Here is a 240,054-nt window from a genome sequence, read left to right as displayed (position 1 = left end):
AGAAGGTAGGTGGGGGGTGGGGGTAGGAGGGTAGGGGGTGGTAAATGGAATATTTGGGGTGGAGTGGGGGAAAAGAGGGAATTAAGAAGATTGGAGCATTGACTTCAGAGCCACCTGCACTGACTGGACTCACTGCTCAGACACTCTCTCTGTCTCTCTGTCTGCTGTTTGATTGGGATTGAGGATAGATACATAGATACATACATACATGTCAACATTTATCACCACCATCATCACTTTTACAACACTCTCCTTTATTATTATTTTTTTCTCCCAAAATATCTTGTATACATTAATTATAGGAGCAATTACACTCCTCTTATTTAAAATTTGATATAATTATACGTAAATTTTTTATAATTTAAAAAATTATATCTAGCATTTCTGAAATTTACTTTTATTTAATAAGTAAGTCCCTCTATTAGTCAAAATTCACAAAATTTGTTGAGATTAACAAAAAAACCTGAATGAAAATTGATATTTATCCTTAATTGACTTATTACACGTCAAATAATTTTTTTCCAAATAAACTACCCTTATGATAGTAAAGATATACATCCTCACATGCATTAACGCGTGAAAGTGCATGTGGGTAATTTGATCATAAAAATATTTAATTTAACCTATAATAAATCAATAATAAGTCAATCGAATTATATTTTTTTTTAAAATGGTGAAGAATAAATACTGAAAAATGAATCAAATTCCCATTAAATTAGAATATTGGAAGGTGGAGGAAGCATTAAATGTAATAAGTATTAATTGCTTAAATGTTGTCCACTACAACACAAACCCCATCTTTAGTTTGGAATCTCTCTTTATGAATTGAAGTGGATTGTGGGAGTTCCTAATTCAATGAAGACCTTACAAAGTGACTTTTTAACTTAGAGAAATCCCAAAATGTTCATTTATTTATTTATTATGATCACTATATTATTATAAAATGTCATTATGGAACTTATTCAAGTATTAAAAATTGTATGGTTGAGAGAAGCTCCAAGAGTCACTTGCTAGATATTTTAGTTTGCTTAAAATTGAAAAACTCATAATTTATTAATTTCAACAAGAAGGTTAAATGTTTTTTTAACCACAATTATGGCAAATGTCGCTTTTAGTCCTACAAAAAACTTATAATCACGTAGTTTTAATCCAAAAAAGTCGTGCGCATTATAGTTTTGGGCTAAAAAGTTCCAAAATCACACTTTTTGGGACTAAAAAGACGTGATTTTGAGTTTTATGTGACTAAAAGCATCATCTGCCATAATTGTGTTACCAAAAAGAATTATACCTTTATTTTATGGGGCTAGAAATATATTTTGCCGAAACAAGAATTAAGAAATTCACATATGTGTTTTTAGCTAAATCTAATTTTTGGAGTAATGTTGATTATGCACATATTAATTTATTTAGAATTAGGAATTTCAAATTTATAACTATATATAGTGTGGTTTAGTATGATTGAATATATAGTTCTCTATTCAGAAAGTCAATTCTTGAACTCTTATTTTGAGCTATTTTTCAAATTATGGAGTCATTTGAAATCGTTCTTTTGATACAATTTTATTCGACTTCTGAACTACAACAAAAACGAGTTCTTGCATTGACTTGACTTCGACTCTCGAAGTCGTTCTATTGATTTTTTGTGTAATAATTAGGGGGTTATTTATTGAATTTTGTGGTTTTAATAATTAAGCTTGGATTAAGGGTGACAAAATAAGTGAATCCTACTTCATAACATAGCTGACCTACTGTCCATCTAATTGCCCTAATAATTAATTCATTAATGGGATATATTAATTAATCTTTCACTTCATTAATGAAGCAATAATTCCTCAAGTCCCATAAAACTTAAATCCAACACTTTCCATTGTGTGCATGTCCAAACATAGGGTTTGCAATAATATAGGGATTACATATATCTATATGGTTCAATGAGGCCTTGTGGTACATATCTAGTGAAATAAAGATTGAATTTTTTTATTTTAAATTTTGTTGTATTTTTTTTATTTAATATATATATCACATGTATAAAAATGATAATTTTTTTTGTAATGAAAAATATTATCAAAATAAAAAAAATAGGGGTCTTATTGCCTTTTCTTTTTTGTTTGTTTTAAGGAATTTTGTCTATTAGTATTTTCATACGAGGGAAAAAATTGCAATTAGAGGGAGTTTGGGCCAGCTTATAAACTTTTAATAACACTTTATTAGACGTTTCAGAGTTTATAAAATGTTGAAGAGTGTTCGATAAAAATTTTAGATAAGAAGTTTATCAAATTCAAAACTAAAAGTTTAAAAACTTAATTATGAGCCATTTTGAAAGAACTAAGGGATTCTCAACTTATTTTTAAAATTTTAACAAGTTCCTATGATTAACAAATTTACAATCACTAATATCTTATAAGTTTTATGATTTTATCAAAACACTTGAATAACGTATTTTTAAAATAATATCAAATGTTTATAGGCTCTAAAAATATTTTTTTTAAAAAAAATATTAAAAGCTCTTAATGGAAGAACGTATGAGCTCTACAAAAACATCTTAAAAAATATTATAAGTATCACGGGCTTATATTTTGAATGGCGCCTCGTTAGAAATAGGAGAAGTCTGGAATCCGTATATTGTGTGAACCGACATAATCATTTTTAGGGTAAATGGCATTGGTACTTCCTACGGTTAGGTTAAAATATACAAACATCCCTTTTTTTTTTTACAAATTACAATACAAACACGCCCTGAAAAATATTACACTAACACTCCTCAATGAATATAAATATAATATTATAAAAAATAATATATATATATATATGTATTTTAACCTATTTTTATACTAAAGTAGATATAAACATTGTTCTTCTCGTGGGATAAAATATGGGTGTCTTTGTCTAGGTGTGGCCTGCAGGAAATGGCAGCTCCAAAGACAACAAAATCAAGGAAATTTCCCAACTCTTGTGCTTATTTTGGTTGGATTAGGTCAGCAATTCTGCTTGCCTTTCTGTGCATTTATTTGAACAACTTCTTGATGAATTGTTCTTTTGCTCTGATTTTCTTAATAAGGAACAATTATATCTACATAATTTATTTGCACAAATTACTTTAAAAAATTATACGTACTTTTATTAGAAGCGTCAATATTATTTATATAACTCTAATTTTAAAAAAATATCACACATACATCCCAAAAACGTCAACATTATTACACAAACTACACATAATTTTTAACTATGATGAATGACTTCTATAATTACGGAAAAGACAGAAATAATTTGTATAAATTAAATAGAGCAGAGATCAAGAATGTAAATATGTTTATCCCTTCTAATAATTGGTGTTGATGTTGAGATATACTACCTCAAATTTGAATATACCATTTTGAATAGTACACAAAACTTATAAAAAACATATGTTTATAATTTTATCCATGTGAAATATTTGTGTTGCGGAATAAACCCATTGTAAGTGGGAATTGTCTCCATAGGATAAAATGACAAATTGCCCTCCAAAATTGAAAATATGGTCAAATTGGACGAAAATCAGCTCGTTTTTTAATGGTTTGAATCTGGTCCACCCAACAGCCCTAGATTTTAGCATTTTATTGCACACATTTATTTTCTACTGTTATTTAATTTACACTAATTTAAGTATTAAATGATTCTAGTTGGAGATCACCCCCTATGCAATCCTAACATATTTTTCAGATCAATTCTTTGTTTTCTCCAATCGCAAGAACCCTTGCAAGATCTTTCTAAATCAACATCATGTTCTCCAAAAATTCACAATATATATATATATATATATATAAAAGATATCACAATTTTGTGTGCATAAATTATGAATTAATTGCATAATGAAAACTAAACTTTAGAAAAGAAATATATATATATATATTGTATCATCAATGAAGGACAAAGAGAGTAGCTTTTGACTAGAATAATTTTATAAATCCAAGCCAATTATAAATGTTAATAATTCTTGGATTATATGTCCTATGATATTAGGGAGATGAGATAATGAAAGGGGACCATTCTAAGCAAACTTTGTCATGTTTCATGGATAGTTGTTAGGGTGTGTTTGGTTAAACTCATAACTTGATACATTTTATAAAATATTCTTTTTTGAGCCTATAAGAAGCTTAATTTTGTTATAAAAGAACAAAAATGGCTACTTAAGTAGTTTGGATAAAACAAAATTATTGAGCTTATAATATATTACTACTGAAAAACTTATAATTAATTTGAAGAAAATTGAATCAACTTCTTCACGTTTTCAAAATAAGAGATAATTGTATTTATATCTTCGACTTATAGTCTGATTACACAAACCACTTTTACTTTTAAAAAAATTACACATATTCCCAAAAACATCAATGTCGTGGAACAAACTACACTACTTTTTAACTACCATGGACGATTCATGTAATTATGTGAAAAGTAGGGATAATTTATGTTAACAGATCATAAATTAGGGAATGTAAATGTAACTATCCCTTCAAATAACTCAAAAACAACGTACTTTTCTGAAAGGAGCTTAATTTCTTATTTTAAATCTTATAAAAGCTCGTCTTTTAGGAAATTGATCAAACACTTTACAATATCTTATAAGCTTTAAACGCTTATAAACTCACTGAAACAAGTCCTCGATGCGCATGCTTATATGTAGCTGTCAGATTTTAATTTAATAATGATAGCATCAGCAGTTAAAAAAAGAAAAAAAAGGAAGAGCATGAAGAATCATATTATTAAATAGCATTATTAGCAGTAATACATAAGGAAAGTGACTAATGACTACTACTTGTACTATTAATCGGTTGACAGATTCTTCCTTAAATACAAATTTAAAGTAAGCTTTTTGACTCATACACGTTTATATTATTTGTGTCTTAAGTCTGTGTAAAATAAAATAATCAAGACTAGAGATGTGTGACACACTAGATCCTAGAGAATAATTATTTAAAAATCATTAGAAAACCATTTTTTAAAATTGTGGTGTACTAATCAAAATACCCATTTAAATTATGAATTATAATTTTTTAAAAATATTTTTATGAGCTAATATTCCCTATGGAGTATTTAATTACCCATCCTTCATATTTCTTCACATATTTTGGGATAATTACACTTTCCTCCCCAGAGATTTGATATAATTGCATATAGATAGCCTGTAGTTTGAAAAATTACACTTAGCACCTCTAAAGTTTGTTTCCTTCTAACAAATAATTCCACTCGTTAGTTAAAATTCATCGAATTTGCTGATATTAACAGAATCGAAAAAAAATTATATTTACCCCCAATTGATTTATTACAGGTCAGATAAACCTTTTTATAATCAAATTGCCCTTATACGACTTCAAGCGTTAATACATTGGGATAATTACACCCCCATCCCCTGTGGTTTGGGAAATTACATCGTGCACCCTTAAGGTTTGCTTCCGTCTAACAAATAAATCTCCTCCGTTAGTCCAAATCCACACAATTTACTGATAATTAACAAGAAAATTAGAAAAAAAATTATATTTCCTTATTATTAACAGATCAAATAAATCTTTTTATTACCAAATAACACTCATACATCTTCACGCATTAATGTATGTGATGAGGTATATCTTCACCTTATAAACGTAGTTTAGTCTGAAAAAAATTAATCGACTTATAATAAGTCAGTTTTAAGTCAATCAAAAGGAAATATTTTTTTTTTGTAAAGATCAGCAAATTCGGTGAATTTTGACTAACGAAGGGACTTATTTGTTAGACAAAATGCAAATCTTAGGGGTATTAAATGTAATTTTCCAAACTACAGGAGGTCTACGTGTAATTACATCAAACCTCAGGGCAAGATTCAATGGATTATTTGACCTGCAATAAGTCAAGAATAAGTCAATCAAAGATAAAGCGTTTAATTTTTTTGTTAATATCAACACAAATTCTGTGAATTTTAACTAACGGAAGGACTTATTTATCAAACAGGAGTAAACCTCAAGGGGTTATAGATGTAATTTTTCAAACCATAAGGGTTTTTATTAATTAAACTAAACCTCTGGAGAGGAGAGTGTAATATCCGTATATTATTTTTAATAAAAATCAGCAATGGTAAAATATTGTTACCTTACTTATGAGGAAATATTTGTAATTTTGCCAAACTTCATGGATGATAAACGTAATTTACCTTAAAAATTAAATAAAAATTTTGGAGAAATGAATATTATTTTGAGAATACATTTGGATATGGAATAAAGAGAAAATGATCACAATCGATGTGATATGCAAAGGATATTTAATATGGTGATTACAATTAATATGACATATTTTTGCCTAAACTAACAAACAGACAATATTTCACAGAAAAAGAGATGGAATTCTGGGAAAGAACTTTCTTCTGCATTCACTCACATATTCAGAACCATAGGGTCATTGATTCGGGAACATATTATTCACAACAGGGAAAAAGAGAATAGAGTTTCAATGAATAAAAGCACTGCATGACATGCATGATGCACATATTACAACTATCATCCTCCCCCAATTAAACTACTAATATTGCAAGTCAGGCAAAGTAATGCAAGTCTTACAAAGAAATGAGCCAACTCATACCTTGTAAGAAGGGAGATCTCTTGATGGTTTCACTGGACGTGAAAACAAAGGATTCCCATCTCTCCCAGCGAATTCGATATGAAAATTCATTGATCATGAGGTTCATTCCTGGTGTAATATGTGAGAAGTTTCTCTCAAAGTGCTCTTGCCACATTTTTGAAGTCATTCAAGCAAGAGTGCAGTAGTTTCTGCCGCTTCTGAAGGGCCTGCTTTTCGTTCTGAAGTGCATCAATTGCTCCAGGGACAACAAACATGTCCATGAATTTCTCGTCACTCACAGCAAACAAATCCAATCCAAGTGCTACCATAAGCCGCTCTCGGCTGCACAAGTGGAGTAAGATAATATGTGATAAGTTAAATATGACTAGTCTGCAAAAGGATTTTGGTAATATAAGCTTAAGATATATGAAATGTCATGCAAAACTTGTACCAAAATGAGTTCAAAGGATTCACCAATGACTTTATTATGCTGAAATGAACAAGGAGAAGGTTGGTGATTAGTAACCAGAATTATGTTCTTTTGTCGTTTCATTTTCTCTGAGCTCAAAAGGACCACCTAGAAACTTATCTAAAATGAAAATCACTGAAGTAATTTTGATTGTTTGATAGAACTCTGGGATTTCAAAATTCATATTTCTTTCTTTTTGGCGAGCGTTCGAAGCCCTGTGAATAAATCTCCAGGAATAGAAAGAAAATAAAACCAAACTTTTACAGAAAAAATCAAAACAAAGATACCAAGGTAAATTCAAGTAAATTGGGCCGTTGACAACTGAAAGAGTGAACAGCAAATGCATATGCTACATGTATACAAGAAAAGCAAATAAGTAAAAATTATTAGATTGGGAGACCAAGATTTAGAGCACAGCACAGGCACACATGAAATTTAGGAACAAACACATCTAAATCCCGTGAAAAAAGTCAAAATAAATGAAGCTACAAGAACCCATAACAATAAAAAAAACCTATTCAAACAGCAAGAAAAAAAATTAGTCACTTTGAACTGTTTTATGCACTCTGTCAAAAACACAAACTAGCCATGCAGGGCACTATTTGCAGAATCAGCATAGAAAACTGGCAACACGTTTTATGTGATTAATAGTTAATTGAAAAAAAATCACATAGATATATAACACATGGTTTCACAAGGATGCAAGGGCAGCCACATACCATGGTGTCAAAAAGCCAGAATTTAAACTTGATGCCACCCCCCTCTCAATCAGAACTTCACGAATTCGAGCAAAATGACGTGCAGTAGATGAACATATCTCTGTGTAAGCTGATCCTGGTCGGGAAGCAGAATCCCCACTCACCAGTGAAAGACCACCACCATTTTGGCTCCTAAAAGGATCCAAATTCCTGTTGTTGCCTGTAATTCTAGGCTGGCGTTTTCTTGCTCCGACTTCAACACAATTACCAAGTTCCTTTTTAACTGCATAGTTCTCATCACGTGGTTGATCGGGTGATGGTGTCTCAGGCACAGTCATCTGACATTCTCGAAGAGCTTCTCTAGCTTCAGCCACTTTTCCTGGTGTAGTTTCATTTTTCTCTGGCGGCATGTTTTCTTGGTTGCTACTAATTACCTTGTGCACGGCAGGCGCTTCGTCGGATAGCTCAAGACAAAATGATCCAGCTGGGACTCGATTTATTTGATAATTTGTGCTTATACCTGAACTGAAATTCCCCAATACATCATTCTCATAGCAGACCTGAGAATATGGGCTGGTAACTGAGTCAAGATGGTGACGAACAGCTTGTTTGCATTGCTTGGCAAGATCCTTTACAAAGCAGTTGTACGAGTGCCTCAAAGCAGCATGAAAACCAACATACACGTCCATATCTCCATATAGCTGACCATCTTATAGAATTTAACAAAATAAAAGAATTAGTGAATCAATTATCTAGAGTTACTCCCATACCCATCTTGATTACGTGGAGAAGCAAGGGAGAAATTAACAGGAGGGAAAAATGGATTCAGATTTGATGAATTTGCTAACATTTCCCATAAGTTGATTTATTTTTACAACTGCTAACTAACCACTACTCAAGGACCAGAAGAAGCTAAGACGCACTAATTCTAGTTTCCAGCTTCAGCATACAATACTTAAGCCAAGTTTCAAGGCTCCAGCCAAAAAACATCTTCTGGTGCACACATAATTGTCAGAAGCTTGGGTCATGGAAAATTAATCACAGACACTATTATTATAATGTGGCTACCATGACCCTTGATCCCACAACCTAGAACCTACCGTTGAAATCCAGATTAAGAACTGTTACTATTAACGACACGTCAATTTCTAGTAAATTCAAAGGACCATTTGATTGACATGTTACATTGGAAAAAATTAATTAAGAGAAAATTTAAGGATTTCTGAACTTACATCCAAAATGATGATGATGATGATGATTTCTCTCAATAGCAATATCAAAAAGATTAGACAATACGAAAGCAAGCCGATCACATGCTGTGTCAAGAAGAGGTGCAAGCCACGACTGGGCTGCAGCACGTGCAATCTCCGCAGCAGCCTCTGTAACTCCTCTACTTCCACCCCTTCCAGCATGGGCAAGTAAGATATTCGCTACCTGACATAGCATGGGATATGAAAATTTATGTAGACTAATTCCCTACGCAGTCAAAGTCATATTGATCTAAAGTACCTTCTCCCTTGACACAACTGGGCATTCCATGGAATATGTGGCACAACGAAACTCATGCACCACTCTTTCAAATGCAGCGCCCCCATAAAGACGAAGAGTAGCGTTTGGAGGCTTTATCTCTCTGGTAACACCAGGCCAACCACCTATACCACTGTTCGATTTTTCCTCTTCTGTTGTCTTCCCCCATTGCTCTGGTGCTGGATCTGCTGCTCCCTCAAGAAGTGCTTCCTTTAGCAATTACAAGAACCACAAGTTCAAATCATAATCAAAATTAACTTCATGGCTCAAATAGAAAAATATTTCATCCAAATCTAGATAGAGTATACACCAGATGGCTGCAGATGGAAGCAGCATGCAACATGGCAGATCTGCGAAGATGAGCCACATCAGAAGTTGCCTGTATTCTGCTGTCCAATCTGTTCAATTCAGCTGTGACTTCGGTGCAACGCTGTTCCAGTAACGCCAATGTGGCAGGGGCAGCTTCTTTGTATTTCTTCTGGAGTTCAGATTCTAAATAATCTCTGAGGCATCCAAACCCTATGTAGGATTTGTACTTCTCTTCATCAAATCCCCCTTTAACACCATCTCGTAGATAACGTAGTACTTCTGTATCTACCTGAGAAATTTGCCTCCGGAACTCTTCATTAGAAACTGAGCTTCTCTCTTTAGGCAGGGCAACAAAAAATGGCCGAGTGTTCTCTCCAAGATATCCATTTGCACTCAAATAGCGATCAACTTCCCAACGGTCGCTGAACTCCTGCATATATTGACTATTCAACTCATCTTCCAACTTTTTTTCTCAAAATCATTTTTCCCATAACATTAGCAGCACCAACAACAAAAGGAAGAATAACTCTTCCATGATTGGTGCACAAAAGAACAAGTCATGCCGAGCGTGCAGGAGATATTATTTACTCAAGCAAGCAAGTTGACTAATCATTCATTGTATATCCAAAATCATAATTGGTTATGATATCTTATGTATTACTTATCACTAATTACATTTTGTCCACAAGCTTTTAGTTGAACAGTACCTTGAGACGGTTATCAAATTTGGAGACAACAATGAGTGTTCGTCTAAAGGCTGGATCTATTTCACGAACAGCATCTAACCACAAAGACGAGCACCATTCTACACTACTCTGTTGAAGAAAAACAAGAATGCGATGTGGCGGACTAGCTAAGGACTTCACCATTGACAAAATTTCATCCGGTGTACTCTCAGGTTCGCCCTTCTTTGCCTGTTGTATTTCAAAATATCACATAAATTCTCATTGGAAACTCTAAAAGGAAAAAGTAAATACAAAAAACTTCAATTTTCTTTTACTCCTTTTTCCTTGCATACCTTGAGAACAAAGCCTGGAGTATCAATAATGGTGAGATTAGGACAATGTGCATATTCTGCTCGCATAATAATAGGCTTAGAAGAAACTGCAGTTCTGGTCTTCCTCAAAAGTGCTTCAGTCCGCAACTTTATGTAATCTGCAATTGCAGTAGATGATACAATAGGACTCCCATATTCTTCAGAATCCTCTTCCTGTTTAAAAGCTCATTTTTCAGTTTTTTTTATGCTAAAATACACCGCAGGACACTTTTACTCATCAAGAAAAAGTTGGTTTTGGTCCAGAAGCAAATAGGACTTGTAGAATAGTTATTTAAATCCCAAAATCCAATCCATTAATGTTGACAGTAATTGCCAGGCTGAGCATCTCTCATTGACTGATTTTATTAAATAAGTCAAACATGAAACCTTTTATAAGATAAAATCAAATTCTTAATCCAAATTTCATCTTTTCACCAGAATTAACTCTTCCGCACAAAATTCAGAGATGATCCCAAACTGTAGGAAGTGCAAAAGACCCCAACATAGCTTTTGATATTAAGGAATCTAAGCACCAGACCTGGAATTGTCAACACTTTCGACAAATTCTGTAAAACTATAATCAGCTAAAAACCCATGTGCTCAGTTCTATGGATCAACATCCATTCTAAATTTCAATAGGTACTGATATAGTACCTCATATCAAACACGCAAAACTCTTCCAAAATACAAATTTGGGCCGGGGGGGGGGGAGGCTTTGGAAAAAGAAAAAGAAAAAAAAATGTAGAGCACCTGAAAGCGGCATCGGGGCTCCATAGCAGTGGGATCATGAACCATCTGGAGAATGAGCGGGCGTCGTGTGCCCATTTCAACTTCCCGTACATTGAACCTGAACCCTAGCAGGGCTTCAAGGAGCGAACTCTTGCCATCAGATTGACCTCCGATAGCGACAATCTCCGGTATTGGGAGTTTCTCTCCAAATGCAACGGCGGCAGCCTGCAGCCGGTTGTAGGCCTCGAATCTCGTTTTGAATTCGGAAGCTGACTTGTTTAAAGCGTCCACAGAGTCATGGCGCTGGCGCTTCCCGGAAGCAGACTTTGCGCCGGTCTGGGTTTTACTGGGTGTAGTGATGAAATCGATGGCGGTTCCCGGACCGTTACTGGTGGTGGCCATTGAAGAGAGAGAGGGAGAGAGAGTCAGAGAGGGGAAACGCAGGCGCTGGGAAGCGAATAGGGTCGTTCAAATTTTGAATTTGAAGACGTAGAGAGCCGTTAGATACTCGAGTTGGATGGGCCACTTGATGGGCCAATAGTCACATACTCGAGTTGGATGGGCCACTTGATGGGCCAATAGTCACGTACTCGAGTTGGATGGGCCACTTAATGGGCCAATAGTCTCAACGACCCTAAGTTGCAACTGCTAAGATCAGCCCATCAGTATATAGCCTTTTAGGCCCAAATATATTCTCAAATTGTGCTGTATTTATTATTAGTATATGTGGTACGTGAAAAAAATATATCAATTAAATAAAAAACAAAAAAAATTGAAAACAAAAAGACAAAACAAAAAGGGATTTTTAAATTGAGAAATCAGAAATAAAAACTAATTATAATAGTTAAAAAATAAAAATTGACGAGCCATAAAAAGTAATACACCGAAAGATTGTCCTCCCTTAATAATAAAATACAGATATATAGAAAGTCGGACAAACTCAAGTATATGTGTAAATATATGTATATATATAAGCATGTATATGTGTTAATTATATTACATATTACGAAAGTATATCTAGCATGAACTCTTATGCATCCAAATTTGATATGAAATTTAGTTTATAATTATCATCAATTTTACTTTGCAAGATTTTTTTTTTTTTTTATGTGCATAGTGTTTATCTTCAATTATGTTTCTCTGATATTTTTAGTCCTTTTAATTGAACAGTTTTCAAATGTCATTTTTGTTGTTTTATCTTATGAGTTATGAATTAATCCTCACAATGATTATGCGATATTACAAATCATTATTATTAGTTCAATGTTAGAATGAAATCATTTACGTGTCTGCAAATTGTAAGCACTCAAATTTTAAATCAACAATGTTATATTTTTGGCAATTTAAATAATTTTTGTATTTATTTAAACTTAAACTTAAAAATATTATGCCCGCTGAGACAGCATACATTGCGGCTTATTTGTAAACACTCAAACATCAAAATGTCATTAGTTACAAATTTTATTACCAACACAATGTTTTATAAATTCGAGGTTCTGTGGTCCATTATCACACGTTATTTGTATGTTTTCGATTTGATTAGCCTGAAGTAAATAAAAAATAGAATAAGTATGTAATATTTAAAGGGAATAAGTATAAATTAGAATAAAGTATGTGTATTAGAAATTGGTATCTTGATTGTACATACCTATCAATTGATGATGATACGAATTGACATGTTATACTATTATACCATTCTCAATACCCAAATTATGTATCAATTCCATTAGATATGGGTGGTTGAAGCACAATAGTATCCAATCGTCTCTCCCATTGATTGATGTATAGTATATGTTGTATGTATCAATCTGTTCCCTCGTGATTTTTTCGGGAAACATTGTGTAATTGCATGTCCTGATCGTCAACGACTTTTGAAATATTTTACCTCATTTTGAATTGACGGAGCACACGTTCGAGACGATGTATTTCCACAATAAAATAGAAAATTAAAAGACATGACAATGTCCACAACTGTGGGTTGCACCATGCTAGCAACTCTCTAATGCATCATAAGTTCGTGTCATATAGTTGTCAGCAAAACTAAAAAGACTATGCAATTAGTGTATAAATATTGCAAAAATATGACATAATCTCCTCATGACATCATACGTTTAAAAAAATTTGAAAGTCGTTAGTAGCACTAACGACTTTATTTGCAATTTTTTTTTATAATATTAATTAAATAAATGCAGTTTTTAAATTACCAAAAATGTCACTATGTGTTTTCAACTATCTCTAGGCAAAATTTTCTTTTCATCTATATATACTATCTATCTATACTAACATGAAATTTTAACTCACAAAAGGCAGTTTACAATACAATAATACCATTTTTTTCGATAGTATTTCTAAATTTATTTTATTTATTTTTAAAATATAATGTTTTGATTTATAAGCTTTATTCTTATTTATAATATATTTTATAGCTTAAATGATTATTTATTATATGTACCCGGGACAACGCCTCCAGTGCGAATGAGCAATGTATCAACAGGTTCCGAGATTGTGTGCGAAACGCGAAGGCACGGCGAAAGTGGGTTCACATCTTTGTGGCCGCACAGGCCAAATATATATGAAAAAGATATTCCATTGCATTGAAGACTAGCAGGCCTGTGACAAGTGGTATCAAAGCCTCGTTCCCTTCACGGAACGAAGGGACTGTGTATCATAACAATAAGTATAAAATAAAAAAGGTGCTCTACACTCGCAGGTGATTAGTGTCACCACTAATTTTTTAAATATGATAATTATATCCCTAATTAGATAATATTAAATTATCTATTAAGTTTTATTTATTTTTGGAGTTTCAATAATTTTTTAAGAGAAACAAATATATATTATTTTTATTTATTATATTTATATCTACACTCACAAACGATGATTAGTGATAACATTGCATCAATTTTTAAATGTAATAATTATAGCCCTAATCGGTGTGGAGGTTGCGAAATCTAACATAAATGTTATGGCAAAAACTGAAAATGAAGCCAACCTGTCCCTTGAGAGGGAAAAGTGAATATAAAATTTGGCTCTCATTCGGTGAAAGAGCCAACTAAAGGGTACCTTAATAAACTCCCATATTCCAATATCAGCAAATTCAGTAAATTTTGACTAACAAAGGGACTTATTTATTGGACAAATGTGAACCTCAAGAGTGTTAGATGTAATTTCTCAAACCACATGGGATGTACATCAAACCTCAGGGAAGGTTCAGTGGATTGTTTGACTTGCAATAAGTCAGTAATAAATCAATTAAAGATAAATCGTTTAATTTTTTTATTAATACCAACACAAATTCTGTAAATTTTAACTAACGGAATGACTTATTTATTAGACAGGAGCAAACCTCAAAGATGCTAAATGTAATTTTTCAAACCACAAGGGTTCTAGTATATTGTTTTTAAAAAAAAATCAGCAATTGTAAAGTAGTGTCACCTTATGAAAATTCATTGATCAAGAGGTTCACTCCTGGTGTAATGTGAGAAGTTTCTGTCAAAGTGCTCTTGCCATTTTTGAAGTCATTCAAGCAAGAGTGCATTAGTTTCTACCGCTTCTGGCTACATGTGTACAAGAAAAGCAAATAAGTAGAAATTATTAGATTGGGAGACCAAGATTTTAGAGCACAGCACAGGCACACATGAAATTTAGGAACAAACACATCTAAATCCTGTGAAAATAGTCAAAATAAATGAAGCTACATGAACCCAGAACAATCAAAAAACCTGTTCAAACAGCAAGAAAAAAATTAGTCACTTTGAACTGTTTTATACACTCTATCATGCAGGGCACTATTTGCAGAATCAGCATACAAAACTAGCAACAAGTTTTATGTGATTAAGTAAAAAGAATTAGAGAATCAATTATCTACAGTTACTTCCGATACCCAACTTGATTCCGTGGAAAAGTAAGGGAGAAATAACAGGAGGGAAATATGGATTCAGATAAGATGAATTTGCTAACATTTCCCACAAGTTGATTTTTTTTACAACTGCTAACTAACCACTATTTTTGGCAATCAGAAATCTCCGCAGCAGCCTCTGTAACTCCTCTACTCCCACCCCTCCCAGCATGGGCAAGTAAGAAATTGCCTACCTGACATAGGATGGGATATGAAAATTTATGTAGACTAATTCCCTACACAGTCAAAGTCACATTGATCTAAAGGTACCTTCTCCCTTGACACAACTGGGCATTCTATGGAATATGCGAACAATGAAACTCATGCACCACTCTTTCAATTTTCTTTTAATCTAAATGTTCACTTTTTCCTTGCATACCTTGAGAACAAAGCCACGAGTATCAATAATGGTGAGATTAGGACAATGCGCATATTCTGCTCTGATAATAATAGGCTTAGAAGAAACTGCAGTTCTGGTCTTCCTCAAAAGTGCTTCAGTCCGCCACTTTATGTAATCTGCAATTGCAGTAGGACTCCCATATTCTTCAGAATCCTCTTCCTGTTTAAAAGCTCATTTTTCAGTTTCTTTTATGCTAAAATACAGCGCAGGACACTTTTACATCAAGCAAAAGTTGGTTTTGGTCCAGAAGCAAATAGGACTTGTAGAATAGTTATTTAAATCCCAAAATCCAATCCATTAATGCAGTAATTGCCAGGCTGAGCATCTCTCATTGACTGATTTTATTAAATAAGTCAAACATGAAACCTTTTATAAGATAAAATCAAATTCTTAATCCAAATTTCATCTTTTCACCAGAATTAACTCTTCCGCACAAAATTCAGAGATGATCCCAAATTGTAGGAAGTGCAAAAGACCCCAACATAGCTTTTGATATTAAGGAATCAAAGCACCAAAGCTGGAATTGCCAACACTTTCAACAAATTCTGTAGAACTATAAACAGGTCATCAAAACCCATGTGCTCAGTCTTTGGATCACATCCATTCTAAGTACCTCGTATCAAACACGTAAAACTCTTCCAAATACAAATTTGGGGGGGGGGGGGGGGGGGCTTTGGAAAAAGAAAAAGAAAAACAAATGTAAAGTACCTGAAAGCCGCATTGGGTTTGCTTTCTGCTTCAGGATTCGAGATTCTACGTTGCATTTGTGTTATATCATTGGTGTGTGGTGGAGGTTGCAGAATCTAACATAAACGTTCCGGGGAAAACTGAAAATGAAGCCATCGTGCCCCCTGAGGGGGAAAAGTGAATATAAAATTTGGCTCTCATGCGGCGGAAGAGCCAGCAATGGTAAAGTAGTGTCACCTTTACTTATGAGGAAATATTTGTAATTTTGTCAAATTTCAGCGAAAATAAACGTAATTAAAAAGAAAATTGGAGAAATGAATATTATTTTGATACATTTGTAGATGGAATAAAGAGAAAATGATCACAATCCATGTGATATGCTGAGGATATTTAATATGGTGATTACAATTAATATGACATATTTTTGCCTAACAAACAGACAATATTTAACAGAAAAAGAGATGGAATTCTGGGAAAGAACTTTCTTCTGCATTCAGTCACATATTCAGAACCATAGGGTCATTGATTCGGGAACATATTATTCACAACAGGGAAAAAGAGAATAGAGTTTCAATGAATAAAGCACTACATGACATGCATGATGCACATATTACAACTATCATCCTCCCCCAATTAAACTACTAATATTGCAAGTCAGGCAAAGTAATGCAAGTCTTACAAAGAAATGAGCCAACTCATACCTTGTAAGAAGGGAGATCTCTTGATGGTTTCACTGGATGCGAAAACAAAGAATTCCCATCTCTCTCACCGAATTCGATATGAAAATTCATTGATCATGAGGTTCATTCCTGGCGTAATACGTGAGAAGTTTCTGTCTAAGTGCTCTTGCGACATTTTTGAAGTCATTCAAGCAAGAGTGCAGTAGTTTCTGCCGTTTCTGAAGGGCCTGCTTTTCGTTCTGAAGTGATTGCTCCAGGGACAACAAACATGTCCATGAATTTCTAGTCTGCAAAAGGATTTTGGAAATATAAGCTTAAGATAAATGAAATGTAATGCAAAAATTGTACCAAAATGAGTTCAATGGACCAATGACTTTATTATGCTGAAATGAACAAGGAGAAGGTTGGTGATTAGTAACCAGAATTATGTTTCTTTTCTCGTTTTATTTTCTATTCAGAGCTCAAACGGACAACCTAAAAACTTATCTAAAATGAAAATCACTGAGTAATTTTGATTGTTAGATAGAATTCTGGGATTTCAAAATTCATATTTCTTTCTTTTGGTGAGCGTTCGAAACCTGTGAATAAATCTCCAGGAATAGAAAGAAAATAAAACCAAACTTTTTACACAAAAAATCAAAACAAAGATACCAAGGTAAATTCAAGTAAATTGGGCCGTTGACTTGAAAGAGTGAACAGCAAATGCATATGCTACATGTATACAAGAAAAGCAAATAAGTAAAAATTATTAGATTGGGAGACAAAGATTTAGAGCACAGCACAGGCACACAGGAAATTTAGGAACAAACACACCTAAATCCCGCGAAAAAAGTCAAAATAAATGAAGCTACATGAACCCAGAATAATAAAAAAAAAACCTGTTCAAAGAGCAAGAAAAAAAATTAGTCACTTTGACACTTTGAACTGTTTTATGCACTCTGTCAAAAACACAAACTAGCCATGCAGCGCACTATTTGCAGTATCAGCATACAAAACTAGCGACAAGTTTTATGTGATTAATAGTTAATTGGAAAAAAAATCACATAGATATAATACATGGTTTCACAAGGATGCAAGGGCAGCCACATACCATGGTGTCAAAAAGTCAGAATTTAAACTTGATGCCACCCCCCTCTCAATCAGAACTTCACGAATTCGAGCAAAATGACGTGCAGTAGATGAACATATCTCTGTGTAAGAGAGCTGATCCTGGTCGGGAAGCAGAATCCCCACTCACCAATGAAAGACCACCACTGTTTTGGCTCCTAAAAGGATCCAAAGTCCTGTTGTTGCCTGTAATTCTAGGCTGGCGTTTTCTTGGATAGTTCCTTTTTAACTGCATAGTAGTTCTCATCACGTGGTTGATCTGGTGATGGTGTCTCAGGCACAGTCATCTGACATTCTCGAAGAACTTCTCTAGCTTTAGCCACTTTTCCTGGTGTAGTTTCATTTTTCTCTGGCGGCATGTTTCCTTGGTTGCTACTACCTTGTGCACTGCAGGCCCTTCATCGGATAGCTCAAGAAAAAATGATCCAGCTGGGACTCGATTTATTTGATAATTTCTGCTTATACTTGAACTGAAACTCCCCAATACATCATTCTCGTAGCAGACCTGAGAATACGGGATTGTAACTGAATCAAGATGGTGACGAACTGCTTGTTTGCATTGCTTGGCAAGATCTTTTACAAAGAAGTTGTACGAGTGCCTTTAAAGCAGCATGAAAACCAACAACCCGTCTATATCTCCATATAGCTGACCATCTTATAGAATTTAACAAAATAAAAGAATTAGTGAATCATTAATCTACAGTTACTTCCCATACCCATCTTGATTCCATGGAGAAGTAAGGGAGAAATCACAGGAGGGAATATGGATTCAGATTTGATGAATTTGCTAACATTTCCCATAAGTTGATGTTTTTTTCACAACTGCTAAACCACTACTCTTTTGGGCAATCAGAAATTAACGTCCTTAACTTTATCCATTGCAATCGCATCTCAAGGACCGGAAGAAGCTAAGACGCACTAATTCTAGTTTCCAGCTTCAGCACACAATACTTAAACCAAGTTTCAAGGCTCCAGCCAAAAAACATCTTCTGGTGCATGCATAACTTTCAGAAGCTCGGGTCTTGGAAAATTAGCCACAGACACTATTATTATAATGTGGCTACCATGATCCTTGATCCCACAACCTAGAACCTAGCATTGAAATCCAGATTAAGAACTGTTACAATTAACCACACGTCACTTTCTAGTAAATTCAAAGGACCATTTGATGACATGTTACACTTTGAAAAAATTAATTAAGAGAAAATTTAAGGATTCAGAACTTACATCCAAAATGATGATGATGATTTCTCTGGATAGCAATATCAAAAAGATTGCACAATACAAAAGCAAGCCGATCTCATGCTGTGGTAAAGAAGAGGTGCAAGCCGCGACTTGGCTGCAGCACGTGCAATCTCCGCAGCAGCCTCTGTAACTCCTCCACTCCCAGCATGGGCAAGTAAGATATTGGCTACCTGACATAGGATGGCATATAAAAATTTATGTAGACTAATTCCCTAAACAGTCAAAGTCACATTGATCTAAAAGTACCTTCTCCCTTGACACAGCTGAGCATTCCATGGAATATGTGGCACAACGAAACTCATGCACCACTCTTTCAAATGCAGCGCCCCCATAAAGACAAAGAGCAGCGTTTGGAGGCTTTATCTCTCTGGTAACACCAGGCCAACCACCTATACCACTGTTCGATTTTTCCTCTTCTGTTGTCTTCCCCCATTGCTCTGGATCTGCTGCTCCCTCAAGAAGTGCTTCCTTTATAGCAATTACAAGAACCACAAGTTCAAATCATAATCAAAATTAACTTCATGGCTCAAATAGAAAAATATTTTATCCAAATCTAGATAGAGTATACACCAGATGGCTGCAGATGGAAGCAGCATGCAACATGGCAGATCTGCGAAGATGAGCCACATCAGAAGTTGCCTGTATTCTGCTGTCCAATCTGTTCAATTCAGCTGTGACTTCGGTGCAACGCTGTTCCAGTAACGCCAATGTGGCAGGGGCAGCTTCTTTGTATTTCTTCTGGAGTTCGGATTCTAAATAATCTCTGAGACATCCAAACCCTATGTAGGATTTGTACTTCTCTTCATCAAATCCCCCTTTAACACCATCTCGTAGATAACTTAGTACTTCTGTATCTACCTGAGAAATTTTCCTACGGAACTCTTCATTAGAAACTGAGCTTCTCTCTTTAAGCAGGTCAACAAAAAGTGGCCGAGTGTTCTCTCCAAGATACCCATTTGCACTCAAATATTGATCAACTTCCCAACGGTCGCTGAACTCCTGCAAATATTGACTATTCAACTCATCTTCCAACTTTTTTTCTCAAAATCATTTTTCCCATAACATTAGCAGCACCCACAACAAAAGGAAGAATAACTCTTCCATGAGTGGTGCATATCATAATTGGTTATGATATCTTATGTATTACTTATCACTAATTATATTTTGTCCACAAGCTTTTAGTTGAACAGTACCTTGAGACGGTTATCAAATTTGGAGACAACAATGAGTGTTCGTCTAAAGGCTGGATCTATTTCACGAACAGCATCTAACCACAAAGACGAGCGCACCATTCTACACTACTCTGTTGAAGAAAAACAAGAATGCGATGTGGCGGACTAGCTAAGGACTTCACAATTGACAAAATTTCATCCAGTGTACTCTCAGGTTTCGCCCTTCTTTGCCTGTTGTATTTCAAAATATCAAATAAATTCTCATTGGAAACTCTCAAATGAAAAAGTAAATACAAAAAACTTCAGTTTCCTTGCATACCGTGAGAACAAAGCCTGGAGTATCAATAATGGTGAGATTAGGACAATGTGCATATTCTGCTCTCATAATAATAATAGGCTTAGAAGAAACTGCAGTTCTGGTCTTCCTCAAAAGTGCTTCTGTCCGCAACTTTATGTAATCTGCAATTGCAGTTGATGATACAATAGGACTCCCATATTCTTCAGAATCCTCTTCCTGTTTAAAAGCTCATTTTTCAGTTTCTTTAAAAAGACCCCAACATAGCTTTTGATATCAAGGAATCTAAGCACTAGAGCTGGAATATTCAAGACTCAACAAATTCTGTAAAACTATAATCAGCTGAAAACCCATGTGCTCAGTTCTATGGATCACATCCATTCTAAATTTCAATAGGTACTGATATAGTACCTCATATCAAACACGCAAAACTCTTCCAAAATACAAATTGGGGTGGGGGACAGGCTTTGGGAAAAAGAAAAAAGAAAGACAAATGTAGAGTACCTGAAAGCACCATCGGGGCTCCATAGCAGTGGGATCATGAACCATCAATAGGACTCCCATATTCTTCAGAATCCTCTTCCTGTTTAAAAGCTCATTTTTCAGTTTCTTTAAAAAGACCCCAACATAGCTTTTGATATCAAGGAATCTAAGCACTAGAGCTGGAATATTCAACACTCAACAAATTCTGTAAAACTATAATCAGCTGAAAACCCATGTGCTCGGTTCTATGGATCACATCCATTCTAAATTTCAATATGTACTGATATAGTACCTCATATCAAACACGCAAAACTCTTCCAAAATACAAATTGGGGTGGAGGAGAGGCTTTGGAAAAAAGAAAAAAGAAAGACAAATGTACAGTACCTGAAAGCGGCATCGGGGCTCCATAGCAGTGAGATCATGAACCATCAATAGGACTCCCATATTCTTCAGAATCCTCTTCCTGTTTAAAAGCTCATTTTTCAGTTTCTTTAAAAAGACCCCAACATAGCTTTTGATATCAAGGAATCTAAGCACTAGAGCTGGAATATTCAACACTCAACAAATTCTGTAAAACTATAATCAGCTGAAAACCCATGTGCTCGGTTCTATGGATCACATCCATTCTAAATTTCAATATGTACTGATATAGTACCTCATATCAAACACGCAAAACTCTTCCAAAATACAAATTGGGGTGGGGGAGAGGCTTTGGAAAAAAGAAAAAAGAAAGACAAATGTACAGTACCTGAAAGCGGCATCGGGGCTCCATAGCAGTGAGATCATGAACCATCAATAGGACTCCCATATTCTTCAGAATCCTCTTCCTGTTTAAAAGCTCATTTTTCAGTTTCTTTAAAAAGACCCCAACATAGCTTTTGATATCAAGGAATCTAAGCACTAGAGCTGGAATATTCAACACTCAACAAATTCTGTAAAACTATAATCAGCTGAAAACCCATGTGCTCGGTTCTATGGATTACATCCATTCTAAATTTCAATATGTACTGATATAGTACCTCATATCAAACACGCAAAACTCTTCCAAAATACAAATTGGGGTGGAGGAGAGGCTTTGGAAAAAAGAAAAAAGAAAGACAAATGTACAGTACCTGAAAGCGGCATCGGGGCTCCATAGCAGTGAGATCATGAACCATCAATAGGACTCCCATATTCTTCAGAATCCTCTTCCTGTTTAAAAGCTCATTTTTCAGTTTCTTTAAAAAGACCCCAACATAGCTTTTGATATCAAGGAATCTAAGCACTAGAGCTGGAATATTCAACACTCAACAAATTCTGTAAAACTATAATCAGCTGAAAACCCATGTGCTCGGTTCTATGGATCACATCCATTCTAAATTTCAATATGTACTGATATAGTACCTCATATCAAACACGCAAAACTCTTCCAAAATACAAATTGGGGTGGGGGAGAGGCTTTGGAAAAAAGAAAAAAGAAAGACAAATGTACAGTACCTGAAAGCGGCATCGGGGCTCCATAGCAGTGAGATCATGAACCATCAATAGGACTCCCATATTCTTCAGAATCCTCTTCCTGTTTAAAAGCTCATTTTTCAGTTTCTTTAAAAAGACCCCAACATAGCTTTTGATATCAAGGAATCTAAGCACTAGAGCTGGAATATTCAACACTCAACAAATTCTGTAAAACTATAATCAGCTGAAAACCCATGTGCTCGGTTCTATGGATTACATCCATTCTAAATTTCAATATGTACTGATATAGTACCTCATATCAAACACGCAAAACTCTTCCAAAATACAAATTGGGGTGGGGGAGAGGCTTTGGAAAAAAGAAAAAAGAAAGACAAATGTACAGTACCTGAAAGCGGCATCGGGGCTCCATAGCAGTGAGATCATGAACCATCAATAGGACTCCCATATTCTTCAGAATCCTCTTCCTGTTTAAAAGCTGATTTTTCAGTTTCTTTAAAGACCCCAACATAGCTTTTGATATCAAGGAATCTAAGCACTAGAACTGGAATATTCAACACTCAACAAATTCTGTAAAACTATAATCAGCTGAAAACCCATGTGCTCAGTTCTATGGATCACATCCATCCTAAATTTCAATAGGTACTGATATAGTACCTCATATCAAACACGCAAAACTCTTCCAAAATACAAATTGGGGTGGGGGAGAGGCTTTGGAAAAAAGAAAAAAGAAAGAGAAATGTAGAGTACCTGAAAGCGGCATCGGGGCTCCATAGCAGTGGGATCATGAACCATCTGGAGAATGAGCGGGCGTCGTGTGCCCATTTCAACTTCCCGTACATTGAACCTGAACCCTAGCAGGGCTTCAAGGAGCGAACTCTTGCCATCAGATTGACCTCCGATAGCGACAATCTCCGGTATTGGGAGTTTCTCTCCAAATGCAACGGCGGCAACCTGCAGCCGGTTGTAGGCCTCGAATCTCGTTTTGAATTCGGAAGCTGACTTGTTTAAAGCGTCCACAGAGTCATGGCGCTGGCGCTTCCCGGAAGCAGACTTTGCGCCGGTCTGGGTTTTACTGGGTGTAGTGATGAAATCGATGGCGGTTCCGGACCGTTGCTGTCGGTGGCCATTGAAGAGAGAGAGAGAGAGACGCAGGCGATGCAGTGGGAGGGAAGTGAATAGCGGTTGTCCAAATTTATGAATTTGAAGACTGTAGAGAGCCGTTGGAGAGATAGCCGTTGGAGAGATCCGTTGGAGAGATAGCCGTTGGAGAGATCCGTTGGAGAGATAGCCGTTGGAGAGATCCGTTGGAGAGATAGCCGTTGCAAACGCAGGCGGTGCGGTGGGAGGGAAGCGAACAGGGGTCGTTCACATTTTTGAAATTTCACGCTCTTCCTTTCGGGAAGGGCGGATTAGGGCAGCCAAGGCCTTAGACCGGAGTGTGGATGCAGGTGAATCCCTCAGCTTCTGTGAGCCGTTCAGATACTTGAGTTGGATGGGCCATTTGATGGGCCAAGTGTCTCAACGACCCAAAGTTGTAGATCAGCCCATCAGGATGTAATCTTCTGTGTCCAAATACATCCTCAAATTGTGCTATATTTATTATTAGTAGATCTGGTACGCGAATAAAATATATCAATTAAATAAAAAATACAGAACAAATTTTGAAAAATAAAAAAGAGAAAACAAAAATGGATTTGAAAATTGAGAAAAGAGAAACAAAAATTAATAAAAATAATTAAAAATTAAACTATAAAAAGTAATACACAGAAAGGTTATCATCGCTTAGTAATAAAATACAGATATATATCAAAAATCGGACAAACTCAAATATCTGTGCAAATATATATATATAAGCATGTATATGTGTTAATTATATTGCATATTATAAAAGTATATCTAGCATGAACTGAATATTACATCGAGTTGGCAATTGTACTTGGATCCGTCCTTGGATTCAAAATATTAAAATCAAGGCGGATAGCAAGTCCTGGGTTCTTAATGACCCGCCGCGGTATAATAATTTAATATATATTATTTTAATAGAATAAACACTAATAAAATATTATCTTATGTTATTTATTTTTTATTAGCTATTTATTCAATAATCAATGAATCGAAAAATTATCTCAAAATACTTAACAAGATGGAAGATTAAGAGGTTATTGGCAGTGCATAGTTGCTATGAATTGTTTGAATTGATTTGTTATGTACAATTTTATTTGTAATTGTATATTAAATATTTATTTTATATTTGTATAACAAATAAAAAAGATAATTGGGTCTACCAAACTAGACCCACTCCAGTGGATTTTGTACTAGAACGTGGCGGGTCTTTCCCAAAACTGACAGAATAAGTCTCTGATCCATCCAAATCCACCCCCGTTGTCACCTTTAATGCTACATTAGGTGATATAATGATAAGACTACAAATATTTTTAAAAGTTGTATTTGTTTATTATATGTGACATTCTTGCCGCAATTCTTAATTTCGAATGTACGAGGTTATATTAAATATATGCACATTTATGAAAAGTAATAGAGAAAATGGATATAATTTTTTTTTTTCCATTATGTGTCTTTATTAGGGTGATAGTTTTGCATTATTGTCTCTTAAATTATTATATAATTAAACTCGGGGACTCAAATTTTTATACTGAAGTCTGATGCATTCAAATCTAATATGAAAGTTATGATCAATTTTGATTGAATTAGCATCACCTCTTGGAACTTTGTAGGAAAGGTATCTGAGATCAAAAACAAAAAGGAAATGAAAATGTGTAGAGACCAGATGATTTATACCAAAGAGCTTTCTAAGCTTCCATCTACGTTCAGAATACAGCAACAGGTTAGTGAATGCATCTGTATCCTGGTGTACACAGAGACGAAATTCATCTTTGGGGGGCTAGAGGAAAGATCGTCGTCTTCTTGAGGTCCAAGTAGAATTTCACTCACAAATAACGTAGGAGCTCGACTGCAAACTTCCCCTTCCGAGTTGAGTTTATTTCTCCAATCTGGAAAACAGGAGAGTCTTATAAGAGTAGCAATGGGCTACGCATGTAATACGTAACTTGATATATGATTCGTGGGAGTTTATATTTACTTTTTCAAGTTAATGAAATACGTTCAGAAAAAACTATATCCAGAAAAGCATTAGTGTAGAAGATCAATACTGCAGCATCAACAAGGACCCACCTTTAGTCTTCCTTTACCACTAATGGAGACGATGTCCCCTGTCTTGACGGTTGTATTGTTTTTCGTCACAGTGGCCCAGTTGACGCGCACATCTCCATCGCTGGATGCAGAAGAATACAATCCGTTTAGTTTCTCGTGCCATGTAAGCTAAAAATTGATTTCACAAAAACATAGAAAGAAAAACTTCTTGACAAAAAAGATACCATCATATCTTTATTTTCTAATCTAAGTTGACAAACAAGAGAGACAGATATGCTTGATGGATGATGGAATAATGGAATAATCTTTAACCAAATGTTAATATTTAGAGCAACATCAGGTTGTAAAAAGAATGACAATTTCAACAGAGCAGAGTCACTCCATGAAAGAAAAGAAGTGGTGAGATCCCAGGGTAATGAAGCCTCACCTCCCACCACTCCCATATTCTCACACACCCTGTTTAATCCTATCGACTGCAAAGAGAATAGAAGCCTACCTGATCAAATTAGCCATTTTGGATCGTGAAATTTTGAAACCAGCACTAGCTATGGCATCTAGTCTCAGTGATGCTTCAACCGTTTTCAAAGACTTAGTCCTATGGGATCAGTGGAAATGATGTCTCTATTAATAATGCCAGAATAAACGGTCAATAAAGTTAAAAAAATAACAGTATAAACCTTGGCGGCTGGTATTCAAGAGCAAGCAATGGCATCCTTTTACATGTGACAGATACATTTCTAACCTGCAAAAAAAAACCATTTTTACAAGGAAAAAAAGTTTTACGCTAAAGGTGCATCACTGATTGTCTAATTCCATGAAAGTCGTACGGGTTTGTACTAGAATTGAACTTCGTATTTCAAGTTATTTCAAATCAAAACATCAAGCAATTTTCATCAACATGGTCTTCACCATTTCATGAACATCATTTGCACAAAAGAATTCACAAACTAAGTTTCGCTTCTAATTCCAGAAATTTAACAAAGAATAATAATTTGTTTGGCAGGAAAAGGGTGAGGAAATTGCGTTTTTCATCTTAATATAAGTTTTTCTGTGGACAAAATAAACAAACCAAACTCCAATTTATGGTGCAGCATGTAAAAATGGTTTGCCATGCAAAGCATCACACAGAATGACATACCTTGTCCAGTGATGAAGCAAGAAAGTCTACAAGTTCCGGAACAACAAGAATATGAGCCCCCTTTTCTCCCTGCATAACCAAAATAACAGCTTCATACAAAAAAATTTAGAGTATGCTCCTTTGTGCATATTTCACCGCAGCATATGCAGACCAACAAATGTACAAAAATTCAACTATCAGTTTGAAGCAACAGCATATGAACAATGCTCAAATCCATGACATTCTAATCATAAATTTAAAGAACACCTACAGAAGGACTAATCTTACCCCACAGCTGATCTACTTACTATCCAGAGAATATATAATTGGTGATGCTGACCCGGTCCATCCATAGAAACTCTAGCTGCACATTTTGACTTGGGACTAAGTCAAGGAGGAGTCCAACTCCTCCTTGAAATGGAGAGTGCCGAGGGGGACTCTAGGACAGCCCCACTCAGCCATGTTGCTTGGAATGTACACATGTTATGCACAAGTTAGTTATCTTAGAGATGACTAGTATTTTTTAATGACTAGATCATTCATTCTCTATACACAACACTTTTGCAATTCACTCTCCTCTCTCTCTCTCTGGGCTAACACAGTGGAAGTGTAAAAACAAAAGATTTTAAACCTTAAAAAAGGGGGTGTTACCTTTGAAATTCCCGGATGTTTAGTGTTATTAAACGCGGAAATATACATAAATAAACAACATGCATTTACAAGTGGCTATGCACATATAACGAAAAAGGTACAATTCAAACCATGAGTTGTACCTTCTTTGTTTCGTGCATTCTGAACGGCTAATGCGTTGATCCGTTCTCCGCCGGTATCCGTCAACTTCGAGGATCTAATATAGAATCCTCCTAATTCATCTACACCACACCGTGGAAGTGAGTCTCAATCCACTGCTAGCTAGAAACGAGATTAGTGGAAGAAACACGAAATCCATATATACACTATTAGTGAATGTATCCAAATTTCTTTTAGTTCTTAACTTGAATAGAACTCAAGAAGAACACAAGACTATCAAAAGAGAGAGAAGGAATTTGGATTGCTTGTGAGAGAGAGGAGGTAGTTGAATGTTGAGAGAGTTAACACAGTGAATTGTAAAAGTGATGTATATAGAGAATCAATAACCTAGTAATTCAAAACTACTAGTTATCTCCAAAATAACTAACTTGTGCACATCCAAAGCAAAGTGGCCGAGTGGAGCTCTCCTAGAGTTCCCACTTAGCCGCCCTCCATGTCAAGGAGGAGTCCAACTCCTCCTTGACTTAGACCCTAATCAAAATATGCGGCTAGGATTTTTATGGGTGGACAGGCTTGATTATTTATTTAATCTAATTAAGTAACCTCAAGCACAATAACTAATTAATTAGTCCAACCAATTAATAACTCTAATCCCAAATTTAACTAATTAATTAAATTTTGGGTCATGTGAATTAATTCATTTTTTTTTAAACTCAATTCCAAATTAATTCAACCACTTCTACAGTGATTTGTATGTGAATCTTGAGGTTCAACTTTAGCTAGACTTTGGCTTGAGTCCAACACAATTAATTAATTATTTCTGATTAACCATTAATCAGAAACGCCCGTCACCAGGGGTGACCATCTACCAATGGTCTATGACATTAAAGACTACCTGAATGTTAGTGTGGACATTTAGGCTCCTAAGTTCCATAAGGTACGGTCCTTCCATCAACCATTTCTCGATCTTAGTCTAGGGCATTGAATTGGCGTCAACCTCCATCCTGGACTAGACAACTATGCTCAGAACTCCAGACGCGTTTACTCTATTGATCGACATAGAAAACTGCTCCCTATTCGACCCATCACTGTGGCTACAAATTCAAAAAGCTCAAACACATCTCAAAGTGCATAAGAGACTCAACTGTCAAATACTAACATGTGATGGATTCTTTCTCGAAATCCACTGTACTCACTACATATTCTTCTAATTGCACTGGATAAAACTTGTAATGATCACATCAAAGACACAGTTGGTTTTCAAAATAATGAATGACGATAAGATAAGAAGTTGTAGTGTCTTTCTTTTTGAATTTTCTGTTTATTAAATGAAGTGGATTAAAGGGTTTCTGGTACCATATTAATTAAAAGTGCTGGAAAATATTCTCCAAAATTATGATAATTAAAGTGAGGATCAACTTATATTGGAAACATACTGAAAATTAGACCTGCAATATAATGTCCCCCAGCTTATCCCTCACAATTCCAGTTCCAAGGATTGCCCCCAAGAAGTCACCATGGGAACAGGGTTCAAACCCAAAGTTCCCTGAGATACTGGCAAATGAAGCAACTCCATAGTAAGAAATAAGACTTACCTTCATATTTTCACAAAAGGATAAGTTGGGCTTACGCTCAATGCTTTGTATCACAGCATTAAACTCATAACCATCTAACATATTTATCAACTGACCTCATTGCTGCAACAATGTCCGGATCAGATGTCAATATCTCTGGATGTCCAACTGTGAGGCGGCAGCGCTCAGCCTGTAAATGAGTTCAACTGTAAGACAATTTACGATGTAAACAGAATCTCAAAACTTTATGGATCCCTAACCTCTGGATATCCTCCCAGCGCAACCATTTTGATGTCAGAGAACTTCGCTAATGCTAGCATTGCCTCTTTTAACACAGGTGGGGTGAGAAAATCAGTATGTAAAATTTCCCGCCTTAATGATGCCCGATTTGCCTAGAAAACACATGATAGAAGGTAAGTTAGCACCATTTACTGATCCATAACTTTAAATCTATTCAAAGAGTAACATTGATTGTTTTTCCTCCAGGCAGCAAGAAAGGAAAGAAGGAATAAAGAGTAGCATGATCATAAGGCCAGACTAGTGCCAAATAGCATCGACAAAACGTATACCATTTCAAGAATTCTCTTGACATCTTCAATTGTATCCTTGTCTCCCACTCCTTTGAGGAAAACATCAAATTCACCCTTCAAAGCATGTGCTGAGGTGCAAATACCCAAAGCTGTGTTGCAAGAGCATCAACTACTGTGAATCATAATTGCAATCAATTCAGCACAAAGCTGCTTAAAGAAACATGTCGACGACACTTCTACTGGACCTACCCAATATCAATGATTCTTTTCAAATAGAAGAATTAGCGTACTGACTCCTCAAACTTATCTTCAGCAAGATAAGCATTAGCAAACAACCACGGCCACAATAGAAAACATGACCGCATTTCATCAGTTCAACATGCATCCACATTTTCTTGACTATGATCTACCCTTCACAAAACTAGCATTTTCCATCAAACGGGCCTATTTTTCACAATGCCATAAATCCCATAAAGCTCAAACATAACTAATGGCTGTCCAATACTCAATCTTCTCAATAAGAAATAGTCGCAGAAATAATTTATCCCTTTCTCTGTCAAACAACACAAATGAGATTGCTCCACTATCTGAACACATAAACAAATACACATCACAATCCACAGTACTTTCCCCCCCAACCCTTGCAAAATTTTGTGCAAAACTCGAAACACAAACGTCAAACTATCCGAATTAACGGTCAACAAGCAAAAGAAAGAAATGCAACGGACCTGAGGAAGTGAAAAGAGGGGCGAGAGGGAAGGCTCTGAAGCTACTGAGCTTGTTATGGAAATGAACGGAACGAAGAGATTCGCGTGAAAGTAGTGTACTCCGTAGGAAAGCTTGTGAGGCCAAGCCACCGGCAGCCATGGCCGATGTGCGCACTGCCCACATCATCCTCAACTAGGCTGATTTTGCGGCCACCGGGTCCCCTCCAGCTCGTCTTCAATCAATTAGCCGGGTCGGGTCAAGAGTCGGGACTCAGGGCGATGTTTGTTTGGTTTTGTTTCATACTTTCATCCCTCAAATTTCAATTTTAAATATTTCTAACTGATTTTTTATTCAAGTCTCAGTATTTTTAATTGATTTTTTTTATTAAGCTTTTATTTTCTGATTGTGAAAGGTTTTGAAATTTTAATCGGGTTTGAGAAATGATATCGGGTCCCAACATAGTGTTGTGGACCTAAATCCCGTCCTATTTGGATACATTATAAAAAATGTGTGTACTTTGCGACATATAATATATAAACTTAATACTTTATAAATTAAAATAATGATATAAAATAATTTATAAGCATTTTTAATGTATGTATAAGTAACAATATTATTTTAAAATTATAATATTTTAATACCTAAGACATGCACATTTAAGTTTACTATAAAAAAAAAAAAGATATCCTCTCAATAATATTATTATCTCATATTTATAAAATTGTCATGGTATTATTTTTAAAAATATTAAATCGGTCTGAGGCAGGTCCTGGGTACAAGAATTTCTTGGCGGAAGAAAGAACCATAATCCACAAATGGGGCACATATTCATTCATTCTAGACATAGTACATAAAAAGATATACACTTACATCAATTAACTTGGCTACAACCCAAATCAACTTAGAAAGAAATATAATAAAAGAAGACATCAACAATACTCTAAGAGTTTAACTAGCAAATATACCAACTCAAACAAAGGAAAACTGTGTGGTCTGCTGCAGTTTAAGAAGTTTTCAAACCAATCTGTTCTACCAACATTGTGAGTTTCAAGTTCCCATCCCTTCTAATAGGATGCTATGTAACTCAAGGAAAGAAGAAAAGAAGTGAAGTGGTGCTACCTATATATCGATCTCGTCTCCATGATCATGAAAAGGAGTAGTTTCTTCTTTCGTTCGGCTCTAGTATGTACTGCCTCAACTAAGATAGTTATAGCCAACTACCAGAAGCACAAGAACAAGTAAAGCAGCAGGAACGGTAACCCATAACCAATCCTTGCTTGCCTTCTTGCGTTTCAGTATAGCTTTCGGGAGTGCATTTGGGGCTCTAGGACGTGCCCTGTGTCTCATTAAGTGTTCTTTGCGGTCATTGTTCTTTTGTGTGGCTGGAGTTTCTGTGTTTTCCTCCACCTTTTCGGGTTCGGAAACCTCTGGAACAGTTTCGGATGGTTCTTCAGAGTCCGGGGGAGCAACTGCAGCTCCAGCCTTCTTCCTTGCTCTCTTCTCGCGTTCCTGAATAAATGAAGAGCCAAAGAACTTTTTAAGTTTCAAACTCACAAGGAAGGTATTGCAAATTATAAAAGAAAGAGGAAATAATAAGTTCCTTAAGTTTCTTTTCAGCTTCCTTCTGGGCTTTGATTGCTGCTTTAGCAGCTGCTTTCTCTGCCAGCTTCTTCTTCCTTTCCTCTGCCTGATTACGCTTAGCTATCTCTTCCTCTCTCTTCAGCTCCTTCAACTTCTTCTCATCAACTTTATCGCTCTTGGAAAGAGAATCCTTTTGCAATTTATCCACAGGGGAGGCCTCCTGCTTGTATTCTTGCTCAATTAGGGGGATTTCTGTTTTCTTATTTCCTCCTTTGTTGTTTTTAGCACTCTTTCCTTTTGCAACTGTCTGCTCGGGAGGAGCACTGTCTTGCAAGGGGGAAATGGAGTTCTCCTTCGGGGCTTGTTTCACGCTTTTCTTGACGACGGTGTCAGTTTCAGATGGAAGTGGTGTCTCAGGTACCATCAGTGGCTTCTCACCTGGATTCCTTATGCGCCCATCCTTGCTCAACAGCCTCATGTCAAGTGATTGCAAAATTCTACTCTCATAATCATCCCTGAACGCCTTATTACTATTCCAGACAGACATGAACTTCTCAACCTAGCAAGGGAAAGAATAGAAGTTAATAGTCGGATAAATTTCGGCAGATCATCACAGTGACTTCAGCCTCAACAAAGCAAATCATCAACCAAACCTCTGAACGTGTAAGCTCCTTCACAGCTTCGGCATCCTTTTGTGCTGCAACTACTTTAGCTTTTGACAAGACTGTACGGTTTTGGTAGAAGGGGGAATTCTGCAAGTTAGAGTAGCAATTCCATAATGACATCAATATGTGAAAATCATGCCCTTAATTCATAAAAATGATGAGAAAAGATACTTTAAGGCTAGAGATTTCCGTGGTCCAAGAAAGGTCAGGTATTCGAGAAATAGAAACAAAAATGAACTAAGACATGCAACGCAAATTTTGTCTTAATCACAATAAAGAAATTGGCTGACAGGAATTTGAAGCAATTACTATCCCAAACTTCTGTTTTAAACTCTTCCTATCTAAAAATTCTCTTAATACCATCAATCTTACAAATGAAAAGCAGCAGTTAATGACATCCGAGAACAAATTGTGGTCCAGACAGAAATGATTAAAATATGAATCTAGAGCCGTAAGAAACTATGAAGAATTGAAAATAGAGCAGTACAACAAACCAATATTATCAAGATATAATTATAGATAGAAGGATCATACCGATTCATCCCGTTGCTTCCTCATTTCAACAACGCTAGCTAAAATCTGGTCCCTTTTTTGTGTGACTGTTTCCAATTCTTTTTCTAAAACTTTTATATCTTTCTCTACAGCCACTTTTCCTTCATCTAGCTGCTTAATCTTGGAAGAGACCACTTGTTTCTCCTTTCGAACTCCATCAAGATCAACTCCCATCAACTGAAATCACATAGTTACAAAAGTAGCCACCAGTTAATGCAAGGTAAAGTCGGCCAGCAGGCCAGTAATACTGAAGAAAGGGCACCAAAACAGAAGTTTTTCATGACTAGCTTCTTACTTTGACCTGGTCCTGGATGGCTTGTTTTTCACCCAATGAGTCTTGAATCCTCGCCCTCTCAGCAGCAATTGCAATCACCTTTTCCCTTGTCCCTTCAAGTTGTTTAATTTCCCTGAGAATCTGCTTCTCCTCACTGAGAGGAATGCTTTCATGCTGGATGCGGTAATGCAAACTCTTGATCTAATTAATTTCAGTGAGAAGAAAATGAATTAACTTCTAAAGTTACATGTATACTAATAACAAATTTTAGCACACCATATGACATATTTCTATAAAAACTTACAAGATCATTAAGTTCTTCCTCAGATGAACATAGACCAGAACCCCTCTCTCTAGGTCCAGCACCTCTTAACTTGCCCAGAGCCTGCTGGAGAGGTTCCATTTCTTTTATCTTTCCATCCATGACCTCCCTATATTGTTTGCTCTCAACACTTAAAGAATGAATTTGAGATCTTATCTCGGACCTTGCAGCCTGCAGAATGCTCAGTGTCATTAGTATTCTCTCAGTTTCCATGATCCGGATTGGATGCTGGAGTTGTTCTAAACAATGCATACATAGAAAAGATGTAATATAACAAAGATAAGATAGGAGAAAACTCAGGGAACAGGTCAACTTTGAGCAACACCGTCAGTTGAAGTTTAACCCTAGGTAAGAAGAAAACTAGTAAACTACAAAGATAATTTTTTTGTGATCCTTCAAAAACTGTTAATTTGATAACTTTTGTATGTGCTGTATGAGATATCTTAGTAGCAAAACTGAGAACCTACACGAATGCAATAACTTGGATTGGCATCCAAAGACTGCGACTCAAAATTCTTTTACAATAGCTAACCACTCGCTAGCTGGTTTGAAGTGCAAAAATGTTGATGTCAGCATTCCATCATTGAAAAATAACCAAATCTCTTTTACAGAAGGATAAAGGAAACTCTTTAATTTATCATACTCTCATGGTCCATCATGAAGTTGTTTCAGAATCTAATAGAGCAGGGTGAAGTGATATCAATCTCTAGTAATAAGTAAAACAATGCTTCTATGCACCCCTTCCTCAAGGAAGGAATTAAATAAGAGGAGCCTATAGCCAACAAAAAAATAATTGTAAGTCTACTTAAGGAAGATAACCCCCTTCAGCTCCTCATGCATTTCACATTACAATTTATGTACAACTCCAACATGTATTAAATCTCAAGTTTCTTGAGGTGTGGTTTCTAAGATAAATTTTTTCATTTTGTGCATGCTCCCGTTATAACTAATCTTAGATCAACCTAACATCAAAGAAAAAGGCCTGCAATGCATTCATGTTATTCAGCACCATACTTCAGTAGTTGCTAATATTACTGCAGCATGTTGCTATAACCCTAAGTAGATCTTCGAAATCATAACATTAGACCGCAGATCAATCACCAAGTACACATATTAGCCATGGAACCAACCATACCCCAAAAAGAAAGCAACATAGCTTACTCTTTTGCCCCTCAATTTTTCAACAATCTGCGACCGAGCCTGATTCTTTTTCTGTAGGTCTTTCTCGGCCGCATCCAGTTTAGCCTTAAGTTCTCGGTCTTCAAAAGCGCGATATCTGACAATGTAAAAAGAGTGGACCTGAGCAGGCTCAGGCCACTCATCAACAGCATCCTTGGGGATGCCGGAATCTGAGAGTTTATTAAGGTGCCCTTTAGCTGGCTCTTCTGCCGCATGAGAGCCAAATTTTATATTCACTTTCCCCCCCTCAGGGGGCACGTTGGCTTCATTTTCAGTTTCCGCCATAACGTTTATTTTAGATTCTGCAACCTCCACACCCATGATATAACACAAATGCAACGTAGAATCTCGAACCCTGAAGCAGAAAGCAACAAAGAGCACATTTGGTCAACAGTAAAATTATCCCCAGGAAAAAAATAGAATAAAATAGAGCATAGAACTCTGTCGGAGGATTTCCAATCTTTAAAATTAACTATAATGTTAGTGGAACTCGTCTTATCACTGGAAAAAATTAATGGGACAAAAGCATTAGCCATTCACGTTTCTAGTTTCCCACCTTTTACTGCACCATATGTCCCAACACAACCAGAATGCAGAACAAATAAAACTTCAACAATCCTGATTTAAAAAATACATCTTAAATAAGAAAAAGGAAAATCTCGAAAACTACAACTTCCACTTAAGCACTATCACTGCAATTAGCCAGAAGCAAAACACGCCAAAACGGCTGAGATTCATCCACACAACAAATCAAGCCATCACATTTCAAACCTCCAACAGCAAATCATCACACCAGAAGGCACGACAATTCCAACACTAAATAGAATAAAAAACACATACATGCACCGCCAACATCACATGCAGCACCTTCAACACGAAAGCCATACAAAACACAATACAACACTTGGCATCCCCAACGAAAAAGCACAAGCGGCAACATGAAACCAAAGTCCACACTCAATTGTCCTCGAACAAACAACAAAACCCCAAAACTCACCAAAAAAGGATCGAGATCAATATCCAGATCAGAAAATAATTGTATTCAGAGAGAATGCAGACTGACAAAACTGGAGAAGAGGGACAAACACAAGCACGGTAAAGAATAAAAAGGAAGGAATTGTAAAGCAAAAATGGCGGAAAACGTACCTGAATGGGAGGCGAAACCGTCGTCGTAGTTTGGGGACCTATCTCCAGTAGTGGCGATAGCACTAAGGTGGAGAATTCAACGGGGACTGTTACGAGATACATCTCCCTCCCTCCCACCCTTTTTTAGAGAGAGAAAGAGAAAGGAAAGGAAATGGTAGATATAGAGTATTTTACGTGAAGTAGGTATATAACATTTTCAACACTTATCTATTTACCCTAATTTTATTGAAAATCTCTAATTTAAATGGAATTTTGCAACCTATATCCATTTTTTCATACTCACTTCAAAGACTCATCATCACAAACATCATATTATGTCATCTTCATTTGTTTAGAAATAAAACTAATATTATATTACAACCTTAAACACTTTTATCCATGACCTATCTCACTCAGACATCAACCGAAACTTTTTCATGAAGTGGAATTAAGGTATAGCATAGATGTTACTTGTATAATTTTCATGAAGAATGTGGAAAATAAAAGGTAATGACAACTCCTAATGGGCTAGAATTAATTCTGTTCCAACCATCTTTTAATTTGGGCCCATTAACAATATTTTGTCCAATTTTGATGGCCCATATTGAATCCAAATTGGAGCTATGAAAATTATTTTTTAGTGAAAATTTCACTGAGCTCCCCTAGAATTTAATAAATTATAAATATTTATTTATTATTTAAAAAATTATTGATACTTTTAATATTTAATATAATTATGTAATTATCGAATGGTAAGATGAAAATGTCAACATTTAACGTTAGAAAAGTTTTCTTTAAGAAAATTAAAAATGTTTAAAATTTGATGTTGCAATGTCCCATTTGCTCCTTGGTATTTATGAGTTGTATATTTTAAAAGGAAAATATTAATCCGTAAAAATATTTTTAAAAATTATATATTATTATAATTCAGAGTTTAAAATAATACTTTGGAGAGTTCGATACAATATCTTAATGTAATCCCAACGACACCAAATGATGTAGTATTGATGTGAATGATGCAATCGGGCCCTATATTACAAGGAATTGTCCGCTTTGACCAAAATTTTAAAATTTATAATAAAAAAGACGCGTCATTAGAAAAATGAAATCTTAGTACTTATAAGTTGTGCAAGCTTATTTATTTATTTTAACACATGCCAAAATCAAATAAATTCATGATGTACTAGTTAACAATTAGGGTAAATTATAAGAGTTTTTTTTTAAATTTGTCGCATTTATAAATATATTCTCTTGGTCACTAATTCTTACTAGCAACGAGTTTTAAAATATAATCATCAATATTAAAATGGCCATTCGATTTATTTTTTTCCCCGCTAATTTTCTCTTTTCTTGTAGTGCGATGAGCCCGTCACATCTCCTCATCTTTCCACATTTTTTTTTCATCACCCACACTCTAAATTTGTCGTGTGGTTCACACCCGCCACCGTCACCCTTACACCTTAACTACCGTGTATCGAATTTATACTTATTTAATTTTATATTCAGTTCTTTATTATTATCGCTTTCATTTATTTTTCGTACAAGAATTTATGTCGCTTGAAAATGTATTCTTATGAAAACATTCATTCATAATTGATTATAAGAAAATAAAATTAAGACTGTTTTCACACACACCCAAAAATAAAATAAAAAAACGAGTGAAATAATTAATAAAATTGGTAGGAAAATGTAAGATGTATGACCAAACATAGCAATTAATGTATTTTGGCCTACCCTGAACGTGACCACAATTAATACTTATAGCTGGCCTACATCCTTAATTCAACATCACCCACCCCTCCTATCTACCTACCACGTCCTAACCATTTTCTCCTTTCTTCTCTCTCTTTTGGATACGATTGTAGGAAAAATTCTAACTAAAATTAAATTTGATTAAATTTAAATTATTTATATAATAAATTTAAATTATTTATATAATAAATTTAATATATTTATCGTGTGTTTGGTATACAGTTCGAGAAGAGTAACCAATCACATGACAAATATTAACACACTTGTTATATGATTGATTTGGTTCTGTCAGATTTGATTTCAGTATGAAATTTTTCATGAACGGATACGTTTTGTTGTGTCCTTGTTATAAGGGTAAATTACTATGAACTTTCTTGAAAATTTGGCAGTTACAAATATTTTCTTATTATTTGAAAAACTATCAATACTCCTGATATTTGATGAAATTTGTAATTTTTTGAGCGGAAGTTTGAAAATATCTACTTTGTCCTTCCTATTTTTCAAAATAAAAATACCGAAGATAAGAGAAATTTCCTTCTTGCTCTTCTGGTCCATTGAAAAAATAATAATAATAAGTAAAATTATATTATAACAAAAAGGACATTTTGATCTGTTCACCATAAAAAATAGATGAAAACCTAATGGAGATTAATGGAATAAGCTGATTATTGGACGTTTGCTAAAATTTATGGACTATTTGTAATGAGGAAATATTTATAATTATGTCAAATTTTAAGAGAGCTCGTTGTAATATACTCTTATTATAAGCTACCGTATCGAAACGCGTTCGATGTTCGTGTATAATTTTAAATTTTTATTATTTTTCAATTGAACTAAATGACTGATCAAAACAGGTAAAATGAATTAATTTTAAGCGTGAGCGAATCTAAACTTATTGATTAATTAAAAAAAATTATTATCTATAAAAAATATATATATATATATATAAATAAAGACATTTTAGTCACTTTACATTTTATCGACCGATGTAGTTGTATTTTGAGGTTTTGAATCTTAATAAATAGTATAAATTTACAACTATCCTAAATTTGCTTTCAAAATCTTAATTTTGAATAATAATTACAAAATGCCATCTATGTTGATCAGAATTAGCGCATAATAAGAACTAACGCTCTTAGTATGCTCGATGTGTGTATTTATATTTTCAGAACATGAAAATACAAATATTTTTATAATTTTTTTTCTAAAGAACTAAATCTTTTAGAAAAATAAATAATTCAATGTATTTATTGAATTTATGGTAAATAAAAATAATAGATTAAAAAAGGGGAGAGATTAATAGGAGAAAAGAGATAGGATAATGTTGAGTATTATGAGAGGTGAGTGGAGTTATATGAGAGAGAGAATAATATAAATATAGACTATCTCTAAATTATTATTTTTTTGTTAATATATACATATAATTATTAAATAGTATAGATATTGTGAAAATTCGTGATATTGGTATAACGTGTGCATTAATATAATCATAATTTTCCAATTAGATATTATAGAATATCAACCTTATTTTATTGAGTAAATTACAGTTACCTCATTTAAAATTTGATATAATTATGAATATTCCTTCGTTATTTTAAAAAATTATAAATTCTTTCCACAAATAAAAAATAATTATATAGTCTCTAAAGGGTGAGTTGAAAGTTACTTTTTTACTCTTACTGGTTTATTCGAAAAAATATATATATATATATAAAAAATCTGAAGTGTTACTTCATAATAATATTTTACGAAATTCAATATATATATATATATATAATTTATTCACAATTTAAAAGGATATTTGAGACATTTTTCACCAACAAAATTAGATGAAAACCTGACAGAATGGACTTGTTGTTAGATATACGTTAAAATCAGGAGGTGTTTGTGAAAAACAATGAAGGAATATTTATAATTATACCAAATTTCAGGAAAAATAGCTATAATTTACTCTATATTTTTTGAATTAAAGAAAAGTTGTTTAGAGTTCTCAAAAAGAAAATTCTCTATAAATGCAACATAATTTTTTTTCCCACCTAAATAAATAAAATAAAAGTTGTGAAAAGTAAGTTTTATCACATTTTGCACTTTATGTATAGAAATAAATTAAAAAAAAAAAAGAAGACAAGTACAAATTTAAAAGGTTCCTAAGTGTAATTAAGTACCATTTTGAAAATAGTTTTCTTAAATGCAATTAGTAAAGGACAGTACCAAAAAAATGTGATGGTGGGAGTGACGTATGGATTGGGCAATCCATTACGTCACCCCCTCATTCCTAGTATAATATTTTAATTTTAATTTGGGCCGACATGAGCCGTGAATTATTAAATTAATACATGATGATGATATTATTTACGATTTAATGATTGGTAATTTTTTTATTGAAATAAATTGATTATAATCGTTTCTGTCAGATATCAATCATTATAATAATAATACTCTGATCAGTAATATCGAATAATAAAATAGAATCAACACCTACTATTCAGTAGAAACAACATCCCACATATAAGGAGAGATTCGAACCCATAACTTCTAAGATCATGGGGCCTCAATATCACCAAGCCTTTATTAATATATGATACTAAGGTTCGTTTAATTTAAATGAGAAGAAAGAGAAAGTGAAAGGGGGCAGGGGAAGTTAAGAGATCCTGTTTTAACAAGACAAAAGACAGGTAAACTACAAATATTGTTCAATAATTGAGCACACATAGCAATGCCTAACTAATAATTTCTTTTCCAACCATAGTTACATAAATATTTCGAGATTGAACCTAGTTGTCTTTCCTTATTTTCTATAAAATCCAAGAAACCCAAGCAAAAATGCTTTATAGTATTTCAATAAATCCACCAAGAGATTTTATTTGTTTTAATTAAAATTAAGTTTTATACAATGTTTATTTTCCTTATATATCACTATTATTAACAAGAAAAACAAAAATATTTTCAGGCACGCACACACACACATATATATATTTCAACTGTCCAGTCTTGATAAGGCGAGCCTCACAAAATTATTCGCATAATAAATAGAGTTTTATTTATTCTGCGATTGATCACTTTTTTTTTTTTTTAATTTCTGATCAATCTTGATACATCAAGACCCACAAAATCAGTCGAGCAGTAAATAAAAAATTGTAATCGGATGTGTGATTGATCGCTCTTCTCAAAATTTAAATCAATCCGGTGGTACGTAAAGACAAAGCTATAGTAAAGAAATGCAAGGAAAGGAGAAATTTTTTTTTTTTTTTAAGGAAATAACAATAAGAAGGGGCCAATAAGATTTAGCTCAGTTGGCGAAGCTGATGCCTCATAACGATAAAATCATAGGTTCGAATTTCACAAACGTATGAGATGTTATTCTATTTTAATAGCAAGTGTCGTTCTACTTTAGTAATAATTGTTGATCGATATAAATATTTGATATTGATAATTAGTATATGATTGTTGAAATTGTCGATATTGTTAAATATAGATATTTAATATTGATTATAGTAAAGTATAGTTACATTCTTTTTTCTTGAGATTTGGTGTAATTACACATAAATCTCATATGGTTTGAAAAATTACATGTATACTCCTAAGGTTCCGTCTAACAAATGGGTTCCTCCATTAGTAAAAATAAACTGAATTTGCTTATATTAACAAAAAACATTAAATGAAAATGGATATTTGCCCTCAATTAATTTATTACAGATCAAAAAACTTTTGTCTTACTAAACAACCCTTATAACTGCGAAAATATACCTCGTAACATGAATTAACATGTGAAGAGGTATGAATGTAATTTAGTCATAAAAAAATTTATTTAACCTATAATAAATTAGTAATAAGTCAATTGAGGGTAAATATAATTTTTCATTAGATTTTTTTAATTAATATCAGCAAATTCGGTAATTTTGATAACGAAGGAACTTATTTGTTAAATAAAAGCAAACCTCAAAGTTGTTAGATATAATTTTTTAAATTATAGAAAATTTATATATAATTACACCAAACTTAAAAAAAAAGTATAATTATCAATATAATAATCGATCTACTAAAAATAATAATAATTCATCATCTCACTTAGGGTGGGGGAACTAAAAAGCGTGGAAGACTAATTAGGTAGCGTTATTAATGCAAAGGCGTGAAGCCATAATCACGCGATTATTGCAATTGAAATCGTGTTAGTAGCCGAGGAGGTGTGTTTGGTCAAAACCATAAACCTCCATGATTAAATGCCTTCCCATTTTCTAACACTATGAAAAATATTCTCTCTCTGTTTTCACTTCATTTTCTTACCCCAAGAAAACGGCAACCGAATTGCACGCAGTAGCGCCACCCCTTCTCTCAAATTCTGTGATTACAGTAATCTTGGAAACTAAGGCTAGCCCACCATTATTTATGTGTGTGTATATGCTATTGCTCTCTATAACATCTATATATGTATATAAGAATTGCTCCTCCTCTCTCCCTCTCTCTCTCTTGCATAACGTTTGATGAGGACAGAGTCTCTGCCATCGTGATAAAGTAAACGGGTTCGTCGTTGCTTTCTTCTTCTTTGTGTTTGTATACAGATAGTTGATACGTATGTGTCGTTGCATATGTACTTGCGTGTTAGTGTGTGTGAAAATGTTTGAGGAATTCGTGGTTGCACTAGCTATGATTAGAAACCGTTGTGGCTGATATCTGTTCGGTTTTACTTGTTTGGATTGGAGTTTTGAGCCTCTACGTATTTGAGCTCGATACTCAGTGCGTCCCGTAACTGCTCTGTGTTCTCCGCCTTAACTGTCGGGATAGTGGCTTAATTTAGTGATCTAGAGCTCCAACTTTCCGTGAATGGTTTTTGTTTCTTAGTGTTAGTTTTGAGGTTTTAGTTGAAAATATAATTAGGTAATGTTTTAGTTCGATTATGTTCTACTTATAGGTGGATTCCTGCTCATTTACTACTGCTTGGTAGTTGGTTGTTGGGTTGATTCCTGTTTGATTTTGGAGAGTTGTGTTGCAATTTCGATGTTGAATCTGGGTTCTTACTGCTGAATTCTATTGAGAACTGTATTTGTGTATGAGAATTGAGACAAACAGTGTTCTCATTTGTTTACTCGAAATTCTACTGTAGATCATCTGCCGTTTCGATTCTACTGATGCAGTTTCCCTGGCCTTTTCTTCTTAGTTGTTTATATTACACGCAGGACACTGATTTATAATGAAAATTCTTTCTGCAAGATATATTACTGGCATGCGGGTGGTTTATTATTATATGGTTTTCTTTCTTGTCTTTTTCCTGAATGCATCTTGAGTTGTTTACAGAGTCTTTTGTTTAATTTATGGGAGTAGCAGTATTAGATTAGTCAGCTAAGACTTGTTATTATTTTTTTTCTTGTGCTGATGTGGTTTTCTTATTCGGCAACTATTTTAATATGTTGTAGATCACCTTGCTTGGATTCCGATCAAAGAAGTTGTTGATCCTTGTTTGGAAATATTTTGCTGCACAATAGGGATCAGCTCTCCAGCCATCACTTAGGCCTTTGGTGTGCAAATTGTTGGATTGATCAGAACAGAGTTCATTGTTGAATTGTGAAGAGAATTTCTTGGCGGAATTCATGATTGTAAGTTTTTGCAATGGGGTTCTTGAACATGGAGAGGAAGTGGGTGTTCCCTCTTGTTATAAGTTCATTAGTATGCATTTTCCTTCTGGGAACCTCCTTCAATATGGGGCTCGTGTCCTCATTGCATACAATCAATTCTATTTTTCCAATATTCCCTTCTCGTGCTATGATCAATCAGCCCAGTCCTTATTTTGCTGAGGAAAAGATCAATCAAGTTCCACCTCCTCCTACTCATCATCCGGTTCCAAAATTTGCTTATCTGATTTCTGGATCAAGAGGTGATTTAGATAAACTGTGGAGGACTCTTTTTGCACTGTATCATCCATGGAACTATTATGTTGTTCATCTGGACCTTGAGTCACCTTTAGAAGAGAGATTGGAATTGGCATTGAGGGTGGAACAGCATCCTCTTCTTGCAGAGGTCGGGAATGTATTTGTGAATAACAAATCAAATATGGTTACTTATAGAGGCCCCACCATGGTTGCTAATACTCTTCACGCATGCGCTATTCTTCTAAAGAGACATAAAGACTGGGATTGGTTTATCAATCTTAGTGCTTCCGATTATCCATTGGTGACTCAAGATGGTGAGTTTTCATTCCTTGTTTGTCCCCAGAGATGTTGCAAGGGGTCAGTGATATATGTGCGTGGCTGTGTTCTTTTCTTTAGATATACCTTTGAACAAAACCAGTTTGCTCTTGCAGATCTTCTTGATACATTCTCTGATTTGAAACGAGAACTCAATTTCGTAGAACACACCAGCCGCCTAGGCTGGAAAGCGTAAGTTATTTAAGAGTTTATTTGGGCTTATTCGAGTATTGTTATTATTAAGAAGAAGCCACTAATGTGCAATCATATATATATTTGGTTTTGTTGCAGAGCTCAAAGAGCAATGCCATTGATCATAGATCCTGGACTCTATCAGACAACCAAATCTGATGTATTCTGGGTCACCCCCAAGAGAAATTTACCAACAGCATTCAAATTGTTTACCGGTTAGTTCAAGTATTTAATTTTTCTTTTATCAACGTTGAAAATGTTGAACACCATGTTTCCCAAGTCAACTGTTAAGCTTTATTATATATTTGATTCCATCGTGTAAAGCATATCAACTGTCTGCAAAAGATGTTGTTTCCTTGGTTGTCGTTAACCTGAAGTTCTCGATCTCTGTTTTTTTATTGTTACGAAAAAATTATCGATGCATCCAGAAGCATTTCAGTGTCATTGACTTCTGATAAAAAAGCATTAGCAGGTTGCTTCTCATGGCACATATGCATCTCTCTTTAATTGGAGAATAAGAAATTGAAATACAAAGTACACGATAACCGCCTAAAATCACCATCAGCAAGAATGCTCCCAAGTTCGAAGTACATTAACAAAGCATGCATTAGCTGTTTTTGATCTTATAAATAATTGTGCATAACTATCATGTCGCTAACTTCTGGTGGGACACTATGCTGTAGCAGCTGTGAGACTTTGATCCAATAGACTTATCACTCTGCCAGTTTGCCTCAGTATTAAGATTATTGGTGTTAGAACTTCTTTCATAGACTAATTGTTTCTTGGAGGGTCACTGGGCTTGCGCGGATGAGGGCAGAGTGTTTGTAGTCATGTATCCCTCTAGCTATATTATTATCTTCAAATGGTTGTGATAATATATAGTAAATTGCTCTTTTTTCTTGAGCATGTTAATTATCCTTTTGAATGTTTCACCCACTTGGTGCTGCTCACTGATGACGTTTCTTACACCGCACCTATTTTTGCAGGTTCAGCCTGGATGATCTTATCGCGTGCATTTGTAGAGTACTGCATATGGGGTTGGGATAATCTCCCAAGAACCCTTCTCATGTACTACTCAAACTTCGTTTCCTCCCCAGAAGGCTATTTCCAGACTGTTATCTGTAATGCTCCAGAGTTTGTCCCAACCGTTGTCAACCATGACATGCACTATATTTCTTGGGATTTCCCTCCGAGACAGCATCCTCATACACTCTCTGTTAACGACACTGCAAAAATGATTGCCAGTGGCGCTGCCTTTGCACGTAAGTTCAAACAGGACACCCCCGTCCTGGACCAAATCGACAGAGAATTACTAGGGAGAGAAAATGGGAGCTTCACACCTGGTGGTTGGTGTGCCGGTGAACCTTTTTGCTCCAGGTTGGGAAATCCAACCAAGCTTAGACCAGGCCGAGGCGCCGAAAGGCTTCGGAGGCTTATAGGTAAATTAGTTTTGTCAGCTAATATCCGTCGACAACAGTGTAGTTAAATTTTATGGTTCGACAGGAAGAAAGAGGCAAACAAAACCATACGCATTTCACAGGCACCAATAAAGCATTAGGATACTGCATATAAAACACTGCTCTATTGGCCCTATTTTTGTAGTTTCTTCTTGATATGATACAGGATCAATATATACTGCTTACAAAAGGTCAGTTTGATATCTCTTCCATCAGCTGCGCATTTCATCAGTTACTTATTGATCAGAAGGTCAATTTGAATATCAACCTACTCAAAGTTCATTTGGAAATAGGTGTCATCAACCCAAAAGTCAAGAATTCTTTATTTTCTACAATCAAGAAGGTACGTGAGAACTGACAGCTGTATGTTTACTTTTTTTGCGGGGTTTAATTACACTTTAACCCATTTTAAAAATGTCAAATTATACCTTTTTTTAAAAAAAAAAATTAAAATTATACTTACACGTTCTCAAAAAAAAGTCTTTTTTTGCACTTGGCCCTTTCTGTTAGAGCTTGAACAAAAAATACTTATGTTAACAAAAAAAGTTACAAAAATTTTCAACTTCTTCATTTTAACATTTTCATTCATATTTTTGCACCTATTAGAGGATAAATATATCCCCTATATATAAAGTGGGGTCAATATCATTAATTTTTCCTTTATAAGTACAAAATTGTATTACACATGAATGTTAAATGAGGGATAAAATTAAAAAAAATTTGCTAACATTATTTTTCGTCCAAACATATAAAAAAGAATCAAAATGTAAACGGCACATTTTTTAAGGGGGTGTAAGTGTAATTTTATAAGAAAAGTAAAATTTCACACTTTTAAAGGAAATTGAAGTGTATAAATTACAACGAGCTTTTAAGAGATTTGCCATAATTACAAATATTCCCTCATCGTTTGAAAAATACAAATTCCTCATGAATAAAAATAAAAAATGTTAATAATTATATCAAATATCAAGAAAGCTCTTTATAATTTACCCATTAAAAATGCAGACCAGATTGTCTGCGTCAATGTGTCCTCATTCCATGTGTGTGGTGAACTCCATCGTTCTGTAAGAAAGCAAGCATACATATTTAATTGCACCCTTTTCAAGTTTAAACTGAAGAGCTCAAAGAGCAATCTTTAGTATGCCAAAATGAAGACGTGCTCATTTGCGCTAATACAATCAATCAGACTACAAACTTCAGGATATGGAGCTGCGCTGCTGGTAGAAATACAGCACGAATTTTCAGGCGCATATTCTAAATTAAATGATTTAAGAACCACAAGAATTACAGAATATACAGAAAAATCGATATATAACGCCCCATTTTCACCCTCCTATTCCTCCGCTCACCTAAATATTTATCGATAATGGCACTCTTCAAGTTAGAGTGTATTCACCACAAAATAAGTAAAAATTTTGGTTTAGCGATACCAGTTTTCTACTTATAGCTCCCGAAAGGTGGGTGCCAGCTTCGAATCCATGGCTGTGCTACCTGTAAACTTTTAGCGGCTATCTTTATATCACAAAGTCCATTTCCCGTTGTATCTGAAGTGGATTGTGGACGTGCCCTGGTATTTTTCACCAAATTAAGCCATCTCCAAAAGCTTGATATTGCCCATGGAATTTGCAGCGACTAATGTGGAAGACTGACCACGCCAACATACAGATGAGATGAACTGTGCAGTGTCATCCACTTCGTCGCCAGAAAGTGGATCCGTGCTATTGAATTTAAACGATAGTGCAGGCATAGGAAAAGCCTTGTGATAGACAAAGACCTGTGCGGTCACCACATATATTAGCAACAATCTATAACTCGAGTTTTCAGAATTTTTTCAAAGGGGGAAGGAAGCGAAGCAGGGTTGTTTTAATTCAAGGTCAATTGATGTCATTATATTGAAAATTCTTCTTTCATCATATTATGGAGAGTAAATAAGAACTATAATTCCATAATGTGGCCTAGTTTAGGTGATAAGAGCCCGATATGCATTAGGTTCTTGGTTCAAGCTCCATTGGATTTGGATGAGAACTTGTTGGCATCCAACTTCTTACCGGATGTTAGGAATTAATCCACACGTCCGTATAAAAAGTCCATGTCCCCAAGCATTGTAGTTCAATGCATTGCATTGTAATTCACCTCTGGGCAGTTTGTGTCTCTCGTCAAATTTATAATCTTGATACAGTTACTTCACATAGTCGCAAGTTCTTCCTACTTCATGAATTTTGAACAAGCTAATAAAGGGATTCCCCGTTAATCGTCAAATAATCTAGTTCTCATTCTCTTCCTACTCCAAGCCTCCACATCCACACCCTCCCAGCCCCAGGATCATCCCCCCCCCCCCCCCCAACCTTCCCTGATTGTACTTCCATATTCCACATCACCCCCCCCCCCACCCTTCGCTGCCCAACTCCCAGTATTTGTACAAACAAAGCCCCCTATGTTAGGTCATACTTCCTCCAGTTTGGATCTTACATCAAAGTAAATTTCACCGTCCTTCCAATAACAAGTGGTCATGTTTGAATTAATAGAGTGCAAGAGAATTCAAGGTTACATGACATAATCAAACAACTTGTGTATTCAGTCATCGATTTTAGGGGAAATTGCACTTTTAGTCCTGTACGATAGGGTGTGTAGCACTTTTAATCCCATAATTTACGGGCTTAACACATATAGTCCTATAGGATAAATATTGTAGCATTTTTGGTTCCATAGAATAAAAATTTGGCACATTTGGTCTCATAAGATAAAAATTATGACACATTTGATTCCATAGAATATAAACAACTTTATATCCTAGGACCAAATGTGCGGCAACTTTATATACTAAAGGACCAAATGTGCTATAATTTTATCCTATGGACCCAAAAATCCTATATATATCCTATGGGACTAGATGGGCTAAGCTAACTGTGGGACAAAAAGTGCAACAAACCATATTGTGCAGGACCAAGCAATTTTCCCTCATTTTTGTGACACAAAAGATCCAGGAGCTAAAAACATCACAAATCATATGTACTCTTTTTTCACAATATACGTCCTTCATTAAGATAACTTTAGGACAATTTTCCTTCTAAAGTGCCGTTAAGTGATATTCTAGGCATCACCGCCACCAGGGTTATTATGGTCATATTTATAATTTCAGTAATTTTGACAACTTATCTTACCTGGATTAAGAGATTGGCTCTAGGCAGTCAATCTAAGAATAGCCAAACTAATGCAAGAGTTGACATCGAAGATCTCTTTTTGTTTCTTTTGGGTGTCCTTTATTGCATTTTCATTTCATTTTCCATTAATGTTTGCCCAGATATGGGATGAGATAGAGGGGGAGTCAAGAGAGGTCAATGCTAAGAGTTGTACTCTAAAGTTAGCATCATTTCTAACAAAACCAGCACCCTTCAGTTGACAACAAAGTCAGATTATGACAATAGAAGCCAGTACAGATAAATTAAGAAACATAATCAGCTGGCTCAGTTGACAACTAAATACAGAATACAATCATATATGTAAGTTTGAAACAGCAAGAGCAGACAGTGGGCACAAGGTCTTGCAATATTATTAACAAGAACAAGCAGTAGGATGCACGAGGAGGAGCAAGATGAAGTGAGGATAGTGAAATACCTCATTTGTCTCCGAGCCGGTTGCAATATAACCATCAGATACAGCCAAGCCCACAAAATTCTGTAAAGGTAATGTCTATCATTAGGCGTCAAACATGATCACATGCTTAAGAGGTGTGGCAGAGAAAATATAATACAACCTGCAAATAAAGCTGTATAACAGACACATTTTATTATCATTTAGACATGCCGGAGAAAGCAAAAACAGACAGGAAAATGATCGTGTTCGCGAGAATATAGACAGATCATATGATTAACTAGATTGAATTAGAAATCCTCCTCTTCGCCGCTTTGGGCTTATCATAATCAGGACAGTTCAAACTGTTTTTACAAAAGACATCCATCAGAATCAGGAGAAAACCAGAGGCACGATATCTGACCTACAAAAAGAAAATAACGCAACTTGATCTTGGGTTGAAACGGAGCTTGCTCCTGAGTGACGTAGATGAAAATTTTAAGTAAATATGCCAATAAAAATATCCAAAAATGGCACATTACATGCTGAAATTTATAGGGTTTCTTTCAGAAAAGTGAATGGGAGAAGATACCTTCACATTGAGATGGCCTGTGAATGACTGTAGAGGACAATCAAGCACTCTTGATGTGCACATTGACAAATCCCAGAGTTTTAGAGTGTTATCCGTGGATGCAGACACAAGAGTTGTTGAATCAATGAACCTCACATAGCTCACTGTTTTATTATGGCCAACTAGAGTACATAGAGGCAATTTGGAGTTGCGAAGATCATAGTAATATATCCTATGGTCCGCGGAGCCAAATGCAAGAGAACGGCCAGAATCTGTTGGGAATTGAACACAGCAGACGTTGGCCTTCGTCTTGATGGTACCAACACTTACTCCCTGCAGTAGCAACCCATGTAGGAAAAGCAACTTATTACATCATCCAACATTTATTCCACACAGCAACACTAACTAGATGCTTTAGTACGTTTAGTTTCAAAGCTGACATCCACCAAGTGCAAAAATAGAATTGCCTGATTGATATTCCAAAGCTTAACGGATCCATCATCGCTGCCACTGGCCAGCATTGTTGGATCTGCCACAGAAAAATCAATGGACCACACACGCCTTTCATGTTCTTTCATTTCCATGAAAGTCTGACTTCTGGTGACATCCCATATCTGGCCAGTAAATTAAGCAGATTATTGACGATGGAAAGCAAGTGAAGAAAAGAATTTGGGTTATGAATCCAACTTACCTGCACCAGACCTTCGAAGTTACTTGAAGCCATCTGGCTTTTAATGTAGCCATTCCAACAAATACTGCTAAGCTTTGATCTACTTACCATTTCAACAACAGGATAATGAATATCACGGTCTTCATTTAAGATTGAATTGTACTCAAAAACTTTAATCTTCTTGTTTACACCGGCAGTTGCAAAAAACTCCCCATCACGGTCAAAACTAAGGGAGCATACCAAGTTTGATGAATTTAAGAGATCCCCTTGCTTTAAATCTGCCTTCACATTTAGCTTACTAAAAGAAAGATATTTACATAATCCTTCTAGGAATGTATTTATCCATCCACTTTTCCTGTGCTCATTATACAGGTCTTTTGATGATGGATTACTGATGGAACTTCTTTCGGTTGCTACAACACATCCTCTACTATCACTACTGATATGAGAATGCCTAGCAAATGGCCGGAATGTTGGTTTTACAGCCCTGCGTCTCGTCGAAAAATAAGCTGATTCCAATTTCCGGAAATTCTTCATCAGCCGAGAACTTTTGGCAAGAACGCTTCCTTGATGCCCTGCAGGTTCCAGTTTCCGACATTCATCAGCATGGTTGTCAGATTCATCCGGGCTGGTGATATCAAGGCCATGCCTGATCCGCTTCCTGGACATTGAGCTACTAGAATCATCATCCTCTGCAATGTTCACCGAACAAGGATCATAAGCTAAATCCTTGCCCAACTCTAAGCTTAAGCCTCCTTTTGTCTTGAGAGCTGTCTGCAGCTTGGTAACTTCTTCTATATCAGAAGATATAACAGATATTGTCTCATTCAAGCTATCTGCGGCATCTTGTTTTCTTTGTTGCAGTAGCAGAAGAAATTCCAGTAACAACTCCTGCTCCTCTATCTTTTCTCGAAACTCTATAGCAGCTGCTCGTTCTTCTATGTCATTTCTTGGTTCATTCAGAAATTCACTTTGCAACAACTCACTGTTGGACATAACAAGAAAGCATAAGAATGAGCCAAGAATTATGTGAGCTAAAACTAACTCGAACTATGGAAACCCCATATAACATCTCCAAGTCCAAGTTTAGCGGCACAAGGAAAAACTGGAAAAGAGTTGAGGGTCACTGATAATTGAAATGGTAACAAAAATGACTCATCAATTCCACCTGACAAAAATGACAGACTATACAGGCAGAATAACCATGCAGAAGAAATCAAGCCAGTAAGTAGTATAAATGATTGATAGAAATGATGAGAACATACTGTATTATCATAATCCAATAATCAGTCTCACAGCTGTAGTTTCAACCATCATTTTACATTTCCAATTAGGAACATGATATGTGCTTCTCAGTGGGTGTAAGATCAACTAAGTGCATGATAACAGGAGAATATAAGCCTGCAGATGGAACAGAATAGCTAGGGAACTACTTTTACATAAGACAAAGAAGGATGCAGAAAATCAACAGTAAATGAAACTTCGTATTCAGTAGACATGCTTTGATAAAAACTCACCTCATTTTAGGGCGGCTACTTGGCTCTGGGTGCAGCAGCCATAAGCAAAATGAAGCTTCTTTAGGCCACTTAAGAAGCAACTGTGGAGGGAGGACACGGTGTCTCAGGCTTGCCATGGTTGTGCTTTTCTCTTCCAAGGAGCCAAAAGTGCAAAAGAGCTGCTCATAAGTTGGAAGCTATATCAGTAAGATGCTGGGAATGGAATCGATCTAACTTAGTATATATCTATGGCAAAAAACCAGAATAAGAAGGTGTCCTTCAGCAATAGTTCAATAAGATCAGCCTAGCACTGACCTCAAAGAGTAAAACACCAAGTTGATAAATATCGGAAGCACAAGAAGTAGGACCACCAGAAACCTCTTCTGGACTGCTGTACCAATTGGATTCCATGAGCAATATTTGTTTCATTGGAAATGAATGCTTCTTATCTCCTGTTCGTTCATTGCCAGTGGCTTCCAAAGCATGCATACCCTGACCTGCACATGATTGCAAGCAACTGGTTTCAGAGTTAATTTGCGAAGCAGCTGTCAGATTCCCCCCAAGCCCAGAATCTAGTACACCTAACTGATTCACGGAGCTTTGGTGCGAGGGCGAGTTATGAGGCAAAGGTGAAGACGAACCCTTGAGCTCAGCGGTGTTGCTCTTTGATCCATATTCTTGAGAATCAGAACCCGAATCCGAGCAAGAGGCAGACTCAATGAAAGAGACCCGATTAAATGAGGACATGATAAAACACGAAGGGCGAACATTGTGAACAACAATTCCCTGAGAATGAGCTAGGTTTACAATATCTACAATTTGAGAAAATATGTGAAGGCATTCAAGGGCATCCACTGTTCTTTCTGGATTATCCAGCCACTGCCTCAAACTTACATCGTTGCATTCCACGGCCTGGACAACGGGTCCACCCCCCACGCCACCATCTTCAGTACTCACAACATGAGTTCTTTGATTGTTGATATGAGGCCAGAAAGTTCTTTCCCTCCCTTTTCTTACTGATGTGTATCCAGAATCATGGGATGTATTATCTCCCGAGGGCCTGACGCTTGCCCTGAGAATTCTGGTATTTCTATCCAAGAATGAAGAATTTAACGCCCTCGAACTATCAGACCTCTGCCAACCCGACTCCGAAGAACCCTCCATAACTATCCACCAATTGGTATAGTTACATGAGCCCCAGGACACACACATAAACATACGGAATTGCAAAATGATTTGATCCACTGGCTTCTAACAACTTCTTTTACTACAACCACGACCATTCCGATTCAACGCCTCATTATATAACCACGGTACAGAAAAACATCGCGCAGCCAAAGAATTTGACTATATCCTCACTATATAAAGAGTAGCTGGCCTCTTGATCACATCAACTCATTCGGATTACCATGACGCCGCATCTTGTAGAACTAAAACTCAAAACCTTACCCTAAAAGCATGCCGTATCAAGCTAATTCACCAAATTAGCAAGCAAAAAAGATTCAAATCACCTAAAAAGATCACCCCAGAAAATTTATTTCTCACAAACACACAACACATGTAGCTGAGGAGAGAAAGAGAGACGAGAACAGCAATCCGTAGCAGTGTTCATGTGTGTGTGGGAGGGGGAGAGAGAGAGAGAGAGAGGGCTAGAGTCTCACCCGGTGCAAACAAAAGAACAAGAACCACACAAACAGATACTCTTATTTAACTCTTTCCTCACATCCCCAACAGAAAAAGGAAACTGTGTGCTTTTTCCTTGATGAAAGCACAGCAGCCTCACAAAATTCCCCACACCCCAAGAAAAGTTTCCCAAGAAAAAAACAAAAATGAAAACAAACAGTTCAAATAACACAACCCCTCAAGTCGAAACAGCAGCCTCACAAAAATTCCCCAAGAAAACAGTTCAAAGACCACAAACCCTCAAGAAGCATTGCAGTTACAATGCATAACCCGAACGTAATACAAATGGATAAACAGTTGTTCATACTTTCCTCTCAGAATTGCATTAGTATACTGCAACCAGTATCTTTCGAGAAACCCTCGAGGGATCTTCTGTTACATACGATCACTCGTTCCCGCTCCGACTCCAATCCCATGTACGTAGCTACGTGGCTCAACCTTGTCCTCAACCTCAAAGCTTTTTCCTTCAAAAGAAGTGGCGAAAATGGCAATAAACAATCATTTCTTTCTCCGGGCCCGAATTCTTTAAATAATCAAGATTTTACTCCACGGATGTGGGCCAGGGGGATCTTCAATTACCGATAACTCGGTCCCAGAACCCGCATTAGGTCAAATTTAAAATACAAAAACAGTTGGCCTGTGGGCCTTTACAAGCAACAGGGTAGTGATAAATATGAGAACTAATAACATTGCTGATCGATCACTCGAAGCAGCCAATTAGAATAGTTTAACCTAATCTGAGACTCAAAGCGCGAATAACTAAGATAGATATTGGTCAAGAACAGTACTTTCTTGTCGGCGAGCGATTAAATTAATCGGTTAATCCATCACCTTAGTTTAATTTTTGATAACGTAGGGCAAATGGCAATTTCTCAACGTCGAATTAAACCCTTACATTGCACCCTAAACCTCAAAAAATGATATATTGTACTCTCAATTTTACTTTTTCTTGGCACAATTCTATCTGACGCAAATTTCCATTGAAATGGTCACTGGAAAATAATTTGTTCAGCACAAAAAAACATCATTTTTTTTACAAAAAGTTGTCTCTATTTTATCACATATCATTTTGCAAAATGCAAAATAAAATGATACAGAAAACCATCTGCACATAGAGATCAAGAACTTAAGAAATAATTAATATGAAAAAAGAATTTATTGTAACATTTATAACATCTGATGGAAATGTAGAGAGACAAAATTTCAAATTAGAGTGTTTCTACAGTAGGAGAAAAAAGTGAAAATGAGATAATGCAGAATAGTTTTTGCTTTCAAAGTAAAGAGAGTAATTGAAAATACTGAAAAATCATTCTCCGACAGCCACTTATGGCAACCAGGGTGCATTGTGCAAAAGAAAAGTGGGTTTGGGGATGTAATCTGCCATTTTTTAGTTTGAGGGTGCATTATGGCAATTACACAATAACATAAGATGGGATTTCAGGCCGTTGAGGAAAACCCTAATCACCTATTATGTTTTAATCTATTTTAATTATTATTATTATTATTATGTTTTATAAAATAAAAGGAGTTGGTTAGTTCTATATTTATGATACATCAGTCCTATTCAAGTCCTAGTCCAATCCAATCCTATCTAATTCTGTCATCAGCATCATGTTACTCTCCGTATAGGCATAAATAAAGAAATAAGATAAATTACAATTGGCTCTTTTGATATTTTTCATAATTATAAATACCCCTCGTTGTTTAAAAAATTATAAGTACCCTTGGCATTAACGATCCTCTAACAAATACGGCCTCGTGATAGCCCATTATATAGAGGTATTTGTTAGATGATTATTAATTCTATAAATTTATAATTTTTCAGAGAAAAAGTATTTATAATTATAATAAATTTGAGTTGGTTGTAATTTATTTTAAATAAATAAGACATTTTTCAACAACCCTCAACATCAATTTGGTAGAGGGTCATATTTTCAAAGAATTCTTGTAAATAGGTGGAGAATTCTTGGCAAGCATATTGATGTAGGATTTGAATGAATATAGTGGTTTATTATTTGATCAAAAATAGCATAAGATTCACTTACACAAGTTAGTTGAACAAACTAATTTTAGCTAATATAAGTATTCGTTTCGCTCTTTGATTTAACGTCGTCTCTGCATTTAAGTGCGAGTGTAATTTTTTAATATACTTTAGCCCATTTTCTCAAAATCGTTTTTTGGGATTAAATTATACTCACACGTTTTTTATTTTAATTACATATTACACTCGTTAATTTTACCAAAAATAGTTCACATGATGTTATTTTTGGAATTTGCAGTTGTATAATTAAATAATTAGAGATTGTGAATCCAAACTACAGAATCAATCACTTCTTGTTTTTGGAGAGAAAGTTAACATCGTAACTGTCTTATTTGGTTGTGAGCCCAAGACGATGAGGTACCGCTGCCGGAGGCAGATTGCATCCAATGCCGGCAAAAGTAAAGGCCAAGCCGGTGCTTGGGCGGCAGATTTCTCCTAACAAGGGCGTCAACGCATGTTCATAAGGATGGATGGTTCTTGTCAGAAGATTATGTGATCGATTCTTCATGTGAATAAAAATTTAGCTTTGGTAGATAATTCGCGTTATGTACATAACCTCATAAGTAGCTTACGATCCCATAGCTGACATGTTCTGATAATCGAAATCACAGTCACCCAAGAAAAGTTTCAGGTTGAAAAAGACGACAAGGGCACCAACGCACGTCAACAAGAACGAGTATTGTGTTGGTAGATAATGGGCTTAATGCAAATACCCTGTACGTCAAGTATGATTCTTGATTCTAGAACATTCGTTAACCAGCGATAGAGATCAGAGTTGAAGCCTTCTTGCAAGAGAGAACGAGTAAACATATGTATTCAAATTGATCATAAGCTTTGATGAACTACAATAAAAAATACAGATGATCAGTCGGCCCCATATATGGGGGCGAAAAGGAGAGAATTCCTACTCAACTCTTATACCTTGGAACCAGACCTACCTCGGCTGCACCTATACAGTAATTTACTGTCTTCTCCATCAACATCCTCCACTGGAGAAAAACAAAAAGACTAAAAGATGGAACGAACTAATTATTAAAGAATCACGAATTTCATTGACGGCCTATGTGGCCCGTCCTTCAGCGGTTCTCGGTCGAATCTGTTGCAGTCATCGGCCAGAAACAAATAATGAGTTTGTCGATAACTGGTTTCCTTCGACCTGCATTTTCCGCATTCTCTCCTTGTCCAATCGAGCCCGTCTAACGGCTTCTTGGATTTGGCGATCGTGATCCTTCAACATCTGGTCCACTTTCCCGGAAGGGACTAACAGCGGTCCAGAGTAGTGAATTTTGTTGCCCTTTGACCCTCTACCCACCTGGAGATAGAAAAACAAGAAGTAGCAATGAGTATGTGCTTCTAATGCTTAATCGAACTCATCATAGTCCGACTCTCACCAGCAAATTATAATACGTTAAATCATTACAATTTTTTTGAAACTCATAGATGATTACTTACAAGAACAGGATTGTTGTTTCCTTTTTCATCTTCTTGCAGTCCGTTATTCTTTTGGTGGTCTTGCCTCGTCATTGAATTCGAAGCTTCTTTGAATGATCCTGGAAACCGGGATATAAGCTTCGGAACTCCCTGCTGAGAATAAGATTTCTCCCGATGCTCATCAGACAACATGCTCCTCCTAGCAGCTACCAGGCCTGACATGGCTGATAAGTCAGCTACAGCCAGACTCTTTGGAGCATCTTCCATGCCCTTTCCAGCCTTTGTCCAGGCAGCCCGATTAACCAAAGGCCCTGAATGGGATGCCCGTTTGTGGATACTTCCTTGTGGATCATTACTTGTTTCTTCCACAGAGTGGGAGGGCCTAGGTGGATCAATTGGAAAACCAGAAGCCACGTCTTCAGGATGAGAACTGAACATCTCACTCCGGCTCTTGGAGTTGGACTGACCTTGTCTTTTCTGCATTGGATTCAGAACAGACACAAAGGGTTAGAAGTATTTATGGCTTAAAAGTTCACTGTTCACCGTAGGCAAAGAAAATTCAAGCACTTTCATGTGGACATATTCAAGAATGTGCAGTAACGTAGCAGTAGCAACAAAATTTGGAAGGTGAGGGAAAATAGAACGGTGGTGCCACGTGTGCTTCTGAATCATTTAAACATAAATCCCACACCCATGACAATACTTGGGAACCTTTTTAGATGAAAAAGAATAGTGTAAATACTATATTTGGTCCCTTAAATTTTTCTTTAGAATCACTTTAGTCCCTCAAGTTCATTTCTTGACTTTAGCATCCTTAAATTTTAGTTTTTGTCTCAATATGGTCCCTCTGGCCATTTTCCGGCAAAAATGTGGCCGGATTTTGACTCTTTGGAGGGTAAAATGATCAATAAGTTTAATATTATCACTTTAGTCCCTTAATTTGTAAAATTATCAAATTAATCCTTTTTTACACAAAAATTAATTTTTTTATATTTTTTATGCTGATATGTTATGATTATTTTGTGTGAATAATGAAAACTTTGAATTCTTGTGAACATAATAATAATATATTGCTTAACTTAAAATAAACAATCTTTTTCTAGTAGTTAAAGAAAAACCAAAATTATGAATAAATTTATAAAACTTATCTAATATGAAAATGTAAAAAAAACCCTAAGTCACTTTTATTAATAGATTATTTTATTATATTTTTAGATTAGATAAGTTTTATAAATTTACATATAATTTTGATATTTTTTATCACTTTCGAAAATGAAAAAAATAAAAGAGACTATTTTATTTTAATGTCAAGCAATCCGTTAATATCGTGTTCACAAGAGTTCAAAGTTTTCAATTTTCATACAAGATAATTACATCATACCATATAAAAATATAAAAAAAATGGTTTTCTTTCTAAAAAAGGACTAATTTGATAATTTTACAAACTTAAGGGACTAAAGTGATAAAATCAAAATTATATTGACCATATTACCCTCCAAAAAGCCAAACTCTGGTCACATTTTCGTCCGAAAATGGTAAGTGGGACCAAACTGAGACAAAAACTAAAGTTTAGAAATGCTAAAGTGAAATGAACTTGAGGGACTAAAGTGATTTTAAACGAAAACTTAAAGGACCAAATATAACATTTACCCAAAATTATATGATCACATCAAATAGATAAAAAAATATTAAAAGAACAAAAAGATAAAACCATCAAAAAAGAAATATCTGGCAAGAATTAGGAACTCCTACAATTAGAGTTAGCAACACCATATTCTGGTATACCCACTAAAGGAAAAGAAGAAAAACATTGTACTCGGATCTACCGTAAGTTTAAGTCATTTTGCTCTTGCTCCATTTCTTTAATGAACTCAACAAAAATCTGCATTTACTGTGGTGAACTACATGACTACTCTTTACTCCCTCCTTCAAAGACTACATCAAAAGTCAAATCACATAATTCAAATCCTTCATATGCTACTTTCACAAATCTATTAGGTTGAATTTAGAACGTTCATGAAATTACTTTATAATCTCTGGCTTATGTTCACTTGCTCAGTGAAATTAGGTTGAATTTAGAACTTTCATGAAATTACTTTATAATCTCTGGCTTATGTTCACTTGCTCAGTGAATTTATATAGAGAAGCATCTGGAAGACTTCCCCTGACTTTTCTCTGTTTAAGCGATCACCTTACTAGTTTTAGAAAATACAAAACAATGAAACTTTAATTAGCTGAACATTTTTTAGCTCCATAAATTTTTTCCTTTTTATCATGGCAGAAAAAACAACTTCGGTTTGACAATATCTGTTTGCAGTTGGACATGATTTTCCTTCCATCTAAAGCTTCACTTTTCCCAGAAATGAAAAAATCAGTGGCGTATATAACATGTTAGAACATTAGTCACCTGCATAGATGAGATCAGTTCAGCATTGGCATCAGGTGCTGGAACTGCACGAGATTCTCTTGATCCTCTCTTTTCAAGGTCATTCCTTTGACCTTTGCTTCCCGCTGCCACTTGTCTACAAAATTTCATTCAATGAGGACATATTCAGAAACCAAAATTAAAACTCAAAAGTATACCGGCTTAACCATAACTGGTTCAGCATCTAAGCTACAAACTTGCATGAGTACGTTTTTAAAAATACTCACCTCCTTGCTTCTTCATCTCGTACTTTAGCATCAAACTCTTTGCTGGGAGGATATTTTGGCAAACTTGACGGCTCACAAGGATGCGGTTTAGTACTGAAGAACTGTGAGCAGAGCAAAACAATATAAGGTTCCTCATTTCTCTGAAATTCTCCCAAAAACTGTTAAGAACTCAGAAGTTCTGGCAAATGATGCATGAAAACTGTTTAATACCCTCCAAAGATTAAATACATTGTAATAAGCATGCTGATCAAGCAAGGATAATTTGAGTCTTTGTAGCTGAGCCGACCGTATACTTCAGCGTAATTGTCACTCCATCCCTCTTTTATTAAAAACTACAACTTTTTTAAGCTACCTCAGAGACATGAATATTCGAAACAAAAGCATTCATAAGAGGTAGGTGCTTTTGGAATTCCTAAAGGTCAAATAGTAAGTAATCTTTATCAAAAAGAAAGGAAACTGAAGTGCTTTAGCTGGTTAAGGGTCTCAAAGGTCTCTCTAACATTTGCATGATTAACATCTGATGAAGGCAGTTATTTAGCAGACAATGATTCACCAACGAATGAGCATCTTATTTTGTGTTCGATCTAACACCAATTTTCATTTTGGATTTAATAGGCTTGTATAACTCACTTTCCCTAAAGGCTGCTATTTTATCCAGATAGGTCATAAGAGTTCACCATTAAGACTAATAATGTAAAGTAACAAACACCAACAAGTTACACTAATGCCCAATTTACTGCTCCAAAACCTTCTCTTGCCATAACAATGAATTAGGATTGCAATCACAAGGAGAGGGGTGGCCTGCGGTGACTGAAGTAGAGGGACAGGTGGAAAGGGGGTAAAAGAATTGGTTTATTGAGATTCCCACGTTAGAAAGTAAAACGATATATCTGTTGAGAATATTTATACCTCACTCTTCAAAGCTAAGGCTGCGGATCCTCGATCTGCGGGATCTATAGAGAGTAAGATCTCTATGAGTGCTAATGCTGGTGCAGGGAAATCTTTAAATGTTTCCGCAACTCGGCGTTTGTAAGGCTGTTGGGGCTTGAAAATTGTTGCATGAGGCAACTTTGATTTTCTCCAGTACTCCTCTGATGGTGATCCACAGAGTTTAAATATTTTATGCAACTGTTCAACCTACAAAAAGGCCAAGTTTGTAATTTCAATATCACACTCAAAACTCCTGAAACTCTTTAGTAGAGAAAATGAAAATTTTCACTCGCAAATTCAGAAGAAAGAAATATAGAAGTAAATATATAAGAAACAAATGATGCCAAGGTTTAACATATTTGCGTCATACTTTTAGTCTACGATTCAACACTTTAAATTCTTAAAACCAACAATATGACTATATTTATGGGTAATCTCAGTTACTCTTAGTTAAATTGGAAGTTGTATCCTCATTGTTGATGCTGTATGCATATCATGGTAAAAAAAGACCTTTCTGTACAGGAGTACATTGAAAAAACCCAGACAGAGAACCATCCTTGAGCAAGTAGAAAATGACTAAAAGGTCATCAAGTAATGAGGATTGTCATATAATCTTCAAAAGAGATCTCTATGTGGCAAATCAGGGGAAAATAAAAGAAATATCACTAATAATAAGATACCTCCGTTCTACCAGGCATAATAGGCTTGCCAGCATATAATTCAGCAAGTATGCAACCCGTGCTCCACAAATCCACGGCAGTTCCATAATATGTTGCACCAAGCAGAAGTTCAGGTGGTCGATACCAAAGGGTCACAACACGGCTGGTCAGTGGTTGACTCTGATGAGGATCATAGAAACTAGCAAGACCAAAGTCTGCAATCTTCAGGATGCCATTATTGTCAATCAGAAGGTTGGAACCTTTTATATCACGATGAAGGATGCCACAGCTATGACAATGATCAAGCCCGCGTAAAAGTTGTTTCATGTAACATTTAACCTGAAAAGGACAAAAAAAAATTATTATATCCTCTTGAATCTGAGAGCAGAAGACAAAAAGTGAATCTGAATAAGGATCATTCAATGCAACTTCTCTAGAAACATATATAGAAGTATGAGTAAATGGCTGTTGAGAAAAAGAAAGAAATGTACTCTTGGAGCCAAGGGAAAATAGAAAACATTAGTTTGGTACAATAATTCAATTTACGTCATAATAACCAACGACAATTCAATTTAACTCATAGATTACCAAAGAACTACTATGGCTACCTGAGGTTCGGTAAACTTGAGACCAGGGTGTGATGCAAGTCCGGCCAAATCATGCTCCATGTACTCAAAAACTAGATACAAGCTGCAAGACATCCGTGATGTAACCAGACCTTCCAATTTGATCACATTTGGATGGTTGAGTCTCCGCAAAATATGAATTTCCCTTGCCATAAAACGTACACTTTCAGGCTCCATGTTATCAAACCTTACTTTCTTTAAAGCAACAATCTTCCCTTCATCAAGATCACGGGCACGATAAACATTACTGTAAGTACCCTGACCAATCTAAAGAAAAAGAAACCGCCAAGGAAAAAGGTTTAGCACAGTGGCCAAAGATATTCCAACATATTAATGTTACAAAAGAATGTTTTGGTCAAAATAGTTTTGCTTCCAGCAAGAAACATGCACAAACGATAGAAAAATGATAAAATACAGGAAGCCTTGTCTTAAAGGGGTTTTACATCACTATTATTAAAATAACAAAAATTGAGGCCAGCCCTCTCTCATTACGACAAAGATGGTACTGTAACTGATATAATTTGATGATCATCTCTGGAATTACAGTAGGTTGGCAATGCACTCCTGCTTGAGTAAATTTTAACAAATTTTTTAGGGTATCTTGTTAACAACATGAATCTCTAACATTCTCAATAACATACAATTGATACAACGTTGGATCTATTTGGTAAGGTTTGATGGCCTTCAGACACCTATACCAGATCTTAGCCGAGTGCTTCCACTTTCAATTGCAAGGTATAATTTCACCTTCTCGCCCTATTCCACGAATGCGACAAGCATAATTTTCTTTCAGTCTCAAAAATGAGTACATTTAACAGAGGTCAAAAGTATAATATTATGAATAGTTACACATAGACAAATCAAAGACAATGAATCAGACACGAATGAGGTTCTGATGCAAGCACACCATTACAGCCGTATAAATACACCTTCGATGCCTCTCCATGAAAAAACAGACAATAATTGCATTTTACTACTCAATGATACAATGTTAATGATGAAGATAAGGAAAAAGCATACCTTATCCAACTTTTCGAAAGAATCTGCCCTCCTTGGCACCCATCCTTTGATAGCTTCACCAGCCACAGCAGCCAACCAAGGCGGCCATCCAGCTGCAACCTGTTCCCCTTCAGTTGCCCTCAGGACCATGCCCGCCCCGGGATGGTGCACCGCAGAAGTATACTCAGCCTTCTCCCTTTTCCTCTCAAAATTCTCTCCCCTTAACCTAGCTGAACCATTGACCTGCTTATCTATCAAGACCACCCGCCCCTCGTTGCCACCATTATCCAACCGATCCTTTGCCAGGTAACTCTCCTCCCTCCTGGAAGAAACAGACCGGGAAGCCCGCAAATCGGATATTCCTTTATTAGACAACCTCTCCCCAGGACTCTCCTTATCACCATCAATGGCATAGGCCTTACCACAAACACAACCCATTCTACCCCAAAACAACACAATCCCGCAGCAACCCACCTCCAAAATCAGGTTTTTGTTTCTTCCTTCACTTCACCCCAGCAAGAACTCCTCCTCTTCCATTCCTTCACCTCAATTAAGAATGCACCAAACAAAACAACTTCAACCCAAGATTCAACTCAATCAAAGTTAAAATGACAAAACTCCAACTCACACAGCATAAGATACACATGACAAATTCTTTCAAGAACCCAAAAGGCAAAATTCTTCATCTAACAACAACCCACACCAAGAATGCTTTTTTAACTGACAAAAATGCAATTTCAGAAGAAAATCTCAATAGGGTCCATTAAATGATACCTGAAAACAAGAATGGCGCATGAGTGGAAATTGAAAGACTGAGTAGTTGATGGTTTGACAATGGGTGGATCTAGGGCATGGATAGACCGTGGGCAGAGAGAGAGAGAGAGAGAGCAGGATAAAAGGGGTTAATCTTTTTCCCTTTGCCTTTATAATAATCTTGAGAAGTGTATATGGAGTTTAGCTATGGTGTATTTATATATTACTGAAGGCGGAGCAGCTTTTTTATTGAGCTCCAGAGAGAGAAAAGAGAGTAACTGAGAGAAGCCCAAGAACCAAGGTGGTGTTCCCGTTGGAGACATTCTCCTCCTCAACGTTTTCCTCCACACCCACGCTCTCCCTGTGACGCGTGTCTCCCACTTCTAGTATTTCCTTTTAAATTAGGGACAATTAAACTTTTCCATCCCATTATATATAGATTTTTTATAATTTAAATTTTTTACTTAATATTTTTTAAGATTTACTCTAATCTAATAAATAAATTTCTTCATCAGTCAAAATTTATCAAATTATTTTTATTAATAGAAAAATCAAATAAAATTCTGTATTTATCTTGATTAACTAATTACTGATTTATTACAAATTAAAATAATTTTTTTTATCTTCACCATTATAAAGGTAGTTTAGTCAGAAAAAACTTGTGTGGCATGCAATAAGTCTAATATGTGAATCGAGGGCAAAAATTAATTTTCATTCAAATTCTTTATTAATATCAACAAATTTAGTGAATTTTAACTAATTCATTGACCTATTTGTTAGATGAATGCAAAATTTAAGGGTATTAGATGTAATTTTTCAACCCACATGGGATCTACGTATAATTACACTAAATTTCAAAAGAGAATAGTGGAATTATCCCTTTAAATTAAACACTTTGCTCTCTAATTATACTCAAAACTTGTTTGATTCATGTGAGCAAACTATACATGATGGGATTGAGTGTATAAATAGCAGTTTGGTGTATTGTGATGCATAATATTTCATGTGATAATATAATACGTTGTTTCATTAAAAGTTCAAAAAAATATGAATCAATTTTATTATTATAGTTTATTGTTAAGTTGTTATGAAAGGAGGAGAAATAGATGTCGGAGGAAGTGGATACACTATCCTATAAATTAATATTGCTAATATCAGACCTAATATTAATATCATGAATCGAACGTGTCATTATGCATGATAAGCAATGCTATCATGTATAATCACGCGAACTAAATGAGCCCTTAAAGGAATGTTTGCAATAACTCTTTTTATGATGGAAATAAATTGATAAAAAAAAAAAAAAGAATGTAAGTTATATAGTAGTAAAAAATAAAAGTATTTAACAAACAAAAGTTTAAAGGGAAAAAGGAGTTGAAATTTGATATTTTCGAAAAATAACATAATATTTATAATTTGAGCAATAAGTTGCAGAAGGTAGTAGAAAATTATTTATAACTTTTGTCTTAATTAATTTAAATTAAGCAGTTCAAAAACACGAACTGTAAAATAAAAATATTCGTTGCGACTTATTTTCAATTATAAGTTGATAAGTACTTATTGAATATTTGCATACGCCATTTTCATTAAAAATAAATATGAACTTGAAATATGAATTAAAAATAAATATGAAACAATCTATTGTAGAGGGATATTTACAAAATATGAATTATTATTTATGATAATATATATTTAATTTATAAAAATAATAATTTATTTTGCATATACATGGAGTGCCCGCATACGGCTAGTACATATTATTGGGGGCTACGCAATGGAGTACTGTATTGCGCCCGGGGGCTCCATCACCATTAATTAAAAGATTACATTTTTTGATAAACGGTCACCTGCAGTCCACGTGGTTTGAGGTGCGTGAACGTGGGGTTTTCACTTCCTTTATTTATTTATTTATTTTTTTTCCTAAAAAAGAATATGATGCTGAAAAGCAGAATTACTTTAACCCAACCATGGTTAATTCGTAACTTAGTTCTGGATAATTATATCATACTCCTCCCAAATTTTGTGTAATTATATATAAGTTTTTTTGTAGTTCGAAAAATTATATGTTTATTTCTGTCAAATAAATAGATCTTATTTGTTAGTCAAAATTTATCGAACTTGTTTATATTAATAAAAAAAATTAAATATAAATAAATAGTATCAGTACTAAATATAATTTTTGAAATCAAGAAAAAATGTACGTATCTACACTGTGTATTAAGGGTTAACATCTTTTTGGTGTGTTCCTTATTTATCGTTCGATTTTTTTTCCTTTCCGCTCACTAATTTTCATATTTCTCACACTATCTACAATTATAAAAACTATTTCTTAAAAATAATTATTTATTTTTCATTAATATTTATTTTCTCTTTTTCTCCTACTTCGAATATTCACTTTAATAATTATTTTTTTATTATAATTTTTTATTAAATAATAATTTAATTATTATTAATTTTTTGTACATGTACAATGAATTTGCCACATTTAATTAGTAATTACGACAAATATGAGATGATGTAAATATCCATTTAGTTTTTACTGTACTTTTCATAAATATGGTTAGGTGAGATCTTTACCGGCAATGCAGCAAGACTCACCAACGCCCTTTCCCAACTCATAATCATGGAGGGTCCCCTCACCCCCAGTTTTTTTTTTCTATGTTTTTTTTGTTTTTTGTGATTTTCTCCTATTTATTTTAAGGGATAATTAGGTTCTTTTTCTCTAGATTTTGATATAATTACATATAAATTTCATATGGTTTGAAAAATTATATTTAATATTCCTGCGGTTTGCTTTCGTATAACAAATAAGTCATTTTGTTAGTCAAAATTCACCAAATTTACTAATATTAGCAAAAAAAATTGAATAAGAATTGATATCTACCATCGATTGACTTATTGTAGGTCAAATATTTTTTTTTTCAACTAAATTACCCTTATAACGGTGAAGATATATCTCCTCACATGCATTAACGTGTGAAGACGTATGAGGGTAATTTGGTCAATTTTATTTGACTTGTAATAAATTAGTAATAAGTCAATTGGAGGTAGATTTGAATTTTTTTTCTATTTTTTTTATTAATATTAGCAAATTCGATGAATTTTTATTAATGGTTGGACTTATTTGTTAGACGAAAATAAAATCCGATGGATGCTAAATGTAATTTCCCAAATCACTAGAGGTCTACATGTAATTACACCAAATCTAAGGGGAGGGGAGTGTAATTATTCCTTATTTTAATCAAGATTTCAGCGAAATTAAATTTAGATCAAAGCTAAGAAATAAGAATCTATTCTATTTTTTGTATTAATTGTAGGACTAATTACATTCAGATCCCTCTTGAAATGTAAAATTGTACAAGTTTTTTGGGTAAATTACACGACCTCTCCTGAGGTTTATCATAATTACAAATATCCTCGTATTATTTGAAAAATTACAAATACCCCTCTATTGTTTGATGGAATTATGTAAATTCTTGGATGGATGTATAGAATTATCAATTTTACCCTTACTGTATATTTTTAAATTAAAAATTCATAAAACAAATTGTAAGGGGTGGATGAAATTTTTTTAAAAATTATAAAAATATTGTCCACTTAATCCATAACAAAAAATAAAAAAATTTATAAAATAAATAAAATTATAAATTGTAATCCTTAATAGCATTTTGGTTAGTTCATTATAAAAAATAAATGAAAACCTAACGGATTGGGCTAATTATTAGGCGATCATTAAAATCAGGGGGTATTATTAGTTTTTCAGACAATGAGGATATATTCGTAATTATGGACAACCTTATGAGAGGTCATTATAATTTACCCTTTTTTTTCAAAAAGGTTTAGAGATTACACTTACACCAATTCCGAAGATTCTCTGTTTACACCTAACTCCATTTTCTTAGTGCTTGAATGAAAAATACCGACTCTAACAAAGAAAAAAAGTACATAAATTTTTAATTTTACCCATCATTTAACATTCTCATATATATTTTTTTACTTATAAAGGGATAAACATAATATATATATATATGGACTATGAGTGATGTTAATATGATTATATTTTTTCTTTATAAGTACAAACTTATTACATAGAAACATTAAATGAGGGGTAAATTTATCTGCAAGAATGAATACCAATAAAATTATCTAAACGAACAAATAATATAGACTAATCCGTGTTGGGGAACTGTACTAGAATGGAGTTTGATGTTATTATAATACTTGTCACGTGATTGATATATAATTCAAAAAGAAAAAACAATCACATTGCAAAAATATAAGAAATCTTATTATTTAATTAGTTGAGTTTACAGTACTAAACACCTATTTTAGGCCAAAAAATTTTGATGATTAAGAGGATTTAAAATAAGTACTTATCAGGTTATTATTAAAAAACTGATAAGAGTCTTTTTGTTTATAATTTTTGTTTTCGAAATGCTTAAATTAATTAATTTAAGCAAAAAATTGTGAGCAATTCCATATCAACTTTTACAGTTTATTAATAAAATATAAATACTTAATTATTTTTCCAAATAATTAAATTTCAATTTCTTTTTTATAATTGTTTATAAACACTCATAAATACAATTTCTCTTCTTTTCACAAAATTGTGAAAGAACACAATATATATATATATAAAAGGAAAAATCAGGCAAGAATCTTATAAAAAAAATAATAATAATAGTAATAATTCCACCAGCCAACAAATTAAAGCTATTGAAAGCTGTCCCATGTCCATTACTGATGAACAGTATTATCCTTATAATTATGCATGCATGAAATTTATGACTATGTCCCCATTTCCCCACACCCCCCACCCCCACCCCCCCAAAGAAAAACAAGTCAGTGGGGCCCACTAATTCTAAAACCCAAAAACTAAAAAAGGGAGTGGGACCCATTAACTCAGGTTTAGTTGTGTTCATCTTGGGTCCCACTACCCATGACATTTGGTTTCCTAGTTGTTCTTACATGTAGATTTGATATACATGACAATATTGTTAATTTTACTTGGGAATATTGTATAACCAAACCAGACAAATTATTGCGTTATATATATAATAAAATTAATTATTTTTTAATTTTTTGATAATTAATATTGATGCAGCGTGCACTTATTCATCGTCATTTGAACATCGTCACAAGATGTATAGAGCATATTATATTATTCAATATCATCTGAAAGGAATTTATATTGTTGAGCATGTAGAATCATTTTATACTGAATGGAGATGACGAGATTTTGAATAGTATATACGTCTTAAGGCTCCCCTTGCCCCCTTGCCTAGCCAAGAAAAGCCTCTTTTTGGAAGCTATGATGTATCAAGCAAAGTGAATAACACCCTCGTCTAAATAAAATTGATCGCGATGGACAGATACGGTTTCATTAAATACTAAAAACTCGTCCAAGCAGTAAATAACGTTATGGATGAAAACAGGGTGAGTTATGAAATCCAACTACGACCTGCCTCAATCTCTACTAAAGTTCAACCAGCACCAAGCCTGTTGCATTCAACTAGATCAGAACATATCGCACTATCCAGCACCGTCTGAAGGGACTTTATACTGTTGGGTATGTAGTACCATTTTATACTGAATGGATATAAAGAAATTTTGAATAGTATATCCGTGACTCTCTATCCAGACGATCAAAGCCCCTTTTCAACTGAAACTAAATGTACTAATTGAATCAAATAATACCCTCGTGTAAGTAAATTTGTCCGCAAATATTACAAACTTGTCCAAGTATTCAAATAAATAACATTACTAATGAAAACAGGATGAGTTTCAAAATCTAACTTTAGTCTGCCTAAAATCGCATCATGGTCCGACCAATAACAAATCTGTTGTATTTTAACTCAATAAATCAATTAGTTTTTCTGTTTTCACAACTAATTGGTATTTATATATATATTGCTCCCACCTTTCCTTTTGCATTAAAGATACCCATCCACAAGAATGAAGTGATAGACCCCCCACCCTGCAAAGTCCCCCTACAAAATTGTCAAATGCGACTTAAAGGAGAGACAAGTGCCTAACTGTATTAGTTGCTACTACTGCTATGTCCATTGTGGCAATTGGCCCACCTCCAAATTAAACAAATGCTCAGAAATTCAGGAAGCCCTATTGGCAACATCAATGTTTTTGTTGTTCTTACAAAGGCGTGTTTGCAGAAAAAGGCGTCTCATGTGGTGTAATTTGAGGATGTCTTTTTCACTTTTAACACGATTTAAAGTCAGATTGCAGTGAGTTTGACTGAGAATGGGGCAGATCTCTTGACTCACTACTTGGAATTTTGGATCACTAAATTAATATATGGACAGTGATAGGTAACTAGAAAATAATTGAAATAAACACTAATGATTCTCTGTCTCACTAGTAAAGTTGAAATCTCACAATCAAAATCGTAAATTTCGAGTTTTACAGCGGTAAGTATTTAATCTATTTTTAATAATAATAATTAATTATATTTTAATATCCGAACTATGATATGTTTATATTTTGGCATCTAAACTTTTTCTTTCTATCAACTTAACATCTCAATTTTACGAAATTTTGCACTTTGTCATTTATAATTGTTTTTCAACCATTTTTCATATATGTACAAAATATGATGTTTTCCTGCCAGAAAAATCAACAAAAAGACAGTCATATATGGTAAAATACGAATTTCAAAAAATTGAAATAGTAAGTTGATATAAAAAAAAATTTGATAGCGAAGTTTAAAAACAGACATATTTAGTTTGGATGGCAAAATGTAATTTACCATAATAATAATATTTCTTTGCTTGGAAATTTTTTTATTGATTTAGAAATACTGATTTGTTCATTGACGTTGTTGATTGATTTATAAATATTAACGGATTGGGTACTAAATGTTGTAATTGTATAATCGTTGATCTCGAAATATTGATGTATTTAAAAAATCATATTGCATAATTAGAATAAAAGATGTAGGTATTTAGTCTACTTCTAACAACAATAATTGCTTATTTTAAGTTGTTGATTGATTTAGAAATATTAATGTATTGGGTAACTAAATATCTTAATTGTATGTTCGTTGATTTCAAAATATCTAGGATTAGAAAAACAGAAAATAAACTAATTCAAATTTCTATTCAAAATCCTTTTCCATTTTTTTTATTTAATATATATATGTATATATATACACGTGTATAAAATCTTTTCTTAAATAACATAAATAACGTAATCTTTATATACCTAATGTGGCGAGCATATATTAAATGAAAATTTATTTTTAAAAAAGTAAGGACTTCCCAGTTCCCAACTTATTTTTTATATTTTAATATGCTTCGTACATTTTGATTATATTAATTATAAATTTATTGTTACTAATATTTTATAAGTTTCATAATTTTATTTTTTTCTGAAACTTATTTTTATAAGTTATAAGATATTCTGTCTTATTTTAAAAATAAGCTTTTAGGTTGCATTTGGATTGAAGAATTTAAAATAATGAATTTGAAATTTCTTTTTAAATGGAGTCATTTGAAATACGATCTCCCAGTTATTTCTTCAAATCCAAATTCATCAATCCAAATGCACCCTTATAATATTTAGATAAAATAAGTTTATAAAATATTAGTAATGTTAATTTTTATAATTAATTAAAATCGAAGAAGCTTGTTAAAAATACTAAAAAAAGACTTTAAACTCCTTATATTTTTTTAAATGAATTTATGAACTCATAACATCTAATTATTCGTTCGATCTTATAAGCTCGTTCTCTAAAAGTTTTGTCAAACGCTTTTTCCAACATATTATAAAATACTTTTAAAAACTTATAAGCTCACTTGACACCTTTCGGATTTATGTACGAGTCTTATAAAATATTTTTAAATGTTGTTCTAAATATAAGTTTTTGAAATATCTAGATAAAATAATTCACACATTCTAAAACGTGTTAGAGATGACAATTTTAATTAATATCATCAAACTCGAAATAACTTATTAAAGTTTCAAAAAATAAGTTATTAAATTCTTATTTTATTTTCTTAACTAAACGAGTTTATAAGTTTATAAATTATTTTTGTACCCTATAAACTCGTTTTCTTAATATTCCTAACGTTTGCTTCTCTTTAAACAAAATTAATCGAATTTGTTGATACTATAAAAAAAATAAATGAAAATCCATATTTATATTGGTTGACACACTGTTACTGACTTATTGCAGGTCAAATAAATCTTTTTCTGACCAAACTATCCAAAATTTATTTAACCTGCAATAAATCAATAATAAGTTAATTGGGGGTAAACAAAGGTCATGAATATTAGATGTAGTTTCTCAAATCAGTTTACATGTAATTATACCAAATTTCATGAAAAGACAATATAATTATCCCATATTATAAAGTATTTTTTTTAAAAAGAAGAGCTTATCAAATTTAAAAATAAATTATTAAAAACTTACAAACAGTAAATTTTAAAAAATTATGGAGCTCTTTAATATTTTAAGAAACTTATAATTCACCAACTTAGATTAAAATAGGAAAAAGAAATCATATCCTTGCGAAAATTCTTGCACTCCTAATTATTAGAGAATATTTCTCGAATTCTGAAAATCTGCGCATGTTTGGCAATACAATTTTTCACCAAAATAAATTAACCCCAAATTTTATGCAAAGCGACTGTTACAAGCAGCACACGAAGAAAAACAGTGGCCAAACACTACGCAAATCCGAAATATAATATATATATATATATGAAAAGATATATATATGCATTTCCATTTTCTCTCTCTAAGAAAATTGGAATTATTACGTTTTCGTAATATGCAAATGTGAGTTGCTAAACCCAATCTCATAAATATCTCTGTTTTTGGGCCCTAAATTTACGTGGGGCATTTATGTATGTGGGTCCAGATTTGCGTTTCCCAGTAACGATTGGGGTCTTGGATTTCTGGGTTGAATCGAATTTTTCAACTAACTGAAGGAGTTTGTTTTATGTCGGATTTATTCTTTTGATCGAATTTATTGTGGGTGTGAATGGGCATTGAGGAAGTAGATGGGAGGTGCTGTTGTTGAGTTTTGGATGCGGGTTTCTGTTTGTTTTTGGAAACTTTTAGGGAATTGCTCGTGTGTTTATCGATTGATGGTTTTCGAGTGAGTTAGGTAGCGCGCTTGGCTTTGTATATTGTGTTGCCTGTGATAGATTTGGTGTATTGGGGGAGCTTTTCTGAATATTTGGGTATTGATTCTGTGGTGGGATTCCGAAGTTGCGTGCTGAATTTGAAGAATGAATAGTTGTTTCCTTTTTTGGCAATTAATTTGGTGAATCAATATTCATCTTAGTTGCTAATTGTTGCATAATTGGTAGATTTCTTGATTTTGAAATGTCTGATTTTGTTTTTTCTAATTAATCTGATGTTGATCGCCTCGAGCTGTTGTTTGTGATTTTATGTACAGTGTGCAGAATTCTTTTATGGATGAAGGAGCAATTTGAGAGGAAGAAGAGATGAAAGTTACTTTTGAGGGTTTGGAGGTACAATGACTGGAGGGTCATTGGGGTTAAGATTATCGGGAAGTTTCGGGTCCTTGCAGCAACAGGCACAGAATGGAGGATTGCAATCTCAGAATGTGTATATAACTCGGAGGTCTTCGAAGACGTCTCTCAATGGTTCTAGGGAGAAGGAAAGATTCTTCTCTTCTACTTTAAGATACTTGTGCAGAAGGAAAGTTGGGATGCTGATTTTGGCTTCATTTGCGGTATTGGGTTTCATGACAGGGTTCTTTACAGTCAACAAAGGTCCGATGCAATGCATTTTTCTTTGTTCCCTTCACATTTTCTCTTGTACACAACTTTACATTGCTGGGGTTCCAATTGATTGCTTACTAACTGAAGGAGTAGAGAGCTTTTCTTTGCAACCACAATCCCCTTAAATAATGTTGTCAAACTTAATTGTCTTTATATTTGAAGATTCACATCTGATTCAATTGTATAGCTTTTACTTTTTTGACATATTTGAGAAGAAGAGAAGAAAGATTTTTTTTGTCCATTTCTATTAACTGTTATAGCATAAAACTCAGTGCATCAGTTAATGCCTGGGCTGGAATCTTTTGCAAGCATGAGATAATCCATTTTCAATACGAGTAACATATGTGTAGTTATGTTTGTTCTTTTCAGAGGATGATTTCGAAGGCTATGGTTTGCCATTTGATACCAGATACATAACCAAGTCTTATGTTACACCTTGGCTATTGCCTGGAAAAGAAGTAATACATAGTAATTCTAAAATCAACAAAGTGTTAGTATGTGATTATCGTACCGGGTGGGCCACTCTCTTCAATGCTTCAGCTGTGGGTAACTCTTCTACTTCGGCTACTGTTCTAACCAATCCATGCAAAGGGTTTGCATTTCCTCCCCCTCCTCCTGGTGATAAGAGGCGAATTGGTCCAAGACGTAAGTTGGGATCCCTTGACCTTGTTGCTTATTTCTGTTTTAGAGTAACTGCTGAACCACGATGTAAATGTAAATTTTCACAGTGGAAAGTTCTGACTCCTGTTTTTTGTTCTTCGTGTGTTTATGTGTGTGCCTGCCGTAGCTTTTGTAGATTCAGTCAACTTACTCTTTTTTGTTGTCCTCAGCTTGTCCGGTATGCTACATTCCCGTGGAGCAGGCAATAGCTCGTATGCCTGGGTTCCCATCACCATCTCCTATCGTTCATCATTTAAATTATTTCTCTGAGGAAAATCCATCGAAAACTGAAGCAAATGGAGGGTCTGATTTTGGTGGTTATCCTTCTCTGAAACAGAGGAATGATTCTTTCAATATTAAAGAGTCAATGACTGTTCATTGTGGGTAAGTTACAGTTTCCTTCTGCATTACATATATATTTTCCTTTTGGACCCGTTTTAACTTCGATCAGACTTACTCTATATCTTTTCTTTAGATTTGTCAAAGGCTGCAGAGCTGGTTATCAAACTGGATTTGAGATTCATATGGCTGACCTTGAGGTGTTGGAGCAGTTCCATGAGGTCATTGTTGCCTCTGCTATATTCGGTACAGCTGAGAATTAGCTAGGCTCTGAAGTTCAACAATTTTATCTCTTTGAGATTTCAGCATGCTGCATGCATTTGAATTATATCACTGCGGAAGCTGCAGGATTGCTTGCAACTTGTCTAACCTCTAAACTATCTTTGTTATCAAGCTTATTTCTTGCTTCCTTCTATATCATCCTATTCAGGAAATTATGATGTGATTCAGCAGCCAAAGAATATTGGTGAAACTGCAAGAAGCAAAGTTCCCTTCTTTATGTTCATTGATGAAGAGACTGAAAGATATATGAAGAATTCTAGTCTCTTGGGCAGCGACAAACAGGTTGGGTTATGGAGGATTATAGTTGTACGCAATGTTCCTTACACTGACCCAAGAAGAAATGGAAAGGTCTGTGCTTCATTTGGATTTTTTGCCCCTTTTCTTTTCTTCATAGTTTCCAAGAAGTTTGAACCAACCATCGTGTATGTCAATATGTTTCTGACATAGAGAGTATAATTCTTGATGAAGACTCAATTTCACATTCTAACCATAAAGTCCGTGTTTTTCTAGGCCTAAGTTTTCTTCTTATTCAGACTCAAGGATGTAAGCTGTTATGCACTTTCTAAATTAGTATACTCATTTCATGATGCATTTGAACTTTGTTTTTCTGCTTTATCCACTGTACAGTCTCTTATAATTGAGTCCATCTCAGCAGTAGATGAGACTATTTTACTGCAGGTGGTAGGAAATGTTCATTTTTTCATTTAATAATCTTCAGAACAGATATTATGGGCGCCTGATTATCTTGCTTTTCATGTGTTGCGACAATTAGATAATTGATATTAGAGAAAGTCAAAAGTCCACAGCGTAATCTAGCTCTAAGGCAGTGGACTCTATGTATGTCTGGCTGCTAGAGCTACTCATGGCTTTGTCCAGCTTTTCCTTGTTGAGTAGTTCACTGATCATGACTGTCTTGTTCTTAACTTTCCTCGATTAGACTCTCAGAAAATTGATGATTGCCAGAGTTATTATTTTGGATTAATATCGTGAATACGGAAAAACTGATTCACTCTTTAAATAATGTGGCTAAATAATGAATTCCAGTTATAGTTTATAGCTTGTGGTTTCAATTTGATGATGCACTTATGAAAGACCTTTTTGCTAAGGAATTAGAATCAATGCTTTTGTTCTAGCAGGTGCCAAAGCTATTGTTGCATAGGCTCTTTCCAAATACCCGATTCTCTATCTGGATTGATGGAAAGCTGCAGCTCGTTGTGGACCCCTACCAGATTCTTGAAAGGTATCCTTGATCTTTTAGCTGTTAGCCACATCTACTTAGTGGTTGTCAATATAAAGTCACCCATTTGCCCATAGTTTGTTGCTCTACTACACTGAGCTATCAACTGCTTCATCTCTCAGGTTCTTGTGGCGCCATAATGCGACTTTTGCTATATCAAGGCATTATAGACGCTTTGACGTATTTGAAGAAGCTGAGGCAAACAAAGCTGGAGCGAAATATGATAATGCTTCTATTGATTACCAAATTGAATTTTATAAAAAGGAGGGTTTAACACCATACACAACTGCTAAGCTTCCCATAACTAGTGGTACATCTATTACTGGCTTATGTGTTTGTATGATTCATTCTCATTTGGTCTCAGAATTGATGAGAACTGAAATTTCTGCAGATGTACCTGAAGGGTGTGTAATTATTAGAGAGCACATTCCCATCACAAATCTTTTCAGCTGTCTGTGGTTCAATGAAGTTGATCGATTTACTTCTAGGGATCAGCTGAGTTTTTCAACGGTGAGGGATAAAGTTGTAGCCCAAGTTAACTGGAGCATCAATATGTTTCTAGATTGCGAAAGACGCAATTTTGTAATACAGGTAGCTTTAGTTCCCTGTCATCAACGCATGTCGTTTTTCTTGGATTTTCTTTCAGGGCATCAATAATTTAGAACCCAAACATTGACAGGCATATCATAGAGATTTATTGGAACAAAGAGCTCAAATGGCAAGAACTCGTCCTCCACCAGCTTTAGTTCGTGCTAGAGCTCTTCCTAAGAAAGGCCCTGTTCGACGTGGAAGAGACAAGAAATCTGGCCCAAGGAAGCGTCGAAGAGTTACTCCCAAGAACAGGGAAAATTACTTTATTTGATTTTTCATTTATTTTTCCCAAAAGAGGAGGTACTGTATAGTGTTTTTTTAGTCTGTTACTTGGCAGTTATACGACAATTCTTTGGATTTTTTGAGGTTTCTCATGGACACTTTTTTGCACAGCGAATAGAGAAAATTTGCTCGAGCATTTATCCAAATTGTCAACATATCAATTCATGATGTTGTAACTACTTTGCTGCCAATAATTTAGATTTAGATTCTGGATTTATTTCATGCTGAAGTTCATTTTACTTTTGTTAGTGTACTCAGGTAGTGTACCTACAGATTTTTCTCATTTTCATCTGCATAATTCACTGTATAAAGTCTTGAGAGTTTTTTCCAGAGCAGATAGACAATGTATCTTTCCTGTCTTGGTAATAAGTAGGGTGAACACTCTTTTTTATTATGAAAATAATGTAAATGGGGTTGCATGATTTTTTTTTTTTTTTTGTTTTTATATAAAGCAGATTGTAGTACACGATTTGATGTCATTATAATAATATGTAAAACTTTCTTTTTTGGCATTTGGTTTTATATTTCATTTTGTGGAGAATTACGACAACATTTCTTTTTATACGTGGTCTTGTAGTTTTTGAGTTTTTTTTCTACTTTTGTTTCCTGACATGTAATGTAATGACATTTTAATGAAAGACTAACACAAGAATTTGATATTTTTCTAATTTTACCCGTTTCGATGAAATATTCTGTAATTTAGATTGTCAGGGACTTTAATAAGTTATATTTAACAAATAAGGAATTAGTATAGAGCGTTTAAAAAAAATAAAGAACCAACCATAAAATAAATAAAGACATGAGAAATTAATAAAAAAATATTTGAACTACTGCATTACCATTCTCATTGAACCAAATATTTATTATAGATGATTATATTTATACCCCACTCACCTATTTATTTATACAAATTAATCATATTTTTTTAATATAATTAAAGAGATTATTATTAACAGTCAAAAAGTAGAGATAATTGGTATAATATTGATGTTGTCCAAAAGTACATATATATGTTTTTTTTAAAAACATAATTAGTTTATATAAATAATATTGATTTATAATAAAGGTCTGTATAATCTTTTTAAAATAAAAAAATATTATATTAAATCATCCGGTGCAGATGAAATTATCCTATTTATTAAAGCGGAGGAATTTGGCGGCTTGTGAGATTGTGTAAAATACTCAGCAGAGATGCAGATACAGACGTTTCATGATTTATGACATCACTGGTTAACAACATGTGAGCAACAGACATTATCCAAAACAGTGTCCAAAATCTCATAGTACACAGTTGATATCATGGCCCATGGCCCATCTATATGCCGACCCAAATCTGCTGATGGAAAACTCACGGCCAGGCCAGCTATGAGCTATCATTCTGAATAAATATCTCAAGATCTGCATCCAGATGTCTTCCTTTCCCATGTAAATATAGAAAATAATAAAAGGGTTCTTGGGTGTTTGGAAAAACTTTTGTCCATTGATGACACAAGAAAAAGGAACAGCTTTCATCCAATTAATTGTCCTCTGTTTTGGGTACAAAAGTTGATCGTTAAAGGAAAATAACAGCTAATCTAGCTGTAAACACAGCCTTCCACCACCAAAATCGGCACAAACACTTTCCTTGTTTGCTAATAAAGCTTTAAAGTGAGTTGCTGTCTCTATTCCATCAATCCTCTGCCTATTTATTTCCACCCCATAATTAAGCCTCAGGTGGGTTTTTGGCTTAAGAGCTTTTCTTGGATCTGTCTTCTTTCTTTCACGCTAAACCCTTTACTGCAATCATCATATCTTCACCGTGGAGTGAGCCTGAGATCAGGAAGCGGCCGTTGCATAGGTACTTATCCGTTCCCGAAAGGAATTGTTTCTGGTTTTGATTGGTTTGCTTTAATTGCTTATGGGTGGGATCATGCTTTTGGAAGTGATATAATGGTGGGTTTCCTCTGTTTTCCTGAAAATTGCATGGAGGAATTAGATATGGGTTGGCAATGCAAGTTGAATTTGATGTTGATCAAAGAACGCATCTGGGTTTTGCTAATAGTCTAAGGGTTTATGTGGGTTATGTTTTTCAGGGCTAAAACTTGAAACTTGATTGACTAAAAAGACAAGGAGACAGATTTCACTAGTCTTTTGAGTGATCAATGGTGTCCCCTGGATTTTTTCTTATCTGTACGCTCCATTCTTTGGTGGCCTTAACATGTGGAGCCATGATGATGTTCTATAGGGATGAGGTGTTTGTGTTTAGCCATGGTAAGGACCATGCTAGCAAGCTTTTGGGCTCAACACCCCATGATCAGCTGTTAATTCGGACGTCCGATTCGTTCTCGGGCTTGCTTTTGTTTGCCATTGGGTTTTTCTTGTTCATGGTGGCATTTGTGAGGGACAGGGAGTTTCATAGCTTTTTTGCTAGAGGGTGTGTGCTTCTCCATGTTGCAATGGCCATTTGGAGAGTTTACTTTGAGAGGAAAGTTGAAGATCTTGGGTATGATTGGGTGAGGCTGGTTGTTGGGGACATTGTTTTAGGACTTTCTTGGGTTTTCTTTCTTGTTTATTCGTGGAGGGAAAAGTATGATTAAGGTTGGTCGAAGCCACAATGATGTTTCGATTGAAAATACTTGTTTGCACTGTATGAAACTAGGAATTTCAAGGCCAAGAAAGTGTTGCTGATATTGATTATAACCTTTTCAAGCTAGATCTACAATAGTTTTTGTCAGACTCGATAAAGGATGGTGAGATTTGAGGAGAAATCTGGTTCATCACACTGGTCAGATACGGATTTCCCAGGAACTGGACGTGCTTCAGCAAGAAAGCTAGAAATTCTGTCGTTAGAGCTGCAATTAACTAGAAATGTGATTAGCTTGTCGATAATTTTTTCTTCCTCTTATGCTCTACATTATTCCTTGTCCATTTCCTAATAGATAGCCTTTGCTGTAAATTTTCTTATGAGACAATGATTTGTGTTATCTATGTTTCATTCTTAATGTCTTAAATAGTTGCCGTACATGCTTATGCTTTCACTTGTCTGGCCACTTATAGAGTGTTGAAGCACATTCGTCCGAAATCTGATACAAAGAAAGATTTCTGAATATCTGTTCATGACACTGCAATTAGACTTGCTATATCTACTCATGCTTATACATTTTGGTTTTGTGGTTATAATATTTGAGATGGACATCCAATCTTATGTTCCATCAAGAAGTTATGGCACCTTGGTCGGAGCTTCTTCTGTTATACTGCATTCAGATTATGACTATTTGGTGGTCGGTTCTTCTGTCAAAGGCACTACCTTACTCCTGTAGATGATCTTATGCCTCATGTTTGAGTTCCTATGGCTTGATTTCCATCACATAAACACGGACTCAGTGCATGTCTTGATGTTGTAGAATGCCTAGAGTCAAACATACTCTTAACGCCTTCTCTCACGCCACTACAATTCTTCTCTCTCTGTTCCGTTCTTTTCTATGCTTCTTGTATGTGATTATCGAGTTATGTAACGTACTTTCCATTCTGAATGTAAAAACAGTGCATGGTTGGATAATTTCTCATGGCATGTAGATCGAATGCTTTCATGTCGTTTCTTGCTCATTTGATCACGTCCACTTAAATCAGGCTTACTGTTCAAGTATTTTTAAGAGTGCTACAGATAGCTAAAAACTGCAAATTTAACCATTTGGTTACTGATCAATGTTAGAGAAGAAATACAGAAAAGAACTATGATCTTTGTAAGTTTGAAGGTTCATAATTTACTGTACTGAGTCACTCTATGTCTTTCTGTGTTGCATAGTAGTCAGCCTTGAACTGTGCCTATTTCTACTTCATTTACATACAAATAGTCTGAGAATATTTTGCTAAGACAATGAAGTTACCTGTGCTGGAAAAGTAATGAAATTTCTGGGAGCTACCTTAGATCCCCAGGATGGAATAAAACGGAAAAGTTGATATGCACACGCAGCAACGACAAGAAGAACGAAGTTATGTGCCTGAAGGTATGTGTCTCTATCTGTTCATTCTACATGAAAAGAGGAACAGAATTTATCCTTTGGAGAATGCATGTTGTTCACTTGTTCATTATTCTGTTTCATATTAGAGAACCTTTACATCTCCATGAGACTTTGTGACATTTGCTAATTTTTATTCTTGCATTGATGGATACTCGTCTGCTATGATCTAATGGAAAAGTCGATGTTCCCCTTGCATAAAGTATATACTTTGCTTTTGTTTCCTTTCTTGACGCTTCTTCCCTCCAATCTTTGTGCATGTCAATTTCCTTCGGCAAAATATTGGGTAAATTAAATTGACATCCACTATGTTTAGGTCTAATTACACAAATATCCATACATTTTCCAAAACCGCAAGTACACCCTTGATAAGATAGTTCTATATACTTCAAAGGGTGCTTGTATAAGTTCTTGCCCCTAAGGGGGTGTCGATGTAAACTACAATTACAATACCAAAGAATATAATTAGATAGGGGGTGTTTGTGTAATTAGACTTAATTTAGATAAATTATAATAATAAGTTTAGATAATAACAAACCCAAAAAAGATTTAAAATAGATTTTTAAAAAAATAAACAAAGAGTATTAATGAATTAATGTATCAAAAATTAAGTAGAACAATAGGGATAATTTCTTTAGAGTTCCAAAAAGTATAAAAAGCATACTAGAATAATAAACTTAGAAGAATAAAATGAAATGGATAATTACACTAATGGTTAATAATTAAAAGATGAATTTTTAAAATCAAGAGTATAAAAATAGCGACCAATCTCATAATATATAATAAAATAACAATAAAAATAATTACACATTACCTTTACATTAATTTATGAGAATCATCAAATTTTGACATAAATTTATAAGTAATAAAATAGATTGCATACTATGTATCTTGGTATAAGTGTATACTCGCAAATAGATATAAAAAATTATAAGTTAATTAATTGTTAGGACTTGTTAATTTAGAAAAAGTATAAGAGATTACAAATGGCATTGAAATCTAAAATATAATTTATATGCATGCGTCATATTATATAATTATTTAAAAAAATATTAAAACTTAATGAATTGTTGATTAAACTTGTTTTGTATAAAGATGAAATATAGAAATAAAAGTACCATAATGTACATCTAAAATTAAAATATATGATATTAATTAATAATTATATTATATGGAATTTTACATATAAAATTGATATAGTATTGAATATAGAGTTAAATATATAAAAAAAATTAAAAATAAAATTATATATAAAAAAATAGAAAAAACTCGCAAACTTATAAACAAGATATTTTGAGCTTGAACTCGAGTTGGCGACTCGAGCTTCAAATCTGCCACCCCTAATCTTGAATGTCTATGAAATTCGGCCAAATGTTAGTTATGCTGGGGCTTAGATAAGGCTTGTCCTTGGATTAAAAACATAAACATTTCCAATTTTAATCCATGATAGTAAATACATTATTAGTTTATATAAATCATAATTTTTATCATGCATTTCTGTCACCCTTCTATCCTACACAATTTAGAAACCAAGGCCTTAATGTTTTAGAAATTAAATGCAATTTTCACTAAACCAAGTATTATCAGTTCATAACACACTCACATAAAATGATAAACTCAATTTCACACAAGTAAAAAGAGTTCCACTCCATGTTCCTCAAGCCTAATCTAAATCAACCCTGAAGATAAAACTGACCATGAGGAGGTCAACAATGTAATACCCCACTCAAACACAAGCAAAATCAACAAGAATATTCAATTAACGCACAAACACTGGAAATGCAACAACCCGTTTAAGTTCACATAAACTCATGACCTACATGAAAAACATACTGTCAGCAAGGAGGAAATCTCACATCCATAGTTCATATTAAGGGCGCATAAATTTCCTCAAACTGCAAGAATTCTGGAGTGTTACAAATTTAAGAACAAAGCATTTCCAGTATATGGAGATGTAAACAGTCTTGCAATTTTCAGCAGCAATGAGTTCAAAGTTTCATAAACAAGTGAAAAGCCTCAGGCCAAGGTAGGAACAGGGGCATCCTTGATAGACTCGCGCCAGGCGAATTCTCTTGCCCCGTCCTTATCAACAATTTTGATTACAAAGTTTGGAGGGGCTATGACCAGCCTAGTCCTTATTTCCATTATGCACTTGTCGACCAACTCAATGGCCTCATCAACTGTCATGTTCCGGCGGTAGTGCCTATCCATCATGGAGAGGGCAAAGTAGGATCCATAACCAAATGCTGCTTTATCAAGCTTGTGAAGGGATGCAATATAATCAATGTAGTAGAGAGAAGGGCCTGTCTCCTTATCATATCCGGCCAGAATGATATTCACCATGTACGGATTCTGAAATAACCAAAAACGCAGCAAAGGTTAAATAAAATACAAGCAATACACAAAATGATGACAACCGAGCATGATTCAATCTCATCCTTCTTCCACTTTTTGCGTAGTGTCTGAGCACCTATCTTCTAGCTCCTATTCTTCAAATACCATCACTTATCTTTACATGCAATAGAGAGAGACCGGACTATAGAATCTATCAGCCACTTAATGCTTCATACTTCATATCCAAGACACATTCTACTACTGAAAGTGTAAAACTATACAAGCAGCATCTCTGGAAGATATGGGTAAAAATGAATCAGTTCCTTGTGCATGAATATGCTCACCATGACACAAACTTAACAGCTTCCTCCTTCTATTTATATGTTCCAGAAGTGGCAATAATGCATCACAGATGGGTTTTACAGAATAATACACGAACAAGCTTATGCAAGCATTTAAAGTGAAGTTTTTCTATAAGCCTGAGAATTAGAAAAGCAGTCACCATGAACAATCAGCTAATATTCGTCAAGTACGTAAAGCCATCAGGAGAAACACAAATATTAATATATGATGTATGCCAAAATTTTCAATATATACAGGTTAGTGTTCTAGAAGAAAATCAGGTTGCAAGTCATTTCATGGTTTATTCAAAGTCTTGCAAAACTTCTACGAACCAAACAACTATCTGTCTAAAGCTAAAAGACACATAGTTTCATCGTCTAAAATGATTTCTATAACAATTACAAAATCAGAAATCACTTAGAAACGACAAAACAAATGGATAAAGAAAAAGATTGAAAGTAATATATCATCAACCATGTACATGATGTCAAAAAGTATATTTTCAAGTTCAAAATAAACAAAAGAGGACTGGCATCAATGTTAATTTATGCCTTCATGATCAAGAAATCTTGAAAAGGATTGTAATAGCAATTACTAAGTAATCAGTTAAAGAAGTCTAAACCCTTAACATTTCTACTAGACAGATCAAACAATCATAGAGAAACCTTAAAGAACTTTATTACCTTTCGCAAGGCTGTGGCAAGCTCGCCTCTGGTAAAGTTTGCAGCAGCGGCAGTCGTCAAAGGAATGCCATTACGAAATTGGTACAAGGCCACATTCTTCTGTATGTACTCCGTAAACTGAGCCCTAAGACATCATGCCGTGAAAGTTAATCACTAAAGTTCTGAACTTAAGTAATAGAGCTTCAGCCAATAGGAAGTCCAACTAGATAAATGGTTCAGAAAAGAATTCTTGTAAATAGAATGGAAACATCACCTTGTAAAACTATGATCTCAAGTGATATTATTTATGATCAACACTCAAGAATATTATGGCCCCCAAAAAGTAAACACGCAATTAGAAGTTCAATTGATTTGGCGAAATGCCAAGATGGCAGAAAGAAAACTATCTTGGCTACAAACTCAGAACAAAAGCTAAACCCACAATTTTTTTCCACTAAAAAATAAAGACAAGCTCACTGTTAAACACAAAACAGTCCTACATTACTGATGAAAGGCCTAAAGCAACTACCTTGGCCCCTTCAACCTTTGAGTCGCTACATCTTGTAAGTTTGAAAGGTGCTCCTTACACCAATAGTTCATTGTTAGTTAACTCTCCCCAAATTTTAATAAATGCCTTTCTATAATTTTTAACTTATCATAAGCTAAGTCAAAGCTTAAAACATTTCATACAAACTCCTCTTTATGAATATACTTGAGAAAAGATTTTTCATCTTTATACAACATTGATAACTATTAGTAGTATTTAAATATTCTACCTTAGCCATAGCACCACATCATAAAATACGGGAAAAAGAAACCAGGCGTTCTTTCCAAGTCATCTCAAATTAGACACATTTCATCCAATTCCGAGTCCACTTTCCTTCACCAAAAGTCTTACCCTAAATCTTAAAATGGTAGCACACATCCCGCGCGCAGAGACTCAAAAAAATCAATAGAGTGAGTACATTAAACTTCAACAAAAAGACTAGATCATAATAAACCAAACACGCTTAATGACAAAGGCATATAAAAAACCAATAAAATAAAGAAACAAACACATATTGGTAGCAATTGGGAAAAGGGTTTTAACCTGTCGCCGGTCTCTCCAGATGCCCCCATGAGCTTGTGAGAATCTAGCACCATGATCTTATCCTCGTTAGTCTTGTGCACGAGGATGCTGTGGACGGCCGATGTGTCCGCCACCACTATCGCGAAATCCTTGCCCACCAATCCAAACACTGACTCCATTTGTTCTCTCTACTGTATAATTACGACAAACAGACTCGATTCTCTTCTGATTTTTGAGCCAGAACAGTATTAGATTTTGCCTCCGCTGATGTTTTTTTTTTCCCCGTGTTAAGGGGTTCTGTGTCTCGGTTTTTATTCTTCTGGGAAACCGTCTTGTAGAACAAGAAGGCTAAAGCGTGTTTACCCAAATAATATCTCGCGTTTCACTCTATGGGTGGATCTGACCCGCCCCTGACCCATCTTTTCTCTACCCGCCCCGGTACAAAATCCATGAGGGCTTGCAGAAATTTCAATTTACAAGGAAAATTGTATTTTTGGTTCCATTAGATAAGGAGTGTTGTATATTCTATCTCTCGTTTAAGGAGGTCTATAATATTAGTCTCACAATCGAAAAAATTTGATAGATTTCTTCCCTGCTCTGATAGATGTTGAAAATAAATAGACTTCGTGCACGTGAGCAGCACATGCTCACTTAGTCCCGTAACATATAAAAATTTAATTTTTTATTATTATAATTTATGATCAGAATTTATTAATATATTTTAAAATCAATAATAATTCAAATTTAAAAAAAAATTAAAACACTTATAGTTTTATTAGTTTTTAATAAATAATGAAATGCGCTTGTATTTTTTTAACCTAATTCTTATTTATTATTGAAAATGATACTCAAGTACAGATACGAATGCATTCTTACAATAGAAATAAGTACTCCAAAAGTATTCTTTTTGACCATATTTTTGCCAAAAAAGAATAAGAGGGATTACATTGAAATAAAAACTAAAATTTGGGGACGGTAAAATCAATATAAGAATTTAACAAAATAAAGTGACTTTAGATACAAACTTAAGAGGTCAATTATACTATTTACCCGTACAAATATTCAGCTAAGTTTAAGTTTTATTTTCTGTCTAGCCCCTGTGCACGAAAGGATGAAACGTCGTGATGTCAGAGAGAAACGAAATTAAATATTAATTGAATATTTTAAAATAAATAATATACATGTCAAAATATGAAAATTAGTTTCCAACTGCAAATTCATGAACAGAAAATGATTGAGGGGCATTAAATGCTTCTTTTTTAAAATATTAAGATTTAAACTTTCTTTTTAAACTAAGGGGATTTTGTGCTTGTTTTGAGTTTGTAAGGGTAATTTAGACAATTTTAATTTAACCTTTGACGAGTATTTGGTGAATTTTGACTAATGGAGGGTGTTAAATATAATTTTTCAAACCACAGGAAATTTTACGTGTAATTACACCAAACTTCTAGGAAGAGGATTGTAGTTATTCTATTTTTTTTTTAATTTAAATTAAGTTTGATAATGTGATAATATTTATTGTGTGATTAATAATTTTTTTTAAATTATATACTAATGACAAAATAAATATATTATACTTGTGCTATAATTGATTCAAAATGTATTATTAGGTTAGAATTTCTGTATATAGGTCGGAGAAATACATACAGAGTTAAGCAGTTTTGGTTGAGACACGCTTTTGGGTTGAGGAACATTCCCTCAGGTTGCGTTTGCACCACCAAAAACCCAATTCTAAGAGCCTCTTCTTCCATCAATCATCTCTTAATCAAAGACCATTTACACATATGCTTTTGCTTGCGCTATAAGGAAGAAATCAAGGTATGATTCTTTTATGCAAAATTTCTTTACGGGTCTGACTACATGAGATTTCTTTCCTTTTTTTGGGTGGGGGAGGGGGAGCATGTATTCTGCACTGTTCCTTGTTAAGCTCATCACTGGATTGATCAGTTTACAGTGCAAATGGGATTTCTGATACTTGATTAATGGTGGGATTCTGCAGACTTTGTGATTTTGACTCATGGTGTTATGTTTTTACTTTTACTTCGTCGTGTGGTGATAAAATCTTTCAGTTTACACGATATGAATTTGTTCGATGCCTCCGGCTTTGGATTTGATTGGAAAAGTTCTGCTAAAATACTGAATTGAATCTGAGATTTTGAAAATTTTACTTGTTTAGTATTGATTGAGGTTGATAGAGGATCATGAAATGAACTGCAGATAAAAGAAATATGTGATTGAGTCGTTTGATGGGGAATTCTCGGGAGTATTTTGGTAATTAGTATTTATAAGGTAAGTAGGAATTTAAATATTTAGAGCGCTGATTCGTTTGGGCCTGAAGTTCTATAGGTTGATGCGTGATTGGGATTTCATGCCCCTGATTTGCTTTGGTAGAGCTCACATGATAAAAGGATAGGTTGTGCATCTGCAAAACTTTCTTCAGATCATTGTTTGTTTGATATGTCAATTTTTGTCATGTTTTAGTCTCGAGGCTTCTTCTTTGGTGTAGGTTTCTTGTCCGAGTTTGTGCTGTTATTAAGTTAATCAGCTGAGACATGGGTGGTGGCTCAGCTGGTTCAACCTGGAACAGGCTACTAGTTCGGACTGGATTAGGCTATATAACAAAATGTCTAGAGAACTTGTGAAAAACTTGGCAACCGGATAGCTGGCCAGGGGGTTGTTTTCTTCATTTGTTCGCCTTTTGAGATGGTAAATGAGTTGGGTCTCAATTTGCACATAGAGCAGCATAGTAGACATTCTTTTTATTGGTTTTCCGTTTATCTTTTGTTTTCCTATAAGTGTGTGTCGTAAGAAAAGACGTCTTTCATGTATGTTTCTGAATTAAGTTGTCCGGATTTTGATCAACAAATGGACTCTCTTATGGTCAAAATTGGCTGAGTTTCTGTTGTTTGTTGTGTGTTGAAGGATGTTGCCTGTCCCTTTTTGTGTTAACCTCAATAGCTATGTACTTCCTAAAATTACTAATTCTATTTGACATCATACTGGTTGAATCATTGTTTGAGCCATTTGAACCAGCAACCAGTAAAGGCACCTATTCTCTCACCGGTTCTGTTTTGAATCAGAGCTTGTTTATCAGACCTACGGATGTAGAACTGAATTCATGCCTTCAGATGCTATCTTGCCTCTCAATGTCTATTATTTGTCCAAGACAGAAGTAGGAACTTCATGTTGAATATATAGTGTGGAACTGGTCATTATTTGGTTCAAAGTTGAGGCGACCTTTAGTTTCTTCCCATAGATTCATGTAGTTCATAATACCACAAAGTTTGACGGCAAATCCAAAAGAGCTGGTTTTGGGTCGTTTTAATTACCGAGTGCTAATATGTTATGCTACTGTGGTCTCTGAAGATCAACTCTATTTCACAATTGTCGTCTTTCAATGGATTTCAGGAGACTTGTTCATTTACATTATTCTAAAGCGATTCTCTGTTCTTTTGTATTGCTAGCTTCTCTTGTACTCAATATCCTCCTTGGACGGCTGACAATGGGCGGACTCCCGATTCAGAACTCTTCCTCTGTCATCTCCCTTCAATCACAGAAAGACCAAAGGTCCGAAACTGTAGCCTCTGGGCCCGACTCAAAGCCGAGGAAGAAGATCTGTTGTGCTTGCCCCGAGACAAAGAAGCTGAGGGATGAATGTATCGTGGAGCATGGCGAAGCCGCTTGTGGAAAATGGATTGAGGCCCACCGGAAATGCCTCCGTGCGGAAGGATTCAACGTCTGAAATAATTTCACTGCGGAGTCCTGACTTTAGATAATCGAAACCTTGTGATTACACATGCTTTGAATAACCGGCTCTAGAAGCTGCCTGATTTTTCCAGGCTGAGTACAGTTCCGAAACTATTCTTATTGAGAACAAGAAACAACCGAGGATGTTGTCGTTTGCAATGATCTAAAACCAGCAAATCGAGTTGCTCTCTTATTCAGATGATGGGATCCATACACTCTTTTGTACTTGATCTTGCACTCGGTACTGTTGTTTGCAGGTAGCTGTTATTTTCCTGCCATCATTTCTCCCTGGCTATGATGCATGGACACATATGGGGGAACACCAGAAAATTTAAGATACGCCACAATACCAACACAACTATGTTATATATTTTAGGGTTAATTATATTTAAATTTTCTCAAAAATTATAAAATTACGCTTTCCTTTAAAGAAGTTTTGAGATGATATTTACTCTCCATATAAAACTTCATTATTTACACTTGACTTCCTTTTATTAGGATTCGGACAAAAAATGCTAACTTTAGCAAGAAAAAATTGTATAAATTTTATTTGCTCTTCATTTAATATTTTCAGGTAATAATTTTGTATTTATGAAGAAAAAAATATAATGATGTAAATCTAACTCTCTCTCTCTATATATATATTATATTTATCTTTTATAAATACAAAAGTTATATGAGAATATTAAATGAGAGACAAAATTGAAAATCTATATAGTTCTTTTTTTTTTGCTTGTGTCAGTATTTTTCGTCCAAATTCTAACGGAAGATAGTCAGGTATAAATCGAGAATTTTTGTTGGGGGTGTAACTGTAATTTTAAAATTTTTCCATCTATGAGAAAAAAATATAAATTTAATATTTTTAGAGGGGTACAAGTATAATTAACCTTATATTTTATTTTAATTATAATTCTCATGAAACTAGATATATGCAATCTTTGACGCCATAAAGTGAAGAACGAAAATCAATATTTACATCATCGTTTAATTATTAAAGGGTTGTCCACATGAAAATCGTTAACGCAAAAGAAAAATTGAAAGGAAGAGGGGGGAAGAAAACGGACAGGGACAAAAATAATTATAATATCTAGAAGTGAGAAATATATTATTTTTTGTTATTGTCTCATCCGTATCTATATTTTGGGAGTTTATTCCTGCAGTGAACCCACAAAAAAATACAATTATTACAGCAGAATACAAACCAATATATCAATTATTACAGATTAATAAGAACAGTGAGAAAAAAATAGCAACGATTAAATAATTTCAGCCCAGATAGTTGGATCCGATGGGGAAGCCTACAGTCACAAAGGCCGGCAACCCAACCATCGGTTGCTCAAACCCACCAAGGGACGATAGCCACCAAGGCACCATCGAACCACTCAGGTTTACCTATCTCTTTTATTTTTTCCTCTCTTGTTTCTCTCTTCTTTTTTTTTTCCAAAGGTAGTGTATAAACAGGGAAAAGTCATTGATGATGACGCAAAAAAATTGAGAAAGAGGGAAGAATACGAGGAGGGTTAATAAATTCGGTCAAGGAAAAAGAATAAGAATGAAATGGATTTCAGTCATCTAAAAATGGAAACCGAATTGGATAATGAGTGGATTGGGTCGGTGGATCGGGTCAGACTTTTCAGGTGGTGGGTTGGGGCTGTGGGCTTGAACCAATCGAATTTTGGGCCAATTTTTCCAATATATATACGAGTAGAACACGTTTACTCTGACATAGTATCTTTTTTTATTTTTTTTTTATTTTTTGGACATAACTGTAGTGTCTTACACATGTTGGAGGTGTGTAGGTGTCGCATCAGTATCCCATATTGTAACAAGATAAATTTTTAAAGTGCATCTGCAATATAGGAGAAAATATAATTTTAGTCCAGTAATTTACGGAGTGTTGCATTTTTTGTTTTGTACGAATTGATTTTTTGCAATTTAATCATATTTTTCTTTCAGCCAAAAAATTATATGTAACTCACACATGATCGAATTAAATTAGGATCCCGACCAACATAAATTAACATTATTATTCGATCAATCGACGGATATTATCTAAAAAGTGTTCCAACTATATATTAATTCATAATATTACTCAATATCTATCGATACTTTGAACCATGCAGACCAATTAGAGAAAGCAGAAGTAGAGGCAGAAGACTTATAATAACTAATAATAATTCATTGAATAACACAAATTAAGACACCCATTACATAGTTTTGTAGTAGAAAAGGGACAGTCAGAGCATCAATTAATAGTTAGGACAACATCATCAAACTATTACAAACTTATTGATCACCGTCACTACTACAATACAGTATTATCATCATCACTCACTGTATAGATATATGGAATTAGCCAAGCAAGATGCGTCCCTTTTACTCTTCATTAGTAGCAGTTCAGAGGCCACAAGTGCAGTCAGTGCAAGCGCAGCTGCTGCCGCACTTGCAGTTGCCGTCGTGCTCCGCCGCTGCCGTGACGTCCACCACCACGGTCTCCGTGTAGCTGCCCGAAACCGAAGTTTTTATCAAAATTAAATAGACGTAAGAAATATGTTATAAATTCGTACATCTTATTAGAGTTAATAAGATACTATATCTTATTTTTTCTATAAAAAAAAATAGAAATTTTAATATTGAGGGCGACAATTTTAATTATGTGTGAATCCAAAAAAATTTACATATTGAGGATATAGCCAGAATATATTAAAATGGGAGAAATGCAAGCAACCCTATGATATCGCAAACAAGCAAATTAATCCCCTATAAAAAAAAAATACATCCTTGTATAAATAGGTAAATTACTTCATTGAAAAAAATATATGAAGGTATTTTGTTATGTTTTTTAATAAAAGAATAAATTACTTATTTGCAATACGACATAGGATTAATGCAATTAATCCTAGCGGGTGTAGTTTTTTTGCTATTTTTAGCAAATTTCAACCATTTTTGTCCTCTTTACGCAAATTGTAATGTTACACTTCGAATTACGAAAACAAATTTGTGTATGACTAAAATTATCACCCTCTGTACTTATGAAACTAAAATTGTAATATTGACCCAAATTTTTGCCAAATATGTTTCAATATTTTATAAATTTTCAAATATTTTGTAAGATATTTAGAAAAATTTATAAGACACAAATTTGTAAGAATGAAATGAAGGTTTTGAGGAGGACCTGATGATGTCCTCGGCCTCAATAATGTCGGCGGCGTATCCCTTCTTCCTGCGATTTAATTAGTACATGTACGTACATAAGCAACCACGTTCTACTTGGAAACACGCAAATATGTAAGCAAGGAAGAGTACTTACACGCACTGACTCTTGTCAGCGCAGTCGCAGTTGCCACACTTGTCCGACATGTTTGCGTAAGTCTAAAGCACGAGAAAAGACGAACCGTAATGACAAATTTGTAATTAATTATTATTATATCTTCGATATTTGTGGAGGAACGGCTATTTATAGATGGTGGTGGGGGGAGTCGATGGGGATCTTGGGTAGGCCCGGGTAGGCGTAATAAGTGAAAAAGTTTGGAGGAATATTGTGATGAGAGAGAGAGAGAGTTTTGGTGAAATTGGACATGATCAGATGCACTTCTTTTGTGAATTGGTGGTATGGAATATTTTCTTTCTTTTTTTTTTTTTTTTTTGAAGCGATGGATATTGCGAATGATTTTTAATTTTTAAGAAAGTTTCACGATGTAAATTTATAAATTTCCTTATCAAAATCTCTTACACGGAAGCAAACACGTTCAAGTATTTTTATTCCTTTGATGGAGTTCAAAAATATTGGTTAAATGCTGAAAATTTAAGATTAAGGTTGTCCACCTTCCAATACAAGATACTAATTTTTTTTACTTATGTCCAGTCAATATACATACATCACATACATAAAGTTTTTCTCTCAATACTTGATGCTTTGTGATAAGTTCAAAGAGGAACAAATTCCCGATGAATTTTAGCCAACAAAGTAGTGGGTCCACCTTCTTGGAGTAAGCTGGTATACATAGTATGGGATTAAAAGGTTTCATGGGTTGCTTGAGAATATTTTTTCAGAAATTCATAAGTCCAAGATACTATTTTTGCTCGTTTTTCTTTTTTTTTTTTTTTTGTTGTTGTTGTTTTAACTTATTGTTTAAAGATTTTAAAAGTGTTGATGAATAAAAGAAAGATGAGAATTTAAACGATAGAACTTGATGAGGCCTGTTCTACTTGGTGAATACCAATATTTGAAGATGCCAAACCGCCAAATGATTTGAAGCTTGTTCTCGACTTCAAAAGTGAATCCAAAAAATTACACATTCCCATATCTCCAAAAGAGAACACTAAACCTGAAAAGCACAGTTCCACCTTAATGAACCATAGAATGGCTAAACTGAGAATCAGTTCCTCAGCAATCACTCAAATTTCGGCGCTTATAAAAATTGGGCCTACTACAGTTCCAGGTGCACCTAACTTTTCGAGTGTAGCTGTGTCTTTTTACATCATTCTGTGAACATGAAAGGATCAAAATCTACAACCAAAGTAGATTTTGCACTAAACTGGATTGGAGATGGGCTGCAGTTTCAACATAACTAACAGATGTATTCGCCCAAAAATGTCAGTACTAGAGTACGAGTGCAAGCCAAATACAATATTGAACATGGTGTTGAATCAACCACCAAAAAACGAACTTTTAGTAGTTCTAACTGCATCACTAAAGCCGTGATTAGGTGTCTTTCAATACTCTCTAGCAATCAGATTAGGTAGTACATGTTCCTCAAAATCAAATAATAATGAAACAAACCCAAAACAAGAGAAAAGAAGAATACCACCCCATTCTGGTAAACAAGAAAAAAAGAAAAAGAGAAACGAATTGCTGTATAACTCAGCATGAATCATCATGGCTTTCAGTGCAATGACAGTAGTGCCCTAATACCGCACCACATCCTGAAGGCAGTCATAGAAGTGTGAAATATTGATCTTTTGTTTACCAGAATAAATGGCTTCAGCAGCTCCACCATGCTCACCCTGAGCAGCCATTTCAACGACCATATAGAGCTTCTTAAGAGGCATCTGGAGCAAGCCACATCAAAACGAAACAACAAAGGTATCAGTTTATGCTATATAACTCAAGTTATCTATCAGCAAAGCAAGGTCATGGCAAGCACATGGATCAGCGACTAAGCAGTCAACTCCATTTGACCCCTAAAGTGCATCTTATTAAACATTATACACATGAATCAAAGATTGCTGATGTAGACTTACATCATTCAATGCCTCTGCAGCAGCATCAATGTCACCACTGGAGAAAACGTTAAGCTGTTGCAACACCTGTGAGCAGGTGGAGACATCAGCAGATGGAAAACAATATAACAACTTGGATGTCAGGAGGACGGACACAGAGAATTGGTAGTTATATATTTGGCATAATTCCTGCCTTAAATTATAAATATCATGACAGTTCCATGACAAATCTATGATGTATGTTATCAAATCAAAAGAAAAAATACATCATTGCCATGTAAAGAATGAAGATATTCCCATCATCACAACACCAATGAGAGTTTAAGATATGTTGGATTTACAAGCACAGCCCAGCTCTCCCAACAGAAGTTCAGGATCATAGAAATGAAAAGGGAGATTGCTTAGAATACCTTCTTGGCATCTTCTGTTTTTAGTGTTGGAACGTGGTATGTGACTGAGAATGCATCTCGAATGCCAACCGAGTCCAGGAAGTTGACTTCACTCGTGGTCCCAATAACAAGCATTTTCTTCCCCTGCAGAAAATAAGTAAAAATAAGATCATCTCTGCATCGTTTTTTTCTCTGAGAAACAAAAATAAGAGCCAGAAGTAGTTGCAACCAACATTGGTCATACTTGATAATCATGTTATAAGAAATTCATCTATCAACAGAAAATATATCACCTAAATCAACAAGAAAAAACTACCAGGGAGGCATTTTATGCCAAATACATCTAGATAGATTTGATGAATATTAGAGAACATAATTTCAATAACGTAACAGAACATTTGCAAAATGTTTCTTTTTTCTTGTAGTAACATAATTTCACATTTGCTGAGAATGGTAAAATTTCTTGTGATTCTTATAATTTGTCCATTTTGGGCAAAGGCATGCCACTTGAGCAGCACATGATTTTATCTGAAACTGCAAATAGCTAAACTATAACATTGTAACTCAGACATCCAAAATACATTGGTAAGTTTCTCAATTTATGAGGTAATTCAGACCCTATCTTCAGCCAGAAATATTGACTGGATGACATCTAGCTTTCAGCGAAATCTTTAGTTTGCCATAATCATGACAAATACCTTCGGAGGAAGCCGCTTTAGGAGCACCAACAACGTCTGAGAAATTAAATTTGAAAAACGAGGCCCAAGCGCAACATACTCCAACAGCCTGCAAAAGCAAATACAGATTAGATAGATCCATGACGAATGCTAAATGATAAAATATGGCTGTGGTAGCATCAAAAGTTACCTTTCAATATCATCAAGGATAATTATGCTTAGTGGGGACTTATATGCATCTTCAAATACCTAAAGGAAAAACACACCGTAAGATGCTCCTCAATCGTATGCACATAATAAACACATATTAGTTCATATATGCACATTAAGATATATTTGAAGTATTCCTATCAAGCAAGCAACACATGCTCCGCAAAGACTACAAAAAGCAAATGGCGAATGCGCAAAAGGATGAGTTACCACTAAAAAACATAGCTAATGCATTCTACTCTAAGTTAACGTCTAAAAGGAGGTCACTGAAGAGAACCTTAACAATCCGAGCACATTTTGTGGGCTCACCGAGTCCAATCATTTGTTCAGCAGATATCTAACAAATTACAGGGAGGAGGAAAATTGTTAATGAGAGATGGTTAGAAGCTAAATCATAACCAATGTAGATATTGCTAACCACAAAAGTAAAATTACTTACTATCTTGACATAGGGGAAATCACTTTGAATACCAACAGTTGCTGCCATTGCAGTCTTACCACTGTCCAATGGATAATAGATTTGATAAAGTGATAATGGGCACATGGAATAATAGATTTGATAAGGTAATAATTAACGCACGGAATCAAAGAAATCATCATAATTACCTGCCACTTGGGCCTTCCAGAAGGCAAGTAACAAGCGGACTTCCTCGACTAACTTTAACTTGCTCTGCTAACAGCATAGTTCTTTGGTAAATGTGGTCATGTCGTGAACCACATTCCACGATGCCATTAAGTCTGCAGGGAAGCATTAGTTGATTAGTCTTCCGCTATAGAAACTTTTGCGACTACCTGTCATATTGTGACACCTGTAATTAAATTCTTGCACTAGGTAACTGTTGATACCTGCAGCGTTCAAGGTCATCTGTTGAAGCCCCAAATGCTGGAATTACTTCTTGCAGGGCATTTAGAAAATCATCCATAGTGACTTTTATGTTCTCCTCATCCACTGGTTTGGTTAGATCATCCATACTTAGTTGCCTATTAAGTGCATATGATACAGCAGATTTGACAACACCTTCCAGCTCTGCTCCACTGTAGTTTTTTGTCCGAGCAGCTGTATCCAGAGAGAGGGGCAATGCTCTAAGATTCTTTTAATAACTTAACATAGCAATACCATATATTCAAAAAAGAAAATGGTCATGCATCCATCAAAATGCAATACTACACCACATTTTTTTGTATAAGCAAGTGGAAACACTCAACATCTGATTCTCTCAGTCAGCCTTGCAGAAACTTATATTAGCATCTTTGTAGAGGAGTGTGCATAACAAATATAGTGTAAGATCAAGCACAAGTTAAAGACGAGAAAAAAAATCATTTGAGTGTATGACGATGTCCAAAACAGGACTATAGCAAGACTTGAGTAACATGACGCATAGCACAAGTCACAAAACAAAGCTTTCTTTCACATCCAGCCCATAAATATATGATTATGTGACACCAGAAAATTAAAAGGCATCCATTTCTGAAAATTACAGGGATATAAAAAGTACTTTGATTGTATAACTTAAAATACTCAAAAATTAGTCCAGACTCAGAAATAAATGGTAACACAAATATAAATAAGAAATCTTCTTAGCTTATTTCAAGAGTAAGCAACATATTGCTAAAACTATATCCTAATTGGACTGGCTCTCAAATTCTGAAAGAGGAGCTCAATCAGTATCTTGTTCAAGGTCATTTTTTAAGATCAGCGATCTTCATACCCAAATCATTAAAAGTTCCTTTCATTTTAAGAGTTCCAAATGAAATGAATCATACATTTCATATTAGGGGGAAAAGGGGCTCGTTTCTTCAGTAGTGCCCAAAAGTAGTTATGTGTGACCTATAGAAATTATCTAAAAATAGAAAAAGTGTCTCCTGCGGAAGATAAAGATCGCAATTCACTCCACCAGCCAAGTCTTTGTACAGCCTTGATGTGGGCATTTTGACTCTCGAGGAAGTGAGATGCAATTCTCCAACATCATAAAGTTTCACAAATCTACTGTTTTCTTTAAGGACTCTTCTCGAGAAAACTTTCTTGGCCTAACAAAATAATAGTTAAGTATCATATGGAACATCCATATGGGAATAAGAGCTACAATCAAAATGTCGGCCATACGTTCTCTGAATTTGACAAAATTATAGAGAACAAGTTGCTTTCTAGTCTCGACAGGTTGTCGGAATTAGCAAAGACAAGCCAACAGATGGGAAGGTAACCAATCACATACCAATCTCTTCCAAGTTCACATCTGGAGCAAGAAAAGAACTTTCTTTCATCTTGCTTGTATGAATCTGAAGAATTTGTAAACGACCATTTTCATCAGGAAGGCTGATCTCCACTTGGACTTCCAGACGTCCAGGCCTGAATCCCCAAAGAAATCATCATACAACACAGCAGTGACATTTGTAAACTAGGAACATCATGTTAATTGCATTCAATTCGTTACTAACTTGAATGTTTAACAGAGAATTCGGACTACTAACATGGTAACACCTGTAATAGCAGAAAATAAAACTGATACAGGACACAACATTCACCTCAGAAGAGCTTCATCAAGCAAATCTTTCCTGTTCGTCATTCCAATTAGCAAGACATTATTCAGAGATTCCACACCATCTATCTAAACAGCAAGCAATTAAGGGTTCGTCAATGGAACATCCAACAAAGTGTAGCATCATAATGTAGTGAAATCACCTTTCCACTCAGAAGCAACTTCAAGATAAAACAATAGCATACCTTAGTGAGAAGTTGGTTTACAATACTATCATGTACTCCAGTCCCATCTCTAGTTGAACCTCTCGACTGAAATTCAAACCAAAAATGTTAAAGCGAAGTGATATGAAGTTTTTTAAATACAATAAAACAGCAGCAGGTTATCACTTGATTTAATAAGTATACAATGTAGGGATCACAGAAAATGTTATATGCATGATAACAACATAGTGTCAATTCATATCCAAATCATGGGACGTATAAGCATATGCGGCATGAGTGAACTTGAAGGTTATTTGCACCGAGAAAAAGTAACCAAAGACGGCTTGTCTCTAGATTCAATCCACTGATCAAAAGAATTCTGGTCTTCATGAAAATGTCAAGTCGGGAACTTGCAATTATATTTCTAATACTCAATTTCCAAAGCAAACAGAATCACCAAATTAACCACCTATCTGACTAAGAATACCAATCGAATAAATGCCATAGCAAACTACCCTATGGCAGTAGAAGGGAAATATAAGGAGAAGCAGACCGGAGGTTGAAGCCAATCTTAAGAACCAGAAGAAAAATCGTAATGCATAAAAGGGAGATATAGGATACTACCATATTAGTTTTCTTAATTGCCTACCTTACAAATTGCATCAATTTCATCAAAAATTATGATATGCAAGTCACTTTGATCACCTGAAAACATGAAGAGAGAGTTAGCCAAGAACACATGAGAAGTATATAACTTTTGCCCTTAAGAAGTCACCTACCTTTGGTTCTTTGATCATGCTCAGCATCCGCAAATAGATCGCGGACATTCTTCTCAGTTTCACCAACAAATTTGCTTAACACTTCAGGTCCATTCACAATCTAAAATCCCAAGTCATCCACCATATAGAAAAGGCGATAAGAGAAAAGCAAATGAATTATAGACCATAGAGCTAGTAACCAGAGACTGATCGTAATAATTCAAGTATGTTCAATCAGCTTCGAGGAACACACTGTATAAAGCAAGTCAGACACTGTCCATTTAATATATAAATTACAAAACCAGCTAGGTAATGAAGATTTGTGGAACAAAAAATCCTCAAGATGTATAATTAAATCAAAGAATAAAAGATCACCCAAATAAGTTGGTTTGATTTTAAGCAAAAAATGATGAGTGTTGTCCAACTAGCATAAGGCTGGCACCACATATTGGATATATGATAAAAGATGTATACTACAATACAAAGAGTAAATCAAGCAAGTCAATAGAATCAATGGTGATTTCTATTTTGATGGTAGTTGACAAAGTTAACCAACTTAAATGGGCTAAGGAGCAGATCCACGACTGTAATACACAGAACCAAATACAAATGTCTCATATCATGTTCACCAAAAAATAACCGATTTCTGATTTATATGAAAGATTTAAATGAGATACCCATGCTAGAGTTTTTAGTGACTCGAATGGGTGCATTGACCTTAGCTGATTAATGCAAACAGCTCAGCTTCTAACATGACAACTTGGACCACATAAGCCAAAATTTTAAGGACATATCTATTTACTAATCCAGCATATACCAAACAATTAGGACCGTATTTGAAGCTTGGCCATCCAGGTTCAGTGAAGAGATTCTTAGTTTTTTCCTTAAGCTTACTCATATCCATCTCTCATCATAATATCTTTTGTCACTGGTCCATTGACAGTATGATTTACATGCAAAAAGAACAACAACAAATGCTTTCTATTTTCAATCTCTTCAAAATGAAGTTAGAACAATTAGAATAAGCAGTCATTTAATCTTCACAAAAACAATTAGCAAGAATCACAAACAAGACGCAAACATGCAGAAACTTGTTCATCCATATACCTTTGGTTCCTTCCCGTTCAACATTTTTCCAATCTGGCGAGCCATTAAAGTCTTCCCGGTACCAGGAGGTCCATAAAGCAGCATTCCTTTAACATGCTTGATACCAAGCCTACAAATGAAGGGCTTAATAAAGTTAAAAGGCCACATAAGAACATATTCAAACCATGAGTTGGCAAATTTTTGGTGTCAGTAAAGATTAAACTCCAAGTAAAATAAACAAGAGGATAAAAGGTAGAAACTTAGAAAGGATGTTCAGTACGGGTATTACTTAGAGGTCACATGCGGAGGGAAAACTCTTGATGCAAAAGCTCTTCGAAATATATCAGCAAACTCCTCACTCAGACCACCTATACCAAATGATTGAAGATTGAACTCTTTGTGCCTAAAAATGTTGCTACTAGCAGCTTCACGCTGGTTCACAATCTGCGTTCACAGAAAAAATAATAAGAATAATAATAATACTTTGAGTTGATACCATAATGACAAAATTGCATACAACAACAGCACACACAATAGAGCAGACACCATGTCATCATGTATTTCTTAGAAGTTAGAATGAAGAGAAAACCTTGATTCCACTTGAATTTGACGCTTCATAGATAATGTATGTATCAGCTGTTATGATCCCTCTCTCAATACCACCAGATTTTTCTTGCCCCTCTACAGTAGCTTGGTTGACCGTGAAGATATATCCATTTCCGTGATACTCAAATGTTACTCTTTGCCCAGTTGTCATAACCTGCATATGCAAGAACAGTTCATATCATAATCTGACATGTATTAAGTTATTAAATGATTTTTCAAATTATCCAATTGCTAACTCTTCCTTTTTCTCCTCAATAATAAAAACATTGAGTCCATTAAGCTTCTGTATAAGCGTACAAGTGTCCCATGAGATCAAGAGAGATGCCTGATGATACATAGAAGATATTCTACACTAACAAACATGTTCTACAAAACCATAATTTAGTCATGATATTGCCATTAATAAAGCCGTAGACAAAATGTGAACCTGGTTTAACATACAAAATTGAAAGTAAAGCTTTAATGTTATTAGTCAAATTTATTATATATATATGGAAGAAAAAAGTCCTTGGAGTAAAATGAGTACTGAAAAACAAATTTATTATTTACAATAAATAATGGAAGTTATGCTCTACACAGCATTTTGCACTAACCTACTCAACACCTACAAGACTTCTTAGTTCCAAGGAAACAGAAGAGCACAAGAAATGTAGAACAATCGAAGATGTACAGTATTAGATGGGAAGCTAAAAAACTGGGGTGTCCACGAGAGAACGCAAAAAAGAAGTTTCATTTAAAAACAACTAGAAAGAATAAATGAAATACCGATAGAGGATGAATCTTATAAGTTCAACAAAAACTAAACACACTATGTTTCTCGAGCGCCAAACTCAAAAGGCTTAAAAGTTACCGAAATCACAGGAAAACCTCAAACAATGGCAGACCAGGTAAAAAAACCTTCTTGAGCACAAAAGGATTATTATTGCACCCTATATACAGGTAGCGCAACAAATTTAGCTCTTACCTGGTTGATAAACCTCTTGCGGATCTGCTTGGACAAAAGAACAGCATCCACCTGCATGGAAACACAGTATTATCAACTGGGTGTACGCCAAACACATTCTTGGTGAGACAGGAAAAGCCCTTAATGGAAAGCAAAAACAACCATATGAAAAATGCAAAGATTACAATATTCAAACAGCATTAGAACAAGCTCATAGCTGAAGAGACAACTAGAAAAAAGTAAAGAATGACTTCAAAGAGGATCACCTGTTCATCTTTTGCCCCTTTCTTCACAAACTCCAATTCGAGCGTTAGCAACGCAAGGTTGAAATCTTCAGGAGGAATAAACCTAAAAATTAGAATAAATCATCAAAGATAGGTTTACATGTTGAAAGATAAAATGGTTAATGACCCTGTAGAAACTAAACCTATTATACCTGCTAATAGATATTGAGTCCCCAGTGGAGACCTTAGCATGGCGACGTTGAATGGCATTGAGCCCAATATGGCCACTAGGGATGGTATCATGTCCAGTACATGGAAGTTAAGGATGGTCACAGATGCACATTCTGGTTGAATCAAACATCCCCTAATAACTTGTAAACAGAACTATTGGGAAACTAACAGTAAAGTAGCAGTAATAAACAGAATACAAATAAACTTTGCAACATACACCACGAAGTTCGCTGAAAAGAAGTGTAACATTTTCACATTAAAGCAACATTAGAAAGTTGTATGACAGTGATCATTATCATGTAGTTAGTGTGATCTTAAATGTTCATTTATCTTACTTAAACCAAGCTAAAAGGTTAGAGCACGAAACCAGTTGTCAATCACTGATGTGACAATCAAGCCTTTACCTTAACAGAAAACTAAAACAAAATGATAAGTTATCAGCGAAACAATAAAATGAAGAAATAAAATTCAACATATATCCAGTGAACCTATGTATCCTCTTCATAAAACAAATGTACTTAAGTGAAGAAGCAACTCAAAACGTCCAAATTGAAATTCAGATTGCTATGACCTGCTTGAGAGATATAAAACAGGTAGCACAGAGGACTACTGGTGTTAATCTAAATCAAGTACGACTATCTAATCATAAAATCATTTACTATCAAGCAATATCAGTTTATCTAAACCAGAAACCCTAAACAACCAATTTTTCATCAAATTGCACAATGAAAAACTTGAAACACAAATCGGAAGCAAATCAGTGTAATCACCCTGCTTTCCACTCCAAATACAATGTCAAAATCAACACCACACTATGACACAAAAAAGTCACCATTCCGATAAATAAAAGAAAGAAAAAGCAACAACACATCAACTGCGAGATAAATTGGAGGTAGCTGAAAGGATATGCAACAGAAAGTACGAAGGCATCTCCGATCGAAACGAAGGCGAGTGTGGATCCAGGTACAATGAAATTACGGAGATCGGAGGGGGAGCAGTAGGCGAAATTCGTGTACGCGAGATCTTTCGCCGGAGTGTTGGTCACGATCATCGCCGGCATTTTCCTGCTTCTCGACGGAGAGATACCAAATTTATTTATTTATTTATATATATTGTTTTTTTCCTTTGAAATGAAATACTAATCTGAGAAATCAATTTTCTTCCCTCTTCTGTTATGTTCTATTTTTCCTTCGATCATAAGAAATCGTTATTGAGTTAGAGCCATTGAAAGGACCAGATCAGAAGCTTCTTCCGCCTCTCCAGCTCAAGTAGAAAGCGCGTATTAGTCCAGCGACTAGCGCCACATTTCCAGATCGTTTTGATACTTTTATAACTTGGTACGAGCTTTCTTATGAAAGAATTAAATGGAATTGTGAATTCTTAAATATATACCACCTCCACGTCGTTCTGTATAATAAATAATATTTTATATCTTAAAATATAATAAATAATATTTTATATTTTAAGATATTATATATATAATATGAAAATAGAAAATAAATTACAACCACCTTTTTTTAGGCTTAACATAATTATAAATACATCGTTGTTGTTTGAAAAAATTACAAATACCCCATGATTTTAACGTCCGTCTACCAATGAGCCAATTCCGTTAGGTTTTCATTCAAATATTTTGATAAACAAATCAAAATGCCCTTTTGAATTATAAATTATAATTTTATATATATTTTATAATTTTTTAAAATATTTTTATGAAATAATATTCCCTCTAAATTATTTATTTTACCCACCTCAAATATTTTATATTTTTTCAAATACTTTTTTTTATTTTTAAAAAAAAATTAACAATGGTAAAATAGTAATGTCCACTTCACCGTCTAGGGAGTACATAATTATTTTCTATTCTAGGGGATATTTGTAATTTTTCAAATAATAAAGAATATTTATAATTATGGCAAACCTCAATAGAGGCAGTTGTAATCTACCCAAAAATAAAAGATAATTGATTAATTACATATCAAAAGAACTAAAAAAACAATTTAAAATATTATTGACATAATAGAAGAATTGGTGTAGTGATGTTAAAATAATATGGAGTCACTTTTGTAAAAAATATATATAATTTTAATTCATTTATAAATTATTTAATTAAAAATATAATTCCTATATTTAAAAAAGTATGCAGCAGTATCATTAATCGTCGTTGGTGATGATTTGCCGAAATTTTATTCATGTATTAAATATTCAATAAATAATTTTATTTGTAAAATATATCATATGTATTAAAAATACATAACAAATAATACATATATTGTTATATATAATATTTTATACTTACTATAAACATTTGGTAAAAATATATATAAGTATGTAAATGTATTTATAGTATATTTACTGAAATATTTAAAAAGTTAAACTATTCATCTTACATGTTTACAACACATATTCAAATATTTCATTATTAATATTTATTACATTTAATGTATTTAAATCAATATATAGTTTTTTGTAATTATAAAATATTGTAAACATACATTTTATTAAATGCTATTTAGCAATATAAAAGAAATAGTGTATTCTCAATTTAATGGAAGAGAGCTTATGATATTGCATTTTCATACGGTACATTTTTACATAACATACTAACCAAAATAAACAAATAAGTGTCATTATTTATTTAAAAAAATTCAATAAAAACCCCAATTTAGTCCATGTGATCAAATTCCGGCAAGTTCCGAAAATCTGATGGACATCCGTCCTTATGTTACTACCCCTTATATACAAGACAGTAAATGCGATTAAGCATTATTTATACAAAAAAATTTATATATTTATTACTTGGTGGGCAAGTCTAAGTCACAAGTGGTAAAAGTTAAGAGTAGTAATAACTGGGTCGTCTTTTTTTCCTTTTTTTGCGGTGAGTAAAGTAAATAATTCATAAAACATATAAAATTATAAATTTTAAAAAACACATGTAAAATATAATTTATAATTCAAAATGACACTTTAGACTATGTACCAACAAAATCAAATTAAAATCTAATAAATACTAATAAAATGAACTCATTATTAGACGGACGCTAAAAGTATAAAATTATTTATAATTTTTCAAGCAACACACAGATACTTACAATTATGTCCAGTAATTTATGGGTCCCAAGCTCCTAACTGAATTGATTTATGATTAGTGGGTACGGTGTAGTAAAACAAGAATATTGTATTTAATATATGGTAAATGCATTCACTTTTATAGAGAGAACACGTAGATTTTATGATATATGGGGCAAATTGCACTTTTGGTCTCCTACAATACAGGATTTCGTACATTTGATGTCATAAGTTAGAAAATCGTAACATTTTTTGACCCATAATTTTTTATCTTACAGAATAAAAAATATTTTTTTTAAATTCTATTAAATTAAATGTGCTGAATTCATAAACTGTGGGACCAAAAGTACAACAACCTTATGATTTCAATAAGGTGTTTACAGGAGATCTTATTTAAAGTGTCCCCATTTGGGACAACTCAATGGTTCGGACATAAAATTTTCCTATCAGAAGGTTTGTGTTTGAACTTTGAGTGTATGTGTAAAAGAAAAAAAATCATATCCGAAGTGTGCACGTAAAAGAATAAATAAGAATTGATTGTCTTTTTACAAAATGAATGTGAGGATTGTTACAGACGAATAATTCAGTCTTGTATTTAATTAAATGGATTATGAGATACGATAATATGCCAACAAAAATCTTAAGGACATTTTCTAAAATTAATGTTATTTAAAACGTGCATAATGTGGATAGTTACAAAAGATATAAATGTTATCAATCTTTATTGATAAAACATATTTTAAAATAATATTTATAAGAAAAAATACAACCAACCCTCATAAGATATTGCAAACAAACAAATTACCCCTTACGAAAAAACAAATAATAAAAGAGGAGTCGAAACACATAATTTGTCTTGTCTTCTTGTACGAAGTTTATGGACATTTTAGTCCAAACAAATATCACAGGTTCATTCATTATTACTAGAATGGTGCATCCCACTTAGGATATGTGGATTTTTTGGTAAAAGTTTGTTTGAGTTTGATTCGTAATTTAATAAATTAAATTTAAACTCAATTTATCGTCTGATAAAATTTTAAGATTGATTTGAACTCGATTCAATTATAAAAAATAATGATAAAGTATAATTTAAAATATGAAATTACTTGAAATTGGCTTGGGTCAAATTACACTAAAACTCGTTCGAGCTTAATCCGATTGTTAGTTAAATTAAATCTCGACTTCAAAATTTCAAGTTGGATAGTAATTCACACAAATTCGGACGACAGTGATTCGACTTGTTTACGGCCCTATCAACCCTACTTACCTACACCAAACTTCAATCAGTTTAATCATACCAACCAAACTAACCGAGTGTTCAAAATGGATAAATTACTTTAACACTCTCCATAATTAGACATAATTACGCAAACACCTCATACATTTTATAAAATCACAAATACACCACCCCGAGAGGGGTGTCTACGTATTTATGTAAATCACAGTTACAACTTTGAAAGATATTTGTTTATGTTTTCATTTACAATTTTTAGTAAAAAATAAGCATTCCATCAGATTTTCCGCTGAAGGATGTGTTCAAGTTGCTTTTTTCCATATTCATCAAGGCCAATGAAATTGAGCGCCGGCGACGTATATCAAGAACTGTCTGATTCTTTATATTTTTCGATTGTGTACAGATTTTCGTATAAAAATGAAAATATATTTAGATTGATCATAAAATCGTGTATACTGTTTAATCTAAAAAATAAAAAAAATAAAACTATTTTGAGAATTGAGCCAAAATCATTCAAAATTCTTAAAATCAGATACAAAGCCGGAAATGGAAGCAATATATTTGAGTGAATTGATTATTTTGCCCAAAATATTAAAAAGAGTAATTATTTTCCTACCAAAAATAGATTTTATGTATCTAGTACTGATGCATTATGATGCTCCAAGGTTGAGCGGGCCCCACTTTCCAACCCGGCCCACATCCAGAAACGGGACCCACATTAAAGTGCTCACTCCCCAAAGTCCGGCCCCGTCTACACGGCTGATATGGTCAGTCCGCGTCTGTTATGCTTCGAGCTGAATTATAATGATTTTTCTTTTTGGGTTAAAATATAATTTATTAACTGTGATGTGTAAAATGAATAAAAAAATTTTTATAAAAAATATTAGAAAATTACACTATGTTTGGATTCATATTTTTGCGTTTTTTGAGATAAGATAAAACATACATAATGTTTATTTTTATGTTTTTACACATTATATGTGAGTTTTTTTATTTTTCAACTTTCTATATAATAATATATATATAATATAAAAGAAACATGATTTGATAATAAATAGCATTTTTTGTTCCCCAAAAATATAATATTAAAACATATAATATATTATATATATATTTAATATAAATATATATATAAAAGAGATATGATTTGACAATGAGCAGTGATTTTTGTATTCCAAATCCCAACATCAAACCTACACCACTTATTTTAAAATATTTTAAATTATTTATCTTTATTTTTTTCTCTATATATCCAAAACACAAAACAAAATACTCAAAATATAAATTCAAATTCTATGTTAATTTTTTATATTTTAAAAAATTATGTAAATCATCCCTTATATTTAAATATAAATAATTTATTTTATTTTTTAAAATAAAAGGGATAATTTTCTACTTTTTAGATGGTATTTTGCTCATTTATCATATTGTAGGAGGTAAATTATATTTTTTTGCAATTTTTAAGAGTTGATATAAGTATAAATATTTATTTATTATTTAAAAAATTATAAATATTATTTTAATGTTCGATGATAATAACGAATTAGGTTAGTTGTTAAATGGCAGTTATAATGAAGAGTATTTGTAATTATACCAAATTTTCTGAGAGCTCGATGTAAATTACCCTACTTCCAATGGCAGGGTCGTAATTCTTGTGGAATTGAAGGGCGTTTTGATAGAGCGCAAGGGGAGTTGCAACCTATGAGTGACGATCCGAACTTCGGCACTTTCAACTGGGAGCCAATCCAACACAGCGACACTCTTGCTCTCTCTCTCTCTCTCTAAAACGTAAAAAAATTGAAGGGAGGAGTCTGGTAGTGTAAATCTTTGTATGTGTGTGTCTTTATCTTTCTCGGATTTTTTTATCGTATTTATTTATACCTATCTATATCTACGGAATCCGCGAAGCAAAAGGGAACCCTCGAACAGTAAATTCATTGAGTGGTGAATTTTCCCCAAGGAAGGAAAGAATGAGCCGTCGCTGAGAAGGAAGTAAAACCCATCCATCAGAAATCACTAAAAGTCGGGCCTGATTGAACTTCTGTCTGATCTGATGGAGTCGCCCACCCCGGTTTCTCGATATATTCCTCAGAATTCTAAGTGTGTATACGTGTCTTTTTTCTGTTTTGATTATGTGGGTGAAGTTGTACGTGCATGTGAAGTGTTGATTTGTGCGTGTGATTGCTCAGGAAAAGGGTGTTTCCGGCTGGAAGTTCGTCATCGGGGTGTAAAGAAGTGGAGGTGTTGGAAGCATCGCCGCCGATTAATCGCACTTCTAAACCCAAGTCCTCCAATCAGAAAGAGGTGCAAGAAATGTTCATTTTTACTTTTTGCCTCTCTTCGTGCTTTTTGTATGTTTGTTCTATTCAACGATGTTGTTAGTCAAGTTTTTGTATTGGGTTCTCCTAAGTGCTCCGAGTTCTTATTTTTCTTTAGGTCTTCCCTGTTAGTTCCAGATGATTGATTCGTATTAAGGGTTTTTTTCCTTTTTCCTACCACTAATTGGGGGTGGGGGTGGGCGGACGGTTTCAATTGAAGCTGAATAGCATTCAGCAGAAAAGAAGTCTTTACAATGGATTGTTAGAGTTTTGGGCTTATGTGTGAGCGACATGTTTCAGAATACCAGAACAAAATTGTTTGTCTGGCTATTTGCACGATAATTTCTTCAGGATTGTAGTTGTTTTATCTTTGGAGATTTCATGATGGTACATGGTTCTTTTGTTTGTCTCTTCTTGTTTTAAATTTTGTTATTTCGACGAAGGCATCGGTATAGCATCTAAAACATGCAGTTTGTGTCTCTGTTTTTATATTGCTAGTGAAGGATTGAGCTTTTGATTAGTGTTGGTAAGCTTATTTCTGTCCTGGGTTGTTGCATGTAGACCTCAATCGGATGTAGATTACAGTCTGACTGGATTGAATAGCTGTACTCTGTGATGAATCTGATGGGATGACATGTTTCCTTTGTAACCAAAAGCACGGAAGCTATCGACATAGATTTTATTGTAGTTTTGTCTTTTGAGCAAACTCTGAAGAAAGAAATGCCAATGTAATTCATGTTGTTGTTGTACATGCAACCCATATTTGCACTTTTGGTGAGATCTACTATCAGCATGTCGGACATGATGTACAGATTGGGATTTTGGAATGAGTTTGCCTAAGATTTAGCACATGTTACACAAACATGCTTTGGTCTTTTCTCTTTTAGAGTCAATATCTGCTCTGTTCCTGGCACTAGGGGATTCTGTATTGTATGTCCTCAGTTACAAAAATGGGTGATTTGCTTCCAAGTGGGGTTGATTCGGTGGAGTTGTACCACTTTGAATGCTACCCTTGCTTGACATATTTAGATGATCTTAAAAGGGGAAAAGTACAGGGTTTAAAATGTATATTGATTTCACCCTGGGTCTGGGTTAGGGGAAGATGTTCAATTTATTTTATGTTAGAGACTAGATGTAACGAACACCCTCTCTGTGCACCACTTGTGCTTATATATTTTTGAATGTTGTGGCATATATGATGTCCGTTGCTTGGTAGTAGATATATTCAGGGAGAGAGAATGATGGTTACATATAATTCATCTTTTTATTAGCTTCATAAATATTTAAACTTGTACGCTGTACCTGAGTTTTGTGCACTACATAACATACATTTCCCCCTAGATTCAAGAATGTTTGCAACCCTCTGTGACCTTGTACATGTACATGTGTGTGTAAGTCCTCGCTTTGCTTTAGAATTATATATATACTTTGTCGCGCATAAGCAAAGGGTATGAGATGCTATTTTGGGTGCTTGTGGTTTTCTTTGAAAACATTAATTTGCTTTTCTGTTTATTTACTTGTTTTATCATTTTCTTTCTCTGCGTGTGTCTTAACCTCCAACATTCCAAATTTCTTGAAGGTTATTATTCATGAAATAATCGATGTTGACATGGAAGAAGACTCTGATGACATTATGTTATCTGATAGGGAAGTTGAAACAAGCGCGAAAGGCAAGGTACTTAAGTGTTCTGACCTAATTTATATGGATTCTTGTTACCCTTAATATTCTTTTTAATTTCTTATTTCATGGTTCTATTTGTTAATCAATTATGTACCTAATTCTTGTTCTGTTCCTAACCTGTAGGAACCCTTGTCATATTCTTCACTTGGTTTTAATAGTTTGGCAAATGATGAATCTGGGAGTGACATCCTGATGTCAAATAATGGTGCTGCTGGATTACATGATTCAATTAATGGAGATGATTTGAGCTCTAATATATTCTACGGAGAGGATGAGTGGATCGACACATATTATGATGATATACTATATGACGACTATGCAACTCTTGAATCACATTTTGATCACATGGATATTCCACCCGGAGTCGAGGCGCCATTCCCCTGGTTACCGAGTTGTCCTGGAAATGATTCAAAGGCTCCAGCAACTGGCACTTCAACTAATTTAAGATTGCAACTTCAGTCGGACGGTGTCAATCTCTCCCCTGGCTTGAACTCATCTCAGTCTTCGTGCGCATTGACCCCTGACGAAATGAAAGACCTGACAACTACATGGAGCAATTCAATGGCAGCTATCCAAAAGAAGATCGGTAATCAGCATATGAAGGGGAAACTGCCTTCTAATTGGTTTGAACCTGGTCTAGATCAGACAAAATTGGCCACAAATAATACTTCCAATCTGAGTCCACAACCCTCTAGGGGTTCAATGTGCAAAGCTGGGAAGGAACTTCTGCACTCTTTTGGAAAGAGCAGGAGGAAGCCTCGTTCATCTCATGCTGTCAGTTCCAGCCAGAACAATCAGTTTCCTCCTCCAACTTATTTGGGTACTGTTAGTGGTGGCGGTAGTTATCCTACTTTGAAAATGCCGACAACTGCACCTGGAGGCTATATGCCTGTGTGGCAGGATTTGCCCCTCAACATGTTGGAACCCGCTTTGGGTCCTACAGGATTTGTGCATGGAAGCACATTCAGCAGCTGGGGACAAGATCCTGCCAATAATCAAGATGGAGCATCTTCAGTGGCGACTTCACTGCCCACCAAGGTAGAGCAGAGAAATGTGGATGAAATTCTGCAACATTTTGACCTATTCAAGAAGTTTGACACTGTTGAAGATTATTCAGACCACCACTACTCCAAAAACGGCTCTTCTGCAAAGCAGGTGAACACAAACTCATATGTATTCTAAACTTATTATAGCACATCCTCAACTTCTGTTCTTTATACTCATCTTTCACCTGTGGTACAGCCGCCAAAGAATTGGGCCAAGAGAATACAAGAAGAGTGGAAGATTCTGGAAAATGATTTACCTGGCAAGTTCTGAAAAGTTCCCTGATTAGTTTCTAATACCACCCATCAACGTGATTTACATACATGAAGGAGTGGAAACAATTATTATAGTTGGTTATCCTCCACTTAATAAGTGGAAGGCATTTGTATTGTGCTATAATATAATACTACATCCCATCTGTTGTCTCTTTACATTTGTTAGAGCTAAAGGATTACTTGCTTTCCTAAATTTTAGGATGGAGTTCCTTACTGTATATTCTTCTGCTGCATTCCCACAGATAAAATTTTTGTCAGGGTCTATGAAGCGAGGATGGATCTTCTGCGAGCTGTGATAATAGGTGCAGAGGGAACTCCATACCATGATGGTCTCTTTTTCTTTGATGTATTCTTTCCCAGCAGTTATCCTAATGTTCCGCCGGTATGTCTCTGATTTATAAATTCAAAATATGTGAACTCACCGTCAGTTGTCCAGCACCCTTTTGAAGCTTACTTGCTCCCTTTTGTTGGCAGCATGTCCATTACCATTCAGGCGGTCTTCGAATCAATCCTAACTTATACAATTGTGGAAAAGTGTGCCTGAGCCTTCTTAATACCTGGAGCGGTAGCCACAAGGAGAAGTGGATCCCTGGTGTCTCAACCATGTTACAAGTTTTGGTCTCTATACAAGGGCTGATTTTAAATGCCAAGCCCTACTTCAACGAGCCTGGATATGCGAATCTGAGTGGTTCTATAAGTGGGGAAAAGAAATCTTTGGAGTATAATGAGAGAACATATATATACTCCTTGCAAACGATGGTGTACAACATGAGAAGGCCTCCAAAGGTAATATAAACTCATTTGCCTTTCTACATATGCTCAATTGTGGTAGTTCATTGAGAAATTAATTAAACTCAAAAGTGATTACAGCTATTGTTTTCAACTTCATGTTGACTGTACGATACATTGGTTTTCGTTTGTAGTACTTTGAGGACTTTGTCCTGGGGCATTTCTGCAAACACAGTCGTGACATTCTTGTGTCCTGTAAAGCCTACTTAGATGGAGCTCAAGTTGGTTGTCTTGCTAAAGGGGGCGTCCAGGACGTTGACGAGGGCGACAAGAGCTGCTCGCAGCAATTCAAAAACAAGTTGGCGGAGTTCATCACTATTCTGGTAAATACATTTTTAGAGATTGGAGCCAAGGATTGTCAAGAATTCCTGTCTTTAGCTCAAAAGGAAACTGGACAAGCAACTACCGTTCCTAGGCCAATGAACTTACTCTAAACGCAATCTTCTGACAAATATTCGGCATGGAAGACATGCATGCTAGCCCTTGATATTAGTCGTTGTGACTGATTGAGATTGGTCGGTATGGGGAGTATAGAGCTCACTATTCTTATAACCCCAGAACGCCTTGAATCACATTAGATAATAAAATGTGTATATTTGGATATGATGAGTTCAGCTGGTAATCTAAGTTGAACTTTGGAGCTATAGACCGTTTTGCTCAATCTACTTTGATTGTTTTACTGCTTCTGGGATGAAATGACTTGATTTTTTAAAAAATAATTTAAAAATGACTTCCAAATGACTTTGGGTTCGTTTGGTTAATTTGAGAGGAAAAGGGGAGTGAAAGGAGGAGGGAGAGAGAAAGTAGTATTTTTTCAAGTTGTTTGATATGATTGGAAATGACGGAAATTTCAAGTACTTTTTGTTTGATGTGAGAAAAATAGATTAACAAGAAAGGATAAATTTTTCTAATTTTATTGATAACCTTTCTCTTCATTTTGTATTAGAAAATAAATGAATTAATATTATATTAATATAATTTTGGTATATCAAAAGTTTAAAAACCTTATTAATGAAAATGTTTATCAAAATGAGTATTGTTCATTTGTTTTAAAATTGTTTAATTTAAATAAAATTAAGATATTTTCGATTAATGAATTTGAATTCACACATCAATGTCTTTGTTGGTACCAAAAATAACTTTGTACGCATTGAAGAAGGCACGCATCTCCAATTATTTTATTATTTTTTTATAGTAATTATGTACAATATTATCAACTGAAAAGAGAAAAGAATTAGAGAAAACTTATATATATTTAAATATATATGGGTAATAAAGTATATAAAAATAAAAATTATACTTTTTTTTGTCTTTTTGGCTACTTTTATTTTTCCGCTCAATTTCGAACAAAATTGGACTCAAAAGGAGTTTCATATACATCGAGTTTTACTTTACCTCCATCTCTTCCTCCTAAACAAACACCAAATTATCTCTTACACATTCATTTTTATTTTCGCTTATCTTATACTTCCTCGTTTCACCACAACCAAACACACTCTTCGTGTTAAAAGAATTTGAATTTATACCACAATACATTAAAAATAAAAGTTGAGAATTTGAAACTTTTTATTATACGGGATCATTGAGAAAAACTCAATGATTTTTGTTTTTGGAATTGAAGTCCTTATAAGTTTATGGCAAATTATATCTACATCCCTCAATGTATGATCTATTTTCATAAATTATTTCTACCCTTTGAAAACTACACATATGCTTATTAAAAATATTAAAACCATTTACGTAAAAATCACTCTTATTTTGACTATCAGATGTGATTTATGTAATCATACACTGAATAATTTTCATAAATAAACCATAGATAAAAAAATGATTAGTTTTTATAAATAAACCATAAATTAAGGAGTGTAAATATAATTATTCTAAAATTTATCAATCCAAACACATGACAGGAAATAACTATCTTTGTACAGTCTTAAAATTTGTAAAATTGTGAATTTCCATATATTTGGAGCAAATTTATCTTTGTTACTTGTTAGTCATGTTAGAATAATTTGTTTTCGAATTTCCTTTTTATTTTTTTTTTAACAGAAGGATTGTTCGGTGATCTCGTTCGAAATATGCCACTTTGATTGGATACCTCGATCATGGCCACGTACTCTCTCAAAATTTAGTGATTGGGTCCTGAGGATAAAACACGAACGTAAGGCTTGTCGGGTTCGTCCCCGACAACGACCCTCCGACGCTCAAATTAGAGTTGTTCGAGGTAAAAATATGTGAACTGGAAATTGAAGGTCGAAAATAGCAAATATCAGTTACCTCAAAAAGTAATGCGTCGGGGTATTTATAGGCCCAAGTAGATACTATTACTTGGGCCACGTGTCATCATCAGGGTAACAGGCGTCTTTGATCGGACGGCCTTCCTTGAGTCGGGTCTTCAATTATAAAAACGGGTCTATCTGATCCACAGTATCAACGATGCGCGGATCCTGAACTTCCAAATGATGGAAATATCCTTCATTAAAAGCATTTTCGGTATTTTGCCTAAAAATTGGGTTTTTCCCATCACTCGGGTTCTATATTTTGTCACACATCAATAGATTTTTATAATAAATACTGACAAGTGACTGAAAGTTGTGATAGTCAAACACATTTGTGTAACATAATTTAATTAGTGCAAGAGCCACAACCCACAAAGCTCTATTAGGTAAGTGCTGACGACATTGCCATTTATTTTAATTTTCAAACACGCTTAATCATAACCATCCACAAATGAAGAACGCTTTATAATGTATAGTAATGGAATAAGGATCACTTTCTTTGTCTTTTTCCGAACAATCGTGATTTTGGTTCTCAAACATAGTCATTTATGTATTTTTCATCCTCATATAATTTGCAATTTCAATGGCAATTATTAATTTTTTTAGTATTTTTAGTCATTTCATTAATAAAATCGTTAAAATTGATAGAATTTTTATTTGAAAGGGAAAAGAAAAACAACCATTTTTCTTCTATCTTTTTTGGTTTTTTTTTTTTTCAAGTTTTGGTTCAATATATTCATTTTTCCCATTTTTCTTCATGTTTCAAAAGAGATTAAACTAAAAGGGAAAAAAATGCAATTTACCCCCATGTGATAGAAAAATAAGCAAATACCATTCTGCGAAAAAAGAATTAGCAAATTATTCCATGTGTTTCAGAAAGTGAAGCAAATTACACTCTAATCATTATGATTTAGATAGGGGGAGTAATTTGCTTCATTTTTCAAAATATAGGGCTAAGTTGCTATTTTATTTTTCACAATTTTTTTTTTATTTCTCATATCACAGGGGTAAATTGCATTTTCCCTTAAATTAAAAAGATCAATCTAAGCAACAAATTTTCTTTATAATCTTAACAAAATATTGCTAATAATCTATTTTGTTTATAATCCGATGCCTGCCACATATGTGTAATGCAAAAAAAGCGCATAAATAACTATATTTAAGGACCAAAATCACAATTTTTCCTTTTCCATTTACAATATTGGGTAAATAGCATTATGCACCCTCAAATTATACCATTCTAACACATTGCATCCCAAAATTTAGAAAATAGCATAATGCACCCTCAAACTCAGTTTTCCTCTGCACGATGCATCCTGATCGACATTCCAGTAGAAACACAAACTGGGTTTTTTTTTTCAGTATTTCAAGGGAAAACATTGCAAATAATGAATGCAAAAATCTTTTTGCATTATTTCATCTTTATTTCCCATTCTTTCGGCATATTTTAACCCCTTTGATGTGGATGTGGTTTTGAGTAAGAGAATTATAAGTGAAAATTACCTCGACATATTCATATTTTTCAAATTTAATTTTTTCTACAAAGAGAATTTCTGTGTGATGTCTTGTCAAATCATAAATAGTAAAGTCGGTTTAAAAAATAATATATGGAATATTTATAGTGATATTAAGAATTCTACAGTGTCGGTAGAATGTATATTTTTATTATATGGCTTATATACAAAAAATTATATTTTTGCCTTATAAATAAATAAATATTACTAATATATACATCAGTCACCCACCCACAGCATAGTTTCTTCTTCTCTACTTCTCCACCCCATACTATAAATGGTACAATAAATCCTTCTTCCACATAAATCATCTCTCAGCTTCTCGATCTCTAACTAAATGGTTTTTCGGACAGTTTTATTTTTCTTTCTTTACTTTCTTGACACCAAAAAACACAAGATAGCATTGTTTTAAACTGCGACAATGCACAACTACTTTCCGATGAGCGACGAGGAAAGAGGGGAAGAAACTTACAGTAATGGTCAGATTTTATGTCATGAAGCAAGTGTGAAAATGATGCTAAAAAGAGAACTTTTTATTAAAAAATGATATTTTTTCAATTGAAAAATTTATTTTTCTATGGCCATTTCAACCGAAATATACGTCAGGGTGCACCGTGCCAAGAAAAAGTAAATTTGAGTGCACAATATGTCATTTTTTAAAGTTTAGGGCGCAATTTGACAAAACAATCTAATTCGAGGGTGCGAAATGCCAATTCCGATTAATATCTGTGGGCGTGTATTTTGAGGGTTTGCTTCAAGTCAAGGTGGAAACTGTCAAAAGTCTTCGTAGAAATTAAAGTAGTTCCTTTCTTCCACTCCTAGTGTCCAGACTCCCAAGTAAACGTCAACCGAGTGGGACCCCCCACTCCCAACTCCCAAATCTTATCTCTTATCTCTAGAAACAAAAATATTTTAGACTAAGTTTGGTGTAATCGTAGATAGATGATTTGTAGTTTGAAAAATTATGTTTAACACCTTTGAGGTTTATTTTTTATTTTTTTTATAATTTATTCCTTAAATTAGTTAAAATTCATCGAATTTACTGATATTAATAAAAAAATTAGAAAAAAAAATTATATTAACATTATTGCATGTAATATAATTCTTTGTACAACTAAAATTACCCTCATACGCCTTTATGCTTTAATGCGTTTGAAAAGGTATATCTTCATTGTTATAAGGGTAATTTAAATCAAAAAAATTTGTCTAACTTGCAATAAGTCAATAATGAGTCAATCGAGGTAAATATCAAATTTTATTGAATTTTTTTTGTTAATATAAGCAAATTTAATGAATTTTGACTAACAGATGGGCTCATTTGTTTGACGAAACCAAACTTCAGGAGCGTTAGATGTACTTTTCCAAACTATAGGGATTTATGTATAATTACACTAAACTTTAGGGAAGAGGAGTGTAATTATCCCAAAATTTTACTATGTTGGGTTTCATTATTGGACAATTTTGAGACAAGACAAAACACACCCAACATTTGCATACTATTTTTTACATCTTATCTCTGTATTTTTTTGTTTTTGTATTTTCAAAGTATAATACATATACACACTTATATATATAAATATGATATAAAAGAAGTACGATTTAGCAATGAATAGTAATTTTTATCTAAAAAAATACAACATTAAATATCCAATATTTAAATATAAAAATATATACAAAAGAGATATGATTTGACAATGAATAGTAATTTTTGTCTCCCAAATTTCAACATCAAACCTACACCACTTATTAGCCAGAATGTGATTGTTTAAATTAATTATATGATAAATACATCATATATAATATGATCGATATATAATTAAAAAAAATATAATTTTATTATATTAAATTTATAATTAATTTAATTTGATGGAACTGAATTTGAATAAGTATTATTGGTGAAGTTGGTCTAGTTGTACTGGCTTCATCCCAGCTGACAGCCGATCCCATTTGCCGGTCATCAACTTCCACGAAAGACAACCTCAGGAAAACAACATGCAAATTGACCTCTGACTTTACAAAGACCAAAGCTAATCGGACAATTTCAAATATAAGTTGAATAATCTGAGATTAACAACAACAAAATCCTCTCCTTTTTCTTCTTGAATTTTCAGTTTTTGTCCAAGTTAGAAGAACAAGAACCCCTTCTCCTAAAATGTCATCTTCTTTGTTCTACACCTCCCTATGCTTCTCTCTTCTCTCTTGTATCTTCATCCCTCCAGCTTTTTCCATCTCATCATACACCCATCACTGTTCTTCCACTGTCCCTGAATCCACCACTACTTTCCCTACTCAAATCCACTCTGTTCCCCGTTTCTTTTCTTCTTATATCATCGGTGGAGACACGCTTCTGGGCACGAAACCAGCGAACCAGTCGTATTACTATGTTGGAAATACTGTCAGGCTCCGAGTTCTGCCCAATTCCTATAAAACCATCGAGGGGGGCGTCTACAAGGTCGAAGCTTCCTTATCCCTCCGCTCTCCTTACTGGTATTATAGTAACAGAACTCGAGGGAATCACGGGTATGGTGGATCTTCGTCTTATTACCGTAGGAGTAGGAGGGTTCGTGGGTCGATCAGGTTTTCTTTGAGTGGGTTCTGGTCGGAGACTTCGAGGAAGCTTTGTATGGTTGGGTCGGGTTCTGGGGAGGTTGAGGAGGGCAAGAATGTTAATCTTGATGCTGTTCTTAAGCTTCACTTTGCTAGTGAGAATCCAGATATATACACTAGTGTTGCGAGCGGGATTCTGGAGAGCGCAGGCTCTGCCAATGATCCGGGCTACTTTGACCCGATTTTGATGTTCAGTTTCCCTGATTTTCCCAACTATAACTACTCGTTGGTGTCGGAAGAACTCGGTGGAGGGAGTTCGGGTGGTTCTGAGGTTGTGAAAGGTGAGAATCTTAGCTGGGAACCGTCGAGGATTTGTTCGGTCTTGACATGGAGATCGATGGTGTTGGAGTATGCAGCGGATTGCAAGGGGAGTCAGCATTGTTCTCCACTTGGTGGTGCTAATGGATTCTTGCCTGGATTTCTGTCCCTGCAACCAATCCAGTGTTCAGGGGATGAAAGAAGGTTGAGGTACTTGGCGATGTTTCAAAACACCAGTTATGTTGATATGAGTTTTGGGCTTGATTCGACGTTGATTGGAGAGGCGGTGTGGGACGATAAGAACCATCAGCTGGTTCTTGTTGCATGTCGAGTCTTGAACCCTGTTAGCGATTTGGGGAGTACGGTGGGGGATTGTATGTTTAGGTTGACCCTGAGGTATCCTTCAATTTGGACTATAAGAAATGACACTCAGATCGTTGGGCAACTTTGGAGCAACAGAAGTGTTGAGGATTCCGGGTATTTTAGGAACATTGATGTCAGGAGTTATGATGATCATTTGGTTGTTTTTCCATGGCTGAGATACGAGTACACGGAATTGGAGAGGGCAAGAGGTTCTTGCACTGTGAAGAAGACTGGTAAGAAGGGGAGCGTGTATCCGGACGGCCATTCCTATGATATGCGGTTCGATATGTCTGTCAAGAATGCCAAAGGCAAACAGTTTGCTTGGGGTTCTGCGGTGCCTGTTTCTGTTGGAGATCAGTTGTATGAAACACGCAATATGCTTGTTGCGGTAGACTCTGTGGCGTTTGCTCCTGGATTTGCAGCTATTTCTGAACCTGAGATGAGTGCCAATAAAGGTCCTTTGAATATCAGCTACCGAATAAGCATCAACCCTTATCCTGAAGTAGAATCCAGTGACTTGTTTCGTGCCCTCAACCGGTCGATGAATCTTCAACATGTAGTCGAGATCACAGCTGAAGGAGTGTACAGTGCTGAGACAGGATTCCTATGCATGGTGGGCTGCAGAAAGTTGCTGTCACATGATCAGAACTCCAGAAGTATTTCCAGAGACTGTGAGATTCTTGTGGAAGTCGAGTTTGCTGCATTGAATGGAAAAACAGACGGTCGTACCAAGGGAACCATCAGAAGCACTCGAGCAAAAGACGATCCTCTTCATTTTGAGGATTTGAGCATGTCCTCTTCTGTATTCTACACTGAGATGGCTGAACAATCAATATGGAGAATCGACCTAGAGATAACCATGGTCTTGGTATCTAACACGTTTTCGTGCATCTTTGTTGTGCTGCAACTCTTGCACGTGAAACGAAATCCTGAGGCACTCTCTTGCATTTCACTCGTCATGCTTGTGATACTCTCCATGGGGTATATGATCCCACTAGTGTTGAACTTTGAAGCCCTGTTCTTGGGAAGCCACAACAAGCAAACGCTACTCCTCAGCACTGGCGGATGGGTTGAAGCTAACGAAGTATCCGTTCGTGTGATAACGATGGTGGCATTCTTGTTACAAATACGCTTAGTCCAAATGGTCTGGACAGCAAAACGCAACAACAGTAACGAAAAAGGCTCATGGACTGCAGAGAAAAAGGCCGTTGCCGTCTCATTGCCAACGTACATTTGCGGTGGCTTGCTCACATTACTAGTAAACTGGACAAGAAACAGATACGGCTATCAAGTAGATAGCTCTTCATACAATGTTTTAAAGAGACATTCTCTTTGGGGCGACTTAAGGTCGTACGCTGGTCTGATTCTTGATGGTTTCCTTCTCCCACAAGTCCTGCTCAATGTCTTCATGGGTTCAGCTGAGAAAGCTCTCTCTCATCCATTCTATGTCGGTATCAGCGCCGTCCGATTGGTGCCCCATGCTTATGATCAGTACAGGGCACACAATTACCCGGCATCATATGTCAACGGGACATACTACTATGCAAATCCAACCGCGGATTTTTACTCCACAGCCTGGGACGTTATCATCCCGTGTGGAGTTATCGCGTTGGCGGTAATCGTTTTCCTGCAGCAGCGGCGCGGCGGCCGGTGGATTCTTCCTCAGAGGTTCAGGGAGTTGGAGTTGTATGAGAAGGTGCCTGTTGTTAACACTGAGTGAAGACTGTATAGCGTAGCAGAAATGATCTTCTCATGAAAATATTATGTTTTCAGTTGAACGAAAAAGACACGGTTGTTTTCCCTTTTGGCAGCCATAATCGTGTAAGAAGTAACGTTTTTTCCATGGTTGAAAGTTGTAGCATTAGCGTTTTACGTGCTCTTACCAGTAATTACAATTTACAGCATACCGAATTATTGTAGAGTAATATTGAACTAAAACACTAACAAATATTAAAAAAAAAAAGCAGGACATTGACAGTGCGTTCACAAAAGGTTTGGTGTAGTTACATTTAAATTTTTGGGTAAATTACATTTTTGGTCCCATAAGTGGATCCAATTTCAATTTTAGTCTCATACTAAGGGCAATTCACATATTTGGTCCCATAAGTGGATTTTTTTTTCAATTTCAATCTCGGTTGGGGATTTCCGTTAAAACTTGACGTCTGCTGCTGAAATCTGTTAGGTGCTGTTAAATATGAAGGGAAAACATGGAGAATTGGAGGGGAAATCAACAACTTGGTGGGAAATTACACTATACCCTCTTCCTTCTATTTAAGTCTCATTTCTTCATTTCTCTCTTGCATTTAGTAGAAAAAAATCTCTCAAAATATAGCTACTAATAGAGAAAATTTTTGTCATTGTGGAAGGCTTGCGATTTTGAAAACCTCATGGACCGACGACAAATCCGGGTCCATTTAAAGGGTGTTGTTAACCATAACATAATATTACGTACAAAATTACATATTGCCGATTACAAAACAACATAATGATAGAGTAAAAAATACAGATTACATATCCTAAAATAGCAACCTAATATTGCCGAATACATGAAAAATTAGAAAAATATACTCCAAAGAAAATTGACAAAGATTCAACCAAAGCAATATTTAAACAACACCATAAGCCAAGATACAACCAAAAAATAAACTAAAACAGTTTGTCTTCGTTGCATCTGTGCAGTTTTGTCCTTCATTCTATTTAGTTTTCGAAGTAATCCGGGTATGGTAACCTTAGCCCTAGCACACATCGATGGGTTTTCCCAACGAAAAAAACCACATCCGCTTCTTTTTTTCGTACACCCAAAAAACCTCCTACCTGGATTGTCGTCGGTCCATGAGGTTTTCAAAATCGCAAGCCTTCCATAATGACAAAAATTTTCTCTATTAGCAGCCATATTTTGAGAGATTTTTTCTACTAAATGCAAGAGAGAAATGAAGAAATGAGACTTAAATAGAAGGAAGAGGGTATAGTGTAATTTCCCACCAAATTGTTGATTTTCCCTCCAATTTTGCATGTGTTCCCTCTATATTTAACAGCACCTAACGGATTTCAGCAGCTGGCGTCAAGTTTTAACGGAAATCCCCAACCGGGACTGAAATTAGAAAAAAAATCCACTTATGGGACCAAATGTGCGAATTGCCCTTAGTATGAGACTAAAATTGGAACGGGATCCACTTATGGGACCAAAAATGTAATTTACCCTAAAATTTTTGTAGTTTGAAAAATTATATCTAATATTTATGATGTATGTTTTCATATAACAAATAAGTTCTTCCATTAGTCAAAAATTAACTGAATTTGCTAATATTAACAAAAAAACTGAATAAAAATCGGTATATAACATCGATTGACTTATTGCAGGTCAAATAAATTTTTCTCGACTAAATTACCCTTATATATGTAAAAATATACCTCTTCATATGTATTAACTCATAAAGACGTATGAGAATTATTTGATCATAAAAAATTTTATTTAATTTGCAATAAATCAGTAATAAGTCAATGTGGGTTAAATATAGAATTTTTTTTTCCAATTTTTGTTAATATCAACAAATTTAGTGAATTTTGACTAACAAAAAGACTTATTTATTAGATGAAAACAAACCTCAATGATGTTAAACATAATTTTTTAAACCATAAAAAAATTTACGTGTTATTACACCAAATTTCAATATCCTAAATAAAAAAGAAAAAAAATTAATAAAATAACTATTAGAAAAAAACCCATCAAGGGGCAGGCCCAAGCCCAAGAGCCTCCACGATCCGTCTACTTGGTAGACAAGTCGCCTCCAAGGAGGCACAATTGATAAGTGGCTAGGGTTCTATAAGAAATTCTAGCTTTGATTTGGACAAGAATTTTTCGTATTCGCATATCAACTCGATCAGAAGTCTACCCACGTATTAATAATTTTTAGTTTTGTGATGTGGATATTTAAAGAAATTTGTACGGCAAACGTAAGTAAAAGTTGAACATATTTAAAAATAAAAATAAAAAACTTAAAATTAAAATATTTGTAAAACAACTTTTACCAGAATATTACAACAAAATACTTACAAATTTCAATTTATATCAGTTAAAAGTAAAAAATAGACATATTTTTCAAGTTATATTCCGTTCATTATTTATGAACATTTTTTTCAACTTATATTCAGTAATAATGGAGCATATACTTATTTTTAACCTACCCAATAATGGTACTAATATATAAAAAAAGAATTAATGAAAATAAGAAAACAAATTTGGAAAACATAATTTACAGCTAAACAAACGATTCTTTGTTCGATTTATTCGAAAAATACATGTTATTCCGCTGTTGCAGGCACGGGGCTCAAGAACCGCGCTTCCAAGAGCAGACATCACATCACTGCCACGCTTCCCTCTCTGGTTTCTCTTGCCAAGAATTCCAAATGCCGCTCACCGATCCATCCTCATCCTCGACCCCTAGCTCCACCAGGTCCTTGATTGTCCACGGACTTGCCGCCGGAGCGGCCGCTGCGCTGGCGCTCGGCGCCCAAGCCTACCTATTTTCTCGCCGATCCGCCAAGTTCCGGAGCCGGGTCATCGGGATTATACCAGCAAGATTTGCCTCCTCTCGGTTCCAGGGGAAACCCCTTGTTCACATTCTTGGGAAGCCGATGATCCAGGTATTTTTTTGATTCATCATTTTTCGTAATTTTAATAGAGTTACAGCTTTTCTATTTCAGTATATTGCAATCTTTCTTCTTTTTAGGATTTTTGTTGTAGTTCTCTTTGCTTATTGGCTCCTATGGCATTGTCAAGAGTTGTTTGTCACTTGGTGTGGATGCGTTTTGGCGCGCGTTTTGTGTTCAATTTATGTGTAGGCTATAAGAACATAGAAATACATAATGGAAATCATTCTGGACGCTGATATATGGGCATGATTGCTCCTTCCTGGTTTGATTCTTTGCAGAGAACATGGGAAAGAGCAAAATTGGCGACATTGTTGGATCATGTAGGTATAGCCCCAGTTCATTTTAGCTATGTGTCTTTTGATATGTATACTCATAAAGTTCTATATTTTCTGCACTGTTGTTTCTTAGGTTGCTGATTTGGTGATCTGTTATCCGTATAGTTGTGGCGACAGATGATGATAAGATTGCTGCGTGCTGTAAAGGATTTGGTGCTGATGTGGTGATGACATCAGAATCTTGTCGAAATGGTACAAGCCGTTCGCTGTGCCGTTCTTTTAATTAATATGGTTCTATTGACAATTTCATTAATTTTTGGTGTTTTGGCTGGAGATATATAGGCACTGAACGCTGTAATGAAGCACTTCAAAAGCTTGGAAAGAAGTATGATGTTGTTGTCAATATTCAGGGGGATGAACCGCTCATAGAACCTGAAATAATAGACGGAATTGTCAAAGCCCTGCAGGTAAAATGGTTTTCACTTGTGTTCTTGACAATGTTGACAGCAGTCTGAGGTAAAAATTGGGAATTAGCTTATTACAATCAAATAAGTTGAAGCCGTAAGAGTCTTGAAGGTTGCATTTCATTTTCTGCAACTTCATTGTTGTATGTGCCAATGTCTTCCGGTGGATGTTTATTGGTTCTTAGTATGTGTATGGTCTAGTGACCTTTTGCAGATAGATTATGCGATTGTTTTGATTATAGAAATTTGTGCTTCTGAGTAGTCATCTTGCTGATGCCTTCAGGAAGATTTTAAAGCAGATTGATTTTATCTACAAATTACAAATGTTAATATGAAAATCTTGGAGAACTTGGATTGGTAATGACCATAAGTTCAAGAGGTCAAATCTCATGAGAAGGTAAATTCAGTTTTACTGTTGATATCTATTTGGTTACAGGAATTGCTATTCTGAAACTTGCTAGATCCATGGAAACTGTAGGATTTGGTCTGAACCGTGCATAATATTGACAGCAATTAAGGAAATACTCTTCTAATTCCTTGTTGATATGGAATGGCAAAAATAAACTGTAAGAGAGACTATTAGAGATTAAAATTTTTAGGTTGGTTAGAAAAAGGTTTCGGAACGGGAAAAATAAGGTTCTGCTTCTTTTCATGCAGACATGGTATCATGGTCACTACATGCAACTAAAACCAATTTGTGGCTCATGCAGGCTGCTCCTGATGCAGTCTTCAGCACTGCAGTTACGTCCTTGAAACCTGAAGATGCTCGTGATCCGAATCGTGTAAAATGTGTAGTAGATAACCGTGGATATGCAATTTACTTCTCACGAGGACTTATACCATTTAACAAGTTGGTTCTTCTCTAAGCTATACCCCCTATATTTGTGCTTGATCTCTCAGAATTGCATGATCAACTGTTAATAATTTGATTAACTCTATGCATGCAGATCTGGAAATGTCAACCCCCGATTTCCATATTTACTTCATCTGGGAATTCAGGTTGTGCACGCATCACTCATGTACTTGCAATGAATTTATGTAACTGATTATAATGGATATTTATATTATATATTCACAGAGCTATGATTCAAAGTTTCTCAAGATATATTCAGAGCTACCACCAACTCCGCTCCAAATGGAAGAAGATCTAGAACAGCTGAAGGTGCTTGAAAATGGATACAAAATGAAGGTGTACAACACCTTTTGCCCTTGTTACTTCTACTAATCTCTGCGTCTTCTTCTCTCATTGTTTATTTTCTTGTGAACTTGTGTGGAGACCTTGAAACTTCATTCGGATACCATTCAAACATTTGAAAAAGTTAATAAACGCACCCAGTTAAGATTGTGTTTGGATTGGAAGATGTGAAGTTATGTTTCGAATCAATAATAACAAATCCAGTAAACTCGTTTAGATAATTTGTTAGAATGGAATTCAAAGCTTTTTGCTCCCATTTTGAGCTAGTCAAATTCAAATCCTTCACATCTTACAGAAGTTGAGAAGACCCGATACTTATTCTAATTATTTTCCTCCTGTGCAGGTGATCAAAGTAGACCATGAATCCCACGGTGTTGATGTCCCGGAAGATGTAGATAAAATAGAACACTACATGCGTCAAAGGAACTTGTGTTAGCAGTATAATCGCACAAAAACGTAATAGGCGTCCTACCATCGCCTTATTTTTTGTTCTGAACAATGGCCTCTACAGAGAACTAAGCAAGCAATTATCGGCATCTGAAATATACTGTTTTCCCTTTCTGGAGTTGTATACATTATGCCTACGTTGTAATTTTACCAGACTCTACCAATGTAAGTTTCCTCGACTTGTAAGAGCCGAGACATTTAAAACTTGAACCTTAAACTCTTCTTCTGATTATCTTTCCCTTCTTTTTGAGCTCTAAAATATTGTATGAATATATTGTTACGAACCGATCAAAACGTCCTTTATAATTAATAAAAGATTCAATCGAGTTGAATTTGTTGCCATTGCCTACTTAATAGAATTCAAACTCGTCAACATATTGTCCAATTTGATCGTTGTAGTTGTCATTTATACACTATGTTTTTTTCTTCCTCCCCATACATGTCTTCATTTACGCACACTCATGATTTGAACTCAAAATTTTTAATAGATCTTAAAATCCAAACCGTTGATTGTTTCATACGGTACATTTATACAATACTTAAGTCGAGTCAAGTCCCTGTACTAGGTATGTTAAATGGCCCATAGTGTTCGAGCCGAAACTAGAGATGACAATGGGAGGGGTCTGAATCTGAGACCCCTCGAGTTGGACTTAGTGAACTCGATAGACTTAATTAATACTTTTAAATAATTTATTTGGGGACTCGCCTAATGCTTCAAAATCCTTCCCAACTACAGCGGTTTCGATCGAGGTCTGGGCCTAGGTGAAATTGAGGCTCGTTGCCATCCTAGCCCAGCCCAAAATCGGAGGCCCAATCCAGTAACTGAAGGGGAAGTGAGAGTGAGGCCCACATGATCCATATCAAACTATTCCTCAACCATCCAAACGTAAGAGATTTGTCTCCGTACCCCACAATCAAACAAACTTCACTCAGCCACACTCTTTACTTCCCCTTCCCTTCACATTTATCCTCAAATATCCCATACACACACACACCCCACTCTCTGTGTGAATATTTGGTTATCCATTTGTCTCGCCATGGCTGGTCTGCTGGAAACCCTAATTATCCCACGCGCCTCCGCTCTTCCGTCCGCCTCCTTGGCTCCCGTCGCCGGATCCAGCTCCGCCCGCTTCTCCGAGTTCAGAGGACTCAAGATCCAGTCCACTCGCTCATCGGCAAAGCTCAGGTCCACATCCAAACTCGCTCGCCGTGGTAGTAGAATCGTCTGCGAGGCGCAGGACACAGCTACTGAAGGTTTGGGTTCGCTTATGCTGATTAATTCTTTTAGCGGGGATTTGTGCTGCTTGTAGTTTACCTTATTCAGATTGGGCTGAGAATCTGTTGTGTTGTAGTAGCGTCCTGCTTAGTGTTGTTTTAGCTGGAATACGGTTGATAGAAGGGATGAAGTTTGTGTTTAATTGAGTTATGTTCTTGTACGATATCTGGTCGAATTGATGGGACAGGAATTTGGAGGACGCTGTTGTATTGAGCGGTGACATATATTTGGCCCCCACGTTACCAATTTTAGGAAGGGATGGAAGTGGTGCGGATGAGACATCCCCTGGTTTAGGTTTCTTGATTGGCGTAAAATAGGTTTGTTTGATTCTTTTGGTGTATTTCTGACTTGTCACATTCTTTCAGAGTTAACACAATTTACATTCATCAAGTAGATTAAAATTGAGATATACAGTTCAGAGAGTTCCGGTATCTGACTAACGGTAAGTTAGTGCTGGAATATCCAAAGTGTTTATGTGTTTGGTTGTACTAATTGATTATAGGAGAATTCTGATGATGCAAATGATTTAGCAGCGTTCATGAACGAACACTCTTCTGGTATTGGTTGTCGTTTCTAACTTCTAGCTTGGTGCATTTTTACTAGTTGTTAAGCATTCATGGCATAAATAATATGAATCTAATTCTTCCAAAAGCATGTTGATGTGATTCACTTGTTTTTGGTAATGTTATACATAAATTACAACGGCTGCTCATTAATTCCTTGAAAAACTGCAGTGCCTGCTGTTACTGATTCAAGTTGGCAGTCATCTGTGCTCGGATCTGATTTACCCGTTTTGGTTGAATTTTGGGCACCGTGGTGTGGGCCGTGTCGCATGATCCATCCCGTCATCGATAAACTGGCTAAGCAATATGCTGGAAAGCTCAAATGCTACAAAGTTAACACTGATGAGAGCCCTTCAATTGCAACCCAGTATGGGATCCGAAGTATTCCAACCGTCATAATCTTCAAGAATGGGGAGAAGAAAGATGCTGTCATCGGAGCGGTTCCAGAATCAACATTAACAAGCTGCATAGAAAAGTTCTTGTAGAATGGACAATAAGTGTATACATATGTTCTCAGGGAATATCAAGCTCTCTTTTATTTGTTTCTTTCCTTCAGCATATGACATTGCAAAAAAAATGGCTCCAATAAACCTTATAAGCTCCTGTATAGTTGATGCCGCTGTCTTTTGTTTTTCTTGTTCAAGATAATGTTAGTTGTTAATGATTCATACTTATAATGCTGGCTTCATATTTCTATGAACGAGTTTGCGTTCATACTGTTTACTTAGATTTCTGGCTTAATGAGATGATACCATGAAATTTATCTGCAAGATGTCCATTCTTAGTGCACTGCTTTGCCATCTGCTAAGGGGGTTGCTGGTGTTTGCAAATTGCAATTGTTTAAAATAAGCGTTTGTATTTATTTGTCAAGGAATGATGTCATCAGAGATAGAGTACATGGATTGTGCTGATAGTTTCTAATGGTGGAATGGTAAAAGGATTAAAGTTGCTATATTTTTGGGTTAACAACGCCTCATTTAGCAAGATGAGGCTCAAAAATAAAAGTGTCATGACAAAATTGAAATGATTCAATCTTATGGGACTAATAATACAATTTTCTGTGTTTGTTTGAATGCAACCAAATCTGAAGCTAAATTGCTTTCCTCGTCTCACAAAATAAGCGGTTTACACTTTTGCTCATTTTTTTTTACAGAAACTTTTAAGCGGCCCCAACATTTATTCTTTGTCTCACATTTAGTCTTAAGGCCGACTCTTTGTAAAAAAATAAAAAAGCAAACGGTAAAAACACGTGGATTTGTATGTGTATGGCTTGGATGGAAAATTGACTCATGGGCATTTCATGTGGGCCATATAGAAGGGAAAAATGGTGTCATTCCCCATTTTCAATTTGCTTTGTTCTATTTTTGGAGGAGAAACAAAGCAAAACAAACTGAAATGAGGCCAATGATTGTGATTTTTGGTCCTCAAATAAAATTGTTTGTACAATTTTTGATCCTCAAATAAAATTATTTGAGAATCAAAACTACATAAATGATTTTGTTTAAAGATCAAAATCATATTTATTCCGAAACAAGGGGTACTAAGGGAAAAAGTGCTAATTTTCCCTCCTCAATGGCCCATGTGAGATGTATATGAATTAATTTTTCCCACTGAAACCTTAAACCAACGGCCACTTACAAATCACATCCATCCATTGTTTGCTTTTTGACGAAAAGGTGGCTTTAGGACTAAATGTGAGGGGAAAAAATCAAGAAAGCAAAAAGATTTAGACCGTTATTATTTGGGGGCGAAAGATGCAATTCTGCCAGAACCTGAAAACAAAGTCGAACCTAAACTGACAACTTCTTTTACTGTGTTCTCATATTTGTATAATATATAATATATAAGTGGATGGCTTGACAACAGCATTTTCTGCAAGAAAACAAGAAAATTAGACTGATAACAAGAGGAAGAGGAAATGTGCTTAAAATGGTTCAACAACTTAGATATGTAGAAGAAAACGAATTGTCTTTAAATTTGATATAATGATGAATGTCTTTCTTTTTTTAAAAAAATTATCAATATTTCCTATAATATATATGGCCTAAAAAAATTTGGCCCATGTAAAAATAAAGAACCTCAACGGCTTAATAGGGTCCATGACATTAGAAGAAGAAAGGAAAGTTCAAAGGTTCTCCCGTTAGCCCAACAATCCACACGAGGGGACTCTCGGATTTGGTCTAAGTATGTGGCCCAGTAATGATGATCAGGTAAAGCCCATACACAGTTGTGCACACATGGCATTCACCTGGATTGCCACGCATGACACTTAGCCCACGTAAAAGACGCGTGTCAAGGGAGGTCCTCTCAAAGCCCTAGACTCATCGAGCAAAAAAGACTCCTTATTGACTAAGAATCCTCAATGGTGAAGAATCCCCCTCGACTTGAAGTCATACTCTCCTCAGCAAGATTAGCAAGAGATGAGATTAGATTATGGCTTATCTGCTTGTGCAGAATCCTACCGAAGGTTGACACCTCGTATAAATACAGGTTTGATCCCCAGGTAGGGGACACCTACCAGACGCTGGAATATTGCTGTCAAACTCTTATTTTGCATCCTATTTGCATTCTTAACACGATTTTTCACGAAATTTATCACCATATCACGATTTCTTATTACGGTTTACTCCATAGCAATTATTGTCTCTTAAATCATATACCAACTTGAGCATTAGAGTGTTAACGTGTTGTTTTGTAAATTCAGTTTCTCAAGTTCTTTTATCTCTTGGCCCAAGTCCAGATTCTAAGTCCACGCATGTTGGATCTGTACTATTCTCGCACCCATTACCCTGATTTATAGCATCTAAAACTAGCTTAATCCGTTAGCCTCCATTAAGCCTTCATTTTTCTTTTTGTGGTAAAATGATTAGATTCATCTCGTCTGATTTGTTCACAGATTTTCATTTTTCTTTAAAAAGAAGGAAAAATACAAGGGTAAAATTTACAATTTCAAATCTTCCATTCAAGAATTATATAATTTTTTAAAACATTATATAGTATTTATAATATTACAAATAATAAATAAATATATATAATTATATTAAATTTTATAAGAACTCATTGTAAATTTAATCAAATGTCAAACATGGCCGAAAGGTCAAAACTGTTGGGTTGTTTTGCCACAAAAGTCCACGCACATTGTAACCCACAATGTCAACTGTGCAAAAATTTGAAACACGCTGCCTAAGTTTATATATATACATATATATATATATATGAGCAATTGAAGTACATTTAATATAGGTGTATAATTTAAATTTTTTTATATTTATTTATTAAATAAAAAAGAAGAAAAATAAATAATTGATCAAAATGAATAAAATAAATTAATTCTAAATACATATGCATAAAAATTATGAATAAAACTAAGAGTAAATTACAATGATTTCCCCTGAAATTTGACATAATTACAATGAAATATAATTTTTTTATTTTTTTATAATAAAAAATAATTAACCCATGGTTTGAGGGGGCGAAGTGCAATTTACCCAAAATTAACACTCATAGTAATAATGGATGGAGAGATTGGCGGCGTGATGAGAAGGACGAGGCCCACAGGCACGTGTAATACACTAAACTCACGCTCCCCTCGAATTTATTATCGCCTGCTACGCGGTGTATTAACCCACGGCCTTCTCCAGCTTTATATATTTCCGATCTCCGAGAGGCCAAATTCCGCAGCTCTCTCGCCGGACTCCGTGTTCCTATCATTTGTTAATTCCTCCATTTCTTGAGAAAATTAGGGAATTATTTTCTGTTTTCGCTTCTGGATTCTCATTTTCCATTGCTTTAGTCAGGTATGGACGTTCTTGTTCTCATTTGTGTGTTTGTTTAAGGTTTTCCCTTTTTCTGTTTCTCCGTTAATTCTGATGCTTGTTTGTGATTGATCTGCTGTGGTGTTTCGTCACGGTGATCCAGATCTGACGCATTTTGATCGTTTTGGTGCTTTGATGCATTATGGATGAATTTCTTGGATGCTTTGAATTGATGAAAAGTGTGGGAATTAGGATTCTTTTGTTAGATTGTTCACTCAAATTTCAGCTCTTTTCCTTCTCTTTAGGCATTTCTTTCTAGTTGTTGCATTGTGGTATAAGCTACTTTTTTCCGTTGATTTTTGTTTCCTAATTCCTTCGTCGGAAGCGAATTGAAGAATGCAAAGTGTTTGATGATTTTGTTTTAAGCTAGTCAAGTATATGCCTTTACGACTTTTGATGGCATTTATGTTCTTGAACAGATAGCATTTATGTTCTTGACTTTTTATAAAACCAGGTTGCAGGGGCCTTACGATTCGAAAAGAGGAGAAAAATTTCATGAAGTTCGTACCTCTGTGCCCTTTGGTGCATTAATGAATGTTCTAACCTTTTAAATGGCTATTGGCTTTAGAACTCTAAAAGTTTAACAATCTTGGGGCCCTCATCTAGATGAATTTGTAGAGGATGCTTCAAGTTCTTTCACATTCTCTATTGCTGCTCCCTCTAAAATAGGTTACCAGGTACCAAGTGTTATCTTTCTGGGAAAATCGACGTAAACATCTGGGTTCATCTATCTAACACATAGTTACTGAAATCATTGCCTATGGTGTCTTAGAGGCTGAGTTCATGTGTCAAATATAAGTTAAACAAGAACACTCAAAACTATGGTTAGGTTTTCCAATCCGAAGACAGGTCAATTTTGAGTAGGGCTGTTCAGTTCGGTTAATTGAATCGAATTTTATAAAACAAAAATTAAAAAAAAACTGTTGTATTTTTATTTTTAATAAAAAACATAAAATGGTAGAATTTTTATAATATAATTTATATATAATATAATAAAGTAAATTGTAAAGTAATATATAATATAATAATATGTTCATAATATAATTTCTTATTTATAAAATATCAAATATAAAAAATATATCTATTTTTAACAATTCGGTTATTCAGTCGGTCTAGTTAAAGTAACCAAAAAAACCATACCGACCGAATTGTACCAATTTCTTTTTTTTCATAATAACCGAATACCGAAAATTTGGTTCGATCGGTTTTCGATTGGTTAATCGAATTTTGCACACCCCTAATTTTGAGAGATGTTAATAGGTTTAATTGCTCATGAATGTGTAGATTTCTTCTCATTCCATTTATCGTTGGGTTTTTGTTTCATATTTTCGTTTTCTTCTTTTCTTTAACTGCCAATTATTTATTTTTTATGTTTTGCTTTTGCCAACATTTTTGGAATTTGGACACTCATAAAATAGGTCGTTTCCTACAAGAGTATGACTAATATTGAGTCTATCCAAATTTTCAACTGGTGATGCTAGATGATAGTTACTAATGCGCCAGGCACTATAAAACATCGTAATCTTTCAGTTTGGTTAAAAGTTTGTCTGAGAGAGAGAGAGAGAGAGAGAGAGCATATTGGAAGTGAAAGCTTGTGCTCTTTTATTGAATGATCCAGCCTAGCAAATTGATATGTTTTGATCCTTTCGCAACCTTGACTACTTATCTGATGAGAGCATATCCAGTGTAATCTGGCTTTATGTGTTGTTATTATATTTGAGTTTTGGCTTTGATTGCATTATTAACTTTTGATTAGTGGAGATGCAAGTGGCCCACTAGTTTTTCTATAAAATATATTTCAAGAAGCTACCCTCTGCACTGACATATTGACATTTCCTGGATCCTTTTCTGTTTCTATCATACTAATATGCTAATGCAGGTGAACATGTTTCCCCCTAATATTTCTTTTTCCATGTTCTTTCTTTATGCAGTCATCATGGCTCTTCAACAGAACTTTGGTGCGGTGCATGTTGAATCTGAGGGCCATGTCCCACATAAACAAAAAGGGGATTCAATGGCACAGCCAGCTACAGTGCCTGAAAATTTGAATGGATGCTTTGATTGCAACATTTGTTTAGATTCATGTCATGAACCCGTGGTAACCCTCTGTGGTCACCTGTACTGTTGGCCATGCATTTACAAGTGGCTCCATGTTCAGAGCTCCTCTTTTGAGTCAGATCAACGTCCTGAATGTCCTGTTTGTAAGGCTTACATCTCTACTTCCTCACTGGTTCCCCTCTATGGCCGAGGTAAATCACCATCCGAGTCTGAAGCCAAGAAACCCCAATTGGATTTGACCATACCCCACCGGCCACCGGCACTTGGGATGAATGCCCTGCTTGCTGCTGCTGCAAGTTCAATTTCTTCTAATTCAAATCAGCAAAATAATCCGAACCCATTTCTGCCGGAAAACCCTGCATTTCATCAACAGCGATACTTTCCCCATCCATTCAGCAGTTATACTTCAATCGCACCTCCAATACTTGGAAGCCCGACAACAACCAGGTTATTTAATCCTACAATTAACATGGTTGGTGAAATGGTATTTGCTGGAATATTTGGGAGCTCGGAAACAAACTTGTTTGCTCATCCATCTTCAAATTCGCACCCTTTCCCAGAAAATGGTAGCCCAAGGGTAAGAAGGCAAGAAATTCAATTAGACAAGTCACTTAACAGAGTATCCATCTTTCTTTTCTGCTGCCTTGCTCTGTGCCTTCTCCTGTTTTGAGTTTTCTTTTCATTCTTGTATAGCTCTGTATAGATCGACCATCATGCTGGATTGCAGTTGAGGATAGAGTATATGTATGTAGTTTTGCTAGAGCTTAGCATGAAACCCTTGCTGTGAGGAATGAGATTTTCCTCCTGTACATACATACTTCAGTAGTACAACAAGGGTATTGGCACGGCTTGTTGTGTCTCTTTGGTTTGACATACTTCAGTAGTACAACAAGGGTATTGGAATTGCTTGTTGTGTGTCTCTTTGGTTTGATTGGGAGTTGCCTGAACAGCATTGTCCGCACCCACACCTCTACTTTTGTTGGATCTGTTTCTGTATCATGAAGATGCTTGAATTATCAAATCTTTGTCATAGTTGTGCTTTGGTCTCTTCCCCTTTTCTTGATCTACTTTCCATGTCGTTGAATCAGCAATCCATGCTTTACTTTACGGAAGACCCTTGTAATATTTTCTCACCAACCATCTATTCATCATCTTTCTTGTGGCTCTTCTGTTGGCGCTTGAAGGTTACAAGATTGTTTTTACTCTGTTGTTGTACTGACTGGGCATTTGAGTGGGAATATCGCTTAGAGATGTGCCTTTACTTCCGCAATAGAGCTAAAGTGCATGATGTATGGAAATTTCTGAACATGTGATTGGATTAGGCATAATAGAAAATAAAATTATAATTAATTTCATTATCTATTACATAGTGTTTGGTTTGATGTATTGTATGTGTAATTTCTTTTTTGACAATATAATATAGTATTTGGTTGAAGGGATCTCAAAATATTATTAAATATAAAAAGATCGTTAAAGGGCATCATTTTTAAAGTTATTTTTATTTTAATATTGTAGCTTCTGATTTATTAAAATATAATTTTTAAAATAATAATCCTTGTGGAATATTTCTATTTCTTTTTCTACATTTACTGAAGCAGATGTTTTGCATTAAAAAAAGAATATTTTAAAAAAAAGTTAAAATATGACAGTTTTTCCTTTCAAAATTTTATAACTAATTGAAACTCAAGTATTTTTCAAAAGTCTCAAAAAAAAAATTTGACATTTTTTTCTGTTATATTTTATTATTGATTTATTCTAATCTAAATATATTCTTTTAAGCATATATATATATATGTGTGTGTGTGTATTTGACAAGTAAGAAAAAAGCCAAAGTGAAGAAAGTATTATTCATGAAAAAAGTAAAAATAATAGACCAATTTAATAAGGAGTGAATATATGGATCACGAAATTTACATCATTTTAAATAGGACATATAAGGGGAAAAAAGAAAAAGCCCTAATTTAGACAAATTAGGATAGTTAATCTCACCTCTTAGGTGAGAAACATAATCCCATAGCTTAAGATTGTAATATCGGCTCTAATAATGAACATACTTACTAATACTTACATCAATGCATTAATTTGTCATCACATCACTCATCCCTGAAACCCTAAACCCCATTCCCCAAGTTTCCAAAACCCTACTACACTGGTGTAAATTCGATTCGATTAATGCCTCACCCCCACTCGCATTCTATTGCCATTATCAATTGTAACAATGCTGGCAGCGTTAAACACATCAAATTCACTATTACATTCAAGCATCAAAACTCTGCTTGTTTTTAGAAAAGTCTTCTCTTGCACCATCGCCACAACTGCTGTTCCTGGTGTGAAGGCGCCACATTATTCGGCGTCCAGGAGTAGAAATTTGTTCTCCAGAATTAGCCCCGTTAGACAGGATCGGGGCATTGTCCAGGTGCTCGATCAGTGGGTCGCTGAAGGCAGAGAGGTTCACCCCCTCGAGTTTCAATGGATTATTCGAGAGCTTCGGAGCCGCAGGCGTTTTTCTCACGCGCTTCAGGTCCATTTTGGTTGTTCTTTGTTATTAATTTCTTCATGATATTCATGGGTCCTTTTCGTTTTTTGGGAGATTTTGATATGTTTTCGCATTAGTTCTGTAATGTTTAAGTAATGTTGAAAAGCAGAGGAGTTGATGATGAGATTTTGTTAGTTGGTTTAGCTAGTAATCTAGCTTCCTTGTACTTGATTTTATCATGAGAAGGGGTTTAAGCTTCCGTTGGCTTTACCAAATGATTTGTCTCGAATTTTTGCTGAAGTTCAAGTTACTTTCTTTCCTTTTGATTTGGTGGAAGTTAGTGTCTTGCTCTCCTAGCTCTGTCACTATTATTAATTATACTTCAACATGTATCTTATTTTTTAGTGCCGTGGTAAATAACACAGAAGAAATGGGAAGTAATCAGAACTACTGAAATACAATATATTATATGTTGTTTCATTATTTTGTCTTCTTGGTTCTTAGTCCTGTATAGGTTGATTGTATTGACAGTCTGCTAGATAATACTTTGTCCCTTTCTAGTTCTTGTGATTATAACTTGGCGTTGTTGAACTTTGAAAATTGATTGTTGGTATTGCAGATTTCCAAGTGGATTAATTATAACCGCATTTATAAATTGTCACCAGCTGATCATGCTGTGCATTTGGATCTTATTGGTGTTGTCCATGGACTGGAAGCTGCAGAGAGCTTCTTTGATATTCTAAGTGACCAAGACAAAAATCAAAAGACATATGGTGCTCTCTTGAACTGTTATGCAAGAGAAGGCCTCCTGGAGAAAACCCTTCACCATATGCAGAGGATGAAAGACAAGGGATATGTTTATTCATCTCTTGCTTACAACAATCTTATGGCACTCTACAAGAAGGCTGGTCAACTTGAGAAAATCCCTGAGATTCTCTCAGAAATGAAGAGGGATGGGGTTGCCCCTAATAACTTCAGTTACAGAATATGCATAAACTCACTTGGGGAGAGATCTGATCTTAGTGGCATGGAGAAGCTTCTTGATGAAATTGAGGCGCAACAGGACATTTCCATTGATTGGGTTACTTATTCCATAGTGGCCTATCATTTCGTAAAAGCAAACGAGAAGGAGAAAGTGCTAACATACATGAAGAAGTTAGAAGAGAAGGTTGGTAAAGATGCTTTGGGTTACAATCACTTGATATCGCTTTATGCTCATCTGGGGGACAAGGATGAGATGATGAGAGTTTGGGGTTTGCAAAAAATCGTGTCTAAAAAGCAAATCAACCGAGACTATATCACCCTGCTGGGATCTCTGGTGAAGCTTGGAGAGCTTGAAAAAGCTGAGGCAGTGCTAAAGGAGTGGGATTCTTCTTGCTGCACATATGACTTCAAAGTCCCAAATATACTTCTTATTGGCTACTGTCAAAAGGGTCTAGTTCAGAAGTCTGAAACAATGCTCCGAAATATTGTGGAAAGGGGGAAGAAACCAACTCCTAACAGTTGGGCCATCATTGCTGCAGGGTATCTGGATCAAAATGATTTGGAGAAGGCATTTCAGTGCATGAAGGAAGCCCTGGCTGTTAAAGAAAATAACAAGAAATGGATGCCAAAGCCTGGTCAAATTACAAAAATATTACAGTGGCTTGGTGATAAAGGAAGGATTGAAGAGGTAGAAGATTTTGTCTGCTCTCTCGGGACAGTAATCCCAGTAAACAAACATGTGTACCAGGCATTGATTAAAGCCAGTATAAGAGTGGGTAGAGATACAGGTTGGATAATGGATAGCATGAAAACTGATGAAATAGATGATGAAACACAGAAGATGCTAAACTCAAGATCATGGACTGATTAATTCTGAATTGATTTAGTTTCATGACTTAATGCATGTGTGCGAGCTTCTGTTGCTTGCAAAATAACCCTCAATAGCAATAGGTAGTTCATGTCGTTTAGTTTTCATTGTTTAGACATGCACCCTGCGTATATAAAATATTTTCATGAATATGCAAAGGGCTTGCATGTGTAAACTGAATTACAAGATGTAATATTGGAGCTATAATTTCTGTAGATTCCTGTATATATATACAGTGTGTAAGAAGACTTTATTATGTATTTGTTGTTATTTCGTATGGGGAAGCCTTTGGCGATTTTGGTCCTAATTTACAACAGACTGTTTAAAAATGTGTAACGAATTACTATTGGTTGATTCTTCAGCCCCTGGGACTGGGGGAAGCTAATCAAGTTCCGGAGAAATGTTTAAACATCAGAACTCTATCCAGATAATCATGTAAACGTCATTGCTGTGAAGAATAACCATCTTAGTAGCATGTTTGGAAAAGTAGCTAAAAGATAGCTTATGAGAAAACAACTCAATTCACAATCAAACTTCATCTCCAATGTAGTATACTATACAGATTATAACCAAAGCTGGTGTTGGAGGCCCTTTCAAGTGACCAAACATTAGCATAATCCTATGAAACAGAATCTGATTGAAAACATTATTCAAAACAAAAGATGGACAGCAGGAAGAAACTTTTCTGGGCAAATCTCTATGGAAATATCCAAAATTCATTATTTTACGAAAATGAAAATCACATTAAGTCTAATATATTTGTGCTAAAAGTCGTTTCAGCATCATCCTATTGGCAACGAAAAGTCTAACTCGGACTGTAAGCATTTTATTGAAGCGAAGGCCAGTGGTGAAATATTTGAGTTTTTGTGTGCATGAGGATTAGCTACTTACCAAATGCAAAGCTGAACAATTGAAGTTCTTGGCCCGTGAGATCAGCTCATCGGTGTTGCATTGCTGTGAAGTTTCTGATGACCAGGGACCACTTCTAGATCATTCAGCTTATGGGAGGGATTAACAATGCTGCTTCAGCAAGAGTGCTGACGGCAATGGCAATTAAGAATCTTTTAACAGTTAACATGAGAGCAAAGTTCTACCAAGAAATTCGCTCAAATAAAAAAGTAACTGTGTGCATGAGTGAGAGGGGACAGCTATCTAGCTACGCCAGAAGCATCTCATTAATAATAAGACATCTATATTTGTCTATAGGTTGCTTGATACAATATGTCTCATTCATATTCATAATCTAAAAGCCACATGCCATCCCTAATGTAGACATAGAATTAAATGATGAGGAGACATTGATTCACGGGAACGTACTGTACCTCAGACAAAGGAAAGCTGACTATTTTTTAGGGTATCTGCAAGAACTACAAATCTTGATCCAGGTGAATAGCTGATGCTATGCACACAAGCCATTTCAAGTACTCATATTTACATCCTTAGAAACCAGAAAGAAGCATCATAGTAGGAAAGCACAGCAAAATGAAGCATCCAAAATACAACATACTCGGGGAATCAATATCATGCAAAGGAGGCTATAACCCCCGAGTATGAAAATGGGCAATAAATGCTAATCAATTGTACTACTGCAATAAAAGTGTTTATCAGGGATTACTTTGATCACAAAGCAACCACCACCAGAAGCTTAATGACAGAACTGACGGAGCAAAATACATTGAACATCGCATCACTAAGTTTATACGCGAAAGAATTAACTCATTGACCAAATTTCAACCTGCAAATGCAGAAACAGAAGGCATTTTCCTTGCTAAATAATTGATATTTTTTACCAAAAATTTTTAATTCAAGAGACATTTAAAAGCCTCTCGGTAGATAATCAATCGACTGTGCACACAATACACATTCTGCACCACTATCGCTACAATAAATGTACACAGGACTAAAATGGAATGCAAACTGAGTTCATCCCTGTCCATATCTAAGATCGGGCCGAAAGTTTTGATCAAATCAATCAACTATAGTTCGAAAACTTTCTACATTCAGCAGAATTCTGCATGCCATATCTGCTTTCCATACAATCATTGTGAAGACCTGAATATGTCAACAGTTCTAGGACCTAATTGTTCTTTGGACTCCATCTCTCTTACACTGTTCACAATGTTTTGGATCTTCTTGGCAAGAGATTGATTGTGTTCCTCAATATGTTCGAAGATCATTTCCAAATGCCTTTTATAAGTTGCAACTTTCTTTTTCTCAATGGCCAGCTGTTGAGATAGTTCCCTAATTTTATCATGCTCATTGGGATACTGATCATAAATTAGATCTTTACGGCCTTTACCAGGAGTAAGAGGATGAGTGTGCTCCTTTACAAATTTTGTGACTACCCATTTTCCTGAGCTTATTTTTCTGACTAAAATCATGGCTCTGCAACCAACCCTTGTCTCAGCTCTTTGCCGTACAATCTTCTCACGCTTGTCGGGCATTCTGAAACCCTCTTTGTTGCAAACAAGTGCTCGACCAATAGCAGATCCATCACGCCTTGATCGAGAAAGCTTGCTGACACGGATGACAAAACCAACCCTTGTTGAATAAGAGTTATAAAATGCATGTGCTGCTGCTTCAGATTCAAACTCTTGGCCCACGTATGGTTCATCAATAGGATGTGAACAATTAGCATCATGCAACTCATCCAGTCGAAACAATTCCCTCTCAGAGGAATCATCATCCACCTTAACACCTAATCCGTGCTGAAGCATCCCATCAGCAGAACTTCCTACAACCGCATCATCATCATCTGTTCTTCCTTCAAAATTAGTAGAACTACCAACTACCTCGCCATTGACGTCAACATCAATCTCATAGTCCATCAAAATCTGAGCAACAATTAGCCCCTGAGGTTTGGCTTAAATGTCAAGAAGATTCCTGAGTTAAATCAGCGTGCAAATCAGCATATACTAAGGATCCAAGGACATTAACCAATCGCAAGAAGTTACAATGATTATTTTAAGAATTTCATCAACTGAATTTTTACCTACAATTTCCAAAATATGACTTCTGGCAGGCCTAATTAAAACGCTATCTTTGCAACTAGGTTGAGAAGATAGCTAAACTTAATTCACACCTATAATTTAGTTTTCCTCTAGTAAACATGAAGGGACAATCAACGATACAAAAAAACGCAAAGCTTACGATCAAAAGCCCTAAACATGTTCCAATCTTAGCTATTACTTCATGTTCAGAGATAGAAACATATTCTCTCCTTTCTCCCCTCTCCATAAGAAAGCTACAAATAACTTTTGTTCAGAATTCTGCGCTGATTGGCAATCAGCTTTTTCGTCTTGGAAAAATCTTCTAATTTCTTTGTTTCTGTTTCCAAATTCCGTATCCTCCTCCTACTCTTACATTATGCAAATGTGACGATTAATTCTTTTTCTCTTCCAACAAAACATACACTAAAGCCGAGATTTCCAATCTCCAGCTATGACCTTCATCAGCATGTAGAATGTCAAAAAGCATTTCTCTCTTTGACAAACAAATAAAACCAAAAGAGAGCAACGGGGAAGGAAACCATAAATTTCAACACGTACAAGGGAAGATCATCTCTGATCTGCACCTCTTCAGGTAGGAATAGAATCAAATCGGAGAATACAATAAAGGGAGCATACCGGTGGCGGAAGGCGGGGAATCTGGCGTCGCCGCCGCTGACTTTGAGGAGGCTGAGTGGCCACTGTCCGAAACGAGTGGGGCCGAATGCCGAGCAATTGAGACTGAGTGAAGAGGGTTGGGATTTGCCAACGCAATTTATATAGGAGGGTAATTTTGTCCTTTTGCAGGACAAACAATCATCAGTAAATTTAAATTTATTACTACTATTATCATCATTTTTATTATTTTCCTAACTTAAACAATAATTAAATAATATCTAAAAATAAATACTGTATTTTGTATTTATATGTTAATTCAGTTCCATTTGGACGAGGGGTTGCCAATGCAAATAGAGGACCTACAAGGGAATTGCCATTTGATCGTTGTAATATTTATGCACAATCGTCCGTTTTAATTTAATGTTGCGTTTGTATCATACGTTGATTCTGTTCCACTTGGGCGAAGGATTATTGAAGTAAATAAGTGACCTACGATTGTTTGTTCTAATTTAATATTGTATTTTGTATTTATATGTGATTTTGTTCCACTTAAGCAAGGGGTTATCCCACACTACAAACGACGAGTTAAGGAAATTATTATGACTCCGTGTTTAAATTCTTGGGAATATCAAATTGGAAATGGACTAGAAAGGCTCATTTCTAAGAGAATTTATAATGAAAGCAGTATTGTGAGTCTACGAATCTACTAAACCATTAAGGGTTTCGCGTGTTTTTTACCGTCCAGATTTCATTTCTATAATTTATGATAATATTTGTAAATTGATTATTTCACCCCTGTAGCTATTTTCTTTTTCTTTTTTGGTTTGGGGGGGGGGGGGAATTTGGCTCGAACCTTCACCCGTTCGTTGTGAAATTTCAGACTTAGTCTACATTAGTTGCGAAAAAACATAAATAAAGCGTACTACTTCCTCACATTAATACAATCTAAAGCCAAAACAAGTTTGCATAGGACCGTAAGCAACTCCTGGAAGAGCCAATGTCTCGAATCGTTGCTTATAAGCTGCTGCATCGCCTGTGAGTTAATTTCATCGCAATACACTGAACTCCTTTTGCTACCGCAAGCTCCAACCCCCCTAACGACACCAGAAAACGTGTTAGAAGCAACGTGCAAATATTCAGGTAAACGAAAAAAATGACGAGGAAAAGTAAATGAATCTGATCCCTCACCACATAGGGAGAAGAAAGCTTCTAATGCTGCAGCATAATTTGAATTGAATGTGTTTGAGGGAGGCATAGACGCGCACCTGAAACAGATCAGTGAGATGCTCCTGTAACTGCCACACGACCTGACTATAAAGGAAAAGGTGAGAAATCGTTTCCGTGTTCCTACAGAACATGCACGACACTAGAATCAGCCCCTATTTGTCGCAGTCTGCCATCAGCCGGCAGCAAGTTGTGTAATAATCTCCAGCAAAAAACTGATATGGTAGGACGAATGCTCGGCCCCAACAAATCTGAGAGTAGAGGCTGTCTAATTCCTGATCCTGACCATGTTCCAAGCAGATTTTAGTGTGACCAGCTCATTTTCAGCTCAGCTTCCACACAGCCTATCCGCAGCAAGGTCATCAAGGGAAACAACCATGACTTTGATAAACCTGCATCGTCTATCCGGAAAGCCAAAACGCTCCAAGACAAGCTTCACCTTATAGCTAATGTTGATCCTTACCAATGGATTAAACATTATACACCAACCACCACCACCATCCCATGAATACACATAAAGCGGCAAACTTTATATTCTCAGTAAAATTTAAACTCATGACATTCAAGGTGAGAATTAAACACTTGGCCGTTAGACGACTGTATTGGTGGTTACTTGTCTTGGAGTTCATCTCTGAACTACAACATGCATGTGAATTTTTCTGTATTCGTCTTCTTTGAGTAGATAATAAAAACATTCCCATGGCTGTGAGGTTCATTGTTTTTCAAACAGTGTTAAATCCAGATGCTTGATGTTTTGAGCCAGGATCAATTTCCTATCATTCTGTTGTATTTTTTATACAACAACATGAACTTGTGTATAATTGTTTTCATCTACCAGCTATGTTACAACTAATACCTATAGAAGTATCAACATCAAACTAAACTATAATCCGCCTCGTTGACTTTCCCTAATGTGGCATTGAGGACGATCTTGATATCATCTCCGGCAGGATTCTGTTTGCCACAGCCGAAGAAATAGAAGCAGATGGACGCAGGAGAGGTGTTCCAACCCGACTCGACGTCTCGTTAGCAACCGGTAAGTCGTCATTAATATCAATAGTTGTTGGTTGCAGCTCAATCTGTGCACCCGGTTGAGGGGCAAATCGAGGACTATCTAGGTAGTGATGATCGTATTCCTCCACTGATACTACTGTACTCGTATCAGTGTGGATGGTCGAATCGTCAGTGAAAATTCCCAGTCTTCTCCTTCTCCTAGCTGCCTTTCCCCATCCATGGATCGTCTCTCGTATTCTCTTTGGAATTAGGGCTGCCTTGTAGTTTGTTCCCATCTGCAAATTAAGGAGAAGGCTTTGTAATTTTTCAACATGAGACATTGTAATTAACACATATTTCTACATGACCTTCATGGTCAGTGTTCCGTACCTGAGTAACCAGTGCATAGAGCGGCAAGGTGCTGTAGCTGCATAAAAATTGCCCTGCAAACCTGGACGCCGAAAGATAGGCTTAGTTCATGCAGCTCGTCTTTACAAGACAACCGACAGAAGGCACATTGTGTAACAATATTTTTTGAATTTATACATTACCCGACGATGAGCCGTAGATACACAAGGAAGTGGTTTCTTATGAAGCAAGAACTGTACCCAAACTGCCACTGGAATAAAAGGCAAGCTTTGTCAGAGCTTTCACATTTATGGGATAAACAATAGGTAGGAAACTGACATATTTTAAAATCTGAAATGATATAACATCCATCGACTCAATCAAACTCTGACGACTTTTTCACGCCAGTTCTTGAAAACTTCAAGATTTGAGGTTATTGTTACAGGAAAAAGAAGAAAAGAAACTGAAGAAGAGTGCATACCCAGAACCAGAAGAATGATGCGAGCTCGAATGCATTCTGCAAGTGTTAACATGGGAAGATTAGCATCAATATCAAATGCCCTGTGTAACTGGAGATGAAGAAATCAATGGTTGAGCAATTAAATTGCAGTGTAAATGGCAGACCTGGAAAAGGATAAAATGAATCAAGGACAACAACAGTTCGGGCTTGTTGAACCAAAACAGCTCATCACGGAGTTTGAACTTAGGTCCAGAGAAACTCCCACTTATTCCCGCACTCTCTAGTGCCAATGTTGCTATAACGTGCTGCAGTTTTGTGCCCACTAGTAGAACAAGCTGCAAATTAAACACGTCATTTTCATGAGTTCTGTTTGTGAAGCAAAAACATGCACAAGCAGAAGAGAAGATCCTGACTGCTCATTTTTGTATATGTCTTTATCCTTTAATCGTTCGATAAGGATTCAATCTTGGCATCAAATCCTTTTTCTAAGCAAAGAGGAGAAATCTTGTGTTTATACTGCGGCATATTAAATGTGTCATGTGATTCCGTTATGAACACTTACAGTGACAGGGATAAGTGCAATCCAGAAATAGAGATTAGATCCTGCCAATTACAGACACCAACCACAAATTAGCAAGTTGATCACTTTAAATTTAATAGTCAAACATGGAATGATAGAAAAGTAAGACCAGAAAGTCGCGTATCAATTAAACATTCATGATTTTCATTTCTGACCAACTGATACTTAGAGCTAATATGGCGGATCAACTTTCCCTATGGAATTTGTTTGATAGGACAATGACCTAGGGATCTACCAACTTACCTTTTACATTGAACAGCATAAAAGCAACGACAAATCCCCAAAGTGGAGCACTGTAAATATCCAAAAAAAGAAGAGGAATGTCAGCAAAGCTTCAGAGGAAACCGTAAAGACGAGCAACCGCGTAACAAGAGAAAACAAATTGTTCTCCACTAACTGAATTGCTACATGATCAAGCCAATTTATGACTAATAAAGAGAACCTATTTGAACACATAAATAGATAGCAGGCGACAAATCCATGGTAACTATTAGAAATATGTATACATGATAGTACAATGAAATATGAATCAAGTTGCTGAAGCGTGTTAAAGTCCAAGCAATGTTAAATATTGTGGTTTTCAACTCTAAGAAGATGGAAATAATGGAAGTTTGAAGTTCTGCTATCAACGATAATTCTCTTCGGCCTTTGCTTCAGACATATATGACCACTAATATATGAGTAATGAAGAGTATGATAAAAACACATAAGAACTAGAAATGAAAACAGTCAGCTTATCTACATGATAGTTTTCATTACCTAACACCCACTATCCGTTGAAATTCTTCTTCCATGGAGCGAATCATATAGCTGTGAAAATCATATTTTGATGTGAGGTTGTGGTTCTGCCATAAATAAGAAACAGAGAAAGAAAACAGAGTTTAGTGTGGCCAAGTTCATATGAAATTGAGTTTGACAAGGAATGAAAAATCAGAAACTGGTAAGAGGTAAATCCATTTGGCATGTCCATGACGGTGAATGTCCCTGAAGGTCCAAAACAGAGAACCCCAGAAAAAGACACCAAATACAGGTGCGGAAGAACTAATATTCTTTTGCAATTATTTTGTCATGGTTAGTTGCTTCAATTTCTGGAGGTATTTTGATGTGATGGAATCTTCTCAAAGAATAATGACTCAAAACTTCGCTTATACATGTGTTTCCACTACAAAAACAGATATAATAAAGTTGAATGTTCACATACCGTAATAAATCCCTGGCGGAGGGTAAGGTAATCGGCACGCACTACTGAACGCCCAAACTGCCTGAAGAAACAAGTCTGGATACACAAAAACACAGTATTTATTCATTATATAAAGTCTTAGGAGCTTCCTATTGAGTGCTCATCTTTGCAATTTTTCCAGTTTGAACTAAAATGTTGCATTGAGAGGACAAAAAGAAGTTGTTATTAGGCTATTTAGCAACTTCAAGTACGCTAGTAGCATTGTCTATCATAACTCTAAGGAATGCGGAGTTGCAAGACGTTCAATAACTATATAATGAAACAATTAGAACTGTTTTTTCTTATTTTATGCGGGACAAGGTAAAATGAAACTCTGGGTGTAAAAGCTGCAGTGCAATAGAAGCGGACGCACCACCCACACGAGAAAGCTGTTCCTGTCCATAGGATTTGATGTATGGACTCTGACAAAAGTAGATTGCCTTTGCATTGTCAATGCTCTCGTGATTTCTGCAACACATAAAATTTTCGTGGATTAAACTTAACTTCATGGTAAAATTACTGATTGTACTAAATTTGGAGCATGCTTCACAGCCTAAATGAGTCCATTTTCAGTTCACTCCAGGTGCTTTAAAGAGCATACTGACTACCGTTCAATGAAAGGAAAGAAATTGCCTCTTCCGTCTGGATTTCATGTCTGCCACTGACACTAAAATTTTGCACACCAACTTGATGGTGTTTGTTGAAAGCAAAATGGTGTAGTCGTACATTATTAGCTTCAATGAGTTTTGAGTTCTTAAACAGATAAACAGTTCTATGATGTCAAGGAATTCATTGTTAGAACTCTATCCTCAAGTAGTTCTAGCATTTTAATCTTGAATACAGGCTTTATATCATTTCATTATCCTTTACAGTTAAACCATGTTTGTCAAGGAGTCCTTTTTTGTCCTTATAAATGTCTTATCTACCACCAAAGAGACCGAAATTTCCAGAAAGCATAACTAAGAAAGTAGGATTTTGCAGTGAATAGGCTGCAAGGTCAAACTTCACTCTAAGCAAACCGTTCAGGAATTACCACTTAATGAATTATGTTTGTCCATGTGAGCCTCATCCTCCCATACTCTCCAACTGTGTATCTGCCATAGATGTTTGACAGAAATATCAGAGCTTATGCAGAGCAAACAAGATGTAGAATTTATATCAGTTTAACAGAGAACAATATTCCACCATGAACTGTTAGATTATTCTAATGGGGTGCCACTTTAGTAAGGTTGAAAATCAGCAAAGAGATAAGAAATGTTGGACAAACTACGAAATCAGTATCTTAAGTAGCAGTCATTTACATCCTAACTGTATTATGAAATTTATGACTGTTTATGAGAACGCTAAAAGGAATCAGTTTTAACATTTTGCAAGGGGCCAACTGTTGCTGTATAAATTGTTTCGACTATTCCTTTAGTGTAAATTAACTATATGGGTGACATAAGACCACAATGCAAGCATACATTCTTCACATGCATTTTGACAGCATTGGCAAATAACCATGTAGGAAAACGAGCCAGTTGAGGTAATAATTTCACCTCAAAACACCCCAAGAAGGGATGATAAGATAAGGGCTGAAAATGAAGCTTACATTTCTCTAACTGTCACTTAAACTAAAACTTGCAAAATTAATGTCTTTAAAATTATGCACCAAGGATATATAAAATAATCAGCTGGGCTTGCAAAAATAAAAAAACATTAACATAATAGAAACCTATGACCAGAGGATAGGGATTCAAGCAAATCTGAGTTCCACGGAAGTGTTAAAAAAACTGGAGGCTTAGCACTTAGTGAGTAACTGAAAAATCAAAACATTACCTTTACGATGGCCAGCAACATTGTTAGGCAGCTGTAAGATATATGTGTAACTGCCATAACAAAGATGAACCGGTGGAGTTGCTCAAGCCCTTCATATGACACAAATGGTTCGTAGTTCTGCACAGAATTTAAACTTCTTAGTTCTTGTTTAGGTGGAAGATTAATCACACAAGAACTAACGAAAAAGAAAGGGATGATGAAAATCAGCCAAATAGTTCGACAGAGGTGGAGAAAGAAAACACCCGGGCTCACATATGAAAATACAGAGACGGTGATAGATCACCATACAACTGATGCCATGAAACTAAGAAACTGAGTTGATTACGCATTGATGAACCAAAACAAAATGAATAATGGTATACTCATGATCTTCCGTATGAATTCACTTGCCTCTGGGCAGGTATTCTGATTTAGACCCGTCAAAATTCTCCTATGCATCCGAGGATCAAAGAAGGCCATGAAAAGTCTACGCTCCTTAAAACTATTATTTTCCCTTTCCTCATCAACTTCCTTCTTTGTGCACGGGGCAAATGCACTATCGTAGAACTTTGATGGTATGCAAATGTTAGATATAATACTTGAAGTTGCTGTGAGGAGGAGCGATATAAAGCCAAGAAGCATCAATTCTGGAGACAAGTACATCCAATCAAGCTCAATGTTCAAAGTGAGGGAAAGATGGAAAACAGCCAAATATTGAAGCAACTAAAGGAGAGATCTGTACAACTAGAATGTCTCCTTTAACAGAGCAGAACTTCCATCAAGAAATTGCAAGAAATATAGATATTACCTTCCTTCATTTTCTCCACAGCGGCAAGCAGAGGTTTTCTATCAGTTTTCTTCAACCACTGAAATGACAGGAAAGCATAAGCTTACCTCTAACAGTTAACTTCAGCAAAAGTTAAACAAGAAAATAAAGCAGAATTGCATAACACCACTGGAATCAAGACTCAGTGGCTTAAATAAGTTTTTACATTTGAGTTGCAGATAGAATAAAGATCTTAAAGCTGCCTCGTGTACTCACCAGCAACTACATCCGACAATAATTTATCAGATAATTCTATGAAAGTCACTAAACAACAATTGTAAGACGATCTTCAATGTCTACACCAACATAACTCTACCACAAAAGCAATATCCCAATTGATCCTATCATCTACTATCGAAATCTAATCGCATTCCCAAAAACCAAATACATAATTATTCTTTCTCCTTCTCATCAATGTATAACATACAGAATTAAAAACACAAGTACAGCTGGGGTGGACAAGCACCAAGAAACAAGAAAAAGCGAGAAAACAAAGAATGCCACTCACATTACCCAACCGGTGAATCGAGCGTTCCACAAGCAGTGAAACGGCAACAAATATGGTGAGTACAGTAGCAACAGACCATGTTGGAGTCAAGGCCAGGGACCTCAGCTCCTTACTATTCTCTGACATCCCTAAGGATTTGGACTCCGACATTCTCAGTAATTCAACCTCAAAAAACTCCAGACCTTCGATTAAACCTCAACCCGGCAAGCCCTCTCCTTTGGATAATCACCACGACCCTCTGATATCATACCAAATCCACAGATAAAACAAAACCCATTTGACAAAAAGGTCAAAAATCAAAACTTTGTTTCAGAACAATACTCAAACTCGCTGCTCTCAGAAGCCGGGCAGTCAAGAATCTGACTATGCACTCATTGCTCTCTGTTTCAAGATTCCATGAACAAAAGGGGGTCGAAATTAAAGAATGCAACTTACACTAATTCTTTAATCCTTCCCCCTCAAGACCCGGTAAATTGGAAAATACTATAGGAGGAAAGAACCAAACCATTGACTTCAAGACGATATTCCAATCTATATTCAAGAAAAAAAGAGTCTAGAATGACGATGGGTTTCAACGGAAATTGATCTGCAGAATGCTACCGATACAGCAAGAACAGTCTTGTTTTTCCCTCCCTCTTTGGCCCCAGAAGAAGAACTCTTTTGAACACAAACCCGCCCCGATAGATCCTCTAACTTATAGGCTGGCTGCTACAAGACCGAGCGACGAAGGAACAAAACTGTGACTACTTGTACTTCTAGTGAGAAATACTCTCTCTCTCTCTCTCTGTGTCTCTGTGTGTGTGTGTCTGTGTATATAAAGACAGTATTAGGTAAGAGAAATGAACTGGAGCAAGGTGGTTCCGTGTCTTCCCGAGTTAATTTTCAAATCTCTCCCTCTCTCTCTCTCCCCCACACATCAGTTAAGTAATACTTATGTGTTACTTAAGCATGTGTTTACAGGAGAGTGTGTTAGATAAGGGGGGCATGCTGCTACGTAACAGATAAACCTACACCAGCACGAATTCTTGTCTCCCTCCATCCATGGCAGAGGAATTGTAATAAAAAGGAAAAATGTAATTTACCACTGTGTCATGGGAAACGAGCAATATGTGCGTTTGTGAAAAATAAAACAGCAATTTGAAAGAATAAGTTGCTCATTTTTCTAACACATGTGGTAAATTGCGTTTAACCTTGTAATAAAAGTAGTAGTTCTTGTGTGCTTCTTGCCTTCTCTTCCATTAAAAAAAATGAGACTCGAGTGTTCTTGGTTGCACTTAAGTGTTATTCAAGATTGAGTAAATTGCAATTTAGGTGCCATAATTTTTTAGAGAAATCTTATAAGAATTGTGTGTGAATATATATATCAAATAATATAGATTGTGTGTCTGTTTGACTGGCCTGTCATTGTTAGATAAAACTTGTGTTTCAAGTGTAAACATAATCTTTTACTTTTTATACTGCTGATCCGTTTTCTATAATCATTTCTGGATTAAATTTTACCAAAGATACATTATGCTCAAAGTTATAATTTGTAGTTTTTAATCGACTGCAATTATTTTTTTCATCTAATTATATATTATACCAATTAGATTCTACCAAAAGTATTTGATATGAGGTTAGTTTTGGATTTTAACTATAATCTGCTATTGTATAATTAATTTGAAATTGTGAAATCCAAAGACCGTAATCACTTTTCCTGAAATCAATTATTTTAGAAATAATTATCTCATAATCAATTGTACAACTGTCCACTAATGTATACCTGTTTTGTATTAATATAATAAAATATAGAGTCAATTACACATAATTACCAAATATTTATAATTAGGCTGAAATTCTTGAGAGCTTGTTGTAATTAGTCTATGATATTTTGAGGTATCAGATGATATAAACAGTAAAAAGAAAATTTTGTGATTGACTAACTTTAAAAGACCATTGTTTTTATTAATTTTGATAAATTTTGGTAAATTACGGTATAAGTTTGAGCGGACTATACACTTTTCAGATCATATGTACTAATCATGCGAGGAGCATAAATTCTGCTATATTTATCATGTGATTAGTTATATTTTTGGAATTCCAATGTATTATACTTATGATAGGGGAAATACAATAAACAAACCCCCAAAACAACATATTTGCCCTTCAGAATGAGGAAAAACCCCAAACACTTCACGGGCCCCCGTCCCAACCAGCTTGATCCAATTACTCGAATTGTCAGCTATCGATCTCAAACTCATCTGATCGCTATTTAAACAATACGGGCTCGTATTAATTCTGGCATATGAGCCTCTATAAATACCAGTTGAACCATTTACAAAATATGTCTTTTATGTCCTTTATAACCCCGAACTCAATACTAACTTAAGCGTCGAAAAGTCTTAGTTGAGAACCAACCGAATATGCCTACCGTTTTGTCAAGTCAACTTTACTCATCCAATAGTAACCAAGTTAGCATAAGCTAATCACTAGGTTAACGTCGAATTTTTATCAAATTTTTAAAAATCTCAACCTGAATTAATTTATTTAATAATTAATTCAAATTCAATTAAATTCAAAATAAATTAGAATATGCCATAAATCTAATAAAATCACCGGTAATCTTGGGTGTGAAAGTAGAGGAGGACGCGGCGCGATTAACGATTGAACCTCTCCGCGTAGACATATTCAACGGCAATGAATTCTAACAGCCCCACTCCGATGCCAAGAAAAGTAGAGTTGGCATAAAATCACTTATTCGAGGAGAAGGGTAGACAATCTGCAACCTCAACAACTCTAAAAATAGAAGTCTGATTATTGTAAGATTGATTACACTTAGATCCTCGTTGAAAATATAAAATTATATTTTTTTAAAAAAAATATTAAAATTACACTTATACCCTTTCGAAAAATTTATTGTTTACATTTGACAATTTTTTATTGGGATTTTGACGAAAACACTGATGCTAACGAAAAAATAAATTATATAAATTTTTAATTTCACCGTCATTTAACATTTTTATGTAATAATTTTGTTCTTGTGAAGGAAAAAATGTAATGATGTTAAATTTTGTATATTTTTTTTCAATTATCAAATTTGTATTATAAAGACTGAATTCTTTATAATTTTTATTTACTAATGTTTATAAAAGCATTATGATCATGTGTCTTGGCACATGGTAAAAAGTTATAAACTAGTGTTAATTATTAATTATGATGTACTAATCATTTTGTCAATGAAATCGCATAAACATATGCACAGATACATGCATACCATATATATATATTCAAAAATTGCAATTTTGACCCCAAACTATATCGTAATTTGCAATGTTAGTTTTATATTTTTTTTTAAATAGTCAATATTATTCTCATATTTTAGAAAAAAAAGTTGCAAAGTTAGTCCCGCTATTAAAAAATTGCAATGTTTGGGACTAATTTTGCAATATTTTTCTAAAAATATGGGACTAATACTGTAATGGTGAGACTAACTTTGCAATATTTTCCAAATGTATGAGATTAATGTTGGCTATTTCAGAAAGTATGAGACTAATACTACAAACCATCCTGTATTTCGGGTCGAAATTGCAATTTTCTCATCATCTTCATAAACTTTTAGGGACTGTTTAAAAGGTTTGATAACGGTGGATTGAGCCTCCAATCACTAGAAAAAAAATACTATTACTTACATTTTTGATAGTTATGAACTAAAAGTCATGGTAAATAACTATTATTAATCATGTTTAAATAAAATTATTGCAAAAATTTAGTTTATTCACCATGAATTATTTATTTCTTTGTCATGACAAATATTTTAGCCACACTTACAAAAATTACGGCCAACAACCATTGCGTGACTGTGATAAATAAATATTAATTTATGATATTTTATAGGGTAAATTACAACAACCTCCCCTGATGGTTGACATAATTATGAATACCCCCTCGTTGTTTGAAAAATTATCAATACCCCCCTAATTTTAACGGTCGTCTAACAATTAGCCCAATTCATTAGATTTTTATCTATTTTTTATGGTGAACTAATTAAAATGCCCTTGGGCTTTGTGGATTAACAAATATAATTTTATTTATTTTTTAAAATATTTTATTTTTTATACGGACTAAGTGGATAATTTTAAATATTTTTCAAAACTTTTTCATCTACCATGTCCGGTTGTTTTTACAATTTTTTAATTTAAAAAAAAAAAACTAAAAGCACAAAGTTGGCAATTTCATACTTCCATCCAAAAATTACATAATTTTATTAAATATCACGAAGATACTTGTAAATTTTTCAACCAAATAAATATTCATAATTATGCTAAATCGAAAAAAAATCATTATAATTTACCTTATTTTATGTGTTATCTTATCAACAATTTATTCCACGCACAAAAATAAGCAGCCCCGTGTAAAGCGGGACCCACTTCAATTTCAGTCTTACGTTGTAGTCCCATGCAGAAGTGGGCATGTGACTACGATGTAACTAAGTATGTTCCCATTCAGATATGTTTTTTTCTATGTATCTTTGTCTTTTACTTGGACAATTGTTTAATATTATTGCTACAGAAAAGGTATAGTGGCAGTGTGAATTCCCCTTTTAATTTACGCCGTGTTTGGTTGAAGGATTGTTGATATTCTCAATTTTGCGACTTTCCCAAAAGAGAAAAGAAATCGTGGCCCATTCCACAACTTCCTTTTTCACTTTTTATTCTCTGTCCATCTCTTCCTTTTTCTTTAGTGCATAAAACAAACAGTTCCTAATGGGAAGTGACGGCAGAATCAAATGTGGACGTTGACGTTTCACTTCATCCCTCAATCTTGTGCCCATGAACTGAAAGGGATAATGGTTCGGACTTGGGAGAGAAAAGGACAAGAATAGGATCATCTTCAACTGTCAACACCACCACTTTTAGTAACACAAGTTTTTTACCCAAATTATACTGGTGATGAATCAATATGATATATTTCATGTGATTAATTATTTTTTTAAAATTATATTTTTAATTGCATGACAAATATATTACACTTAGACCCAGACATGCCTCGCCCTCTTCAAACGTGTCTTGACTCCAAACTCGATAGTTTTAGTTGGAGTGGGCAAGTTTGCGGTGGGCTCTTAATCTACCCGCTCCATTTGTTATCCTTAGTTCTCAAGTTGATTATATTATTAATTAGTAATAAATTAAAGGGACAGATTTCATGCATACCGTCTGATATATAGCTATTTACATAAATCATCATTGCATATTGAAAAATTACACACACTCATTACCCTCTGTTTTTTTTTTTTTTTTTTTGTGAAAATTATGCATATACCCCAGAGACGTCAACAATATTATACAAACTAACTCTGCTTTTTGGCTGACATGAGTGGTTCTGTAATTATGTAAAAGATAGGAATAATTTGTATAAATATACCATAAATCAAGGAATGTAAACGTAATCGTTCCTGTATCAAATGCATACTTTAATGCGATTGATTATTTATCTTATAAATAATTAATTAAATATTATAAGTCAAATATCAAATAAACACTCCATAATAATTATTAAAAAATTAATATATCGGATGTCCATATTATATTTTAACAATTGATTACAAAATTTGAATTACATATATATATATATATATATAATTCTAATCACCGTCACAATTCAAGACAAAGTGCCAAAAAGAAAACATCACAAATATCTAACAAGAAAATAAAATTCCAACTATAGGAAACGCGGAATAAAATTGAAAAAAATGAGAAATTTGACCACCACGGACCCATATGGATGACTTTTGTGCTTTTTTGAGATTGGTAGCAACAGAATTTTTTCAAGTGGGGTGGGTGCATGTATTTGCCCATCTTCTATACTTTCAATTCCTATAATTTTAGGTCATATATATTCAGAGTTTTAACTTTTAGAGCTCAGATATATGAGTTTATGGGAAATGATTGTTAAGAAACTCATTTTTCACAGGTATTTATAGCGTTTTTAATTTTCAGTCTTCTTAATTTTTCTTTCCTCATCAATCCCATGAGTTCAACTTATTGACATCAAATTATTTTGGAATGAATTATCAATTAAAGCCAGAATAAATTGGCTAATAATTGGAATTTAAAGTAAAAGTCTATAGTAAATATGGGTTTATCTATTTTTTCGAATAATAAATTTATAAGCTCGTACCAATATGGAGCTTATGCATTTTTATGGGTCAATCCGAGATAAATATAATTCTTTTATTGGCTAAATTATGCCAAAAGCATGTTAAAAATGACATATCAGGAATCTGATCCAAGTCTAAGCCCAACTGAGGTGAGTCCAAACTACAAATCAAAGTCTGCTCATGCCTGCATTTCGGATAGTTACATATACACCCACTAGAAACTTCAACATTATTTACAAAAACTAGCTCTACTTTTCGAGAAAATACACATACCCCCCACACAAAAAAAAAATATCAACATCATTGCACAAACTATCCCTACTTCTTGCTATCATGTGTGGTTTCTATAATTATATAAAAAATAAAAATTATTTATATAAATAGACCATAAATCAAAAAGTAAATATAATTATCCCCGTTTTTTAACATTTCGAAAATTTTAGAACATCTTATAAAATATATTTTTAAAAAATCATGTAAAAAGACACAACTTCCTGAAAGAGCAATACATCTTCAAAAATTCCAAGTTGAGCAGAATGCAGAAGCGCATCAAAATGGATCATAATCCATATTAGCTGCAATCTACCAGCAAAATCAAAACACAACCACCACTTGATTCAGTGTCCCACCTCGATTATTGCTCAATTTTTGGCTAAGGGGTCGGCCCACTTAACAGCATTTATGAACTTCACATGCCAACCGTTGCTTTCAATTCTCAACCACTAGTTAAGCTACCTTTTAGCAATGCATGTTCAATGTCCTCAAGAACTCAATTTTCTCATAATAAGTGGAGAAATGTAATGTCAGGTTTGATTTAGGGAGTTAGGAAACTTTTAATTCATATCATGTCTGATCACATAATATATTATCGTGTAATTAGTGTACGGTTTAAAAAAAGTGACCGATCACATTGTAATTGTATTTATAAAGGATAATTACATTTACACCTCCTAATTAACCTATGGTCTATTCCACAAACCACATCCGTCCAAAAAGAGGGATAGTTTGTGTAATGATGCTGACATTTTTAGGGGGTGTGTGTATAATTTTTCGAAAAAATAAAGGGTGGTTCGCATAAGTGGTAATGATATTTTCATGGTTGTATGTGCAATTATCTAATAGATATGGATGGTTTGTATAAACGAACCATAAATGAATGGGGTGTAAATATAATTATCCATATTTATATAATAATAGGTGAATTCTACGACCTGACGTGAATAGGTGGATCTAGGGCGATCAGTGGTAGAGAAAATTACTGACGTTGTTAGATTGAGTTCGGATAGAACCGACTCCGGCTCTAATAAAATGTGTGCAAATTATTAGAGTGTTTGATTGTTTTGACAAGTTTTGAGGGCATTTTCAATCATTTTATGTAATTCGAGTATGGTTCCAATGTCAAAATGGAAACATATATCAAATATGCATTAGTGTAATTGGGCCTGTTATGATTATTGTTGTTGTTATTGTTATTATAATATTATGGGCCTATGCTTGCCAAGTAAATATGGCAGGTCTTATTGTTCAATTTGACCCAATACAATGAAGTAGATGACCCTTTAATAAAATTCACAATGAATTGTAACTTTTGACGATAGCTCCAAATATGCAAATACTTTTTATTTTTTTATAAAATTATAAATATATATTTTAAGATTATAGATGTAATTACAATTACGTACCATATTCAGAGGAAATAACTTATACAAACACCCCTTAAAAAATATTACATTGACTGAGGAATTGTATCTGTAATTTTACAAAAAGGGCTAAGGGCTAAAGGATGTTTGCAATGACGAAAATAAGTTATTATTTACTTATTATTGAAAATAAATTAATTTTTTTTTTTTGGTTCATGCTTTTTAAATACTTAAATTAAGAGAGTATTTATGAAAATTTCTGCCAGAAGTGGTTTTTGTCAGAAAAAGTTAAAAGTTGTAGTAGAATGAAAATTGGATAGCGTTTGTTAAAAAAATAAAAAACATAAAAAGTTAAATTGGATTTTGTGAGGAAAAACACTTCTAAAACAAGCTTGATTGATTGAAGACCTTTTTGTTCTCGAGCGTTAAAAATATATAGTTTTTGCTTAATATTTATACCTGTCTTTTGTTAATAATAATTATTTTTTCTCAAAAAATAATAACTTTTATTCAATTAATATATTTCATATTTAATTTTTAAAAATATTTGTTATTTATGTAATTAAAATATTGGACACTAATAGAAAATTTGAATATTTAATTCCATACAGCTCCCACTAATTAATAAAATTGTTCATTAGTATTCAATAAATAAAACTGTAGGATTCCCATTTTTTTTATTAATTAATTATAGGAAATTAATTTATATTTTTCTACGATGTAAGAGTAGCCTCAAATAATTTAGTAAATAAAATTCTAAAATATAAATATAAATTTAAAATATTAAGTATGTTAAAGTATAAGATTTTATTAGTGTTAGATTATTCAAATTACTTTATAAACTCTAATATCATCTCTAAATGTGCAATTTTGAAAAATAAAAAATGAAAAGAAGTAAATTTGAATTTAAATTATTATAATAAGAATAAATTAGTTCAAAAAAATTTGAATTATTTAAAAAAATATCAAAATAATGTGCTTATAGCTTTTGATTTAAAATTATTCTTTTTAGAATTTCTAGTAGCACAAGTTATTACTTTAAGTTGGAAGACAGAAGTTGAGAAGTATTTTTTCAAAGCTCTCGTAAATATTTCATAAGTTGATTTAAGCTAAAAAATTATAAATAAATTTATTTTTTTAAATACTTAAATTTTAGTTTTTTTATTTTTAAATACTTTCGATTTTTATTATTGATTAACTTATACTTTTTTAATCCTACCACAGAAACAAAAAATTATTACGAACACCGCTTAGTCGCTATTGAATACAAAAGCGTCGAGCTTTAGTAATGAAACGCTTTTCGTACCGGGTAATGCAATTGCTGATAACTGCAGGAAAAGGAACCGAAAGTAATGGCACATGATCTTCGTCTTCTGTTTCCAGAAGAACAGAGATTTGCGAGCCAACTCCAACACAAATGACTGTTCTCCTTCCGGCAATGAGCTGAAAATCTGAACTCTGAAAAATACGACCGCAATGGATCGGGTCCTGAAAGCTGCGCGAGCTTCCGGTTCTCTAAACCTATCCAATCGCTCTCTAAGGCTAGTGCCCGATATACGGATTTCGATTTACGGACTGAATTTGCATCTCGTTTTTGAGTCATTTCCTTTTTCTTCTCATTTTTCTGTATTATTATTACTGATTGCAGAGAAGTGCCGGATGAGGTTTATAAAAGTTTGGATGCGGTTGGTGATGATGAGAAGTGGTGGGAGGTAACTTGTGGATTTCCTACGTTTTGGTTATTTAGGCTAATGATCACACATACAGGCTGAAAATATGTATTAAGTAAGTGCTATTTATTGGTCACATGGCGTACTTACAGGCTGTGGAGCTACAGAAGCTGATTTTAGCTCATAATGATATTGGATCATTGAAGGAAGACCTGAAGAATTTGCCGTTATTAGTGGTACTGAATGTTAGTCACAATAAGTTGACAAGTCTCCCGGCAGCTATTGGAGAGTATGCAATTTGAACCCCCTTAATCCAATGTTTGAAATCTTTTACGTTGGAGCTGAAAGAGATTTGGAGAGCTTCTAAAATGAATTTGATCTTGATTGGCAGGCTTCACATGCTTAAATCATTGGATGTGTCATTTAATTCGATAGAGAAAATCCCTGAAGAAATTGGATCAGCAGCTTCGCTGGTGAAGTATGTGATCTTATTGTTTTTTCCTGTGTTAGTTGCTAATGATTTATTTGGTTCAAGGTCCAAGGATTTTGATGAGGAAATGGAAATGCTAGGACAGAAAACAAAGTCAGATAAATGATAGTCCCAAATTTGTTTGGTTGTATAATGATTACGTTAAGAAACAGTGGGGAATAGGGAGGTGATATACTTGTCGGTGATGGAGACAGGAATTTGCAAGCTTTTATGGCAAATGAACAAATTTCCCCCAGTTCTCTCCCATAGTATTTTGTGTTACAACAAAACAGCCACATTATTCTCCACACCATTTTCTTTCCTCTTTTTAACAATTATCCTTGCAGTCTACTGGGTGTAACTGTTTGAATAATATAGGAAATGCAGCTTCTCATGTGAACTTGATAATATTTTGGCTTTGGTTGTTTACACCATTTTATCTGTCAATGGAGATATGAGGTGTATTTGCCTGCTTAGAAAGAATGTTCTCATTCACATGTGTTCCATGCAGATTTGATTGTTCAAATAATGTGCTAAGCTCTCTCCCTTGTTCCCTTGGACATTGCATAAATTTGGCAGAACTGAAGGTAAACCTTTGTATGATGCATGCTTGTAAACATAAAGTGTGTTTTCTGATAAATTTAGGTTTTGACGCCGGATCTTAAAATTTTAAGTTTCCGGGAAGATTAGCATTTCCCTGTTCGATGTTGTGCCTGAAAACTCAAACTGGTATGTTGTCGTTAACTACTAGGCTATGCATCCAAAACTTAGGTATTCCATAGAATTTGTTAAGCAAGTTAACTCCAGTGTACTTTGAACACTCTCAAGATGTAAACAATGTGAAAAATGGCAAGGATGAAAAATTTTCATTAGATGATTTAATAATATTACAAAAGTTACTATCTGATATCAGTGCGGGCAACCTATTTGTTAGGTTCATACTTGATTTCTTGTCCCAGATCATGAATTTGAACAGACTTGACATACTCTTCAGTTTTTCGAAACAAACACATAAAAAATGTACCAATGGTCATGTGACAGGAATAATCTAGTAGTTGCTTTATTTAGTTTCAGAGGTCATATTCTTCTTTTCTAGCCTTGTATGCTGGGATTTATGATGAGGATGCACATAAGAACTGGATACTAAGAGCCCGTTTGGTTGTGTTTTCATTTTCATTTTCAGTTTCCAATATTTGGAAATGGGTAGAAATGCTTTATTGGTTTTTGTGCGAAAATTGAGAATATGTTTGGATTAATTGTTTCCAATGTAGGTATATAGGTGTGAGAATGTATATGTATTATGTGACAGATGACCAAATTGATTGAATATGTGAAATTATAAAACAATCAAAGTGATTCTTGCCATTTGAAATAATTTTAATTGATTTGAGACAAGAAAAGACATGCTGACAAGATAAGACAAGTATGACAAACCCATGTGACCTATAATTTCAAAAATTTGAGAATTAAAATAGGAATGCATTCTCAATGAAAATGGCTTGACCAAACAAAATCCCAACTACCCAAATAGTGAAAAGTGGAAAAAATCTCATTGAAAACACAACCAAACAGGCTCTAAGTTTTATGATTTTTGTTCCCTTAACGTATACAATATCTCAGATGGATTTAGTTGCAGAGACATTCTCAGTTTCAGCACCTTCACTAGCTTCGGTTTATAATTATATTTCTATCAACCTCCAGTAGTTTACTTTTGTTCGTTACATATTGGCCGCTTTCTTTAAGTCATACTTTCTACTAGAGCTTTTTGGTGATTTTCTCAGGCATCAAACAATAAAATTTCCAGCTTGCCAGAAGAACTAGCAAATTGTTCAAAATTAACAAAGTTGGACATAGAGGTATGGGAAGCTTAACCAAACTATTTCATGGATCTATTATTTTCTCCATCTGCCATACGTATGTCAATTAAGAACTTTACGTTTAATCATGTTATTCATCTGTTTGGCAGGGAAACAAGCTAGAAATGCTGTCTGATAATTTCATTGCATCATGCACTATGCTTGTTGAACTCAACGCTTGTAAAAACCTGTTCAGATTCAACTCTGTTATTTAGTTTATTGCAGTTTGATATATTTCTGAAGCGTCCCCACTTTTTTACTTTTTTAAAGCTAAAAACTTACTAAGCAGTCTGCCGGAAAGTATTGGACGCCTTTCACGTTTAGTTAGGCTTGATCTTCACCAAAATAGTAAGTCATTCCAGTCCTGATATGGGCTATTTGTTGTCTTTCCATGTGCTGAAAGATCTGAAGTTTAACTATTCTTGTCAGTCTGTTACTGGCTGTCCGTTATGCTCTGGCTGATACAATATATATTCTGCAGGAATTTCCTCGATCCCGTCATCAATAAAAGGCTGCTCATCCCTTCTAGAGTTTTACATAGGGTCAGTTAAATTTTTTTGACATACATATGCTTTACTGTTCTGAGATTCAGGAATATCCATTTCTAAATATCCCCACCCTTTTCCTTTTCTTGGATTTTTCTCTTTCTACAGGAGCAATGGGCTGTCTCTATTACCTGCAGAAATTGGATCATTGACTCAGCTGGGGACATTTGATCTGCATTCAAACCAGGTAGTTATTACAAATCACAATTCAGTGTTGCTCCAACATAAATTTCTGGAACTTTCTGGGAAGAAGGGACTCCCTCCAATGTTGTATAAAAGTTTGATTTTGGTTTTGTCCAATTCTTCTGAACTTCTTTCATTATGGAAATCTTGTATATTAGGTGGTGTTGTGCATTCAATTTTCTCTTTGTTGATGTAGTTGAAAGAATATCCTGTGGAGGCATGCAGCTTGCATCTTTCTGTCCTTGACCTGTCTAATAATTCACTGTCTGGTTTGCCTGCTGAGATTGGTAAGGTTAGCATCTTATTTCCTAATAAGCATGAACAGACAAAATTGATCATATTGTTTCTTGCCAAATGTTCCTAAATTGTAGACTTAATGTGTGGCTCTAAAGACAAACCTACCCATAATGATCAGAGCACTTCCAATTTTTTCTTTAGTGTCATGTTTATAGGTGTACCATGTTATGTGTAATTCTGTATGGTGGTTCATGGTTGAGCCAATGTGGTCTGGCCGACTAATGTTGAAGAGCAGAAAACAGAGGAGAATCTTTTGCATCCACTTCCTTTGTTGCAGACTAGCAGAAGATGGCAGCATTGTTATCTGGTCTGATTGGATTTTTCTTTGACTATCCTGTCTTTTAAGTGATACAATATCAAATAAAAACTGGCATATTTATTTCCTTGGGATTAAGGAACGTGTTGCGGTTTATAAAGTTCAGCTATAACCATGTCATGGATGCTTTCATCTGTTCCACCAAGACTACTGGACTCAAGAATTAAAATCATATACTGTGGTATACCCCACACACTTTCACGTCCGGCAACTGAGTGTTTGCTCTTCTTCCTCTCTCTCTCTCTCTCTCTCTCTCTTTAGTCCTTCGTGGAGAGCTGCGCCTTGATTTGATTTTGGAAGAATATATGGTTAGTTTACTTGATGAAGGGGGGATCAGTTCTCGATATAATGTGTATGCTAACGATATTAACTCATTGCTTTTGTGCTTTCCCGTGATTCAGTAGAAAAATTTAGGGATTTGACTTGGATTTGGGAATTTTATTACTCATGTCTGTGTTTCAGTCTACTTTCTAGTAACTCCACTCAGTTCAGCTAAACCTTGTCCTATACTTTTAGTTCTAAGTATTTTATGAAAAATGTTAGAAGCCGTCTAAAATGTTTTTGTTTCCGCTCCATTGATAATATCTTTAAAATGTAAAGAAGCTAATTTGAGCTACAATGTCATATCTAGGCTTGATGACAACACTGCGGAAACTTATACTTACTGGTAATCCGATGCGGACGCTTCGGAGGTATGAACGTGTTTTGTTATCTGAATTAGCATGCTCCTGCTTGTTTAAGTGTTGACTAAACAATTTGTTCTCATCAGTTCTCTGGTACATGGACCTACACCTGCTCTATTGAAGTATCTCCGAAGTAGACTCCCAAAGGATGAAGGTGAACTTGGTTCTGATTGTTGTTGAGCCTTCTTAATCGTGAACCCTGAATGTTGATGTTGATCCAACTTGATTACTTGAATTGCTCTGTTTTTTGCTTTCTAGATTTCATGTTAACCTGCTGCAAGTTGGTTTGTCAAATGTCTGAGCATCTATATGAATCATTTTTTGCATGTAGAATCTGAAGCTGCCACAGCTGTGAAAGAGGATGTTGTTACCAGAGCTGCACGCTTGTCCATTGGTTCAAAGGTAATCTCCCTCTGGTATAGGTGATGATATCATCTAAATGGAGATTTATCTAGTAGCATATAGACACAGTGATCAGCATGTACATATATGAGCTCTGTGTTACTTGAAGCAAAAGTGTATTCTGATACCAGGTCTATATTCAGTTTCAGTACTGCATTATTCTCGCTTCAGTCTCTCTTAATTCTGCTTTTATCATCTGTCTGCAGTCCAAGGGATTTAGTATCTCCAACATTATTAATTTTCAGGAACTTTCTTTAGCTGGGCTAGGATTGGGAGCTCTCCCATCAGAAATATGGAAGTCGAGTGATATTACGAAAGTCGATCTGTCGGGGAATTCAATCGAAGAGTTGCCATGTGAGCTTAGATCGTGTGTGTCCCTTGAGGTAAACATTATTTAGATTGCATCCTTTTGCTAATATAAAGGCCTGGGTTTGGGGTTGAAGAAAATGAAAATGCGTCTCCTGATATAAATAGCTACTCGGCAATGCATCCATGTGATTGAATCTGATCTCAAACTTTTGGTATCTTTCAGTTATTGTATCCACATGTGTCAGTAGGCCTACTTAATCAATTGAATTTTGTTTAGCTTTCTGTCAAAGCAATTTAATCTTCTGGATTATCTTTTATTTGGAGGCTATTCTTGATCGGCTGATCTCAGCCTGTAGTCTGGTGGTTGCTATTATTTCAGTATTGTGATCCATGTCATCCCCAAACTAAGTTTAATTCCCAGCATATGCAAAATTGCCTCTAGTAAATTTGATGCAATCTAATTTTTGTATTAGGATCATATCACTCTTAATTCTGCAGAATTGCAGGCAGTCTTTGTATTCCATGTTGGTTTAGAAACTTACACACTGAGAAAGTCCAATGTGCTACTTTTGAAATGTTACTCATCAAATTGGTTTGAGTTGCAGGCTTTAGTTTTGTCCAAGAACAAGATAAAAGAGTGGCCTGCTGCAGTTCTGGCTTCCCTTCCTAGACTTTTGTGCTTGAAACTGGATGGGAATCCACTCAGAAAGGTGTGGTTTTAATATGGAAATGATATCTTGTTCCATAGTCTTCTTTGGGTTCTGCGAATCATGTTTCATCTTGCCTTTTGGAAAGGGGAACAAATCATGCTAAAGGCAATTCTTGCTAGTAAATGAATATCTTTTGTCAGAATGGAACATTGCTTCAGTCATTTTTAGACCAGTGATCTTTCTCCTAACTCACAAATAAAAGTGTCAATGAAATCCTGAGTTGTGAGAATATATTGTGAAGCCTAAAGCTGATCTGTACACTGCCCGCCAAGTTATTATGCTTTTAGCCTATAAGATATCTGATATTCATATTTGGGCAGTTTTATGTGAAATTGTCAATGAGTCTTTAACCAGTAATGTTCAATCATGTTATAAGTATCATTGTTCCTCATCCTGGATTTACTTCTAAATCCATTTTGTGAATGGTTTAAATAGGAGTCTTTGACCAAGATAAATAATGAATTTCACGAATTGAATCTTCAAGAGCTCTTCAGTAATGCATTACAGAATAGAGGTGCTAAATGTGTTCTTACCCTCCAATTGATGGAAATATAATATAATTAGAATTGGCTGTTCCTTTCTTCATGATTCCGATTATTTGGCTCACATCATGTTAGATTACAAGCTGTATAATCATCGCACACCACGTTATAGCAGGTCTTAATAGTAGGAAAGGATGATGATCCTTGTGACTATATCTGATGAGTATGTTTAAAAGTGGTAATCTATATCTGAGAAGCTTAGTAGCTTCTATTGTAGGACTTGCATTTTCCCTAGAGTTTCACACATCTGTTCCTTAAATTATCAAAGAAATTAGACTCCGAACTACTGTCTGGCATGATCTTCATGTGTAACATTTTCTGTCGTGCCGCATCTGCCTAACATCATTATATCTATTTATTCCTGAGATTTCACTTTGTTTTAAACAGATCCCATCAGATGGTTTTCGAGCTGCTTCGAAGCTTCAGATTCTAGATCTCAGTGGCACCTCAGGTTCTTTACCAGAAAATCCAGCATTTTCGAGCTTACCAGAGCTGCAGGAGCTTTACCTGAGGTTTGTTTATAGCATAGGTGTAGGGATAACAACATGTCAGTTTTGCCAAAACCTGAGTCCCATTTTGCCAAAAGATTTCTGTACCGTGGATTGAAGCCGGACCTAATGGGTTCGATGCTTTAGACCTACGAAACCAGCTTTATCATTAAAAAATATCTTTCCATATATAATTTTAACAAAAATATCATCACAATTTTGTAGATATGAGAAAATTATATTTTTTAACAAGGAACTACCTGTTTAAAAATTTATATGTGTTCGTTTTAATTTCTGAAACATAAAAATTGAAAACATATATGCTACTTTCACACAAATTAAAGTATAAAATGTATTTCATGTAATCATACATTATTATTTTGATTAAAAGAGTGTTATGTTATGATTTATATGTGAGTATATATGTAAAATACATGTAGTTCTAGATATATATAACATAAAAATATGAAATAATCGTATAAGTGCAGTAACTTAATTGGTTGGGTTTAGGTCGGCTTCCGGTCCAAAACCTAAAATCCGAGACTCACCATATTCAAGGTAGTCTCGAGACGGGTTTGGTTTAACCCGTTAAACGTGAACCCATTGCCATCCCTAGGTAGGTGTCACAACTTGCTTTCTCTGCAAATTAAAGTTGTTTATTTTTCCTATATGATTGGGCAGACGGATGCAGATATCAACTTTTCCTTCGGACATAATTACTTTACAACAGTTACGGATTCTTGACTTGAGCCAAAATTCCCTTCAGTCAATTCCAGAGGTCATACTTCTCTCTCTCTCTCTATATATATATTTACATATATATATAGCTATGTACGTGTGTGTGTGTGCATTTGCATAAGGTCTATAGACATTGTGCAAATTACTTCTCTCCATCTCTGGTAGGATATTTTGCACTAATTAGACCTCTCCCATTTTAACAGCTTGACGAATGGCATTTCTTGCATCTTGTATATGTAATGATAAATATTGTAAGTGCAGAGTAAGAGTTTGTACTGCCTATTATTTACATTTAATGGTTGTCTATTGAGGTGTACACTCCAAAATTGGAGTGCCTACTCTTCAGGGGAATTGGTTGGTTTATGACTTGTTTATCTCTAAATTAAGGTCATTTTCCAGATTATCTCTATATATTGATCAAAAGGCGTGAAAATTAGATTTCATTCCTTTTTTATGTGCCAATAACAAAAATTTAAGAGGATATGCATAGATTTTGGAGCTACCTTGTTCAGCTGTTTGCATTTGAAAAATATTGAAGCAATAAAGGACCAAATGTTAAGGGTAGTTCAGATAGATCCAACACTTTTGGGAAGAAGATCTGCCTCCAACTCTAGGATTCTACCTTTCACCTTTTATCCTTGACCACAGTATTGCAAGATTTTGGCCCAGGCACGGGAGTATATATAGCACACTATTTTAGGTCTTTAGCAAATTATCTTCACCTTGTTTTTGTTACAACTATTGCTTTCACTTATGTTATTATCATTGCTGCTCTTATAGTGGTGATTATTTCTTTTTTGGTACACTTATAGTTGCAATTATTGCTATCACTAGTTGTAACAACTTTTGTTTGCAGATGATGTTCTATTGTAGCTGTTTAGCTCTCACTTTACCGGTTTACAGCTTAGAAATTAATGATTTTAGACTGCATTGTATTGTTATGAAGCCCATATCATAGAACTGATTGCATTTCATTTGTCTGCAGAGCATTAAGGATCTTACTTCTCTTACGGAGCTCAACCTATCAGACAATAATATTTCTTCTCTTCCACCCAATCTGGTTTGTCCAGAAATCCCTTTTTGTTTTCCAGTTTGCTTTTTGTTTGCTGTAAGCTGGATGATTAGCTGACTTTATCTGCCTGTGAATTAGTTTATCCCCAATAAAGGATGATATTTGTTTTCCTCATTATGTTTCACAAAAAGTAAAATTTATATGAGACACTATTAAGTTGACTGCCGTAAATTGCCAAATAATTGATGTTCTTTTAGTGGACTACTTGAGGTTACTGACTTTCCTTCATTTGGGATCTTGGTTTTAACTGAAATTTGAAAGATTAGGTGGGAGTTGAAATTATTTGAGAACCATGCAATGTGACTGGACATGTTTTGCACGCGATTCTTTCCTTTCTCTGCCGTGCATGAGGAACTCTTTATTGTTCTTATTTTTATAGAATTGATTGCTTGAATGGCTGATTTCGCAGGGTTTGCTTGAACCCCACCTGAAGATTTTGAAACTTGACGGAAACCCATTGAGAAGGTACTCTGAATTTTGTGCTAAAATTTGGGTTAGTGGTTGCAATTAAATCCTCGTTAACTTCTCGACAGTCCCAATAAAAAAATGCTTTTAAATTCTGTGATGTCTAGCCTAAGAAATGTTAGTCGAATCAGAATCAAGAATAGATATAAATGATAAAATTTATAAGGATATGAATTTCTTAAGCTAGTAAATGAATGGCCTGTGGGCTGCTTTCAATCCTCTAAGGTGAACTTGATACTTTTATGTTAACGCTTGCTTGAAAGCTCCCAATTACTGGATGGTATGACATTCACGTGATGGCTTTCCACCCGGCTTTAAGCTTTCCTATCAGTTTCTGACCTTTCTGAAGTCTGAGTCCCCTTTTCAAGCAGCCTTGAGCATTTTGTTTTACATTAAACAAGAATATATCCAGCTATGCCCTAGTAAGGGTTACCCTACCATATTATTAATCACTAGAAAGGGAAAAATCTTTAGAATGCTCCTCTCTATCTTTCCTCTCTCAATCAAGGCACTGGAATCTGGTAACAAATGGATTTTTACTATATTTCTTCTTCCCCCATCTTTTTCGAGCCTACAACAAACTTTTGGAAAGTGTATTGTGTATTGTCAGTGATATCTGAAATTGACTCATTTTTTGAGAGGAAAATCACCCTAATTTTTATGTTATTAGAAAAGGAGGTCGAGTGCTAAATGCACAGAAACAAGTGCCATCTACTGGGAATCTGTGTGAAACTTAGTAGTCCTTTTGTATGTCATTCCAGTACATGTAAAAAGAGTTGATAGGTCTGGTAAAATCCATATTTATATTTATACACAAATATGTGAAAGGAATGGAGTATATGACGAGCTTTGTGAATCACAAATTTTTAAAACGCCTTATCTGTAACAAGTTGGAGATGAAGGCATCAGACAAAATACAATTACTCATTTTGGACTGACAGCTGTTTGGCTTTCATGCTTATGCAGCATCCGAAGGGCAATTTTGGACCGAGGAACAAACGCAATCTTGAAGTATTTGAAGGAGAGAATTGTTGAGCAGTAAAAAGTTTGTGCTCTCTCCATGACTCCAATGGCAGATCTGATTTCTTGTTCGTTTTACTTTGTGCTCTCTCCATGACTCCAATGGCAGATCTGATTTCTTGTTGGATTGATGAGCTGAGTGGGAATTTCTCCATCTTCTGTTTCAATTTTCATGGTTCTCTTGGTGTGTAATATATAATTCTTTTTTATATGTTTATGTTGTACCATAGTATTTCATTAAGCTGGATTTCCATGTAAACTTAAGTATTACGTACTGTATTTTGTGTCTGTGTGTATCGAGATGTGTGTAATCAAACCATTGTGTTCTCGTACTTACCATTTAAATCCCCTGAATGTAACATGCAACTAATAACATTTTACTTGATTCTCATTTCGGAAAGTGAAAGTACTATTCCTGGGTGATAATAGTGTCTAAGATTACAATGCTGCAGCTGCTTTTAGATAACCAAAACAGTGCGGTTGAGCTATTTGGATGACCAGATTATCAGTCCATGAGTAGTGGGTGTGTCGTGTCACAGTATCAAAATTCTGGCCTTGTGTTATACCAAGCCGTGGGAAGTAACTATCAAGAGGCTTTCGCTGGTGGGAATGTATAACGAACAACCAGATGTTGGAACGGAAAAGCTGTTTGTGCTTCTGAGAACAGCGAAATATTCTCTTTCAAGAAGTGAAATTAAAATTTTAATGAATAGTTGAAAATTCGTATTCTCGGGATGAACTTGTATGAGGAGCCCGCAGGTGTTATCCCAGGGAAACCTGAGAACGAAATAGACTCAAAATAGAATCCTCCAACACAAAATTCGCCCATGAGCAGGCGAACTGTGGAAAGGATTGTTGGGATAGCAATGGGTTCTAATTGATTGCCGACACAAAGACGTCCATGCCGAACTTAAAGGGTCTTCAGGGAATCAGACCTATGTAACACTTTATAGGAGATGAAGTATTCATAACTACAATCATTATAAGCAAAACGATATTTACACCTCTGACCTCTTACATTTCAGGGTGTCGAGACTACTGAATCCTATTGATGTAAGTCCTGTAAAACTTACATGCTAACCTAATGCCACATCCCACTTCAAATAACATGAACGAGGCTGATAATCGGTCAGTACATCCTCTCATACATCAAGATGGCTTATTGTCTTGTTTGTCTGCTACACCTTTGTTGTCGGCTTCCAAAAATAGTCTGAACTTAAGAACCTTATTTAGAGTTGCTACTGCATTAACTTGCTTGGCTGGGGTTTGCTTGGGGTCGACTATGCATCTTCCAGAGAAAAGGTTTGTTTCTGATGGACCTGCCTCTTCGTGAACAATAGGCGCTTCATCTGCAAAAGAAATCGTATATTAGAGGGCAAAATGGACTCTTCCACACCATTGAAGTTCCATGTCTCTGCAAAGTGTTTCTATGGTAAAGAAAGCCAGCACAATTATCAGGCTTTTGTATGTGTTGCGAATAAGAAAAGGGCACGATAAAATGAAAGAACAAGCAAGAAGGGAAAAGGTGGCTTTAGGAAATGTCTGCAATTATGGCACACAAGAATCTTCCTGTCAGGTGCATCCAACTGTATAAAATGGATATGCATTCTCAATATGAAACATCTTGATGCATTATGACCAAACAAGAATTCACCTGTAGAACAAAAGCATTCAATTCTAGTGTTGTTTTCTGTATTCACTAGCACTGAAGTGCCTAGCAGAGTCACAAACAAGGCAGTAAGACCATTTGTCTGCTAGTGAACACATGCTTAGACCAGAAACTCAAACAAATAATAGGGAAAAAACAATCAAGAAGTGCCCAATTCTCAACATGGACTTTTATTAGATAGGATACAGTTTGTGGGTAGGTTCTGAGTAAAGGAGAAAACAGAGGATGATTGTAACACGGTTGCACTTATGGAAACTGCAACAAGCTAGAGTAAAGATGGAGATTTTAATACGTAAATTTCCGTGACTAGCTCCTCCTTACAAAAGAGAAGAAGTTCCTCACCACTTTCATTGAAAACCAGACAGGTCCCAATTGTTTCTTCGTATTCTCCAATCTGAGATACAAGACATTATATTAATCTACAACCAAAACTTCCATGTAAAGACTGCAAATTATATAAGGGTTAGCAATGTGTTCCTACATTCATCAATTTATCAAACGTAAAAGACATCTCGAAAGTAGTTCTGTGAAGTGGATACTCTTCACCATTTGTACAAAACAGAGATATCCTAAAACCTCAAACAAAACGCAGAACATCAGTTACAGAAGAAACATTCTTGCTTCCTAGCACCAATAGAACAATAGAATTTAGATAGTCCTTCACGTACCAGCTTAATTTTGTCATCTATTGTCAGAATTGGGTTGAGTGTATCCAGACCCTGCATTAAGGAACACATAAAACTTCAATTATTTAGCTGAAAAATACTGCAATATGAAAAACTTGGAACTCTGCATAGACAATTCATCCTCATTTCCCCATTGTTTTAGATTCTTCTTCAGAGAACAAAATTCCGCACAGACGATTATGAGCTGAAAATTTAGAAGAAGAGCAACTTTGGAGTAATTATAAATAATACGAGGTTGAAGCAATACCGAGAGTACGTATGGCGCGTTTGGCGGAATCTGAACATGGTCCGAAACGCCGTCCAAATCAAGCAGAACATACTCTTCTTCTTCCTCCGCTTCTACTTCTTCCTTTTCTCGTACCTCGGATTCAGATTCCTTCATTTCAAGAGAAAAAGGGCTTCTTTCTCAAGAATCCTGCTTTCCAGTTTACAATAAACAACAGTAACGATAATAGGATAAAGAATCCAAGTACGATTGCGATGAACTTCTTCCGGAAGATCCCTGATTCTCAATTTGGGGATTAGGGTTTATGAAGCCGGAGATTGGTGCTACTCAGCCCCACGCGCCCGACGGGTGGTTTGGGGTTGGGAGCCGAGTGGGAAGAAGGCCGCCGCAGTATAAGGGGTTAGGCGGTTTGATTTGAAAACGGAGAGGACTGAAGACACAGTATTGGCTTTTTTGGGGGTTGTTTTGAGATTAATCCAAAACTAATGCTAAATGTTGTCCCAATGTTTGAACCCATTTTTGGGCCATCTTGCTTCATTTGTTTTCCCCCCACTTAACGTTACAATATATATATACTATTCGTTGTTATACGTGATTCTCACGAATATATAAAAAAAAAATCATTATATGAAATGAAGAGAAATTATTAAAATTGTTTGCGATAAAAAATATGAGGTACATTGACGAAGAAAACATAAATTATAATTAGAAATTTATAAAAATATGAAAGTTTGTAAATTCAAATAGATTGAGAAGCTGAGAGAGAAAAAATAATTTATAATTATAGATTATTAAAAATATGAAAGTTTGTGGGGAAAAAAATATGAAAAATGTGAGAGAGAAACATAGATTAGTGGGTTGAGAGAAAAAAAAATATAATTATATAATTATTGAAAACATTGAAATTACTATTTCGATCATTTTTTAATGGAAGAAAAAAAATTATAGGGTAAATTTGGATATTAAAAAATAAGTACGCCAAAAGAGGTTTTTTTTTTTTTATAATAGTATAGATATTTTTTATTTTTTCACTATTTCTTTCGTCTCTTGCAAAATAAATTGCATAATAGGATTTTTTACGAGATAATTAACTTTTCGTTCTCTAATTTTACTATTAATTTTATTTTGATTATGAAACAATGAGACGACAACTTTGGTCATTAAATTGTCACTTATTTTACCAAACTAGTGTTTTGCGTGGAATGGCTGTTAAAATGGATGAGAAAAATGAATCCAAGGGAAGATGGCCCTGTTCTCTATCTATGATTTGCAAGTTTTTTTTAGATATTCTAGTGGAGATGCCCCCAAAATTGCAATCGCAGACACGAATTTTTGTGTGAATTGCCCATAACTAGTGTTTGGGGGTTGAGGTGGGTTAAGCGTAGACATAATGCAACATGTACCTAAAAGCATCAGACCCCTTCTCACTTTGTACCTGCAATTATTGTCTTCACCTAAACATAGAAATAGTTCTAAAGCAACTGTTTGTATTAAATAGTGTCAAAAGAAAGGCAAACCAGCAAGCAGTGTTCAATATAATCGAAACCTCAAGTCTCACAAGAACTTCAGTAAACTTCCAAGTACAGGCTCATATTCACAATATGTTCCTCCCTTTTTCTATTGTTTTATCACTCTTACTCTACCAAGAATACTGATCTCTCTCCTCAGAGTTGATCAGATCATAGACGCCAAATGTTTGCGAAAAACTTCCAACATCTTGGCAAAAGTTACAATCCCAACTATACTGCAGTCATCTTCAATCACCCAAATGTAATTCACACGGTGCGTTATTGCCTGGATCATGACCGCCACCAAAGAACTCCCTGGATGGCACACAATTGCCTCGGTCCTCCTCCTCCTCCGGGCTGACTGGCTGCTCGACCGGCTATACCGGTCAGGCCTAGACAATGCCTTGGTGGGAAGTGGCAATTCCTCATCAGAGGAGGAGGAATTGGACGGGTCCACACTGAATGGGCTGATCATGAATTCCTTCAGCATTCCGTCTAAATTTCTCTCCTTCAGCCTAGCCTCCACGACTCTAATCAGTTCCTCCGGAGGCCCACAACTGTCAGTGTAGGCCATGAGATCCCCGGCCGACAGAGTTGTGATGGCAGCTGCGGCCGTCTCATCGCAGCAGGCCAGAGTGAAGGGGGAAATCTCGCCTATCAGTGTACCTTCATTGTCAACCACTGCAACCGAAGTTTGATCCACAAGGGAGCGTGAAATGGCCCCAATTGCTGAAGAGGCCGGGCGATAGTACTCTACAGACAGGAAATCATTGCTTATGGTGCCGAGGGCGTCGACTGAGAGCATCGGAATGGGAGAGAATAGGCTGATTGAGCTGAGAAGGAACCTGATTATATCTTCTTGTGTTAGCCAGCAGAACTCTTGGCCGTTGTGAATGGTCGGGCTAATGGAAGCCGAGGATTTCTGAAGTTGCCTTCTCTTTGAAATGCTGGTGGTGCTGCTCTTTATAGGGACAACAAGGTTTTGGGCACCTTGGAGGGTAAGATCTATGGCTTCTAGTAAGCTGCAAACGCAAAAGCAACAAACTTTGAGCTTGATATCAAAGCGTTTACACGATTAAATCAAAGAATAAAACAAACAAAGGCAAAATCTCATTTTTGGTGCTATTCTCATTTTTGTCCCGAGCTTTACGGGCTCAACAAAATTGAATTTAGAGTTAATCTGTCATCGATTAGGAAAATATATGGATTATTTTATCCAAGAAAACTACTACAATTTAGCACCCAGAAAAGGAAAACATCAACATGTATTACATTGAAGGAGACAGAGCCAAAAAGGAGAACGTCCATCATCACAAAATTTCTCTGTCCAAATCGAACTATTCGCAGTTTAGATCCTCTAGTGATGATTCTAAAATTCCCAAGTTTCAATTTTTCAATTTATGAATGATTTTAAGAATCAGCACCATCCTACGTGGCAAAATTGAATCCATTCAGATTTAGAGCCCTGTAACCTAATCAAAAGCTAAATTTGGCAAGACCGTGCATCAATAATAAAGCTCCAAAAAACTCAAAAAAAAGAATGAAATCACTCCAGGATCCAAGAAATTCACAATACCTCGAAGAGGGTTCAAGGTGCCTCACCAAGCCCTTGACACTCGGCAGCAAAACAGACACCGGAGACTTCAAAGCCAAACCCGGCGCAGACAAATTCTCCTCTCTGCAAAGATAGCAAATCACATCCACCATGCAGATCTTCCCCACGCACACGCAGTCCAGATTTCTCCTCGACGAGTGGTCGCAACTCCAAACGCTGATAAAATCCTCGGGGGAGGCCTTGAGGGCGGCAATGGCGTCGGCAACGGTGGCGGAGGAGGACAGCGAGGGCAGCGGCGGCTTGCCTAGGCAGAGATCAGCCACCTCATACGCCAACAAGCGAACTGCCATGCAAAAAACAGAGAGAAAACTCAAAGGGAATCGAGAATTTCTCGGCGGAGAAATGAAGCAAAGTTTTTCGAGAGAAGGAAAACAGAAAGCGAGATAGTGATCAGATAAGAACATGAGATGCGCATATTTATAGGGTCTCCGGAAACCCAATTGTACTGTACGAGGGGGATATACGGTATTAGAAAGTGAAGAGGAGTGGGGTCTACTGTCCAGGCTGTGAAGGACTGTGGACCCCACTTCTCACTGATTGTCCTTTTTGTCCTTCACTGAAATCGCCAACTCACAACACTCGCTGATGTGATTTTTATTAATTCACATATTACCAATAATTGGTATATCAAATCTGTGCAATTATATCTACCAAGTTTATCTAATTACATACATATATATATATTTGTTCTAATATAAATATGAAATATAGAATAAGGCCTTTACATGTCTTCATTCTTGTAGATTCAATTGTTGGTAGTTTATTTTTTCATATTAGCATTCTTTTCTTATCAAATAAGTTTTCAGCAAATTTAGTGTCTTTTTCTGTCATGGAGTTTAACAGGAATGATTGATTTAATTTTATTTGAAAATATTTTAAATGGACACTTGACTTTGTTCATTTAGATGAGAAAATCCATAAACCTCAAGCTCTTCTGGTGGAAATATCATTTTCACTTATGGCGGACACAAGTGGAGCTTCTCTTGAGGCAACTTTAATTTTGTTGAAATTACCATATCAGGTCTCTGCAGCTTCATGAAATGGAATGCTGGATGAGACCCTTTCCCTACAGTTTCTGGAGCGGCTGATATGAATTTTAGCTCCAGAATATCTTTTCGTTTTAAATGAGGATTGTTTTGTCATGAATCATAGACTCCCCCACTAATCCATTCTGAAAGCTTTAAAATTTTTAGAAAACTTGGTAACATAGTATGAACTGAAGTTAGTACCCCAAAATAATACCACTCTCGGACATGTTTTGGTTGGAACATTTCTAATATAACATTTCTAACGTACAGGTTCAGGTATGGGCCTGCTTGAAAGTTCTCTTTGTAGGGGTTTTTCTTGTAGATCTTGCATCTGTTCGTCTAGATCCCTAGGATGAAGTCCTTGTCAGTCCGGTTCTCTGTCCAGATTTCACGATCTGGCTTTTGATTTGGACACGATCTTCTCCTGAAAAAGGTTCGTCTGGAACTCCTACGGTAGGAGTCACTACTCTACTTTCTCCTATTTCTTGGCTCACTTGAGTCTCCTATAATAGTTGAAAAATCATTGTTATGACAATAAAGAGGGGTTTGTTTGATCTTACATATCGGCCTCTTCATATTTTTTTAGATAGATGCTTGATAACACCAATCCTTCAACTTGTCTTTTTAAGAAAAGATATCCTTCTTGCAATTGAATCCAGTTGTCATTCGAGTACTTTGTATGAGTAGATCAACATTTCCCTCCATGGACTGCAGATCTTTGCAGAAAACATTGGAGCGACTACTTCTGTTGTTACTCCACTCTGGAAGAAATACTTTAGAAACTAGTAGATATATTCATCTTCTGCACAAATACTCCTTAATTCTAGGCTAAAAAGAGCTTGTGCATACTCTCTAGCCTTTTTTGCTCTACAATCCTCGAAACATCCATATCCGATGAAGTGTATCTTAATAAGCGTTCCTTGTCGATCTGTTATTGCATTCTTTGAATCTCTGGCAAGGATACTGGCTTTGTATCTTCTTGGGTATTGTCCCATCTGATCTTCACAGAACCCTCCAAGCTCAACTCCACTAGCTTTATGGAATTTTCTTTATTGAGTTCACAGGTAGTTGTCGCTATCTTTATTGCTGCAACCCGCTCATCTATCAGCTTTTTGATATTTCGAAAGTCGATGACATCTAGGTTGGGTACGGTCATATGGGTGCAAGAGCTGGAGCATGGTCTTTGCCCAAGGCGTATGTTCAATCGCTCTCCTTATATTTCTCCCTAGATTTTCTTTAAGTCTGGTTCCCACAAATATTGGTGTTGTGTTGGTGTGGAAATTTGTAAATTTTCTCATCGGATGATCCTGTGAAGGATCATTAGAACCTGTACTTCCCTTTAGTGGTGGTAGTATTGGAGTGATTTCGTAGGTCTGAACATTGACTTATTCCACAGTCCCAAGTTGGGAAAAGGATTCAGTCAATTTCTGTAAATCTGATAGATCAGCCCTCGTAAGACCCATTTTTTCATGGAGGTAATGACTTCTAAGATCATATCGTCTCTTGTCTTCAGCTTTGAAATCTCCATTGCCTTTCCCTTGTGATATAAAAGAAATATCTAAATATAATATAAATAAATATTTCTTCAATGAACTTAGGCTCTAATACCACTCTAAGCGAGCATGGGTGATAAAATGAAATTTGTGCACAAATCACTAAAATTGCTCTTTCAAAGTTGTGCAGAGGTAAAATTTTCCGAAATTCCATCTTTAAATCTAATTTAAGTGATTTTGAAAGTTATTAGACTAAATTGAAAATGTGCAAATTTAATGGACTGAAATTAAATGCCGAAAAATTCAATGGACTTTTTTCCCTTCTTTTTTAAAAAAATAATTACTCAATAACACACCAAAATAATACATAGGACGCAGATAGTTTTGTAGACATTGATTTGTTCTTATTCCATCAACGGGTCGTGTACGCGTTTTCTGGTGGTCTGCCATCGCCATGTGCCTTGACTACGACACCAAAAATCAAGTGGGAATTTATATAAGGTTGCCAATTTGACCACTCCAATGCACAACACTCCAAATTCAGTTCAAATAGTGAGATTTTTTTTGTGGATCCTATTGGAAAAAAATAAGTATGTAATAAAATTTTATGAATTTTAACAAATAATGGGATCCATTTATGAAAATAAACATTAGGGGTATTAAATATATTTTTTCAAATCACATAAAATTTACATATAATTACACCAAATTTTAGGGGACAACGGTGTAATTATCCCTTTATTTGTTAATTAATACAAGTAAAAAACGTAACAAATTGATACTATCAATTACGATAAAAGATAAAGTAATATAAAAATTTAAGTTTCTTTTCTCTTTTTGTTTTAAATCACAGATTATCAATATTTGTTATGATTTTAACTACGATCGGATTATTTTCATGATTTTAGTGATGACTGAAATAAAAATTATAAAATCACTTAAATAAATTTAAAAAAGAACTTTTAAAATATTTCAAAAAAAAAATCTTGTTTCTTCACAAATTTGGAAAGATACTTTCCAAATTTCACAATCAAGAAACACTTGAAAAGAAAATCTAAAACTTAAATCTTCTATCAAATACTCAATAGGGGGATTTTAATTTAACTCATTTTTAAAATATAGGAGAATTTTTAATTATTTTCCAAAATAGCAGGGCGTGAGTGGCGGGGGAGGTATAGTAGAGTTTCATCGTAGAGTATCTTGATATGAAATAAATAAACAAGTCAAGATAAAACACAGGTTCATTCAGCAAGCCCAAGATCAACACTCAGATGCTTGGAATTTCAAGAAAATCCTCCAATCGTTGTGGTACACTGGTGCTACTAGATTTTGATGCGTATCGAGTACATATATACATAGAGTTGTATTTTATAACAATGGATATCATAAATAAACTTACGTATATCTATATTTTGGGTATATTTTATAAATATATGAAGTGACAATAACTATAATGCACATGCACGTGCAAGCTGCTTAGTTTTAGAATCTATACTATATATAAAGCGAGAATACTCTTTTGATATCTCATTTAATTTGGGTACGTCAATTTTTATTTTTTTAATATTTATTTAATTTTCTTTTCTCAATCTTCTTGACTTTCCATTTTTTCTTTTCACAATTTCCACATCTCTTTTTCTTCTCTAATTTTTTATATTTTTCAATATTTTTGGTAATTATTATTTATTTTATTGCATTGCATTGTAACCGATTCAATAAAAAATAATTAAAAATAAAAATAAATTATACTAATCTCACTTGAGATTATATTCAAGTACACAAAATGTTCTGATATTCTTGGTAAAATTACAAATATACTCTTGAGATTGTAATTGTAATCACCTATTCAGTACCAAAAGTCCCCCTTGTAGGGTGTATACAAAGATTTTTGGGATGATTACACTGCCCTTCCTTAAGGTTTGGTGTAATTATACGTAGACTTTCTGTGGTTCGAAAAATTATATTTAATACTCATAAAGTTTGTTTTTGTCTAACAAATAGATTCTCCATTAATTAAATTTTATTGAATTTGTTGATATTAGCTAAAAAAAATATAATAAAAATTTATATTTACCCTAATTGACTTATTACTCACTTATTGCAAGGCAATAATTTCTAATCAAAATACCCTTATAAAGGTGAAGATATACCTCATTGCATGCAGTATGAGTGAAGATGTATAAGGTTAGTTTCATAAGAAAATATTTATTTAATATGTAATAAGTTAGTAATAAGTCAATCAGTGATAAATATATATATATATATATATTCATTCAACTTTTTAGCTAATATCAGTCAATTTAATAAATTTTAACTAACGAATGAGTCTATTTATTAGACAAAAACAAACATAAAAAATATTACATAAAATTAGAGCTCGTGAGCAATTTGTGATGTTGACAAAACGCCCGACATAAAAAAAAAAAAAAATCAACAGCCTAAATTATATATCTTCATTGACTAAGTTTTATAATAGCAAACAAATTATTACGAAAAGTACATATGCTATCATGTTCACACCTGATCCAATAATTCGTGGCCCCAACCTATGTTAGAAAGTTATCAAATTCGACCCTAAAATATTCTAACACCATATTAATAAATTGGTAAACTATGAGGTATAAACGATCACTATAACAAATTTGATAATTAATCAAAAATTAAAAATTAAAAATCATTTGTACAGTGATTGAAACGACAAGATTTAAAAAATGGTGGCACCTCATGACAAATATATGAGGGGTTAGAATCTCCACGAGAAAAATGATTGAATTGATAGATAGATTGTCTCGTAATTTTTTTTGGATTAAAAATAATATATGTTTGAAGTTTATTATCAAAATCATGTATTTAAAACACTATACTTTCGACTTCTGTTGATCCAGAACTCCGAAAGTACGTTCGTCTTATGTTCTAAATCAAATTATAGTTTAAATAATAATTAATATATAAGAATAAATTAAAATAATATGAAATTGAAAATATAAATATACAAATTCCCATTTATAGTATGAATTAAATATATTTTAAAATTTAAACACTAAAATAAATCATTACGTCTAAGAATAAAAATTAAAAAGATTGTATAGACAGCAAAAACAATGAACTATTTATTATTGAAGGTAGATTATATTGATATTTTTTAAATTTAAATTCAATTACACAAATATCCCTATAAAATTACAAAAATATACCTCTCGAAGTTATAGTTGTAATTATAATTAAACATTTACATTCCATATTCAGCGGTGAAGTCTTAAACAAACATCCGATGAGGTAATTACACTATGATCTCTTAAGGAATGTATCATAACTTTATAAATATATGGAGTGTTTATGTAACTAAATCTAATATAAGGGAGCGTTGATGTAATTTACTTTAATATTAAGGGTAAATTACAGCTACCTTCCTTGAGGTTTGGTATGCTACGAATACTCTTTTATTATTTGAAAAATTACAAATACCCCCCTCTAAATAGAAAATAGTTATGTAGTCCATAAATAGTAAAGTGGGTATTATTATTTTATCCTTGCTGAGATTTTTTAATAAATATAAAAGAATATTAGATTGGGTAAAATAAATATTCCATAGGCTCAATATTAGTTCATAAAAATATTTTAAAAAATTTTAAAAATATACAAAATTTTCATTTATAATGCAAAACGGTATTTTGGTTAGTTCAACAGAAAAATTGGATGGAAACCTAACGAAAGCTAACGAAACGGACTCGTAGTTGGACGGATGGTAAAACGAGGGGAGTATTTGTAATTTTTTAAATAATGATGAGGTATTTATAATTATACCAAATTTAAAAAAATAAAAGTGATTGTAATTTACATTGAAATTAAGTTAAGTTTTATTGTCAACAAATAGTAGTCTGCTCATTCTTAAAATGATGAAAGTTTTCTATTATAAGATTGAAATTTCATGATTAGCTTAAGTGATGAACACATGCACATTTGGACATTCAAAGTTCATCTCAATTATTGATGTGGGGTCGTGATTGGCTTGATGAGTATATATATGTATATAGAGTGTTGGAGTACAGCTCATCCCATCCGTACCTTTCAAATAAGTGGAGGAGATGAGACATACACCAATTGATCTGCGGCTGTATACACCACATCACATGATAAGAGCATCTTCTCACCCTCTCCTCCTTTTTTTGTATGTATATGATGACAGGGATATGTTACATCTTCTCTTGAAAGGATAAAAATACACCCTGTAAAGGCAAAACATCAATTCAGGACATCTTTCTTGCTTGGATTCGGTTATTTTCGTTTCCATAATTTTATTTATCGGTACGTCATTAATTATTCATATTAATATTTAGTATTTTTTTTCAATCTCAAACTAAGTTAATTATTTGAGAATCTTTGACGGGGATTCCACGCATATGGCGGGATTCCAGCTTATGTTTAAAAAAAAAAGAAGAAGAAGAGTATCATAAGGGTAAATATAGGAAAACCACTCGTTAGAGGGACTAATTTAGAGAACTGAAAAGCAAGGAACTATTTTGAAGTTATGATCAAAAAGCAGGAATTAAAATGAATTTTACCCGCTACCACACACATACAATATTTGCAGTAGTCAGCCCAACCAAGTAATTTCTCTTCCAATCCATTTTCAGCGGGTAATAATAATTCAACAAAAATTAACAGTTTCTTACAAATTAAATCGAGTCCGTATGTATCGATCCAATTCGCATGCGCAAGCAGCATTTACCATAGTGATCGTGAGATTTCAGCATCCGACAAACAAAATAGAGTAAAACTGCGCAACGACCTAAGCCTTAAGCTTATGCAGTTTGAAGTTAACCATGAGACGAAAAGATCAGGTACCACTTTAAACATTTTAACTATGTAAAAATCATCGACTTTCAGATGCTACTAAACAAACATCGATAGCATTCTATCCTTCGAGTAATGTGCTGAAGGTATGTAACTGTATGCGGACTTTACCGAGCATTTGAGACTACGTTTGATTAGCTTTTCACTCTTTCCACATATCAGCAAATTCATCAACTTCCAGGGGATTTTCCAGCTCGTGCATCTTCCTCCTAGTCTTGGCTTTAACTTTCTTTGCATATTTTCCAGCCTTCTGCCTTTTATCCAATGACCGAATCTGGTGACATTAGCAACAACATATAGCTAGACTCATCAGCCTGGAAATTTATGCTTTATTATTAAAAAATCGATGTAAATTGATGACTGCCTTACATAACACATGCACTGATAAGAGGACGAAATGAAAATGGCAAAGAGGTAGCAGAGCCACATCAATTAGGATAGACCATCCCACCAGAAGCAAAAGCAACTACGTGATATTTTCACTCCCAGCAGCCCAAAAATCATAGAGAACACGAAATTACAAAGCAAACTAAGACCCTACTTGAACAGCTAACCTGGTTTGGTGAGACATAAAATGGATTCTCATATAGTGTTGGACCACCAAAACTGCCACCAAATATCTTAATGGGATTCAGACAGAATCTTGGGCCAACCTATCCGACAGAACCATGTCAGTCCAAACAATTTATAAGCATCCAGGTGTACATAAACATATTGTTCCTTGACAAACCTCAACCAATGTCATCTTTTCCAAGTCTCCACGGTCTAGTTTCTGTGCTCCACCATGGGGACATGATATCTGCTTCAAGAAAAAGAAGATATCATGATAAATATTTCAAGAATACTAACAACCCACGAGATCTGTTAATACCCAACAACTAGCAGAAAATGGTTCAAATTCATACCTCCTTAGGAACATAAAACAGTTGATGTTTGTGATATATATTCTCTCTCTGTGTGTCTATGTGCGTGGGTGGGGGGAGGGGGGGTGTTTCAATCCTTCACTAACACTACTCGCAAATCTGGAATAATGAAAAATCTTCATTGTGGAATCATCTAGATCAACTTAATAGAGATAAAATAGGAAATACAGAAAGATGAAATGCTTACTAATATAACTTGACAATTCTATTAGTGTTAATATGGCTTCAGAAGATTACTCAGATTACTTAGATTATCACTTTCATATTTTCGATGCTACTAGTTGGAAACTTAAAAAATCTTCAATACTGTAATTGGAATATAAATAACTTGATAAGCACTTCATATACACAATTAATCCATACATACGCTGGCTAATTCTGCGGAACAAACCTTCTATATCTACCAAGTCAAATAATGAATTGCATATTACAAGAATCATGGACTAGATGATTCAACGCAAATATGCTTCCTATTTCTATATGATTAAAACCCAATCATTCATATTTACGCATTCTCATCACCAACCTGGTAATTCCGGAACCATATGTGGTCATCAGCAATTGAGAAGACAAATACATGATCATGGTAAGGCTTAGATTTCCGGTGATCCTTTGGAGTGCCAAATATCTGAACAAAGAAGGGCATGAAACACAGGCATTTGAGTCCCAAAGCAACAAACAAAGATATTAAGGAACTCATGAGACCAAGGGGATCAACAAATGGAATTGCAGATAAGAAACTTAAAAAGTAAAATAAAAATGACAGTGACTTGTTAATCAATTGCAACTGAAACAAGTCAGAAGACAACTATTCAAACTTCAGTGCTCAGAACATGAAAAGAATTGAATGAATATTCTTCAAATAACCACAGATACCTGAGAAATCATCTCTTTTAAAAGCTTCCAGTGAGGGCTTTTATCAAAGTTGGATGAAAAGGTCAGGATAGGACGTGAACCCTTCAGATGATTTCCAGTAAGTTTCAATTCTTCCATCGTGTGCACTTCAAACACACAAACAAGATACAGAATTAGCCCATGTTCTCTCATAGGAAGAGGGTGGCCAGAGATTATGGATCTGATAAACCACAAGAACTCCTAATACAAGATTCACATAAAGCCACTCATACCCGCATTAACCAAAAATTTGACAGAAGGACCATTGGGGCACTTGGCCATCCATAAGTAGAGGTCTTTGCCTTTCCTGCACTGAGAGACTTCTGCATATGAGTCCATGACAACATAGCTCAACTTTTGTATCTATAATCAGGATTTCAACACAAGATTTAGGTACTTCCATGACACATACCTCAAAAAACAAACAAGAAGAGCAGCTCTTGAGCTCAACGAGCTCATTCAAAGCAGTCCCTTTACTCTCCTTGGACTCGACCTTGTTATCTTTCTTACAGTGAGGCAGAAGGTCAACCAAGTTCAACATCAAATGCCGATACCTAAACATCCATATCCAACAAAGAAACACTAGATAAGCCCATACAAGCCGCTGAAGCAAGCCCCATCAACATAAAATGACCAGCATAATCCAATACCGACTAAAAAAAACGTCAAATGAAGAAATCCTCTTCACTAAAATTCAAGAAACGAAATAAAACACCTGAAACTAATGCGGCGCGAACAAGTGACCAAGACTTTCTCTTTATTCCGAAAACCCACACGAAAACTGTCATTCTCCTTCTTATCTTCATCACTGTTCTTAAAGCCAAGAAGCGTCCTCTTCGGCCTTTCTGGCGCACTATCGTCCTTCTTCACATCGACCGCAGCCTCGGCTTCACTGTGTTTTCGCTTATTACCCATTTGAACACAATGAATCTCCCTAACAACAACGAAAAAAACAAAAATCGTAACAAGTACTAATGTGAAAACATTCGTTTGTATCTATACAGAAGTTCAATCTTGAATTACCTGTGGCCGGACGAAGAACAAAAGAGGAATGTAGTAGAGATGAGACTAAACCCTAAACCCTAATTCAGTTAACAAGCAATTGTAATTTTACTACGCCATAGATGCAGACAGAAGGGCTTTTCATAGGTCCGGCCCAACAAACCGATTCCTGATGGGCTTTTCTGGGCTCCAACTTTCTGCCAAATGGCCCAATAACAAAGTTGGGCTCTTAAGTAATAATTAAATTGTGAAAAAACAAATATTTGAACTATTTTTTTATTATATACAAAGTAGTCATCGTAGCACGCAGTACTTACGTGTATATAATCAAATAGATAAGATATCAATTTTATAAATAAAAATAAATATAAAATTAAAAGTGGATCAAATTATTAACACGAGTGAAAGTGAAGAATAAATATAATAGTATATTAACGGCCCAAATATAATGTGAACTTTGAAATAAATAAATAATTATATTGATCCAAACGTCAGGCGTACAATTTGTAATTTAAATTTTAGTATAATAGTGTCACAGATAACCATTTGCGAGTGAAATTTTTTTTTTTTATATAGTATATTGGTGTAGATTAATATATTATGGGCTCGTTTACTTCGAGTGATGGGATTATGTTAGTACAAATTAATGATAGATTAAATATGAGATAAATAAAATTATCATACTATATACCTTGTTTACTTGTATCAATAAAATTTAAGATTATTGAATAATTATTGTGTGATAATTTTGTGTTGTAATTATTTTTGTAGTTGTTATAAGGGATAATAATAAAACAAAAAAATCAATGTCACATATTCACATCACAAATATAAAATATTTACAAATACTTAAACTTCCAAATTATACATTTTTGTCCTATCAATCACGGTTTCTTTTATTAATAGTATCGTAAATTATAAAAATTATCACTTTTAATTATTTTGTTGAATTTATTTAGTATGTTAATAATAATAAAAAAAACTATGTGGTTGTTAACTTGGATCTTTTGATAAACAGCTATTTGGTGTTTTTAGTTAAAATACTAATTAAATGTGATGGAAAAATTTAAATTATTTTTTTATAATTTATGGATTCAACATTCATTAATAAAAATTCTATAACTAATGAGTCGAAAAATTGTCATTAAAATATAAGATATAGGATCTCTTTTCATCCTGTAACAGAACTTTTTTAATTTTGATCTCATTGATTATGAAATTCTAACTTTTAATATCATAAATTTTAGAAAATGATTCAAGATATATTTCATTACAATATACATGATCGTTAGATCCTATTATTTTTTTATTCCATTTGTTATAAGATTATTACTTTTGATCTCATAATCTAGAAATAATAATAATAATTTTTATCTAAGTATTTAAAGTCATGTCGTTTTTTCGATTAAATATATAATGAAAATGTGTCAGAGACTAAAAATATTATTTTTTTAAAAAATTATAGAACAAAAATATGAGTATTGGGTGACTAAGTAGACCAAATATACAAAGACCTGCGAACAAAAAATGTTCTTTTTCTTTCAAACGGGAAATAGTTCATTAAAACCACTTTAGTTTGTGGCCAGATGCCCGTAGCTTCCACAAGCTTCATCACTCACCTAAGTGCTGGAAGAGCTCTCAGCTCCGTTTCAAAAACCCCAAGAATCAACAACCCAATTCGTGAAGAAAATCCACTAAGAACAAAATAATCTTGGAGAAAATGGCTGATCGCTTCTTCCCTAACGAAATGCCTGATTACATCCTGGAAACACCGTCTGTAGAATCAGCCGCAGTTGCTGCCTCTGATTCACTCACCAAGCTTCTCCACCTTCCTTATAGAACCCTCTCCGAAGGGCTCAAGAAAGCAGCTTTGGACCTCAAAGATACAGTAAGTATCTCAGTTCACTCCCTTTTGATCATTTCCCAGATGGCGTTTCTCTGTTTACACTGTTTTCTTGAAAATATGTAATCCGTTGGAGAAGAAATGGAAGACCTTTTCAGAAATTCTAATGCTTTTCTGGGTTGAATGTGGGAGTTTTTCTTGACTTGCGAGGTTTGTTGTTGTAGGTGGTGAAGGAGACGTGGGTAGGGAAAGGAAATCGTGTAGGTGATTATACGTTGTATACTGGGGCTCTGGGCACTGCTTTCTTGCTGTTTAAGGCTTATCAGATTACTGGAGACAAGAATGATCTTGCTCTTTGCTCTGATATCATTGAGGCCTGTGACTCCGCGTCTCGAGGCTCTGGGTATTTTCAGTTTTCTCTTTGTTTCTCTATGAATGAAAGTATTTTGCTTTTGGGATGAAAATTCTTGACTTAACTACTAGGTTGTAGGTCGAACAGTTGCTTGAATTTGACTAGATTGGGGTTTCTTTATGGTTCTTGGATTTTGTGATGTTGTGTTCTGATAAAAGGTTTGCTTTGATGCTTGACAATGTTGGAGATGAGTTGGCTTTGGATTTTTCATATAGAACATCTTCAGGATGTTTGATTTTGTGGGACTTGAAAAAAGTTCAAATTAGTTGTAGTTTGTTCTCTAAAAGCTTTGCCATTTGCGGCCATGGTGTGCTTAGAAGAATTTCGATAAGAAAAGGATGTGTTGATGCTAATGTCAGGTCTGATCACATTATAGCTGAGAGTATAATGAGTTAAAAGCACAAGACAGATGGATGGAAGTAGAATGAGAATTATGATTATTCTATAGGTTGGTTGGGATGGTCTATTTGTCCGGCTTACAGCTCACGTGTAGGTGCCTACTCGGCCTTATATGCATATCTTATGACTTTTATCCCGATCATAAACCACGTAACTTATTGCAGTATTGCCGGCATAATCGGGTGGTGTTTGTAAACTGCAGGCGTGTGACTTTCATATGTGGACGGGCTGGTGTATATGCTCTTGGTGCCGTAGCAGCACACCATAAAGGCGATAAAGAATTATGTCATCAATACTTGGCACAGTTCAAAGAGGTAGTGCAACTTTCCCACAAATGCCACTTGCTTTCAGCACCCGATTCAACCCTTTTCTTGGTTGCTAATTGCTATTCTTTTTTGTTGTATTAATATATTGGCTTGCATTTTCCAAATTGAGTTCAGATTAAGCTTTCCAAGGACCTTCCAGATGAACTGTTGTATGGGAGAGCTGGGTTCTTGTGGGCATCTTCATTCTTAAACAAAAATATTGGCAAAGACACAATTTCTTCCACCAGAATGGTACCCTTCACTGTCATGTCAAGTTTCTTGACTGCATTTAAGATAGCCCTATTCATTTGATTCAAATATTTATACAGAGGGCTGTTGTTGATGAAATTATAAAATCTGGTCGGCAATTGGCGAAAGGAAGATGTCCTTTGATGTTTGAATGGCATGGAAAAAGATACTGGGGAGCTGCGCATGGGCTTGCTGGGATTATGTATGTGTTAATGGATATGGACCTGACGCCGGATGAGGTGGAGCATGTCAAGGGCACACTACGTTACATGATAAAAAATCGTTTTCCTAGCGGAAATTACCCTTCAAGTGAAGGAAGTGAAACGGATAGACTCGTTCACTGGTGCCATGGAGCTCCTGGTGTTGCTCTTACTCTAGCAAAAGCAGCCAAGGTATAAGATATAACCAGTAACTAATGTCTGTTTTCTTCTGCTTTCTAATATGTTTATTCCATGAAGAGCTATAAATTAACTCGTTTTGCTATTAGTACTTCTTAATATTTTCACTTTAACTTGTCTGATTCTAAAGCAGTCGGTTTGATAACCAAAGTCAAAGTGTCAGCTGTATCTTCCATTATCTTCTGGAATAATCATAATGAGTTCGATAGTAGGTGCTGTCTCAGCAAAATGAAGAAACTTTATGCTTTGGGGGGAGTTAGATGGCATCTACACAGTAAATTTGATGACTAAATTTTTTTTTTTTTTCTCTACTTCTTTGAAGATTCTATCCAATCTAACAATTCATGAGGTGATATTAGCTTACTGAGGTGGATCAAGTCACCAAGCATCCATACATCATAGTTTCTCAAGCTTATCTTCAAAAGTTAGAAAAAAACAAAAGCATAAGGCCTGCATCTAGGCTGTCCTGTAAATCCTTTACCAAATAGAAGCTTCTATAACTTTGCTGTAGTTTAAGTTTTCAAATAGAAGTAACTCAATAAACAAAATATTGCTCAAAATTTCATCCATGTTATCAGGTTTTTGCAAGTGAAGAGTTTCTGCAAGCAGCAATTGATGCGGGGGAAGTCGTATGGAACCGAGGCCTGCTTAAACGAGTCGGAGTATGTCATGGCATAAGTGGGAATGCCTATATATTTCTTTCACTCTACCAGTTAACAGGTAAACAGGAGTTCTTATACAGAGCAAAAGCATTCGCATGCTTTCTTCATGATCGGGCTCAAATTCTCATATCAGAGGGCATTATTCACGGAGGTGATCGACCATATTCACTGTTTGAAGGCATCGGTGGAATGGCTTATCTGTTTCTGGACATGACCGAACCATCTCAGGCTAGGTTTCCAGCTTATGAACTTTAGTGTACTTTGTGCATGCATAGATGTGTGTACTAGTACGATGTATATTGCATGTAGTTTTCTTTGCAACTCGGATGAACCTTTTGCATGTACTTTTTCTTTGTAACTCCAACAAGTTCGTCGTAAGAAGGAAGAGACCCTTTTAGTTTGGACACCATGTAAATTCCATATAGAATGTAATTTTCTTTTCAAGTTAATCCCATACCAACTTATTCTGGTGTATATCTTCGTTTTTCCTTGTTCAGATCAGTTGGTTCGTTGATGTCAAATGCTTCTGGGAACAATTTTCAGTGAGGTGGTTGTTCCCGTGTGTTTTGATCTATTCAGAATATATATATCCATTTAACGCAAAGTTGGATCGAGTGATTTATTATGATTCTAACAAGAATTTTACAGAAATTTTGTTTCTTCACCGATGTTTAGCACCAAAAGATTTCCTCAATCCAAAAATCCTTAGCTTAGTCACGCAAACCAACGAGCTTCTCACTAATTTCCCACACTTTACGTGCTTTATCGGCATCACTGGCTTCCTCAGACAACTGGTTCTCAAATGAAGCTGAGTCCTTGTTCCAGCTCCAGTACACACCTGACTTTGTCAAGCTTGGGTCACTCACAACCTGCAATCACCAATCCATCACGGGTAAACGCCATTGTTTAATTTGCATTCATCTTGCTAGAATCAATGCTGCAGTTGTTAACTTTACCTGTGCAAGTCTTTTTCCAGCCTCTTCCTCTGAAACAAAGCCCTTTGTGATGAACTTTTGGAATGGAGGGAAAAGCAGCCGGAAAAGTGGAATGTGCTCCCTGAACAACCCGGTCGTGGCTATGCAGCCGGGGTATAAGGAAGCAAATGTGATGCCAGTATCCTCATGGTAACGTCGGTGAAATTCTTGCATGGTCAGCATGTTGCAGACCTTGCTATCCTTGTATGCCTTGGCACCATCAAAGTCTGCGCCGTCTATCATGGAAGAGCTGTTCAGCCCATTCAGTCCTCCTTGGAGTCCCCTCAAGTCCCCAAGATTTGCCTTTGGAGGTACATTTCCAGCCAAGGTATTTGTATTCCCTGAAATATAGTCATAAGAGAAGCATTGGTGAACTTTGAATTTAAACAGGCTTGCCTAACATAGCAACTCATCTCCAAACAGCGTAAATTCTGCATTTCAATTTGATGACTTGTTTGCCATACCTGTGATTGAGCCGACGATTATGAGCCTCTTCGACGGGTAATCAGACTGCTTCAAGTCATCAAGCAGCAATCTTGAAAGAAGGAAGTGGCCAAGATGGTTAGTCCCAACACTAAGCTCAAACCCATCAGCTGTATACGAAGGTTCCCTGGCAGTCGGTTGGTAGACTGCTGCATTACAAACCAAGACGTCGAGGGGTCGGCCAGATCGCTTGAAGTTATCGACAAACTGCCTCACACTATCAAGTGAAGCAAGGTCCAAATGCATGATGGTATAATTTTCCTTGGCCATCCCAACAGATTTTGCTGCTCTCTCAGCCTTGAGGAAGTCCCTGCAGGCCATAATTACATGCCATTTCCCGCTCTCCGCCAAGGCTTTAGCCGTCGCCAGGCCTAAGCCGGAGGAGGCTCCGGTGATGATCACACTGCCTTTCCTCAAAGTTTTCTTCCCTTGGACCGTGGCCGGAGTGAAAGTTGGAGACGTTGCCACCGCCTCTACTCTAACGGCCGGTAACTTCCTCGAGCCAAATTCTCTCTGCAAGAAGTCCAATCTCCATGAGTAACCTCAATTCTTGATCCATAAACGCACACACATATACACACATTCTTGCAACCTATACATAGATCATGTACCTTGGATTTCAATGCAGCAGAAGTAAAGTCAGCCTTAACATGGTCTGAGAGTGAAACTCCAAAAAGACTGGAATCCTTCAAACATGCACCGGATTTTCCCTGTAATAATGTTGTTACATTTAGACAAGAATACATGTGCTCTCTGGGATTCATTGTAGCAATGAAAAAACAAACCTCTTTGTGAATTGGATATGCAGAGGGGATCAGAGCAGCAGCCTGTAAAGCCATTACAAGATATTAATGTTACTGGGAAAGAGACCTTGTAAGAGATTTTTCTTTTGCTACAAATCTAAGTAGCATAAGATACTTCTGATAGATATATTTATAGTAATTCTTGACCAAAAGGGACTGATGGTTTTGGATATGAAATCCACCACAGATAAGATGATCCTGTGTGGAAGTATATGCCACATGGACTTGGAACACCAATCAGATTCTGTGGTTGTGATTTCCTCTGATATTTTCATTTATTACTAGTGTTTGTAGTGTGGGTGGCAGAGGTCTCCCCACAATTATGGGCTTGGGTATGGGGAAAATGATAAAGGGATAATGTTTGGTGAGGCTCTTTGGGTGAGGAGTATGGTACCATAACTCCCCAGGAGAGCAGTCTGTCTGTGAAGTGGCTGGTTTTGAGTTCTTTGCCACAAGTTAGAGACACAGCCCATATCTTAGATTAACTGTTCTTATAGACAAAACTTGTATTATTCCATTTTATATTTTAATGGTTTTGTCAAGGCCGCTTATGTTGTAATATGAGTTATTCAATCCAAACAACAGACCTTCATAATGTAAAGTAAATATTGAACAGTTTATATAACCTAATAATAAAAAGTAAACGGTAAATAAAAATATTGTTATTACATTATGTGAGTTGGGTAAACTTGAAAAAAGTTTCATATGTTTAAAAAAATAGTTTAATATCTTATAAATAAGTGAAATTATCATATATTTTTAATAAATTTAGCCGAACATGGTAGGAATCTAGCAGTAGATGAACAATTGAACAAGAGGAAACGCAAATGATACTTGTTTTTTTTTTCTTTTTGCTTGTGAAGAATGTCTGTCAATTACAAAATCATGTACAGAAAAGAGTACATTAAAACTGGGATGTGCAATGAACATGGAAATGCTCATCCTTTTCACATTCCAGTTTCAGCTTTAGCTTCACTCCCAACTTTTATGTATACAACGCCCTAAATAAAATTGAATGAATTGATAAAGAATTTGGCTTAGATGACAACGCCCCCTTAACTCTACACTTCCCGATTACACAAAATAAATCGGTGTCTAAAACTCAATGCTGTAACATCTTCTTTACCTTTTGCCCACCCCCCTCTTCTTCACTCCTGAGAATTCTACTTTTTCACCAGTGCCGTCAGCAAGGCTTCTTGGCTGAGTCGTGGATCCGACTGGCACAGGTACAAGAAAATACAAAAAGAAAGAAAAAAAAAAAAAGAAATAGAGAACTCGCTAATATTACAACCTCTCTGATATCTGTACAAATTTTTGCATACTTGGGGCTTAGGACTCGTTGAGGTGCTTATAGTCACGTGTTTCAGAGTCCCTTGATGCCTAAATTCGAACAGGCAATCCGAAGTTCTGGAAAGTCCTGATTTCTCCTGTGAGGCCTGCAGTTACTATGACCATACCCCAGGCTGACCGGTTTTGGTAGAAACCGTTAGAGAAGTCTACGCTGACACGAGGGCTACGGCTCTTAGTAGCTGAGAGAAGTTTCTCCTCAGGCCATGTTACTGAGATTCTATCAAAGAGGTAGCTGTTTGTGGCGCTAGATAGAGTTCCATTAAGAGGGCTGTTACTGCACCCAGATGCTAATGGCGAGCCTTCGCTGCCGTTAGTTTCTTCGACTGGTGTAGTTGGATGGTATGCATTTAATACGTCTTCAAGACGATCAAGTGCACCGTTTTGCCTTCCAGCACAAGTATCTTGGAGACCCCATGTGTCGGAAATGCCAGGCCAGGGGATTGCCACAGATACGTCTCGACAATGGAAAAGCTCGTAAGACCGAGTAACAGTAACACCTTTGCTTCTGTTTGGTCGGGATTCACCTTCATGTCTCCATACATAAACATATGAATCTTCACTGGCAGAAACTACATATTTCCCATTAGAAGTGAGGGAGGCTGAAATTTGGCTGTTTGCATTGCGGAACCCTGTAGAAGATTTAGCACTAATTTATTGGCTATAAGAATTTTGTAAAGTATATGAACCAAAGACAATCTTCACATATGGCAAATTAAAGGATAAAAGGTAAAACAAGAAGATAGCTCAAAAATTGTATACTTAAAAACTTGACCTCACAAATGAATCATACAAGGAGACAATGAATATTATCCTTTAATTTATTAGGTATTCGGAGTTCAAATAATAGATGAAGACGACGGGAATATATAATGTAATAAGAAAATAAATGAGTTCCTAAAACCAAACAATTGAATTAGAGATCTCATACACCTAAATGTCGTAACCCTACTTAATGCAATCTCAGATCATAGCCAGGAGGAACAAATTTCCACATGCCATGTCATTTAGTGTTACAAAGGGAACTAAGTGTATTCCTCTTGAATGGTAAAAAATAGAGAAGATCTCATTCAGTAATTGAAAACTAAGAAGAGTACACTCCATGTACGAGCTAATCACCCCTACACTTGTATCAGCAATATTCTTGTTTCCATGGTGTCAGAATATACGAGTCCATGCAATAATCTCTCACTTCTCATATTAGCCTTCCAGAAGATGCTAAACCATGCATATGAAACTCAAGTCTCAACAGTAGAAAAATATATTACGACTAAATTCGACACTAATTTCAGTTTTTCCACACATCACTCTTATAACTGTTCCAAGACCTCTGCAAAATATCCATCATTTTGACGAGATCTTAGCCATAAAACTAGAAGTTCCAGGAAAATAATGCGGCCAAGAAAGGTATACAATGCAGGTTCAGGTTAGACAATTGATAAGGAACACACTCATATATTTAGATGGAAGTAGAAACGCAGGGTTTGGATTACATAGCTGAATGAAAATTAGACATTGCCAGAGACCGAATAGTTCTCAAGCATTATGATCTGAAGTTCTACTTTTATTTGGTAAACATATTCCTAATTCCCATAAGTCACAAATAAAAGAAAAAGTCTTTAACCTATGAGCTATGTACCTTAAAAGAAAGGAACAAAACTGTAAAACTCCAACAGGAATTAATTTACACTTATCCAGAAAACACAAATCCAGATTAGGGCTCAAGACACTTAAACAAAAATGGAAAGTAACAAACAAATGCACTGCAAATTCAAATCCCCAATAAAGCAGAACTTCCATGGGTTTCAAGAAGATAGTAGTATATAGACACCAGGATAACAAGAAAAACTTTTGCAAGTAGCGGTTGTGAAAGACCAAGGCTCATAATTGATAAGCCCCTTTAAAGAAGTCAAGACAACCCAATCACTATGTTAAAGAAATAAAAAAGTTTTATTGCACATCTCCATACCTTTGAACTTGTGAACAAGATCCAGATCAACACCATCTAAGACACGAATTCTGGAATCTGCAGATGTCACAAGCACCTCTGATGTACTTCCTGGTGCGAACTGTGCAATAAAATATGTCAGCAACTATAAGAATAAGTAGAATTTGACTCGTAAGAAAAAGAACTGTGTGTCAGACAGTCTGTAATCTAAAGTACCGGAAAACTGTGCCAGCAACTCGACTCAAACTCCACTGTCTTTTCTTTTGCATAGATAAATAGGTAGTTGATGTAAAAATGGTCAACGAACTGGTTTACCTGGAATCCTGTTATTTTCTTCTGATGAGATTTCTTCTTTTTATTCTGCAAATTGATCTGACTTTTTTGCAGCAATTTATTTTCTGCAACAACACATTGCAGAGATATATAATTTACTTCACAACATAAGCTTATTTTTCTCAACAAAGAAATCATTTCATACCTGATGTGTTGTATAAGCGACAGCTACCTTTGTATGAACCAACTAGTGCCCCCTACCAAAATTTTACAAATATCATTGAGAAAAATCTAACACGTGCGAAGTCAGAGAAAATTTTGACTAACATGCATGGACAATATAAAAGCAATAGCTTTCAGTAATAAATAATCCATCCCTAACCTGTCCATCAGGTGTGTAGCAAGCAGCAGTGACCATTTCATGCAAATCATTCCAATCAACAACTTGGCGATCAGGAATGCTCCATATTCGCACCTTAGCATCTAGAGATCCACTGATGAAGTATCTATCATCAACTGGATTAAACTGGATGCAGGTTACTGTGGCATGGGAAATTCAGAAAATGTTTCAGTAGATTAACCCATATTTTCACTCTATACTTCAAGGAATCATGTAAAATTCACCAGAAACATTACAATGGATATGTTAAATACATAAACTTCCAAGTACATTGGAATTAGGAAAGAACCAAAAGAGTGATATAAGCATGTGATAGACATGGCCAGCTCGATACTAGCTAGGCCAAACTAAAGCCCCTATGTTAATCACTAGGCAAACAACTGAAACTCACAACCACTGCAGAGCGACTTTGTTCCTTTGCCCATATTCATACCCCATATTAACACTCCATAGGTGTCTTTCTTATCAAATGATCAGAACCACCCAACTATCCCCCCTCTCCTTATAGTGACCACAACCATGCCCCCAATTCTACTTTTTCCTTGTGATTCCAGTAAAGCAGTCTCTTCCATTGTGTTCCTTTACGGTCACAAACTGCTAATTATTTCTTCCGTTCATCAGCATATCAAATCATTGTCTCAGTACAAGCTATTTATGCGTAACACAACATTGGACCATGATCAGCACAGACAACCTTGTTCAAGATTTCCAATCTTGTACCGTTGCAACAGGCCTTCATTTTTAAAGTTCAAGTTCATAAAATAACTACAAGTAGAGGTATTTCAAGATCATGAATCATATGGCCCCTTCATATGATTACCAAAATCCCAGATTGATTTTTCTCAGGGTCCATTGCAAACACATCAATTCCTTCCCTCCTTGGTATCCTTCCTCTTCTCCTTTATCTAATCTCTTTCTAAGGCCTTCCACAAAGTCCCAGGTCCATCTTTACTATAACCAACAAGCACACGCACTGGTCCAGCCATAAAGTCATCATAGAAAATGCCATTTTCTTCCAACAGGTCTCAGCCCAATACCATATAGATCCCAGAAGCTCCAGCACCAACCACACTGTAAGGGTAGTCCTTTTTCTAAATGCTAGCAAAGGAATTCCTTGAATGAAGTAACAGAGAATGCAGATAATTACCATAGTCACTGTGTGAAAAGATCTTCAAACAAGACTTGCTAGACAAATCCCACAGACGCACCGTCTTGTCCATTGAAGACGATAGCAGTTGCTGGAGATGAAAGAGAACTGTGAGCAACTTTCCAGGTGCTTGACTAAAATTAAAAGCAAATAACAAACTTTGCAAAATGAAATCATTCTGCACAAGCACGGCATTTAAAATTATCCTTCTTTTTTATGTTTCAATTTTTTCATTCTGGTAGAGGATTTGAGCCAGGAGATGGGCCACATCAATTGCATTTGGCTGAGAAATCTCCAAGTTGAGATGATAAATTTTACATTAACAATTAAAATTTTCTTCTCAACTCCATTGCAAATCAAACAGACATTTCAGGGAACTATTTGCCGAAATATCTGAAAAGAAGCAGAGAAGGAGAACAATTCAAGGTCTGATATACTTAGCAAATAAGTTTTTCATTGTTAAGATGTACTAGTAGATGTTGCAGGCTATTGATTCATAGGAATGACATCTGACTAAAACTATGTTGATAGAACCAAGCGCTATATAAATAAATTCCATAATTTCTTTCAGATTGGTGGGAATCACCATAAAAAATGCTTTAATAAACCAAAAACAAAATACTTTTCCAACCCAAATTCATCGTATTTTATTAAAAGTCACCAACTGGCTTAAAATTGGATAAGCATCATCACAGACAACACTTGAATCAAGAAACTGCAAAATCATTGAAGACATGATGTCTGTCGCCCATGCATTGGTATTACTATTTGAAATTGCAAACCGCCAAGATTCTTGCATCAACAGGAAAAACTTAAGAGATATGCTGCAACAAAAATCTTCACGTAACAATATAATTCCCATGTACTAGGGCACAGTTACTACAGTCTGCAACTATGTTAAAAAGACCTCACTCTATTTACTTGTGTCCCATGATGAATCCCCATTTAATGCAGAAGATAATAAACACCACTTACAACAGATATCACATAGTTTATTACCTTCTCTCTCTCCTTTCAATAGTCAAACATTGATGCTTCCAGTAAGTAAGATAAAAACACAGTCCTTACACAACCTAGCTATTCATTTATACTGAGAGATGCTGGTTAAACCTCCCCAGACAAGGATCTAAAATAAGTATGCTAAACTACTTTTGGTGACTACAGACAAGTATCAGAGGAACTACTTACTATCATCACAAAGAAATTATGAGGCTACAAAAGAAGGTTTACACTGGATCAGAGTCTAATATTATGATACGTGTTTCATTATTCAAAATTTAACATAAGGCAACTCAAAGTTCCACAGGCAAGCAAAAGGAAGACTTCAACTAATCATCGTTATGCCAGTAGAAGAACCATGAGAACAATAAAGGAAAAATAACCAACTAACCTGAGACTTGGACCATGAGAGATCCAGTACATCATCTAAATGTCCTTGAAATGAACAGATAGGTTTGTCTGAAAGGGCAAACACTGTCTCAGGCACCAAAATCTGTTCAAGACTCACAGACTTTCTACTTATAGATGACCTCCCTCGTCTTTTCTTCTCTGAGAGACCATCTAAATTTGGTGACATTGACGACGGCTCTGGCGATCCATTGGCTAGAAACAGAAGATTGAAATTACCATCTTCAGATTTATCAAAAAAGAAATCTCCCTTCCTCTCTGTTTCCACGACCTGCCACACATGAATCACACAGTCTTCACCAGCACTAGCCAGATATTTCCCATCCAAACTGAACTTAATTGCCCAAATTGACCCATTGTGTGCCTGTATCTCCTGGCTCTTGTATAGTGCTGTAAGCTCTTTAACAGATTTCCCATACTGCCTGACTCGGACTCTCTCTGGCCCATGGAAGGAGACATCCTGGCTGTCATCTGTGGCGGAGCTTGACCGCCTCCCACCCTTCTCAGATGATGTGTCCCTCTCATCACTGCTCCTTCTCTCCTTATGCCCTGTAACTGAACTTGCCACATTCTTTATACTCTTCAGCCAACCCCCTCTCTTCTTCAACTTAGATGCACCCCCGAAGCTCCGATCAGCATTTGAATCCAAGCATTCTTTGTTCCCATCTTCAACGTTCTGTCTCCTCATCAACTCCTGTACAATCGGTGAAGTCCCGACACACATCTCGGATGAAAACTCCTCCATGGTTAACTGGCGCCCAGTTCCCACTTCCTTGATCTTTTCCCAAGTCCCATCCTCCCTCACCTCATTCACCACAAATTCCTTTCCATTGTCAAGATTCTTTATCATACATACGCCATTAACATCATCTGACCCGTTACACTCCAAACTCCGGTCCGACTCTTCATTCCTCACGACGGGCAACAAGCTGTTAAAGCTCCCATTTCGTGTACAATCCATTCTAATCTTCACCTTTGGGGGTTTATTTGGAGAAACCGTACTTCTGACAGGCGACTGATTGCTGCTTCTTGATCTTTCCATACGGCAATGGCTTTGAATATCACTCCCGTTATCATTATTTACATCTATACCAATTCCACCTGTTGCCGAATTATTCGAATGAACTTGCGAAGTCTTGCGCGAATTATAGTTTCCATCAGACTTAGATCGGACCATCCCAGATGCTCTACCATTACGATTACTACTATCATCACCATTAACGGAATCACTACTATTATCAAGGACTTTCGAAGTATTATCATCAGTACTGTAAGATTTCTCACCAAGGGGGTTCGAGTGATGGGATGAGAGTGAGAGGGAGAGGGAAGGGCGGTGGCGGAGGAGTGAGGGGTCACGGGTGAGGCCCATCTGGCGGAGGAGGCGGATGCGTCTCTCCTCCACCGACGATGGCTGAGAAATCCAAACATCGTAGTTCTGGGAGACTCCCATGGGGAATTTGGGCACTGGGTCATTGTAATCAGGGCTGCAATTCGAGTTGGGATCGTAGTCTTCTTCTGGGTCGGAAGTGGAAGGAGAGCAAGAGCAAGAAGTGTTGGAGGAAGAGAGGAGCCGGTCGAGCGAGTCGTGGAAGCACTCCTCGTCTTCTTCTTCTTCCCCGGCTTTGCTCATCGTCTATCACCTCCCATCGAATCCAGCTCACAATGCCCGATCCATCTCCCACTGGGGCCGGGCCCCGACCCGAGAACCGACCGAATACTGCTCCCAACCAACTCTCCACTCTCTGCTACAACCTTAGGTATACACGTACGTATTCAGAGAGAGACACACACACAGTATGTGTGCGGGTTTGGAGTGTGTGTGTGTGTGATTGTGTGATTGTGTGGGGAAGCGGAGAGATCGGACAATATTGGAAGAAGGGGTTTTAACTTTGGGGAACTCAGATCCGATGATGAATTAGAGAGAGAGAGAGAGAGAGAGAAAACTGTAGAGAGAGAAGAGTGAGAGTGAGAGAGAGAGAGAGAGAGAGAGAGAAAACTGTAGAGAGAGAAGAGTGAGAGTGAGAGAGAGAGAGAGAGAGAGAGAGAGGAAGGGGGGAACGGTGTCGTGTAGTGATGCGTTGGGGGTGGTTTTGTTTGGTTGTGCTAGTTCTTGAGGGGTGAAAATTATAATTAAACAATAAATTTGGGGCCATTTTGATATAATTTTGGGTAATTAATGACAGAAAAAAACAGACATATGGGTTAGCAGAGAAGGAAGGCAGCCGATGATCCAATAATAATTGAGTTGAGTTTTTGGCGTTCTTCTTTTCTTTTTCTTTTTTTTTTAAATGTGAAAATTCCCCTAATTATTATTGAGATCCTCTATGTTTGTATTTTTGTCCTCTTTCCTCTTGGTTTCTATCATTTTTAATTACACAAAAATACAATTGACTACAAAATTATAGTATTTTAATTTCAAGAATTTAAAATTATAACACTGACATATAAGATTAAAAGCAAAAAACAGAAAATACTATTTCCGACAAGTGGAACAGACTTTATCTTCTCATAAGATAAGTTATAAAATCAAGTCAACTTGAATACGAACTAGTTTACCGTAGTAGACTAATGCCTCGATGATTATGAGTATAGTCATCGTAGTCCACTTTGCATTTCAATCGGACTGCAGTGACGGACTCACTATTTGAGTAGCAACTATAGTCACGTTCAAGAAGAATTAATATACCGACCATCTTTTTTTCATTATTTTTCTAATCTTTTAACACTTTTGTATAAAATGGTGATTTACATAACTATATCAACATCAACGACCCGAGCAGTACATAGATCCGATCAATAAACTCAGTATTCGACTTAAATAAATCACAAAAACTCATCTCGGTACACTGAACAATACATCAATTCAACCAATACATCAACATGACCAACAATGATAAATAAATTATAATAACTCGCATAAAGTATAGACAAATACCCACACGTTCGAATGGTACTCAAATTCATAATTTCAAATTTATTTATATGAGGAACAGTTTTAACCATCAGACTAAAAGTTGTGGAGGAAATGTGTGTGTTATTGTCCTTTTAGGGGTGTCTAGTAAATGAAATATTAATTGAAAGTGAAATTGGTGAATGGTGCAGTTGTTGGAATGTGGAGGACCAAAGCAAAAGACGTGCCATTATTAATAGTAATTGTGGTATTTAAATGTTTTCTAAAATTTGACAACTACTCAAACATTGTGGTGCTAGCCTGCACTTTTCATCATGCCAATAACAATAATAATAAACCTTTAATACTACAACACTAACTCTACACATCTCATTCCACTTCTCTTCAAATTTGCATTCGAATTGTGATCGTTTTTATATTTAAGTATTCAAAAAAAAATTGTTAATTTTAAAAAATTTTGCACTTTTAACTTTTTATTTTCGAACATTCTCAGCTTTTCTCACGAGGCACCTTCCGCAATGCAAGAAAAGGGGCTCCGTGTGGCTAGCAGTCCGTCGACTACTTCCGCCAATAGCAACACACACTCGAACTTCCGCTCGGCACTAACGCAGCGCGCCGACAGGAATAGCAATATCGATAGCAACAGCAGTAAGCTAGATGCAGCAGGAAAGCAGTAAATTGAACACGCGATTCGGAATGCAGATTTTATTGAATTGAAAACTGAATATACATTGGACAATGATGTTAGAGCAAGGGGATCGCCTTGAGGGGATACTAGCACGTAACTACATCAAACTTCTTGAACTCATTCCGCCATCTCAAAACCATACTGTTGTGAAAGATAGCTTACAATTTATTCCTACCACAAAATTGAAAAGTCAGGGCAAACTCTTGAATACACCCCTTACATCATTAAGACATTAATGGCGCATTAAATTAGTGTAATTGCATTTAAATAATTGTGGAACAAATAATTATATAGATATTCCTCTCTGAGTAAACTCCAACTGCAACCCTTTGATCAACAAATGTCTGTTAATTAAAGCTTAAAAACGACATATCAGAAAATCTTATTACTATCATTATTATTACAGACTGTTGGTGAAGTTCTCAACTGTTTTTATTTATTTATTTATTTAAAAAGAACATCTTATAAATGTCTGATAGCCCTTTAATGATGGTATTAATTACCCTCTCTTCCGTCTCCCTCAGGCCCCCTTTAGCTCTTCCCTCTCCAGGTTACTGGTCTATATATGTACACACGCCACCGTGTAAGACGACGGCACATTCGATATGTGTGTATAATTTAAAAGAATAATTATATTTATATTTTTTATTTATAGTTTATATAATTTCTATATTTTGAAAAATTATACATACACCCAATAGAAACATCAACATCATTACATAAACTACTCTACTTTTTGGCTGTTGAGGGGTTATGTAGTTATGTAAAATACAGGGATAGTTTCTGTAAATAGACAATAAATCAAGAGGTGTAAATGTAATTATTTCTAATTATATTTGTTAGATTAAATATAATTATAAGAAAAAGGAAAAATGAAAAAAGCAATTGAACAAAATTGACAAAATAAATTAATTTTAAGTATAAATGGATAGAAAATTTGATATAATAAAAATATATATATAAATAAGAGTCTTTTAGTCAACTCATATTTTTCATGTCAAAAGTTTTTTTTTTTTTTATTTAGGCCTGTCAAAAGTAATTATGCTAATACTTTGGGGCATAATTTAAATATTTTATTATATTTTCTTAAGTAAATAAAACAGAAGAAAAATAAAATAAATAACTGATTCAACCGATAAAAATAAATTAACTTTACATGGACAAAGATTGTCGTTGTAATTAATTAACTAAAGAGATATTTGTTCGTAAAATAATCATATAAGTAAGGGCATATTAGTCTATCCACATTATGTATATCGAAAGATTTTGAATTTCAACCACTATCAATTTTTACTACAACTTATTCATACAACAAAACTGAAGCGTTTGCAAATGCGACTTATGTTCTTAATCTTTTAGAATTATAAATACTCTTTTAAAATTAAATGTCGTCTAAAAAGTATCCCATTGCGACAACCCCTTGTATGGGGTATTTATTAGACGTCCGTTAATTACAAAAAATATTTATAATTAACCCCTATTATTATTTTCTCAGAAGTCATATTTTTTGAGCAAATTCATTTTAATTATAGTATGATCTAAATAACTGAAAGCTGTAACAATCGATATTCTAATTATTAATATCAAATATTTATAACTAATTAATAATTACTATTAGAGTAGAATCGCACACCTCACGTTGGTAGAATTCCGAATCCATGACTATGCTTCAGTTTCGCCAACTAAATTATGCTTCATTGACAAAAGTTGCAATCCGATCACTACAACACAGCAGTAGCAAGTCTTATTAGTTGAAGTGGAGACCATCAGAAGTGAATATTGTGTTTCAAATTTTATTGCATCTTCTATTTTATTTAACATATACACATGCATGTACAAAGAAATCGGCATTTATTTTATTTGAAAAAATATTTGTGCACGCGAATGTGTATATCTATACTAATAAAAAGAAAAGACTCTCCACAGTTACAAACGACGGTTATGACACTTACCGCACCAATTTTGTATAAAGCCGAAAATATTATCCGACCAATACGATAACTAACTTTTTCAAATTTCATATTAACTAATAAATTAATTTTCTTTTTGAATGTATTAATTTATATTTTATTTTTATTTATAATATATTATAAAATATAAAAATTTATTATATGCACATAAAAATAACGTATTTTCGATAATTAATTTTAGTTAAAATAAAAAATGCAATATAATTCAAAATAGAAAATTTCATTGTGGGGGCGAGGTCACGGAGGGTTGTCCGGCAAGACTGGTAACGCCGCGTTTGGACTTGGGAAAAAAAGCAAGCAATAAAATAACTATTTATTTGAGTCTATGGCAATGCAGCAGATCTCGTGCAAAAGTCCAAGTTAAAGAAATGAGGAGCCAAACAAAACACGGGAGGAGGGTGGGGGTATGAACGGTGGTGTCGGTTCATTTATCATGATTGGATTCAACATGAAGCTACCATATCATAAGGATGAATATATCAAAATATGTATATATATAATTATTATTTATTTTAAGGGTAAATTAACGAATTTTATTGAAATTTTTTGTAATTATATTTATTTTTTTGGTTAATTGAAAAATTACGATTACTTTTAAAAAATTAATAATCGTCTAACAAATATTTTTTTTGTGACAATTGATTGTAAATAGTACTTATTAGATAATTATTAATTTTAAAGTGGTATTTATAAATTTTTAAATAAAAAATAGTAGAATTATAATAAATTTTAGAAAAGCCCAAAACATATTTTGACCTAATTTTGAAGTAGAATATTAATTACAAAGGTTTTGAGAAGTAGGGCAATGATCGGTGGGGGTGGGGGGGGGGTGGGGTGGGGTTGTTCGTGTTGACAACAAACAAACTATAAATGTCAAACGTTTACATCCAAAAACAGTCACGTCGTTGACCTAATCAAATACTATGATATATGGTCATGTAGTGAAAAACTTTGCTGCTCCCCCCCCCCCCCCACCTTTTTATTGTTGCAATTATTTTAAAAAAATAATTATTACATTTATGCTTTTATTCTATGATCTGTTTACATAAGTTATTTATATATATTTTTTGTATAATTACGTAAATTACTCATGATAGTTTAAAAATATAGGTAGTTTGTATAATTATTTTAATTTTTTCTTGGGAGGGGGAGTATGTGTGTAATTTTTCGAAAAGTAAGGGACGGCTTGTATAAATAATGTTGACGATTCTGATGGATATATATTTAATTATTCAAAAGATAAAAATAATTTGTGTAAATAGATCATAGATTAGAGGGTGTAAATATAATTATCTCTTATCATCATTATCATTATTATTATTATTATTTCTTTGGAAAATAATATTGCGTATTTATAAATGAAGATTTCTTATCAATGAAATTCAAGGAGGATCAGTGTTGGTTTCTCAACTGCCCTCCAAGCGACTCGAATTCATGATCAAAGCCATAGGTCCTTTCTTGGTATGAGTTGTGGCCCTTAATTATTTCTTCTTTTTTTTTTTCAAGAAAATAAAATTTCTTATTATTTCGATGCAGATATCGATATTTATTGGCTCAATTTATAAGGACGAATCATTTCAAGTCAGATAATTATTGGTTTTATTCCCTATATCAGTATGAGAATTGTGTCGGTAGGTAATTTATAAGTACTTTTGTTAGCGAATTATGGTATTGAGTGCATATTGATTCACAATAGTGCATGAAGTTGATATCACCTGAACTTTTTGCAATAAAAAATTAAGATCGGTGATAAACTATTATATTAAATTTTATTTAGAAAACGGAAATAAGTTTCCAACTAAGAGAAAAAGGAGAGGAATTTTCAATTTTATTGACTTCCTATGTCCGTCCGTACCATATTGCGTAGCGGATGACGAAAACACCAGCCCGGCCCGAAAATGGACACCATCTCAGCCCGAAAACACTCACTTATGTTCTCAATTACTACAACAGGCTTGTTCGGGCCCGCCCGGTTTGTCCTCTTTTAGGCCCGACCTGAACATTTCATTTAAAATATTATTTATTCGGATCAAATTTGAATAAATAAATAACTAAAATAATTTATTATCCCTATTATATGATTAATTAATATCTACAATTTGACACTAATCACGTAATAACAAGATCCAATCAGACCCGACCCGAATTAGAACCCCACAAATTATTGTCAACGAATAAAAATGAAATATTTACTCTAATTAATTAACGTCATGCCAATGAAGTCTAACTTAACCAGTAAAGTCGAGATTTTGTTACAGGTTCGGTCTACTGTAATAATAATAATTGTTGGTCAATTATAAATAATTAATATATTAATTATTAATAATTAAAATTCATAATATAATTATAATTAATTTACTAAAAAAATATCGTCTCTTTGTATTTATATATAATTAAAAAGGGTTGTATTTTTTAAATAATTTTTATTTAAAAAAAAGGGGGTTAGGAATTAGGGAAGAAAGAAAAAATTAAAAAAAAAAAGAGTGGGATTAATGATAATGAGAACGTGTTAATGATTTAATTAGGGGGAGACAGAGCACGTGGCATGATTCCTAACAGCCTGTTATGCTCTTCATTATCTCTAATTCAACACATATTTTTACACCTAAATTAATATTTCAACTTGTCATTTTAATTCTTTTTTAATTATTCCATCTTTTTGCTAATCATATATTCATATAATATATATCTTGTAAAATCTACCTGTTTTTAGATATTTCTCCAACTATTATATATTTTAATTTTGTAGTTGATATTTCAAGAGCCTCTAAATCTATTTGTTTTTCCTTTTTTTATATATAAAAATATATATATTGAGTTTTCATGTAATTCGACGACTGTTTGATGATTTTACGTCGATATTAATTTTTTTTCATTAATTAAATGGAAATATATGGGAAATTTCGTAGAAATGCGCTAATGCAGTAAACAAATTCAGGAGTGTTTGCAATCGTTTTAGATAAGCGATTATCATCTTATTGCTATAAAAAGAGTATTTTTTTATTTACAACTTCTGATTTTAAACGGCTTCAATTTAAGGTAAATAATATCTAAGCAACTCCCGCAACTTATTAGTAAAATTAAAAATTAATTTTTCAAAAAAAAACATTCTAACTTTTCACCGATTTTTAACTTACAATTGTATATTAAATGACAACATATATACAATTTTTTTTATTAAAAAATAAATAAATTCCAATAATTCATTTCGGTACCATTAATGTCTTTTTTGAAAAAGTATATATATCCCTACAGTTAATAGCCGTCTAACAAATATTCTTTTGTAATAACACATTGTAAGGATATTTGTGATTTTTCAAAGATCAGAAAATATAATATATAGAGAGGGGGAGGGGGAGGGGGAGGGGGGGGGAGACATGTGCAAAGTGTACTATATGTAATTAAAGAAAGGTGTGACAACAATAAGCAAGAACATTACAGGGATGAGATGAGATGAGAGAGACTCAAACAACATGTTATAAGAACTATTTATTATATTTATTTTAGATCATTGGTGGGAAAAAGAAATACAATTATTGAATTTTAATTATTTACTAATGATTAAGGTACAGATGTATCAGTTTGTACTCCATTTTAATTTTATTTTTCATGTGGCTGCTGTGTAAGTAATAAATGGTATTGCAATTACATTTTTATTTTATGTATATAGTGAATATTTATATATTTTCCAATTTGGGTGAATAAAAAAATTATTTATAATATTTTTTTATTTTGTTTATTAGTCGAGTTTAGGGAATGTGGATGTAATTTATGTATTAATATGTAGGTGGATCTTTTGAAAATAAAATTAGTAAAATTTAGAGCAAAGATTAGTTATTTAATAAAATAATTGAAGTTGAGCATAAGTTCAAAAAATTATTTTTTTTAAAAAAAAAACTGGAAAAAAGTATTGGAATTTTTGACTGGGTTAGGACTTGAGCCCATGGACAATTTGGTAGGCCCATGACCCAATAGCCCAGCCCAACAGTTTGATGGCTTTCATGGTTTACAAATGGGCTTCTTCTTCCTGGATTAAACCTCCATTTGTTTCTTTTTTTATTGTTTTTAATTCTTTATAGATTTATAACTAAACTTTTCAATTATAATTCAATTTAATTTTATCAAGGACTTGGGAGTGGTTACTAAGTATGAAAAATTTGAGTTGAAGTGAGAAGTCCACAAACGCAGGGAGGATTGCACTTGGCCCATGCGTGTCCACCAGCTTCACTGATATATTGTCGTCAAGAATCAAGATATAACCATGTGAAAATCAATTCATAGGTCATAATGTCCGTTTAGTCCCAGTAGAAGTCTTGGCAAAGATTTGAAGCGTGTGACGACATTCGAACTTAAGACTACTTGTATTATTGAGCATTATCAAACATGTGAAGGTGTCTTCATCAAGCATCTATGCCAGGCCACTCTTTTCAGCAAAGTGAGGATTCTATTTCTTTACTAGAAGATGACAAGGAATATGATAGTGCCAAGTACTGATACAAGTCAATACCAAGAAACGTGTTTCAAATTCGCTTATAATTCACGCGAATAGTATCACCTGAACGTGACGTTGAAGCTGTGGAATCTTCACAGCAAAGTTGTTTGAGATGTTTGTGCTGCATTCAAGCTTTGATCAGTTGAAAGCATAAACAAGAATGGCGGATGTGCAGTCTTGGATCTTTCCGTGAACAACCATTAATGCTTTGAGCTTTTTTGGAGTGTCGTATAGGGCTGAAAAATAAATCAAATAACTCAATATTCGATTGAAATTGATTGATCAACGCTTATTTGAAATTGATTTATTAAGCTTAACAAAACAAACTCGAACAATTTCTTTTGTTCAATTCGATTAGTGCAAAAATAATAAAATATATTTAAAAATGTCAAACTCGATTCATGTTTGATTTAATTAATGCTCGTTTGAGCTTGAAGAAAGCAATAATCAAACAAAATTCAAACGAACAATTTCTATGGAACTTGAACAATGATATGCCTTACTCAAATAATTTAGGGTCCTAGCTTCATATCTATCTACTGCAGCTAATCACAGGGTGTTGCATTCTTGTTTCACAAAATTGAACATGATTTGAAGTGTAGACGTAATTTCTTTTTTGGTTTATTTTTCAATAATTAATTTTTGAATTAAATTCCATCATACCCATGTTAGAATTATATTTGATCCAATAACTAACTAATCAAAAACCCTTATTTGTCATTTATGCATAGTTGTTATTTGGGCATTCATCCCATCAAACACGGAAACAAGCACTAATACAAGAGCACAGAAATCTCAATCCGGACTGGGAAAGGAAAAAGGATCCAGCAGAAGTTCTCTGTCATGTACGAACAAAGAGAGGACATCCATTCATTCACATTGCATCCACATGCTAGAGGAAAATTGTACAGGGACACAAACAAATAAAAGAAATAGGTATAAGGTTACATATAGTACTTAGCCAAACTAGAATCCTATAGCAATATTAGGTACCAGAGAACTAAAATATGTTGCAGAAAATCCATAGAGCGGACAGCTGTCGCATGCTACCGGTAGTTTCTTCAGACTCACTTAAATGGTGCCATGCCAATTGCGGCTTCGCCTCCATAAGGCGTGGAACCTCCCCTGGCCTTGGAATAACTCACATAATAGAACTCTGAGATTATGCCAGTGAATAAAACGAAAGCTGCTCCCGCTGCAAAAACGCCCTTTCTCACAGTCTCACAAGAGGGAGGGTTTTCGAAAAACCTTGTCCTGTACTTGGTGTGATAAGCATTCCTAACTGAACCAGCCAGCAAACAGACCTCAGCGATGAAAAATGTTATCCTGCATCAGAAGTACTTTAATCTTAATCAATTTGGTCAAGATAAAAAGAAGCACAGGATAGGTTCAGAAAACTTTTTTGATTCTGCAATGTTTCTTCTGTTGCCAATTTTTCTTTAAAATAACTCATACTACGACATGAGATATTCTTGTAATGGGTGCGTACCAGCAAATAATGAAAAGAAGAACAGCACAAGCCCTTGAGCCTCCAGGTTTTAGTGGAGTTCCACAGCAGAAGCATCTACTTGCAGCCATTATAACTACTTGACTGGCCATGAGAAATAGGAATGCACCAACGCCATACCCAGTTGCAATGTCAGAATCATAAACACAATATTTATACATATCCTCACTATCTGGCCTTGCTTTGCCCTGCCAAAAAATGACATAATTCAGATATTCAAAGCAAATCAAGCTGACATGTTCGATGGATAATCAAGCAGGAGGAGAGTCAAAACTATAGATGAAGCAGTTACTGCATAAATTTCAGATTTTTCCATACCTGCCACATATATGCACATATTGAATGATAGTTAGCAGAATTTTTCGGAGGACTCTAAATAATTTTCTGACGTGCAGAATAGGTTCAAGTGATATAAGCTAGAGTTATTGGACTATGGCTAGCATTATGTCTATGTTTAATGTTTTCTGAGTCAACGAATGCCTACAGTCACTGGAGGCAAGGCATTGCACTACGAATGTTGATTCTAGAACAGGGCTCAAAACATGTGACCTCTCCAATTTTAGGACACAAGGCATGGTGAAAAAGCATCTTGACTTGGTTTTACATGTATACAGATATTCATCAGTTAGCAATAATACTTATATGCTATATATATTGCAGAATGGCAAGAAAAATGAAATTATGCATTAAACAAAATGCTAATACAATTAAAAGATTATATAAACAAGATGATTCTTATTATTTGTCAGTAAAATGTAGTTTTGGGTTTATACTGGTATGCTCGAGGATTACTTAATGCATCTCTGTTTTAAAAAATACAAAGAGACCCTCCTACACGAAATCTAGCATAAGTATTACAGAGCAGGTAACTTTTGCAGACTAACATAGGCTCCTCATAAGTTATGCAGCATGTACTTTGTCTAGGAGCTCCATAGTTCCTTACAGCGTTAAAGACTCTTCAGAAAGCATAACGAAGAGCAACACGACACCTTTGTTTGTATACTTCCCTTACTTTGAAAATTGTTGAGCAGGAATTCATAACCAGGAAAACATTCAATAGACATGAACATCTAGTGTAAGAATCCATGCAACAAAATTAACTGCTGCATACCGATAGAAAATTCAACCTTAATCAGAGAATTAAAATCAGCAAAGTTGGCATTGAAATAGTTGATTTTGTTGGTGCTAACACATAAGGTAAACGCTTACAAATCTTCAATCCTTCCCGTATGTACTGCTAAAAAACATTTATTAACAAACACATGATCTACATTAACCTAACCGGAGAAACTAATGAAATATATTCCCTCAAATAATGAAAAAGAAACGAGAGAACATAGTCATTATTACCCGTTACGTTTTCAATTCTCAAAAAACCCAACTCACAAGCCTAAAATCAACAAACGTTCCTCGATTAATGTCTTCCACAGCACAAAAATCTAAAAGAATCTCAAATCAATAAATCAATCATTTCTCGTACAAACACTTGAAATGAACCACCAACCGACAAGTCACAACAGGAACACACACACACACACTAAAGCGGACAAATACACAAACCAATTCACAGAGCTGCAAAGAAAAAACAAAGGAAAAACGAAAAGGCAACTCACAGTGCTCCTTCTCTGCTCAGCAGCAACAGCCAAACCGAAAGCAATAACATCGAAAATGAAGACGGTGACGAGCAAGAGCTTGGAAGCCATTGACAGAGCAGAAGATCTAGATGTTTCAGTTGTTCCTTGTTTCCACCTCTTCAGTTTCTCTCTCTCTCTCTACATATAGATGAGAAAGCAGAGCAGTAATCAACAAGCACAGAGAAAGTACTAAAAAATTAAGAGAGAGAAAGAGAGCGACAGCTCAACGCTTCACCCGCAGCGCAAAGGTACTCCCAACCTAATTATTTACTGCCCAAAAGAATTAAATAAAGAAATTGATATTGGCACTCCACCCAACACTATTGCCACTCCGGAAAAATACGGGCGTGTTTGCAAATGTTTAAATAAATACTTGTAAACTTATTATTCAATTTTTTTAAAATATTATTTTATAAGTGTTAAATGCAATTTATCCCATGATAATATAAAAATAAGCAAAAATTTCTCTATGAAAAATAATTAATAAATTATCTCATTATATTTTAAAAATAAAGTAAATTACCCCTTATGTACACCGTTGTTATGGGAGTAATTTGCTTCATTTATTAAAATATATTTCTATTAATTTTTGAGACATCTCGATAAAATTATAAATATTAAGTTAATTTGAAAAGAATCACCTTTTTTTTGTTCAATTTTGAAATTTTTAAAGGGGTAAATCTGGTAAGTTTATTTTTAAAAACAACTTTTTAGGGTATTCAAATTTATTGGAAAATATAGATATGATTCTAATTAATATACAGAAATTTAATAATTACATAATTGCAATAGGGACCTTTTATGATATTTTGGAAAAGAATTTCACAATTTGCCCCCTCCAACACTTACTTTATGTAATACTTACCCTCTAAATTTAATAGTTAGCTCAATTGACCACTAATTTTGAGATACATTTCAATTATACCCTTATTTATTTATTTATTTATTTTTATGTTTTTCCATCTTTCATTTCACATTTCTTTTCCCATTTTCCTTAGTGTGTTTAGTGTAAAATTTCTATCTTTGACCCTATTTGCCACCGGAAGGACGTAAAGACCTCAAATTAGGTTTACAAAGTTATAAAATAAAATGTAATAGGGTTTGCGACTTGATCCGTGTCATATACGTGAGTTATTGTCTGTTCTAACTTCGTATGAACCTCATAATTTTGTTTTGAAAAGGCGTCTCATTAGAGAGATAAGGCCGTAGGACTTATAAGTCACTTAAACTTCTCGTCTACAACCAATGTAGGACGATTATTTATACCATCAGTTCCCTGACGAGAGGCTTGGGAGAGACCCTTATTCCCACAGACGTTGTACATAGTGTATCTTGAGACTCAATCGACGCTCTATTGCGCAAGGTATTGTCTGCTCTAATTTCGTATGAGTCTCATAATGTTGTTTTAAAAAAATACCGTTATAATTTATTTATATAAATTATTCATGCATTTTGTATAATAGTAGAACCATTCTTAACAGTTATGAATGTCAATGGATTCAGGTTGGACCTGGACCTAGAACCCCCGATTGGGCCAGATTTTGAATTCTTAAATAGGTAGCTGAACTGGTTCGGATCTTAGTGCTTTTGACTCGTCCCCGTTCCTGACCCGCTTCAATTTTTTTTTTATTTTATATATTTTATTTATACTTATATAAAATATATCTGTACATATATAAAAAATATGTATAATTTATTTATACTTACATAAATACATAAATTTAATATTTTATAAATTAAATTAATTATATAAATAATTTATAAATGTTTTAGTGTTTATATAAGTAGCACATATTCTAAATTTTTGATATTCTAATGCCGAAAAGATGGACATATAAATCGACAAAAGAATATCAACCTTTCAATGATATTATTGTCTCATTGATAAAGTTATGATAGTATTTTTTTAAAAGAAATATTTAATAATTTGAAAATATTAATTGGATATATCGGATCCAACTTGAAGGGTTCCAGGTCCGGGTCTGGGTCCAAAATTTTCTTGGAAGGCGGGTCTCGACATTTGAAAAACCCACTCTAGACCCGCTCCGTTGCAGTTTATACTCATAATAAAAAAATATGGGTAATTTGTATAATGATGTTGATAATTTTGAGGGTATATATGTAATTTTTTAAAAAATATGAGTAATTTATATAAATGATATTGACGTTATGTGTAATTATTCAAATGACAGTATTTCTTTTGGTATGAAACGACAGAATTGATTTGTGCAAATAAATTATAATTTAGGGGTCTAAATATAATTATTCATAATTGTTAAAGTTTGAGGGGATAAGCATTAAATAGAGTATAGTACAATCGGACGACTAAGTAATTTACCCTATTAAATAAAATATTGGAATGGTGATCAAATGAGAGGAATGAATAGTGTGTGTCGGTGGTTTAAATTAAGTGGAGCAGATCTATTTGTGTCAACCCCAGTCTACCGCCAGATCTCACCAAATAGTTTGACTTTTGGTTATCAAAACACGTGGCAGAGATCGAGCGGACTGATTCTGGTCCCAATACTCGGGATGTCTACCTTACTCAAAACACCCGAAAGTTTTTTAATTCAAATTGCCACCGACATCTGGTGAATTTATAAACTTTTAAATATATTTAAGAGTTTATAAAATATTAAAAAGTATTTAATAAGACTTAAACAGAAATTATAAAATTGAAAAAATAAAATATTAAGAATTTATAAGCTTTTTTTTTTTTAAAAAAAGAATATAAAACTATTGAATTATTTTTAGGATTAAATTTAATATTTTATAAATTTTATAAATATTTTATAAGATATATAAATTTAAAATAAAAGATATAAAAATTAATAATTTAATATGATGAATAACGATAACCAAGAATGTCACCCCCGATCAATTGGGCGACGACTGCTAGGGGTAGCATCGCCACCTTAGTAAATTTTGACCATTTTTTAAAATTTAGTGATCGGAGTTCTATAATTGTTTAAAAAAACATTTAATTTTAAAATATTAATTGTCACCCTTATATTTACCATCCACATTTTGCCATTACTCCTTATACAATGCAGTAAATGCAATTTGAGCATTTTTTTTTAAAACACATATATATATTAAATTAATTTTACCAAGATGAGTTTCGGGTAGGTCTTTATGGACCCAAGACCCACTCTGGACCCGAATGAGTGTTAATTTTTAGGGCCCTCTACCTGTCCTAGTCTCTCTTTTTTTGGACCCCAATCCGCCCCATTAGGGGCAAATTCCCCGATTCCAGATCCAATTGCCATCCCTACATATGCCTAACTTAATTGGTAAAGATAAAGTTTCATGAATATAAAATTATGGGTTCGAATCACACAAATACATAAATTGTTATTTTTTTTAATAGTACTCGTTAAATAATTATATACTAGTAATCGAAGCACACTTGATATATAATTTTTTTATTATATTTATTCAATTAAATAAAAGAGAATTAAAATAAAATGAACAACTAATCAAAATTGATACAATGAATTAATTCTAAAAGTACATGAATAAAAAAAATATTATTGCTAGTAAATTAACTTTAAAGAGATGATGCATTATAATCACATGGCAAGTGAATACACCTGTTGCATAATTGGTTTCATTCGACCAGTCCTGATCCACATAAGAATCTTCACAAGTTATTCACCAAATCAAAAATTAAAACTCAGGAAAAAATTACCTCGTAAAATCATATACACTAGAAGAAATTTAAATATTTAACCATGACAACTAATCGTAGTAAATAATCATTGATCACGACCATGCAACGGTTGTTGGCCGTAATTTTTACGAGTGTAGCTAAAGTATTGTAATGGAAGCCATGACAAAAACATTTGAACCATGGCAAGAATAGTTCCTATAATTGATAATCTAAGTTTTTTCATCGATTTCTATTTAACCATCGTTAATAATAATTATTTACCAAAGTTTTAGTCCCTAGCCAATAGTATATTTTCTTCTAGTCAGACAAGCAAGGAGGAAAAAGCTACATTACAATCACAAAACATTTCAGATTTTATATATCACACTTACAAAGTAAACCATCAAACAACGAACAATTACAATGAGCAAAAGAATTAATAAAAATGAGAACAAATTTGCATGCAAGAAACAGACAAGAGCTGTGTGGAGTAACATCATGGTTCAAATGTACTAAACTACATAAAACCAGAATCACCTGTTCAAAGCTTCCTTGTATTGCAATTGATAAATTACGACATCGTTCGTCATGCTGCAGCAATGCCATATGCTTCGTAATGCTTTTGTGATGTTCTCTTCCATGTAAGCAGACAGCATAAGGCTCTTTTCGTACATTCTTGATCGAATTCAGGTTCTACGACCAAACAAGAGAAGCCTTCTGAAGCCTTTTGGGATTTTAGGAGAGCTTTCGCCATTGTTCCACTTCTTTCTGGAGTGGCTGAGTTCTGGACTTGTTTCGTAGTTTGGAGGTGGAGTTGAGATATTCATCACAGAAATTTCAGGCGAAAAGGATAGCTTCTTTTTCTCATCACTTTTTTCGTTGATGTGCAACGAGGTGGACTTCGGATTATTTCCAACTGTAGGATCCACTGCAGTCTGAGGGGTAAGCCCGACATGATCATCGACATTAGTTTGTGGCACGGTTTCCATGGATGGATTTTCTGAAGAGATTATGTTTTTATCAGATGAAACCTGAATGGGGTTTTGGTGGACCGGAGTGCCTTTTGGGGAAATAACATTTGCTTCTCTATTCTCGACCGAAGTTACAGTATGCAATATCTTAACCGTCTCAAAATCTTCAATGCTCGTCTTGGCCGGAGTTCTTTCTGCACTTATCGACTCGTCCGCAATTGAGGATACGGTACTTTTGCGATCCCTTTCTTGAATATCAGAAGAACTATGCCTTAAATTATTTTTTGTACCAGTTTTCTTATCTGAAGGATTGACCTTGTCATTCTGCTCCTGAGTTCCTTTTGTCTTCTTTGACGAGGAAGCTGCCGCCACTGAATTCCCCTTTGAGGTCGGTTTCCTGTTTTGGCTGACCTTCGATTCAGGTGATAATTTCTTGTTCGTCGTCCGAGCAGCTGCAAGACGATCAATAGTTGAATTCCTCATAACAGGTTTACGTGACTTCTCATCCTCATCAGTCGGGGCATGAAGTTTAGCCTTCTCAGTTTTTGTAGAAACAGAGTTCTTTTTGCTCTCTTTTGAAGACATTCTTGAAGTTTCTGGTCTAACACCCTTAGCAGCACTTCTTTCAGCAATTCTCTTTTGGCGCAGTATCACTAATTCTTCTATTTTCTTTCTTTTCTCTTCTTCCTGAGTGAAAGAACATGGGAATTAGGATTCAATTGAAAACAATTAATAGATGATAAGACTGTACCTTTGCAGCTTTGCTTCTAATTACTGAGCTTCCGGGAGGTGACATCTTGCTCCTGGGTGCTATGTCGGATTTGCTCCGGCCAAGAGGTCCACTAGAAGCTTTAGACTTTGGTGGTTTTCCATCCACTTTTCGTCCAGGTTCTTTACCAGTCTTGCTGTTTCTTGCACTACCGTTTTGAAGCAGGGGAGCATCAGCATTGTCACTTGTTTTGTGGTTGCTCTGACTTGTAACAGGTTCAATGAGCGAAATATCTTTCCCGTAATCCATTTCAGGACTCCAAGATGTCACAACGTGCTCAGTGGCAGAATCACGCCCAAGCATCATGTAAAGGTCTTCTGGTTCATGGAAATTACTGGCTTCAACCTTTACTTGCGAATTTTCTGGCATGCTATTCTTGGATTGATCAGCTCCAACAAAATCAGAAACCATGAACATGTCGGCCTTAGTCTGAGTTTCTAGTGGACCATCTGATGGTCGAGACTGAACCATGAAAGAATCATCCGAAAGAACATCCCTCTTATTTTCTTGAATCTGAAAGTGGTTGGCGGAGGCTTGATCTGCACCAAAATAATTGTGATCTATATTCCCTCCTGGATTTGCTGATATTTCAGCTTTGCTACCTATGATCCAATCTTCCTCTTTCTGAATCTTAATAATGGAAGGTTCAGTCCCAAAATGAGCATTTTGCAAGTAGTAATCTCCTTCTGATCTTTTCAGAATTAACAATTCCTCATCTTTGCTGCCACTCTTAACAACTCCACGGAAATTTTCCCAACCAACGTTGGCTGCCTGGGTTCCATTTCCAGTGGACCTTTCAGCAAAGATGAAATCATCACTTGCATATTTTGGCTTGTCCAATTTCTTATCTAAAGTAGACAAATTTTCCTCTCCAAGGGCCTTCCGAATAGAGTACTCTTCTTGAACTGGTGTAGTCTTTGAACCCATATCTGCCGATGACGAGTCTGGATCCCTCATGAGGAGGTTTTGGAAGATGTCCCAATTCCCATCTTTCCTTTCTTCAGAATTTGGTGTCCCTTCATTTTCAATATCTAAAGCTTTCCTCAACTTATTGCTAGCTTTCTTGCTACCGTCTTGTACCTTTTTTTCTCGGGACATCGGCTTCTGGTGCCTCTTCAACGACCCAACAGCTGCCTCCACCTGCTGTTTAATGGAATCTGCGTCAACGTATTCATCTTCGTCAGAGGAACTGCTGTCAGAAGAACTGCCACTGTCTTCATTTCTGCCTGCTATGTAATTTATGTTTCGAATAACAACTTTTCTCGAGGAATGTTTACTTTGCTTCTTGTTGCGACTCTTCTCATGCGAAGAAAGACTTGGTTCGTGGTCTTGCTCTTCACTTGAATCACTTCCAGAGCTGGAATGATCAGTTTCATCACTTTCACCATTTTTCATACTGTGTGGTTGCTCACGATTTGCACGTTTTTCTTTTTTCTTAGTAGACTTGTATTTTTGACTATCTTTGATATCCCTATCGACGTACATAGCCGAATCCGGGAAATTTGCCGGCCATGGCGTATTACCCGGGTAATGTGATGCTGCAACGTGCATGCTCGGAAACATATATCCGGGATAGGGCTGAAATATCGGACCTTGAGCATTTTGCATATATGGGGGAAAATGGCTTGGCCAAGCTGATAACTGAGCTGCCCCTTCTGTCTGGTGCTGATTGAACTCCACCGGCAAAGCATTATCCATTCCTTTCATTATTCAAGTACCATATCAATAATCTCTACGTCCAAAAAGGCTAAAAAATAATGTATATTTCACATTTGAAAGATCTATTTGGTTATATTTTTATGGAAGAGAAGATCGTAAACAATTTACAGAAGAACAAGAAGAGTGGATGTTTCACAATACCTTCATTGATATCCAAACTTCCATGTCTCGCGATCGAGTCAGGTGTCGCACTCTTAGCAAGCCCAGTCTGAGATAGGTCTTGACTTTCACCAGCAAACGTAATTCCCGATGTTCCCAGGTACGATGCTTGCATTGCTGCAACTTCGTCCATCCAAATTTTATCGTTGTTCTTTTGTTTGCATAGTTCCATGAAGTTTCCACATGCTACCCTGAACAAAATAAAAGTTACGTGAAAATGAAATAACATTGAAAACAGAATTTGCTAGTCTATCGGGTGAATAAATTTCTTGTTTTTCCATGCCTCCAAGGAGTACGGCACCCAACATTACTTCATGATTTACAAAGTCATGTAAGATTATTTCCTACCTTAAACGCGTAGCTCCAAAAGCATCACTAAAAGATATAAGATCATATATGTAATCCATCTCAAATCCTGCCACCAAAGCACGAGCGTAAGCCATTGCTTGCTCTTTCTTGAGCATCGCTTTCCGGGATTCCAGAACACGCTGGAGGCGTATCCTATCCATGCCAATGTGAAAAATTATTCTTATAGTTACTAGCAACTGTAACTTCATGAATAGAAAGAAATTAAGTATGAGAATTTACTTGGGTTTTTCCTCTTCTTTGGCATCTCCATCAGTTGCAAAGGCAGAACCTGTTGATTCCACTAGTTTCGTTAGCTTGATTTATGTAGGTGAATTAATTTACGAATACTAAGTCAGTACCTGCAGATACACTGTGCTGAAATTCAAAGATGGGCATAGGTTCAGTAAGAGACATCCATAATCAAATAAATCACACCAAACTTTCTATCCTAAGAAAGTGTATAAGTTGGAAATAGAAAACTAGTGCAAAAACGAACTACAAAAGAAGATATTTCGAACAACCTATGTACGAGTGCATGAAACGAGATCAGAACCACAAAATGCAGGCACGTCAAGATATCAGGCGGATTTCCCACAAGTGTTTTTCAGTATTTCTTCTTATCCCTCAAAACTCAGCTTACTGTTGCCAGACATGCATATCATCACCAAAAAAAACTACAAAGGATCTTTAAATGCGAATCATAGTCATATCAAGACTACACCGAAAATTGCATGATAATAAAGAAATTCATTCCAAGAACACACATACTACATTCAAGTTGCAGATGAATAAACTCATCAAAACAAAATAACAATTTCACTTCTCCATTCGATGTTGCCATACCTTGTACGTCCACTGTTCCATTTACTTGTTCATTCGATTCAATTGATCTCTCAATCTGATCTATCTCCCTCTCAATGGTCACAAATCTCTCAAGAACTTCTGGCGTACTAACAAACCTCACAAACCTGAGAAATCAAGACCGGAAACAGGTTTATAACAATAACATAAATGATAAAACTACCCCACCCCACAAGCTAACCCAAAACATAATCAAGAATACCTTTCTAGAGTGGCCTTAGTAAACCATGAAGAAGAATCTGAAGAGGCGGGCCGGAGAGTAATGGAATAACCACCCTTGGAAATTTGATCTTTAGCCGATTTGAGATGGGAAAGGAAAGGTTCCAACAACCCTGATGCTATTTTCTCATTCTTTTTACCAGCAAATATCACAAGATCACACCTTCATTTCACATTCCAAGAGAAGTAATGTCAAACACCTGGAGAACTACAGAAAATTTGAATACAACCTATGCAATTTGGACGGGTAAGTTAAAGATCATACCTGGTCCGTGTTGGTGTCAATTGAAACAGAGCATAATCAAGCAGAGTTCTTGAATCCATACCACACTTCACAAAAATCAAGCATCCACACAAACCAAGAAGAGAAAATTGAGTTCAGAAGTTCACCCTCAGCAGTTCTCCAGCTGGAATACAGAATTCCTTCTTATTTACAAGGCCCGGAATGCAAATTCTTGAATCTGAAGAGTTGCGGATATGTGGAACAGTGAGGTGGGCACATGCAAGTCTGATAACACGAGGGGCTTTTTCAGGATTCATTCAGAACATGGGTCCTACACTTTCCAAGGCCGACACTCCGTGTCTGTAGATTATATATAAACATACACATACACATATATAGATGTGTATGTGTGTGTAGTAGGAGAAAAGGGGGAAAATCAAAGAAGAATTTTAGCAGTTGTTGAGGCGTCACTTCAGGGTTTTTCATGTTACAGTAAGGGTAAGAATGTGGAAATTCTTGCTTATGAAGTCCTCAAAAATGGCTGGTCGGATCACTCACTCATCACTCTGTGTTGTGTGTGAAGATTTCGGGCTTGCTTCGCTTGGCTGTCACTCTCATCAGGAGTGGGGAAAGAATAATGGAGAGTTCCACAGTCAGTGGACCTCCCTTCTTACATTTACCATTTCCTTCTTGGAATATTCTCTCTCTCTCTCTCTCTATTTTCATTAGTATTTCCAAATGCATGGCTTGTGATAAATAAACCCCAATTTATGAAATTTATTCATTATTAATTAGTTTAAATTGGGAAAGATTCTAATTTACGAGGTTTAGTTCAGTGGATGAAATTGAGATCTCATGATGGATTTGAATTTAATCAATGTGTGGGATGTAATTCTACCGCATAATAGGTATTTGTCTTTCTGTTGCTATTGCATGTATTGTTTAAATGTAATTTATCTGATATTCTTGATGAGGGAATGATTGTTGTAATTATCTTTATTAGATATAAATATTCGATATGAATGATCTCTATTTATTTCATATAATATAGGGAGTAACCGAATTTTTTATAATTTGCATATAAAAGGCAAAAATTGTGAATTTCTTGTAGTATGAATGTAAATTATATATCATATGAGGAGGTGAATATAATTAATAAAAAGAAAAAATAAAAAAGGTGAACATGATCCAATTAAATTTTAGTATGAACTACTTTTTTGGACACTCACGTGGGTCATTACTTGCAACTATTATTAGAGATACAATTTTACTCCTTCAAGTACTTTAAAATATTTCCGTATAAGATCCTTGTTAGGAATGACAACGGGGCAGATTCAGAGTGAATTTGTCAAAATTTAGGACCCGTTGTATTAAAAAAACTTTGGATCCGGACTCGAACTCGGATCCATTGGATTTCACTCAATGGACCAGATTAATATTTTCAAAATATAAAAAAAAATACTTTTAAAAATAATACTATCATAACTTTATAAATATAATACTATATTATTCTTGAAAGGTCGATGTTTTCTTTGTAAATTTATATGTGAGCATTTTAAGCATTGAAACATTAAAAGTTTTAGAATGTGTTGCTTATATAAACATTAAAACGATTATAAACTATTTATATTATTATTTAAATGTATAATAATATTGAATTTATATATTATATTTAAGTATAAATAAATTATACATATTTATTTTTATCTATGTACAAATATATTCTATATAAATATTAAAACATACAAAAAAATTAAAAAAAGTAATCGAGGCGAGGCGGGCCTGAATCCGAACCACTAAAATCCATTCAAAACTCGCTGCAACAAGGGTAAAGTCCAATTCTGCGTCCAATCGGATCCATTATCATCCCTATTCTGTATGTTTGTGTAATGGGTTTGGACGGTCTGACTTGATGAGTGAACACGTGACAGAATTTGAGAACACTCAAGATAATTGTACACAGAAACTATAATTACTGCCGGATAAATAAATTTTGAGTATGAACTTACTTTTGTTTTAGTTCATTTACGATCCATTTATCCTGCCTTGAGCTTGATCGTCGAAGTATATTAATTTCAAAATATTTTCCTATCGATCGAAGATAATCACTAATAGTATGATTTCATCAATTGACTTTATTTGGTTGACAGTTGACAAATTATATATAACTTTTGAAAATATATCCATTATTAATATTTATTTACATTCAACATATACAAACTATGTACTTCAAGTTTTACTTTTCCATAAACAATCTGATAATAGAAAAAATATTGAACTCACATAAATATGTCAAAATAACTACCCAAAAAATGTAAAAAATATAAATAAATAAGAAAAATAAGTAGTTGGTGGATGTAAGTACCATATAACAGTTAGGTGTAAAGCAAGAGTATTTGATAGGGTGACATGTGGGTTCCGGTGGATAGAAAGTAGGCATCAAAGGTGGAACCTCGTGAACAATGTATATTTCTTGTCATAATTAAGGTTGGGTTTGGTTATGTGTGCCTTTCGCTTTGTCTCTAAACCAAAATTCCTAACCCAATTCATATCATTTTGGAGGGTTAATTGCATTAAGAAAATAATAATAATAATAATAATATGAGCCCTAAATTTTTAAAAAAGAAGCCCGTTGTTTCTGACATCGGAGGATCGTATCATCCTTTTCTTTATAAATTGTAGGGGGTTATGCTGCCTGATTTTTTTAGTTTTTAAACAAAAGTCCACTGTATCTAACGTTGGAGGACGTATTACCCTTTTCCTTATAAGTTTAGGGGATCATATTACTTAATTTATAAAAAAGAAAAAACTCATTGCCTCCGACATCGGAGGATTGCATTACCCTTCTCTTTATAAATTCAGAGGGGTCATATTGCCTGATTTTTTTTAAAAAGAAGCCCGTTACTTCCGACAAGGGTCATTTTCTTTTATAAGTTTAAAAAATTATACTGTCTTTTTTTTTAAAAAAAGAAGTCCATTATCTCCGACATCAAATGATAGTATTACCCATTTCTTTATAAGTTTAGTGGATCACATTATCTTTTCTCTTGTACTAATTTTTTGGTTAGTAATATTTTTACAGTGAGTATGTTGCATTTAACCCTAATTTTGGACAATGGGTTGAAGTCAATCTTGATTAACCTTATTTGTATAACCAAAATGTCATGAATTGTAATAATTTGATGGAAGATAGTAAGCTATCACAATCATCACAAGTTTCTTGTTGATGAGTTCTACCTATCATTAATTATTCTTGTCACAACCCCATTGTAATTAATACATAGCTAGAAATCTATTTATTTCTAAAAAAAATTGATCCAATAATATTACACTTAATTAATAATGAAAAATGAATTACATATCAACTTATATTTATGACAACAATTTAATATATGTAATAAAAGAATCGGAATCAAAATTTTCAACTTCGAAAAATTAAATAAATATTTTATTCATATACGAGAGTGATTTGAATATGTTGATGTTCTATGCCAATAATGTTCACAAGCATCAGCGAAATTACACTTTTAGTTTCATAGGAAGGAAGTTCAATATTTTAGTTTTTAGCTTTATGAGATTTTTAAAATGATCTCAAAATTGAAGAAATTTGACATATTTAGTCATATACTTTATTGAATTTTTAAAATAGTCAAAAAATTGAAAAAAATTAACACGTTTAGTCCCATGTCCAAGTTTCGTCAAAAGGTAGATGGCAATGACATGTGCAACCTCGTATTCGCTAACTTGGCTACTCACACCACTGATGAACATAACATTTTGCCTTGTATTTTTTCTTCTTAAAAATAAAAATTGAAAAAATATAAGAAATAAGGCGAGGTTGATGAAAAAATTTGAAAAATTATAAAAGGATTGTCTACTTAATCTATAATTTTTAAATTTTTTAAATAAATAAAATTATAATTGATAACCCACAATCATTCACTATAGAAAATAATTATAAACCTAAAGGAGATTAATGGATTGTACTAGTCGTCAAACGGTCGTTAAAATATGAAGAGTATTGATTGTTTTTCAAATAATAATAGGAAATTTATAATAAGGGTAAATTACAACGACTTCCTCTAAAATTTGACATAATTACGAATACTTTCTCGTTGTTTGAAAAATTATGAATTCTTCCCTAATATTTGATGAAATTATGTAATTATTGGATGGAGGTATGAAATTGTTAACTTTGCCCTTTCAGAATTTTTTTTAAAATAAAAATGTATTAGAAAATCAAACAGGGCAGATGAAATCTTTTTAAAAATTATAAACAAAATATTCACTTAATCCATAAAAAATATTAAAAAAAAATTAATCTACAAGGATATTTTGATCAATTTACCATAAAAAATAGATGAAAACCTAACGGATTGGGCTAATCGTTAGACGGATGTTAAAATTAGAGGTATATTTATAATTTTTCAAACAATAAGGGAGTATTCGTAATTATACAAACCTCAGAGAAGGTTGTTATAATTTATCTTTATAATTATATCAAATTTAAAAAAAAAATAAATTTAGCCAATTAAATATTTATCTTTGCTCTTTGTCTTGAAACCCTTGATTGCTTATAATTGGATTCAAACCCTAAAATCATGATTGGTGGAGTTGAAATCAGAATTAGGAGCAATCAATCTACCTTAGATTAGCTGGTTAAAATAGTGACTATCTGTCTATCATGACAAATGACTCATTTGGGGTCCATCTTCTATATATATATTTTTTAATTTCAGTGGAGCCCATTAACTTTGATCTAATTGCAACCACCACCCCTCTTATTATTGCCTTGCAACTTGCAATCTAAGTGCCCCTGCAAAAATAATCCAAAAGTTGATTCTGAAGTTTTTTTCTAGACCCGTGAATTATACGATTATAATAATATTTTAATAAATTAATTAATATTATAATAAATTCATATAAAATAATATTAATATTCTTATATTTGGTGATAGTCGAATTTGCAGCCTCATATTGCTAGTTGTCGATATAGTTTCTTTCAAGTAGTAAAATTGGAGTTTTAAGATTAAAAGAGTTGTTACGTTCGAGTTCTAAAAATGTAATTATATGTCTATTTTCATAATATTTTTATTTATTTGAAATTATTGATATACTTGATCAGTATTTGATATTTAAATGTATAAAAAGTAATGTAATGAATCATATATATGAAAAAATAAAAATAAAAAAATCAATTACACATCTCACTTATAGCATTAATTTTTTTATGTTTCCACATAAAAGTTATTTTTTTCATCTAGAATACAAACATTTATTATCCTATTTTTTAAAATATTAACTATTTGTTTATATTTTTATTTTTAATAAAAAATATGTATTTTTAATTTTGTATAGATTTTTGTGTGAGAACGAGAATATATTTAGCTTAGTTAATTAAATTGTGTTTTACATTAAATGATGGTGTCAATCAATATATTTTTCATAAAAATACATATAAACGTTTATTTTTACTATAATTACTATTTTAAAAATTAAAAACAGAAAATAAAATATAAAGAAACAGGCTATTTTTTCATTCCGCACGTATATGTTTACTGCTTTATTTTTTAGAAATAAAATTTTTACGAATTCAGTTCATTACATCAATCAATACACTTAAATATAAAAAATAGTTAATTACACGATTTTTTAAAAGGGTAATACAGTCCATTCCAACCCTTTGTTTTTTTCCCAAAAAATTGATTAAAATAAATATCGTGTAATAATAAAATGGTAGGTAAGATGACGAATTTCTCCCCCAAGAAAAGGTTGGAATTGACTACTTTACCCTTTTAAATGTCATGTGCCTGTCATGGGATGCAATTTTAGTGGAATATTTCATAGGAAAGTGATATGAGATGACATTGTGCAAAACTTATATAGTTGGGATAATAAATTGTATTAAAAAAATAAAAGATAAAGTCTAAAATTAAAATACAACGTAGTTCATTTTATTAAATAAATGATAAATTACAATCACATTTTATTAGATTCGGTATAATTATTAATTAATACCTTATTGTTGTTTGTGAAATTATAAATTTTCATTTAATTTTAACGTTCATCTAATAATGAGACCATTTCATTAACTTCTGTTAAATTTTCATTAATCTTTTGTGTTGAACGACCCAACATCTCCTTTTGAATTATGAATAATAAGTTAATAACTTTATATGTTTTTTAAAATTTTATAAAACATCTTTTTGCTTCACCCACCCTCAAAATTTTCTAATATTTTTTGCTCAAATATTTTTATTGAAAAAAAAAATAGCAAGGATAAAATAGTAATTTCTACCTCACCATCCAGGGGCTAAAATATATTTTGTTTGAGTATTTATAATTTTTCGAATAATAAATTGTATTCATGATGGAGAGTATAAGGGAGTAAAGTGAGATAACATTAGAGTAGAAGGGGTAGAAAGCAATTTACCCCTTTATGTACAATGGAACTATGGCCACATCAAGGTCACAAAACTATTGTAACTGGAGAACCAAGAGGAGAATTCCAAACCCGAACTGAATTTGGCAGAAAACGTGAAGTAATTATATGACCAATGTACATACACTTGTCGTGTGATAGATGTACAGTTTGCGAAAAGTGACCAATCATATGATAATTGTATGATTGGTTTGGTTCGATCAAACTTGATTTGAGTAAGAGTTTTCGGAACCAAGAACACAAGAATACTGTCATTTGCAGAGATCCTGAAAAAAATAATTGAACTCTGTTTCACCATTCTGCATCTCTGTGTACACCTGAGACTGTACTAGACAAGTGCACATCAATAAGGCTGGAATTCCTCAAGAAATCTCTATACCAAACAGCTGACAGCTTTGGAATCCTGTTCAACGTTTGACGATCTACCCGATATATTCCGAATTTTGCAGTGTATCCATTCGACCATTCAAAGTTATCCAACAAGCTCCATATGAAATAGCCACGCACGTCAGCGCCGTTCCTGCAAATTTTGATCAACGAGTGTGACAGATAACGTTGGAGTGCATGTAATAATCGCATGAATTTGTGTCAAGACTAGCAACTTCAGCTTGAAGGTGTGGAATCTTGAGGTTACTCGGTCTGCATTGTAATAAAGTATATACTGATTAAGAAGATAAAATCACAAACTTTAGAACGTATTAAGTACCTCACAGCTTGAGCAAGATGTGCAAGATACGACTGATGATAATGGATTCTCTTGACATCATGCTTGTAGATGTCGTCTTCATTGCCCGGCGAGGAGTAACCTGGAATTGAAGTCTGATCAGCTTATATATCATCAAAAGAGAAACCGAATTGACAGTTATATTCTGTGATAATTAAGAAAAAAAGGTGACGCCCATCTTTTGAACCAATTAGTCTCATATAAAACCATCAGCATCCTGGTGTACAAGGTTTGTGGTGAGTGCAAGCCACTTTTAGGGCTACTGAAGTTTCAAATATGAAATGCCACACGGCAAATGTATCACAATGGTAGGAATCATGGACACGTTTGATATGCTTACACAACCGAACATGCATAAATAATTACGCAGAGAAATGACAGCTGAATGCACATATGTACCATTTTCAGTTACTATCATTGGCTTGTTATGGTATCTGTCCTTAATATAGCGCACGATATCTTCCAAGCCTCTTGGAACCACGAAAAATCGAGACATTCCTGTCTGCAAGAGGAACGAAGAAGTGTTTATTGATTGTGCCAAAAAGAATATTAGGAAAACAATCTGTGTAGTTAATAAACGGCAAAATTTTTGTGGGAAATCAAGTATGAGCAGAATTTGTACTGGTTCCCCAATTGTAACACCATCGCGCACTCCAGTAGTGGCCACAAACCCACGGATTGGACGGTCACCACCTTGGGTGCAGCTAGACTCATTGCAGGAGCAAGTGGAATGGATACAATCCTTTGCATAGAGTGTGCCGTAATGGTTTATCCCGATATAGTCTACACTGTCTCTTAGAAGCTCTCTTTCCTCCAATGAGAATCTTGGTAGTTCACTTCCGTGAATACGCTTCATTTCTGGAGGATAATCCCCAAATACAAGTGGATCCAACACCCTTTTAAACCATAACAAAGAACATCATATGTTAATTCCATCATAATTTCTCTCTTTTCTTCTGTTTCTATATTTCAAATTTTTTCGGGATCTTATGTTGATTCTAACATCTTACCAAGCAACATTAAAAGCTAAGGCCCTGTTTGCAGCTTCCTTATCAGCCTCATCCTCTGTCAATGGTGTGTACATAAATGCTAACACAGTGATGCTAATTACACCATTCACTTTCGACTGCACCAAGATCACTTTGTAGTTAAGGAATATAAAATTTATCAAATCTTTTAAACACCTGTGGATATCGTCTTTTGAGGATATCGAACCACTGATTCTTACCTTAAATCGTTCACGATACAATTTGGCTGCTTTGGCATGTGCCAATAGCATGTTGTGCACCGCAATCAAAGGCTCAACATCTGAATTTCCACTGGCACAGTGACCAAAAGGAGGCGAACACCGAGCCGGAGGGTATGTTGCCCTCTCATAGCTCATTTCTGAAGTTAAGTTTGGTTCGTTGATTGTCATCCAGTACTTAACTCGATCAGCAAAATAGCTGAAACATGTTTCAGCAAAATGGACAAATTCTTCCCTGTTTAAACCAGATACATGATTGCACATCAGACACTAATGAAAAGAATCCTTTCATGAAATCATTCAAGAATATAACATTGTTTGAGATAATCCCTGTTAAACCAGCTTCCTGGCTTCTGACTTTTACTTCACAAGATCAATTTAGTGAATAAGATAACAATAACTGGACACATATACTTACTGCATTAGTGGGCTGAGCCAGCCCCCAAATCGGTCTTCAAGTTCTTGAGGATATTCGTTGTGGAAAATCGTCACAAAAGGCTCTATACCTGTATTCAGCACTTATCCAGTATCAACTGAAACATACTAGTAATTTTATCTGAAATTGTTAAAGCATCGAGGAAATAAGTACGACAACTTTCTCATAGTACCTCTAAGTAGGAGATTATCAATAATACTATTGTAGAAGCTGACAGCAGCTTGGTTAACCCCACCATATCTCCCTCCTACATCCATAATTAGAAATATACTATGTCAAGAATGACAGGCTAAACAGGGGGAAAAAACTCAAACAGAAGCTTCAAATCAAAATTTGGAAAGTACATACTAGGAAGAACTCTGCTCCAAGAGATCGAAAAGCGGTAAGCAGTCAAACCAAGTGAATGCATTATCTCAATATCTTCCTGTGATTAAGAAGTTAAAAAATAGATACACCAATAAGAGCACTTCCACTCTCATCTTATTACACTGTGAAATCATCTTGAGTCCTAAGATCAACTTAAATTGCATATTATTACCATGTAACGATGGTAATGATCATCAGCTACATCACCATTTCTCCCATCTGCTATGCTACCTGAAAACCTCAAACATACCAAGTTTAGACAAAAAAAACAACATTAAGAAACATAGGATTGAATCAAGAAAACCTCGGGCAATACAAAAAACTCTGTTTATCACCTTCAATCCGGCAAAAGACATCCCAGTTGCTCAAACTCTTACCATCTTCAAGAGATGCTCCTTCCACCTTCACAAAAGAAAAAAGACAACATGGGCCCAAGGCCGTTTTCTTGAAAATCATAGAGAACAAACAGTAACTGAAAACTAAAGAAAGAGAGAGAGAAATCACAGACTTGATATGCAGAAGTGGAAGCTCCGAAGTGAAACCCATGTGGGAAATCCGACCTTTTGATGTCAACTTGTGCTTCGGCCGACGATTTGACCGTAGATAGCAGCAAAATTAAGCAATGGGAGACAAAAATGCATGTAAATTCAATGTTCTTGAGTTCTTTCCGCTTCTGTCGTCGGCCCATCTGAGCAACAGCAGAATCATCTTTCTCCATTTACGGGACGAGAAAAGATTGTGATGATTTCCCAAGACAAGGAGAACACAGCAAAAACAGTTTCCTGAATGGGAAATGGAGAGGTTGGAAGATCATTCCCTTGATTTTTGATTGGACAGCAGTTAAAATGTGAACTTCTGTCACAAAAAAAATTACCTTTTACTTGCAAATCTATATGGATAAGGCTATCTCTAGATTGAGAAAGCAAATTCAAGAGAATAATTGTAAAAATTTATGCTTTTCTATAAGTGTTAATTATTTTTCTTTAAAAAAAAAGTGGATAAGTGATTAAGATGTTAAAATTTAGTGGGATTGAAATTTATAGATATATGATGAAAAAAAATAGGGTAAATTATAACGAGTTGTCGTGTGATTTAATATCATAATATCTACTTTTGTTATTTAAAAAATTATCAATATTTTATAATTTTAATGATCTTATAACAATTAGTACAATCCGTTGGGCTTTCCATATATTTTTTATGGTGATTGACCAAATTACCCATATGGATTATGAATTATAAATTTACGATATTTTAAACTTTCATGTAATTTTTTCATGGAATAAGTGAATAATTTTTTCCACGCACCATGTTTGTTTTTTTTTTTAATTTTTTTTAAAAAAAATACAAAATACAGCAAGACAAAATTGGCAATTTTAGACTTTCATCCAAAGATTACATAGTTTCATCAAACATCATAGGGTATTTGTAAGTTTTTAAATAATGAGGTATTTATAATTCTGTTAAATCTCATGATAGTTTGTTATAATTTATCGAAAAAATAATATGAAAATATTTGATAAACAAAGTTGATGCATTATCAGCTTATTTGTAAAATTACCAAACTGCTCTTAAATATATAAAAAAATGTAGTTTAATTTCGACTAATATTTTCAAGGATATTTTTTAATTTAAGTACTTGCAAACACTCTTGATTTTGTATTTTGTAAGAATGAAATAGATAAGAATATATTAAAAGATATAGAGATAATTATACTTTTCTCCTCTACAATTTTGTGTAATTATACATAAATCCGTTATAGTTAAAAAAAATTATATTTAATACCCCTAAGGTTTGCTCTCGTCTAATAAAATGGTCTATTTTATTAGTCAAAATTCACTGAATTTGTTGATATTAACTGAAAAAACTGAATGAAAATCAATATTTACCTCGATTGACTTATTACTGACTTATTGTAGGTCAAATAATATCTTTTTTCTGATTAAACTACCCTACTAATGACGAAGATACACCTCCTCACATACATTAACATGTGAAGATGTATAAGGATAATTTGATCATAAAAATATTTATTGACCTGTAATCAGTAATAAGTTAATCGGGTGCAAATATGGATTTTTGTCCATTTTTTTTGTTGATATCAGTAAATTTAGTGAATTTTTACTAACACATATACTTATTTATTACACGGGAGCAAATTTTAAAAATACTAGATGTAAACTTTTAAACTATACAGAGTTTATATATAATATTAAATCAAACCTCAAGAAACAATAATGTAATTATATAAAATACATTGAACTATATGTTTTTGGGTAAATTACAACTACCTCCTCTGAGATTTGGCTACGAATACTCCCTTGTTATTTGAAAAATTACAAATGCTCTTTTATTTTAACGACCGTCTAATAATTAGTCAAATGGTTAGGATTTCATCTATTTTTTGCAGTGAACCGACCAAAATGCCCTTGTAAATTAAAAATTATAATCTTATTTATTTTTTAAATTTTTTAAGTGATAATTTTTAAAAATATTTCATCCACCCCGTTTGATTTTTTAATAAGTTTTTAATTTAAAAAAATAAAAAAAATATTGTAAAGGCAAAATTGACAATTTTATACCTCATTCAAGGATTACACAATTCCATCAAACATTAGAGAATATTTATAATTTTTCAAACAATGATGAGGTATTTGTAATTATATCAAATATAAGAAAATATAATTTTAATTTACCCTATGTTTTATAAAACTTGATGTACATTGGTAAAAAATATTAACTTGAAGGGTAAAAAAATAATTTAATATAATATGAGGCACACATTAAACAAATACAACCCACCACACTATATAATTTCCAACACTACTATAAATACAAAAAATAATTAATTTTTTAAGGCAAACATTATTCGTTGATTTGACTATTTTTGTTGCTCCGCTGAAAATCGCACTTCACCTAGTGTGTATTTATGCCGTAGGTAAAATTTTCAATTTTTATTTCCTAGTAAAAATCTCGATCACTTCAAAACTATAAACAAATATTTAAAATATATAAAAAGAAAAATGAAAACAAACAGAGCCAGTTTTCATGCAACTTCTTCCTACCTACTATACTGTATTAGGGCCGACCATATGGAGAGGTCTATCATTACCCAATTCATCCTTTCAAATATCTTTTATTATCATAATTAAAAACAAACTCATCATTGTTGGTCCCACGAATTCCACCCTCACATAAGCCACTTGTAAGAAAAACAACCATGTCTTAATTTAATAGTTAACTTTGAAATTTTTTAAATAAATTTAAAGTCAAGGGCTCGATTCTTATTAGACGTGTAGGTATTGATTTTATTTTATATAAATTTATGGGATAATTACACTTTCTTCTCTTGAGGTTTGATGTAATTACACATAGATTTTCTGTGATTTGAAAAATTACATTTAACACCCTTGAGGTTTGCTTCTATCTAACAAATAAGTTCATATGTTAGTCAAAATTTACTGAATTTGTTGATATTAACAAAAGAATTTTGAAAAAAAATCTATATTTACTTTCTATTGACTTATACTGACTTATAATATGTCAAATAAATTTTTTTATGATCAAATTATTCTCATACGTCTTCACGCGTTAATGCATATGATTAATTGAGTTGATGCATTGATCAATTTATAATGTTGATGTATTATATAATTGTCCCTTAAAAAATACAAATTGCAGGATTTTTTTGGAGTTTCCATCTTGTCCATTTACTTCCGTCTCTATATTACACCCCATATTTTATATATTAGGTGATGATTGCCATATATCCAGTACACAAAGCGCTGAATATAGTATGAATTTGAATTGTTTTTTTATGACCGAAATCCACAATGACAAAGATGTAAAAATAAATAAAAATATATACATAATGTTTGATTTTGTTTTTAATTTGTTTTGGGGTGTCTTGTGGAGATAGAGAGAAAAAAATAAAAATAAATAAGTATAAATTACAGATAGTCGCTTTCTTGAACTTAAATAAGCCTATTTTTCGAGAAGTCGAACTTCAACAGTAAAAGAGCTGATACCAATAACATAATAAATATATACGTAATTTTTTACGAGCACCCAAAGAATGGTAGATTGAATTTTCATGCCATTAAAATTTAATAAATTTTGGAAAAAAAAGAAAAAAAGGATGTTGCATACTGTACATCTCATCATTCAGATTGAACCATTGATACATCTTTATTCTCATATGAAACTGTACTAGATAAGTCTACACCAGCAAGAATGGAATTGCTTAAGAAATCTCTGTACCAAGTGGCAGATAGTTTTGGAATCCTGTTTAGTGTTTGCGGATCGATGCGATATATTCCGAATCTCGTGCCGTATCCGCTTGACCATTCAAAGTTATCCATCAAGCTCCATATGAAATAGCCTCGCACGTCAGCCCCGTTCCTGCAGATTTTGAATGTTCGAGTGCAGCGACTAGCATTTCAGTTCATATAATAAGTACAAGAATTTGTAACAAGATGTAGCAATTTCTTAGAGCCAGAACGATGCACTGCAGATGATTGACTGTAGGAGCGTCTGATAAGCTAAATTTTAGTCATTTCATAGAAGTTAAGTACCTTACGGCTTGAGCAAGATATGATTGATGATAATGGATTCTCTTGACATCATGCTGGTAGATGTCGTCTTCGCTGCCCGGAGAGGAGTAACCTGGAATTGAAATCAGTTTGGCTTATGTACCACAGTGAAAGGGAAAATGAATCAGCTGTTCTGTATTAACTAGTAAAACCGGTTCTAATCAAGGACGCTGTCCTTGTATTGCCCGTTATTTTGTATCGTCTAATCTCGTATAAAACCATCTAGTTTTGACCCACTGAACTTTCGAATTTGGAATGGCATATGATGAGTGCGTCACGACAATATGAATCATCGACTGTTTTTATGAAGAGACAAGGCAAGCATGCTTAATGATTATGTAGAGAAAGCCAACTGCATGCAGATATTTACCATTTTCAGTGACAAACATTGGCTTGTTATGGTATCTCTCCTTCATATAGTGCACGATATCTTCCATGCCTCTTGGAACCACAAAAAATCGGGACATTCCTGTCTGCACGAGGAATGAGTAAGAGTATTAGAAAGATGGACTGCATAGTTAGTAAATGGCAAAAAATGTTGGACAGAGATGAAGTATCAGATTTGTACTCGTTCCCCAATTGTAACGCCGTTGCACTCTCCAGTGGTGTACACAAAACCACGGATTGGACGGTCACTACCTTGGGAACAACTAGAATCATTGCAGATACAACTGGAGTGGATACAATCCTTTGCATAGAGTGTGCCATAATGGTTTATCCCGATAAAGTCTATGCTGTCTCTTAAAAGCTCTCTTTCCTCTGGAGAAAAGCTTGGTAATTCGCTTCCGTGATAACTCCTCATTTCTGGGGGGTAATCCCCAAATACAAGTGGATCCAACGCCCTTTTCAATGACAGCACAGAACACGATATATCATGATCAGGAAGAATAGAAAGCTTCATTTCTAGCATTGGTTCTAACGCTCACCAAGCAACATTAAAAGCTAAGGCCCTGTTTGCTGCTTCCCTGTCATCCTCGACATCTCTCAGTGGTGTGTACATGAATGCACAAACGGTGATGCTTATTACACCATTCACTTTAGACTGCATCAAGATCACTTAGTAGGTGAGGTAGACGAAAAATTTTAAATCTTTTAAACACACATCTTTCAAGGTTATTGAACTATGGATGCTTACCTTATACTGCTCACGGTACAATTTAGCCGCTTTGGCATGCGCCAACAACAAGTTGTGCACCGCAATCAAAGGCTCAACATCTGAATTCCCACTGGCACAGTGACCAAAAGGAGGCGAACAACGAGCTGGAGGGAACGTTGCCCTTTCATAGGCCATTTCTGCAAATAAGTTGGGCTCGTTGATAGTCATCCAATACTTCACTCGATCAGAAAAATGCTTAAAACATGTCTCGGCAAAATGGACAAACTCTTCCCTGTTAAACCACATAATTGCCCATTAACCAACCAGCCCGATGAAATGAATCCTTGTAGAAAATCAATCAGAAGACGACCATTATCCTAGATGATCACTGTCAAACAAGATTCTTGGCTTCTACACTTTACTTGACAAGCTCAATTTAGCGGGTCAGATAACAAAAAACTGGATTCAGATACTTACTGCATTACAGGACTGAGCCAGCCCCCGAATCGGTCTTCAAATTCTTGAGGATATTCATTGTGGAAAATCGTCACAAAAGGCTGTATACCTGTATTCAACCTTATCCAATATCAACTGAAACAAACTAGTAACTTTAATCGAAGGGGTTGAAGCATTGGATATCAAAGAATCACTACTTGGCATAGTACCTCTAAGTAGGAGATTATCAATAATACTGTTATAGAAGGTGATGCCAGCTTGGTTAACCCCACCAAGTCTCCCTCCTATAACCATAATCAGAAACATTCTTGTCAAGAATTAGAAGCTAAAACAGCCAACCAAGAAAGGAAATTTGAAAAGGTACATACTGGGAAGAACTCTACTCCACGAAATCGAAAAGCGGTAAGCAGTCAATCCAAGTGAATGCATTATCTCAATATCTTCCTGCGATTCATTAGGGGAGATAAAAGAAACAAAATAATGGTAAAATCATCTTTAATCCTAAGAGGTCTTGTGAGCAATTAAGTTGGTTCGAATCCCACGAATATGTTGGTCATGCATACTTGCATTACTGTAATAGTCGTCGGTGGTCTATTGTAAGAGTGATTATTGATCAGTTATCAATTCGCAAAATAAATGCAGGGTTGTTACCATGTAACGATGGTAATGATCCTCAGCTATATCACCATTCTTCCCATCTGCTATGCTACCTGGAAATCTCAAACACACCAAAAGTCAAACTCCACAGTAACCAACAGGCAAGAACAGATGATCAAACTAAGATAACATTGAGCGACACTGTGCAAGAAACTCAGCTTTATCACCTTGAATCCGGCAAAAAACATCCCAGTTGCTGAAACTCCTACCATCTTCAAGAACTGCTCCTTCGATCTTGAAGAAACACAAAGTGGGTCAAATCCAAGGCCATTTTCTTGAAAAAACAAAGGGAAAAAAATAAACAGTGGTTGAAACAGAGAGAGGAAACACAGACTTGATAAGCCGAAGTGGCAGCTCCGAAGAGAAACCCATGTGGAAAATCCGACCTTTTGATGTCAACTTGCTCTTCAGCTGATGATATGGCCGCAGATAGCAGCAAAATCAAGCAATGTGAGACGGAAACCCATGTGATCTTGATGTTCTCCTTTCCTTTCTGCTTCTGACTTCGGCCTCTTTCCAGCAGCAGCAGCAGAGACATGTTTGGCAAAAAGGCTTTTCTTGATAAGGAAGCGGTTATGAAAACTTTATTGGAAATCATAGAAGTTAGGGAGTTATTTATTAAAATAGCATACTTTTTCTTGATCAATTATATATCCACCCTTTATAATTTAAAAAATTATATTTATTATTTCAATATTTATTTTTATTTAACAAATAGACATTTCGTTTTGTCAAAATTTATCGAATTTACTGATATTAACAAAAAGTCGAAGAAAAATTTGTATTTATACCTGATTGATTTATCGACTTGTTGCAGGTCTAACAAAATTTTGTGACCAAATTATGCGTGTACATTTTCACAAGTTAATACATATAAGTAGATATATCTTCACATTTATAAGGATAATTTGGTTAAAAAAAATTATTTATTTATTTTTGGTTAATATTAAGAAATTGATACCAATTTGTTAGACATAATAAATATAATTTTTAAAAGAAAAAAGTATTATTTTAGTTCGCTAAGTATGTCTAATTTTAATTTTAATCCGATAATTATATTCATTTTTGTTTAGGTCCAGTAACTTACGTAAGTTTACCCACCCCTATGCAACTTTTGAAAGACAGTTTTAGTCCATATGCACTCATAGGGGTAAAATTATCTGAAAATCTACCAGAGGACTAAAAGTATGCATATACATTTTCACAAGTTAATACGTATAAGTAGATATATCTTCACATTTATAAGGATAATTTGGTTAAAAAAAGTTATTTATTTATTTTTGGTTAATATTAAGAAATTGATACCAATTTGTTAGATATAATAAATATTAAGAGTAATAAATATAATTTTTAAAATTACAAGGAATCTAAGTGAAATTGTACAAAATTTGAGGGGCTGGGGATGTTATTATTATCTATTTTAAACGAGAAAAGGCAACTAGCTACTTCCTTTCACCTATAGTACAACTACACATATGGGAACCACATTACTTTTTATGAGAAGAGTGGGCCCCCTGTCTTTTAGATTCAATACGAATTTCCATTATGTTTGTTTTCATTTTCAAGTTATTTTCGTAACGAGTTAAAACATACTCAATATTTCATCATTTAGAAACACTTTATTTAGGTGTTTTAAATTATTTAGCATAAATACATACATATATATACACATACATATACATAAATATACATAAAAAAGATATGTTTGACAATGAATAGTAATTTTTGTCTCACAAAATACAATATTAAACATACAATACTTATTTTAAATTATCTCCAAAAATAAGTCCAAACATACATACTATCTCTAACACGCACTTATTTATCCTTATGTTTCTCTCTCTATCTCCACAAAACACTCAGAAAACGAATCCAAACATTATGTTATTGTTTCTTTCTTCTTAAGAATGATGGTAATTTAGTGTTAGGCTTCCTTTTTTTGGCGTGATAAAATTTAAATGGTATGTATAATTTTAAAATTATAATTTAATCATAATTTGTTATAATAGCAAGATATTAATTACTAATATCGTATCGATTCAAAAGAAAATAAAAAAATAAAAAAAATTTAAGTGAAATATCTCAACTAATAATTCAAAGTAAAGATAGTCTTAGTACAAAAATAAAATACGAAAGGATGCTCAATATAAATTTTTAGAGAAGGAATTACTCGATGTAAAAGTACTGAATACTCAATATTTTTTTTCCCGTATTTTACAGATTTAGTACATCTGTTTTCGTAGGTTAAAAAATTATAATATTTAAAATCAAAATTATCATAATTTTTTATTCTATTGAATTAAATATGCCACAATTTTTATTTTATAGGATAAAAAGTACTATAAATATGCTAAAGGAATAATTACACTCATTTCTCCTAAGGTTTGGTGTAATTACATACAGATTCTTCGTAGTTTGAAAAATTATATTTAGCACCCCTGATGTGTGCTTTCGTCTAACAAATAAGTCCATATGTTGGTCAAATTTCATAGAATTTGTTGATATTAATAAAAAATTTTAAAAAAAATCTGTATTAACCCCTGATTGACTTATTGTAGGTCATATAAATCGTTTTATAACCAAATTACCCTTATACGTTTTTACTCGTTAACCCATGTAGGCATGTATATTTTCATCGTAATAAGGGTAGTTTAGTTAAAAAAAAATATTTGACATGCAATAAATCAATAATCAATCAACCGAGGGTAAATATAAATTTTTATTCATTTTTTTTTTATTAATATCAACAAATTCTGTAAATTTAGACTAACGGATGAACTTATTCGTTAAATGGAAACATATCTCAAAGGTGCTAGATGTTATTTTCAAAATCATAGAAGGTCTATGTATAATTACACCAAACTTTAGGGAAGGAGAATACGATTATCTCTATGCTAAATTCATAAACTGTGAGATTAAAACTGTAACACTTTTTATCTTATGGGATAAAAAATATAATCTTAATTTCAAAATTAAAAGCCTATATATAATTATATGAAATTTCAAGAAACAATCGGTGTTATATATTAGGGATAATTACATTTACACTCTTT

The 240,054-nt window shown here is 34.6% G+C and overlaps 31 protein-coding genes and 1 long non-coding RNA gene across 54 annotated transcripts; 12 read left to right on the top strand and 20 right to left on the bottom strand.

Moving 5' to 3' along the window:
• Nucleotides 1-5,364: 5,364 nt before the first annotated feature.
• Nucleotides 5,365-12,062, bottom strand: LOC105176989 (dynamin-related protein 5A). 2 transcript variants are annotated; one of them, XR_016063563.1, is made up of 9 exons: nucleotides 11,357-12,062; nucleotides 10,589-10,780; nucleotides 10,278-10,484; nucleotides 9,572-10,000; nucleotides 9,244-9,471; nucleotides 8,967-9,168; nucleotides 7,756-8,443; nucleotides 6,589-6,909; nucleotides 5,365-5,853 (listed from the first exon to the last, which is right to left on the bottom strand). XR_016063563.1 is itself a non-coding variant. In XM_011099994.3 (8 exons), exons 1-8 carry the CDS (start codon nucleotides 11,735-11,737, stop codon nucleotides 6,723-6,725), a joined length of 2,514 nt encoding a protein of 837 aa, XP_011098296.1. In that variant the 5' UTR covers nucleotides 11,738-12,062; the 3' UTR covers nucleotides 6,354-6,722. The 2 variants fall into 2 exon arrangements, 1 of the variants encoding a protein (XP_011098296.1); XM_011099994.3 differs by lacking the exon at nucleotides 5,365-5,853 and having other exon boundaries at nucleotides 6,354-6,909.
• A 3,087-nt stretch (nucleotides 12,063-15,149) lies between these two features.
• Nucleotides 15,150-24,120, bottom strand: LOC105176988 (dynamin-related protein 5A; the record flags this gene model as incomplete). Its single annotated transcript, XR_016063506.1, has 11 exons — nucleotides 15,150-15,792; nucleotides 16,342-16,484; nucleotides 17,022-17,282; nucleotides 17,368-17,383; nucleotides 18,091-18,761; nucleotides 19,335-19,522; nucleotides 19,599-19,820; nucleotides 19,923-20,351; nucleotides 20,546-20,755; nucleotides 20,844-21,038; nucleotides 23,506-24,120. It is a non-coding gene; the product is annotated as a dynamin-related protein 5A (long non-coding RNA).
• A 1,283-nt stretch (nucleotides 24,121-25,403) lies between these two features.
• LOC105176990 (RNA-binding S4 domain-containing protein) lies at nucleotides 25,404-30,924 on the bottom strand. Of its 2 annotated transcripts, XM_011099995.3 has the most exons (10): nucleotides 30,629-30,921; nucleotides 29,940-30,049; nucleotides 29,631-29,762; nucleotides 29,487-29,560; nucleotides 29,245-29,350; nucleotides 27,068-27,136; nucleotides 26,607-26,671; nucleotides 26,426-26,524; nucleotides 25,951-26,050; nucleotides 25,404-25,769 (listed from the first exon to the last, which is right to left on the bottom strand). In XM_011099995.3, exons 1-10 carry the CDS (start codon nucleotides 30,792-30,794, stop codon nucleotides 25,707-25,709), a joined length of 984 nt encoding a protein of 327 aa, XP_011098297.1. In that variant the 5' UTR covers nucleotides 30,795-30,921; the 3' UTR covers nucleotides 25,404-25,706. The 2 variants fall into 2 exon arrangements, with proteins under 2 accessions (XP_011098297.1, XP_011098298.1); XM_011099996.3 differs by lacking the exon at nucleotides 26,426-26,524 and having other exon boundaries at nucleotides 30,629-30,924.
• A 489-nt stretch (nucleotides 30,925-31,413) lies between these two features.
• On the bottom strand, nucleotides 31,414-36,485 carry LOC105176991 (proton pump-interactor 1). The gene is made up of 7 exons (XM_088877343.1): nucleotides 36,328-36,485; nucleotides 35,164-35,536; nucleotides 33,985-34,173; nucleotides 33,702-33,881; nucleotides 33,389-33,583; nucleotides 32,843-32,941; nucleotides 31,414-32,748 (listed from the first exon to the last, which is right to left on the bottom strand). Exons 2-7 carry the CDS (start codon nucleotides 35,500-35,502, stop codon nucleotides 32,146-32,148), a joined length of 1,605 nt encoding a protein of 534 aa, XP_088733469.1. The 5' UTR covers nucleotides 35,503-35,536; nucleotides 36,328-36,485; the 3' UTR covers nucleotides 31,414-32,145.
• Nucleotides 36,486-42,289: 5,804 nt separating this feature from the next.
• Nucleotides 42,290-46,101, top strand: LOC105176993 (beta-glucuronosyltransferase GlcAT14B). The gene is made up of 5 exons (XM_011099999.3): nucleotides 42,290-42,578; nucleotides 43,470-44,236; nucleotides 44,354-44,429; nucleotides 44,529-44,644; nucleotides 45,416-46,101. The coding sequence occupies exons 2-5, from the start codon at nucleotides 43,663-43,665 to the stop codon at nucleotides 45,913-45,915; spliced, it is 1,266 nt and encodes a 421-aa protein (XP_011098301.1). The 5' UTR covers nucleotides 42,290-42,578; nucleotides 43,470-43,662; the 3' UTR covers nucleotides 45,916-46,101.
• An 891-nt stretch (nucleotides 46,102-46,992) lies between these two features.
• Nucleotides 46,993-54,440, bottom strand: SPA4 (SPA1-related 4). 7 transcript variants are annotated; one of them, XM_011100002.3, is made up of 8 exons: nucleotides 52,835-54,386; nucleotides 52,509-52,690; nucleotides 52,215-52,372; nucleotides 50,719-51,682; nucleotides 50,495-50,641; nucleotides 50,049-50,360; nucleotides 49,502-49,561; nucleotides 46,993-47,660 (listed from the first exon to the last, which is right to left on the bottom strand). In XM_011100002.3, exons 1-8 carry the CDS (start codon nucleotides 53,409-53,411, stop codon nucleotides 47,472-47,474), a joined length of 2,589 nt encoding a protein of 862 aa, XP_011098304.1. In that variant the 5' UTR covers nucleotides 53,412-54,386; the 3' UTR covers nucleotides 46,993-47,471. The 7 variants fall into 7 exon arrangements, with proteins under 7 accessions (XP_011098304.1, XP_011098307.1, XP_011098302.1 ...); XM_011100005.3 differs by having other exon boundaries at nucleotides 52,780-52,918; XM_011100003.3 differs by adding an exon at nucleotides 49,881-49,932 and having other exon boundaries at nucleotides 47,522-47,660; nucleotides 52,509-54,433.
• A 2,280-nt stretch (nucleotides 54,441-56,720) lies between these two features.
• On the bottom strand, nucleotides 56,721-64,246 carry LOC105176995 (Protein kinase superfamily protein). Of its 2 annotated transcripts, none has more exons than XM_011100007.3 (9): nucleotides 63,989-64,246; nucleotides 63,236-63,759; nucleotides 62,198-62,482; nucleotides 61,611-61,928; nucleotides 60,910-61,137; nucleotides 60,001-60,101; nucleotides 59,756-59,870; nucleotides 57,370-57,825; nucleotides 56,721-57,229 (listed from the first exon to the last, which is right to left on the bottom strand). In XM_011100007.3, exons 2-9 carry the CDS (start codon nucleotides 63,650-63,652, stop codon nucleotides 57,023-57,025), a joined length of 2,127 nt encoding a protein of 708 aa, XP_011098309.1. In that variant the 5' UTR covers nucleotides 63,653-63,759; nucleotides 63,989-64,246; the 3' UTR covers nucleotides 56,721-57,022. The 2 variants fall into 2 exon arrangements, with proteins under 2 accessions (XP_011098309.1, XP_011098308.1); XM_011100006.3 differs by having other exon boundaries at nucleotides 63,236-63,753.
• Nucleotides 64,247-72,616: 8,370 nt separating this feature from the next.
• LOC105176998 (tRNA (met) cytidine acetyltransferase, putative (DUF616)) lies at nucleotides 72,617-77,269 on the top strand. 3 transcript variants are annotated; one of them, XM_011100010.3, is made up of 10 exons: nucleotides 72,617-72,764; nucleotides 73,390-73,729; nucleotides 74,108-74,383; nucleotides 74,569-74,782; nucleotides 74,874-74,983; nucleotides 75,168-75,367; nucleotides 76,156-76,259; nucleotides 76,379-76,566; nucleotides 76,648-76,847; nucleotides 76,936-77,269. In XM_011100010.3, exons 2-10 carry the CDS (start codon nucleotides 73,471-73,473, stop codon nucleotides 77,116-77,118), a joined length of 1,734 nt encoding a protein of 577 aa, XP_011098312.1. In that variant the 5' UTR covers nucleotides 72,617-72,764; nucleotides 73,390-73,470; the 3' UTR covers nucleotides 77,119-77,269. The 3 variants fall into 3 exon arrangements, with proteins under 3 accessions (XP_011098312.1, XP_011098311.1, XP_011098310.1); XM_011100009.3 differs by lacking the exon at nucleotides 72,617-72,764 and adding an exon at nucleotides 72,779-73,095; XM_011100008.3 differs by lacking the exon at nucleotides 72,617-72,764 and adding an exon at nucleotides 72,779-73,296.
• A 1,211-nt stretch (nucleotides 77,270-78,480) lies between these two features.
• LOC105176999 (uncharacterized) lies at nucleotides 78,481-80,130 on the top strand. The gene is made up of 2 exons (XM_011100012.3): nucleotides 78,481-78,966; nucleotides 79,202-80,130. Exon 2 carries the CDS (start codon nucleotides 79,271-79,273, stop codon nucleotides 79,703-79,705), a length of 435 nt encoding a protein of 144 aa, XP_011098314.1. The 5' UTR covers nucleotides 78,481-78,966; nucleotides 79,202-79,270; the 3' UTR covers nucleotides 79,706-80,130.
• Nucleotides 80,131-82,991: 2,861 nt separating this feature from the next.
• LOC105177000 (proteasome subunit beta type-2-B) lies at nucleotides 82,992-85,848 on the bottom strand. Its single transcript, XM_011100013.3, has 3 exons — nucleotides 85,556-85,848; nucleotides 84,487-84,610; nucleotides 82,992-83,479 (listed from the first exon to the last, which is right to left on the bottom strand). The coding sequence occupies exons 1-3, from the start codon at nucleotides 85,711-85,713 to the stop codon at nucleotides 83,144-83,146; spliced, it is 618 nt and encodes a 205-aa protein (XP_011098315.1). The 5' UTR covers nucleotides 85,714-85,848; the 3' UTR covers nucleotides 82,992-83,143.
• A 1,328-nt stretch (nucleotides 85,849-87,176) lies between these two features.
• On the top strand, nucleotides 87,177-89,478 carry LOC105177001 (cytochrome c oxidase copper chaperone 1). Of its 3 annotated transcripts, none has more exons than XM_020698791.2 (2): nucleotides 87,177-87,352; nucleotides 88,999-89,478. In XM_020698791.2, exon 2 carries the CDS (start codon nucleotides 89,037-89,039, stop codon nucleotides 89,274-89,276), a length of 240 nt encoding a protein of 79 aa, XP_020554450.1. In that variant the 5' UTR covers nucleotides 87,177-87,352; nucleotides 88,999-89,036; the 3' UTR covers nucleotides 89,277-89,478. The 3 variants fall into 3 exon arrangements, with proteins under 3 accessions (XP_020554450.1, XP_020554451.1, XP_020554452.1); XM_020698792.2 differs by lacking the exon at nucleotides 87,177-87,352 and adding an exon at nucleotides 87,372-87,519; XM_020698793.2 differs by lacking the exon at nucleotides 87,177-87,352 and adding an exon at nucleotides 87,550-88,240.
• A 1,961-nt stretch (nucleotides 89,479-91,439) lies between these two features.
• On the bottom strand, nucleotides 91,440-92,747 carry LOC105177002 (metallothionein-like protein type 3). The gene is made up of 3 exons (XM_011100014.3): nucleotides 92,592-92,747; nucleotides 92,457-92,504; nucleotides 91,440-91,784 (listed from the first exon to the last, which is right to left on the bottom strand). The coding sequence occupies exons 1-3, from the start codon at nucleotides 92,639-92,641 to the stop codon at nucleotides 91,679-91,681; spliced, it is 204 nt and encodes a 67-aa protein (XP_011098316.2). The 5' UTR covers nucleotides 92,642-92,747; the 3' UTR covers nucleotides 91,440-91,678.
• A 1,167-nt stretch (nucleotides 92,748-93,914) lies between these two features.
• Nucleotides 93,915-103,644, bottom strand: NSF (AAA-type ATPase family protein). Its single transcript, XM_011100015.3, has 21 exons — nucleotides 103,217-103,644; nucleotides 102,290-102,385; nucleotides 102,120-102,201; nucleotides 101,875-101,925; nucleotides 100,894-101,064; nucleotides 100,594-100,748; nucleotides 100,326-100,434; nucleotides 99,240-99,339; nucleotides 99,110-99,165; nucleotides 98,503-98,568; nucleotides 98,304-98,386; nucleotides 97,994-98,127; nucleotides 96,627-96,837; nucleotides 96,387-96,518; nucleotides 96,220-96,280; nucleotides 96,058-96,117; nucleotides 95,761-95,819; nucleotides 95,592-95,679; nucleotides 94,915-95,037; nucleotides 94,526-94,591; nucleotides 93,915-94,333 (listed from the first exon to the last, which is right to left on the bottom strand). The coding sequence occupies exons 1-21, from the start codon at nucleotides 103,366-103,368 to the stop codon at nucleotides 94,190-94,192; spliced, it is 2,199 nt and encodes a 732-aa protein (XP_011098317.1). The 5' UTR covers nucleotides 103,369-103,644; the 3' UTR covers nucleotides 93,915-94,189.
• Nucleotides 103,645-108,328: 4,684 nt separating this feature from the next.
• LOC105177004 (uncharacterized) lies at nucleotides 108,329-113,364 on the top strand. Its single transcript, XM_011100016.3, has 8 exons — nucleotides 108,329-108,711; nucleotides 108,801-108,915; nucleotides 110,509-110,604; nucleotides 110,734-111,765; nucleotides 111,853-111,916; nucleotides 112,172-112,311; nucleotides 112,404-112,715; nucleotides 112,853-113,364. The coding sequence occupies exons 1-8, from the start codon at nucleotides 108,665-108,667 to the stop codon at nucleotides 113,150-113,152; spliced, it is 2,106 nt and encodes a 701-aa protein (XP_011098318.1). The 5' UTR covers nucleotides 108,329-108,664; the 3' UTR covers nucleotides 113,153-113,364.
• A 5,190-nt stretch (nucleotides 113,365-118,554) lies between these two features.
• Nucleotides 118,555-121,611, top strand: LOC105177084 (uncharacterized). The gene has a single exon (XM_011100107.2). The coding sequence runs from the start codon at nucleotides 118,664-118,666 to the stop codon at nucleotides 121,457-121,459; it is 2,796 nt and encodes a 931-aa protein (XP_011098409.2). The 5' UTR covers nucleotides 118,555-118,663; the 3' UTR covers nucleotides 121,460-121,611.
• A 2,418-nt stretch (nucleotides 121,612-124,029) lies between these two features.
• Nucleotides 124,030-127,007, top strand: LOC105177005 (3-deoxy-manno-octulosonate cytidylyltransferase, mitochondrial). 3 transcript variants are annotated; one of them, XM_088877049.1, is made up of 8 exons: nucleotides 124,030-124,383; nucleotides 124,671-124,716; nucleotides 124,833-124,919; nucleotides 125,010-125,134; nucleotides 125,842-125,981; nucleotides 126,079-126,130; nucleotides 126,210-126,293; nucleotides 126,670-127,007. In XM_088877049.1, exons 1-8 carry the CDS (start codon nucleotides 124,039-124,041, stop codon nucleotides 126,760-126,762), a joined length of 972 nt encoding a protein of 323 aa, XP_088733175.1. In that variant the 5' UTR covers nucleotides 124,030-124,038; the 3' UTR covers nucleotides 126,763-127,007. The 3 variants fall into 3 exon arrangements, with proteins under 3 accessions (XP_088733175.1, XP_088733176.1, XP_088733174.1); XM_088877050.1 differs by having other exon boundaries at nucleotides 124,032-124,383; nucleotides 124,671-124,712; nucleotides 126,210-126,320; XM_088877048.1 differs by having other exon boundaries at nucleotides 124,032-124,383; nucleotides 126,210-126,320.
• A 687-nt stretch (nucleotides 127,008-127,694) lies between these two features.
• Nucleotides 127,695-129,312, top strand: LOC105177007 (uncharacterized). The gene is made up of 2 exons (XM_011100018.3): nucleotides 127,695-128,027; nucleotides 128,784-129,312. Exons 1-2 carry the CDS (start codon nucleotides 127,811-127,813, stop codon nucleotides 129,095-129,097), a joined length of 531 nt encoding a protein of 176 aa, XP_011098320.3. The 5' UTR covers nucleotides 127,695-127,810; the 3' UTR covers nucleotides 129,098-129,312.
• Nucleotides 129,313-132,225: 2,913 nt separating this feature from the next.
• Nucleotides 132,226-135,534, top strand: LOC105177008 (E3 ubiquitin-protein ligase RMA1H1). 2 transcript variants are annotated; one of them, XM_088877078.1, is made up of 3 exons: nucleotides 132,226-132,409; nucleotides 132,531-132,927; nucleotides 134,359-135,534. In XM_088877078.1, the coding sequence occupies exon 3, from the start codon at nucleotides 134,364-134,366 to the stop codon at nucleotides 135,153-135,155; it is 792 nt and encodes a 263-aa protein (XP_088733204.1). In that variant the 5' UTR covers nucleotides 132,226-132,409; nucleotides 132,531-132,927; nucleotides 134,359-134,363; the 3' UTR covers nucleotides 135,156-135,534. The 2 variants fall into 2 exon arrangements, with proteins under 2 accessions (XP_088733204.1, XP_011098321.1); XM_011100019.3 differs by lacking the exon at nucleotides 132,531-132,927 and having other exon boundaries at nucleotides 132,228-132,409.
• Nucleotides 135,535-135,992: 458 nt separating this feature from the next.
• Nucleotides 135,993-139,108, top strand: LOC105177009 (pentatricopeptide repeat-containing protein At4g21705, mitochondrial). 2 transcript variants are annotated; one of them, XM_011100020.3, is made up of 2 exons: nucleotides 135,993-137,006; nucleotides 137,581-139,108. In XM_011100020.3, the coding sequence occupies exons 1-2, from the start codon at nucleotides 136,704-136,706 to the stop codon at nucleotides 138,814-138,816; spliced, it is 1,539 nt and encodes a 512-aa protein (XP_011098322.1). In that variant the 5' UTR covers nucleotides 135,993-136,703; the 3' UTR covers nucleotides 138,817-139,108. The 2 variants fall into 2 exon arrangements, with proteins under 2 accessions (XP_011098322.1, XP_020554474.1); XM_020698815.2 differs by having other exon boundaries at nucleotides 136,817-137,006; nucleotides 137,627-139,108.
• Nucleotides 139,109-140,572: 1,464 nt separating this feature from the next.
• LOC105177010 (protein FAR1-RELATED SEQUENCE 1) lies at nucleotides 140,573-142,582 on the bottom strand. 2 transcript variants are annotated; one of them, XM_088877079.1, is made up of 2 exons: nucleotides 142,440-142,582; nucleotides 140,573-141,696 (listed from the first exon to the last, which is right to left on the bottom strand). In XM_088877079.1, the coding sequence occupies exon 2, from the start codon at nucleotides 141,639-141,641 to the stop codon at nucleotides 140,853-140,855; it is 789 nt and encodes a 262-aa protein (XP_088733205.1). In that variant the 5' UTR covers nucleotides 141,642-141,696; nucleotides 142,440-142,582; the 3' UTR covers nucleotides 140,573-140,852. The 2 variants fall into 2 exon arrangements, with proteins under 2 accessions (XP_088733205.1, XP_011098324.1); XM_011100022.3 differs by having other exon boundaries at nucleotides 140,573-141,665; nucleotides 142,440-142,564.
• Nucleotides 142,583-144,325: 1,743 nt separating this feature from the next.
• Nucleotides 144,326-151,419, bottom strand: LOC105177011 (MLO-like protein 11). Its single transcript, XM_011100023.3, has 15 exons — nucleotides 150,374-151,419; nucleotides 149,848-149,905; nucleotides 149,451-149,686; nucleotides 149,061-149,177; nucleotides 148,276-148,336; nucleotides 147,616-147,710; nucleotides 147,225-147,299; nucleotides 146,783-146,868; nucleotides 146,267-146,316; nucleotides 146,006-146,046; nucleotides 145,608-145,778; nucleotides 145,465-145,500; nucleotides 145,187-145,254; nucleotides 145,026-145,086; nucleotides 144,326-144,931 (listed from the first exon to the last, which is right to left on the bottom strand). The coding sequence occupies exons 1-15, from the start codon at nucleotides 150,521-150,523 to the stop codon at nucleotides 144,551-144,553; spliced, it is 1,686 nt and encodes a 561-aa protein (XP_011098325.1). The 5' UTR covers nucleotides 150,524-151,419; the 3' UTR covers nucleotides 144,326-144,550.
• Nucleotides 151,420-159,468: 8,049 nt separating this feature from the next.
• LOC105177012 (Leucine-rich repeat (LRR) family protein) lies at nucleotides 159,469-170,314 on the top strand. 2 transcript variants are annotated; one of them, XM_020698800.2, is made up of 22 exons: nucleotides 159,469-159,690; nucleotides 159,798-159,861; nucleotides 159,972-160,108; nucleotides 160,211-160,297; nucleotides 160,800-160,875; nucleotides 162,070-162,144; nucleotides 162,255-162,324; nucleotides 162,415-162,492; nucleotides 162,626-162,686; nucleotides 162,798-162,876; nucleotides 163,069-163,159; nucleotides 164,117-164,177; nucleotides 164,255-164,322; nucleotides 164,500-164,570; nucleotides 164,816-164,953; nucleotides 165,485-165,589; nucleotides 166,519-166,643; nucleotides 167,301-167,397; nucleotides 167,561-167,608; nucleotides 168,343-168,417; nucleotides 168,839-168,894; nucleotides 169,861-170,314. In XM_020698800.2, the coding sequence occupies exons 1-22, from the start codon at nucleotides 159,626-159,628 to the stop codon at nucleotides 169,934-169,936; spliced, it is 1,803 nt and encodes a 600-aa protein (XP_020554459.1). In that variant the 5' UTR covers nucleotides 159,469-159,625; the 3' UTR covers nucleotides 169,937-170,314. The 2 variants fall into 2 exon arrangements, with proteins under 2 accessions (XP_020554459.1, XP_011098326.1); XM_011100024.3 differs by lacking the exon at nucleotides 167,561-167,608 and having other exon boundaries at nucleotides 159,472-159,690.
• A 520-nt stretch (nucleotides 170,315-170,834) lies between these two features.
• On the bottom strand, nucleotides 170,835-173,013 carry LOC105177013 (Transcription factor TFIIIC, tau55-related protein). Of its 2 annotated transcripts, XM_011100026.3 has the most exons (5): nucleotides 172,517-172,657; nucleotides 172,252-172,302; nucleotides 172,065-172,152; nucleotides 171,926-171,977; nucleotides 170,835-171,263 (listed from the first exon to the last, which is right to left on the bottom strand). In XM_011100026.3, exons 2-5 carry the CDS (start codon nucleotides 172,266-172,268, stop codon nucleotides 171,064-171,066), a joined length of 357 nt encoding a protein of 118 aa, XP_011098328.1. In that variant the 5' UTR covers nucleotides 172,269-172,302; nucleotides 172,517-172,657; the 3' UTR covers nucleotides 170,835-171,063. The 2 variants fall into 2 exon arrangements, with proteins under 2 accessions (XP_011098328.1, XP_011098327.1); XM_011100025.3 differs by lacking the exon at nucleotides 172,065-172,152 and having other exon boundaries at nucleotides 172,517-173,013.
• A 996-nt stretch (nucleotides 173,014-174,009) lies between these two features.
• Nucleotides 174,010-176,020, bottom strand: LOC105177014 (CBS domain-containing protein CBSX5). The gene is made up of 2 exons (XM_011100027.3): nucleotides 175,580-176,020; nucleotides 174,010-175,025 (listed from the first exon to the last, which is right to left on the bottom strand). Exons 1-2 carry the CDS (start codon nucleotides 175,906-175,908, stop codon nucleotides 174,170-174,172), a joined length of 1,185 nt encoding a protein of 394 aa, XP_011098329.2. The 5' UTR covers nucleotides 175,909-176,020; the 3' UTR covers nucleotides 174,010-174,169.
• A 6,078-nt stretch (nucleotides 176,021-182,098) lies between these two features.
• Nucleotides 182,099-185,930, bottom strand: LOC105177015 (ribosome biogenesis protein BRX1 homolog 1). Of its 2 annotated transcripts, XM_020698765.2 has the most exons (10): nucleotides 185,834-185,930; nucleotides 185,526-185,744; nucleotides 185,223-185,364; nucleotides 185,044-185,122; nucleotides 184,793-184,917; nucleotides 184,443-184,544; nucleotides 183,724-183,792; nucleotides 183,548-183,646; nucleotides 183,105-183,267; nucleotides 182,099-182,365 (listed from the first exon to the last, which is right to left on the bottom strand). In XM_020698765.2, the coding sequence occupies exons 2-9, from the start codon at nucleotides 185,723-185,725 to the stop codon at nucleotides 183,136-183,138; spliced, it is 948 nt and encodes a 315-aa protein (XP_020554424.2). In that variant the 5' UTR covers nucleotides 185,726-185,744; nucleotides 185,834-185,930; the 3' UTR covers nucleotides 182,099-182,365; nucleotides 183,105-183,135. The 2 variants fall into 2 exon arrangements, with proteins under 2 accessions (XP_020554424.2, XP_011098330.2); XM_011100028.3 differs by lacking the exon at nucleotides 182,099-182,365 and having other exon boundaries at nucleotides 182,834-183,267.
• Nucleotides 185,931-187,348: 1,418 nt separating this feature from the next.
• LOC105177018 (lanC-like protein GCL2) lies at nucleotides 187,349-190,554 on the top strand. Its single transcript, XM_020698764.2, has 6 exons — nucleotides 187,349-187,700; nucleotides 187,880-188,058; nucleotides 188,669-188,780; nucleotides 188,907-189,023; nucleotides 189,101-189,412; nucleotides 189,997-190,554. The coding sequence occupies exons 1-6, from the start codon at nucleotides 187,533-187,535 to the stop codon at nucleotides 190,333-190,335; spliced, it is 1,227 nt and encodes a 408-aa protein (XP_020554423.1). The 5' UTR covers nucleotides 187,349-187,532; the 3' UTR covers nucleotides 190,336-190,554.
• A 119-nt stretch (nucleotides 190,555-190,673) lies between these two features.
• LOC105177016 (protochlorophyllide reductase) lies at nucleotides 190,674-192,461 on the bottom strand. Its single transcript, XM_011100029.3, has 5 exons — nucleotides 192,323-192,461; nucleotides 192,149-192,247; nucleotides 191,519-192,050; nucleotides 191,037-191,395; nucleotides 190,674-190,949 (listed from the first exon to the last, which is right to left on the bottom strand). The coding sequence occupies exons 1-5, from the start codon at nucleotides 192,374-192,376 to the stop codon at nucleotides 190,791-190,793; spliced, it is 1,203 nt and encodes a 400-aa protein (XP_011098331.1). The 5' UTR covers nucleotides 192,377-192,461; the 3' UTR covers nucleotides 190,674-190,790.
• A 686-nt stretch (nucleotides 192,462-193,147) lies between these two features.
• On the bottom strand, nucleotides 193,148-200,926 carry LOC105177019 (uncharacterized). Of its 2 annotated transcripts, none has more exons than XM_011100031.3 (7): nucleotides 198,846-200,925; nucleotides 197,456-197,546; nucleotides 196,291-196,448; nucleotides 196,114-196,165; nucleotides 195,951-196,033; nucleotides 195,657-195,756; nucleotides 193,148-194,319 (listed from the first exon to the last, which is right to left on the bottom strand). In XM_011100031.3, the coding sequence occupies exons 1-7, from the start codon at nucleotides 200,490-200,492 to the stop codon at nucleotides 193,721-193,723; spliced, it is 2,730 nt and encodes a 909-aa protein (XP_011098333.1). In that variant the 5' UTR covers nucleotides 200,493-200,925; the 3' UTR covers nucleotides 193,148-193,720. The 2 variants fall into 2 exon arrangements, with proteins under 2 accessions (XP_011098333.1, XP_011098334.1); XM_011100032.3 differs by having other exon boundaries at nucleotides 194,119-194,336; nucleotides 198,846-200,926.
• An 8,843-nt stretch (nucleotides 200,927-209,769) lies between these two features.
• Nucleotides 209,770-212,309, bottom strand: LOC105177020 (uncharacterized). The gene is made up of 3 exons (XM_011100034.3): nucleotides 212,044-212,309; nucleotides 210,413-210,618; nucleotides 209,770-210,249 (listed from the first exon to the last, which is right to left on the bottom strand). Exons 1-3 carry the CDS (start codon nucleotides 212,131-212,133, stop codon nucleotides 209,991-209,993), a joined length of 555 nt encoding a protein of 184 aa, XP_011098336.1. The 5' UTR covers nucleotides 212,134-212,309; the 3' UTR covers nucleotides 209,770-209,990.
• A 3,757-nt stretch (nucleotides 212,310-216,066) lies between these two features.
• On the bottom strand, nucleotides 216,067-221,623 carry CIP7 (COP1-interacting protein 7). The gene is made up of 8 exons (XM_011100035.3): nucleotides 221,028-221,623; nucleotides 220,746-220,925; nucleotides 220,526-220,650; nucleotides 219,923-219,971; nucleotides 219,683-219,835; nucleotides 219,317-219,525; nucleotides 217,439-219,156; nucleotides 216,067-217,374 (listed from the first exon to the last, which is right to left on the bottom strand). The coding sequence occupies exons 1-8, from the start codon at nucleotides 221,084-221,086 to the stop codon at nucleotides 216,403-216,405; spliced, it is 3,465 nt and encodes a 1,154-aa protein (XP_011098337.1). The 5' UTR covers nucleotides 221,087-221,623; the 3' UTR covers nucleotides 216,067-216,402.
• A 5,886-nt stretch (nucleotides 221,624-227,509) lies between these two features.
• Nucleotides 227,510-231,031, bottom strand: LOC105177022 (beta-glucosidase 18). The gene is made up of 12 exons (XM_011100036.3): nucleotides 230,708-231,031; nucleotides 230,535-230,601; nucleotides 230,372-230,430; nucleotides 230,182-230,257; nucleotides 230,006-230,080; nucleotides 229,816-229,903; nucleotides 229,380-229,632; nucleotides 229,162-229,277; nucleotides 228,774-229,047; nucleotides 228,551-228,653; nucleotides 228,134-228,233; nucleotides 227,510-227,947 (listed from the first exon to the last, which is right to left on the bottom strand). The coding sequence occupies exons 1-12, from the start codon at nucleotides 230,915-230,917 to the stop codon at nucleotides 227,719-227,721; spliced, it is 1,650 nt and encodes a 549-aa protein (XP_011098338.1). The 5' UTR covers nucleotides 230,918-231,031; the 3' UTR covers nucleotides 227,510-227,718.
• Nucleotides 231,032-234,276: 3,245 nt separating this feature from the next.
• LOC105177023 (beta-glucosidase 18) lies at nucleotides 234,277-237,606 on the bottom strand. Its single transcript, XM_011100037.3, has 12 exons — nucleotides 237,336-237,606; nucleotides 237,169-237,235; nucleotides 236,996-237,054; nucleotides 236,713-236,788; nucleotides 236,554-236,628; nucleotides 236,366-236,453; nucleotides 235,928-236,180; nucleotides 235,719-235,834; nucleotides 235,361-235,634; nucleotides 235,163-235,265; nucleotides 234,775-234,865; nucleotides 234,277-234,601 (listed from the first exon to the last, which is right to left on the bottom strand). Exons 1-12 carry the CDS (start codon nucleotides 237,597-237,599, stop codon nucleotides 234,361-234,363), a joined length of 1,707 nt encoding a protein of 568 aa, XP_011098339.3. The 5' UTR covers nucleotides 237,600-237,606; the 3' UTR covers nucleotides 234,277-234,360.
• Between the last annotated feature and the right edge of the window lie 2,448 nt (nucleotides 237,607-240,054).

Source organism: Sesamum indicum, linkage group LG13 (assembly GCF_026168435.1).
Source record: "Sesamum indicum cultivar Baizhima isolate 11 linkage group LG13, ASM2616843v1, whole genome shotgun sequence".
NCBI classification, from domain to species: domain Eukaryota; kingdom Viridiplantae; phylum Streptophyta; class Magnoliopsida; order Lamiales; family Pedaliaceae; genus Sesamum; species Sesamum indicum.
Note: the sequence above shows the minus strand (reverse complement) of the source record. Positions and strands in the feature narration are given on the sequence as shown.

What these genes read in the sequence shown, in the direction of transcription:
- LOC105176989 (XM_011099994.3), bottom strand. Translation starts at nt 11,737, where the DNA reads ATGGCCACCACCAGTAACGGTCCGGGAACCGCCATCGATTTCATCACT. An exon ending in AGCCCCGATGCCGCTTTCAG is followed by an intron (nt 10,781 to 11,356) that starts GTGCTCTACATT and finishes GCTTTTAAACAG; the next exon opens with GAAGAGGATTCTGAAGAATA. An exon ending in TCATCATCATCATTTTGGAT is followed by an intron (nt 8,444 to 8,966) that starts GTAAGTTCAGAA and finishes AAATTCTATAAG; the next exon opens with ATGGTCAGCTATATGGAGAT.
- LOC105176990 (XM_011099995.3), bottom strand. Translation starts at nt 30,794, where the DNA reads ATGATGTGGGCAGTGCGCACATCGGCCATGGCTGCCGGTGGCTTGGCC. An exon ending in AAAATGGCTAATTTGATCAG is followed by an intron (nt 26,051 to 26,425) that starts GTAGGCTTCTAT and finishes TTCTGCATCCAG; the next exon opens with CGATGGAGATGTGCGCGTCA. An exon ending in GTGGTAAAGGAAGACTAAAG is followed by an intron (nt 25,770 to 25,950) that starts GTGGGTCCTTGT and finishes CCTGTTTTCCAG; the next exon opens with ATTGGAGAAATAAACTCAAC.
- LOC105176991 (XM_088877343.1), bottom strand. Translation starts at nt 35,502, where the DNA reads ATGGGTGTGGAGGTTGCAGAATCTAAAATAAACGTTATGGCGGAAACT. An exon ending in AAAAATTGAGGGGCAAAAGA is followed by an intron (nt 34,174 to 35,163) that starts GTAAGCTATGTT and finishes AGCATTCTGCAG; the next exon opens with GCTGCAAGGTCCGAGATAAG. An exon ending in CCATCCAGGACCAGGTCAAA is followed by an intron (nt 33,584 to 33,701) that starts GTAAGAAGCTAG and finishes ATGTGATTTCAG; the next exon opens with TTGATGGGAGTTGATCTTGA.
- LOC105176993 (XM_011099999.3), top strand. Translation starts at nt 43,663, where the DNA reads ATGGGGTTCTTGAACATGGAGAGGAAGTGGGTGTTCCCTCTTGTTATA. An exon ending in AGCCGCCTAGGCTGGAAAGC is followed by an intron (nt 44,430 to 44,528) that starts GTAAGTTATTTA and finishes GTTTTGTTGCAG; the next exon opens with AGCTCAAAGAGCAATGCCAT. An exon ending in AGCATTCAAATTGTTTACCG is followed by an intron (nt 44,645 to 45,415) that starts GTTAGTTCAAGT and finishes CTATTTTTGCAG; the next exon opens with GTTCAGCCTGGATGATCTTA.
- SPA4 (XM_011100000.3), bottom strand. Translation starts at nt 53,411, where the DNA reads ATGTTTATGTGTGTGTCCTGGGGCTCATGTAACTATACCAATTGGTGG. An exon ending in TTGGTGTTTTACTCTTTGAG is followed by an intron (nt 52,373 to 52,508) that starts GTCAGTGCTAGG and finishes ACTTATGAGCAG; the next exon opens with CTCTTTTGCACTTTTGGCTC. An exon ending in ACTTCGAAGGTCTGGTGCAG is followed by an intron (nt 50,642 to 50,718) that starts GTAAGTTGGATT and finishes TTTACTGGCCAG; the next exon opens with ATATGGGATGTCACCAGAAG.
- LOC105176995 (XM_011100007.3), bottom strand. Translation starts at nt 63,652, where the DNA reads ATGGGTTGTGTTTGTGGTAAGGCCTATGCCATTGATGGTGATAAGGAG. An exon ending in CTTTCGAAAAGTTGGATAAG is followed by an intron (nt 62,483 to 63,235) that starts GTATGCTTTTTC and finishes CTTTTTCTTTAG; the next exon opens with ATTGGTCAGGGTACTTACAG. An exon ending in CGAGATGAAGAAGCAAGGAG is followed by an intron (nt 59,871 to 60,000) that starts GTGAGTATTTTT and finishes GAAATTTTGTAG; the next exon opens with ACAAGTGGCAGCGGGAAGCA.
- LOC105176998 (XM_011100010.3), top strand. Translation starts at nt 73,471, where the DNA reads ATGACTGGAGGGTCATTGGGGTTAAGATTATCGGGAAGTTTCGGGTCC. An exon ending in GAGGCGAATTGGTCCAAGAC is followed by an intron (nt 74,384 to 74,568) that starts GTAAGTTGGGAT and finishes TGTTGTCCTCAG; the next exon opens with CTTGTCCGGTATGCTACATT. An exon ending in ACCCAAGAAGAAATGGAAAG is followed by an intron (nt 75,368 to 76,155) that starts GTCTGTGCTTCA and finishes TTGTTCTAGCAG; the next exon opens with GTGCCAAAGCTATTGTTGCA.
- LOC105176999 (XM_011100012.3), top strand. Translation starts at nt 79,271, where the DNA reads ATGGTGTCCCCTGGATTTTTTCTTATCTGTACGCTCCATTCTTTGGTG.
- LOC105177000 (XM_011100013.3), bottom strand. Translation starts at nt 85,713, where the DNA reads ATGGAGTCAGTGTTTGGATTGGTGGGCAAGGATTTCGCGATAGTGGTG. An exon ending in TCTGGAGAGACCGGCGACAG is followed by an intron (nt 84,611 to 85,555) that starts GTTAAAACCCTT and finishes ATGATGTCTTAG; the next exon opens with GGCTCAGTTTACGGAGTACA. An exon ending in TTGCCACAGCCTTGCGAAAG is followed by an intron (nt 83,480 to 84,486) that starts GTAATAAAGTTC and finishes TGGTTATTTCAG; the next exon opens with AATCCGTACATGGTGAATAT.
- LOC105177001 (XM_020698791.2), top strand. Translation starts at nt 89,037, where the DNA reads ATGGGCGGACTCCCGATTCAGAACTCTTCCTCTGTCATCTCCCTTCAA.
- LOC105177002 (XM_011100014.3), bottom strand. Translation starts at nt 92,641, where the DNA reads ATGTCGGACAAGTGTGGCAACTGCGACTGCGCTGACAAGAGTCAGTGC. An exon ending in GCTGACAAGAGTCAGTGCGT is followed by an intron (nt 92,505 to 92,591) that starts GTAAGTACTCTT and finishes ATTAAATCGCAG; the next exon opens with GAAGAAGGGATACGCCGCCG. An exon ending in GAGGCCGAGGACATCATCAG is followed by an intron (nt 91,785 to 92,456) that starts GTCCTCCTCAAA and finishes GGTTTCGGGCAG; the next exon opens with CTACACGGAGACCGTGGTGG.
- NSF (XM_011100015.3), bottom strand. Translation starts at nt 103,368, where the DNA reads ATGCCGGCGATGATCGTGACCAACACTCCGGCGAAAGATCTCGCGTAC. An exon ending in TGAACGGGAAGGAACCAAAG is followed by an intron (nt 99,340 to 100,325) that starts GTATATGGATGA and finishes TTGGGATTTTAG; the next exon opens with ATTGTGAATGGACCTGAAGT. An exon ending in ATTTCCCCTATGTCAAGATA is followed by an intron (nt 96,118 to 96,219) that starts GTAAGTAATTTT and finishes GTAATTTGTTAG; the next exon opens with ATATCTGCTGAACAAATGAT.
- LOC105177004 (XM_011100016.3), top strand. Translation starts at nt 108,665, where the DNA reads ATGGAGTCGCCCACCCCGGTTTCTCGATATATTCCTCAGAATTCTAA. An exon ending in AAACAAGCGCGAAAGGCAAG is followed by an intron (nt 110,605 to 110,733) that starts GTACTTAAGTGT and finishes CCTAACCTGTAG; the next exon opens with GAACCCTTGTCATATTCTTC. An exon ending in ACATGAGAAGGCCTCCAAAG is followed by an intron (nt 112,716 to 112,852) that starts GTAATATAAACT and finishes TTTCGTTTGTAG; the next exon opens with TACTTTGAGGACTTTGTCCT.
- LOC105177084 (XM_011100107.2), top strand. Translation starts at nt 118,664, where the DNA reads ATGTCATCTTCTTTGTTCTACACCTCCCTATGCTTCTCTCTTCTCTCT.
- LOC105177005 (XM_088877048.1), top strand. Translation starts at nt 124,039, where the DNA reads ATGTTATTCCGCTGTTGCAGGCACGGGGCTCAAGAACCGCGCTTCCAA. An exon ending in GACATTGTTGGATCATGTAG is followed by an intron (nt 124,717 to 124,832) that starts GTATAGCCCCAG and finishes TTATCCGTATAG; the next exon opens with TTGTGGCGACAGATGATGAT. An exon ending in AAAATGGATACAAAATGAAG is followed by an intron (nt 126,321 to 126,669) that starts GTGTACAACACC and finishes CCTCCTGTGCAG; the next exon opens with GTGATCAAAGTAGACCATGA.
- LOC105177007 (XM_011100018.3), top strand. Translation starts at nt 127,811, where the DNA reads ATGGCTGGTCTGCTGGAAACCCTAATTATCCCACGCGCCTCCGCTCTT. An exon ending in GCAGGACACAGCTACTGAAG is followed by an intron (nt 128,028 to 128,783) that starts GTTTGGGTTCGC and finishes GAAAAACTGCAG; the next exon opens with TGCCTGCTGTTACTGATTCA.
- LOC105177008 (XM_088877078.1), top strand. Translation starts at nt 134,364, where the DNA reads ATGGCTCTTCAACAGAACTTTGGTGCGGTGCATGTTGAATCTGAGGGC.
- LOC105177009 (XM_011100020.3), top strand. Translation starts at nt 136,704, where the DNA reads ATGCTGGCAGCGTTAAACACATCAAATTCACTATTACATTCAAGCATC. An exon ending in GTTTTTCTCACGCGCTTCAG is followed by an intron (nt 137,007 to 137,580) that starts GTCCATTTTGGT and finishes TTGGTATTGCAG; the next exon opens with ATTTCCAAGTGGATTAATTA.
- LOC105177010 (XM_088877079.1), bottom strand. Translation starts at nt 141,641, where the DNA reads ATGGACTATGAGATTGATGTTGACGTCAATGGCGAGGTAGTTGGTAGT.
- LOC105177011 (XM_011100023.3), bottom strand. Translation starts at nt 150,523, where the DNA reads ATGTCGGAGTCCAAATCCTTAGGGATGTCAGAGAATAGTAAGGAGCTG. An exon ending in CGATTCACCGGTTGGGTAAT is followed by an intron (nt 149,906 to 150,373) that starts GTGAGTGGCATT and finishes CTGTCATTTCAG; the next exon opens with TGGTTGAAGAAAACTGATAG. An exon ending in TATCTACGGCTCATCGTCGG is followed by an intron (nt 145,087 to 145,186) that starts GTAATGTATAAA and finishes TTCGGCGTCCAG; the next exon opens with GTTTGCAGGGCAATTTTTAT.
- LOC105177012 (XM_020698800.2), top strand. Translation starts at nt 159,626, where the DNA reads ATGGATCGGGTCCTGAAAGCTGCGCGAGCTTCCGGTTCTCTAAACCTA. An exon ending in TCAGCAGCTTCGCTGGTGAA is followed by an intron (nt 160,298 to 160,799) that starts GTATGTGATCTT and finishes TGTTCCATGCAG; the next exon opens with ATTTGATTGTTCAAATAATG. An exon ending in CTGCAGGAGCTTTACCTGAG is followed by an intron (nt 166,644 to 167,300) that starts GTTTGTTTATAG and finishes ATGATTGGGCAG; the next exon opens with ACGGATGCAGATATCAACTT.
- LOC105177013 (XM_011100025.3), bottom strand. Translation starts at nt 172,651, where the DNA reads ATGAAGGAATCTGAATCCGAGGTACGAGAAAAGGAAGAAGTAGAAGCG. An exon ending in ACGCGCCATACGTACTCTCG is followed by an intron (nt 172,303 to 172,516) that starts GTATTGCTTCAA and finishes TCCTTAATGCAG; the next exon opens with GGTCTGGATACACTCAACCC. An exon ending in TCTGGTTTTCAATGAAAGTG is followed by an intron (nt 171,264 to 171,925) that starts GTGAGGAACTTC and finishes TTTCTTTTGCAG; the next exon opens with ATGAAGCGCCTATTGTTCAC.
- LOC105177014 (XM_011100027.3), bottom strand. Translation starts at nt 175,908, where the DNA reads ATGGCAGTTCGCTTGTTGGCGTATGAGGTGGCTGATCTCTGCCTAGGC. An exon ending in CACCTTGAACCCTCTTCGAG is followed by an intron (nt 175,026 to 175,579) that starts GTATTGTGAATT and finishes TTGCGTTTGCAG; the next exon opens with CTTACTAGAAGCCATAGATC.
- LOC105177015 (XM_020698765.2), bottom strand. Translation starts at nt 185,725, where the DNA reads ATGGGTAATAAGCGAAAACACAGTGAAGCCGAGGCTGCGGTCGATGTG. An exon ending in AAAAGATGACATTGGTTGAG is followed by an intron (nt 183,647 to 183,723) that starts GTTTGTCAAGGA and finishes TCTGTCGGATAG; the next exon opens with GTTGGCCCAAGATTCTGTCT. An exon ending in TTTATGTCTCACCAAACCAG is followed by an intron (nt 183,268 to 183,547) that starts GTTAGCTGTTCA and finishes TAATGTCACCAG; the next exon opens with ATTCGGTCATTGGATAAAAG.
- LOC105177018 (XM_020698764.2), top strand. Translation starts at nt 187,533, where the DNA reads ATGGCTGATCGCTTCTTCCCTAACGAAATGCCTGATTACATCCTGGAA. An exon ending in TCCGCGTCTCGAGGCTCTGG is followed by an intron (nt 188,059 to 188,668) that starts GTATTTTCAGTT and finishes TGTAAACTGCAG; the next exon opens with GCGTGTGACTTTCATATGTG. An exon ending in CAATTTCTTCCACCAGAATG is followed by an intron (nt 189,024 to 189,100) that starts GTACCCTTCACT and finishes ATATTTATACAG; the next exon opens with AGGGCTGTTGTTGATGAAAT.
- LOC105177016 (XM_011100029.3), bottom strand. Translation starts at nt 192,376, where the DNA reads ATGGCTTTACAGGCTGCTGCTCTGATCCCCTCTGCATATCCAATTCAC. An exon ending in CTGCTGCATTGAAATCCAAG is followed by an intron (nt 192,051 to 192,148) that starts GTACATGATCTA and finishes GACTTCTTGCAG; the next exon opens with AGAGAATTTGGCTCGAGGAA. An exon ending in CTGGAAAAAGACTTGCACAG is followed by an intron (nt 190,950 to 191,036) that starts GTAAAGTTAACA and finishes TGGTGATTGCAG; the next exon opens with GTTGTGAGTGACCCAAGCTT.
- LOC105177019 (XM_011100031.3), bottom strand. Translation starts at nt 200,492, where the DNA reads ATGAGCAAAGCCGGGGAAGAAGAAGAAGACGAGGAGTGCTTCCACGAC. An exon ending in AGAAAATAACAGGATTCCAG is followed by an intron (nt 195,757 to 195,950) that starts GTAAACCAGTTC and finishes TTTATTGCACAG; the next exon opens with TTCGCACCAGGAAGTACATC. An exon ending in TCTTGTTCACAAGTTCAAAG is followed by an intron (nt 194,320 to 195,656) that starts GTATGGAGATGT and finishes AATCTTCTACAG; the next exon opens with GGTTCCGCAATGCAAACAGC.
- LOC105177020 (XM_011100034.3), bottom strand. Translation starts at nt 212,133, where the DNA reads ATGGCTTCCAAGCTCTTGCTCGTCACCGTCTTCATTTTCGATGTTATT. An exon ending in CTGAGCAGAGAAGGAGCACT is followed by an intron (nt 210,619 to 212,043) that starts GTGAGTTGCCTT and finishes ATTTTTTGGCAG; the next exon opens with GGCAAAGCAAGGCCAGATAG. An exon ending in CTTCTTTTCATTATTTGCTG is followed by an intron (nt 210,250 to 210,412) that starts GTACGCACCCAT and finishes CTTCTGATGCAG; the next exon opens with GATAACATTTTTCATCGCTG.
- CIP7 (XM_011100035.3), bottom strand. Translation starts at nt 221,086, where the DNA reads ATGGATTCAAGAACTCTGCTTGATTATGCTCTGTTTCAATTGACACCA. An exon ending in TTGACACCAACACGGACCAG is followed by an intron (nt 220,926 to 221,027) that starts GTATGATCTTTA and finishes TGTGAAATGAAG; the next exon opens with GTGTGATCTTGTGATATTTG. An exon ending in AAAGAAGAGGAAAAACCCAA is followed by an intron (nt 219,836 to 219,922) that starts GTAAATTCTCAT and finishes TGGCATGGATAG; the next exon opens with GATACGCCTCCAGCGTGTTC.
- LOC105177022 (XM_011100036.3), bottom strand. Translation starts at nt 230,917, where the DNA reads ATGGAGAAAGATGATTCTGCTGTTGCTCAGATGGGCCGACGACAGAAG. An exon ending in AATGATAGTAACTGAAAATG is followed by an intron (nt 228,234 to 228,550) that starts GTACATATGTGC and finishes CTTCAATTCCAG; the next exon opens with GTTACTCCTCGCCGGGCAAT. An exon ending in CATCTTGCTCAAGCTGTGAG is followed by an intron (nt 227,948 to 228,133) that starts GTACTTAATACG and finishes CAAAATTTGCAG; the next exon opens with GAACGGCGCTGACGTGCGTG.
- LOC105177023 (XM_011100037.3), bottom strand. Translation starts at nt 237,599, where the DNA reads ATGATTTCCAATAAAGTTTTCATAACCGCTTCCTTATCAAGAAAAGCC. An exon ending in TGGCTCAGTCCTGTAATGCA is followed by an intron (nt 236,181 to 236,365) that starts GTAAGTATCTGA and finishes GTGGTTTAACAG; the next exon opens with GGAAGAGTTTGTCCATTTTG. An exon ending in AATGTTTGTCACTGAAAATG is followed by an intron (nt 234,866 to 235,162) that starts GTAAATATCTGC and finishes TTTCAATTCCAG; the next exon opens with GTTACTCCTCTCCGGGCAGC.